This window comes from Anomaloglossus baeobatrachus, chromosome 9, assembly GCF_048569485.1.
Source record: "Anomaloglossus baeobatrachus isolate aAnoBae1 chromosome 9, aAnoBae1.hap1, whole genome shotgun sequence".
Taxonomy (NCBI): domain Eukaryota; kingdom Metazoa; phylum Chordata; class Amphibia; order Anura; family Aromobatidae; genus Anomaloglossus; species Anomaloglossus baeobatrachus.
The window spans coordinates 170,793,190-171,081,547 of record NC_134361.1 but is presented as its reverse complement, the minus strand read 5'-3'; positions in this window follow the sequence as shown (position 1 = coordinate 171,081,547).

The window sequence follows — 288,358 nt, the reverse complement described above, 5'->3', positions numbered from 1 at the left end:
CCGCCTAAAACGGAAGAAGTCCGCTCCCTGTGTTATGTACTGTGGGAGCTGTGGCCCGCGAAAGCTGACCCGTGGGATCTCTATGGGCTCTGGCGGATGCCCTATCCCCCTCGTTGGGCTTCCGTTTCGTTCTATCTGGGCAGTCAATGGGACAAAGTCTGGAACCTTGTCCCCGGCTGGCTAATTTTAGAGGGGTTTGCAACCTTCCTCGCCCTAGGGTTCAAGTACCCCGTCTGCGCATGGCCTCCGAACCAGATTCCTGCTGTCGGCACCAGCGGGCTACAACCCTGCCCCAGTCCACTTAAGGTCTCCCGCAACCGGATCTTCGTCGCCTGTGGCCCTGCTCTGCCGTCTGCCACCTAGTCAGCTCAGGTAGTCCGGTAGTCCGGGAGCTACAACCCCCGACTACCACTTCACTCCTCTCACTTCCACTGTCCACACTCAACTGTTTTGTTCCCTCCCACAACAACTCAGGACCCCTAGGTGGGCGCTCCTGTCGCGGGCGGAGGAGGGGACGCTGCGCTCTCCCACTGCTCGGGTCCGGCCGCTGCTGCTGCGGCTGCTGCTCGGTGGTGGCTCGAGCGGTGGGCCGAATCCCGGGGACTCGAGTGGCGTTCCTCGCCCGTGAGTGAAAAGGGTGGGGATTAGATATTGTCCGTGACGCCACCCACGGTTGTGGTGAGATTGGTGACACCACCGCTGCTCTAGACGGGGATCCCGGGAGCGATGACAGGGAGCAGCTTGGATGTTAGTCCTCCCCTCCATGGGTAGGGGTATTGGTTGTCCCGGGGCCCGGTGAGGGGGTAGGGATGGATGGCAGGCGGGTTACGGGGCCTGGCAAGGTGCAGGGTCGCGGGGGCAGAGCTGTGCCGCACGGCACGGTGGTACTCACTCAGCCAATGATGTACACAGAGTCTCCGGTAAAACAAACGGCTGGATGGACGGGTCCCACAGACGGCTGCGGTGTTTCTCCTCCCGGCAGGTTGATGGTGACTGCCTTTCCCTGCACCTGTGTAGTGTGTACGGTTCCGATGGGTTCCCACCGGTAATCCTCTCCCCAGCTTGGATGGGTGCTGAAGGAGCCCCATTTGCCCGCAGGCTCTGGCCCTGGGAACTTTAGCCTTGGCGGTGACTGTGTTTCCCTCTCTCGGTTGGACTGTTGCCTTCTGTCGGGACTTGGCTGCTGGGAAACCCAGGAGGTTCCCTTCGCTAACGGATTTGGCAAATTCACGGCGACTCCTAGCCTTGCTGGGGTCCGTAAACCCCTGCCGGATGGTGCTGGCTTCTCTTTGCGTACCGGTCCGGTACCGCCGGGCCACCGCCCGTCCACGGTCCTTACGGCTAGCTCCAATAGGCCTCTCCGAAGACGGTCACCACCGTCTGCCAACCTTGCTGTTCCGTCCGGGCCACACACCCGGACCACTTTCTGTCTGCTCAACTGCTACTTACTCCTCACAACTGCTTCCTTTTCCCGCCTCTAGGACTGTGAACTCCTCGGTGGGCGGGGCCAACCGCCTGGCCCACCCCCTGGTGTGGACATCAGCCCCTGGAGGAAGGCAACAAGGGTTTTTGTCTGACTTAGGTGTGCCTGACCGGGAGTGTGGGGTGTGTTGGTGTTGTTCTGTGATGACCTGGCTTGTCCAGGGCGCCACATTCCCCCTTAGTAAAATGCAGACCGTCCGCGGGCTGCCCGTCCATCACCGGTTTTATTTTCACAAACTGGAAAGATAAACGGTAAAACAGGTTACAAATGTATTAACTTCTTCCCACATCGGGAGGTATATTCTTAAACGTTACTAAACGGTTTCGACTTCCGCTCTCTCCCACCCAAGCAACCTGGCCCTGATGCTGCCCCTAAGCAAATGGGCAGCACCCCTTGACCCCAGTCCAGCACAAGTTACCCGAGCGGGTTCTGTCCTTTTCAGGGGACCCACGACCATGGGGAACCCCTGAAACCCCAAGAGGATTGCCACCGGTTGCGGTAGTGGCGGGCCTGGGCCATCACTTCCCTCCAGGCCCATCCTCCAAATCAGCCTCTCCAGAGGCAGTTACGGTAAAGCCATAAAAACCTTTTTATTTACATACCACAAGTTCGTGGTTGCCCTGCCAGTTCTCGGGCTTGTCCGTAGTAGTTCCTACGCATAATTTGTAAACAGTCCCCACGGGGACAACAGCTGCCGGCAACGACCGGTTCTAATCAGGTTGCAAATCAGGTAACATCTCGGTAATCATTCTTCTTATCATCGGTTAACACTTTCAAACAGTACTTCCAACACACACAAATTTCCCCCCTAAAGAGTAGTTTCCCTGTACCTAAGTGGGGGTCTACCTAGGTTGGGACGAGTGGACCTCCGGGGCCCGGTGTCAGTGGTGACAGGCAGTGTGGCAGAGGGAACCATCAGTTCATCCTCCCTGCTATCGTGTGGGGCAGGCGGAGGCGTAGGGGACATGGGTACAGGTTCATTCCTGGGCGCTGGCTCATGGTTGACTACTTCCATCACTTCCTCATCCACGGGTTGTGGGAACAGTATCACTGGAAGAATCACCGCGCCGTTCTGTGTAGGCCAGTCTGCTGGAAAATCACCCATCATGGTGTGGATTACCTCTTTTGCCGTCTCCGCCGGTCTGGGAACCGGAGCTTTAGCTGCCACCCTCAATCCTGGTGGGCACCTCTTTAGATGGTCCCGGGAAACTGTTGCCAGAGTTCCCCCCTGGTCACGACTGATCTGGTAAGCCTTCCCATCCTCCCATACTGTGGGCTGTATGACATATGGGGTTTGCTCCCACTGATCATCCAGCTTGTGGGTCCTCCTTTTTCGCTTCAGCACTACATCTCCAGGCTGGAAAGGACCAGCAGACGCCTTCTGATTGAAGCGATGCTCCTGCTGTTCCCGACTCCGACTCAAGTTCTTTTCAACGTACTCCTGGATTTGTCGGTACTGCACCCTCCGCTGAGTTTCCCATTCAGCTGTCGAAGTGAGTGCTTCCGGGGCTTCCAACCCCATGTCCAGATCCACCGGTAGCCGGCCGGGGCGAGCCCTCATCAGGTATGCTGGGGTGCATTTCGTTGAGCTGGAAGGGATATTGTTGTACATATCAACCAGGTTATTTAGCTTTTCCGGCCACAGGTTCCGCTCTTCTAGCGGCAACGTCTTAAGGAGGCCCAGGACCAGGTGGTTCATCTTTTCACACATGCCGTTGGTTTGGGCATGGTAAGGCATTTTCTTGCAGCCGTACAACTGACAAAATTCTTGGAATACCTCCGCTTCAAAGGCCGGGCCTTGGTCAGAAAGCACCTTCTCAGGGTATCTATGTGGTCGGCAGAAATAAGCCTGGAACGCTCTAGCGGCGGTACGGCTGGTTAAGTCCTTGACTGGGACAACCACCATGAACCTCGAATAGTGGTCCACAATGGTTAGAGCGTAGGTGTACCCACTTCGGCTGGGGGTGAGCTTTACATGGTCCAGGGCAACCAGCTCCAGCGGTTGATGTGTAACAATCGGGTGTAGGGGCGCCTTCTGGCTGGCCTCGTCCTTCCTTCCCAGCGTGCAAGGGCCACATTCTCGGCACCTGGCCTCGACAGATTCCCGAATTCCACTCCAATAGAACTGCTCCCTCAACAGCATCTCTAGTTTCTTCATTCCGAAGTGTCCAGCACCATCATGGTATGCTTGCAGGACGGTGGGCACATTAGCTTGGGGAATCACCAACTGGCGAACCTTCTCATGGGTCTTTGGGTTAATCAGCTCACGGTACAACTTCCCCTGGTGTATATACAGCCGGGTCCGTTCTCGCCACATGCGTTGGGCTTCGGCTGGGGTGGCAGGGTCTATCCCAGCAGCGCCTTGTTCCACCAGGATCTTGACTAGGCGGACAGCGGGTGCCTGGTCCTGAGCTTCTTGCCACTCCTGGCTGGGCAGCGGGTCCAGGTTTACCCGTTGTTGATGGACATGCACCTTCTCAGTTGGCGGCCGATGAAATGCGGGCAACTCAATCTCTTCGAGGTCGTCATCCTCGGGCCCTTCTTCCGACCGGTGGGGCATCCGAGAGAGTGCATCGGCATTAACGTTGGTACGGCCGGCCCTGTACTTGATGGTGAAATCGTAGTTGGCTAGCCTGGCCACCCACCGCTGTTCCAACGCGCCCAGCTTGGCTGTGTCCAGGTGGGTCAGCGGGTTATTATCCGTGAAAGCGGTGAACTTAGCTGCTGCCAGGTAATGGCGGAACCGCTCGGTGATAGCCCACACCAGTGCCAGGAGCTCGATCTTGAAAGGGCTGTAGTTCTCAGGGTTCCTCTCAGTCGGTCAGAGCTTTCGGCTAGCATAAGCAATCACTTTTTCCTTTCCGTCTTGGACCTGGGATAGGACTGCCCCCAAGCCTACATTGCTGGCATCGGTGTAGAGGATGAAGGGTTGGCTGTAATCCGGGTACGCTAGGATTTCTTCCCCGGTCAGGGCCGCTCTCAGCTGGCAGAAGGATTCCTCATGCCTTTCTTCCCACACCAGTGGGGCTCCTAGGGGTCTACCACCTTTGGTCTGTCCCACGAGGAGATGTTGCATGGGGGCAGCCATCTTCGTGTACCCCTTGATGAAGCGGCGGTAATACCCCACCAGGCCCAAGAACTGCCTCACCTCCCTCACCGTAGTCGGCCTCGGGCAGTCCTGGATGGCGGTGATTTTCTCGGGGTCAGGGGCGACACCTTCTGCACCAACCACATGCCCTAGGTACTGCACTCTGGGTTTCAGCAGATGACACTTTGAGGGCTTTAACTTCATCCTATATTTAGCAAGGGACGCGAACACCTCGGCTAGGTGCTCCAGGTGGGCCTCATACGTCTGGGAGTACACAATCAGATCATCCAGGTACAGCAAGACGGTCTCGAAATTTAGATGCCCCAGACAGCATTCCATCAGCCGTTGGAAGGTTCCAGGGGCATTGCACAGCCCGAACGGCATGCTATTAAACTCGCAGAGTCCCATAGGGGTGGCAAATGCAGTCTTCTCTCGGTCTTCTGGCGCCACAGCCACCTGCCAGTACCCACTGGTGAGATCAAGGGTGGAAAAGTAGTTAGCGGTTCTCAGCGCAGCCAGGGATTCCTCAATGCGGGGCAGAGGGTAGGCGTCCCTATGCGTTATCTGGTTAATTTTTCGGTAATCCACACACATCCGCATGGTGCCATCCTTCTTTTTAACCAGTACCAACGGGGCAGCCCAGGGACTACAGCTGTCCCTAATAACCCCTGCCTCCTTCATGTTCCTCAACATGTCCTTGGCACATTGGTAGTGTGCAGGGGGAATAGGCCTGTACCTCTCTTTGATAGGGGGGTGCTCACCGGTGGGGATATGGTGTTGGACCCCTTTGATCTGCCCAAAGTCTAGGGGATGTTTGCTAAAATCTCGCTCATACTCCCATACCACCTGGTATACCCCTTCCTTGTGATGTGTAGGGGTATCGTCAGTGCCTACGTGTAGCTGTTGGCACCACTCGTCTAACTCCCCTTGGGATGGGTGAGTGCTGGCAGTAGGTGGTGAGGTTGGGGGAACGGCCTCGTGGATGGTGTGGGGATCCAGAGTGAGCAGCTTGGCAAGGGTAGCGTACCAGGGAAGCCTGACTTCTTCCTCCACGCAGTTCAGCACCCTCACGGGCACTCTCCCCTTCTTTACGTCTACCACCCCCGGGTGGCCATTACTGTGGGCCAGTGTTCAGAGGGCATGGGCTCTATCATGGCGGGGTAGTCACGCCCCTGGGGCCCTACCGCTGCCCTACACCAAATCATCATCTCGCTCCTAGGAGGTACAATCAAAGGGGCAACATCCATCACTCTCACCCCACCAATCTCTCCTCCTGTCGAGTTCACATGTTGGCGGTACATCAGGGCTCGGATCTCACGCTGCACCGCTCTCTGTCGGCTCCCTGCCGCCGTGGCGGCCAGCTGCTGCAGTAGGGTCAGCACGTCACTCATACAGTGCTCCATCACGTTAGTCCCTAGCACTACCTTCGGGTTATGATCACTGGGTTCATTCATTATCACAATCATACCCTAGTGTTGCAGTTCAGCTCGTCCCACAGTCATGGCCACTTGTTTGTACCCCACTTGGGTCAATGGGAGTCCATCAGCAGCAATCAGTGTCATACTGGCGTCTGGGGGAGCCAGTTCGTCTTTTCCCCAATACCGTTGATACAGTGTGTATGGTATAGTGGTTACCTGTGATCCAGTGTCCAGGAGAGCCATCACCGGTATGCTGTCCACGGCCACGGGGATGATGGGCCGGGCTCCGATGTACCAGTCCCGCCAGTCTGGGGGGCCATGGGGTTCTACTCCTGAGGATTGGCCCGTGGCCCCAGGGGTTGCTCGTTTAACGGACACCGTCGGGAGTAGTGGCCGGGTTTGCTGCACCTGTAACAGATTGGGGGTCCATACCGTGAGTCATTGGTCCTTCTCTGCTGCATCCAGGGGACGTCCTCAGGGCTGTCGGCGAGCTGCATCTTCACCGGGGCCTGGGATCTGGTCGGAGGCTGGAGTGCGGCGAGAATCTTAGCAAGGTCCCCATCCATGCAGCGAACCTGAGCAGCGAGTTCTTCCATCGTTCCGCTTGGGGCTGCAGGTGCTGGAGGTGCTGGTGGGGTAGGGGCCACCACGACGGGAGCAGTCTCAACCGGCCATGGGGCTAGCTCAGGGGATTCCGATGCGGGGGGTTGCAGAGCTTTGATGGCCCGTTCCTTTAACACGGCAAAGTCCACATCAGGGTGTTCTAGGGACCACAGCCGAAGTTGTTTGCGGTCCTCTGAGGACCTCATCCCCTTCACAAACTGCTCACTTAACATTTTGTTGCTGTCCGCACTGTTGATGGTGTCCACCCGCTTCAATGTGCGGAGTGCGGTTTGCAGGCGCAAGGCATAGTCCCGAATGCTATCTGTGGGCCGTTGCCGGCATTGATAGAACTGCATCCGCAACTCTGCTTCGGTACGGGTCTCAAAGGCAGTCTGCAGCTTCTCAAAGATGGTGGCTACAGAGGACCGGTCCCCCTCGGCCCAGGTCTCCGCCTCCTGCTCAGCCGCGCCGGTTAGCTGCCCTAGCACTAGCGCTGCACGTTGCTTATCAGTCAGGGGGTACAGTTCCAGTAGCGGACTAAGCTTCTTCCGGAAATCCTGCAAGGCATCAGGTTTCCCATCGTACTGCGGCAGCCAGGCAGCTCCGGGCACATAGGGCAAGGAGAACGGCATCACCTGAGCGAGAGCTGGGGCCGCGGCGCCCCCCGCCAGCGCGGCCGGGACCTGGGCGGGCCCATTCCCATCTACGGACACCCCCGCGGCTGCAACCGCCGCTCCTCCAGCGGCTTCGTCGGGCGCAGACATCTTGTTTCCGTCCCCCTTAGTCTCTTTCCAGCTCCTCCTCTACAGGGGCGGGGTTTTGGCCTTCGCGCCTCCACTGCTCGAGGAGACGCTCGAGCGGGAATTTTTCGCGCCCAAGATGGCGGCTTTTCAAATTTTTCGGCCGGACACCTCCGGCGGTCACAAGGCGCACCTCTACCAGATGGCAGAGCGGTAAGATCCTGTTCGTGGCACCAAGTTGTCGCGGGCGGAGGAGGGGATGCTACGCTCTCCCACTGCTCGGGTCCGGCCGCTGCTGCTGCGGCTGCTGCTTGGTGGTGGCTCGAGTGGTGGGCCGAATCCCGGGGACTCGAGCGGCATTCCTCACCCGTGAGTGAAAAGGGTGGGGATTAGATATTGTCCGTGACGCCACCCACGGTTGTGGTGAGATTGGTGACACCACCGCTGCGCTGGCTGGGGATCCCGGGAGCGATGACAGGGAGCAGCTTGGATGTTAGTCCTCCCCTCCGTGGGTAGGGGGATTGGTTGTCCCGGGGCCCAGTGAGGGGGTAGGGATGGATGGCAGGCGGGTTACGGGGCCTGGCCAGGTGCAGGGTCACGGGGGCAGCGCTGTGCCGCACGGCACTGTGGTACTCACTCAGCCAGTGATGTATACAGAGTCTCCAGTAAAACAAACGGCTGGATGGACGGGTCCCACAGACGGCTGCGGTGTTTCTCCTCCCGGCAGGTTGATGGTGACTGCCTTTCCCTGCACCTGTGTAGTGTGTACGGTTCCGATGGGTTCCCACCGGTAACCCTCTCCCCAGCTTGGATGGGTGCTGAAGGAGCCCCTTTTGCCCGCAGGCTCTGGCCCTGGGAACTTTAGCCTTGGCGGTGACTGTGTTTCCCTCTCTCGGTTGGACTGTTGCCTTCTATCAGGACTTGGCTGCTGGGAAACCCAGGAGGTTCCCTTCGCTAACAGATTTGGCAAATTCACGGCGACTCTTAGCCTTGCCGGGGTCCGTAAGCCCCTGCCGGATGGTGCTGGCTTCTCTTTGCGTACCGGTCCGGTACCGCCGGGCCACCGCCCGTCCACGGTCCTTACGGCTAGCTCCAATAGGCCTCTCCTGCAGACGGTCACCACTGTCTGCCAACCTTGCTGTTCCGTCCGGGCCACACACCCGGACCACTTTCTGTCTGCTCAACTGCTACTTACTCCTCACAACTGCTTCCTTTTCCCGCCTCCAGGACTGTGAACTCCTTGGTGGGTGGGGCCAACTGCCTGGCCCACCCCCTGGTGTGGACATCAGCCCCTGGAGGAAGGCAACAAGGGTTTTTGTCTGACTTAGGTGTGCCTGACCGGGAGTGTGGGGTGTGTTGGTTTTGTTCTGTGATGACCTGGCTTGTCTAGGGCGCCACACTCCCATCCGCCTTGTCCCGCCCACTGGTATGTCCCTATTGCACTGGGGGGTGACTAGGCTTTGCTGGCTGGTGTTATGTACCTGGGTGTGGGTTTGTGTTGGTATGCCAAGGAGGATGGAGTCCTGCACCTGGAGGATTTGTGCAGTCTCTGTGACAACCTGGTTTTGCCAGGGCGTCACACTTCTGGCCAGCACTGATCTTATACCCCCTCTCCCTCACCCCAGGGGAGGGCTGGGAAAGGAGTAGTTGAGCCCACAGATATGGGCAGACAGGGGAAACCAAAACTCTATCACACAGCATGCTCACACAGAATTACCAGACAACAAATGATGAGAGAAATAATGAGCAGGGAGGAAATAACCAGATGACAGGAGAATTTCCACAGCACACCAAGCAAAATGCAGTAAATCACCAGTTACTGGAACACAGCAGCATATGAACCAGATAAGCAAAAAGCTATAGTTGACATGAGAAGACAGGTTTCTCCATTTCAAAAAGGTGGGAGTAAATTTGATAGGTCTTCTGCAACATCTTATCCAAATGGTAACCAACAGGCAAGAAGAAATTGACTCCTGCTAGCCTGATCACTAATGAGCACACAGCTGGTCGATGCCCGAGCCTGCCTGTGCAACTCAGAAGCACCAGAGAAGGCATAATGTGAAGTGTCTGAGTCTCTACTCTTAACAGTGCCTGATGCCGCCATTACACTTGGCGAGTTAAGAGTCAAACACCATTTGACAGTGGGGTCCTCTCTCTCGCTCTCCTTTATAGTCTAAGCTGTTATGGTCAGCGGGGTCCTTTCTCTCTCTCCTGTACAGTGTAAGCTGTTATGGTCAGTGGGGTCCTCTCTCTCCTGTAGAGTGAAAGCTCTTATGGTCAGCGGGGTCCTCTCTCCTGTAGAGTGTAATCTCTTATGGTCAGTGGGGTCCTGTCTCTCTCTCCTGTAGAGTGTAATCTCTTATGGTCAGTGGGCTCCTGCTGTAGAATGTAATCTCTTATAGTCAGCGGGGTCCTCTCTCTCGCTCTTTTTTCTCTCCTGTAGAGTCTAATTTCTTATAGTCAATGGGGTCCTCTTTTTATCTCTCTCCTGTAAAAGTGTAAGCACTTATGGTCAGTGGGGTCTCTGGTCCTCTCTCTTCTGTAGAGTGTAAGCTCTTATGGTCAGCGAGGTCCTCTCTCTCCTGTAGAGTGTAATCTCTTATGGTCAGCAGATCCTCACTTTCTCACCTGTAGAGTGTAAACTCCTATGATCAGTGGGAACCATACTCTCCTTTCCCCATGTGTATTTTACAAACAATTACAAGCTTTATCGTATTGAAATGCACACAAATGTAATCACTGCTAAACTTTTTATTTGGTAAAATTTGCCAAATTTCAAGAGATCCACTCATATCTGGTCCTCGGAAATGTGTGATATACTACAAGCTTCTAAACATTTGAGAAGTCAACCCACCCATGCCGTTATCAATAACGCTAGGTTCACAACTTTTATGTCTTCTTACAAGATATATTTCCATCATCGAACAGAATAAACAAAACATAATATTCTACTGATACACAATATTCCCAGTGATGCCTCACAAACAGCATTTCAAAGCATTAACATCAACATACTGATGTTACGGTTGTATTGTTCTAGAATATGGACATCTACCAAACCGGCGCTGCTTTAGATGTATTTCTAGGTGCTTTATAAAGATTTGTCTCCTTTGAAAGAAATTCGTATATTTTATCCCTACAATAGATGAAAATAAAATAAAAAGGATTTCAGGTCTGGCCATGTTTTATTTATCAACTTTATCTGTGAGACCCAGAAACTTTAAGATCTCCTGAAGCCAAAATGTATTTAAAATATTCACCGATTGACTCATCATATATACATGCGGCTCTGGAGGAGCTTACTTGTCTTTGAAACCGTCATGGTTCTTTTCTTATTTTTTTTTTACTCAATTTCTTGTCTTTTATTCTTATAAAAAATAACAAGTTTTCTATTACCTGATGCTTGTAAATTGTATTCAGCCCTTCCAGGGATTCTAATAGAAACTATCTTGGCCTCTGTGCTGCTAGAAGGTCCACTGCTTCAGAATAAAGCACTTTGAATATAATAGGTTTTCTTACAAGTCACGCTTGTTTAAAAGGAGCCATCGCTAGAAAGGTTTTGTGTCGCTTACGGCAATTGGACAAATGCTGCCGCATTTTATAGTGTTCTAGTCTTTATTGATTTCAAATTCTGCTGTATATTAAATAGTTTTTATTTACTTGGCTTTATTTTTGGCTTTGTATTATGTCATAACATATCTACACGTGCCCTTTTTTTCTTTTGAAAGACAACAAACCACATATTAAGGTGTAGGCCATATCTGTAGATGTAAAGGTTAGTGTATGGCTGCATAATCGGAGGTCAAGTTCAAAAAAATCCTCTTACCCCTACACCATCCAATTTGCAGTCACAATATCACCTTATTCCGAATCTCTTCTCTAGTGGCCCCCTGCTATAGCCTTTACCCCCATTTACCAGATCAAGCAAGACTTGTTCTATCCATCTCAAACTGAAACTTCTGTTTTTCAAAAATAGATTAATACATCCTTACAAGATATGAAAAGGTGCAAGGTTTGGGTACTACAGTAAGGGCATATAAAAGACACTATAAAACAATGAAAATTAGAAACATATACGCAGTAGTGGACATATTATCATTATTATTATCATTATAGCGCCATTTATTCCATGGCGCTTTACATGTGAAACGGGGTATACATAATAGGCACAAGTACAATAATCATAAACAATACAAGGCACCGACTGGTAGAGGAGGAGAGAGGTCCCTGCCTGCGAGGACTCACAGTCTACAGGGGATGGGTGATGATACAGTAGGTGAGGGTTGAGCTGGTCATGCTGCGCTATGTAGGACTGAGGGTTACTGCAGATTATAGGCGTGTTGGAAGAGGTTGGTCTTCAGGTTCCTTTTGAAGCTTGTCAAGGTAGGCGAGAGTCTGATATGTTGTGGCAGAGCATTCCAGAGTATGAGGGAGGCACGCAAGAAATCTTGGATGCGGTGGTGGGAAGAGGAGATGAGAGGGGAGTAGAGAAGGAGATCTTGTGAGGATTAAATGTTATGTGCGGTTAAGTACCGGGAGACTAGGTCACAGATGTAAGTGTACCGCCCCTGTGCAAGCAGCCAGGTTGCTGGCGCTCGGGTCCAGATCCGTGGTGGCTCGAGGGGTCTCCGGACCTGGGGGTCGCGCGGCCACTCGATTAAAAGAAGGGGGAGATATATATACAGAGGTTATTTGGAAAGTTCGTAACATTACTCACGGTGCGTGGTAATGTGAGGGACCACCACTGCCATTGGGGAGCCCGGTGACAATGGTGTGGCAGCCTGATGTTTAACCCCTCCGTGGGTAGGGGGTTTGTATCCCGGGGGCCCGTTGATGGTTGAGATGGTATTTGGGTGCCGTGGGGGGATAGGAACAGGGATCTTCAATGTACTCACTCAGTCCTGGAATAACTACACCGACAGCTTGTAAACCAGAATTCTAAGCACCACTGCAGCTTACGGGGAGCATGCCTGGATCCGTGCCCTTGGTGTTGCTGTTAGCTTGTGGGCCTGTCCTTAGCACCTTTGTCTCTCTTGGACCTGTGGGTATAAAACTCTTCGGGTCCCGCTCACCCGTATGGCTAATGGAGTAAGCTTGCTCTCTGGGTTCACGCGTGGTTATTTCTTTGAACTGTAGTGGGAAAGTCCTATCCCATCGGTGCGCTAGTACCCCGATTTTGGAGTGGATTGGGGATGACACTTGAAGTCTTCACCCCCGTCGGGTAAATTACCGGAACGCGTGAAGCTACTTTCCGACCTGGGGTCCACGTACCCCGTCGTGCCCTGGCCCCTGCCCGGTGATAGCTCCTCGGCAGTCCATGCCCCTTGACACTATCCCCTGCGACCGGGTTCCAGCTCCTACCAAGCCCAGGCCAACGTCTGCCACCTAGTACACAGGAGCTCTCCTCCGTGACCTCTCCCTCTCAGAGAGTCACTTCACCTCCTCCTCCTTCCACTTTCTGAACTCAACTCCACTGTCACTGTCCTCACTTTCTCCTCACCAACCCCCCATGTGGGCGGCCCTATTCCCTTCAGGCCTTCCAATGGTGTGTCTGGTAGGTCAAAGTGGGAAGCGTTCCTAGGATTTTGATTGGCTAAGATGTTAGCAACACCAAAGGACCAGTGTCCGTAACCAAGGAGGGTGGATACTGTGCAGAAGGGCAGATTGCACAATACCCTATGACGATCTGATAGGCCAGGGCGTTACATAAGGAGGAGACAGGTTGTGGATGGCTTTGTCGGTCATAGCTAGTGTTTTGAACTGAAGTCGTTGGGCAATGGGAAGCCAGTGATGGGATTGCCAGAGAGGAGCGGTTGGGGAGTAGTGGGGGGACAAGTGGATTAGTCGGGCAGCATAGTTTAGAATATTGTTCAAAAACAGGAGAACTCTCAGTCTGAAACAAAAACGTGCATTTTATTTCTCATAATTCATAAGACAAAAAACACACATTATTTACATATCATGATCCCAATTCACATTATAAGAAAAAAAGAGAGCCCTTCATATAGTATAATGCAGAGCCCATAGTCCTCCATATAGTGTAATGCAGTCTCCATACTCCTCCATATATAATACACCCCCATAGTCCTCCATACAGTATTATGTACTTCCCATAGTCGTCCATATAGCATAATGCACAGCCCATAGTTCTTCATAAAGTACAATGCACTTCCATATATAATGCGCAGCCCATAGTCATCGATATAGTATAATGCACAGCACATACCCCTTAATATAGTATAATACACACCCATAGTCCTCCATATAGCATAATGCACAGCCCATACTCCTCCATATAGTATAATGTACTTCCCATAGTCCTCCATATAGTATAATGCACAGCCCATACTCCTCCATATAGTATAATGTACTTCCCATAGTCCTCCATATAGCATCATGCACAGTCCATACTCCTCCATATAGTATAATGTACTTCCCATAGTCCTCCATATAGCATAATGCACAGCCCATACTCCTCCATATAGTATAATGTACTTCCCATAGTCCTCCATATAGCATAATGCACAGCCCATACTCCTCCATATAGTATAATGTACTTCCCATAGTCCTCCATATAGCATAATGCACAGCCCATACTCCTCCATATAGTATAATGTACTTCCCATAGTCCTCCACATAGCATAATGCACAGCCCATACTCCTCCATATAGTATAATGTACTTCCCATAGTCCTCCATATAGCATCATGCACAGTCCATACTCCTCCATATAGTATAATGTACTTCCCATAGTCCTCCATATAGCATAATGCACAGCCCATACTCCTCCATATAGTATAATGTACTTCCCTTAGTCCTCCATATAGCATCATGCACAGCCCATACTCCTCCATATAGTATAATGTACTTCCCATAGTCCTCCACATAGCATCACGCACAGCCCATACTCCTCCATATAGTATAATGTACTTCCCTTAGTCCTCCATATAGCATCATGCACAGCCCATACTCCTCCATATAGTATAATGTACTTCCCTTAGTCCTCCATATAGCATAATGCACAGCCCATACTCCTCCATATAGTATAATGTACTTCCCATAGTCCTCCATATAGCATCATGCACAGCCCATACTCCTCCATATAGTATAATGTACTTCCCATAGTCCTCCACATAGCATCATGCACAGCCCATACTCCTCCATATAGTATAATGTACTTCCCATAGTCCTCCATATAGCATCATGCACAGCCCATACTCCTCCATATAGTATAATGTACTTCCCTTAGTCCTCCATATAGCATCATGCACAGCCCATACTCCTCCATATAGTATAATGTACTTCCCTTAGTCCTCCATATAGCATCATGCACAGTCCATACTCCTCCATATAGTATAATGTACTTCCCATAGTCCTCCATATAGCATAATGCACAGCCCATACTCCTCCATATAGTATAATGTACTTCCCATAGTCCTCCATATAGCATCATGCACAGTCCATACTCCTCCATATAGTAAAATGTACTTCCCTTAGTCCCCCATATAGCATCATGCACAGTCCATACTCCTCCATATAGTATAATGTACTTCCCATAGTCCTCCATATAGCATCATGCACAGTCCATACTCCTCCATATAGTATAATGTACTTCCCATAGTCCTCCACATAGCATAATGCACAGCCCATACTCCTCCATATAGTATAATGTACTTCCCATAGTCCTCCATATAGCATCATGCACAGCCTATACTCCTCCATATAGTATAATGTACTTCCCATAGTCCTCCATATAGCATCATGCACAGCCCATACTCCTCCATATAGTATAATGTACTTCCCATAGTCCTCCATATAGCATAATGCACAGCCCATACTCCTCCATATAGTATAATGTACTTCCCATAGTCCTCCATATAGCATAATGCACAGCCCATACTCCTTCATATAGTATAATTTACTTCCCATAGTCCTCCACATAGCATAATGCACAGCCCATACTCCTCCATATAGTATAATGTACTTCCCATAGTCCTCCATATAGCATCATGCACAGTCCATACTCCTCCATATAGTATAATGTACTTCCCATAGTCCTCCATATAGCATCATGCACAGTCCATACTCCTCCATATAGTATAATGTACTTCCCATAGTCCTCCATATAGCATAATGCACAGCCCATACTCCTCCATATAGTATAATGTACTTCCCTTAGTCCTCCATATAGCATCATGCACAGTCCATACTCCTCCATATAGTATAATGTACTTCCCATAGTCCTCCACATAGCATAATGCACAGCCCATACTCCTCCATATAGTATAATGTACTTCCCTTAGTCCTCCATATAGCATCATGCACAGTCCATACTCCTCCATATAGTATAATGTACTTCCCTTAGTCCTCCATATAGCATCATGCACAGTCCATACTCCTCCATATAGTATAATGTACTTCCCATAGTCCTCCACATAGCATAATGCACAGCCCATACTCCTCCATATAGTATAATGTACTTCCCTTAGTCCTCCATATAGCATCATGCACAGTCCATACTCCTCCATATAGTATAATGTACTTCCCATAGTCCTCCATATAGCATCATGCACAGTCCATACTCCTCCATATAGTATAATGTACTTCCCATAGTCCTCCACATAGCATAATGCACAGCCCATACTCCTCCATATAGTATAATGTACTTCCCATAGTCCTCCATATAGCATCATGCACAGCCTATACTCCTCCATATAGTATAATGTACTTCCCATAGTCCTCCACATAGCATAATGCACAGCCCATACTCCTCCATATAGTATAATGTACTTCCCATAGTCCTCCATATAGCATCATGCACAGCCTATACTCCTCCATATAGTATAATGTACTTCCCATAGTCCTCCACATAGCATCACACACAGCCCATACTCCTCCATATAGTATAATGTACTTCCCTTAGTCCTCCATATAGCATCATGCACAGCCCATACTCCTCCATATAGTATAATGTACTTCCCTTAGTCCTCCATATAGCATAATGCACAGCCCATACTCCTCCATATAGTATAATGTACTTCCCATAGTCCTCCATATAGCATCATGCACAGCCCATACTCCTCCATATAGTATAATGTACTTCCCATAGTCCTCCACATAGCATAATGCACAGCCCATACTCCTCCATATAGTATAATGTACTTCCCATAGTCCTCCACATAGCATAATGCACAGCCCATACTCCTCCATATAGTATAATGTACTTCCCATAGTCCTCCACATAGCATAATGCACAGCCCATACTCCTCCATATAGTATAATGTACTTCCCATAGTCCTCCATATAGCATCATGCACAGTCCATACTCCTCCATATAGTATAATGTACTTCCCTTAGTCCTCCATATAGCATAATGCACAGCCCATACTCCTCCATATAGTATAATGTACATCCCATAGTCCTCCATATAGCATAATGCACAGCCCATACTCCTCCATATAGTATAATGTACTTCCCATAGTCCTCCATATAGCATAATGCACAGCCCATACTCCTCCATATAGTATAATGTACTTCCCTTAGTCCTCCATATAGCATAATGCACAGCCCATACTCCTCCATATAGTATAATGTACTTCCCTTAGTCCTCCATATAGCATAATGCACAGCCCATACTCCTCCATATAGTATAATGTACTTCCCTTAGTCCTCCATATAGCATAATGCACAGCCCATACTCCTCCATATAGTATAATGTACTTCCCATAGTCCTCCATATAGCATCATGCACAGCCCATACTCCTCCATATAGTATAATGTACTTCCCTTAGTCCTCCATATAGCATCATGCACAGTCCATACTCCTCCATATAGTATAATGTACTTCCCTTAGTCCTCCATATAGCATAATGCACAGCCCATACTCCTCCATATAGTATAATGTACTTCCCTTAGTCCTCCATATAGCATAATGCACAGCCCATACTCCTCCATATAGTATAATGTACTTCCCATAGTCCTCCATATAGCATAATGCACAGCCCATACTCCTCCATATAGTATAATGTACTTCCCTTAGTCCTCCATATAGCATAATGCACAGCCCATACTCCTCCATATAGTATAATGTACTTCCCTTAGTCCTCCATATAGCATAATGCACAGCCCATACTCCTCCATATAGTATAATGTACTTCCCTTAGTCCTCCATATAGCATAATGCACAGCCCATACTCCTCCATATAGTATAATGTACTTCCCATAGTCCTCCACATAGCATAATGCACAGCCCATACTCCTCCATATAGTATAATGTACTTCCCATAGTCCTCCACATAGCATAATGCACAGCCCATACTCCTCCATATAGTATAATGTACTTCCCATAGTCCTCCATATAGCATCATGCACAGTCCATACTCCTCCATATAGTATAATGTACTTCCCATAGTCCTCCATATAGCATCATGCACAGCCCATACTCCTCCATATAGTATAATGTACTTCCCTTAGTCCTCCATATAGCATCATGCACAGTCCATACTCCTCCATATAGTATAATGTACTTCCCATAGTCCTCCATATAGCATCATGCACAGCCCATACTCCTCCATATAGTATAATGTACTTCCCATAGTCCTCCACATAGCATCATGCACAGCCCATACTCCTCCATATAGTATAATGTACTTCCCTTAGTCCTCCATATAGCATCATGCACAGCCCATACTCCTCCATATAGTATAATGTACTTCCCATAGTCCTCCATATAGCATCATGCACAGCCCATACTCCTCCATATAGTATAATGTACTTCCCTTAGTCCTCCATATAGCATCATGCACAGCCCATACTCCTCCATATAGTATAATGTACTTCCCATAGTCCTCCATATAGCATCATGCACAGCCCATACTCCTCCATATAGTATAATGTACTTCCCTTAGTCCTCCATATAGCATAATGCACAGTCCATACTCCTCCATATAGTATAATGTACTTCCCTTAGTCCTCCATATAGCATCATGCACAGTCCATACTCCTCCATATAGTATAATGTACTTCCCTTAGTCCTCCATATAGCATAATGCACAGCCCATACTCCTCCATATAGTATAATGTACTTCCCATAGTCCTCCATATAGCATAATGCACAGCCCATACTCCTCCATATAGTATAATGTACTTCCCATAGTCCTCCATATAGCATAATGCACAGCCCATACTCCTCCATATAGTATAATGTACTTCCCATAGTCCTCCATATAGCATCATGCACAGCCCATACTCCTCCATATAGTATAATGTACTTCCCATAGTCCTCCATATAGCATCATGCACAGCCCATACTCCTCCATATAGTATAATGTACTTCCCATAGTCCTCCACATAGCATAATGCACAGCCCATACTCCTCCATATAGTATAATGTACTTCCCATAGTCCTCCACATAGCATAATGCACAGCCCATACTCCTCCATATAGTATAATGTACTTCCCATAGTCCTCCATATAGCATCATGCACAGTCCATACTCCTCCATATAGTATAATGTACTTCCCATAGTCCTCCATATAGCATAATGCACAGCCCATACTCCTCCATATAGTATAATGTACTTCCCATAGTCCTCCATATAGCATAATGCACAGCCCATACTCCTCCATATAGTATAATGTACTTCCCTTAGTCCTCCATATAGCATAATGCACAGCCCATACTCCTCCATATAGTATAATGTACTTCCCTTAGTCCTCCATATAGCATAATGCACAGCCCATACTCCTCCATATAGTATAATGTACTTCCCTTAGTCCTCCATATAGCATAATGCACAGCCCATACTCCTCCATATAGTATAATGTACTTCCCATAGTCCTCCACATAGCATAATGCACAGCCCATACTCCTCCATATAGTATAATGTACTTCCCATAGTCCTCCACATAGCATAATGCACAGCCCATACTCCTCCATATAGTATAATGTACTTCCCATAGTCCTCCATATAGCATCATGCACAGTCCATACTCCTCCATATAGTATAATGTACTTCCCATAGTCCTCCATATAGCATCATGCACAGCCCATACTCCTCCATATAGTATAATGTACTTCCCTTAGTCCTCCATATAGCATCATGCACAGTCCATACTCCTCCATATAGTATAATGTACTTCCCATAGTCCTCCATATAGCATCATGCACAGCCCATACTCCTCCATATAGTATAATGTACTTCCCATAGTCCTCCACATAGCATCATGCACAGCCCATACTCCTCCATATAGTATAATGTACTTCCCTTAGTCCTCCATATAGCATCATGCACAGCCCATACTCCTCCATATAGTATAATGTACTTCCCATAGTCCTCCATATAGCATCATGCACAGCCCATACTCCTCCATATAGTATAATGTACTTCCCTTAGTCCTCCATATAGCATCATGCACAGTCCATACTCCTCCATATAGTATAATGTACTTCCCATAGTCCTCCATATAGCATCATGCACAGCCCATACTCCTCCATATAGTATAATGTACTTCCCTTAGTCCTCCATATAGCATAATGCACAGCCCATACTCCTCCATATAGTATAATGTACTTCCCATAGTCCTCCATATAGCATCATGCACAGCCCATACTCCTCCATAAAGTATAATGTACTTCCCTTAGTCCTCCATATAGCATAATGCACAGCCCATACTCCTCCATATAGTATAATGTACTTCCCATAGTCCTCCATATAGCATCATGCACAGTCCATACTCCTCCATATAGTATAATGTACTTCCCATAGTCCTCCATATAGCATCATGCACAGTCCATACTCCTCCATATAGTAAAATGTACTTCCCTTAGTCCCCCATATAGCATCATGCACAGTCCATACTCCTCCATATAGTAAAATGTACTTCCCTTAGTCCCCCATATAGCATAATGCACAGCCCATACTCCTCCATATAGTATAATGTACTTCCCTTAGTCCCCCATATAGCATCATGCACAGCCTATACTCCTCCATATAGTATAATGTACTTCCCTTAGTCCCCCATATAGCATCATGCACAGCCCATACTCCTCCATATAGTATAATGTACTTCCCTTAGTCCTCCATATAGCATACTGCACAGCCCATACTCCTCCATATAGTATAATGTACTTCCCTTAGTCCTCCATATAGCATAATGCACAGCCCATACTCCTCCATATAGTATAATGTACTTCCCATAGTCCTCCATATAGCATCATGCACAGCCCATACTCCTCCATATAGTATAATGTACTTCCCTTAGTCCTCCATATAGCATAATGCACAGCCCATACTCCTCCATATAGTATAATGTACTTCCCATAGTCCTCCATATAGCATAATGCACAGCCCATACTCCTCCATATAGTATAATGTACTTCCCATAGTCTCCCATATAGCATCATGCACAGTCCATACTCCTCCATATAGTATAATGTACTTCCCATAGTCCTCCATATAGCATCATGCACAGTCCATACTCCTCCATATAGTATAATGTACTTCCCTTAGTCCCCCATATAGCATCATGCACAGTCCATACTCCTCCATATAGTATAATGTACTTCCCATAGTCCTCCATATAGCATCATGCACAGTCCATACTCCTCCATATAGTATAATGTACTTCCCATAGTCCTCCACATAGCATAATGCACAGCCCATACTCCTCCATATAGTATAATGTACTTCCCATAGTCCTCCATATAGCATCATGCACAGCCCATACTCCTCCATATAGTATAATGTACTTCCCTTAGTCCTCCATATAGCATCATGCACAGCCCATACTCCTCCATATAGTATAATGTACTTCCCTTAGTCCTCCATATAGCATAATGCACAGCCCATACTCCTCCATATAGTATAATGTACTTCCCATAGTCCTCCATATAGCATAATGCACAGCCCATACTCCTCCATATAGTATAATGTACTTCCCATAGTCTCCCATATAGCATCATGCACAGTCCATACTCCTCCATATAGTATAATGTACTTCCCATAGTCCTCCATATAGCATAATGCACAGCCCATACTCCTCCATATAGTATAATGTACTTCCCATAGTCTCCCATATAGCATCATGCACAGCCCATACTCCTCCATATAGTATAATGTACTTCCCTTAGTCCTCCATATAGCATAATGCACAGCCCATACTCCTCCATATAGTATAATGTACTTCCCATAGTCCTCCATATAGCATCATGCACAGTCCATACTCCTCCATATAGTATAATGTACTTCCCATAGTCCTCCACATAGCATCATGCACAGCCCATACTCCTCCATATAGTATAATGTACTTCCCATAGTCCTCCATATAGCATCATGCACAGTCCATACTCCTCCATATAGTATAATGTACTTCCCATAGTCCTCCACATAGCATCATGCACAGCCCATACTCCTCCATATAGTATAATGTACTTCCCATAGTCCTCCACATAGCATAATGCACAGCCCATACTCCTCCATATAGTATAATGTACTTCCCATAGTCCTCCATATAGCATCATGCACAGTCCATACTCCTCCATATAGTAAAATGTACTTCCCTTAGTCCCCCATATAGCATCATGCACAGCCCATACTCCTCCATATAGTATAATGTACTTCCCATAGTCCTCCATATAGCATAATGCACAGCCCATACTCCTCCATATAGTATAATGTACTTCCCATAGTCCTCCATATAGCATCATGCACAGTCCATACTCCTCCATATAGTATAATGTACTTCCCATAGTCCTCCATATAGCATCATGCACAGCCCATACTCCTCCATATAGTATAATGTACTTCCCATAGTCCTCCATATAGTATAATGCACAGTCCATACTCCTCCATATAGTATAATGTACTTCCCATAGTCCTCCATATAGTATAATGCACAGCCCATACTCCTCCATATAGTATAATGTACTTCCCATAGACCTCCATATAGTATAATGCACAGCCCATACTCCTCCATATAGTATAATGTACTTCCCATAGTCCTCCATATAGTATAATGCACAGCTCATATCCCTTAATATAGTATAATGCACCCTCCATAGTCCGCTATATAGTATAATGCATCCCCTATAGTCCTCCGTATGCACAGCCCATAGTCCTCCATGTAGTATTATGGCCAAGGTGTGATTCAAAAAGAAAAATACTCTCTTTTGTTTGGTCCCCCACTGTTCCAGTATCGGTAGGGAGAGTTCTGAAGCATAAAATAGCATTATTCTTGACAAGTGTTCACAGGTCAATGTGCTGCCGAGAAGAATGATATTTAAAGGATGTCTGTCACACTCAAATTGTAAACAAACTGCATAAACATTTATTTAGGGAATCTATACCCTATAAAAATTATATCAGATATAGTTTTATGTAATATTGAAAAATCTTCTTATATTTTTTTATGCAAATGAGAGCGCATTACGCCCTTCTACTTGCATTTTAAAGCCAGTCCTGTCTTTTTTTACAGCACTGCGCGAGCGCTATCTAAAATCGGTGGCTCCAAGTCCAAGTGTGGCCGTGCACACTATGTGGCTGCAGGCATATTCTGATGCCTGGTTCCTGCCTGCCTTTGGGCACCGCTCGAGAGGCTTCAATGAGGAGGAGTAAAGGTGTTTAAATGAACAGTGTGCACGTGACACGGTGCTCTCCTCCCTGAAGTCGCTCCCTACACTTCCATGTACATTGAGCAGTGACCACAGACTTTGTGTGCGCACCTAACCTGTCACTTGGAGTATTCACTGTTTTCAGGGGTCCACTGTCAATGAAGACCAGGGACTAGCTTTAATATGCAAATCTTACGGAATAACAGTGCACCAAGGCATAGGCCACGCCAAAGATGCACTGAAGCTCTCTCCTTTGCATATTAACTAAACAATAGGATCGAGAGAGAGAGAGGGAGAGAGGGAGAGAGAGAGAGAGAGACCGCGAGCGGGGGCGGTCTGGATCCCTCAGCCGCTGTGGCCAGATTTGGGCAATCAGTAGGGACTGGGTAACCGCTTACCCTCTCTTCACGTGGGATTTCAATCTCACGGGCTCGCACCGCCATCGCCAAGCTCCGCATCTCTTCCCTCCAGTGGTTCAGTATAAACAGGAACTGCATCCACATTCTCCTGCAAAGTTGCCGCGTCTCTTCCTCTATCCATGTCGCGGTCCCAGGGACAGCATGTTCTGGGGACCAGTCTCGCTCCGCCATCTTGCCACTGCGTCGTCCAGAAACGTAATCGCAGAGTCCTGGTGTCCCTGCTCCACTTCTGCTGTGGTTACATTCCTTCACCCTAGTTGGGTGAAGGCAGCGCCGCCGCGCTTCCATCGCCTGGCGCCGACATCTTCGCGTGCCCTGTTGGTCTTTTCTCAGCACTCTTTCGCGCGCTGTGGCCCTCTGGGAACTTCCGGTTCCGGCCTCACATGCAAGACGAAGGGCGGTGCATAGGTCTTGCGCGCCTTCTCAGAGAAGACAGCGTTTTGGAGCGAAAAGATGGCGGAAAATGGCGGAACTGGCGGGAAAAGGACTCGATTCGCGGTTCTCGGTTTTCAAGGCGCACGTCACCCAGGTAAGTGGGTCCTGCTCATATCCTGTTCGTGACGCCAGATTTTTCGAGGTGTACCGCCCCCGAGTCAGCTGCCGAGCCGCTCGGATCCGGAACCGCGGTGGCTCGGGGGGTCTCCGGACCCGGGGGTTCGTGCGAACACTCAATTTTAAAAAGGGGGATATGTACAGGGGAGTTAGAAGTTCGTGATGCCACCCACGGTGCGTGGTAAGGTAGAGTACCATCGCTACTGTTGGGGGAGCCCGGTGGCGGTGGTATGGCAGCAAGGTGTCTAACCCCTCCGTGGGTAGGTGGGTGTACCCCGGGGCCCAGTGGTGGCAGTGAAGGGGTGCCGTTATAGAGAAAAGGGTTTCTGCGTAGTCACTAGAGTCCAAGAATACTGACACCGACAGCTTGTAAACCAGAATTCTGAGCACCGCTGCAGCAAGGAGGGAGCACGCTTGGATCCGTGCACGTGGTGTTGCTTGTTAGCCTGTGACTTTTCTGTCGCACCTTGTTCACTGTTCGGACCCTATAGTGTGGAACTAATCGGGTCCCTCTCACCCGTGTGGCTAATGGAGAGAGCTTGCTCTCAGGGTTCACGCTTGGGATTTGATGGACTGTGTTTTTGGGAAAAGTCCTATCCCATCGGTGCACTAGTACCCCAATTTTGGAGTGGGTTGGGGATGACACTTGAAGTCTTCACCCCCGTCGGGTAAATTACCGGAACGCGTGAAGCTACTTTCCGGTCTGGGGTCCACGTACCCAGTCATGCCCTGGCCCCTGCCCGGTGATAGCTGAAGGCCGCCGGCTGCCCTTCTCGGCAATCTGTGCCCCTTGACACGATCCCTAGCGACCGGGTTCCAGCTCCTACCAGGCCCAGACCAACATCTGCCACTTAATATACTTCAGGAGCCCTGCTCCACACCGGTGACTTCTCCCTCTCGGAGAGTCACACTCTACCTCCTACTTTTTTCATTCATTTTCACTTCTCCTGTCACTTTTTCACTTTCCCCAACCTACCCCACAAATTGGCGTCCCTATTCCCTTCTGGCCCCCCCAATGGTGTGTCTGGTGGGTGTGGTGCAAAGTGTTCCTAGGGTTTTGACTAGCTCTGATCTTAGCAACACCAAAGAGCAGGGATCTGTAACCAAGAAAAATGCGGATACTGTGCAGAAGGGCAGATTGCACAATACCCTGTCACGGCCTGATAGGCCAGGGTGTCACAATTAGTAGTGCTACTGCCTTTGACTAATCAGTAGTGTGTTAGGTTCACTTGGTGAAGTGGATCCTCGAAGCCCAAGGCGTAGATGGGCACATGGGCCACAGGCATCCATGCAGTGGGCAGGTGAAAAGCATGGGAGACACGTAACAGAGGTATTAAAACTCAAAGATAGACAAAAGATATTCTGGAGACCACTGACAGGTTGCTGAGATACTGGAAACCACAGGCAGGCAAGAGATGTCCTAAAGCCCATAGAAAGGTAGCTGTGATACAGGAAACTGCAGGCAAGAAAAATCCTGGAGAATGCAGATAAGTGTGCCGCCCCCGTGCCAGCAGCAGGCGCTGCTCGGGCCCGGGCCTGCTGGGGTGGTGGCTCGAGGGTCACCGGACTCGGGGGTCTCGCGGACACGCCGAATAAATGGGGGGACGTAAATGTACGGGCTAGGCCGTAGTAAGTTCGTGACGCCACCCACGGTGGGTGGTGAAGTGGGACACCACTGCTGCTGTTGTGGGGTACCCAGGGGAGATGTTGTTGCAGCTAGTTGTTAACCCCTCTGTGGGTAGGGATGGTGGCCCCGGGACCCGGTGCCTCTGTGCAGGGGATAGCGACCGCAGGGAGTGTTGGTGTACTCATGGTTAATAAACCACACAAGTCTCTGGTAAACCAAGGTGATGGTGGCCGGTGTCGCGGCCGGTTGCATTCGGGTCCCCCAGCCGGCTGGTGGTCTCTATCCTTTTCTCTGCACTGTTTTGTGTAAGGTGGACTTCCTAGCGTGAAACTCAGGAGTCCACTACCGGCTGGATGTGGCCTAAGGAGCTGTGCCCGCAGACGCTGGCCCGTGGGATCTATGGGCCCTGGCGGTGACCTCTTATCCCTATTAGTGGGTGGTCCGCTTGTTTCTGGTTCTGGCTTCAGGGTCCGAGTATCTCCTTTTGTGCTACGGTTTCCGGGTCGGTTCCCCGTGTCGGTACCGGCGGGCTACAACCCTGTCCCAGTCCACCTCGGTTCTGCCGAGCCATCTTCCCGTCTCCTGCTGACGGAGACCACCATCTGCCTCCTAGCCAGTGGCACCAGGGCCCCTACCCTGGTACCGTTCAACTTGAACTTTCCTGCTGGAGCTACACTTAGCTCCAGCCCACACTTCTCTCCAAACTGAACTTCAGACTAATCTCCTTTGTTTTCCCGCCCCGGGCTGTCTGGTCCCCTAGGTGGGCGTGTCCCAACCGGCTGGTCACGCCCACTGGTGTGTCTATCTTTCCCTAAGGGGGGTGACTAGGGTTTCTGGATGGCTGTGTGTTTCCTAGTGGGGGAAGGTGTTGTGTAGGGGCCTATTTGTGATTACCTGGCTTTTCCAGGGCGTCACATAAGTACTGAGCAGGCCGAGGTGCACAGACAAACTAAGAGTGTTAATATCAAGACACAGGTGTGTGTCATTGTAGACCTTATTTATGCTGAGGTAGAGAATCACATGGGAGCACACTGGGCTACCTGCAAAGCACGACTTGGAGTATAAGAGTGTTTATTGGCAGGGGGTGAAGGGAACAGAGCCCGAACCTGGACAGGTGAGTAACGGTACCCACCCCTTTGGGTCCTTCCCAAATGAGTCCATAATAGCAGAAGTAAGGACATGCTCAGTCATGACTTCCCTACAGTTCTCTTTGACTCCAAACTTCGAGAAGACATCTACGGAGTCCTGATAGGAGGCAGGAACATTAGTGGTGTTTAAGGAAGAGACTCGAAACAGTTATGACAAGATTATCCCCACTGAACGATCTGATCAGACAACCAGTCAATGACCAAAGCATGAAGATATAGACATAGGCAGATAGCCATTTGTTTACTGTGTCTTTGTTGCGGCATTTGTTTTGTTTATTGTGCTCCTTGTTATCTGTAAAACATTTATAGCATGACAATCATGATCTGTACTTAAAAGTTATTTATATTTCCTATTTAGGTGTTCATAATGTATGGGGGCTTTAGTCAAACACTTGTTGGGCTGACAAATAAAGCCTTAAGGTCCAGTCACACTAAGCAACTTACCAGCGATCCCAACAACGATAGGGATCGCTGGTAAGTTGCTAGGAGGTTGCTGGTGAGCTGTCACACTGCGACGCTCCAGCGATCCCACCAGCAACCTGACCTGGCAGGGATCGCTGGAGCGTGGCTACACGAGTTGCTGGTGAGCTCACCAGCAACCAGTGACCAGCCCCCAGTCTCCTAGTTACAGCACACATCAGGTTAATTAACCCGATGTGTGCTGCAGCTAAATGTGCACAGAGCAGGGAGCAGCGCACACTGCTTAGTGCTGGCTCCTTGCTCTCCTAGTTACAGCACACATCGGGTTAATTACCTGATGTGTGCTGCAGCTACATGTGCACAGAGCAGGAGCCGGCACTGACAGTGAGAGCGGAGGAGGCTGGTATCAAAGGTAAATATCGGGTAACCAAGGACGGGGCTTCTTGGTTACCCGATGTTTACATTGGTTACCAGCCTCAGCAGAAGCTGGCTCCCTGCTCACTGCACATTAGTTGTTGCTGTCTCGCTGTCACACACAGCGATCTGTGCTTCACAGCAGGACAGCAACAACTAAAAAAATGGCCCAGGACATTCAGCAACAACCAACGACCTCACAGCAGGGGCCAGGTTGTTGCTGGATGTCACACACAGCAACATCGCTAGCAACGTCACAAAAGTTGTTCGTTAGCAGCGATGTTGCTAGCGATGTTGCTTAGTGTGACGGGGCCTTAATTCAGATGGCTATGTTCAAACTTATTGTTAAAAATGACATCTACATTAATAAATGATCAAAATGACCTTCAGTACATGACTACATTACCAGTACCATTATCAGTACATAAATATGTGGCGCCCCTGAGGCTTCAGTCGCCACAGAGGTACTGCACCTCAGCCAGAGGTGTGGTATCCCATCCTGGGAACGGAGGAGGTCATCCACTGTTATGCACACAAAACACACAACACCTCAGTTAGCAGCTCTCCACCGGGTCAAGGTTAGGGCTTGGTTCCATTAATGCTATGTATAGTCACCACTGGGGATGGTTCCTCCCTCCCCCTAATTTGACAGGGCCTGGGGGAAGTCTAGTGAGTTGGGGACAGTGTAGTGTGAGAGAGTTGGAAGGAGCAGTGGAGTAGGAAAGACCTGTGGTCTGGAGCTGGTGCAGCTTGCCCCGGCACAAGACAAAGGGGGTCCTAGAGACCACAGTAAGTGCGCCATACTCCCATGGCCTCATTCCACATACAGCAACGGAGTGGAAGGACTTGGCCGCAGAATAGGGACTGGTCCCTAGACTAGACAAGAAGAACCAACGTGCTCTGTTTGTAAAACCATTCACCTTTTGTGCCTCCCCTATTTCCTCATAGACTGTAAGCTTACGAGCAGGGCCCTCACTCCTCCTGGTATCTTAATTTTGTTTTTTTGTATTGTCTCAAATTGTCTGTACATGTCCCCTCTGAATTGTAAAGCGCTGCGGAATATGTTGGCGCTATAGAAATAAAACTTTATTATTATTATTATTATTATTGTTATTATTAAAACCAGAGGATGAGGACCATTAGTAGTAGTACCAAAGCCATCTCCGCACACGAAACTGCTGGAAGGTGACCACATAGGGCCAAGGGATAGAGCTTCAAGCCACCCCGACAGGACCCACAGACACAGGCTCAGGGCACTGTGTGCGTAGGTGCGGGGCAGGCGGGAGAGAAGTAAGTGCAGGAAGATGACCCAGGGAAGGAACACTAGAAGGGTGCACCGGTCATGACCTGCGAACTATCCATGATCGACTGGAGCCCATCACATTGAAACCCCAGCACTTCAAAGGCGGTCACTGACGTTGTGTTACTTTGGAACCTGCTACAGTGAGTAAAAACCTTGAGACTGCATCCCTGTGTCGCTCCGTTATTCACCTGCGCCTCCAGCCTGCATCCCCTCCATCCCCTACTACTACCACCCCCATTCCGCCCTGGGGCTCAGCTCTGCCTGTGGAGAGCTGCACCATCTAAGCTGGGTCACCATCTGCACCAGAGGTCCCCATCTCACAGCGGCGGCATCTAACTTGCTGCATACCACAGGTGGCGTCACAAATAACTGTCATCATCTCCTTCATATTTAAACGACAACACTGGGGTCACGGCACCGGGCCTCACCACTGCAACGTTACAGAAACAGAACCGCGGCCCGGTAATGAGTGTCCCACGGCCCTGGCGTGGGCGTGTCAAATACATTACAAAAAACATAGTCAGTATATGAATACATCACCAGAACCAATATCAGTACATGAATACATTACTAGAACCATCATCAGTATATGAATACATCACCAGAACCACTATTAGTACATGATTACATCACCAGAACCACTATCAGTTCATGAATACATCACAGAATCAATCTTCAGTACAGAAATACAGCACCAGGACCACTGTGAATACATGAATTCATCACCAAGGTTAGTACAGCAATCACTTACAATGTCAGGTTAGCCCCCATCATATGCACTTGGCTTTATACTCAATAGAACATGCATCATGCACCATGTGTAATGCTAACACGTCCCTTTATTTCAGCCATACTGCTGCAATGTAGCAACCTTCATTTAGTTAGTAATTAATGTAAGGAGCTATATATATGGAACACTACACTTTTCTCCTGATGAAAGTGTAGTGGTGAAATGTATGTTGGGGTTCCATTGGTGCCTTATCTGCCTATCAGCATGTCACAAGGTATTTATGGGAGGCTATATACAGTAACGTGCAAAAGGGTAACAATTTTGTGAACGTTTGAATTTCAGACTCCATATCTCAGCATCCACTACATCTTTGAGCATGAGACTACTTTCATTTTATAGACACTCATCTTGGCTATCTCATACATAAATTTGACTTTAAAACAATTAGCATATGATTAGTTATGAGGATTCTGGTCATTTTACTGCATTGTTACTGTTTTCCTCCTGGTGTTTGAATTTTTTTTTTTCGTCCTGTATATTACAAATGGCAACCTGTTCTCACTGTCCCTAACAGCTCAGTGTTTAATTAGGTTGATTCCCAAGTGAAAGGCCATTGGCTTGAATCTAGCAGGAACCATCAAGTAGGTTTCCCAGATTAAGAGAAACAACATCATCCAGCTCAATGAGAGCAGTTTCTCGGCCAATAAAATTGCCAAACTGCATCATGTGAGTGCCATGACAGTTGTAAGAATACGAGAAGTCGATCCATCCATTCGAAAATCAAGCTGTGGCTGTGCAGGTAAAATATCAGAGTCAACAAGTCGGCCCACCTCAAGGTCTTTCACCATGCAACTCAAATTACAAAAAGGTGAAGAAGCCTCAACTTCAATATCATCATAAGATGTGTCGGCTTGAGTTTGCAAAGAAGTACAAGAAATGGACAGTAGAAGATTGGAAACAGATGATTTGGAGTAGTGAATCAAAAACAATAGACTAGGCTTTGATGGTACTTGGTCTGGAAGAAGCAAGGGAAAAAGGGGCTAATGGATTTAGAACTGAAGAATCTGTCAAGTTCAGTGGAAGAAGCCTTATGATATTGATTTGGTTCACAGCCAAAGGCATTGGAAGCTTAACCAGGATCAATGGTGGTCTCATTGCTGAGCTATAAGTGAGTATCCTACAAGTGGAGTTACTTCGTACACATGAGTACTATGGGTTTGAAAAGGACGACATAGTGTTCCAGCAGTACAACGACCTGAGGCATACATTGAGATTGGCAAAGTAACGGTTCAATAACAATGAACTAGAGGTGCTCAATTGGCCCCACAGTCTCCAGACCTCAATTCAACGGAACACTTGTGGGTAGTGTTGAAGAAAAAGCTGTACACATACCCAAGTGAGTCGACCAGAATGTACCAACATTGTGAATGTGTAGAAGAGACCTGGGATCAGACATCCTTGAATCTAATCAAGAGCGTGCCCTTAAGGATTTTGGCAGTGTTGAAGACGAAGGTGGATTTACAAAATACTAACAAAATAATAAAAAAATAAATTTAGATTTTTTTTAGCAGCAAAACAGTAACAATGCAGTGACATGACAAGAATCTGCATAACTAATCATATGCTAAATAGTTATAAGTCACATTTATGTATGAGATAGCCAAGATGATTGTCTATAAAATGACGGTTGTCTCATGCTCTAACCTGTAGTGAATGGTGAGATATAAAGCCTGAAAGTAAAAAGTTCAAAATATTGTTATGCTTTTGCTTGTCAGTGTATATGGGTTCATACAACATATACTTAATGAAATACTAAAAGTCCAAACATAAGGGCCAGAAATATATAAGTATCAGGAGTTTTTTCAAAGTTACCACAGCCTATATGTAAAAAAACCCATAGAAAGGTTACATAAAAATATATCTTTATTAATACACTCAATGATAAAATACAATTCAATAAAAAACAATAGAAGAGAGGTAAGAGGTAATAGATCTACTAAATCAGTATTAAACTTGCATAGAATTACTAAGTGCGATTTGCATACAAATTATATACACAATTACCATAGCAAATAATTCAATGTGATAAATGGCACAATGTACAACTAGGGAGAAGCAGTTCATATACATAAACAGGTGGTGGCAGCAGAGCTGCATGCCTATCCGAGTGGAATACACTTAAAATGACAGATTTCATACTTTGTACTGATGAGGGGCAACACTGTGAAACACAGTGTCTACAAATTGAGATTCTGGATTGGCTTATATATCCTATGTCATATGGAAAGGCTCGTTAAAGGGTCGATATTGACTTTTACAACTGCTACTTCCAATAGGTGGCATTAGAATTAAAGTACTCTTCCTCCCTGAAGAGATAATTTGCAATACCCAGGACACTTATATACAGCATTCTAACATACTGTTTATAAGAGCCAAGGCCGCTGTGTGGGACGTAAAAATCACTTTGTAATACTTACCTAAACGGTCGTTGCGGTGGAGTTAAGTCAGAGAGATGTCTCTGTTCTCCAGTGCCGGTACCCCCTCTTTCGGTCATCTTCATCCTCCTTCTGAAGCCTGTGTGCATGACGCGTCCTACGTCATACACACTGGCTGGTCCCGCGCAAGCGCACTACAATACTTTGATCTGCCCTGCTTTGGACAGATCAAAGTGCGCCTGCGCAGGACCTCAGTGCCAGCTAGTGTGTATGACGTAGGACGCGTCATGCACGCCGCCTTCAAAAGAAGGAGGACAAAGATGGCCAAAAGAGGAGGTGCCGATCCCGGATAACGGAGACACCCATCTGACCGGTCTGCACCAGAGCGACCTCCTAGGTGAGTATTATAAGGTGATTTTTATGTTCTACACAGCGGCCTGGACTCTTATATACAGCATGTTAGAATACTGTATATAAGAGCCCACTGGCAGCTTATAGGCCCCAAATCTGGTGACCGATTCCCTTTAATAAAACATTACTTCAGTCCCACATTGCTCTGTCCCCACCAATTAGAGGTGCCCACACACATATGTCAGATTTGTTACAGAGGGAATAATGTCTAGTGGCTAGCTGGTATACTGGCTAGCATGGCCAAGGGAGAAGACACAGATAACTAGTTGCCCAGTCTGTGGATATAGGCACCATTACAGAGCAGTGATACGGTATACATACTGTACTTTTGTACTTATTGTGGTGTATTTTATTACATGTTGGATCATGATATTATTGCAGTAGTCTTCTGAAAAAACAAACAGAAAAATAGCAGCCATACTTACCAATACCAGGTCACAATACTAATGAGCTACAGGATGCAGAAGGCGACCACGATAAAGGCAGAGGTAGCACAGGGGCAAAATACTGATGAAACAACTATGGAGTAGGTGGTTGCCTAGTACTAAAAATTCACATGGATAAGGCATGTATAGGGTACTAGTCACACACATGCATGTGTTGCAGAGTTTCTGACTTAGGCTATGTGCACACGTTGCTTTTTTTTCAGCGCGGAAAAAAACGCACCCTCTGGCAGAGGGGAGAATTGTAAACAATGCTTTTTGAGAAAAACGCATCGAAAACGCATGCGGTTTTCATGCGTTTTTCATGCGTTTTTTTGGTGCGTTTTTTAAGACTTGTCAGTGTTAATAAAGTTGGTTGAACACAGACCTTTGGAAAAAAAAACCTGTGATGTCATTTCCTTCTCCACATTCTGTGTGGATAAATGGGAGGGCTTGGAATGGAAGGAGCACCATTTGAATTTTGGAAAAGTTGAAATAAACTTCGCGCACCATGTCACATTAGCAGGGCCCCTTGGGTACCTATACGTCAGAAAACCCCCACAAGTGACCCCATTTTGGAATCTGCACCCCTCAAGGATTTTATTCAGGAGTATATTAAGCATTTTGAATCCACAGCTACTTCCCCCAAAATGTTGCTGTAGCAACAATATTCTCACTTTTAGGCCCGTTTCACACGTCAGTGAAAAACTCTGACGTTTTTCACTGGCGTGTAAAACATGCACATGTCCCTCCGTGTGCCGTGAATCACGGCACACGTGGGTTGTCTAAGTGCAATCCGGGCTCCGTTCTCCGTGGCCCGTGATTGCACTCAGGAATCATCTCACCTGCGCCCGCTCCCGGTCTTCATGGTGCTGATCGCTCCCGCGGTGCAGCATCCGGCTGGTGCTGACCCCCGCAGCAGCTGCTTCCGGGTCGGCTGTGTCGCGCATCATGAATATGCGCGACAATAATGAGCCGGCTCAGAAGCAGCAGGCTGCACGGGCTGCAGAGAGCGCCGCTGAAGCCGGGTGAGTTAAAATGATTTTTATTTTAAAAGCACGTTTTTTTCTGGCACGTGTTTCACGGACCACACCACTGCGTGGTCCGTGGAACATCAGTGATGCCAGAAAAAAATGGACATGTCTCCGTGCGGCAATCACGCACACGCGGGTACGCCGCACGGAGACACGTGCAGTGAAAAATCACTGACGTGTGAGCAGACCCATTCATTATAATGGGTCTGCGTATCTCAGTGATTCTGGTACGTTTAAAAAAAAGCACAAACGTCCCAAAATCACTGACGTGTGAAAGGGGCCTAAGGCTATGTGAACATGATCCAGCGACACGGCGTCTAGTACACAGTGCCAGCCTTCCTGCAGCTGCCCATGCCCACGATTTGGGTTCAGGCTGCTGTGGACTTTAGCTCTATTCTACCTGCAGAGAACACTTTCGTCTCCGCAGCATAAATTGACATGCTGAGGCTCGGGAAGCCACGCCACCGGTCAGTTTATGCTGCGGAGAAAAGAAGCACAGTGGGCATGGGATCTCCAAAAATCCTTCCACTGTGCTTCTACTGCACAACGCAGCGTTATGGGCGCAGGGAAAACACTCAGCGCCCATAACGCTGCAAACCCTGATTGTGGACACACAGCCTAAAAAGCGTCAATGGATGAATGGATGTCAAATATATATAACCCCTGCCTGCATATTCTAAGCTGGCACCTTTAGTACCTTTTATGTGGCACTAAAGGGTGCCTAGCTTAGTATTTATCCAAAAAAAAAACAAAAAACAATGAAAAAAATGGCGTGGGGTCCCCCCTATTTTTGATAGCCAGTCAGGGTAAAGCAGACAGCTGTAGCCTGCAAACCACAGCTGGCAGCTTCATCTTGGCTGGTGATCAATTTGGAGGGCTCCCCAGGCTTTTTTTTTTTATTCATAAATAAAGAATTAAAAAAAAAATAACGTGGGGTTCCCCCAAATTAGATCACCAGCCAAGGTGAAGCTGACAGCTGGGGTCTGGTATTCTCAGGGTGGGAAGAGCCATGGTTATTGGACTCTTCCCAGCCTAAAAATAGCAGGCCGCAGCCGCCCCAGAAGTGGCGCATCCATTAGATGCGCCAATCCTGGTGCTTCGCCCCAACTCATCCCGCGCCCTGGTGCGTTGGCAAACGGGGTAATAAATGGGGTTGATACCAGATGTGTAATGTCACCTGGCATCAAGCCCAGCAGTTAGTGATGTCACGGCGTCTATCAGATACCAGACATAACTAATTGACAGTAAACAAAAGCAAAAAAAAATGACAAAAAAATTTTTATTAGAAAAAACACTCCCCAAATCATTCCCTTGTTCTCCAATTTAATAAAAAAATTTGAAAAAAAATGGGTCCGCAGAAATCCATTTGGACGTCCCACGTCGCCTCTGGACCTTCTAGAATATGGGGGCACGTTCAGGGAACGTATCCCCCATTTTCTAGAAGGGCAGACCCTCCATTTAAGGAGAGTGGGTGCCAATATCTGCACCCACCCTCCCCGGGTCACAGCTGCAGAGTGCGAGCAGGCAGCACAGCTCACACTGAACACAGTGCTGGCTGTCAGCTGCTCTGCTCATGTGACCGGCCAGCGTGCACTGTGAAGGAGGAGGGGGCCGCGGGGATCAGCGCTACGACCGGACAGGTAAGGGGGAATACCGGGGGGAATAGGGGGTGACCGGGCAGGGCCTGGGGGGCATTTTTCTGTCGCATGTCTCAAGGCACATGCGACAGAAATCATAGGAGCAGGGCGGCCGGTGCGCTACTGTGCGCGCGGCCATGTTGGATTTTCGGGAGGGGGGTCAGGGCGGGCACTTTGGCGACACCGGGGGCTTTCCAGGACTTTGCCAGGAAGTGAGGTCAACAGGAAACCTCTTGACCTCACTTCCAGGTAAATGCCTGCATTCTGGCATGCCGACAAAGCCCGCGGACCGCAACAAAAAAGCAGCTCACTGCGGTGTAGCTGCGTTCTGACCCCACATCATTGATTCAATGGGGGAGAGAACGCAGCCACACCGCACAAAAGAAGTGACATGCTGCTTTTCTTTCCGCACCGATTTTTGGCATCCAAAACGCTGCGTTTAGAAATGCAGCGTGTGCACTGATTTTTCGGCTTTCTCATACACTTTGCTGGGAAAGCTGAACGCATGCAATTTGCCACTGAAACGCTGCGGTTCTAAACGCAGCGTTTCCGCGGTAAAAAACGCAACATGTGCACACAGCCTTACAACCTAATAATGACGCCAGAAACGTTATATCAGGTGGGTCGCCCAGCACTATATAGGTGCACCTCCCAAGGACAGACACCACTTCTAGAGAAGCAGGTATTTTTCAATAGAAGTTATGAGCCAAGAATTTGCTGGCACCAGAAAAAATTCACATAATAAAGTAAGGACGACAAGTGTCGTCACACCAGCTCTGTGCTCACAGCTTTGTCATGTGTATAAGCTTTACGCTCAGAGCAGCAGCAAAAGTCACAAGAATCTATGTCTGCAATTACTGACAAAATCACTTTTTAATGACTGCAATTATAATGCCATTATCTCATGATTTCTATTTGATGGATAGCCTGGTAAAAAATATATAAAATAATAACCATAGACAGTTTTATAACTATATCACAATTCCAGTAAGTTTTTACCAATATATATAGCTGAGTGTATGTATGTGTGTGTGTGTGTGAGAGTGTCCGCTAAAACATCTGCACCGTCGCATTTACAGTAAAAAAATTTTGCACAGACGCCTCATTTTGCTCAGGGAACAACATATACTATGTTTTGAGGGGAAAATTTAACCCTACACTTTACAGTTATCCACTAAAAAACCTGCTTACATTAAAGTCAATAGAGCTGGGAGCAGATCTGTTATTATAGACTCCTATTATGGGCAGAGAAGGAGACACACAGAGACACACACACACACACAGACACAAACACACACACACACACAGAAAGAGAGACACAAAAAGAGAGACACACAGAGAGACACACACAGAAAGAGACACATGTGGCGCCCTAGACAAGCCAGGACGTCACAGGTACTGCAACAACACACCCCACACCCCGGTTAGGCACATCAGTCACACACACAAATCCTTGTTGCCTCCCTCCAGGGGCTGATGTCCACACCAGGTGGGGTGGAGCCAGGTGGTTGGCCCCCACCCACTGATGAGTTCACAGTCCTGGAGGCGGGAAAGGAAGTTGGAAGAGTAGTGAGAAGTTTTGGAGTGGAGTGGAGAGAGTTGAGTGAAGTGGAAGTTGAGGAGCAAGAGCAGACTGACCGTGTCCGGGTACGTGGCCCGGGCACCCAAGAGCAAGGTTGGCAGACAGTGGTGACCGTCTGCAGGAGAGGCCGATTGACGCATAACCGTAAGGACCGGGGATGGGCGGTGGCCCGCCGGTACCGAACCGGGGAGCGAAGAGAAGCCAGCACCATTCGGCAGGGCCTACGGACCCCGACCAGGCTTGGAGTCGCCGTTAAACCGGTCAAATCCGTCAGCGACGGGAACCTCCGGGGTTTCCCAGCAGCAAAGACCCGACTGAAGGCAACCGCTCAACCGTGAAGGGAAATACAGCTACCGCCACAGCTAGAGTTCCCAGGGCCAGAGCCTGCGGGCAAAAAGGGGCTCCTCTGGCAAATACACCGCTGGGGAGTGGGTTACCGGTGGGAAGCCATCGGAGCCGAAAACACATCACAGGTGCAGGGAGAGACAGTTACCGCCAACCTACCGGGAGTGACCACCGCAGTCGGCTGCGGGACCCGTCCATCCAGCCGTTTGTTTTACCAAAGACTTCGTCTACGTTACTGGCTGAGTGAGTACCACCGTGCCGTCTGGCACAGCGCTGCCCCCGCGACCCTGCACCTCACCAAACCCCGCCATCCACCTTCCAGTCACCATCACCGGGCCCTGGGACCACCAAACCCCCTACCCACGGAGGGGAGAGAAACATCTCGGCTGCTCCCTGTCATCACTCCCGGGGTCCCCCGTCCAGAGCAGCGGTGGTGTCCCAACCTTGCCACAAACCGTGGGTGGCGTCACGGACTGATTTCCCAAACCCAAAAACTATCCCCTTTCACTCACGGGCGAGGAGCGCCGCTCGAGTCCCCGCATCTGGCCCGCCGCTCGAGCCACCGAGCAGCAGCAGCGCCGGACCCGAGCGTGGTGAGCGTAGAATCCCCTCCCCGCCCGCGACAACTTGGCATCACGAACAGGATCTTACCGTTCTACCGCCTGGTAGAAGTGCGCCTTGTGTCCCACCGGAGGTGTCCGGCCAAAAATTTTCAGAAGCCGCTATCTTGGGCGCGAAAAGTTCCCCGCTCGAGCGTCTTCCCGAGCAGTGGAGGCGCGAAAGCCGAAGCTCCGCTCCTGAAGAGGAGGTGCCGGAAAGAAACCAAGGAGGGACGCGGATAGAGAGATGGCGGCGTCTTGGGGCTGGAGCGCGGGAGCACCCGCCTCCGGAGCATCTAAGCTCTGGAGGAGCAGAGGGGGAGTAGCCTTCGAAGACGGCGGCCCAGGTGAGCTCCCCGCCGGGACCGCTGCGTGGCTGGAACGAGAGCTGGGCCGGTTCTGCATGAAGGTCAGGGTGCAGAGCCTGCAGCAGCTGTTGGATTGGAGGGCAGAGATGCGCAGAATGGTCGCCGTAGTGGAGGCCCGTGAGCAAGGGGCCGCGGCGGCCGTGGCGCGTCATGACCAGGCCACCCAGGTTCCCGAACCAGCCCTGATTGAGTGGGAGCCGGGGACCGGCCCTGCCGCAAGGGGTATAGAGAGAGTACAGTTGATGGAAGAAGAGATCCCGAGCACGCTGCCCCCACCACCGTTTCCAACGGCAATCAGCGGTTCCGGACTGCACTGCCTATGGAAGGAGAACCCGATGTACCGTCCGGTCCCGGACTGGGCCGACCCTCCGCGGTGGTAGCCGCCCCAGGGTCAGCGGTCCTCCGCTGCAAGTTGTCCCCATTGGGACCACCAGTACTGTTATCTGTTGAATGTATGAATAAGTAACCGAATGATAGGAAAAGTAATCAACCGAAGTTTATCTGATTTGCAACCGTGATTGAACCGGCCGTTGCCGGCAACTAGTCCCCGTAGGGACTTTCTGCACCGTTTGCGTAAGAAACTGCTTACGGACACGCCCGAGAACTTGCAGGGCAACCACAAACTTGTGTCATGTAAATATATTTGCTTTATTCCGTGACCGTCTCCGGAGAGGCAGATTGGAGGAAGGTCCCGCAGCAGAGTAGGCTGGGGCCCGGTCACCACCTGGACCGGTGGCCATCCTCCGGGGGTCAGGGCTCCCCCATGGACGTGGGTCCCCTGAAAGGGACCGTACTTGCTCGGGCAGCCTGGTGATGGACTGGGGCAAGGGGTGCTGCCCACTTCTTAGGGGCAGCATCAGAGCCAGGTTGTTTGGGCGGGTAGAGAGTGGAAGCCGTTACCGTTAATAAAATTGACTACCGTTAGCAACGTTTAAGAAAGTGCCTCCCGTAAGGGAAGATTTATAATATGCTTATGTTCAAATGTTTTATATGTTTCCCCCCCTTTTTCTACAGTTACAAAATAAAACCGGTGATGGACGGGCAGCCCGCGGACGGTCTGCGTTTAACCAAGGGGGAATGTGGTGCCCTGGACAAGCCTGGACGTCACAGGTGCTGCAACAACACACCCCACACCCCGGTTAGGCACATCAGTCACACACACAAATCCTTGTTGCCTCACTCCAGGGGCTGATGTCCACACCAGGTGGGGTGGAGATAGGCGGTTGGCCCCCACCCACTGAGGGGTTCACAGTCCTGGAGGCGGGAAAGGAAGTTGGAAGAGTAGTGAGAAGTTTTGGAGTGGACTGGAGAGAGTTGAGTGAAGTGGTAGTTGAGGAGCAAGAGCAGACTGACCGTGTCCGGGTACGTGGCCCGGGAACCCAAGAGCAAGGTTGGCAGACGGTGGTGACCGTCTGCAGGAGAGGTCAATTGACGCATAACCGTAAGGACCGGGGACGGGTGGTGGCCCGCCGGTACCGAACTGGGGAGCGAAGAGAAGCCAGCACCATTCGGCAGGGCCTACGGACCCCGACCAGGCTTGGAGTCGCCGTTAAACCGGTCAAATCCGTCAGCGACGGGAACCTCCGGGGTTTCCCAGCAGCAAAGACCCGACTGAAGGCAACCGCTCAACCGTGAAGGGAAATACAGCTACCGCCACAGCTAGAGTTCCCAGGGCCAGAGCCTGCGGGCAGAAAGGGGCTCCTCTGGCAAATACACCGCTGGGGAGCGGGTTACCCGTGGGAAGCCATCGGAGCCGAAAACACATCACAGGTGCAGGGAGAGACAGTTACCGCCAACCTACCGGGAGTGACTACCGCAGCCGGCTGCGGGACCCGTCCATCCAGCCGTTTGTTTTACCAAAGACTCCGTCTACATTACTGGCTGAGTGAGTACCACTGTGCCGTCTGGCACAGCGCTGTCCCCGCGAACCTGCACCTCACCAAACCCCGCCATCACCTAACAGTCACCATCACCGGGCCCCGGGACCACCAAACCCCCTACCCACGGAGGGGAGAGAAACATCTCGGCTGCTCCCTGTCATCGCTCCCGGGATCCCCCGTCCAGAGCAGCGGTGGTGTCCCAACCTCACCACAAACCGTGGGTGGCATCACGGACTGATTTCCCAAACCCAAAAACTATCCCCTTTCACTCACGGGCGAGGAGCGCCGCTCGAGTCCCCGGATCCGGCCAGCTGCTCGAGCCACCGAGCAGCAGCAGCAGCGCCGAACCCGAGCGTGGTGAGTGCAGCGTCCCCTCCCCGCCCGCGACACACACAGCCCAGTTTTGTGTGAAATTATGTAAAATTTGCCTTTTTTCCTTAGTTTTTTTTTGTGTTGTTCCAAAAGACACAAAGGAACCAAACATGTGTATAACAAAACGTGTTATTGCAATAATATTCTAGGAGAAATTGTTTATTTTCTGAAGCTATTTCAAAGATACCAACACTTTCAGCCATGAATAAACATAGTTTTTGGGGGAGTGTAGGGGGGGTGTAATCCTGCTTACTGATGCCCTTTAAAAACACTCTGATGCCCTTCAAACAATGACAAACACATGCTTTATGTATTGTTATACAGTTCTAATGGTCCCTGGTCCCCTTGTTTTGTTGATCAGCCAGGGTTCCAGTTTGACCAGCACTCACCAGACAAGCCTTATAACATTACCTATCATAGAATGTTAAAAATGAAGTAAACCAATTCTGTGGTGGCCGCGCTCCCAGTAGTAATGATTTTAAAACCTCTTGTCCACAAATGGAATTTATTACTCAAACATACGGAAATAAAAAATGGATACAACAGGTTTCGGTGGGAACAACCGGCTTCCTCAGGTATCTAAATAAAAATGTATCTCACTCTACTTTATAGATGAAAAAATAAATACAATTTACCTGGTATTCAAATAAGGGTGTGGATATAACCACTCCTGTATAATCAGTCTCTTAGTTCACTTCAACTGTAGTGGTTCATTTAAAACAAATCCCCAAACAACAAATCACTTAAAAAATCATTAAACTAAAAGCACTGTGAGCATTTATCAATAAAATTACTATCAATAAGATTTCTCAAATAAAAGGTTGTACAAACAAAAAAAAAAATCTTTAAAGAACAAAATAAAAAACACAATTTCCTTTTTTTTTTCCCCTTTTCCCTTTTTTCTTCCCTTTACCTTATATTCAGACAGGGATATATACTATATTATTTCCACAATATTATTAAGGCCATTGGGATGCAATGTTTGAAGATGGTAAGTCCAATATGTTTCTTTGCGATTGAGCAAATAATTTCTATTGATAGTTTCCATAGGTATCTGTTCTAGAGGTGTCACCCTTATATTAAAATTCTTATCATGCTTGAGTAGTACCGTATTTTTCGGACCATAAGACGCACTTTTTTCCCCCCAAATGTTGGGGGAAAGTGGGGGGTGCGTCTTATGGTCTGAATGTGGCTGCGGGGAATGAGGGTGCTGCGGTACAGCGGGTCATCGGGGACACGAGCAGGCTGTAGCAGCCTGCCGTGACCACGTGGACCCGCTCATTTAATATGCACGCCCATCCCCCGCCCATCATCCCTCAGCGCTGAAGCAGGCACTGACAGGTGGGCGGGATGATGGGCGGGGGATAAACAGCCAGCCCGCATGATCACCCCTGGCAACTACGGCCTGGAGTGATCATGTGCGGCTGTATTCACTGCCCCCCCGCGCATCATCATCAGCGCGGGGAGCAGTGAATCAGTGTACAGTACTCACCGTTCCCCTGCAGCATCGCTCGTTCTCCCGTCTGTGTCAGCGGCAGCGCCGCTGAGTGGAGCCATCCCCGTTACCTTGCTGTATCGCGATCATCTCCTGTGCCGTCGGCTGGGTGGAGACTAGCAGCGCGCACAGCGATGACGTCATCGCTGTGTGCACGTGTCCACACGCAGCCGCCACCGGCACATACACAGGAGATGATCGCGATGCAGCAGGGTAACCGGGACGGCTCCTCTCAGCGGCGCTGCCGCTGACACAGACGGGAGGACAAGTGATGCTGCAGGAGAACGGGGACGGCACCACTCAGCGGCGCTGCCGCTGACACAGACCGGAGGACGAGCGATGCTGCAGGGAGTGAGGTGAGCTGAGGTGAGTATGAACGTTTATTTTTTTTTATGTGCCACAGGATGCGGCCATACACCAGGATGGGGGTATAATATGAGCAGGATGGGGTCATCTGAGCAGGATGGGGTCATCTGAGAAGGATGGGGTCATCTGAGCAGGATGGGGTCATATCAGCAGGATGGGGTCATCTGAGCAGGATGGGTTCATCTAAGCAGGATGAGGTCATATCAGCAGGATGGGGTCATCTGAGCAGGATGGGGTCATATCAGCAGGATGGGGTCATATCAGCAGGATGGGGTCATCTGAGCAGGATGGGGTCATATCAGCAGGATGGGGTCATCTGAGCAGGATGGGGTCATATCAGCAGGATGGGGTCATCTGAGCAGGATGGGGTCATCTGAGCAGGATGGGGTCATCTGAGCAGGATGGGGTCATACGAGCAGGATGGGGTCATACTGTTATGGACAAGATTATGAATTATTATGAGTATATAAGAGTTACATGGAGATATCCATAAAGAACAAGATTTAAGATGCTGTTTCAGACTGTGTACCCCACCTAGTTCTGCATTTGGACATAAGACTCAGGCAGTCTGGGCTATTCTTGTGACAAGTGAATCATGCTGACATTGCTTAATATAAATGAGGAAGCAAGCACATTACAGTAAATTGTATATCACAGAATAAGCTGTTCTACTTTATCCAATAGGAGACGTGTTACGTATTCTTGGCACCTAGCCAAGAAGCCGGTTATATATATCTGTACAAACTTCCGGAATAAAGGAGTCTTACTTTCTATTCATATCCGAGTATGTCTCTCTAGTGTGTGTGAAAGAGTGTGGTTATGCATGCTACCACAAGTGACTCATAATTTGGACTGCAGACAGTTTAAGAGGGATGCACGACTGAATGGCATCAACCTAAATTAAGGCCTTATCATTTGGCGCCCAACGAACCTGAGGACGGAGCTCTGGATGGCGGACGGCCGTGCTGACACCTTCAGTCGAAAGGCAACTACGCGAGAGGTGGAGATGCGCACTCCAGCTGTAGGTGAGAACATTTGTATAATCTCACCTTGCAACCTCATGCGTGTACTTGCATTTCGAAGGGGGGGGTTGGGCTGTCCCAGTCTAGACACCTAATGACCGCCATCTCGCATGAGATAAGCCGTCCTAAGAGATCCCACACCAAGGTGGTCAGGTTCACCTTAAGCTGTCTGTAATGTAATTGTAATTCACATGAAATTTAATGTGGTTTGAGGTTTTGTCTGCTTTTTGGAGAAAAGCAGAAGTTCTATGTTTTTTTTTTCTCTGACTTAACTGCAGGGGAAAATGAGGAAGTTGTTATATACGCTGGATATATGGATATATATGGTTATATCTGCAGGTGAGATCAGACACCTGGATGGTGTATATAGTGTCCTTATTGTTATGTCATTGTGTTGATCTGTGTCTACCTGTTGAAATGTCTGTCTATTTGCAGCAGGTGGAGTACTTGCTGGTATCGCTCTAATCACTGTGTTTGCAGCAAGGCTGGCTGCAAAAAGAGGAAGTTCTATGTGCTTTGTTCGTACTTACTGGCTGACGGAAAAAGAGGAAGTGTCACGAGAATGTACTTTGATATATTGAAGCTGTTTCTTCTTTGAGTGAATGAGAAACTTGGAAAAGTATGCTGTTTATACTGTTTATGTATATAGTGCATACACTGCTGTGTGACGTGTCCGGTGGACAGTCAGTAATTGATAAATCTAAAGGGCAGGTACAGTGTCATGGTGAGACCCTGACTGTATCCTGGTGCGTCTTCCAGGGAGAGGAGGCGATAGGGGGATTGGTTTTGGCCGGTACAGCGTCATGGTAAGACCCTGACTGTATCCGGTGGAATTTGATGTTCTCCGCGATCCTAGGTAGGAGGAACATTGGCAGAATCCCTTGACTTTGGTTTTAAACAGTATTATTGATGTTCTGGACGGACCGTTCAAAGAAGGTGTATATAGTGTGAACAGAGGTTACTAGTACATGAAGTAAGAGATAGTGAGGGTGAATTTAGTTTCTATCACCCACGTGACATTTCTTCCTGGTAGGACAACCCGTTTGTGTTGTGGTTTGTGGACTGAGGTAGAAATTCTGTGTATTCTGTGGATGTGTATAGTTGCTGGTCCAGGAGAGAAAGTGCACTATGGCACAGACCAGACATCCAGGTTGACGTGTTAGTTTAAACAAGGATTTAGGTCGTGTACCCTTTAAGCATGGGGTCTAATCAGTCCACACCTGTCAAGTTAACGGCAGATGAATTAGTAAGCGAGCAAAAAGGTAAAAAGTATATTCAAAATATGAAGTCGCTCCTTCAGGGATCACTATCACGAGGGAGATTAGAGGAGCAAGAATGGAAAGATGTTTTGTTAAATAAGCGAGGGATCTTGAAAGATAAAGATCTCCTTATGGATGCTGAGGCATGGTATAGAACGTCAAAGGACGTTAGAAAATTGGCATGGAAAGAGGAATGGGATGGAGATAGTAGATATTTCTATATTGCACCAGCTCAGAAAATGGCACCTCAGGAAGTGGCCAAGCCCATTAGGAAACAACGCCCCCCTCCTTATAAGTCGTCCCCAGAGGTTTGGACTTGTGTAGTTTGTCCCCCTGCCCACCAAACGCCCTCCCTAGCCTGCCCAGACGTCATTTCAGGTTGGGCCGCACCTAGTTCCCTTTTCCAGCCATCTTAAGTCCCAAGGCCACTGGCCTATTTGTTGCTGGAGCAACAGAAGACACCGAGGGGGGGGGCAGGAAGATGACAATGATTTAACAATGATCCACCCCACCGCCAACACTGTCCCTAGTAGAGGTAAACCACAGGTGCTGTCCTTATTCGAGGACGTCAGGCCACACATGGCATCGCACCATTATTCCGATAGTCCCAGACAAGAACGCCCTAAATATGTGACATGGAAGCCTCAAGAGGCTGCAGTCCTTGTGAAGGAACACTGAGATATATACACCTATGAGTGACGTGTCATCAATAATTGATGTTTGATACCTTGGACCTGATCTACAGGTGCAGTGTTAAGGAAAAAGTGGGTGAAAGAGCCCTGACTGTTACCTGGTACGGTTTTCATGCTAAGCAGTGAGTTGAACGTTGTATGCGTACTCACTGGTCTTGTTTTAGTGGATGTCAATGTATTCTTACCTAGAATTGAATACATTGGGGAAGACCCCTAAACTTTGGTCTTAATCGGAATTATTGAGTATTCGATAGACCGTTCTCATGGAGGTGTATGTATATCGTGAATTCTCTCCCTGACATAATATCTCATATATAGTTTTCCCTGAAAGATGTTTTCACCCAAATTAAAGCTGGGGATTCTTTCTGGCCAGTAATGGAGCCAGGTTTGCGGGTTTACAGTGAGGGTGTATGTACCTTATCACCCAAGTGACACTGGAAGATGTTTTACGTATAATGTACGCAGTTTTTGGTGTATAACACCGTAGGGTTGAAATTGAAAGGAAGAAAGTTAGTTTCTATTTCAGTGTCCTGTGAATGTACGTATGTTGAAATGGAGAATTCTCCCAAGGGGGGAGATTAGATGAGAATTGATGAGTAATTCTGAATCTAGCAACTACACTATGTGTATTTTACCTGTCTGTGAAAATAAGAAACATAAGCTGATATATAGGGTGGACTTGTGTGCTGTCTGTGGAGCACTGTGTCCACGTAAGCCCACCCCATTATTTTCTGTTCTGAATGTAGATTTCTTTCTGTCACTCAGTGTTTTGCCCAGCCCTGGGTGGGGTATGGTATGGGGATAGTTATCAGGGTCTGACAGGAGATAGGGATACGCTGGAGGCTCGGCCCTGACCACCATCAGGCCTACCGTCGAGATGAGGGCAAGCACAGGGTCCCTAGTTACAGGGTCAGCCCAGGGGTCCCTATATAATCCATATTCCCAGTGACAGATTGAATACCTCCTGAATGTAGATGTCACAATACATGTCACTCCCTCCCAGGACTCTTCAGACGCCATTTTTGGCCAACACCTACTTCCTCTTTTAGCGGCTGTTTCTTATCGGTAATTATTTTCAGTGGACGTTTTAACTCAGACACTACATAGTTCATCTTCAGACGCCATTTTAGTCCAGCCGACACCCAGTTCCCCATTTTTGTTTCAGCAGCTACAGCCACTGCTCTGTTTATTGCTGACATAGCAGGGACTGCAGAGGGGGGATATAGGGACCTGAAACACACACTCCGTTTTTGGTCATATATGCAGTAGTTCCCCATCGTGTTCCCACTCATGAGGTTATTGCTGATAGTCCTGTGGAAACTTTTCCCTTCACTTTTGCATGTTTGTTTTTGCTGTATCTAGTATACAGTTTAGTAGACCATATAGACTGCTCACTATTAGTCCTGGTGGACAGTGAATATTTTTCTGCCTATGGCAGTTGTTACTTAGCCTAGTTTTGAGATATTTTCATTTGTATGTTATCCTGCCTGGTATCTTGCACAAGAGTTCCCTGAAAGAGAGGGTGGAGGTTCATGTGGTCCCAAGGGGACATTGATCATCAGGAGTTGACATATATTAGGGTTTTTCGTTGGCAGCACCCGGTAATCCTTTGTTTCTTAGTTTGCAGGGTCTGACAGGAGAGAGGGATACGCTGGAGGCCCGACCCTGACCACCATCAGGTCTACCGTCGGGATGAGGGAGAGTGCAGGGCCCCCAGTTACAGGGTCAGCACAGGAGAGGTAGAGTAGATACGCTCCACTGCTTTTTCCTAGTTGTGTATAAGTAGTCAGGGGGTGCTGCATGCTAGTTTCCAAACCCTCTTGTGCTCTTTTCTCTTTCCCCGGGATTTTAGGGAGTCTTAGTTTTTAGAGTTTCTATGTGTTCTCCTGACCCCAAGTTACACCCATTGCTCTTTCTTACAAACCTGGGTATAGTCCTTTGTATCAGGTCTGCGAGAGCCCACATGTAAACTACAGCTGGTAAAGACCAGGACACCCTCCTTCAAATGGCAAGACGTGTGGAGATGAATCTAGCAGCTTACAAGATCACCCCACATACAGATGAGCTACAGTCAAAGTCACCTGAAGAGTATCATCACGTCATCTCCAGCCCAGAAGTCATTCTACCTGCTTGCCATGGAGGAAGACAGCAGTCCTTTGAACACTACTCAGCCAGATTGAACACCTACCTAAAGCACCAGTTGAAGATCAGTACCCGTATGACATCACTGCTCCCTGACAAAGTCACCAACTCCCGGTGTGCGGTCCTTAATCCTGCTGAACTTCTCCCTCTTCCAAGGGGGGAGTGTCCCACCTCTGACACCTTGGTGGAAGAGGTAGTCGACTCTGGCATAGCTGGCATAGCTGAAACTCTGGATTCGATACAGTGACGGATACACCTTTGGACCCTGACTTAACACCTTTGCGGATGGATCAAGATGTGCATCAAGAAGACGGTTCCACATGGGTATGGTGCTGGTAGCAGAAGACGCTGTGCTGATAGAGCAGTCGCTACCCGAATGCCTGTCTGTGAAGAAGCAGATGTATGTGCTCTCGCTGAAGCCTGCAAGATGGCAGCCAGCATCTTCTCTGTGGAGGACAAGAGACTTGATCACTGCCAATGGAACTGTACGCTGCCATGAGGCCATAGAAGAACGGATGGATGCTTTGCTATTGCCAGACAGAGTCGCGGTGAGCAGGGTTGAGGCCTACATTGGAGGAGTCAAGGGAAGCAGTATGAAGTACCCTCACTGACAGAACATCCAAAGAAGCCCCAAGACCACTTACCAGAGAAACAGTCAGTCAATCTGTGCTTTTTGAATGACCCCGATGTGAAGAAGAAAGGAAAGATGGAAAGTCTTGAGAAAACATTGTCCTGACCCTACAAGAGCAAGTCTCAGAAGAAGAAGAGAACTGAGATAGGGTGCAGCTGTGGGCTCCCGGAGACCATGGAAAGTGGCTAGTGACCTGCTTTCACTGCCAGCCAAAGAGATATGGCAGGCCTTAGACACAGAACTGACTCTACACACCCCATACAAGCCACAGAATAGAGGGAAGGTTGGGAGGATGGGGCAGTGTAGAAGGCAAGGGCATGAGAGTCTTCCCCTTGAATTGTTCAGTGTCAGACACACCCCAGCAGGGACCACTAGGTTGAGACCCTATGAAATCCTGTTCAGAAGTAGCCTCAGATACTTAAACTAAGCTTGTTGTTTGTTTAAACATTTGCCTAATATACGTTTTTGAGTTTTCTCCTCCAGATCCAACCAGATCTAGATTTTTCTCTCTTTTCTTTTTCTCTCTCCTCTTTTCCTCTCTCTTTTCCTCTCTTTTCCTCTCTCTTTTCTCAATCTTTCTCTCTCTTCCTCTCTTCTCAATCTTTCTCTCTCTTTCTCTCTCTCCTCTCACTCTTTTTCTTTCGGACGAAGATCCATGCATTCCACTACAAAGAGATGTCGGACCTGCCTGAGACCAGGAGATGGCTGTCTTCCCTCTTCTATCCGATACTTTGTGCCAGGACGATGATATCTAAGCATGTGGACCAGAAGACGACTGTGCATCCCACCTTTGATGATGTCCCACCATCACTGCCTAAGGACTGAGGAGCATGAGACTCTGAGTGAACCCAACCCTGATAAATATTAGTCAATTAAAGGACTACTGCCACGTTCCCCCTTCCTGAATAATGTATGCCAGCGGAATATAGCCATGAGGACAGTCTAAAGAATACGGTCAGGATCTGGCTTCCTATGCATAGTCTGTTGGGTGGGAAGATTCATCCACAAGGGATGGGGTATCTCGTATGTGAGTGAGGTAACCATCGGCATTAGGACAGATCAATAGACCTGGAAAAGTAAGGAAAGACTTTTTGGCTATCTCCAAAGGGGGGACTGTTATGGACAAGATTATGAATTATTATGAGTATATAAGAGTTACATGAAGATATCCATAAAGAACAAGATTTAAGATGCTGTTTCAGACTGTGTACCCCACCTAGTTCTGCATTTGGACATAAGACTCAGACAGTCTGGGCTACTCTTGTGACAAGTGAATCATGCTGACATTGCTTAATATAAATGAGAGAGAGGGGAGCCAGCACGATCTGAAAATGACATGCATCATATAAAAAGTGCAAATTCACAGATTTATTCCAACTGTACTGTAATATAAATGAGATTTTTAGCAAATAATTGATCAATTCTTTGAGCCACCCCTGCCAACGTCACGGCAAATCTCAATAGGGGGGTCCTACTCTATATTCTGTATTTCATGTGCCATGCGGCCTCCTAGATAAAGTTAAAAGCAGAACCATAATGGAGCACACATACCTGTAACCTGTATATATAACCGCTTCTATGTTGCAAAAGAGGAAATTGTGGATAGAGGCCAGCCCAGGTCCCAGCATGTGGAGCAAGCTCTACACATACCAGGACTATATCAGAACTGACCCTCCCAGTGCCAGACAGCAACCATTAATAAAGGCGGACCAGATCCAAGTATGGTGCTTAATTAGCAATGCCTGTTGAAAGGGTGAGGCAACTGAATGTGTACAGCTATCAACAGGAGGAATATATTGCAAACCAAGATCAGGCGTGCATAGCATGGTGGTGACCAGCCACCAGACATGTGTAGCATAACTACAACCAAACAGAGAGAGAGGGGAGCCAGCACGATCTGAAAATGGCATGCATCATATAAAAAGTGCAAATTCACAGATTTATTCCAACTGTACTGTAATATAAATGAGATTTTTAGCAAATAATTGATCAATTCTTTGAGCCACCCCTGCCAACGTCACGGCAAATCTCAATAGGGGGGTCCTACTCTATATTCTGTATTTCATGTGCCATGCGGCCTCCTAGATAAAGTTAAAAGCAGAACCATAATGGAGCACACATACCTGTAACCTGTATATATAACCGCTTCTATGTTGCAAAAGAGGCAATTGTGGATAGAGGCCAGCCCAGGTCCCAGCATGTGGAGCAAGCTCTACACATACCAGGACTATATCAGAACTGACCCTCCCAGTGCCAGATAGCAACCATTGATAAAGGCGGACCAGATCCAAGTATGGTGCTTAATTAGCAATGCCTGTGGAAAGGGTGAGGCAACTGAATGTGTACAGATACCAACAGGAGGAATATATTGCAAACCAAGATCAGGCATGCATAGCATGGTGGTGACCAGCCACCAGACATTTGTAGCATAACTACAACCAAACAGAGAGAGAGGGGAGCCAGCACGATCTGAAAATGGCATGCATCATATAAAAAGTGCAAATTCACAGATTTATTCCAACTGTACTGTAATATAAATGAGATTTTTAGCAAATAATTGATCAATTCTTTGAGCCACCCCTGCCAAAGTCACGGCAAATCTCAATAGGGGGGTCCTACTCTATATTCTGTATTTCATGTGCCATGCGGCCTCCTAGATAAAGTTAAAAGCAGAACCATAATGGAGCACACATACCTGTAACCTGTATATATAACCGCTTCTATGTTGCAAAAGAGGCAATTGTGGATAGAGGCCAGCCCAGGTCCCAGCATGTGGAGCAAGCTCTACACATACCAGGACTATATCAGAACTGACCCTCCCAGTGCCAGACAGCAACCATTGATAAAGGCGGACCAGATCCAAGTATGGTGCTTAATTAGCAATGCCTGTGGAAAGGGTGAGGCAACTGAATGTGTACAGCTACCAACAGGAGGAATATATTGCAAACCAAGATCAGGCGTGCATAGCATGGTGGTGACCAGCCACCAGACATTTGTAGCATAACTACAACCAAACAGAGAGAGAGGGGAGCCAGCACGATCTGAAAATGGCATGCATCATATAAAAAGTGCAAATTCACAGATTTATTCCAACTGTACTGTAATATAAATGAGATTTTTAGCAAATAATTGATCAATTCTTTGAGCCACCCCTGCCAACGTCACGGCAAATCTCAATAGGGGGGTCCTACTCTATATTCTGTATTTCATGTGCCATGCGGCCTCCTAGATAAAGTTAAAAGCAGAACCATAATGGAGCACACATACCTGTAACCTGTATATATAACCGCTTCTATGTTGCAAAAGAGGCAATTGTGGATAGAGGCCAGCCCAGGTCCCAGCATGTGGAGCAATCTCTACACATACCAGGACTATATCAGAACTGACCCTCCCAGTGCCAGATAGCAACCATTGATAAAGGCGGACCAGATCCAAGTATGGTGCTTAATTAGCAATGCCTGTGGAAAGGGTGAGGCAACTGAATGTGTACAGCTACCAACAGGAGGAATATATTGCAAACCAAGATCAGGCGTGCATAGCATGGTGGTGACCAGCCACCAGACATTTGTAGCATAACTACAACCAAACAGAGAGAGAGGGGAGCCAGCACGATCTGAAAATGGCATGCATCATATAAAAAGTGCAAATTCACAGATTTATTCCAACTGTACTGTAATATAAATGAGATTTTTAGCAAATAATTGATCAATTCTTTGAGCCACCCCTGCCAACGTCACGGCAAATCTCAATAGGGGGGTCCTACTCTATATTCTGTATTTCATGTGCCATGCGGCCTCCTAGATAAAGTTAAAAGCAGAGCCATAATGGAGCACACATACCTGTAACCTGTATATATAACCGCTTCTATGTTGCAAAAGAGGCAATTGTGGATAGAGGCCAGCCCAGGTCCCAGCATGTGGAGCAAGCTCTACACATACCAGGACTATATCAGAACTGACCCTCCCAGTGCCAGACAGCAACCATTGATAAAGGCGGACCAGATTCAAGTATGGTGCTTAATTAGCAATGCCTGTGGAAAGGGTGAGGCAACTGAATGTGTACAGCTACCAACAGGAGGAATATATTGCAAACCAAGATCAGGCGTGCATAGCATGGTGGTGACCAGCCACCAGACATTTGTAGCATAACTACAACCAAACAGAGAGAGAGGGGAGCCAGCACGATCTGAAAATGGCATGCATCATATAAAAAGTGCAAATTCACAGATTTATTCCAACTGTACTGTAATATAAATGAGATTTTTAGCAAATAATTGATCAATTCTTTGAGCCACCCCTGCCAACGTCACGGCAAATCTCAATAGGGGGGTCCTACTCTATATTCTGTATTTCATGTGCCATGCGGCCTCCTAGATAAAGTTAAAAGCAGAACCATAATGGAGCACACATACCTGTAACCTGTATATATAACCGCTTCTATGTTGCAAAAGAGGCAATTGTGGATAGAGGCCAGCCCAGGTCCCAGCATGTGGAGCAAGCTCTACACATACCAGGACTATATCAGAACTGACCCTCCAAGTGCCAGATAGCAACCATTGATAAAGGCGGACCAGATCCAAGTATGGTGCTTAATTAGCAATGCCTGTGGAAAGGGTGAGGCAACTGAATGTGTACAGCTACCAACAGGAGGAATATATTGCAAACCAAGATCAGGCGTGCATAGCATGGTGGCGACCATCCACCAGACATTTGTAGCATAACTACAACCAAACAGAGAGAGAGGGGAGCCAGCACGATCTGAAAATGGCATGCATCATATAAAAAGTGCAAATTCACAGATTTATTCCAACTGTACTGTAATATAAATGAGATTTTTAGCAAATAATTGATCAATTCTTTGAGCCACCCCTGCCAACGTCACGGCAAATCTCAATAGGGGGGTCCTACTCTATATTCTGTATTTCATGTGCCATGCGGCCTCCTAGATAAAGTTAAAAGCAGAACCATAATGGAGCACACATACCTGTAACCTGTATATATAACCGCTTCTATGTTGCAAAAGAGGCAATTGTGGATAGAGGCCAGCCCAGGTCCCAGCATGTGGAGCAAGCTCTACACATACCAGGACTATATCAGAACTGACCCTCCAAGTGCCAGATAGCAACCATTGATAAAGGCGGACCAGATCCAAGTATGGTGCTTAATTAGCAATGCCTGTGGAAAGGGTGAGGCAACTGAATGTGTACAGCTACCAACAGGAGGAATATATTGCAAACCAAGATCAGGCGTGCATAGCATGGTGGCGACCATCCACCAGACATTTGTAGCATAACTACAACCAAACAGAGAGAGAGGGGAGCCAGCACGATCTGAAAATGGCATGCATCATATAAAAAGTGCAAATTCACAGATTTATTCCAACTGTACTGTAATATAAATGAGATTTTTAGCAAATAATTGATCAATTCTTTGAGCCACCCCTGCCAACGTCACGGCAAATCTCAATAGGGGGGTCCTACTCTATATTCTGTATTTCATGTGCCATGCGGCCTCCTAGATAAAGTTAAAAGCAGAACCATAATGGAGCACACATACCTGTAACCTGTATATATAACCGCTTCTATGTTGCAAAAGAGGCAATTGTGGATAGAGGCCAGCCCAGGTCCCAGCATGTGGAGCAAGCTCTACACATACACCAGGACTATATCAGAACTGACCCTCCCAGTGCCAGACAGCAACCATTGATAAAGGCGGACCAGATCCAAGTATGGTGCTTAATTAGCAATGCCTGTGGAAAGGGTGAGGCAACTGAATGTGTACAGCTACCAACAGGAGGAATATATTGCAAACCAAGATCAGGCGTGCATAGCATGGTGGTGACCAGCCACCAGACATTTGTAGCATAACTACAACCAAACAGAGAGAGAGGGGAGCCAGCACAATCTGAAAATGGCATGCATCATATAAAAAGTGCAATTTCACAGATTTATTCCAACTGTACTGTAATATAAATGAGATTTTTAGCAAATAATTGATCAATTCTTTGAGCCACCCCTGCCAACGTCACGGCAAATCTCAATAGGGGGGTCCTACTCTATATTCTGTATTTCATGTGCCATGCGGCCTCCTAGATAAAGTTAAAAGCAGAACCATAATGGAGCACACATACCTGTAACCTGTATATATAACCGCTTCTATGTTGCAAAAGAGGCAATTGTGGTAAGAGGCCAGCCCAGGTCCCAGCATGTGGAGCAAGCTCTACACATACCAGGACTATATCAGAACTGACCCTCCCAGTGCCAGATAGCAACCATTGATACAGGCGGACCAGATCCAAGTATGGTGCTTAATTAGCAATGCCTGTGGAAAGGGTGAGGCAACTGAATGTGTACAGCTACCAACAGGAGGAATATATTGCAAACCAAGATCAGGCGTGCATAGCATGGTGGTGACCAGCCACCAGACATTTGTAGCATAACTACAACCAAACAGAGAGAGAGGGGAGCCAGCACAATCTGAAAATGGCATGCATCATATAAAAAGTGCAATTTCACAGATTTATTCCAACTGTACTGTAATATAAATGAGATTTTTAGCAAATAATTGATCAATTCTTTGAGCCACCCCTGCCAACGTCACGGCAAATCTCAATAGGGGGGTCCTACTCTATATTCTGTATTTCATGTGCCATGCGGCCTCCTAGATAAAGTTAAAAGCAGAACCATAATGGAGCACACATACCTGTAACCTGTATATATAACCGCTTCCATGTTGCAAAAGAGGCAATTGTGGTAAGAGGCCAGCCCAGGTCCCAGCATGTGGAGCAAGCTCTACACATACCAGGACTATATCAGAACTGACCCTCCCAGTGCCAGATAGCAACCATTGATACAGGCGGACCAGATCCAAGTATGGTGCTTAATTAGCAATGCCTGTGGAAAGGGTGAGGCAACTGAATGTGTACAGCTACCAACAGGAGGAATATATTGCAAACCAAGATCAGGCGTGCATAGCATGGTGGTGACCAGCCACCAGACATTTGTAGCATAACTACAACCAAACAGAGAGAGAGGGGAGCCAGCACGATCTGAAAATGGCATGCATCATATAAAAAGTGCAAATTCACAGATTTATTCCAACTGTACTGTAATATAAATGAGATTTTTAGCAAATAATTGATCAATTCTTTGAGCCACCCCTGCCAAAGTCACGGCAAATCTCAATAGGGGGGTCCTACTCTATATTCTCTATTTCATGTGCCATGCGGCCTCCTAGATAAAGTTAAAAGCAGAACCATAATGGAGCACACATACCTGTAACCTGTATATATAACCGCTTCTATGTTGCAAAAGAGGCAATTGTGGATAGAGGCCAGCCCAGGTCCCAGCATGTGGAGCAAGCTCTACACATACCAGGACTATATCAGAACTGACCCTCCCAGTGCCAGACAGCAACCATTGATAAAGGCGGACCAGATCCAAGTATGGTGCTTAATTAGCAATGCCTGTGGAAAGGGTGAGGCAACTGAATGTGTACAGCTACCAACAGGAGGAATATATTGCAAACCAAGATCAGGCGTGCATAGCATGGTGGTGACCAGCCACCAGACATTTGTAGCATAACTACAACCAAACAGAGAGAGAGGGGAGCCAGCACGATCTGAAAATGGCATGCATCATATAAAAAGTGCAAATTCACAGATTTATTCCAACTGTACTGTAATATAAATGAGATTTTTAGCAAATAATTGATCAATTCTTTGAGCCACCCCTGCCAACGTCACGGCAAATCTCAATAGGGGGGTCCTACTCTATATTCTGTATTTCATGTGCCATGCGGCCTCCTAGATAAAGTTAAAAGCAGAACCATAATGGAGCACACATACCTGTAACCTGTATATATAACCGCTTCTATGTTGCAAAAGAGGCAATTGTGGATAGAGGCCAGCCCAGGTCCCAGCATGTGGAGCAATCTCTACACATACCAGGACTATATCAGAACTGACCCTCCCAGTGCCAGATAGCAACCATTGATAAAGGCGGACCAGATCCAAGTATGGTGCTTAATTAGCAATGCCTGTGGAAAGGGTGAGGCAACTGAATGTGTACAGCTACCAACAGGAGGAATATATTGCAAACCAAGATCAGGCGTGCATAGCATGGTGGTGACCAGCCACCAGACATTTGTAGCATAACTACAACCAAACAGAGAGAGAGGGGAGCCAGCACGATCTGAAAATGGCATGCATCATATAAAAAGTGCAAATTCACAGATTTATTCCAACTGTACTGTAATATAAATGAGATTTTTAGCAAATAATTGATCAATTCTTTGAGCCACCCCTGCCAACGTCACGGCAAATCTCAATAGGGGGGTCCTACTCTATATTCTGTATTTCATGTGCCATGCGGCCTCCTAGATAAAGTTAAAAGCAGAGCCATAATGGAGCACACATACCTGTAACCTGTATATATAACCGCTTCTATGTTGCAAAAGAGGCAATTGTGGATAGAGGCCAGCCCAGGTCCCAGCATGTGGAGCAAGCTCTACACATACCAGGACTATATCAGAACTGACCCTCCCAGTGCCAGACAGCAACCATTGATAAAGGCGGACCAGATTCAAGTATGGTGCTTAATTAGCAATGCCTGTGGAAAGGGTGAGGCAACTGAATGTGTACAGCTACCAACAGGAGGAATATATTGCAAACCAAGATCAGGCGTGCATAGCATGGTGGTGACCAGCCACCAGACATTTGTAGCATAACTACAACCAAACAGAGAGAGAGGGGAGCCAGCACGATCTGAAAATGGCATGCATCATATAAAAAGTGCAAATTCACAGATTTATTCCAACTGTACTGTAATATAAATGAGATTTTTAGCAAATAATTGATCAATTCTTTGAGCCACCCCTGCCAACGTCACGGCAAATCTCAATAGGGGGGTCCTACTCTATATTCTGTATTTCATGTGCCATGCGGCCTCCTAGATAAAGTTAAAAGCAGAACCATAATGGAGCACACATACCTGTAACCTGTATATATAACCGCTTCTATGTTGCAAAAGAGGCAATTGTGGATAGAGGCCAGCCCAGGTCCCAGCATGTGGAGCAAGCTCTACACATACCAGGACTATATCAGAACTGACCCTCCAAGTGCCAGATAGCAACCATTGATAAAGGCGGACCAGATCCAAGTATGGTGCTTAATTAGCAATGCCTGTGGAAAGGGTGAGGCAACTGAATGTGTACAGCTACCAACAGGAGGAATATATTGCAAACCAAGATCAGGCGTGCATAGCATGGTGGCGACCATCCACCAGACATTTGTAGCATAACTACAACCAAACAGAGAGAGAGGGGAGCCAGCACGATCTGAAAATGGCATGCATCATATAAAAAGTGCAAATTCACAGATTTATTCCAACTGTACTGTAATATAAATGAGATTTTTAGCAAATAATTGATCAATTCTTTGAGCCACCCCTGCCAACGTCACGGCAAATCTCAATAGGGGGGTCCTACTCTATATTCTGTATTTCATGTGCCATGCGGCCTCCTAGATAAAGTTAAAAGCAGAACCATAATGGAGCACACATACCTGTAACCTGTATATATAACCGCTTCTATGTTGCAAAAGAGGCAATTGTGGATAGAGGCCAGCCCAGGTCCCAGCATGTGGAGCAAGCTCTACACATACCAGGACTATATCAGAACTGACCCTCCAAGTGCCAGATAGCAACCATTGATAAAGGCGGACCAGATCCAAGTATGGTGCTTAATTAGCAATGCCTGTGGAAAGGGTGAGGCAACTGAATGTGTACAGCTACCAACAGGAGGAATATATTGCAAACCAAGATCAGGCGTGCATAGCATGGTGGCGACCATCCACCAGACATTTGTAGCATAACTACAACCAAACAGAGAGAGAGGGGAGCCAGCACGATCTGAAAATGGCATGCATCATATAAAAAGTGCAAATTCACAGATTTATTCCAACTGTACTGTAATATAAATGAGATTTTTAGCAAATAATTGATCAATTCTTTGAGCCACCCCTGCCAACGTCACGGCAAATCTCAATAGGGGGGTCCTACTCTATATTCTGTATTTCATGTGCCATGCGGCCTCCTAGATAAAGTTAAAAGCAGAACCATAATGGAGCACACATACCTGTAACCTGTATATATAACCGCTTCTATGTTGCAAAAGAGGCAATTGTGGTAAGAGGCCAGCCCAGGTCCCAGCATGTGGAGCAAGCTCTACACATACCAGGACTATATCAGAACTGACCCTCCCAGTGCCAGATAGCAACCATTGATACAGGCGGACCAGATCCAAGTATGGTGCTTAATTAGCAATGCCTGTGGAAAGGGTGAGGCAACTGAATGTGTACAGCTACCAACAGGAGGAATATATTGCAAACCAAGATCAGGCGTGCATAGCATGGTGGTGACCAGCCACCAGACATTTGTAGCATAACTACAACCAAACAGAGAGAGAGGGGAGCCAGCACAATCTGAAAATGGCATGCATCATATAAAAAGTGCAATTTCACAGATTTATTCCAACTGTACTGTAATATAAATGAGATTTTTAGCAAATAATTGATCAATTCTTTGAGCCACCCCTGCCAACGTCACGGCAAATCTCAATAGGGGGGTCCTACTCTATATTCTGTATTTCATGTGCCATGCGGCCTCCTAGATAAAGTTAAAAGCAGAACCATAATGGAGCACACATACCTGTAACCTGTATATATAACCGCTTCTATGTTGCAAAAGAGGCAATTGTGGTAAGAGGCCAGCCCAGGTCCCAGCATGTGGAGCAAGCTCTACACATACCAGGACTATATCAGAACTGACCCTCCCAGTGCCAGATAGCAACCATTGATACAGGCGGACCAGATCCAAGTATGGTGCTTAATTAGCAATGCCTGTGGAAAGGGTGAGGCAACTGAATGTGTACAGCTACCAACAGGAGGAATATATTGCAAACCAAGATCAGGCGTGCATAGCATGGTGGTGACCAGCCACCAGACATTTGTAGCATAACTACAACCAAACAGAGAGAGAGGGGAGCCAGCACGATCTGAAAATGGCATGCATCATATAAAAAGTGCAAATTCACAGATTTATTCCAACTGTACTGTAATATAAATGAGATTTTTAGCAAATAATTGATCAATTCTTTGAGCCACCCCTGCCAACGTCACGGCAAATCTCAATAGGGGGGTCCTACTCTATATTCTGTATTTCATGTGCCATGCGGCCTCCTAGATAAAGTTAAAAACAGAACCATAATGGAGCACACATACCTGTAACCTGTATATATAACCGCTTCTATGTTGCAAAAGAGGCAATTGTGGATAGAGGCCAGCCCAGGTCCCAGCATGTGGAGCAAGCTCTACACATACCAGGACTATATCAGAACTGACCCTCCCAGTGCCAGATAGCAACCATTGATACAGACGGACCAGATCCAAGTATGGTGCTTAATTAGCAATGCCTGTGGAAAGGGTGAGGCAACTGAATGTGTACAGCTACCAACAGGAGGAATATATTGCAAACCAAGATCAGGCGTGCATAGCATGGTGGTGACCAGCCACCAGACATTTGTAGCATAACTACAACCAAACAGAGAGAGAGGGGAGCCAGCACGATCTGAAAATGGCATGCATCATATAAAAAGTGCAAATTCACAGATTTATTCCAACTGTACTGTAATGTAAATGAGATTTTTAGCAAATAATTGATCAATTCTTTGAGCCACCCCTGCCAACGTCACGGCAAATCTCAATAGGGGGGTCCTACTCTATATTCTGTATTTCATGTGCCATGCGGCCTCCTAGATAAAGTTAAAAGCAGAAACATAATGGAGCACACATACCTGTAACCTGTATATATAACCGCTTCTATGTTGCAAAAGAGGCAATTGTGGATAGAGGCCAGCCCAGGTCCCAGCATGTGGAGCAAGCTCTACACATACCAGGACTATATCAGAACTGACCCTCCCAGTGCCAGACAGCAACCATTGATAAAGGCGGACCAGATCCAAGTATGGTGCTTAATTAGCAATGCCTGTGGAAAGGGTGAGGCAACTGAATGTGTACAGCTACCAACAGGAGGAATATATTGCAAACCAAGATCAGGCGTGCATAGCATGGTGGTGACCAGCCACCAGACATTTGTAGCATAACTACAACCAAACAGAGAGAGAGGGGAGCCAGCACGATCTGAAAATGGCATGCATCATATAAAAAGTGCAAATTCACAGATTTATTCCAACTGTACTGTAATATAAATGAGATTTTTAGCAAATAATTGATCAATTCTTTGAGCCACCCCTGCCAACGTCACGGCAAATCTCAATAGGGGGGTCCTACTCTATATTCTGTATTTCATGTGCCATGCGGCCTCCTAGATAAAGTTAAAAGCAGAACCATAATGGAGCACACATACCTGTAACCTGTATATATAACCGCTTCTATGTTGCAAAAGAGGCAATTGTGGATAGAGGCCAGCCCAGGTCCCAGCATGTGGAGCAAGCTCTACACATACCAGGACTATATCAGAACTGACCCTCCCAGTGCCAGACAGCAACCATTGATAAAGGCGGACCAGATCCAAGTATGGTGCTTAATTAGCAATGGCTGAAGAAAGGGTGAGGCAACTGAATGTGTACAGCTACCAACAGGAGGAATATATTGCAAACCAAGATCAGGCGTGCATAGCATGGTGGTGACCAGCCACCAGACACCAGATTCAGTTACCTCACCCCTTACCACAGGCAATGCTAATTAAGCACCATTCTTGGATCTGGTCCGCCTTTATCAATGGTTGCTGTTTGGCACTGGGAGGATCAGTTCTGATATACAGTTAGGTCCAGAAATATTTGGACAGTGACACAATTTTCGCGAGTTGGGCTCTGCATGCCACCACATTGGATTAGAATTGAAACCTCTACAACAGAATTCAAGTGCAGATTGTAACGTTTAATTTGAAGGTTTGAACAAAAATATCTGATAGAAATTGTAGGAATTGTACACATTTCTTTACAAACACTTCACATTTTAGGAGGTCAAAAGTAATTGGACAAATAAACCAAACCCAAACAAAATATTTTTATTTTCAATATTTTGTTGCAAATCCTTTGGAGGCAATCACTGCCTTAAGTCTGGAACCCATGGACATCACCAAACGCTGGGTTTCCTCCTTCTTAATGCTTTTCCAGGCCTTTACAGCCGCAGCCTTCAGGTCTTGCTTGTTTGTGGGTCTTTCCGTCTTAAGTCTGGATTTGAGCAAGTGAAATGCATGCTCAATTGGGTTAAGATCTGGTGATTGACTTGGCCATTGCAGTATGTTCCACTTTTTTGCACTCATGAACTCCTGGGTAGCTTTGGCTGTATGCTTGGGGTCATTGTCCATCTGTACTATGAAGCGCCGTCCGATCAACTTTGCGGCATTTGGCTGAATCTGGGCTGAAAGTATATCCCGGTACACTTCAGAATTCATCCGGCTACTCTTGTCTGCTGTTATGCTGTTATATCATCAATAAACACAAGTGACCCAGTGCCATTGAAAGCCATGCATGCCCATGCCATCACGTTGCCTCCACCATGTTTTACAGAGGATGTGGTGTGCCTTGGATCATGTGCCGTTCCCTTTCTTCTCCAAACTTTTTTCTTCCCATCATTCTGGTACAGGTTGATCTTTGTCTCATCTGTCCATAGAATACTTTTCCAGAACTGAGCTGGCTTCATGAGGTGTTTTTCAGCAAATTTAACTCTGGCCTGTCTATTTTTGGAATTGATGAATGGTTTGCATCTAGATGTGAACCCTTTGTATTTACTTTCATGGAGTCTTCTCTTTACTGTTGACTTAGAGACAGATACACCTACTTCACTGAGAGTGTTCTGGACTTCAGTTGATGTTGTGAACGGGTTCTTCTTCACCAAAGAAAGTATGCGGCGATCATCCACCACTGTTGTCATCCGTGGACGCCCAGGCCTTTTTGAGTTCCCAAGCTCACCAGTCAATTCCTTTTTTCTCAGAATGTACCCGACTGTTGATTTTGCTACTCCAAGCATGTCTGCTATCTCTCTGATGGATTTTTTCTTTTTTTTCAGCCTCAGGATGTTCTGCTTCACCTCAATTGAGAGTTCCTTAGACCGCATGTGGTCTGGTCACAGCAACCGCTTCCAAATGCAAAACCACACACCTGTAATCAACCCCAGACCTTTTAACTACTTCATTGATTACAGGTTAACGAGGGAGACGCCTTCAGAGTTAATTGCAGCCCTTAGAGTCCCTTGTCCAATTACTTTTGGTCCCTTGAAAAAGAGGAGGCTATGCATTACAGAGCTATGATTCCTAAACCCTTTCTCCGATTTGGATGTGAAAACTCTCATATTGCAGCTGGGAGTGTGCACTTTCAGCCCATATTATATATATAATTGTATTTCTGAACATGTTTTTGTAAACAGCTAAAATAACAAAACTTGTGTCACTGTCCAAATATTTCTGGACCTAACTGTAGTCCTTGTATGTGTAGAGCTTACTCCACATGCTGGGACCTGGGCTGGTCTCTATCCACAATTGCCTTTTTTGCAACATTGAAGCGGCTATATACAGGTTACAGGTATGTGTGCTCCATTATGGTTCTGCTTTTAACTTTGTCTAGGAGGCCGCATGGCACGTGAAATACAGAATATAGAGTAGGACCCCCCTATTGAGATTTGCCGTGACGTTGGCAGGGGTGGCTCAAAAAATTGATCAATTATTTGCTAAAAATCTCATATTTTATTTTTTTTTTTATTATAGTACAGTTGGAATAAATCTGTGAATTTTCACTTTTTATATGATGCATGCCAATTTCAGATCGTGCTGGCTCCTTTTTTTCTCTGTTATGACCGTAGTTATGCTACAATTTCTGGTGACTGACCATCACCATACCATGCACGCCTGATTTTGGTTTGCAATGTATTCCTCCTGTTGGTAGCTGTTCAGATTCAGTTACCTCACCCCTTACCACAGGCAATGCTAATTAAGCACCATTCTTGGATCTGGTCCGCCTTTATCAATGGTTGCTGTTTGGCACTGGGAGGATCAGTTCTGATATAGTCCTGGTATGTGTAGAGCTTGCTCCACATGCTGGGACCTGGGCTGGTCTCTATCCACAATTGCCTTTTTTGCAACATGGAAGCGGCTATATACAGGTTACAGGTATGTGTGCTCCATTATGGTTCTGCTTTTAACTTTATCTAGGAGGCCGCATGGCACATGAAATACAGAATATAGTGTAGGACCCCCCTATTGAGATTTGCCGTGACGTTGGCAGGGGTGGCTCAAAAAATTGATCAATTATTTGCTAAAAATCTCATATTTTTTTTTTTATTATAGTACAGTTGGAATAAATCTGTGAATTTTCACTTTTTATATGATGCATGCCAATTTCAGATCGTGCTGGCTCCTTTTTTTCTCTGTTATGACCGTAGTTATGCTACAATTTCTGGTGACTGACCATCACCATACCATGCATGCCTGATTTTGGTTTGCAATGTATTCCTCCTGTTGGTAGCTGTTCAGATTCAGTTACCTCACCCCTTGCCAAAGGCAATGCTAATTAAGCACCATTCTTGGATCTGGTCCGCCTTTATCAATGGTTGCTGTTTGGCACTGGGAGGATCAGTTCTGATATAGTCCTGGTATGTGTAGAGCTTGCTCCACATGCTGGGACCTGGGCTGGCCTCTATCCACAATTGCCTTTTTTGCAACATGGAAGCGGCTATATACAGGTTACAGGTATGTGTGCTCCATTATGGTTCTGCTTTTAACTTTATCTAGGAGGCCGCATGGCACATGAAATACAGAATATAGAGTAGGACCCCCCTATTGAGATTTGCCGTGACGTTGGCAGGGGTGGCTCAAAAAATTGATCAATTATTTGCTAAAAATCTCATATTTTTTTTTTTTATTATTGTACAGTTGGAATAAATCTGTGAATTTTCACCTTTTATATGATGCATGCCAATTTCAGATCGTGCTGGCTCCTTTTTTTCTCTGTTATGACCGTAGTTATGCTACAATTTCTGGTGACTGACCATCACCATACCGTGCACGCCTGATTTTGGTTTGCAATGTATTCCTCCTGTTGGTAGCTGTTCAGATTCAGTTACCTCACCCCTTACCACAGGCAATGCTAATTAAGCACCATTCTTGGATCTGGTCCGCCTTTATCAATGGTTGCTGTTTGGCACTGGGAGGATCAGTTCTGATATAGTCCTGGTATGTGTAGAGCTTGCTCCACATGCTGGGACCTGGGCTGGTCTCTATCCACAATTGCCTTTTTTGCAACATGGAAGCGGCTATATACAGGTTACAGGTATGTGTGCTCCATTATGGTTCTGCTTTTAACTTTATCTAGGAGGCCGCATGGCACATGAAATACAGAATATAGAGTAGGACCCCCCTATTGAGATTTGCCGTGACGTTGGCAGGGGTGGCTCAAAAAATTGATCAATTATTTGCTAAAAATCTCATATTTTTTTTTTTTATTATTGTACAGTTGGAATAAATCTGTGAATTTTCACCTTTTATATGATGCATGCCAATTTCAGATCGTGCTGGCTCCTTTTTTTCTCTGTTATGACCGTAGTTATGCTACAATTTCTGGTGACTGACCATCACCATACCGTGCACGCCTGATTTTGGTTTGCAATGTATTCCTCCTGTTGGTAGCTGTTCAGATTCAGTTACCTCACCCCTTACCACAGGCAATGCTAATTAAGCACCATTCTTGGATCTGGTCCGCCTTTATCAATGGTTGCTGTTTGGCACTGGGAGGATCAGTTCTGATATAGTCCTGGTATGTGTAGAGCTTGCTCCACATGCTGGGACCTGGGCTGGTCTCTATCCACAATTGCCTTTTTTGCAACATGGAAGCGGCTATATACAGGTTACAGGTATGTGTGCTCCATTATGGTTCTGCTTTTAACTTTATCTAGGAGACCGCATGGCACATGAAATACAGAATATAGAGTAGAACCCCCCTATTGAGATTTGCCGTGACGTTGGCAGGGGTGGCTCAAAAAATTGATCAATTATTTGCTAAAAATCTCATATTTTTTTTTTTATTATAGTACAGTTGGAATAAATCTGTGAATTTTCACTTTTTATATGATGCATGCCAATTTCAGATCGTGCTGGCTCCTTTTTTTTTTTCTTTTTAATATAAATGAGGAAGCAAGCACATTACAGTAAATTGTATATCACAGAATAAGCTGTTCTACTTTATCCAATAGGAGACGTGTTACGTATTCTTGGCACCTAGCCAAGAAGCCGGTTATATATATCTGTACAAACTTCCGGAATAAAGGAGTCTTACTTTCTATTCATATCCGAGTACGTCTCTCTGGTGTGTGTGAAAGAGTGTGGTTATGCATGCTACCACAAGTGACTCATAATTTGGACTGCAGACAGTTTAAGAGGGATGCACGACTGAATGGCATCAACCTAAATTAAGGCCTTATCAATACGAGCAGGATGGGGTCATATCAGCAGGATGGGGTCATATCAGCAGGATGGGCGCATATGCCATGATGGGTTATATAGCAGGATGGGGGTATGTGAGCAGGATGGGGGTATATGAGCAGGATGGGGCCATATGCCATGATGGGTTATATAGCAGGATGCGGCCATATGCCAGTATATAGCAGGATGCGGCCATATGGCAGGATGACGGTATATAGCAGGATGAGGGACATATACTGTATACACAAGGCAGGAGGATCATTACCAGGATGGGGTACCTTAGTAGAGAATTTGGGGACATTACCCCCATAACAGTGTAGGCAGCAGATCCTCGCCCCATAACAGTGTGTCATGACCACATTTTTTGCTTAAAATTTTATTTTCCTCCTCTAAAACCAGGGTGCGTCTTATAGTCCGGTGCGTCTTATAGTCCGAAAAATACGGTATATGTCTTGATAGACTATGTTTTAAAAACCCACTTTTTGCTCTATTTCTGTGCCCGTTCATACGAGCACGTAAAGTCTGTGTTGTGCGTCCCACGTACTGTAGCCCAATGATTTTTTAAGTGATTTGAGTAATAAATTCCATTTGTGGACAAGAGGTTTTAAAATCATTACTACGAGGAGCGCGGCCACCACAGAATTGGTTTACTTCATTTTTAACTTTTTCACCTGTGGGAATCCGTGGCAGGACCAAACACAGGATCAATTCAAGGCAAGCAGCTGACCCGGATAAAGAGACTTTGGAAAAATCATATATGCTTGAAGTTTTGTGGCAAAAGGTGATTGCATAAAACTTCAGTAAAAAGGACACCAGAGAGCCGCTTTGATAACGCGCCGAGATTGGCGCCGCATGTTTGTTTTTTATTATATACCCTGCAGGGAATAACCTTACTTCATAGTTTGACTGAGAGGAATCCTCCTCATCAGCTGAAAAACGAACAACCAACACCCAGGAACGGTGAAGGAGCGAGCAGCCAGTCTTAAAGATAGAATACTATACTAATAGGACAGTAAGGAGAAAGGAACTTTTAGCGTCGATTAAGAATGCAGCGGGCCAAGGGAGAGCAAATGGACTTTTGGAACCCGTGATAGACCTTCATTTAAAAAAAAATATAACAGGTTTATTCTTCGAGTTTGAAAATCATATGAAATTGGAAATAAGGCATCAAATAGATGCTGATTTTTTACAAATTTGTAATGATCAGGGCATTGTGCCAAATGGCCTGAAAATACATTTAATAGTACTTTTCCAGATGATAAGATATTCTCTGATAAATGGAATAATCTGCTGGATGACTGTTCATATAATTTGAGAAGCGCAATGGACTAGCGAGTACAGCGGCACAACTCTGTGAAAAGCAGCTAAAAGAACTAGGAAAATATAAATCACTTGATTTTTTTAATCTCATTAATAATGATATTACTAGGAGATTAAAACCTTTTGAAAATGATATGGTGGGCATGAAAATAAAAAAGTTTAGATGGGATACAGTTAAAATGAAACCACAAGAAAAAGAACTATTTGAAAAAACATTAGAGAATCCAAATGGGGAAAATGAAAAAGCAAAAAATAAGAATAAGAAGCAGATAATATTAAAAAAAACTGAAAAATTAAACATCACCTCAAAACCCCCAAAACACACAGAATGTACAGATAAATCTACTAAAAAATATGGAAGTAATAAGGAGGTGTACCGCCCCCGTGTCAGCAGCCGGGCTGCTCGGATCCGGATCTGCGGTGGCTCGAGGGGACTCCGGACCAGGGAGGGGGGCCGCGCAGACACTCAAAGTGAAAAGGGGGTATTTACAGGGGAGTCTATGTACAGTTCGTGACTCCACCCACGATGTGTGGTAAGGTGGGATACCACCGCTGCCGTTGGGAGCACCCGGTGACGATGGAATGGCAGCTAGCTGTTTTAACACCTCCGTGGGTAGGGGGGAATGCCCCGGGGCTCAGTGATGCTCGTCATGGGAAGGCCGTTGGGGAGGTAAGGGTCACTGAATACTCACTCAGTCCAATAACGCTGCCACCGAAACTTTTTGTAAACCAAAGTTCTGAGTACTGCTCCAGCTGGGAGGGAACACGCCTGGATCCCTTGCCCGATGGTGTTGCTTGTTAGCCTGTGACCTTTTCCTTGGCACCTTTTTACTGTTTGGCCCCTATAGTGTGACACTAGTCGGGTCCCACTCACCCATATGGCTAACGGAATGAGCTTGCTCTCAGAGTTCACGCTTGGGATTTTATGGACTATGTAGTGGGAAAGTCCTATCCCCCTTGTTGCGCTAGTACCCCGATTTTGGAGCTGGTGGAGAACGGATCTTGAAGACTTTGTCCTCGTCGGGTAAATTACCAGGATGCGTGAAGCTACTTCCCGGCCTAGGGTCCACGTACCCCGTCATGACCTGGCCCCTGCCCGGAGATAGCACAAGGCCACTGGCTGCCCTCCTCGGCAGTTCCGTGCCCCTTGTCACGATCCCCTGCGACTGGGGTTCCAGCTCCTACCAGGCCCAGACCAACGTCTGCCACCTAGTAGTGTCCAGGAGCCCTGCTCCCCAACCTGTGGCCTCTCACTTTGAGAGTCACCGCTCAACTGACTGAACTTGACACTCCTGACTCTCCCAAGCCAACCCCCAAGTGGTCGGCTCTATTCCCTTCAGGCTACCCATTGGTGTGTCTGGTGGGTGTGGTGCAGAGTGTTCCTAGGGGTTTGCTTAGCTTGGTTCTTAGCAACACCAAAGGCCAGGGACCCCTAGCCAAGGAGGATGTGGATACCATGCAGAAGGGCAGATTGTACGATACCCTTGTGACGACCTGATAGGACAGGGAGACAGAAAGAGCTATACGTAAAACTAAAAACAAAATATTACCAAATACTTCCACCCCACAAGACCAGACAACAAGTCAGAAAACACAGAAAAAGGAGACTAAGGTATTGATAGAAAATCGGCCCCCTCTGGAACCAAAAATTATTACAAAAAAAAGTCCCGGTACAACCATCACAAGATTCAGTTTTTCCCCCATTGGAGATATCAGAACTTGTAGACGAACAAAATCAAACTTAAATAGATTTAAATACACTTGAATTAACAATACATGAAGAGACAGAACCATCATTATTATTCACCACAGTACTACAGGCACCTTCACCATCATCTTCATCAATAACATCAAATATTTATTTTTTAGAAATAGGTCCAACAAGACCAAGTACATCGGAGATAGTGATTTTACCCCCTGTAATCAGCTGCTCCCAGTTAGCTCGGAACCTGAGCCCAGTACAAAGGAACCTTATAACAAATGATTTTGTACCATTAGTAGACCAAAGAGCAAAAAAAGAAAAATAGGGCAAGGGGATCGAGAGGAAAAGCATACATAATAAAAAAGAAAAAAAAGGAAAAATCGAAGAAATAAAAATAAAAATAAGGAAATTGAACTTGGAGAATCCGAGGGCATATCTATACAAACAATAAAAATATTTAATTTATTCTCATATATTTTATCTGAATCAGAAATAGAAATTTTTAATAAAGGTTTAAATTTCTGTCCGACACAGGACGCAAATGCGTTTGATCTTTTTTTGGATCTAAACGTCTTTACACGAAAATTAACCCTCAAACGGCATTTTTTATTGGAAGATAAAAAGATACCGAATATGGAAAATATTAAGTCAGTGAATGATATGGAATCTTCTAAAATTATTAATAATTATATACATAAAGAGGTACAGCCAAAGTCGGGGATTTACCCCACACAAAATAGAGGACATAATATAGAGACTTTTTTTGCATTGGTTCAGGAGGAATTTAGACTTATGGAAGGAAACAAGGAAAATAACGGTGATAAATTAATGAAGGAATTAAGAAATAGTAATTGTAAGAAAATAAATAAAAATACACGTGTTTTTAATAAAGGAAGAAATTTAACAATATTTCTAAGCAAAAGAAAGAGGCTCTGGAGGTTTTAAAAAATAACACAAATATTGTAATACGCCAAGCAGATAAAGGGGGCGGGGTGGTGGTCCAAAATAGAAAAGACTATATAGAAGAAGCGCATAGGATCCTCTCAGATGCTAAATATTACTTAAGACTAGATAATGATCCAACACAAATATATAGAAAAGAATATAAATCACTTATCAATGAAGCTTTTATGGAATTTATTATAAATAAAAAAGAAAACATTTTTTGATGATTCCTACACCAACAATGGCATTGTTTTACCATCTGCCAAAAGTACATAAAGATCCTGTTAACCCCACAGGGAGACCAATAATATCTGGAATTGGCTCCTTAACTACAAATTTATCTCACTATATAGACCTTTTCCTACCGGACCTTGTTAAATCCTTACCATCATATCTAAAAGATTCCACACAATTAATCAATGATCTCAGAACTATCGAATGGCAAGAACATTTTTATTTTATTACCATGGATGTTAACGCATTATATTCCAATATAGATCATGATCGAGGGATTAATGAGGTACATTATTATCTCACAGAGATTGGGTTTGCAATTTAACAAAATAATTTTTTGTTGAATGGTTAAGACATAATGTATTTAGTTTTGAAGGGTCACTATACCTACAACGACCCGATGGGGACTCGGGTCGCACCAAGTTTCGCAAATCTTTTTATGGGGCGATTTGAGTCCTCATCAATTCTAAGTAAGCTGGAAAATACAAAGAAAATAGTTTTTTATAGGCGTTTTATAGATGATCTGATAATTATCTGGAATGATACAAAAGCAGAAGCAATAGAAATGATAAATACGTTGATTGAAAACGATTGGGTTATTTCATTTACCTCAGAAATAGATAATAAAAAAATAGTTTTTTAGATTTGGAAATTAGCCATAAAGGTGGTGTCACACACAGCGACGACGACAATGACGTCGCTGCTACGTCACCATTTTCTGTGACGTTGCAGCGACGTCCCGTCGCTGTCGCTGTGTGTGACATCCAGCAACGAGCTGGCCCCTGCTGTGAGGTCGTTGCTCGTTGCTGAATGTCCTGGTTCATTTTTTCGTCGTCGCTCTCCCGCTGTGAAGCACACATCGCTGTGTGTTACAGCGAGAGAGCGACGAAATGAAGCGAGCAGGGAGCAGGAGCCGGCGTCTGGCAGCTGCGGAAAGCTGTAACCACTGTAAACATCGGATAACCAAGGGAAGACCTTTCCCTGGTTACCCGATATTTACCAACGTTACCAGCCTCCGCCGCTCTTGCTGCTAGTGCCGGCTCCTGCTCTGTGCACATGTAGCTGCAGTACGCATCGGGTAATTAACCCTATGTGTACTGTAGCTAGGTGAGCAAGGAGCCAGCGCTAAGCAGTGTGCGCGGCTCCCTGTTCTTTGCACTGTGACATGTAGCTGCAGTACACATCGGGTTAATTAACCCGATGTGTACTGTAGCTAGGAGAGCAAGGAGCCAGCGCTAAGCAGTGTGCGCGGCTCCCTGCTCTCTGCACTGTGACATGTAGCTGCAGTACATATCGGGTTAATTAACCCGATGTGTACTGTAGCTAGGAGAGCAAGGAGCCAGCGCTAAGCAGTGTGCGCGGCTCCCTGCTCTCTGCACTGTGACATGTAGCTGCAGTACACATCGGGTTAATTAACCCGATGTGTACTGTAGCTAGGAGAGCAAGGAGCCAGCGCTAAGCAGTGTGCGCGGCTCCCTGCTCTCTGCACTGTGACATGTAGCTGCAGTACACATCGGGTTAATTAACCCGATGTGTACTGTAGCTAGGAGAGCAAGGAGCCAGCGCTAAGCAGTGTGCGCGGCTCCCTGCTCTCTGCACTGTGACATGTAGCTGCAGTACACATCGGGTTAATTAACCCGATGTGTACTGTAGCTAGGAGAGCAAGGAGCCAGCGCTAAGCAGTGTGCGCGGCTCCCTGCTCTCTGCACTGTGACATGTAGCTGCAGTACACATCGGGTTAATTAACCCGATGTGTACTGTGGCTAGGAGAGCAAGGAGCCAGCGCTAAGCAGTGTGCGCGGCTCCCTGCTCTCTGCACATGTAGCGACGTTATGATCGCTGCTGCGTCGCTGTGTTTGACAGCTAAGCAGCGATCATAACAGCGACTTACAAGGTCGCTGTTACGTCACAGAAAATGGTGACGTAACAGCGATGTCGTTGTCGCTGTCGCTATGTGTGACACCAGCTTAAGGGGACTGGTATCATCACAAAAACGCATTTTAAGAAAGTTGATTCCAACAGATTTTTGGATTTCAGAAGTGCCCATTATAAAAAATGGAAAGAAAACATTCCATACAGTCAGTTCTTTCGCATCAGGAAAAACTGTACTGAAGATAAAGTCTATGAAACCCAGGCTGAAATTTTAAAGAAAAGATTTAAAGAAAAGAAATATCCCAAAAGATTGGTTCATGCCGCATATGAAAAAAACAGAATAAAAAAACAGGAGGATTTTTGGAGTAAAAAATAGTATGTATCCCTGTCTAAATATAAAAGAAAGGGAAGGAAAAAGGAAAGGGAAAAGGGGAAAAAAAAAAGGAAATTATGTTTTTTAAAGATTTTTTTTGTACTACCTTTTATTTGAGAAATCTTTTTGATAGTAATTTTATTGATAAATGCTCACAGTGCTTTTAGTTTAATGATTTTTTTAAGTGATTTGTTGTTTGGGGATTTGTTTTAAATGAACCACTAGAGTTGAAGTGAACTAAGAGACTGATTATACAGGAGTGGTTATATCCACACCCTTATTTGAATACCAGGTAAATTGTATTTATTTTTTATCTATAAAGTAGAGTGAGATGCATTTTTATTTAGATACCTGAGGAAGGCGGTTTTTCCTGCCGAAACCCGTTGTATCCCTTTTTATTTCCATATGTTTGAGTTATAAATTCCATTTGTGGACAAGAGATTTTAAAATCATTACTACGGGGAGCGCGGCCACCACAGAATTGGTTTACTTCATTTTTAACTTTTTCACCTGTGGGAATCTGTGGCAGGACCAAACACAGGATCAATTCAAGGCAAGAAGCAGACCCGGATAAAGAGACTTTGGAAAAATCATATATGCTTGAAGTTTTGGGCCAAAAGGTGAGTGCATAAAACTTAAGTAAAAAGGGCTCCAGAGAGCCGCTTTGATAACGCGCTGAGATTGGCGCCGCGTGTTTGTTTTTTATTATATACCCTGCAGGGAATAACCTTACTATCATAGAACGTTACACATGTGGAAACTTTTGTAGGTTTTTATTTGCTTACCACAAGCAAAATATCTAAATCGGCAATATTTCTACTGACAAAAGAAAGAATAAAACTAAACAAAGAATTTGCATTACTCAAAAATTAAAAAAATACTCCGTTTTGATACATGGTTAAAAAGGAGTTTAAAAAGGACATACAGTGCCAGACAGAGAATATATATCAACTGAATGATCAGAAGCCTCTCATACATATGTTAAGTTTAATACAAAACAATGGTGACATACTTTGTTGAAGATGGATACTCCAAAAATGAGCAAAAGCCCAAATTTAAGGATGCATAGAGAGATCTCACCATGTTTCGCCTCAAGCGTCTTCAGGGGATTAATAAAAAAAGAGAGGATTATCCTCTTTAGATTATGTACTTGTTATCATGTATGCCACAAATGCTATGATTGGTTCAATTACCGGTATATTTAGATAACCTGGATTATGTATTGTTTATCAAACCCTGATGAAGCTTGATGCGAAACTCGTGTCGAATGAGATTCCTTAATGTGAGCATATACCACATATAATTTTTCCTTAATATTGTTGTTTATTTTGTACTCCCTTTTTTATTTCTCTCTGCCTTGCTTGTGCACATTCTTGAATATACATATTCAATACTGAATGCCATCGTTACTATTTATTAGATAAAACATACGGTATATGGGAAGTTTCTGCTCTTTTAGTTGATATATTTGTCTTTTTAAACCATGAATTAATAAAGAATATTTCTTATTTATTTTTTTTGTTTTATACACTTTTTGTTTAGAGATTTTATAGGTTATGCAGATAGAATTTTATATCCAGCTGTAGGATTCCTATGTATGTTTGTTTAGTAAAGAAATAAAATTGCTGGATACAGAGAATTTTTCCTATTGCAAACACACAGAAAATCTATCAATGACGTAAATGATTAATTCACTATCAAACTGTGAATGTTGGGAATGCATAAAGTAGTGAAATACAATATTATCAGGGACAGGGCTAAAATTAGTGAGGCCGAGCAGATATATTAATCAACAGAACCAGGGCCGTCTTCTGGGGATTATCAAATTGATGCTGAAGTATATGAATAATAAACAGCAACCAGGTCAGCTTGTAATACTAATCCAGGCTGTGCATTTCTAGGAACAGCAGTAATGGCATCAATTTCTGTAAATTCATTATCGCCAAGCAGTTTCCAGTGCTAAAGCTGTGGAAAAGAATAGAAATTAGAAGAATTGTCAAAAATGTGTGTGTATAGTAAAGAATAATTCAGAAGTGAATGTCTCACTTGGTGAGGTGGATACTCGAAGATCTAGTTCCGGGTAAACAGATGGAATGCAGCACGGACCGATGATGGCGATGCAGCAAGGTGAACAGGTTGGAACAACGAGGACTATAGAGACTGATTAGCAGCTGAAGGAAACGAGTCTGTAGAAACTGGAGAATTGGCATTGGAAAAACGGTGAAGCTGAGTTGGTTAAGAACCAAGGAATAGTAGACTTATTAATGTAACATAGCTGAGAAGGACAGAAGAATCATGGATGAGGGGAATCAGAGATGAGTGTTGTAGCAGAGACCAGTGGACAATAGATTTTGGTATGTCAGGAGACCCAGAAGTAAAGATGAGTGAACCCAAGGTTCGGTTTCCGAGCTGAAAACCAACTTAAAAACAGAACTAAGATGCTTTACGTGCGAAGTTAACTCGCGCGAGCATCGCTGTGCTCGGGTACGCTCATTGCTAAGCTCTGTGCGAGCTGCTTGCAGTATTTGAACAGCGCACACTGGGGGTAACAACGGCATGATCACATGTAGTGTGCAACAAAAAATTTTTTTTTAAGAACTAGCCCACCCTCTCCCGAAAGTGAACTGCTTAAGGCTGGCTGTATGTGGGCAGAGACTCAAACTACCAAACAGTGTTTTCGAACCAGGCGCTGGCAAGTTCGGACAAGTGGAGGTTTGGTTTGACCAGTTGGGTATATTAGAAGACTCAGTTCTGATCATGTTGCAGAGACTGATGACATACAGTCATGGTCGGAAGTGTTGGTAACCTTGAAATTCTTCAAGAAAGTGAAGTATTTGTCTCAGAAAATTAATACAATACACATTTTGATATACAAATTTATTTCCTTAGTGTGACATAATTTCATGCAACTCCAAAAATGGGACAGACAAAATTATTGGCACCCTCAACTTAATATATGGTTGGAATAAATAACTGCAATCAATCTCTTCCTATAACCATCAACAAGCTTCTTACACCTCTCTCAACTGGAATTTTGGACCATTCTTCTTTTGCAAATTGCTCCAGGTTATTCATACAGTATTTGAAGGTGTCTTCTCCCAACAGCAATTTTAAGGGCTCTCCACAGGTGTTTAATGGGATTTAGATCTGGACTTATTGCTGCCACTTCAGAACTCTCCATCGCTTTGTTTCCATCCACTTCTGGGGGTTTCTTGAAGTATGTTTGGGATCATTGTCCTGCTGAAAGACCCATTAGCTAGGATGCAAATTCAGCCTACTGACACTGGGCACTACATTGTGACCCCAAATCCTTTGGTAATCTTCAGATTTTATTATGCCTTTCACACAGACAAGGCACCCAGTGTAAGAGGCAGCAAAACAACCACAAAACATTTTTGAACCTCCACCATATTTGACTATAAGTAATGTGTTCTGTTCTTTCTAGGCCTCTGTTTTTGGTAAACAGTAGAATAAAGTGCTTTGCCAAGAAGGTATATTTTAGTCTCATCTGTCCACAAGATGTTTTCCCAGAAGGATTTTAGCTTACTTCCGTACATCTTAGCAAACTGCAGTCTAGCTTTTATATGTCTTTGCATCAGCCGTGGTGTCCTCCTGGATCTCCTGCCATAGCATTTAATTTAATTTAAATATCTAAGGATAGCTTATGCTGAAACTGCTGCACCCTGAGACTGCAGGACATCTTGAATTTCTTTGGAACGTGATTAAGGCTGTTTATCTACCATTCGGATATCTTGCGTTGCCTTTCATCAGTTTTTCTCTGCCGCCCACATCCAGGGAGATTAGCTACAGTGCCTTGTGTTTTAAATATCTATATTATGTTGCGCACCATAAACAAAGGAACATCAAGATCTCTGAAGGTGAACTTGTAACCTTGAGTGTTGATATTTTTCACCAATTTTGGTTTTCAAGTCTTCAGACAGATCTCTTCTCTCTTTCTGTACTCCATGCTTAGTGTGATAAATACAGACATACAGTACAATGCAAAGAATGAGTTAACTTCTCCCCCTTTTCATCTGTTTTCAGGTGTGATTTTCATGTTGCCCACACCTGTTACTTGCCTCAGGGGAGTTTTAACGATCATCACATGTTTGAAACAAAGTTGTTTACCCACAAATTTTGAAAGGTGCCAACAATTTTGTCTGACTCATTTTTGGGGTTTTGTGTGTAATTAAGTCCAACTTGCCTTTTTTGTGTTGCTCCAATACCAATACACACTAAGGAAATATATATCTGTATAACAAAACGTGTGTAATTGCAATAATTTTCCAAGAGAAATACTTAATTTGTGGAAAAGTTTCAAGGGTGCCACTGCCAACCCTTTTGGACATGACTGTAGCTAAGCTGGGTTAGTAAGGAGGTTCACTTGTAGAGATATAGCAGAACTGGGTTTGTAGGTGCATATGTCAAAGAGTGGCCAGAAGAATATATTCAGATTCAGTTCCCTACAGCATATGTGCACCAACATCACCATCTGTTGGAGGACCATGGTCACTAGGAACCAATCTATCAGGGGTGTATTTCCTACAGGAAAGAGTTAAGAGGAGACGCCGAGTCAGGTGACCCCTGTGGTGCAATTCCCAAATATAAAAGGCTTGGCAACTGGCGTGCAGACAGAGTTTGTACAATGAACATCAGGGGAGCGAATTTATGTGCAGCAGCACAGGCCCATGCTACTAGCAATGGAATTATCTGGAACCGCACAGAACCCAGAGGAGCCTGAAGCCTGCATACCATCACCAGGACCCGAAGACCGTGTGACGCCCTGGCGCCGCCAGGTGGTCCCACAGAGTAGGCCCCCGTACAACGCCTTCCCTCACAGGGTTAAACCTTGCCAACCAAATCCTAGTCACCCCCCCCAGGGTAGGAAAGTCACACCAGTGGGCCGGACCAGGCAGATGGAGAACGCCCACCTAGGGGTCTGGAGAAACCGGGGCGGAAAAAGCAGGGAGTTGAGAATTGAAGTTCGAGTGGAGTGGAGTGGTTGAGGAGGAGAAAGTGAAGTCTGAGACAGAAAGGAAAGGCGTCGGGGTTGGAGCCCCAGCGTGCTGGCTAGGTGGCAGACGGTGGTCCGTGTCTGTCAGGAGACGGGAAGACGGCTGCCGGAGATCCGAGGTGGACCGGGGCAGGATTGGAGCCCGCCGGTACCGACACAGGAGAACCAACCCGGAAACTGTGCACAGAGGGGGTACTTTGGACCCTGAAGCCAGGACCGGAACCAACGGCCTAGCTAATTAACCAATTGAGGGCAGGATTATAGGTCCTGTCCCAACCAAAGTCCCAAAAGCAGACAACCACCTACCGAGAGGGATAGGGCATCCGCCAGGGCCCGGTAGATCCCACGGGTCAGCGTCAGTGGGCAAGGCTCCCAACAGAAGTACCGGGAACGGACTCCCGTGTTTCACACCGGGAGGTCCAGCACACAACACAAAGCATGCAGAGGAACGTAACACCGACCATCCCCCTGGGTGAGGGACCAGAATACTCCCGGCCGTGGTGGCCGGCCACCAGCACCTTGGTTAACCATTGGACTTGTCAGATTAATTTAATCGTGAGTAAACTGAGACTCCCTGGTCTGACCAGGCGCGCCGACCCCTGCCATCAACGTCCCCTGCACAGAGTCACCGGGCCCCGGGGGAACCATCCCTACCCACGGAGGGGTTAACAACCAGCTGCCATCCCACAACAGCAACGGTAGTGCCACACTTCACCACACACCGTGGGTGGCGTCACAGACTTCGTATGGCGAATCCCGTATAAATACGTCTTCTTTTATTTGAAGTGTCTGCGTGACCCCTGGGTCCGGAGAATCCCTCGAGCCACACTGTGGGTCCGGATCCGGGCACCCCGGCTGCTACTGACGTGGGGGCGGCACACCTCAAAACCTGGCGTCACGAACAGGATTGTAACCCATCCACCTACCTGGTGGAAGTGCGGCTTGTTCTGGACTGTCAGCGGTGCTCCGCTGTAAAATTTTGAAAAGCCACCATTTTTGCCGCCATTTTTGGGCGCAAAAAACGACAACCCAGCATATTCTTTCCCGATAAAGGGCGCAAAGCTGAAGCCCCGCCCCCTGGGAACAGAGTTGGAAGGAAGTGACTCCTGAGGCCGAAAATGAAACTAGAGAGCCGCGTCTGGAGACTGCTCCCCAAAAAATGAGGGGGAGAAGCGGGAAGATGTCCGCGCCCAGTGTTGTTGGTGGAGCAGCGCCTCTAGCTGGCGCGGTGGCGCCTAGAAGTGGCAGAGGCGGAGTGGTGGTTCCTGCAGAGGAGCAAGAATCAGACCGCTTACCACTGGGGACCGCTGCCTGGCTGGAGAGAGAACTAGCAAGGTTTTGTGTCCGGGTGCGAGCTCAGTCGCTGCAACAAGTGCTGGACTGGAAAGCGGAGGTCCAGAGAATGGTGGCAGTGGTGTGGGCCCGCGAGAGTCGAGCCAGCCATACAGTGCCGCGTCGGGAGAGAGGAACCCAGACCCTCCCAGCCTCACTGACCTGCCCGGAGCCAGAGCCCGTTCCCAGTATGGCCAAGGTGCACCGGCTGACACAGCTCCCAGAAGTGGCAGTATCACCTGCTATGCCACCTCTGTTCCCGATAGAAGCTCAGAGTTCCGGGATGTTCTGCGGCTGGTCCAGGGACGCTGTTCCCAGAGTGCTGAGTGAGCCGTATGGCCCTATGCAGTAGTGGTAGCGGAAACCTGTAAGTCTACCCTTAAAAGTTATAAGTTAAAACGTTGACTGTTTAAAACCCGCCACCTTTATTGAACGTCCTCATGTTCCCGGAGGAGGCCATCTGCACCGCAGGTGGAGGGTGGCAGGGCAGTTGAAGAAGTTGACAGTTGGAGCTCCGTTCTTGTTAAACATCTTCCCGCTGTTTGTTGAAGTGAAGATGCCATGAGGGGTCGGAGCCCCTGGTGGACGATGGAGCCCTGGCCAGAGGAGCAGTTGTACCCGCACCGTCGGTAGTAGGAAGGAGGGGTCTTTGGACAGTGAAGCACCGTGAGTGAAGGTGGCACTGGGGCCTGGGCTGCTAAAGCGGTGGTCCTGTGGGAACGCTGCAAGAGGAGGCTGCCCCGGCAGCGGTATTTAAGTGTTTTAAACTAACTACCTTCTTGTTAGCACCAGCACGGCCTCTGGAGAGGCAGATTGGAGGAAGGGCCTGCGGTAGAGTAGGCCGAGGCCCAGTCATCATTGCAAACATTGACTACCATCCAGACTAGGGGTCCCCGGACCATGGGACCCGTAACAAGGACTACCGGGTAAGGAACTTTTTACCCGGCTCATGTGGGTGTCCTGGACTTGGGCAAAGGGGTGTGCACCTGTTTTAGTGGTGCCACCAGAGAACAGGTTGTTTTGGGTGGCGGGGGCAATAAGAAGGTGGCCCGGTCCATTCCATTATTGTAACGCTCAAGATTTTTACCTCCCGTACCAGGAAGAAATTTTTGAAAGTTTACATGTTTTCACTGTTTCAATACACCTTTTTCAATAAACAGATGCGGTTTTAATAAACGTTGGTGGTTGGACAGCCCGTGCCCGATGGTCTGTAGTAAACCAAGGGAAAATGTGACGCCCTGGCGCCACCAGGTGGTCACACAGAGTAGGCCCTCGCACAACACCTTCCCTCACAGGGTTAAACCTTGCCAACCAAATCCTAGTCACCCCCCCCCAGGGTAGGAAAGGCACACCAGTCGGCGGGACCAAGCGGATGGAGAACACCCACCTAGGGGTCTAGAGAACCCGGGGCGGGAAAAGCAGGGAGTTGAGAGTTGAAGTTCAAGTGGAGTGGAGTGGAGTAGTTGAGGAGGAGAAAGTGAAGGCTGAGACAGAAAGGAAAGGCGTTGGGGTTGGAGCCCCGGCGTGCTGGGTAGGTGGCAGATGGTGGTCCGTGTCTGTCAGGAGACGGGAAGATGGGTGCCAGAGATCCGAGGTGGACCGGGGCAGGGTTGTAGCCCACCGGTATGACACCGGAGCACTGACCCGGAAACCGTGCACAGAGGGGGTACTTTGGACCCTGAAGCCAGGACCGGAACCAACGGCCTAGCTAATTAACCAATTGAGGGCAGGATTATAGGTCCTCTCCCAACCAAAGTCCCAAAAGCAGACAAAAACCCACCAAGAGGGATAGGGCATCCGCCAGGGCCCGGTAGATCCCACGGGTCAGCGTCAGCGGGCAAGGCTCCCAACAGAAGTACCGGGAGCGGACTCTCGTGTTCCACACCGGGAAGTCCACCAGACCAAAAACACAGTGCAGAGGAAAGTAATACAGACCCTCACCCCGAGTGAGGGACCAGAATACACCCGGCCGCGGCGGCCGGCCACCAGCACCTTGGTTAACCATTGGACTTGTCTGATTCATTGAATCGTGAGTAAACTGAGATTCCCTGGTCTGACCAGGCGCGCAGGCCGCTGCCATCACCGTTCCCTGCACAGAGTCACCGGGCCCCGGGGCAACCATCCCTACCCACGGAGGGGTTAACAAACAGCTACCATCCCATCGCCCCCCGGGTGCCCCACAACAGCAGCGGTGGTGCAACACTTCACCACACACCATGGGTGGCATCACAGACTGCGTATGGCGAATCCCTTACAAATACGCCCCTTTTTATTTGAAGTGTCCGTGTGACCCCCAGGTCCGGAGAATCCCTCGAGCCACACTGCGGGTCCGGATCCGAGCAGCCCGGCTACTACTGATGTGGTGGCAGCACAATCGCATAGCACGACCATAGGAATTCGATCCTAGAATATCATCTACAGAGGAACCGAAGTCAAGATATCGTCACCAGAGGAACCCAAAGACCAAATATCTATTGCCAGAGCAACCAGAAGGCCGAGCATTGTCGCTATAGGAACCCAAAGGCCAAACACTATCACCGGAAGAGAATCGATATACTTAGTTAAGTACCAAAGATTGTATATCAGAGATGGAGAAATAGACTTTTGTTCCATAACAGCATACAACTGAGCAGGGCCGTTACTTCATGCCTTGCATACTGAACCAAGAGAGACTAGCTTATTAATAGAATTAATTGTTTGTGTGGTTCATTGATACGCCACTGCATCATCTCTCGTGAACCACTGACATAAGTGGGTCTACGAAGGCTTAAATTTTCTTGTTTGATGCATATTTTGACAACAGTAGGGCGACTTTGACGTTCCCCTGACAATGGGTCCGAGGGTGGGTTATTACTAAGTTTATTTGAAATAATCCTTAGTGTTGGCACATACTTGATCAGTAGAGTGTAACTGTCAAACATGCCATCTATATTTTAATTTCTTTTGCTTTGTATTTCATTGTTTACCCAACCCGTTTCCTCCTTCCTGTTCCCACCTAATAAAAACCTGCTGAAGTCACCACAGAGTTACATTTAGTGTAGTCGGCAGAATGCAATACTCTAACGCAGAGACGGAAGACCAATCAGTGACTGAGACCGCTAGAGGCAGCATTCCACTGAGGGCCATGGTCAGCAACTTTCCAAAGTTTACCCAGGACAATTTGCTGTTGTGGGACTGGGTAGAACAGCTGAAAAGTATGCTATGCATGCATCCCATGACTTCTGCCTTACAGGAGGAGGTAGCCCTACTGACCCTAGATGGAGAGGCTCGACAGCCGGTTATGTTCTGACAGCTGAAAGAAGGGAGATACAGTGGACAGAGTTATAATTATTCTAGAGGACATGCATGGAGATACAACTGACTTAGGCAATTTGCGTATCTGTCTGTTCCATCGGGTTCAGAGAGAGGAGGAGATTGTGACCACCTGTGAACGCATTTCAGGAAATGATAGCCCATATCACTTAGAAGGCTAAGGAACAGTATCAGGGACAGGGGATCGGTGGGCGAAGTGATGTAGGGCCAGTTGTTTGCCAGATTGAATCTGAGAGGGGGAGGAATGGAAAATGGCTTTCAATACACATGAGGGACATTTTGAAAGTCTGGTCATTCCATTTGGTCTCACTAATGCCCCTGCTGTTTTCCAACATTTTGTGAATGATATTTTTCATCATTTCGTGGAAAGGTTTGTTTAGACGATAACTTGATCTACTCGATATGGAGACACATCAGATACATGTAAAGTAGGTATTACAGATATTAAGAGCTAACAAACTGTATGCCAAACTCGAGAAGTGTGTTTTCTTCTCTTCCCTTTCACTGTGCGCTTGACACTTTCCCGTACCTAGCATGACACAGGCTCTTCCCAATTACCCTGGGTGAAGGATATTGGGTAATATGGAGTTAATGGCAGCCCACAGCTGCTAGTAAGCCCTGGATTAAAATGGAAGGTGTCTATGAGACCCCCTATTACTAATCTGTAAATAAAAGTAAACATACACAAACACCGAAAAAATCCTTTATTTGAAATAAAAGACAAAAAAGCATGCTCTGTCATCACTTTATTAACCCCCAAAATACCCATATCTGAGGTAATCCACATGAGGTCCCATGAGGATTTAATCTCTGCTACATTACTTAAGGCACAGTGCGTGATCATGGAACATGACCGAAGGCTGTGACGTTCAGGCAGAGACTCAGCCGCATTGATGAGTGGTGAAGTCACTCTGGTAATTTGCGATTTCAGCTGAAGGTTCCCATGGCCCTCCACCTGTGAGTGCAGGAGACCTCAGGGGACCTCAATGAACTCACACTGAGTTCACAGATCTGCATCTCCTGGCAGAAACTGTGTTTATTTTTTCCAAGAGATGCAGATTTGATACTGTATGATGCGGCAGTGATGCGATTTTTTCCAGGAGGTGTAGATTGGAAATCTGCATCTCTTTGCAAAACATTGCACAAAAACAGTTTTCATGCCATTTCAGTGCAGTTTTCTTCGGCCATTTAAATTGCGCTGTGACATTTTGACAGCGCAATCTAAGAGGTAAACAGGCGTGGGTCAATCACTGATCTACCCATGCCAGATAGCCCTACATGTCTGCTGTTCAAATCAGCAGACGTGTGCAGGGATTACTCCCGGCTCACTGCAGCAGCTAGTGGTGATTACCGAGACATGAACAAGGACGGTAAGTTACATCCTTGGTCGTAAAGGGGTTAACAATGGTGGGCTCTGGTGCTAGAGAAGGGGATGATGGGACACCTCCTGCATTCACCTACGGCTGTACCCTACTCTACTAGCGAATCCCTACACAGATTCTGCACCTTTCACTGATCAGGATACCTGAAGCCTTGAGGGACCCTGTAATAACCCTGGCTAGTGATCTGGCAGGTGAGGATCGCTTGTCCCACTGCTGCACTAATACAACAAGAGGAGAAGGTATGACAGACATGGGAAACAACAAAAGGATAAAGTCCAACTTTGCGGCTACAGTCAGACAAAAGGACACAACGATTCACACAACAAAAGCTTCAGCAGCTCATTCCACCCCGAGGCCTCGCTTCCAAATGAATCAGAATAACCAGTGCCCTCTACTAGGAGATGTAAAAATATATAGGGGAAGTGAGTGGTAACCAACCGGAAACACCTGGGGCAAGGAGTCAGAAGCTGCTGGAAAGTAAAACTGAGATTAACCCTTTCAGCACCAAAGGAAAGGGAATTACATTTAATGTGAGGAGTATGAGATGGCAAAGAGAGACTCTGGCCCATATCCTGTCACAAGTCTCTAGATGCAGAGACGGCCATGACACTAACATGCACAAAAGCATTTTGTCCAATTGTTTGTGATAACCTGAAGAACTAAAAAAACCCTTAAAAAAAAAATCATTTTCCCTACTTTTAACAATTTATTTTAAATTATTTTTCCTCTCTTTAGGATATTGGCAAAAAGAAATTAGCAATAGCTTTTTTTATTTTACTGATCCTACTCCAATGATTAAATTAACCTTGGACGCAAGTTTAGATTTCTTAATAGATATTGGAGCAGGGAAGTCTGTTGTGTATAGAAATAATGGATTTCTTTGGGAAATCATCAAAACATTTTATGGTGATTTACTTGGAAAATTCCTTTTTATTATGTGTCTCTGCTCCCAGACTGACAGTATTTATTTGTTTTTTGTTTTTTTTTCCCTTCATGGACATAAAAAGGTTACAGTATACATAGTGCTCAAAATTCACTGATAATTTATACTGCTTGCTGCAATGTCCTCAATTTAGAAAAAATTGGCTCCTCCAAATATGGAGGTTGTCTTACTTCGGTACGTAGATGATTTATTGCTTTGTTGCCCTGATCAAATTTCATGTTATGAATCATCATCTCCCTTTTGTGTTTCTTAGGATTTAATTTCATGGATGTAAAACCTTAAAGATTAAACTGTAGAACCTTTGTAGAAACTGTAGAACCCTTCTGCATTTAGTATCATATGGAAAGGCCATGGATAAGAGCAGCATCCCAACTTATGCAGCCCCTGTATGATTGTCTGGCAATACAACTCTTCCATCTGATCTCAGAAGAAAATTTTTACTCCCTAAAATTTTTGATTACCTCTAACCCAGCTCTTGGTTTACCCAACTATACTAAACCATTTTCTTTCTTCTGTACTGAGATGAACAACCATGCCACTTCAGTACTTACTCAAAAACATGGATAAAAATAAATGCTGTGGCATATTATTCAACTTGACTGGACCCTTTCACCCTTGCAACTTTTGTATCAGAACCATTTCTGTGGTTTAAGCCATGGTTGAAAAGGTAGAATCTAAATACAATGTGACTTTCTTATGCTACAACTGTCAACTGAGGTGGTACACAGTTCAGAATCCAGCTATGCTTTGGTTTGCTCCAGCTATGCAATGATAGTGAGAGAGCAGAATCCATTTTGTTCTTATATTGTCCATCTTGTCTTACAACTAATGATGTTATAGGGTTCAGCTAACACTGTATGGGTGGGGAAGTTTCACATTTCTGTTCACACCCCTATTGTTCCTATTGGTGCATAGTTCAGAGGGACCTGGTCATTTGTCTGTGACCATATGTAAAGTGGTTATGTACTAATAAAGGAGAATTCTTTGGGTTCACCATACTAAGCTGTATTGATTTACAGAGCGCTTGTAAAACAAATTTGGAGTTCAAATGTCATAGAAGGAGTGTGTTTCGCTCACAATACCAAAAAGTTACATTTTGGTCATATCTGACCACATGACCTTCTCCCATGCCTCCTCTGGATCATCTAATCCAGGAGGTCATTGGCTAACATAAAATGGGCCTGAGCATGTGCTAGTGTAGGCAGGGGGACCTGTGCCCGGCAGGATTTTAATCCATGATGGCGCAGTGTGTTACTAACAGTAATCTTTGTGACTGTGGTCCCAGCTCTCTTCAGGTCATTGTCCATGTCTTCCCATGTAGTTCTGGGCTGATTCCTGACCTTTCTCATAATTATCCATACCCCAGTAGGTAAAATCTTGCAAGGAGCCCCAGACCGAGTTAGATTGACAGTCATCTTATATTTATTTCCTTTTCTAATAATTACAGTTTTTTTCTAACAGTTGTTGCATTCTCACCAAGCTGCTTGCCTATTGTCCTGTACCCCATCCCAGCCTTCTACAGGTCTACAATTTTGTCCCTGGTGTCCTTAGACAGCTCTTTCGTTTTGGCTATGATGAAGCGGGTTGAAGTGTGATTGAGTGTGTGGACAGATGTCATTTATACAGGTAATGAGTTCAAACAGGTGAATTAATACAAGTAATGAGTGCAGACTGGAGCTTCTTGAAGAAAAAATAACAGGTCTGTGAGAACCTGAATTCTCACTGTTTGGTAAGTGATCAAATACTCATTTCATGCAATAAAATGCAAGTTAATTATTTAAAAATCATACAATGTGATTTTCTGAATTTTCTTTTTTATTCAGTCTGTCACAGTTGAAATGTATCTATGGTAAAAATTACAGATCTCTCCATTCTTTGTAGGTGGGAAAAGTTGCATAATTGGCAATGTATCAAATACTTATTTTCCCCATGGTAGTGTTTGAGTAGACACAAAAGTGGGATGTTTACGCTGATTATGGTGTCATTGCTGCTTCACATCTTGGTTGATTCCTCAAAGCTTTGAAGAACCTCACAAACATTCATGCTTACTCATCAATTATGTGCGAAACTAGTCGGAATACTGACAGGCATGTTGTAGCTTGTATTCAACTATCGCCCTCTGCTGCTCACAAAGTCTTGCTAACATGTGTAATGTGGATATTAGAGATGAGTAACTTGTTTCAAAAAAGTACCAATCTCAGATTTGGCACAAGCCTTGCCCATTTGGTTTCGTGTTTGGAAGTCCATGCACTTGTCAAAAAAATCGGCTTTGTTGGGTAACTGTTTGCGGTTGCACTAATGCTTTTCTTCTTCATTATTATGACTTTGGCTAGAATAGTGATGTATGATGAGCGGGGGTGGCGGGAGGTATTTAATGGGAAGATTAATTACCAGTCTCCACACACGCTGCTGTCACACTGCTTCTGGGTCCGTTAATTACAACTCAAACATATTCACTGATTCCCCCGCCCATTGTCTGTGACAGCGTCTGTGAGTGGCTGCAGTCAGACTGCTGGTGGGCCACTGTCTCTGATTGGTTGCCCTTACAGAGAATGTTTGGGTTCCCTTAGGCTACTTTCACACATCCGGTTTGAGCAGTGCGGCTCAATCCGGCTGTGAAACCTATGCAACGAATGCGGCGAAAACACCGGATTCTTTCCATAAGTTTTTACATGTGGCCCGTCCGTTTTTTTCCGGTTGCGGCACGCTACTGAGCATGCGCAGTGGAAGAAACCGCATGTGGCGGCTGGATGCGTTTTTTTCCGCATTGCGCCGCATCCGGCGTCCATAGGCATGTGTTACGAGGGGGACCCGGGGAAGCGTGCCAAGATGGGAAATGGACAGCTTCCGCCGGTCAAGGTCCACTGTGCGGTGTAAGGGACCGCCGCTATGGTGGGTGAAGAGTGAGCGGGTTGCTGCTAGCGATCGTCTGGAATGTCACAGACGATCTATGTACACCGATCTGCCCTAACCCGTGAGGGTTGTATGGCAGGGATCTCACGGCTCGGTGTACCTGTTGCACGGGGAAGCACAGAGGTGCCCACGCACGTGTGCCAGTGGAAGTCACGAGAATATGGCACGAGGGTAGCACAGAGGTGCCCACGCACGTGTGCTTTCAATAACCAGGTGAGTCCCGTGGAGGCTTGAGGAGCTCACCTGGGACAGGAACACGGCCTGTTGAAGGGGATACTGCCGGAGCAGCAAGGCAGGAACACGGCCTGCAAACGAGGTACTGCCTAAGCAGCAAGGGCCAAGCCCACAAGAGACAGTAATGCCTGAGCAGTGGCGTGGCAGCACGCTGCCAGACATCCAAACATAGAAGGACGGTCGCGCGCCGCCATGATGGCAGGGGGAGCTTTTAAGGAGGTGCAGCTCCACCCGAGGGCGGGCGCGAGGCGGAGATGACGGACTTGACCCAATCAGGGTCCACGACGTCCCAGCCTGGCCAGTCAGGATTCACCACGTCACCAGCCTTGTCATCAAGCCGTGTGACGTCAGTGAGCGAATCAGGACCCACCACGCATTGCACATGCTCACCCTCCTGCCTCTGGGAAATAGAGGCGGGATCCTCGGTCTCACAATGTGTAGAGATAACGGGAGTCTCACTGCTTCCCTGAACAGCAAACCTCTGCACATTGCACAACCTCACAGACCTTCGAGGCTGCTGAGCAGGAGGAGCTGCGGCAGGCAAGGAATGGGAGACCGCTTCACTCCTTGTAACAGGAGAACCACTAGGTGTCACCCTTCTGCTGCCTCTCTGAGAAGGTATCTCCTGCACACTGCGCAGTCTGGCAGACCTTCGGCGCTGCTGAGCAGGAGCGCTCATGGCAGGCAAGGAATGGGAGACTGCCTCAGGAGAGCCACGAGATGTAACATTACCCCTCCGTCTAGCCCCCCCCCCCCTGTCCGTGCTCGAAGGCCGCTATCAAACCCGGGGCGCGGATATGATCCTCCAACTCCCAGGATCTATGCTCCGGACCACGGCCGGCCCACTCCACGAGGTAGTACCTCTTGCCCTGTATGACTTTTGTCTCCACAAGTTTTGCCACCTCAGGGTCGTCGGACGGGGAGTCGGTTTGAGCCGGCAGGGACCCCGAGAATTTATTAAGTCGTACGGGTTTCAGGAGGGACACGTGAAAGGTGTTGGCTATAGCCCAGCGTGGAGGGAGCTGGAGTCGATATGCCACTGGGTTTACCTGCTGTAGTACTTTAAACAGACCCAGATACCTAGGGGCGAATTTGGCTGCCTGTACCCGTAAGTTAACATTCTTAGAGGACAGCCATACTAGGTCACCAGGGGCGAAGGATGGTGCAGGGCGGCGGCGAACATCAGCCGTTGTCACCATCCGTTCTTTAGCCCTTTTAAGAGCCTCTTGGGTGTCATCCCAGATCTCCCGGGCCTTGGTCGCCCAATCCTCCACTCTAGTATCGGGTGACGTAATGGGCATCGGAACCGGGATTCTGGGATGTTGTCCGTTATTGAGTAGGAACGGAGTCTGGCCAGAGGATTCATGGACCGAATTGTTAATGGCAAATTCGGCCCAAGGAAGGAGGTTAGCCCAGTTGTCGTGGTGCGCTGAGATAAAATGGCGGAGGTAAGTTACCAAGGTCTGATTAGTCCTCTCCACTAGTCCATTGGTCTCGGGATGGTATGCGGAGGAGATGTTCAGCTCTATCTGCAGGAGCTTACAGAGCTCTCTCCAGAAGCGAGACGCGAACTGGGGACCCCGGTCGCTCACCACCTTGTCAGGCATGCCATGCAACCTAAATACATGCCGAATAAACAAGGTGGCGAGAGCACGTGACGTCGGGAGTCGTGGGAGAGGCACCAAGTGGACCATTTTAGAGAAGTGGTCCGTGGTGACCCATACGACCCTGTGCCCAGTTGACTTGGGCAGATCTCCCAGGAAGTCCATCCCTACCACTTCCCAGGGACGATCCGGCACTGGCAGTGGGTGAAGAAGACCTGCCGGTCTCTGCCGGGACGGCTTATTCCGAGCACACGACATACAGGCTCCCACATACTCCTGTATGTCCTGGGGTAGTCTCGGCCACCAATAATGCCTGGTCACCAGGTCTCTGGTCCTTTTGACCCCGAAGTGACCCCCAACCTTGGAGGCATGGGCCCACGATAGCACCTCGTTCCGTAGTTCAGGGGGAACGAGGGTCTTGCCAGGTGGCACCTGGTCCAAAGAAGTGGGAGTGACCATCCTCAAGCTGTCCGGGGGTAGTATAAGACGAGGCTCCTCCTCGTCCTCCTCCAACACAACCATACAACGTGACAAGGCATCGGCCCGTACGTTCTTCTCACCGGCCAGGTGGCGGATAATAAAGCGGAACCGGGAGAAGAATAAAGACCAACGGGCCTGCCTTGGGTTCAGGCGTTGTGCTGTCTGGAGGTATGTGAGGTTTTTGTGGTCAGAAAATACCTCAAATGGATGCTTCGCACCCTCCAGGAGATGCCGCCATTCCTGGAATGCTAGTTTCATCGCCAGTAACTCCATATCCCCTATGGAGAAGTTCCTCTCGGCCGGAGAAAAGGTCTTGGAGAAAAAGAAACAAGGATGCTTCCTTCCTCGTTCGTTTTTTTGGTACAGGACTGCACCTGCACCAACCGAAGAGGCGTCTACCTCCAGTAGGAAGGGTTTGGAGATGTCTGGACGATGAAGGATGGGAGCTGTGGAGAAGTGAGTTTTGAGAGTGTGAAATGCCTCTACCGTTTCTCGTGTCCATGCTTTGGGATTAGCGCCCTTGCGGGTAAGGGCAATGATGGGTGCTGCCACCGTCGAGAAGTTGGGAATGAACTGGCGATAATAATTGATAAACCCCAAGAATCGCTGGATCGCCTTCAGCGAGCGGGGCTCAGGCCAGTTCATCACTGTCTCCAACTTCCCCGGATCCATTGCTAACCCCTGACTGGACACGATGTACCCCAGGAACGGCAAGGATTCCCGTTCAAAAACGCACTTTTCCAGCTTAGCATATAGCGAATGGGTGCGGAGCCTCTTAAGTACTCGGATGACATCCCTCCGATGGGTGGTAAGATCGGGGGAGAAGATAAGAATGTCATCCAGGTATGCAACCACGGAAAGATACAAATCCCGGAAAATGTCATTCACAAAGTCTTGAAATACGGCGGGGGCATTGCAGAGTCCGAAGGGCATTACTAGATACTCGTAGTGACCGTCCCTGGTGTTAAAGGCGGTCTTCCACTCATCGCCCTTTCGGACTCGCACTAGATTATATGCCCCGCGTAGATCCAGCTTTGTGAAGACCTTTGCCCCGCGGAATCGATCAAATAGCTCAGTAATGAGGGGCAAAGGGTATTTGTTCTTGATCGTGATTGCATTTAATCCCCTGTAATCGATACAGGGGCGCAGATCCCCTTCCTTCTTCTGCACAAAAAAGAACCCTGCACCAGCCGGAGAAATAGACTTGCGAATGAACCCCTTCGCCAGGCTGTCCTGAATATATTTGGACATAGCCTCCGTCTCTGGAGCAGAGAGTGGATACACTCTGCCCCTAGGGGGCTCGGAGCCTGGCTTCAGGTCTATTCGGCAATCATATGGCCGGTGGGGAGGAAGAGTATCTGCGGCCCTTTTGGAAAAGACATCCCTGTAGGCCTCATAAGGTGTCGGTAAACCCGGCCCCCCTGTATTCTCTGAGGACCCAACCGACCTAATGGTAGCGGGTGGTTCGGTAGTCACGAGGTGCTCTCTACAGGATCCTGCCCAGGATGAGATCTCCCCTGTTGCCCAGTTGAGTATAGGAGCATGCTGTCTCAACCAGGGAAGGCCCAGTAGGATCTCATCCGTCCCCCCTGGAAGCACCAGGAAGGACACCTGCTCACGGTGTCCCGGTGGTACATCCATCCTGAGAGGGATAGTGATCTGGGTGATAGGATCGAGTAGTATGGACCCGTCGACTACCCGGACCCTGAGTGGCTTGGGCAACAGAACCAGGGGAACTGAGTATCGGGTTGCCAGGGAGGTCGAGATGAAATTGCCTTCAGCGCCTGAGTCCAAGCAAGCCAGGGCAGAGAAGAGAGTAGTGCCGAACTGCAACTGGGCGCTGATAGTCAACCTAGAGGGAGAGGTAGCGTCTAGAGTCCCCCCTCTGATAGAAACTAGACGCTGTCTTTTTCCCGACGGTTTGGGACATCGGGTAGCTATGTGTCCCCTCTGCCCACAGGAAAAGCAGTTGACACAAGACCGAGAACCTGGGGCAGAGGAGACCACCTTGGACACCTCCATTGACTCCACGGAGTCACCTACAGGGCTGGCTGGGAGACCTGTCTGATGGAAGATGGGAGCCAGACGCTTTTTAGGCCGAGAAGACGTGGGTGCTTAAGAGGCCTCGAGCCTTCGCTCCGCCTGGCGGATGTCTATGCGAGAGGCAACCTGAATCAACGACTCTAAAGTGGCAGGCACCTCACGTGTGGCCAGTGCGTCTTTGACATACCCTGCCAGGCCCTCCCAAAACACAGGGACAAGGACCTTATCCGGCCAGTCCAACTCTGCGGCAAGTGTCCTAAAGTGTACAGCAAAGTCCCCGACTGAAGCGGACCCTTGCCGAAGTCGTAGGAGGCGCAGCGCGGAATCGTGGGTGACTTGAGGCCCGAGGAACACCATTCTCATGGCCCCAAGATAAGCTGGTAAGTTATTCACCACACGATCTCCGCGCTCCCACAACGGCGTGGACCACTTCAGCGCTCTCCCTGTGAGCAGGGACTGGACGAAGGCTACCTTCGCCTTTTCGGTAGCGTAAAGAGTCGCGGACAGCTCTAAGTAGGTGGTAACCTGGTTTATAAAACCACGGCACTCAGAGCTGTTGCCGCTAAAGCGCTCTGGAAGAGCAAGGCGAGGAGACCTTCCGCCCAATAGTACAGCCTGGGTAGCCGCCTGGGTGGCGACTGTCGTCAGAGTAGTCTTATCGGAGGAAGACTGCTCCACTGCTGCCAATCGTGACTCCAACTGCTGCACATAACGCAGCAACTGCTGCTGCTCTTCAGCCATAGCCAGACCTTTGGCGCGACCGTAATGTTACGAGGGGGACCCGGGGAAGCGTGCCAAGATGGGAAAAGGACAGCTTCCGCCGGTCAAGGTCCACTGTGCGGTGTAAGGGACCGCCGCTATGGTGGGTGAAGAGTGAGCGGGTTGCTGCTAGCGATCGTCTGGAATGTCACAGACGATCTATGTACACCGATCTGCCCTAACACGTGAGGGTTGTATGGCAGGGATCTCGGTGTACCTGTTGCACGGGGAAGCACAGAGGTGCCCACGCACGTGTGCCAGTGGAAGTCACGAGAATATGGCACGAGGGTAGCACAGAGGTGCCCACGCACGTTTGCTTTCAATAACCAGGTGAGTCTGGTGGAGGCTTGAGGAGCTCACCTGGGACAGGAACACGGCCTGTTGAAGGGGATACTGCCGGAGCAGCAAGGCAGGAACACGGCCTGCAAACGAGGTACTGCCTAAGCAGCAAGGGCCAAGCCCACAAGAGACAGTAATGCCTGAGCAGTGGCGTGGCAGCACGCTGCCAGACATCCAAACATAGAAGGACGGTCGCGCGCCGCCATGATGGCAGGGGGAGCTTTTAAGGAGGTGCAGCTCCACCCGAGGGCGGGCGCGAGGCGGAGATGACGGACTTGACCCAATCAGGGTCCACGACGTCCCAGCCTGGCCAGTCAGGATTCACCACGTCACCAGCCTTGTCATCAAGCCGTGTGACGTCAGTGAGCGAATCAGGACCCACCACGCATTGCACATGCTCACCCTCCTGCCTCTGGGAAATAGAGGCGGGATCCTCGGTCTCACAATGTGTAGAGATAACGGGAGTCTCACTGCTTCCCTGAACAGCAAACCTCTGCACATTGCGCAACCTCACAGACCTTCGAGGCTGCTGAGCAGGAGGAGCTGCGGCAGGCAAGGAATGGGAGACCGCTTCACTCCTTGTAACAGGAGAACCACTAGGTGTCACCCTTCTGCTGCCTCTCTGAGAAGGTATCTCCTGCACACTGCGCAGTCTGGCAGACCTTCGGCGCTGCTGAGCAGGAGCGCTTGTGGCAGGCAAGGAATGGGAGACTGCCTCAGTCCTTGCCTCAGGAGAGCCACGAGATGTAACAGGCATGCATTGAAAAATGCGCCGCAGCGGCACGATGCGTTTTTTTTTGCCGGAGCAAAAAACGTTGCAGGCAACGTTCCATCCGGCCGCGGCATCGGCTAAATCTGCCGCATGCAGCAAAAACCGGACCGAACGCAAGCCCATGCGGCACAATACGGCACTAATGTAAGTCTATGCAAAAAAAACCGCAACCGGCGGCAAAAAAAATGGTTGCGGTTTTTCTGCAGAGCGCCGTTTTGTGCCGCAGAGCAAAAACCGGATGTGTGAAAGTAGCCTTATGGAGTGTAAAAATAAATAAATTAAAAAACTGGCAAAGGGTCCCCCATATCTTGATACCCAGTGGAGATGAAGCATATGGCTACAGGTTGCAGCCCCCAGCCATGCGTGTTATCTTGGTTGTGTATCACAATAAGAGGGACCCCATGTAGCTTTTCTTATTTAAATAAATAAAAAAAAGACACGTGGTCTCCCCTAATTTTGATACTTAGCCAAAATAAAGCTGACAGCTGGTATTCTCAGGCTGGGGAGGCTCATGGTTATTTGGCCCCCCCAGCATAAAAATAATAGCCAGCAGCCATCCACAGTTGTCGCATCCATTAGATACGACAATACTGGTGCTTTACCCAGCTCATCCCTATTGCCCTGGTGTGGTGGCAATCAAGATAACATAAGGAGTAAATGACAGCTGTGATTTCTCAACAAATGACAGATGCCATCAAGACCTAGATTAGTGATGGGGAGGGGTCTATGAGACCCCCCCATTACTAATCATGTAAGTAAATAGAAATAAAACACAAACACAGAATATCCTTTACTTGAAATAGAATAGAAACGAACCTCTAGTTTATTAACCCACCAAATACCCAGGTCTGACATAATCCATATGAAGTACCACGACGATCCCGACTGTGTGTAATACTACTGTATGTTCTGAGGATTTCGATTGCGTTAGGGCAATGACAACAGAGACGAGTTCTTGGTACAAGTTGTTATATAATATGTCACCACAGTAGATACACAACGGGAATAAACACAGTAAAACAACACACAAAACGGAGCGAAGGGGATTCCCGGGGCCACGCACCGGACTCCCCCAGGGAGACCACCAGAGCGAACCCCTGTACAGGGACTGTCCGGCAATCAACCCCGGAAGGCCTAAATGTGCGGCAGCCGGTACACAAGGGGCAAGTGGTATAGTCCAGGAGTGTCCGTACGGGATGATTGTCCAGAGTGGTTACGAACCGGGCAGAGTGCTGATCAAAGACGGCAGACGGAGTCCGGGCACAGCTTGAAGAAAACCGGGTATGGTCCAGAGTCGGTCGGTAGAGTTTCAGGAGAATCCAAGGCAATCAGGAAGTAGAAACAGCAAAGCAGGAGCACACAGCAAGCAGTATACTCAGGCACTGGACTGGGCTGAGAGGCGGCCTTTTAAGCAGCTGGACAGGAAGTAGGGCAACAGAACCTTAAACTCCATGTTAACTGAGGGCAAGCTCATTCAAAAGAGAACTGGAAAACCCGGAAACCTGACACTGTGCTACATACTGAAGTCACAGCCAGTGGGCACAGAAAAGAACACAGACTCAGTACAGACACGGACTGAGCCACAACTATGAGCGGTGACATCACTAAGTTTATTTGCGGTCAAAGCTGGAGATTCCCAAGGTACTCCAAGCTGAACTGATTGAACTCAGTGACCTCACCTTAAGTGACCTGAGGTCAATCAGACCTCCATCCTTTTGCAGAAAACCGTGTTTTTTTGCCAAGAGATGCAAATTTGATGCCGGAATTTATAAACCAAACTTCTGCACCAAATCTGCATCTTCTGGCAAAAAAAAATCATCAAAATGCAATACATTTTTTGCCTTAAGATGCAGATTTGGTGTGGGAATTTGGTGTTTAATAATTGGGTTTAATAATACCTTCTTAACCTTAGTGTAGCACTGTCTTTTGCTATACAGCTTATGTGATGACATGGACTCTGTCAATGCCTAGCATGGGTTAAGTTTCTTAAAATTCAGCCATACATGATGATATCTTGTTTATAAACGGGGGATAAGCCCCTCATTGTTTTTACAAGACTCTTAGGAGTCTTAAGGCTCCGTCACACTAAGCAACATCGCTAGCAACATCGCTGCTAACGAACAACTTTTGTGACGTAACAGCGATGTCGCTAGTGATGTCGATGTGTGTGACATCCAGCGACAACCTGGCCCCTGATGTGAGGTCGTTGGTTGTTGCTGAATGTCCTGGGCCATTTTTTAGTTGTTCCTGTCCCACTGTGAAGCACACATCGCTGTGTGTGACAGCGAGACAGCAACAACTAAATGTGCAGGGAGCATGGAGCCGGCTTCTGCGGAGGCTGGTAACCACAGTAAACATCGGGTAACCAAGAAGCCTTGTCCTTGGTTACCCGATATTTACCTTTGTTACCAGCCTCTGCTGCTCTCCCTGTCAGTGCCGACTCCTGCTCTGTGCACATGTAGCTGCAGGACACATCGGGTTAATTAACCCGATGTGTGCTGTAGCTAGGAGAGCAGGGAGCCAGCGCTAAGCATTGTGCGCTGCTCCCTGCTCTGTGCACATGTAGCTGCAGCACACATCAGGTAATTAACCCAATGTGTGCTGTAACTAGGAGAGCAGGGAGCCAGCGCTCAGTGTGCGCTGCTCCCTGCTCTGTGCACGTGTAGCTCCGTGCGCTGGTAACCAAGGTAAATATCGGGTTGGTTACCCGATATTTACCTTAGTTATCAAGCGCAGCATCTTCCACGCGGCGCTGGGGGCTGGTCACTGGTTGCTGTTGAGCTCACCAGCAACTCGTGTAGCGACGCTCCAGCGATCCCTGCCAGGTCAGGTTGCTGGTGGGATCGCTGGAGCGTCGCAGTGTGACATCTTACCAGCAACCTGCTAGCAACTTACCAGCGATCCCTATGGTTGTTGGGATCGCTGGTAAGTTGCTTAGTGTGACTGGACCTTAATGCTAAAGTTCTTGTTGACTCATGTAATTGCCTTGGCCAGTGAAGGTCAGACACCCAGACAAATCAATTATGCGAACCTCCCATTGTATTACTATGTGTATTGCTAGATGCAATGTAACTTAGCTGTCTCTCCCTCGTCTCTGCCAGAGACCATTACTACTAGGGATCTTTTGTATACGACTTGAAATCTAGTCAATAAGAGCCGCACAGTCTTATCCACCAATCGTGAAGACCTCAATGGTCTGAATGGAGAGCTCAGTGGTATAAGAAGGAGGACTGTCCATTGCCTGGCTAAACTCTTGCTACATGATACCAATTTAGGATCTGCGGATCCGATTGCCAAGTCATAACCGAACCTGGATTAAAATACTACATGGACTTCAGCATCAAATGCAAGGATTCGGCTGAGATATCTAAGACTACCTAAGGAAGGAATCCAGCTTGGGACAATCTAGTTACCTGACTACAGGCTTTGCGGTCCTCAGCCAGCTTCCTAAATCCGGCGTTATTCCATTCTTGGTGGGTGCCCGCCAAAAGCAGGGTGCTGCTGGTTGGAGTAAGTAGCCGTTGAAGCTCAGAGGCATGACCATTCTAATGACTGGTGAGCCAGCGGAAGGGTGAGAAACTGTTGCTGGTTACATTCTGAGGTTTTGCTGGTTATGTGCCATGTGCCGTTAATTGTTTGGGGATCCAATAAAGTCTTAATATTGTGATTCCCTCATTCGGTGTTGTCTGAGTAGTGTTCCGCCCACGGTTAAGGAGGTCGGGCGTTCAGTTGGGATGAGCCCTGGGCCATGCTGTCTTTCTAAAGGCGGCCGGGCTAGCGGACGAGAGCACCCACTGACCCCCGCGTCTCCACAACTTATACAGACTGAAAGACAGAAGAGTTTGTACTATTTCATCTGTCCTTTTGGCTAGTTTTAGCTGATTTATGGCCACAGAACATATCAAAGTTGAATATGCAACAAAACAAAGAACCTGTAAGGCTACTTTCACACATCCGGTTTGAGCCCTGCGGCTCAATCCGGCTGTGAAAACTATGCAACGGATGCGGTGAAAACACCGCATCCTTTGCATAAGTTTTTACATGCGGCCGGTCCGGTTTTTTCCGGTTGCGGCATGCTTCTGAGCATGCGCAGTGGAAAATACCGCATGCGGCGACCGGATGCGGTTTTTTCCGCATCGCGCCGCATCCGGCCTCCATAGGGATGCATTGAAAAATGCGCCGCAGCGGCCGGATGCGGCGCGATGCGGTGTTTTTTGCCGGAGCAAAAAACGTTGCAGGGTACGTTCGATCCGGCCGCCGCATCGGCTAAATCTGCCGCATGCGGCAAAAACCGGACCGAACGCAAGCCCCTACGGCACAATGCGGCACTAATGTAAGTCAATGCAAAAAAAACCGCAATCGGCGTTACAAAAGCCGGTTGCGGTTTTTCTGCAGAACGCCGTATTGTGCCGCAGAGCAAAAATCCGGATGTGTGAAAGTACCCTAAGAGTAAAACTGCAACATAGTAACCATATGGTTAGTTTATATAGTGTTTTTCAGGTGACCAACTCTTTTTAAAATGAGTAAGCACCATCTGTGGACCTGCATTACATCGAAATCTGGCACTCTATCTACTGGCACTAATTTGCAGCTTAACATTTAATAATGTTAAACACTCAGTGTAATGAATCCATTGCCTGAAATTTTTGCACATTCTGTAATGATTTGTAAAATGTTAATTCAGGCTTGAATATAAGAAAAATGCATTCTCCGTAGCAAATGTGAATGGGATGGGAATCTATAGAATAATATATTCAATCCATAAAGCACAGCTGTTGCAGCTGATGCTCAGGCCCGAGGCCAGCAGGACCCTCCAGCAGACAAAGCGCTTGCACAGTGTAAGCAGAAATGTTCTTTTTTCTTTTTACGGCTCCTGAAGTTGTAAGCTTTATATGTATGAAAACGAAGCCGAGTAATTGTTCACATAAATGATACATTTACAGTTATCAAGATTTCACAGCTAGGACTGAATATTTCATTGCTTTTTAATGTGCAATTGAACGTTCACTTCCTTTCACATCTCGCACAATCTGTTTCGATATTTGTTTTCAAAGCTCAGCACAAACTGCTTTGTATGAATCATTGCTTCATGGTAACTTTGTACTAAAGGTGCCATATGTACAAACCTTACATTATAATATCTGTGCAATGAATATACTGTGCGGTGTGTTTATCATTGTATGTAATACTGCACATATAAGCAATGGAAGACAGTGATAGGACAAGTGGTCATGGATTCCAATATTTTCCCAAGCTTCTTCTCATATATACTTATTAAGCTTCATAATTCTAGACACAAACATTTTGCTCATTTGTTAGCTGATTGGCAGCCTGTTTATACTGGTAGATTATGTTGGTTTATGCAACAGTTGAGGACTTCTTTGTTTGTGTGAAGGAGGACTTTATGCTGATCTAACAGTAGATGGCGATGTTGTGTAAAGGGTCATTCCATGTCAAGTGGACCAGTGGTCCCCACTCGACCTTCTCCGATTTTGCTGAAAATTTATAAGGATGTACATGTATGTTTGAAAACAGCTCATAAACAACCTCAAATGATATGAGGCCGCAATCCTATCTCAATGAGAAACTCAATAATAGCAGGGACATATAAACTTAGCTTAATGCTGCCTCAACGCGTTTCCCCGCGTGGCATTTTTCTTTTCTTAAACTGAGAAACTCCAATAAAAAACCCCAATGATCCTTGTAGAGAAAAATGTGCTCTTTCTAATGATATTGTCACGCTCCCCGGGTCCCCTGCGCTGCCCTCCGGCTCACCTGTCACGCTCCCCGGCTCCCCTGCCTCGCTTCCCAGTTCCTCGGTCCGGTCACCGCTGCTCTCCGCTCTCCAGCATCCATTGCCGGCGCGTCCCCGGCGTCCTGGTCCCCGCTCCCGGCGCCCGTCGGCTTCTCAGCTCCAGCCCGGCCCTGCTGCTTCCTCCTCGCAGCTTCCTGCTCTGGCTTCTGGCACTCGGGCCGCGCGCATGCGCATTAAGGCGCGCGCGCGGTCATTGACCCTTTCTTAAAGGGCCAGCGTCCATTAACAGGAAATGATGCAAACAGGTACAGGGTATAAAGGGGTTTAATGTCCAAGGGGGCGGGGCCTGATCTTCGTGTTTCTTAAGCTAGGAGTCAGGTCTCCTGGTGTCTCTATGTTGTACTCACCTATCTCTCTTGTAGAGCCGTGCCTGCCTCGCCATCCGGTCCTGCCGAATCCCGAACCCCGAACGCTGTCCATCTGCCATCCTGACAGTCCGTTCCATCTCGGATCCCTGCGGTGACCCGTCATCTCGCTCCAAAGGTTCCGGACCCCGCCTGACATCTTCTCGGCTTCCGAACCTGAGCTGCGTCACCCGGACTACCATCAGTGACTCCGTAGTCCCAGGGACTTCTCCGTTATACTCGTGTGCACGGACTGTTCTGCTGCCTATAGTGCTCCAGCTACCGGACCCCTTACCACCATCTAGGAGTTCGGCCCAGTGGATCCACCTCCTGGGTCTGCCCGTCCACCTGGCCCTGACAGTAAGATCAGGCCATGGATCCCGCTGCAGCACTAGCAGCCGTACAGGAGGAACTCCAACGCCAGCGTGAGACTCAGACCCGCATGCTGCAATTCATGTCTTCTGTGGACGCCCGCCTGAACACGCTACAAGCAGCAGTTATGTCTTCAACATCCCGGGCTTCCACTAGTCAATCCACGGCTCCAGCTCCCGTGGCGACTTCTTCAGATACTTCCAGACTTCGTTTGGCCTCACCACCCCGGTACGCCGGAGACCCCAAGACCTGCAGGGGATTCTTAAACCAATGCTCCCTCCATTTCACGCAGCTGCCGCATTTGTTTGCCTCCGACCAAGCCAAGGTCGCCTTCATCATGTCCCATCTAGAGGGTGAGGCACTGGCGTGGATGAACCCCTTGTGGGAGAAGGGGGATCCTGTGACCACGAACATCCAAGAGTTCCTGCAGGCATTCCGTGGCACCTTTGATGAGCCCGGACGCGCCTCCGCGTCTGCTTCGTCTCTTCTCCGGTTACGTCAGGGGACTCTGACGGTGGGTCAATACGCAATCCGGTTTCGCACCCTGGCTTCGGAACTCGGCTGGAACAACGAGGCCCTAACCGCCGCCTTCTGGGAAGGACTCTCGGGGCGAATTAAAGATGAGCTGGCGGGTCGTGACGTACCGACCACCCTGGATGCCCTGATTGCCCTAGCGACTCGAGTGGACATTCGCTTTCAGGAGCGATCCAAGGAAGTGTCCCGTGAGAGACGTCCGGTACGGCATTCCTCTCCTCCGCAGAAGCCCTCCATACTTCAGTCTTCGACAGCTGGGGCCCCCGTCCACGAGCCCATGCAGATCGACCGAGTGCGGCAGTCTGAACAACGTCGAGCGGAGCGGCTCGCCAAGGGTCTCTGCTTTTACTGCGGAGAGGGCACACACCTGCTACGTTCCTGTCCAGAGAGGCCGGGAAACTCCAAAGCCTAGGGTTGGTAGGAGAGGCCACCCTAGGTGCTGGGACTCTCTCAGACCCGGTTACGTGGACTGTGCAAGTGACAACGGGAGAGACGCGGTTCACGGCTGAGGCATACCTCGATTCCGGGGCAGCAGGCAATTTCATCCAGCAGGCCACGGTGGACAAGTACCAGGTGCCTGTTACTCCACTCGACAAGCCCCTAGTGATTGCCTCTGTGGATGGGAGACCCCTCTCTGACACCATCTCCTGGATCACCAGGCCGGTCGAACTGCGTATCGGTGCCCTGCACACCGAGAACATCGCTCTCTACGTCCTTCCACACATGTCCCATCAAATCCTGCTGGGACTTCCCTGGTTGCGGACACACGAACCATCAGTCAGCTGGGGCACTGGCGAAATCACCCGATGGGGCTCTTCGTGCCATGAGAAGTGTCTGCAGACCATACAACCCATCCGACGACCTCCGGTTCCAGAGAACCTACCGGGACTGCCCTCGGCCTATTGGTCCTTCGCAGATGTCTTTGATAAAAAGGAATCTGAGGTACTTCCGCCACATCGTCCATACGATTGTGCCATCGACCTGCTCCCAGGAACAACACCACCTCGAGGACGGATATATCCATTGTCTCCAGCCGAAACAAGGGCCATGTCTTCTTACATCACAGAGAGCCTGGCAAGGGGATTCATTCGGAGATCCTCCTCCCCTGCTGGAGCAGGCTTCTTCTTCGTCAAGAAGAAAGAAGGCGACTTACGCCCATGCATAGACTACCGGGGATTGAATCAAATCACCGTAAAAAACAAGTACCCTCTGCCGCTCATCCCCGAATTGTTTGACCGGCTTAGAGGAGCTCGTGTGTTCACCAAGCTGGATCTTCGGGGTGCTTACAATCTGGTACGCATCCGCTCTGGGGACGAATGGAAGACCGCGTTCAATACTCGCGATGGGCATTATGAATACTGCGTGATGCCCTTCGGCCTGTGTAACGCCCCAGCCGTCTTTCAAGAACTGGTGAACGACGTTTTCCGGGACCTTCTCTACGTCTGTGTGGTAGTGTATCTGGATGACATCCTTGTCTTCTCTCCGGACCTCCAGACCCACAGAGAGAACGTACAGCTGGTTCTACAAAGACTGAGAGAGAATCGTCTGTACACCAAGTACGAGAAGTGTGTCTTTGAGCAGTCTTCTCTCCCCTTCCTGGGCTACATCATCTCTGATACCGGACTGCAGATGGATCCAAAGAAGGTCTCCTCCATTCTCAACTGGCCTCCTCCTTCTGGACTGAAGGCAATCCAACGCTTCCTGGGATTCGCCAACAACTACCGCCAGTCCATCCCTCACTTCTCTGCTCTGACTGCTCCTCTCTCCGCTTTGACCAAGAAGGAGGCTAATCCAAAGGACTGGTCACCTGCGGCCGACGCCGCGTTTGGCTCTCTGAAGCAGGCATTTGCCTCCTCTCCTGTACTCCACCGTCCGGAGTTAAACCGCCAGTTCACCTTGGAGGTGGATGCCTCCTCCTCGGGAGCCGGAGCAGTGCTCATGCAGAAGTCCTCCTCTGGGAAGATGGTGACTTGCGGATTCTTCTCCAAGAGCTTCTCAGCGCCTGAACGCAACTACACCATCGGTGACCGAGAGCTATTGGCAGTCAAACTGGCTCTGGAGGAATGGCGCTACCTTCTGGAAGGAGCAGTGTACCCCGTGATTATTTACACGGACCACAAGAACCTGGAATACCTGCGGTCCGCTCAGCGACTGAACCCACGGCAAGCCAGGTGGTCCTTATTCTTTGCCAGGTTTGATTTCCAGCTCCATTTCCGACCCGCGGACAAGAATGTACGCGCTGATGCCTTGTCCAGGTCTTTCATGCCCATGGAGCAGGAGGAGGAGACTACCCAACCCATCATCTGTCCTAGCAAAATCATTCCGGTGGCCCCTGTCACCCTGGCCCAGATACCGCCCGGGAAGACCTATGTCTCTGAGACTGACAGGCAAAAAGTGTTACACTGGGGTCATGCCTCGAAAACAGCCGGTCATGCTGGCCAGAAGAGAACATGGGGTGCGATTGTACGTCATTACTGGTGGCCATCCCTTCGCACGGACATCGCTGCTTTTGTCTCTGCTTGCTCCTCTTGTGCCAGGAACAAGACGCCCAAACACCTGCCATATGGCCGTCTTCTGCCTCTGCCGATACCCTCAGTTCCGTGGCAACACATAGCGATGGACTTTATTACCGACTTGCCATTGTCCTCCGGACACACAGTCATATGGGTCGTGGTGGATCGGTTCTCTAAAATGGCTCATTTCGTCCCTATGGCTGGACTGCCCTCTGCTCAGGAACTCGCGGACGCTTATATACATCACATCTTCCGCTTGCATGGCTTTCCATCACACATCGTATCCGACAGAGGAACTCAGTTCACCTCCCGCTTCTGGAGGGCGCTCTGCAAACATCTGGGAGTGACTCTGGACTTTTCTTCTGCCTACCATCCTCAGTCTAATGGCCAAGTGGAGAGGGTCAATCAAATCTTGACCTCCTTCTTACGTCACTATGTCAACGCCCATCACGACGACTGGTCCACGCTTCTTCCTTGGGCTGAATTCTCCCATAACCACCACATCAGTGAGTCGTCCTCCAGCTCTCCCTTCCATGTCGTTTACGGACTTCAGCCCTCCGTCCCATTGCCTGTATCCCCTTCTTCGGATGTCCCTGCTGCTGATACTGTAGCCCGTGACTTTGCAACCATTTGGGACTCTGTCAAGGCGTCCCTTGGGCGTGCTTTCCTGCGGATGAAGAGACACGCAGACAAGAGACGTCTGGACCCTCCATGTTTCTCTCCTGGAGATCTAGTCTGGCTTGCTTCCAAGTACGTCCGATTGAAGATACCATCCTACAAGCTGGGTCCTCGCTACATCGGGCCGTTTAAAGTCCTCAGCAAGATCAATGAGGTCTCCTACAAGCTACAGCTCCCGGCCACGATGAGGATACCCAATTCCTTCCACGTCTCCCTGCTCAAGCCGGTTGTCCTTGGTCCCTTCTCCGCTGCTGCCAGTTCGGCTCCCCCTCCTATTGCCGATGACGACATCTATGCGGTAAGGGATATCGTGGCCATGAAGACCGTACGGGGTCGACAGTTCTTCCTGGTGGACTGGGCAGGGTATGGTCCTGAGGATAGGTCCTGGGAGCCCCGGGAGAATGTGGGTACTCCGCTGATCCGTGCCTTCCTGTCCCAGTTGCGGGGAGGGGGGCTGGGGGGGGGTACTGTCACGCTCCCCGGGTCCCCTGCGCTGCCCTCCGGCTCACCTGTCACGCTCCCCGGCTCCCCTGCCTCGCTTCCCGGTTCCTCGGTCCGGTCACCGCCGCTCCCCGCTCTCCAGCATCCATTGCCGGCGCGTCCCCGGCGTCCTGGTCCCCGCTCCCGGCGCCCGTCGGCTTCTCAGCCCCAGCCCGGCCCTGCTGCTTCCTCCTCGCAGCTTCCTGCTCTGGCTTCTGGCACTCGGGCCGCGCGCATGCGCATTAGGGCGCGCGCGGTCATTGACCCTTTCTTAAAGGGCCAGCGTCCATTAACAGGAAATGATGCAAACAGGTACAGGGTATAAAGGGGTTTAATGTCCAAGGGGGCGGGGCCTGATCTTCGTGTTTGTTAAGCTAGGAGTCAGGTCTCCTGGTGTCTCTATGTTGTACTCACCTATCTCTCTTGTAGAGCCGTGCCTGCCTCGCCATCCGGTCCTGCCGAATCCCGAACCCCGAACGCTGTCCATCTGCCATCCTGACAGTCCGTTCCATCTCGGATCCCTGCGGTGACCCGTCTTCTCGCTCCAAAGGTTCCGGACCCCGCCTGACATCTTCTCGGCTTCCGAACCTGAGCTGCGTTACCCGGACTACCATCAGTGACTCCGTAGTCCCAGGGACTTCTCCGTTATACTCGTGTGCACGGACTGTTCTGCTGCCTATAGTGCTCCAGCTACCGGACCCCTTACCACCATCTAGGAGTTCGGCCCAGTGGATCCACCTCCTGGGTCTGCCCGTCCACCTGGCCCTGATAGATATCAGAGTTAATATATTTTAGGGGTACCCTTTTTGAGAAATTTGACCTAAAAATAGGTAAAATTCGGGTTTTTTAAGTTTTTCATCATATGTGGGTGTGAATATTTCCACAAATACATATGCTTTGACCATGATATTGCAGCAATGCAAAGTCATGTGGATGTTTGGTGTACAGGGCAAAGCACCAGTTACTATTGGTTTTTGGTCTTGAGTTATATATGGGCAAAGTTAGGCATAAATTTTATGCGAGGCGTTCATTTTATCGTGTTTAGCAGCAAAAGTTGAGCTAGTATGCCAAATTTCAGCATCATAGCCAGTATAGAACTCTAATGGCTATGTGCCAAAGTTTTCAAAATCCCCTTAGCTGAAGCCGCAGGCTTGGTGGAACCTCCAGTGAAAGGTCAACAGTGCCCAATGTATTTGAGATCTGGCCCTAAAAATTTACACAACCTCTTTTCAAACATACATGTACAGCCTTATAAATTTTCAACAAAATCGGAGAAGGTCGAGTGGGGACGATTTTTAAAACTGGTCCACTTGACATGGAATGACCACAAAGTTTCCTTAATCACTGTATTGTAAAAAAAAAAAGTCTTTTGTACTTCCTGTTTTTTCTCTTCCTGGTGCAGTGTTGTATGACTGTGCATATTTTACCTCATCTTATATAGGGTCTGCATCCTGCATCCTAACAATGTGGAAACAGCACCCTAAGACCACTCCATAAACAATATGGAGGAACAAAGAGGAAAAAAAAAACGTTTTTTTAGGTCAAAAATATTTATCATTAGACCTGTGAACACATAGTAAACTACATGTAGACACAATAACAGGACATACAATGGGTACAGCAAAACAGGTAGACAATATATGTTGTGTCTCAACTATACAATTTTCCCAGTTTGGTCACCTATAATGCAATACAGGTAAATAATTGCATGTTTTATCAACAGAGACACGCAAAAGATATTTTACATATAGGAGGGGTAAAACAAAATAGAACAGAGCACAGGGAGGCATATGCAACGTTCCTGGTCACACACATAAAAAGCTAATAATCTAATATATAAAGCTGTGTGTGTGTGTGTATGTATGTATGTATGTATGTGTGTGTATGTGTGGCACCCTGGACAAGCCAGGGGCCACAGAGCACAACACCCACACACCCCACACTCCCGGCAGGCACACCAAAGCCAGAACACAAAACCCTTGTTGCCTTCCTCCAGGGGCTGATGTCCACACTAGGGGGTGGGCCAGGCGGTTGGTCCCGCCCACCGAGGAGTTCACAGTCCTGGAGGCAGGAAAACCAGGCAGATAGAGTTTGGAGAGGAGTGAGGACAGTTGAGAAGTGAAAGTGAGAGAGGAGAAAAGTGACAGCTAAGCAGCCTGAAGTTGGTCCGGGTGTGTGGCCCGGACGGATCAGCAAGGTTGGCAGACGGTGGTGACCGTCTGCAGGAGTGGCTGATTAGAGTCTGCCGTAAGGACCGTGGACGGGCTGTGGCCCGGCGGTACCGGACCGGTACACAAAGAGAAGCCGGCACCATCTGGCAGGGGCTTTTCGAACCCCGGCAAGGCTAGGAGTCGCCGTGAATTTGCCGAATCCGTTAGTGAAGGGGACCTCCTGGGTTTCCAAACAGTCAAGTCCCGACAGAAGGCAACAGTCCAACCGAGTGAGAGAGACACCGCCACCGCCAAGGCAAACGTTTCTCAGGGCCAGCGCCTGCGGGCAAAAGGGGCTCCTCTGGCCAATATCCAAGCCGGGGAGCGGGTTACCGGTGGGAACCCATTGGAACAGTACAGACATCTTAGGTGCAGGGAAAAGCAGTTACCACCAACCTGCTGGGAGCAACAACACCGCAGCCGTCTGTGGGACCCGTCCATCCAGCCGAGTGTTTTACTGAGAACTGTGTCTTCATCATTGGGCTGAGTGAGTACTACTGTGCCGTGCGGCACAGCGCTGCCCCCACGACCCTGCACCTCCCCAGGCCCCGTAACCTGCCTGCCATCCATCCCTACCCCATCACCGGGCCCCGGGACAACCAAACCCCCTACCCACGGAGGGGAGAACTAACAACAAAGCTGCTCCCAGTCACCGCTCCAGGGATCCCCGTCTAGAACAGCGGTGGTGTCACCAAAATCACCACAACAATGGGTGGCGTCACGGACAATACCCATAATCAAAACCCCCACAACCAATCACCCCCCTTTTCCTCACGGGCGAGGAGCGCCGCTCGAGTCCCCGGGATCCGGCCCACCGCTCGAGCCACCACCGAGCAGCAGCAGCGGCCGCAGCAACAGCGGCAGCCGGACCCGAGCAGTGGGAGAGTGCAGCGTCCCCTCCTCCGCCCGCGACAACTTGGCATCACGAACAGGATCCTACCGTTCTACCGATTGGTGGAAGTGCGCCTTGTGTGACCGCCAGAGGTGTCCGGCCGGAAAATTTGAAAAGCCGCCATCTTGGGTGCGAAGAGTTCCCGCTCGAGCGTCTCCTCGAGTAGTGGAGGCACGAAGGCCTAAACCCCGCCCCGATAGAGGAGGAGCCGGAAAGAGGCTAAGGGGGACGAAATGGCGGCTGGTCGCATGTGAGCGCGGCTATAAAAGCAGAGACGCCAGGACTCTGCAGTGATACTGGGTTCCTGGAAGACCTCGTTACCGAGATGCATAACCCAACTCCCAACGAGGAAGCCCCCGCGCCCGGCACGGCGACGTGGCTGAGGGACCGGACCGTCCCGCTGCGAAACCGTCTGCAGGCCCACATGCAGCTCCTCCTGGAGGAGTGGGAGACCGACATGGTGGACGTGGTGGCCGCTATGCGGAGACGCGAGGTGGAAGAGGATTTGGAGGAGCGGGTAAGAGACCCACGCCCCTGTATTCCTGAGGGATCTGCCACTGCGGCTGAGGAGCCCGGCCTGCACTCGCTCACCCTGCCTCCCTCCCCGCTACCCGTTTTAGCTGCTGCCGCCCCGTCACTAGGCCGGCTACCGGTCCAACCGGTAGCGATACCCTGCCAACCCGCCCCGGCGCACCAACCGGCTACAGACGCTCAGGAACCCCCTGTACCGCTCCCATGGGAGCCGCTGGGACCGCGACTCCTTGATGAGGATATGTCAGATGTCCCGGCAGTGATTGTGGCAGACCCCGAGCCCGGGACCGTGGCATTGATGAAGGCCCGAGTGATGGAGTTCCACCAACGCCAGCAAAGTCAGATATATCTCCTGATGGAGCAGTGGACCCATGAGATGGAAACGCTGGTTGCAGTTGCCCCAATGTATGGGATGGGCGCAGATGTGACGGAGCCAACAGGTAACCCACGTCCCCATGTCCTACCAGAACCGGCCACTGCGGCTGGGGGGCCCGGTCCTATCACGGCCCTCATGTCGTCCCTACCATTATCCTTGGGGCGCCTCAGTGTTAGCCAACCTGACCTACTGCCCCACGCTACCGTGGAGGGATCTGATGTGCTGGATACTGGAAGCCAGGAGGCTGCGGCAGCTGGCGGCAACCCGCCTGACGCAGAGACAAGCGATGGTGACTCCAGTGACTCCAGCTCCGGTGCTGAGCCCACCCCTGGAAGTGAAGAGGCAAGTGAGCGTCTCCGTTACGTGGGAGAATCGGTAGTCTATTACACCGCGCGTAATGGTGGGAACGGATACCGGGCACCCCTGTCCCAGCAGGCATGTCACTGCATGTTTGATATGCTGGTGGCGGAGGATGGGGCCGCCCCACCTGAGGACTCGGAGTAAGGGCAGCGGAATGCCGTTGTCACCGTCCCCGTTGGGACCACCACTGTTTAAAGTTTGAAAGTTTGAAAATGATAAGTGAATGAAACAGAAGAAAGTTACCTGATTGTCAACTGTGATTTGGAACCGGTCGTAGCCGGCAGCTGGTCCCCGTTGGGACCCCCTTCACCATTTTTACATAACTACTTATGAACAGGCCCGAGAACTTGCAGGGCAACCACAAACTAGTGGCATGTAAATAAAAATGTTTGTTACAGCTCCCACCGTTACCGCCTCCGGAGAGGCAGATTGGAGGAAGGGCCCGCAGTGGAGTAGGCTGGGGCCCAGCCACCACCGGAACCGGTGGCAATCCTCTGGGGGTTTCAGGGGCTCCCCATGGACGTGGGTCCCCTGAAAAGGACAGAACCCGCTCGGGCAATTTGTGCTGGACTGGGGTCAAGGGGTGCTGCCTGTTTGCTTAGGGGCAGCATCAGGGCCAGGTTGCTTGGGTGGGAGAGAGCAGAAGCCGTAACCGTTTGCAACCGTTAGTAACGTTTAAGTAAGAGTACCTCCCGATGTGGGAAGATGTTATTATAATTGTATGTCTGTTACCGTTTTTTATATTTTTCAGTTGGTGAAAATAAAACCGGTGATGGACGGGCAGCTCTCGGACGGTCTGCATTTAACTAAGGGGGAATGTGGCGCCCTGGACAAGCCAAAGGCCACAGAGCACAACACCCACACACCCCACACTCCCGGCAGGCACACCAAAGCCAGAACACAAAACCCTTGTTGCCTTCCTCCAGGGGCTGATGATCACACCAGGGGGTGGGCCAGGCGGTTGGTCCCGCCCACTGAGGAGTTCACAATCCTGGAGGCGGGAAAACCAGGCAGATTGTAATACTATTGTATGTTCTGAGGATTTCGATAGCGTTAGGGCAATGACAACCAGAGACGAGTTCTTGGTACAAGATGTTTATAATATGTAACCACGGTAGGTACAGAACGGAACAAACACAGCAGAACAAACACACGAAATACTTTCCCGAAACGGAGCGAAGGGAATTCCCGGGGCCACGCACCGGACTCCCCCAGGGAGACCACCAGAGCGAACCCCTATACAGGGACTGTCCGGCAATCACCCCGGAAGGCCTAAATGCGTAGCAGCCGGGACACAAGGGGCAAGTGGTAAAGTCCAGGAGTGTCCGTACGGGATGATAGTCCAGAGTGGTTACAAACCGGAAGGAAACCGGGCAGAAGTGCTGAACACAGACGGCAGACGGAGTCCAGGCACAGCTTGAAGAAACCGGGTATGGTCCAGAGTCAGTCGGTATTCTTTCAGGAGGATCCAAAGGCAATCAGGAATTAGAAGCAGCAAAGCAGGAGCACACAGCAAGCAGTATACTCAGGCACTGGACTAGGCTTAGAGGCGGCCTTTTAAGCAGCTGGACAGGAAGTAGGGCAACAGAACAGTAACTCCATGTTAACCGAGGGCAAGCTTTTGTCAAAAGAGAACTGGAAAACCCGGAAACCTGACACAGATAGAGTTTGGAGAGGAGTGAGGACAGTTGAGAAGTGAAAGTGAGAGAGGAGAAAAGTGACAGCTAAGCAGCCTGAAGTTGGTCCGGGTGTGTGGCCCGGACGGATCAGCAAGGTTGGCAGACGGTGGTGACCGTCTGCAGGAGTGGCTGATTGGAGTCTGCCGTAAGGACCGTGGACGGGCGGTGGCCCGGCGGTACCGGACCGGTACACAAAGAGAAGCCGGCACCATCTGGCAGGGGCTTTTCGGACCCCGGCAAGGCTAGAAGTTGCCGTGAATTTGCCGAATCCGTTAGTGAAGGGGACCTCCTGGGTTTCTAAACAGTCAAGTCCCGACAGAAGGCAACAGTCCAACCGAGTGAGAGAGACACCGCCACCGCCAAGGCAACCGTTTCTCAGGGCCAGCGCCTGCGGGCAAAAGGGGCTCCTCTGGCCAATATCCAAGCCGGGGAGCGGGTTACCGGTGGGAACCCATTGGAACCGTACAGACATCTTAGGTGCAGGGAAAGGCAGTTTCCACCAACCTGCTGGGAGCAACAACACCGCAGCCGTCTGTGGGACCCATCCATCCAGCCGAGTGTTTTACCGAGAACTGTGTCTTCATCATTGGGCTGAGTGAGTACCACCGTGCCGTTCGGCACAGCGATGCCGCCGCGACGCTGCACCTCCCCAGGCCCCGTAACCTGCCTGCCATCCATCCCTACCCCATCACCGGGCCCCGGGACAACCATACCCCCTACCCACGGAGGGGAGAACTAACAACAAAGCTGCTCCCTGTCACTGCTCCCGGGATCCCCGTCTAGAGCAGCGGTGGTGTCACCAAAATCACCACAACCGTGGGTGGCGTCACGGACAATACCCATAATCAAAACCCCCACAACCAATCACCCCCCTTTTCACTCACGGGCGAGGAGCGCTCGAGTCCCCGGGATCCGGCTCACCGCTCGAGCCACCACCGAGCAGAAGCAGCGGCCGCAGCAGCAGCGGCAGCCGGACCCGAGCAGTGGGAGAGCGCAGCGTCCCCTCCTCCGCCCGCGACATATGTCCGCTAAAGGAATCTGCATCGTCGCATTTACAATCACGAAATTTTGCACAGACGCCTCATGTGACCCAGGGAACGTTGTAGACTATGGTTTGACAGGAAAATTTAACCCCGCACTTTACAGTTAAGCGGGCTTTACACGCTGTGACATCGCTAGCCGATGCTAGCGATGCCAAGCGCGATAGCACCCGCCCCCGTCGTACGGCCGATATGTGGTGATCGTTGCCGTAGCGAACATTATCGCTACGGCAGTGTCACACTCACTTACCTGCCCTGCGACGTCGCTGTGACCGGCGATTCGCCTCCTTGCTAAGGGGGCGGTTCGTTCAGCGTCACAGCGACGTCACTGCAGCGTCACTGAACCACCGCCCAATAGAAAAGGAGGGGCAGAGATGAGCGACCGGAACATGCCGCCCACCTCCTTCCTTCCTCCTTTTTCCGGTGGAGGCAGGTAAGGAGATGTTTGTCGCTCCTGCGGTGTCACACACAGTGATGTATGCTGCTGCAGGAACGACTAACAACATCGTACCTGTCGCTGCAGCGATATTATGGAAATGAGCGGCGTGACAACGAGCAACGATTTTTTATGTTTTCGTGCTCGTTGATCGTCACTCATTTGTGTTACACGCTGCAATGTCGGTAACGGCGCCGGATGTGCGTCACTAACGACGTGACCCCGAGGATATCTCGTTGCCGATGTCGCAACGTGTAAAGCCCGCTTAACTCTCCAAAAAAACTGCCTCCTTTAAAGTAAATGGAGCCTGGAACTACTCGTTTTAATAGCAGCTGTGATTGGTTTCTATAGGAAAAAAAGACATTGTTAGTATAAAAAGCTTATGTGTGAGGTAATATGATGTCGGTGGGGAGATGGATAGAGAGAGACAGAGAGACAAACAGAGAGAGAGCAGACAGAGACAGACAGGGAAAGAGACAGAGAGATTGAGACAGACAGATGGTGAAAGAGACAGAGACAAACAGTGAAAGAGACAGAGAGACAGACAGAGACAGACAGTGAAAGAGACAGAGAGAGAAAGACAGTAAAAGAGACAGACAGAGGCAGACAGAGACAGATGGGGAAAGAGAGAAACAGAGACAGATGGGGAAAGAGACAGATGGTGAAATAGACAGACGGGGAAAGAGACAGACCTGGAAAGAGACAGACCTGAAAAGAGACAGATGGAGAAAGAGACAGACAGACAGGGACATAGACAGGCAGACAGGGAAAGCGGAGACAGCGAGAGAGACAGACAAAGATAGATGGGGAAAGAGACAGACCTTGATAGAGACAGACAGGGAAAGAGACAGAGAAATAGAGACAGACAAGGAAAGAGACAGACAAAGACAGGCAGACAAGGAAAGTGACAGACAGGAAAAGACACAGACAAAGAGATAGACAAAGACAGACAGGGAAAGAGACAGAAAAAGAGATGGGGAGACAGATGGGGAAAGAGACAGACGGGGAAAAAGACAGACCTGGGAAAGAGAGAGACGTGGGAAAAAGATAGACCTGGGAAAGAGACAGACCTGGGAAAGAGACAGACCTGGAAAGAGACAGACAGAAAAACAGACAAAAACAGACGGGGAAAGAGACAGACTGGGAAAGAGACAGACTGGGAAAGAGACAGACCGGGAAAGAGACAGACCTGGAAAGAGACAGACCTGGAAAGAGGCAGACAGAGAAAGAGACAGATGGGGAACGAGACAGACCTGGAAAGAGACAGACCTGGAAAGAGACAGATGGGGAAAGAGACAGCCGAGAAAAGAGACAGAGAGACAGACAAAAACAGACGGGGAATGAGACAGACGGGGAACGAGATAGACTGGGAAAGAGACAGACCTGGAATGAGACAGACCTGGAAAGAGAGAGACCTGGAAAGAGACAGACGGGGTAAGAGACAGACGGGGTAAGAGACAGACGAGGAAAGAGACAGACGAGTAAAGAGACAGATGAGGAAAGAGACAGACGAGGAAAGAGACAGACGAGTAAAGAGACAGACGAGTAAAGAGACAGACGAGGAAAGAGACAGACGAGGAAAGAGACAGACTGGGAAAGAGACAGATGGGGAAAGAGACAGAACGGGAAAGAGACAGATCTGGAAAGAGACAGACGGGGAAACACACAGATGGGGAAAGCGAGAGACAGACAGACACAGACATAGAGACAGACACAGAGATAGAGAGACAGACAGACATGGAGACACAGAGATAGAGGCAGATAGACTGATACAAAGACAGACAGAGAGATAGAAACAGACAGACAAAGACATAGACACAGACAGACAAGGAACGAGACAGACAGACAGCGACACACAGACAGAAACTGGGAGAGAGACAGAGAGACAGTTACTATCCCGTCAACGCCTGGGTGCTACAGCTAGTCTAATATATAAAACTGAGTGTATATGTGTGTGTGTGTGTATGTGTGCTGCCCCCATGTCAGCAGCCGAGCTGCTCGGATCCGGATCCACGGTGACTCGAGGGGCATCCGGACCCGGGGGTCGTGCGGCCACTCAAATAAAGGGGGTATTTACAGGGGATGGTAAATTTAAAGTTTGTGACGCCACCCGTGGTGTGTGGTAAGGTGGAATACCACCGCTGCAGCTGGGAGTACCCGGGGTGATGGAGTGGGACAGCCAGGTGTTAGAGCCCTCCACGGGTAGGGGGGATTCCCCGGGACTCAGTGATGGTGTTCGACGAGTGCCGTGGGGAATGAAGGGTCACTTGCGTACTCACTCAGTCCATAAAGCTGACACCAACAACTTGAAAAAAACAAGTTCTGGACACCGCTGCCACTGAGGAGAGCTAGTGTGGGTCCCGTTCCCACTGGTGTTGCCTGATGATCTGTGACCTTTCCCTTGGCACTCGGTTCTCTTGCTATGGCTTTCTGTGCCAGCTTGCTCTCAGAGTTCACGCTTGAGATTTTCTGGACCGTTTTTGTGGAAAGTCATATCCCCCTTGTTGCGCTAGTACCTCGATTTTGGAGTGGGTGGAGAGCGGATCTTGAAGGCTCCATCCTTGTCGGGTAAATTGTCAGGTTGCCTAAAGCTACTCCCTGACCTAGGGTCCACGTACCCCGTCGTGCCCTGGTACAAGCCCAGTGATGGTACAAGGCCGCCGGCTGTCCTTCTCGACAGTTCCGTGCCCCTTGTCACGATCCCCTGTGACCGGAGGTCCAGCACCTATTAGGCCCAGACCACCGTCTGCCACCTAGTTGCTTCCAAGGAGCCTGGCTCCTGACCTCCTCTCTCCTTCGCTTCCTACACTTCACTGACCTATTCCTGATACTCCTGGCCTCCCCTTACCAACCCCCCAAGTGGGCGACCATATTCCACTCAGGCCGTCCACTGGTGTGTCTGGTGGGTGTGGTGCAGAGTGTTCCTAGGATTTTGATTGGCTGGTATTGGCAACACCATAAGTTGGGGACCCGTAACTAAGGAGGAGGTGGATATTGCACAGAAGGGCAGATTACACAATACCCTGTGACGACCTGATAGGTCAGGGCGTCACATATGTATGTATTCCGCTAAAGGAATCCGCATCGTCGCATTCACAATCACAACATTTTGCACAGACGCCCCATGTGACTCAGGGAAAGTCATAGACTATGTTTAGACAGGAAAATGTAACCCCTCATTTAAAGTTACTCTCCAAAAAACCTGCCACCATTAAAGTCAATGGAGCTGCGAGCTAAAGGTTATTAATAAGAGCTGTGATTGGTTGCTGTAGGAACGAAAGATATTCATAGTATAACAAGCTTATGTGTGAGGTAATATGATGTGGGTGGGGAGATGGACACAGACTGAGACAGACTGAGAGACAGATATAGGCACAGACAGAGTAAGAGGCAGACAGAGAAAAAGACAAAAAGACAGAGAGAGACAGAGAGACAGAGACAGACAGAAAGAGAGAGACAGACAATCAAAGAGACAGACAGAGGCAGATAGATACAGGCAGGCACAGACAGGGAAAGAGCCAGACAGGGAAAGAGACAGAGAGAGACAGACAGTCAAAGATACAGAGACAGACAGATACAGACAGGGAAAGAGACAGACAAGGAAAAAGACAAAAACAGGGAAAGAGACAGACAGACAAGGAAAGAGACAGGGAAAGAGACAGAGACAGATGGGGAAAGAGACAGACCTGGAACGAGAGAGACCTGGAATGAGACAGACCTGGAGCAAGACAGACCTGGAATGAGACAGACCTGGAACGAGACAGACCTGGAATGAGACAGACCTGGAATGAGACAGACGGGGAAAGAGACAGACGGGGAAAGAGAAAGACGGGGAAAGAAACAGATGGGGAAAAAGACAGAGAGTGAAAGAGACAGACCTGGAAAGAGACAGACCTGGAAAGAGATAAACGGGAAAAGAGACAGCTGAGGAAAGAGACAGAGGTTGAAAGAGACAGACGGGGAAACAGACTGAGAGACACAGAGATAGAGAGACAGACACAGACAGACACAGAGATAGAGAGAGACAGAAAGACAGAGAGATAGAGAGAGACAGACAGACACAGAGATAGAGACAGATATACACAGACAGACACAGAAATAGAGAGAAACAGAGAGACTAATACAGAGACAGAAACAGACCGAGAGATAGACACAGACAAACAGACAGACAGACATTGATAGAAATAGAGACACACATGGATAGAGACAGACACACAGATAGACAGGGAAAGAGACAGACAGAGAGACAGACACACAGAGGCAGACAGAGATACAGACACACAGAGACAGACACACAGACAGGAACACAGAGACAGACAGACAGAAAGAGACAGAAAGAGACAGACAGAAAGAGGCATAGACAGACAGAGACTGGGAGAGAGACAAAGAGACATTCTATTCTATTCGTTACTATTCCGTGCAACGCCCGAGTACTACAGCTAGTTGCATATAAAGCAGAACCCTAGTGGTTCAGTAGTGCAGCCTATAGCTAGTGAGACCTTTAGCATCATACCTCCTAAAGTGCCGGTGCTGTGATAGGGACAAAAACCCTCCGTATAGAGACCCCTGCCTCCTAAATTGCCAGTACTGCATATATGAATATAGAGCAAGGATTAAAATATAACTTTTAATTTATACTGTCTAAAAAAGACCAACATACAAAAAGTGCAGTGCAATAAAGAATAATAAATTGGATAGATCTCACCAAACTTGTTTCCGAGTAAATCTCACACCACTGGATACACGGGCAAAAGAGGACCAACTTGGACAAAAGGGGTAACAAAGTCAGTGTATGCTAACCCCTGTCGTGCCCATGCATAAACGTCTGCCCTAACAAGGGCAGCACCCAAGTCAAGCAAGCTGTCAATGTGAAAATTAGCCCCCCCCCAACGCATTTCCCTCTCCAAACTAACAGAGAGTTCATCAGGGGAGAATTGGGACATATAGCCTGCAATGGCAGGTATATACATACTGTATACACAGCACACTTCCAGTATACGTGTTCACACAGCTCAATTTCAGCATGTGTGCTAATGGCCAGTGGGTTCCACTCCTGACGTGGCAGCCGCTGATTGGCTTGCGGTGACGTCAATGGTGACGCAATGGCCGCTGATTGGTCGTGGTCACGTCAGCGGTGACGTGGCGGCGGCGAGTTGGCCGCAACCGGCGCCATTACCACATGCCATGTGGCCTGGGCCAGGGAGGCTGCTATAAAAGGTCCGTAGCTCCGCCTATCGGTGCGCGAGTGTCATTCTGTATGCTGACAGCTTAGGCAGGTAACCTGGCTGTGAGAGTGTGTGGGTTCCAGCGCCATTTACCTGCAGTGCTTGTGGCAGGCATATATATAGAAAAGGACAGTGACTACTTCAGGGTTAGGCGACGGTGCCGGGACTTCGTATTCGTGCAAACCCGTACTTCAATACAGTGAGGGTCAACCATTGTCCTACCAGTTCTCGGGTCCCCAGTAGAGTTGAGCGATGTTCGATTCGAACGGTTCGCCAATTTCAAATTTGAGTGATTTTGAGTGGTGTTCGAGTCGTTCGATGAACTCGAACGATTTGCTTCAAGTTCGGCAGTTCGAGTTACTGTTCGATAACGGTTGAATCAGCAAAAGCGTGGCTTTTCACAGTAAGGCTATGTGCGCACGTTGCATATCTGCATGCGTCCTGCGTCCCCAGCGCAATCCCTCTCTCTTTCCTATTCACCGATCACGGGCGTGGCACTGCACGGCTGTCACAAAGCTCCGGCGGCTTTTCCTCTTTTGAAAATGGCTGCCGCTTCATTATTTAATTTGCTATTCTTTGCTTTCCCCGCCCACCGGCGCCCTTGATTGGTTGCAGTCAGACTTACGATGAGTGACAGCTGTCTCACTGCAACCAATCACAGCGGCCGGCGGGCGGGTCTATAACGTGCAGTAAAATAAATAAATAAATAATAAAAAACAAACAAACAAACTGGCAGCCCTGATACAGTGGTGGATTCCGCGTCTGACAGCCCACACAGCGTTTTCCCTCACTTATGTGCTACTGAGGAAGGTCCACATAGGACCGAAAACGTTTTTGTTACGCACATGAATAAATGAATAAATATTTCTTCAAATCATCTTGGGAGTGCCTTGTATACTTCTCACTGTTTGGCTTTGGAACCTGAAGTGCACCCCAATATCTCCTAGACGCATATATAGGAAGTGCCATTCTCTTCTTGCTAGACCCACGATGAGTGACAGCTGTCTCACTGCAACCAATCACAGCCGCCGGCGGGTGAGTCTATATCGTGCAGTAAAATAAATAAATAAATAAATAATAATAAAAAAAAAACAACAAACTGCGGTTTCCCCCAATTTTGATATCAGCCAGGATAAAGCCACACGGCTGGAGGCTGGTATTGTCAGGATGGGGAGCGCCACGTTATGAGGTGTCCACCACCCTAACAATATCAGCAGGCAGCCGCCCAAAATTACCGCATCCATTAGATGTGACAGTCCCCGGACTCTACCCAGCTCATCCCGAATTGCCCTGGTGCGGTGGCAATCGGGGTAATAAGGGGTTAATCATGGCAAGCGTCTCCCCAAGATACAGTACCTTCCATGATTAACCTGTAAGTGAAAGTAAAAAAACACACACAATGAAAAATCCTTTATTAGGAATAAAAGACAAAAAAACACCCTCTTTCACCATTTTATTAAAATCCCCAAATACCACTCCAGGTCCGACGTAATCCACAGAGGTCCCGCGATGGATCCAGCTCTGCTACATGAAGCTGACAGGGAGCGCCATAGTACAGGAGCGCTCTGTGTCAGATCCACAGAGCAACTGAAGTGAGCCGCGCTGTCAGCTGGGACGTCACTGAGGTAATGCCTGCGTATGTGCGAGGATGATGGGGGTTGTAGTGCCGGCGTGTGTGCGATGATGATGAGTGCCCTTATACATGTCGACCAAATCTGGTAGTTTCTCTGGCCACAAGTTCTGCTCCTCCAAGGGAAGGGTCTTCAGCAAGTTAATCACCAAGTGGTTCATCTTTTCGCACATCCCATTCGTCTGCGCTTGGTAAGGAGTAGTGCGGATCTTCTTGCACCCATACAGACTACAGAACTCCTGGAAGATCTTGGCTTCAAAGGCGGGGCCTTGATCCATCAGGACTCGGTCAGGATATCCATGCTACAGAAATGGGCCTGGAACGCCTTCACCGCTGTGCTGGCTGTCAAGTCCTTGACATGTACTACCACCAGGAACCATGAGTAGTGATCGACCATAGTGAGTGTGTACCGCCCTGCGGCCTCGGCTGCAGCCGCCGAGCCGCTTGGGTCCGTGCTCGCGTACTGCGGGTAGTGGCTTGAGCCTTTCGCGGACCCGGGGGTCACGTCACTCTGAAAGGGGTAGTGGTGATGCACGCAGGGGTTCTTGTGGTGATTTAGTGGAATTGGTAAAGTTCGTGATGCCACCCACGGGTTGTGGTGATTGTATGGTGGACACCACCACTGTCGTTGACTAGGCTTCCCGGGGACGGTGTTATGCAGCTCGGTGTTAACCCCTCCGTGGGCAGCAGGGGCGATGGTCCCGGGGGCCCGCGGGAAGGGTGCTGAGGGAGCATGGGCGTACAGGACGCAGGTGCGGTGCGGTGCGCGGCCCGAAGGCGCTGGTGTCCTCACTCTGACACAAAACACTGGAGTCTCTGGTAAACCAAACGGCAGAATGGACGGGGCCCGCAGCCGGCTGCAGTGTTCTCCCTGGACAGGTTGGTGATGGCTGTCATTTCCCTGCACCTGTGTTATGTAGATATTGACTCCTGTGCCTGGAAACTGGTAGTCCACTCCCCGGCGTGTAAGTGTCGTAGGAGCCCGTATGCCTGCAGGCGCTGGCCCTTTGGATCTCTTGCCTTTGGCGGTGGCACTTATCCTGGATGGTTGGGCTGTTGCCTTCAATCGGGACTTGGGTGGGAATGAACCCCTGAGGTCCAGACCGCAATCAGTAAATTCGACTATCAGGGCGGCTTCTAGCCTAGTCGGGGTTCGAGTACCCTGCCTGGTGCTTGGCTCCCAATCGGCTCCCCGGTTCGGTACCAGCGGGCCACCGCCTGACCCCGGTCCTATGGTTCCACCGACCATGTGGCCAACTCCTGCAGATGGCCACCACCGTCTGCCGACCTTGCTGGAGGTGCCTGGGCTCCGACCCAGACACCTAACAGTTCCACTGGCGGGCCTGGTCTCAGGTCCGCCTGTGCATGACTTTCCTCCTCTTCTTCCACTCTCCTCTACTCCACTGCAACTCAACTGAACTGAACTCATGTGTTTTCCCGCCTCCAGGCCTGTGAACTCCTTGGTGGGCGGGGCCAACTGCCTGGCTCTGCCCCACCTAGTGTGGACATCAGACCCTGGAGGGTGGCAAGAAGGGTTTTTGTGTAACTGATGTCACCTGTCCGGGAAAGGGGTGTGTGTGGTGTTGTGTCTGTGACCCCCTGGCTAGTGCAGAGCGTCACAAGTGCATACATGTACCCACTGCGACTGGGGGTTAGCTTAACATGGTCCAGAGCCACAATCTCCAGAAGCTGCTGGGTGACGATCGACTGAAGTGGTGCTCGCTGACTGGTGCCATCTTGCCTCTTCAAGGTACAGGGACCACAGTTCCTACACTAGGCCTCAATGGAGTCCCTCATCCCAATCCAATAAAAGCGACTTCTTAGCAACATCTACAGCTTCTTCCATCCAAAGTGCCCGGTTCCATCATGGTAGGCCTCCAGCACCACTGGGACGTGTGACTTGGGGACCACAATCTGGCAGATCCTCTAATGGGTCTTTGGGTTGGTCAGATTCCTACACAACTTGACTTGGTGTAAGTAAAGCCGACTTCGGTCTTGCCACAATTTTCTGGCTTCTTCTGGGGCACCTGGGCACAAGCGGGCATCGACTCTGGATAACAGCAACTTGACTAGCTTGATTGCAGGATCTTGGTCCTGAGCTTCTTGCCAGCCATGGTGAGGCAAGGGGTCACAAGTTATCTCCTGCTGGTGGACATTCAATCGAGGCCCCTTTTCCGAAGGGGGTTGATGGAAGGCAGGTAGCTCAACCTCTTCCAGGTCATCTTCATCCCCTTCTTCATCCAGCAAGTGGGACATTCTGGACAATGCATCCGCATTGGTGTTCTTGCGGCCAGCTTTATATTTGATGATAAAATCGTAATTAGCCAACCGTGCAACCCATCGTTGTTACAGGGCTCACAACTTCGCCGTATCCAGGTGAGTCAGGGGATTATTGTCCATGTATATGTGACGCCCTGGACCCCAGGGGTCAAAGGTAATAACATCTACCACATACACACACACCCCCATCCCCTGTGAGGTCACACACATGTCACCCGAAAGGGAGACCTGATGCCTCCCTCAGGGCAAGTAGAGCACACCAGGTGGGCGGAGTCAGGCGGAAAGGCACGCCCACCGAGGAGACTACTGTCCTGGGGCAGGAAGTTCAAACTGATGAGTTTGGAGTTGACAGTGAGTGGTAGAGGAGCAGCTGTCAGGGACCCGGGTAGGAGCCTGGACCCCTTAGAGAATGTCAGGCAGGCAGACGGTGATGGCCTTCTGCAGGAGTACCGGTACAGCAACCGGCGGAACCGTACGGACCAGGCCTGGGTTGGTCCCGAACGAGGGAGTCAACCGTGTACCGGAGCACCAACAGGAGGGTACTCAGACCCCGTCCTAGCTTAGAAGCCACTGAGTATAGGCAAATTGACTGATTGCTGGCCGGACCTCACGGGTTCATCCATACCCAAAGTCCCAAAAGAAGGCAAAAGCCCACCGAATCCGGGTCAGCGCCACCGCCAAGGGCCAAACACAAGATGGGCCAGCACCTGCGGGCAACCAAGGGCTCCTCCGGCAGCTCAACGCCGGGGAGCGGGCCACCACTACTTAGGCAGGGGGGGCCGGAACACAAACATCTAGAGGTGCATGGGAAAAGGGGCCACCATCAACCCCACAGGGGACATCAGCAGCCGGCCACGGGGACCGACCACTATCGAACTTTGGTTTACCAGTGACTCTGAGTGTGAATCAATCGTGAGTACACAAGTGCCATCCGGGCACGACGCTACACCGCACGGTGCCTTGCACCCCGACGACGCCATCACCCCCTTCCAGTCACCCACCGGGGCCCCGGGACACACCGCCCCTACCCACGGAGGGGCTAACATCTCAGCTGCGGCCGCAACACCGATCCCGGACGAGCCCGCCATCACTCCAGCCACAGCGGTGGTGCATCCCCCGTCACCACGACCCGTGGGTGGTGTCACGACCCGTTACACGACCACCACCCCCCACCGCCTTCCCTTAACAAGAGCGACGTGGCCCCCAGTCCGGAGGCGCTCGTGCCACCGAGAACCGGAGCCCGGACCTCGAGCGGCTCGGCCCGAGCAAGCGGAGGAAGTGGCCAGGCCCCTCTCAGGGCGGTACATATACAGTCAACTTGGCAGCGGCAAGGTAGTGCTTGAACCTTTCTGTCACAGCCCATACGAGCGCCAGAAACTCCAACTTGAAGGAGCTATAATTCTCTGGGTTCCTCTCTGTAGGTCTCAACTTTCGACTGGCATGGCGATCACTTTTTCCTTACCCTTCTGCACCTGGGACAGGACGGTTCCCAGTCTCACATTACTGGCATCTGTGTACGACACGAACGGGAGGCCATAATCAGGGTAGGCCAGGATTTCGTCCCCAGTCAGGACAGACTTCATCGGTTCAAAAGATTTTTCTTGTTCCAGACCCCATTGAAAGGGAGGCCCTGAGGGTCTTCTGTGACGCCCTGGACCCCAGGGGTCACAGAATAACACCACATACACCCCCCCCTCCCCTGGTCAGGAACACCAGTCAAACAAAACCCTTGTTGCCCCCCTCCAAGGCTTGATGTCCACACCAGGTGGGGTGGAGCCAGGCGGTTGACCCTGCCCGCCGAGGAGTTCACAGGCCTGGAGGCGGGAAAAGTAGTTAGTTCAGTTGAGGAGTTCAGTGAAGTTGGAGTTGAAGTGGAGAGGTGGAAGTGAGAGGAGTAAGAACTGTGTGTGTCCGGGTCGGAGCCCAGGCACAATCAGCAAGGTCGGCAGATGGTGCAGGAGTTGGTGGAAGTCAGCGGAACCGTAGGACCGGGGTCGGGCGGTGGCCCGCCGGTACCGAACCGGGGAGCAGATTGAAACCAAGCACCAAGGCAGGTTCCCGGTACCAACAGCCCCTACCCACGGAGGGGTCAACACCTTAGCTGCTCTACGCCATCGCTCCCGGGATTCCCCGTTACCACCATCACCACAACCCGTGGGTGGCGTCACAACCGACATCCCACCACAAACCTACCCCCCTTTTCACTCGTGGGCGAGGAGGCGCTGCTCCAGTCCCCGGGTCTGGCCCCGTGGTCGAGCCACCAAGGAGCAGAAGCACTGGACCCGAGCGCCAGTGATTCCCAGGCGAGCGGCGTTCCCAACCCCTCCGCCCGCGACAACTTGGCGTCACGAACAGGATCCTACCTGTCTACTTACCAGTAGAAGTGCGCCTTGCAGTGCCTGCCGGCAGTGTCCGGCCCAAAAATTTGGAATTTCGCCATCTTGGGCGCGAAAAGTTCCCGCTCGAGTCGTCTTCCCCGAGCAGGGAAGGCGCGAAAAGTGAAGCCCCGTCCCTGAGAGAAGGAGGTGCCGGAGAGAACCGAGGGGGGTTGAGAAAAAGATGTCTGCGCCTGATGGGGGTGTCGGAGGGGCGCCGGTCGCGGTTGCGGTGGTGCCCGGAGATGGTAATATGGTAGCCCTCGCTCCAGCTGCAGACGCGGGGGGGGCCGCGGGTCCAGTGGTCGCCTAGGTAATGCCGATCTCCCTGCCCTAAGTGCCCAGTGCTACCTGGCTGCTGCAATACGATGTGAAGCCTGATACCCTGCAGGCATTCCGGAAAAAGATTAGCCCGGTCCTTGACCTGTATGCCATGACCGGCAGACAGCGGGCGGCAATAGTGCTAGGGCAGCTAACCGGCGCGGCTGAGCAGGAGACGGAGACCTGGACCGACGCGGACCGGGCCTCAGTGACTACCATTTTTGAAAAATTCCAAACCGTTTTTGAGACCCGCACAGAAGCTGAATTGTGGATGCAGTTTTACCATTATCGACAGCGACCTGCAGATAACATTAGAGACTATGCCTTGCGCCTGCAGACTGCCCTCCGTACACTGAAGCAAGTGGACACCATTAATGAAGTGGAGAGCAATAAGATGCTAGTGGAACAATTCCTGCAGGGCCTGGGGTCCACGGAGGACCGCAAGCAGCTGCGGCTGTGGGCCCTGGAACATCCCTATCTGGACTTTACATTATTGAAAGAGCGGGCCATCAAGGCCCTGCAAGCCCCAAACCCTGACACGCCTGATGTGGCCCCATGGCCAGCTGAAACTGCTCCCGTCTCGGTAGCACTTCCTCTCCTGGCTCTACCGGCCCCTGCAGCGCCTGGTGGAATGATGGAGGAGCTGGCCGCACAAGTCCGCCGCATGGATGGAGACCTCGCCCGGATCCTCGCCGCACTCCAGCTTCCGACGAGAGTCAAGCCCCCGGAGAAGATCCAGCTCACTGACAGCCCAGAGGACGTCCCCTGGATGCAGCGGAGGAAGATCAACGACCAGCGGTATGGACTCCCTACCTGTTACAGGTGCGGCAAGCCTGGCCACTACTCCAGGCGATGCCCGTTAAACGAGCAACCCCTGGGGCCAAGGGCCAATCCATAGGAGTAGACCCCCACGGCCCTACCGATTGGCGAGACCGGTACGTTGGAGGCTGCCCCATCATCCCTCTGGCGGTGGACGGTGTCCCGACCATGGCCCTATTGGACACAGGATCGCAGGTAACCACAATGCCATATACATTGTATCAGCGGTATTGGGATGATAGTGAACTTGCCCCCCCTGATGACAGCCTGACCATTATTGCGGCCAATGGGCTCCCTATGACACAGGTGGGCTTCAAAGAAGTGACCCTGACCGTGGGACGTACCAAGTTAAAACACCAAGGGATGATTGTGGTGTTGAATGAATCCAGTGACCGTAACCCAAAAGTAATTTTAGGGACTAATGTAATTGAGCATTGTATGGGTGAAGTGCTGAGTCTGTTGCAGCAGTTGTCCGCCACTGCAGGGGGAGGCCGACAGAGGGCAGTACAGCGTGAGATCCGGGCCCTCCTGCATCGGCAGCAAGTGAACTTGACGGGTGGAGAGATTGGTGGAGTGCGGGTGATGGACGTAGCCCCTTTGGTGGTGCCACCAAGAAGCGAGATGATGATTTGGTGCAGGGCAGCAGTAGGCCCCCAGGGGCACGATTACCTGGCGATGGTGGAACCCACGTCCTCAGAACACTGGCCCACGGTGATGGCGGCCAGAGGGGTGATTGACATCAAAAAGGGGAGAGTGACTGTGAGAGTGCTGAATTGTGGGGAGGAAGAAGTTAGGCTTCCCCGTTATGCTACCATTGCCAAGCTGCTTACCATAGATCCCCACGCCATTCACGAAGCCACCCCTCCTACATCTGCATCCCCCACCAATACCGGCACACCCCCGGACAACTAGAGGAGTGGTGCCAGGAATTTCATGTAGGCACTGAAACTACACCCACGCATCACAAAGAGGTGGTATACAGAGTAGTACAGGAGTATGAGCAGGTTTTCAGCAAGCACCCGCTAGACTTCGGGAGGATTAAAGGGGTTCAACACCATATCCCCACGGGCATACACCCACCCATCAAAGAAAGGTATAGGCCAATCCCACCAGCACACTATCAATGCGCTAAGGACATGTTGAGGAACATGAAGGAGGCAGGGGTCATACGGGATAGTTGTAGTCCCTGGGCAGCTCCACTGGTGCTAGTAAAGAAGAAGGATGGCACCATGAGAATGTGTGTGGATTACCGGAAGATCAATCAAATAACGCATAAGGATGCCTATCCTCTCCCCCGTATTGAAGAGTCGCTGGCTGCGCTGAAAACTGCTAACTATTTCTCTAACATCGACCTTACCAGCGGATACTGGCAGGTGGCGGTTGCACCAGAAGATCGTGAGAAGACTGCATTTGCCACCCCCATGGGACTCTGCGAGTTCAACAGCATGCCGTTTGGGCTGTGCAATGGCCCTGGGACCTTCCAACGGCTTATGGAGTGCTGCCTGGGACATCTTAATTTCGAAACTGTCTGTATCTGGACAATGTAATCGTGTATTCCCAGATGTACGAAGCTCACCTGGAGCACCTGGCGGAAGTGTCCGTGTCCCTTGCTAAGTACGGGATGAAGCTGAAACCCTCCAAGTGCCATCTGCTGAAGCCTAAGGTGCAATACCTCGGACACGTGGTAAGTGCAGAAGGTGTCGCCCCAGACCCTGAGAAGGTTACCGCTATCCGGGACTGGCCGCGGCCGACCACCGTGAGGGAGGTGAGGCAGTTCCTGGGCCTGGTGGGCTATTACCGCCGCTTCATCAAGGGGTACACGAAGATGGTGGCACCAATGCAAGACCTCGTGGGACAGACCAAGGGTGGTAGGACCCCCGGACCCCCGTTTGTGTGGGAAGAGAAGCACGAGGAGTCTTTCACCAGCTGAAGTCAGCCTTAACAGGGAAAGAAATCCTGGAGTATCCCGACTACGGCCTCCCATTCATCCTTTATACCGATGCCAGCAATGTGGTCCTGGGGGCAGTCTTGTCCCAGGTCCAGAACGGGAAGGAGAAAGTGATCGCCTATGCCAGCAGAAAACTCCGGCCCACGGAAAGAAACCTCGAGAATTACAGCTCCTTCAAGCTTGAATTCCTAGCCCTGGTGTGGGCAATCACCGAAAGGTTTAGGCAGTACCTCGCGGCGGCAAAATACACTGCCTACACGGACAATAATCCGTTGACCCATCTGGATACGGCCAAGCTGGGCGCCCTGGAACAGCGGTGGGTGGCTCGGCTGTCCAACTATGACTTCACCATCAAATACAGAGCCGGCCGCAAGAACACCAACGCGGACGCGTTATCCCGGATGCCCCACCTACCTGATGGTAGATCGGAAGATGACGACCTGGAGGAAATCGAGTTGCCCGCGTTCCACCAGCCACCAGCCGAAAAACTGTGTGTCAATCAGCAACAGGTGGACTTGGACCCGCTACCCAGTCAGGGGTGGCAAGAGGCCCAGGATCAGGCGCCTGCCATCCAGTTGGTTAAGATCATGATTGCATGGGGCTCCTCCAAAATTGATCCCTCAGCTCCCTCGGAGGCCCAGCGGCTGTGGAAAGAAAGAGCCCGGCTATACCTGCATCAAGGGAAGCTGTATCGGGAGCTGATCAACCCAAAAACTCATGAGAAGGTACGCCAGCTGGTGGTTCCTCAGGCCAGCGTGCCCAAAGTCTTACAGGCGTACCATGATGGCGCTGGGCACTTCGGGTGGAAGAAGCTGGAGATGATGCTGAGAGATGGTTCTATTGGAGTGGGATGCGGGAATCGGTGGAGGCCTGGTGTCGAGAGTGTGGTCCCTCTACACTGAGAAGCAGGGATGAAGCCAGCCAGAAGGCCCCTCTATAGCCGATCATCACCCATCAACCGCTGGAATTGGTCGCCTTAGACCACGTCAAGCTCACACACAGTCGAAATGGGTATACCTACGCCCGGACCATCGTGGACCACTACTCGCGGTTCATGGTGGTTGTTCCAGTTAAAGATCTAACAGGCCGTACCGCAGATAGAGCATTCCAGGCCTACTTCTGTCGACCGCATGGGTACCCGGAGAGGGTGCTCACGGATCAGGGTCCGGCCTTTGAAGCAGAAGTGTTCCAAGAGTTTTGCCAGTTGTACGGGTGCAAGAAAATCAGGACCACACTGTACCATGCCCAAACCAATGGGATGTGTGAAAAGATGAATCACTTGGTCCTGGGTCTCCTCAAGACACTACCGTTGGAAGAACGAAACCTGTGGCCGGAGAAGCTGCCCGACCTGGTAGACATGTACAACATCATTCCCTGTAGTTCTACCAAGTGTGCACCCGCGTATCTGATGAGAGCCCGACCGGACCGGCTGCCGGTGGACCTGGAAATGGGCCTGGATGCTCCAGAGGCTCTTCCCGCCACTACAAACTGGGATACCAAGCGGCAGGCGCAGTACCGACGGATTCAGGAATATGTGGAAAAGAATCTGCATCAGAGCCGAGAAAAGCAAGAGCAACGCTTCAACAGAAGGGCTCCGGCTGTCCCCTTTGAGCCTGGGGATATAGTGCTGAAATGGAAGAGGAGAACCCATAAGCTTGATGATCAGTGGGAAAGAACCCCGTATGTCATACAGCCCACTGGATGGGAGAATGAGAAGACTTATCTGATTAGTCGCGACCAGGGGAGAACCACGGCTACAGTTTCCAGGGACCACCTGAAGAGATGCCCACACCCCTTACAATTGGCAAATGACGTCCCAGTCCCCATATCGAACGGGGCAAAGAAAGAGGTGATCCACACAGTGATGGGTGACTTCCCAGTAGACTGCAGAACGGCGCGGTGATTATTCCGGTGATAATGTTCCCACAACCCGTGGAAGAAGTGGAAACGGAAATAACCGTCAGTGAACCGCTTGAACCAGTGCCCAGGGATGCACCTATACCAGGCCCCCATAGGTCTCCACCTGCCATACCCGACAGACGGGAAGAGGAACCAGATGTCTCCTCTGTCCCAGTGCCCCCCAATGACGCCATTGGGCCCAGAAGGTCCACACGCCCCAACCTAGGTAGACCCCCACTTAGGTATAGGGAAACTGCCATCTAGGGGTGCCGTATGTTGATTGTGTAAATATCCGAATTAATGAGCACTAATCATCCGAGACTTTCACCTGATTTGCAGAAGAACCATTGTCCCCGTTGGGACCCTCAGTATGTTGTTCCCCTTTTTGCCACGTTATCTCCCTAAAACAGCCCACATGAGAAACTGCTCATGAACATGGCCGAGAACTAGCAGGCCACCCACGAACTTGTGGGGCTTGTAAATAATTCCAGGCTGGAGTCCCATTAACCGCCTCCGGAGAGGCAGGTTGGAGGAGGGACCCGCAGCGGAGCAGGCTGGGGTCCGGTCACCACCAGGACCGGAGACCATCCTCCGGGGTCAGGGGTCCCCCTGGACGTGGGGCCCCCTGAATGACAGTCGGGTGCGAGATACCGTACCCGTTCCCGCTTGGGCAACCTGAATCAGGTTCTGTTTTCCGGACTGGGGAAAAGGGGTGCTGCCCGCTTCTTAGGGGCAGCATCAAGGTTTAGGTTGTTTGGGTGGGGAAGCAGAAGAACTGGGACCCGTCCGTTGTTATTAAAAATGTTTTTATTACCATTAGTAACGTTTAAGTACCATGCCTCCCGTAAGGGAAGATTTGAAAATGCATACAGTTGTTTGTTTTATATCTTTCAGAAAAAAAATAAAAACGGTGATGGACGGGCAGTCCGCGGACGGTCTGCGTTTTACCAAGGAAGGAGTGTGACGCCCTGGACCCCAGGGGTCACAGAATAACACCACATAAACACCCCCCCCTCCTCTGGTCAGGAACACCAGTCAAACAAAACCCTTGTTGCCCCCCTCCAAGGCTTGATGTCCACACCAGGTGGGGCAGAGCCAGGCGGTTGACCCTGCCCACCGAGGAGTTCACAGGCCTGGAGGCGGGAAAAGTAGTTAGTTCAGTTGAGGAGTTCAGTGAAGTTGGAGTTGAAGTGGAGAGGTGGAAGTGAGAGGAGTAAGAACTGTGTGTGTCTGGGTCGGAGCCCAGGCACAATCAGCAAGGTCGGAAGACGGTGGTGGCCGTCTGCAGAAGTTGGTGGAAGTCAGCGGAACCGTAGGACCGGGGTCGGGCGGTGGAGCAGATTGAAACCAAGCACCAAGGCAGGGTACTCAGACCCCGACTAGGCTCGGAAGCCGCCACAAAGGTCAAATTCTCTGATTGTCGTCTGGACCTCAGGGGTTCATTCCCAACCAAGTCCCGTCAGAAGGCAACAGCCCAACCCATCCGGATAAGAGCCACCACCAACGGCCAGAGATCCGAGGGCCAGCGCCTGCGGGCAAAACGGGCTCTCCCGACTCGTGCACTCCGGGGAGCGGACTATCCGTGGGAATCCATAGGAGTCATACACTTACACATAGGTGCAGGGAACGACAGCCACCATCAACCCGTCCGGGGAGAGTGAAAACACCGCAGCTGACTTTGGGCCCCGTCCATCCAGCCGATTGGTTTACCAGAGACTCTGTCCTTGTCTACCTGAGTGAGTACACCAGTGCCATCCGGCACCGCGCTGCACCACAACATTGCACCCGCGTCCACGCTGCCTCTCCGCATCGGCACCTGCACCTAACCCTCCTCCCTGCTCCCCAACCGGGGCCCCGGGACCAACAGCCCCTACCCACGGAGGGGTCAATACCTTAGCTTCTCTCCGCCATCGCTCCCGGGATCCCCCGTTACCAGCAGCGGTGGTGCCCACCATCACCACAACCCGTGGGTGGTGTCACAATCGACATCCCACCACAAACCTACCCCACTTTTCACTCGTGGGCGAGGAGGCGCTGCTCGAGTCCCCAGGTCCGGCCCCATGCTCGAGCCACCGAGGAGCAGAAGCACCGGACCCGAGCGCCAGCGATTCCCAGGCGAGCGGCGTTCCCAACCCCTCCACCCGCGACACTTACGTGCGTGGCTTCACCTACCAGAAGTCTTGCAAGGGGGCCGCCATGTGAGTATACCCCCTTGATGAACCTTCGGTAGTACCCCATAAGGCCCAGGAACTGCCGTACTTCTCTTATAGTGGTAGGCCACGGCCAGCCCTGGATGGCTGTGATTTTCTCGGGGTCTGGTGCCACACCTTCAGCACTCACCACGTGCCCCAGGTACTGTACCTTTGGCTTGAGCAGATGGCACTTGGACGGCTTGAGCTTCATCCCGTATTTGGACAGGGCATCAAACACCTCAGCCAGATGTTCCAGGTGGGCCTCGTATGTCTTGGAGTAGACAATGACGTCGTCCAGATACAGCAAGACTGTCTCGAAGTAACAGTGGCCCAAACAGCACTCCATCAACCTCTGGAACGTCCTGGGTGCGTTGCACAGCCTTAATGGCATTCTGTTAAGGCCACTTTACACACAGAGATAAATCTACGGCAGATTTGTGGTTGCAGTGAAATTGTGGACAATCAGTGCCAGGTTTGTGGCTGTGTACAAATGGAACAATATGTCCATGATTTCTCTGCAACCACAGATCTGCCAAAGATTTATCTCTGTGTGTAAAGTAGCCTTTAAACTCACACAGGCCCATTGGGGTCGCAAATGCAGTCTTTTCCTGATCCTCTTCAGCGACTGCCACCTGCCAGTACCCACTGGTGAGATCAAGAGTGTAAAAGTAGGTAGCAGATTTTAAAGCGGCTAACGATTCCTCAATTCGGGGCAGAGGGTAAGCATCCTTGTGGGTGATTTTGTTAATCTGGTGGTAGTCCACACACATCCGCATGGTCCCATCCTTCTTCTTTACAAGGACCATTGGGGCAGCCCAGGGACTGCAGCTATCCCAGATCACCCCTGCTTCCTTCATACTTCAGAGCACATTGGTAATGGGCAGGTGGTATGGGCCTATACCTTTCCTTAATGGGGTTGAGTGCCTGTGAGTATATGATGTTGTACCCCTTTAATCCGCCCAAAGTCCAATGGGTGCTTGCTAAAAACCTGCTCATACTCCCTGACATCCCTGTAGACCCCTTGTTTGTGATGTGCAGGTGTAGAGTCAGTGCCCACATGTAGTTCCTGACACCACTTCTCTTCTGGGTCCTGAAGATTGGCTCTGGGGGCTTGGTGGGGCATGTCTAGAGAGCTGGTTACATGGATGTCGTTTGAATTTACAGTAAACAGCTTGGCTATGGTGGCAATGGGGAGATAAGGTATGCACACCAGTGACTATGGAAGGGGAATACATGGAATAGCAGAAACTGCTGTGTGAATACTGACATGAAAAATTCAATAGCTATGTGTAAGAATGAAATGTGAAAAATGGAACCTGCATTACTGCCATGAATATATGAATAAAGAGAAATTTAGCTACTGAATTGATCAATGCAGAAGAGCCCCAACACTACGCCAAAGTATTTCTCTACGTTGGGGTCCCTAGCTTGTGTGTGTCCTCTCATGCAGTTAAAAAACTTACCGTGTATGGGACGCTGAGACCCAGGCTATATATACGATGTGGATTGGCAATAGGTGTGTAAGGGGAGGGTTCACAAACGAAAAACTACTAACATTAAGGAATAACGTTTGGAACTCCATTCTATGTCTGAACTGGGTGCAAAAAACCTAAAAAACATCACTATGGGGAGATAAGGTATGCACACCAGTGACTATGGAAGGGGAATACATGGAATAGCAGAAACTGCTGTGTGAATACTGACATGAAAAATTCAATAGCTATGTGTAAGAATGAAATGTGAAAAATGGAACCTGCATTACTGCCATGAATATATGAATAAAGAGAAATTTAGCTACTGAATTGATCAATGCAGAAGAGCCCCAACACTACGCCAAAGTATTTCTCTACGTTGGGGTCCCTAGCTTGTGTGTGTCCTCTCCTCTCTTTTTTAGGTTTTTTGCACCCAGTTCAGACATAGAATGGAGTTCCAAACGTTATTCCTTAATGTTAGTAGTTTTTCGTTTGTGAACCCTCCCCTTACACACCTATTGCCAATCCACATCGTATATATAGCCTGGGTCTCAGCGTCCCATACACGGTAAGTTTTTTAACTGCATGAGAGGACACACACAAGCTAGGGACCCCAACGTAGAGAAATACTTTGGCGTAGTGTTGGGGCTCTTCTGCATTGATCAATTCAGTAGCTAAATTTCTCTTTATTCATATATTTATGGCAGTAATGGAGGTTCCATTTTTCACATTTCATTCTTACACATAGCTATTGAATTTTTCATGTCAGTATTCACACAGCAGTTTCTGCTATTCCATGTATTCCCCTTCCATAGTCACTGGTGTGCATACCTTATCTCCCCATAGTGATGTTTTTTAGGTTTTTTGCACCCAGTTCAGACATAGAATGGAGTTCCAAACGTTATTCCTTAATGTTAGTAGTTTTTCGTTTGTGAACCCTCCCCTTACACACCTATTGCCAATCCACATCGTATATATAGCCTGGGTCTCAGCGTCCCATACACGGTAAGTTTTTTAACTGCATGAGAGGACACACACAAGCTAGGGACCCCAACGTAGAGAAATACTTTGGCGTAGTGTTGGGGCTCTTCTGCATTGATCAATTCAGTAGCTAAATTTCTCTTTATTCATATATTCATGGCAGTAATGCAGGTTCCATTTTTCACATTTCATTCTTACACATAGCTATTGAATTTTTCATGTCAGTATTCACACAGCAGTTTCTGCTATTCCATGTATTCCCCTTCCATAGTCACTGGTGTGCATACCTTATCTCCCCATAGTGATGTTTTTTAGGTTTTTTGCACCCAGTTCAGACATAGAATGGAGTTCCAAACGTTATTCCTTAATGTTAGTAGTTTTTCGTTTGTGAACCCTCCCCTTACACACCTATTGCCAATCCACATCGTATATATAGCCTGGGTCTCAGCGTCCCATACACGGTAAGTTTTTTAACTGCATGAGAGGACACACACAAGCTAGGGACCCCAACGTAGAGAAATACTTTGGCGTAGTGTTGGGGCTCTTCTGCATTGATCAATTCAGTAGCTAAATTTCTCTTTATTCATATATTCATGGCAGTAATGCAGGTTCCATTTTTCACATTTCATTCTTACACATAGCTATTGAATTTTTCATGTCAGTATTCACACAGCAGTTTCTGCTATTCCATGTATTCCCCTTCCATAGTCACTGGTGTGCATACCTTATCTCCCCATAGTGATGTTTTTTAGGTTTTTTGCACCCAGTTCAGACATAGAATGGAGTTCCAAACGTTATTCCTTAATGGCTATGGTGGCATTCCTGGGCAGTGTAACTTCCTCCTCCCCACAGTTGAGTACTCGAACGGGCACCCTCCCTTTCTGGACATAGACTACTCCTCTGGCCGTGAACACTGTAGGCCAATGCTCTGAGGGCAGGGGCTCTACCACTGCCTGGTAGTCCTGTCCCCGGGAGCCTACAGCTACCCTGCACCAGATCAACATTTCACTTCTTGGGGGTACCACTAGAGGAGCCACATCCATTATCATATCCAGTACACCACCTATCTCACCTCCAGAGAGATTTACCTGTTGCCGCTGCAGGAGGGCTCGGATCTCACATTGCAGGACTCTCTGATGCCCTGCCCCTGCAGTCTCAGACAGCTGTTGAAGCAAAAACAACACCTCACCCATGCAATTTCCTATCACATTTGTTACTAAAATGATCTTCGGGTTCCGATCACTAGGGTCATTTTGGACTACAATAAGGCCTTGCTGGACTAAAGGGTACTTTACACGCTACGATATCGGTATCGATATCGCTAGCGAGCGTACCCGCCCCCATCGGTTGTGCAACACGGGCAAATCGCTGCCCGTGGCGCACAACATCGCTAACACCCGTCACACATACTTACCTTCCCTGCAACGTCGCTCTGGCCGGCGAACCGCCTCCTTTCTAAGGGGGTGGTTCGTGTGGCATCACAGCGACGTCACACGACAGCCGTCTAATAGAAGCGGAGGGGCGGAGATGAGCGGGCGGAAGATCCCGCCCACCTCCTTCCTTCCTTCTTTTCCGGTGGACGCAGGTGAGGAGATGTTCGTCGTTCCTGCGTTGTCACACGTAGCGATGTGTGGTGCTGCAGGAATGACGAACAACATCGTACCTGCAGCAGCAACGATTTTTGGTAAATGAACGACCTCTCCAAAACCGACGATTTGTACCACTTTTCCGATCGTTGAAGGTCGCTCGTACGTCTCACACGCTGAGATGTCGCTAACGATGCCGGATGTGCGTCACAAACACCGTGACCCCGACGATAAATCGTTAGCGATGTCGCAGCATGTAAATGGCCCTTTACTCTACACGGCCCACCTTAATGGTCACCTCCTTGAACCCAATTTGAGTCACAGGTAACCCGTTGACAGCATAGATAGTCAGGCCGTCGTCTGGCGGGGTCAAGTCGTCATCCAGCCAGAACTTCTTGTATAGTACATAAGGAATAGTTGTTACCTGGGAGCCGGTATCAAGGAGTGCAGAGGTCGGGATCCCATCCAGGGTAATAGAAGCGATAGGCCGTCCCCCTACATACCGGTCTCTCCAATCTGCTGGGCCTTGGCAATTTATTCCTGGGGATTGGCCCTTGGCCCCAGGGGTTGCCCATTTAAAGGACAGCTTTTTGCGTAGTGGCCGGTCTTGCTGCACTTGTAACAGACAGGTGGGCTGTACCGGTCGCCGCTCCGTCCATTGTATGATGAGGTCCACTTCCTCATCCAGGGGACGTCCTCTGAGCAGTCGGCCAATTGGATCTCCCTTGACGAGGGGGCCTTGGACTTTAATTGCATGGCCTCCAGGATCCGGGCAACATCTCTGGTTAGCTGCTGTACTTGGGTAGACAAATCGCTGGTTCCAGCCCCGGACGTTGTTAAAAGGGCTGGTTCAGGCGGGTCTAACGCAGGTTTCCTCACTTGTAACGGGGATGCATCCACTTGCCAAGCTGGGAGTGGGGAATCAGGAGTTTCTGGGGGCTGCAGGGCCTTAATCGCCCGTTCTTTCAAAGTAACAAGGTCCAAAGCAGGGTGTTCCAGGGTCCACATCCGTAGCTGCTTGCGGGCCTCTACTGACTCAAGGCCTTGCAGGAATTGCTCCACTAGCATTCTATTTCCCTCTGGCTCTCCGATGTCATTACTCAGTCTCAGGGTCCGCAGCACTGCCTGCAACCTTAAGGCGTAGTCCCTAATGCTGTCTTGGGGTCGTTGCTTGCAGCTGTAAAACCTCATCCGTAACTCTGCTTCTGTGTGGGTTTCAAATTCAGCTCCCAATCTTTGAAAAATGGCGGTTACTGAGGTCTGATCCGCCTCAGTCCAGGTCTTTACTTCCAGTTCAGCCGCGCCGGTCAGCTGCCCGAGCACTACCGATGCCTGCTGTCGTCCGTTCAGGGCATATGACTCGCCCACCCCAGGGCTATGGGACACCCGGTGCCAGGCCGGACTAATCCGGGGGTCGTCAGTGGTGGCAGGGCCCGACTCCGTGGCCCTGGTGGGTGTCAATTAAATATGGCTGCAGTATAAAGTTTATGGTTGTCGTGACGCCACCTGTGGTATGCGGCTATTAAGCCGCCGCTGCTGTATGAGGCCTCCGGGGTGATGGAATGGCAGCAAAGATGGTACTGCTCCCCACAGGTGGAGCAATACCCCGGGGACACTGTTGGTGCTCGGGAGAGTCTATGGTGTAATGGAAGGCTATGCAGATGAAATAACAGAGACAACACCGGAGGGTGCAATTCCAAGATCTTTACTCACACTTCCTGGTAGGTGCACACTGGTGCCTTCGGACGGCTGGAACCCACTGTCAGGGACCTCCGCCGTTTCTGGGTGATTTCTGGAATGAAAACCGGTACCCTTCTCTCTAAAGTGTCTCTGTCTTCAGCTGTCTCCTTAAGCCTAGCTCTTTTAGGATGAACCTGCTCGGCCTCCACTACAGCCTCCAGGCTGGGAGCTCGCCTGTCGGTTACTTGCCCCCTTTCTAGAGGTTCTGCTGTGGGTTGTGGCCCAGGGAGTTTGCAGCTTTCCCTGGGCCTCGGTTTTTACTGTTGGAGATGATTTTTCACTCCTTCTGTTTCTAGGGACCGTCCCCTGTTGCAGCTTGATCCCTCCACCGATGTTCTTGTGGAACAGGCCACCACAGCTCACAAGCTATCCGTGGCCCTGGAATCCCTTCGTTCCCTGCTTGGTGTCACCTGGACCCTCTGAGTCCCAGGATCTTCACCAGGAAGCGTCTCTTTCTTTCCTTAGCTCCTGTCTGACTAGAGCCTTCTTTCTTCTTCCCCTTCTCCTCTGCCTCCCGCAGACCTCCTCCTCCTTCTTCTCCCCGACTTCAACTCCCTACACTTGACCTTCCTTTCTCTGTCTGCTCTCTGGTGGCTCCTCCCACCTCCCCAGTTCCTAAGCTGTACCCTATAGGAGCAGGGATGGGTCTTTCGGCCCCTCCCAGCATGCAACATGGGAGGGTTGCTGCCACTATCCCTGGTCCCAGTGTGTACCTAACAATGGGTGTTGTGTAGATTTGCCTGGGGACGGGCGTTCACTCCTTTCCTCACCCAAAATGGTACATCACACCGCTGGATGGGGTGCAATGTTCCTGTGGCGACGGAAGCCTCAGGGGCGCCACACTCCCCCACAGCGAATCCCAGCACGTCCTCGGGCTGAAAAACAACAGAAAATGTGGAAAGAATTGCAAAATTTTTGTTAGGCATACCCCGATTTTGGAGCTGGTGGAGAACGGGTCGTGAAGACTCCATCCTCATCGGGTGAATTACTGGGCTGCGTGAAGCTACTTCCCAGCCTAGGGTCCACGTACCCCGTCGTGCCCTGGCCCCTTCCCGGTTGTAGCACAAGGTCGCCGAACTGCCCTCCATGGCAGTATCGTGCCCCCTGTCAATACCCCCTGTGACCGGAGTTCCAGCTCCTTCCAGGCCAGGCCAACGTCTGGCACCTGGGACGGGTACAGGAGCCCAGCTCCGCAGCGAAACCTCTTCCTGTCACGGCTCACTGACACTTTCTGACTACTCTTTGACACTTCTGGCCCTCCTTCTACCATCCCTCTATCTGGGTGGCCCTATTCCCCTCAGGCCGCCCAATGGGTGTCTGGTGGGTGTGGTGCAGAGTGTTCCTCAGGATTTGTGTATACCTGTTCTTAGCAACACCAAAGGGACAGGACCTGTAACCAAGAAGGAACGGGTACTATGCAGAAGGGCAGATTGCACGGCACACTTGTGATGACCTAATAGGCCAGGGCGTCACATATTCTCAAGTGGAGTTGTGAAAACCATCAATCTCTATGATGAAACTGGCTCTCAAAATGACCAGCCGAGGAGAAAGACCAGGAATGACGTCTGCTCAGAGGATAAGTTTATCAGATTTACCATCCTCAGAAACCCTAAATTGTGACCACCTCAGATAACAGTCCTCATAAATGATGCATCAACATCAAGTAGCAGACACAAATCAAGAGCAACCATCCAAAGGAGACTGGAAGAAGCAGACATATGTGGATGAATTGCTACAAAGAAGTCCCTACTGAGACAACAAAGATGAAGACAATTGTAAAGGCCAAGCAACACAAGGACTGGACATTAGATCAGTGGAAATCTGTACTGGGGTCAGTGAGTAAAAATTAGAGATATTTTATTCTAACCATCATGTCTTTATGAGATATAGAAAAGGTGAGTGGATTTTTTCCATGTGTGTGGAGGTCACCATGAAGTATAGAGGAGGAGGTGTGATGATCTGGGGGTGCTTGTGCGAATGCTTATTCAAAATTAAAGGCCTGTACCCAGCATGGCTACCACAGCATTTTGTTATCAAACACCAATCCATCTGCTTTGCACTTATAGGGACCATAATTTTTGTTGCAACAGTACAATAACCCAAAACACAACTTCAGGTTAGGTAAGGATTATGTGACTTAGGGCGGCTTTGCACGTTGCAACATCGCACGTGCGATGTCGGTGGGGTCAAATTTTGCACTTCGCACTTTCGCACTTCCGGCGTCACTTTCGAGATCGTAATGTGTAAATGCTATATGATACGATTAACGAGCGCAAAAGCGTCGTTATCGTATCATCGTTGCAGGCTCCGACTTTTTCATAATTATGCTGCCGCAACAGGTACGATGTTGTTCCTCGCTCCTGTGGCTGCACACATCGCTGTGTATAACGCCGCAGGAGCGAGGAACATCAGCTTACCTGCCGCCGGCGGCTATGCGGAAGGAAGGAGGTGGGTGGGATGTTTACATCCTGCTCATCTCCGCCCCTCCGCCGCTATTGGCCGCCTGCCGTGTGATGTCGCTATGACGCCGCACGACCAGCTCCCTTAGGAAGTAGGCGGGTCGCCGGCCAGAGCGACGGTCGTAGGGCAGGTGAGTGCATGTGAAGCTGGCGTAGTGATAATTTTCGCTACGCCAGTTATCACAAGATATCGTACCTGCGACAGGGGCGGGGACTATCGCGTGCGACATCGCAGCATTGGCATGCCAAGCCCGCCTAAGAAGTGGAATGGTGTTGCCTCAATAACCGGCGGGCCAGCATGTCAGCCAATCCCATCCCAGAAACACACACAGCTAAGTGGACTTTTAGCCAGAGAAGCAACGGCATGTGTGATAGGATGTCCATGTCACATGTCCCTGCATTATAAATACGGGCATCTGCCCATCTGGACGCCATTATCTGCCTTCTGCGTCTGGGTGTCAGTCAACGCAGGTGCAGCTCCTGTCTCCGATACTGCTGTGTACGCTCTACACACAGTGCTATACAGAATAGGGATAGAAGTTTCTTTCAGCCCTTGTAAGGGCAAATAACAGCAGGACCAGAGCCGTAGGTGACAGTCAGGTCCGTGGAAAGAGGTTTTAACAGCTACAGATAAGAGCGTCTGTGTAGCTAAGGTCAGGGAGTTCCTTGCTGCATTTCACCATTAGGAGGGATAGAAAGTGAGGCTTCCTTTCCTCTACACTGACCCACAACCCGGCCACTGTACCCTCCTGCCCTTTGCACATTCAAGCTCATTGTTACTAAGCCATTATACTAGCAAACACTGAGGAAACTTAGTGGCATCCTAAAAGTGGCTGTTGGACTTCCATTAGTGTCCCACTAGTGCAAATCTATTTGCAGCACCTCTGCATTGCATGCTCAAGCTCATTGTTACTAAGCCATTATAATAGCAAACACTGAGGAAACGTAAGGCCCCGTCACACTAAGCAATATCGCTAGCAACATCGCTGCTAATGAACAACTTTTGTGACGTTGCTAGTGATGTCGCTGTGTGTGACATTCAGCAACAACCTGGCCCCTGCTGTGAGGTCGTTGGTTGTTGCTGAATGTCCTGGGCCATTTTTTAGTTGTTGCTGTCCCGCTGTGAAGCACAGATCGCTGTGTGTGACAGCGAGACAGCAACAACTAAATGTGCAGGCAGCAGGAGCCGGCTTCTGCGGAGGCTGGTAACCACAGTAAACATCGGGTAACCAAGAAGCCCTGTCCTTGGTTACCCGATATTTACCTTTGTTACCAGCCTCCGCCGCTCTCTCTGTCAATGCCGGCTCCTGCTCTGTGCACATGTAGCTGCAGGACACATCGGGTTAATTAACCCGATGTGTGCTGTAGCTAGGAGAGCAGGGAGCCAGCGCTAAGCATTGTGCGCTGCTCCCTGCTCTGTGCACATTCAGCTGCAGCACACATCGGGTAATTAACCCGATGTGTGCTGTAACTAGGAGAGCAGGGAGCCAGCGCTCAGTGTGCGCTGCTCCCTGCTCTGTGCACGTGTAGCTGCGTGCGCTGATAACCAAGGTAAATATCGGGTTGGTTACCCGATATTTACCTTAGTTACCAAGCGCAGCATCTTCCACGCGGCGCTGGGGGCTAGTCACTGGTTGCTGGTGAGCTCACCAGCAACTCGTGTAGTGACGCTCCAGCGATCCCTGCCAGGTCAGGTTGCTGGTGGGATCGCTGGAGCGTCGCAGTGTGACATCTCACCAGCAACCTCCTAGCAACTTACCAGCGATCCCTATCGTTGTTGGGATCGCTGGTAAGTTGTTTAGTGTGACTGGACCTTTAGTGGCATCCTAAAAGTGGCTGTTGGACTTCATTATTGTCCCACTGGTGCAAATCTATTTGCGGCACCACTGCATTGCACACTCAAACTCATTTTTACTAAGCTATTATACTAGCAAACACTGAGGAAACTTAGTGGCATCCTAAAAGTGGCTGTTGGACTTCCATTAGTGTCCCACTAGTGCAAATCTATTTGCAGCACCTCTGCATTGCACACTCAAGCTCATTGTTACTAAGCCATTATACTAGCAAACACTGAGGAAACTTAGTGGCATCCTAAAAGTGGCTGTTGGACTTCATTATTGTCCCACTGGTGCAAAGATATTTGCAGCACCTCTGCATTGCACCCTCCTGCTCTGTTTTTAATAAGCTATAATAATAGCAAAAAATGCTGCCAGTTAGTGGCATCCAAAAAGTGGCTGTTGTACTCCATGTGTGCCACACTGGTGCCAAGCTATTTCTAGCACCTCTGCATTACACCCTCCTGGCACCTGGTGCCAGCGGCGCAGGTGGACGCAGGTTATGCTCACCCACTGGGCTGCGTTACCTTGACATATGCAGAACCAATGGCTGAATGCAGGTGGTGGGTATCTCACAGATGAAGTACCATCATTCAGCTACAACCAATGGGAAGACACAACACCCTTTTTTAGGCCCCTCCTGTCTGAAGACCACTGCCAGACATAGGTATGAACCTCTGGTTACTGTTACCCCCAGTTTAGTTTTATGAGTTTGTGTGCTTGTTACCTGACTACTTTTTCTGCTTGCTGTTTAGGTACCTCGTTGGCCGATTTGCATTCCACCTCTGCTTGTTTTCTGATTAAGTCCTGGCCATCCCATTCTGTTCCTCTTCCTCAATTAATGTTTTGACCCTGCATGACTACTATTCTCTGGAACTGCAGCCTTCCACAGGTATTGATCAACTTGGGCCCTGTGTCATTCAAAATCACTGTATAGGGGTTAAAGGGTTTCAGGGTTCTGGGGGTCCAGCTTGGTGAGTGGGTTCCCTCTAGCCTATCCTTTACAGCCCGTTTGAGTGTGTCGATCCAGGCAGGCGTTACACCGTGCCCTCAACAGAAGGACATGTAGGCCGGGATAGTGTTTTAAAAATTGCTGGAGATTCGGATTCAACATGTGAGCCATACAAGGCACGTGTGTCACATTGCCCTGAAGAAGGGCCGCAGACTGTTTAGCATCATTGTCGCACCCGGCATTCCCTGACTGCTGGTTGAGTGGAGACAACCATTGATGAAACTCGGTCTCACTCTACAGAGCTAACCGTCCACAACTCCTCAGCGGTGTCTCACATTTCCCCTACATTTCAAAGTAAACATTTGACCGCCTGATGGCCTTGAGCTCTGCTGCCAGCATAGTAAGGAGGTGTGTGGGATTCCTTGGGCGCAGTTACAAAGAAGGGTGGCCTGATCATACAGGGTTTGGGCTGAGGTGCAGGAACAACACGAGGTTGATGAGGCAGAAGCAGTGGAGGAACTTGTACATACAGAGGAAGGATTGAAACACACAACTCGTGGGGATGGAAAGACTTGTACAGCAGACACTTCTCCATCTATCACCATAGTTACCCAGTGCCCAGTCAGCGACATGTAACGCCCCTGTCCATGCTTACTGTTCCAAGTATCTGTGGTGAAATGCACCCTGTCACACACAGAGTTTCTCAAAGAAGCGGTGATGTTGTGTGCGACCTGCTGTGTTAGCGCGGGCACCCCTTTCTTGGAGAAGGAGTGGCAAATGGCCATCGGCTCTTTGGGCACTGCAATGGGCATAAGGTCTCGAAAATCCTCGGTGACAAAAGGGTGTAAAGGCAGCCTTTCTGTAGCCAACAATTTTGAGATGCTGAAACTAAACCTCTTAGGCATGTCATGCACTTCGAAAATCATGTAAAAAACAGCGAGGGGACTCCAACCACAGTCTCCCTCGTTGCCACTAATTGGGTCACACACACCCCACTTGACTGCCATCAGTTGCCCCCCCTTTTCAAAATGAAAAAGATGCTTTGCATGAAGCACTCTCAAACATACGCGTGCCTTTCGCCTCCCCTGGATGACCCAGGGGAAGAAAAGTCCTCTGTGAACCATGACTTGTTCATCTTGGTTCTTTGAGAAACACAGCTAGGGGACTCCAACCACAGTCTCCCTCGTTGCCACTAATTGGGCCACACCCCCCCCACTTGACTGTCATCAGTTGACCCCCCTTTTCAAAATGAAAAAGATGCTTTGCATGAAGCACTCTCAAAAATATGCATGCCTTTCGCCTCCCCTGGATGACCCAGGGGAAGAAAAGTCCTCTGAGAGCCATGACTTATTCAACTTGGTTCTTTTAGAAACACAGCGAGGGGACTCCAACCACAGTCTCCCTCGTTGCCACTAATTGGGCCACACACACCCCACTTGACTGGCATCAGTTGACCCCCCTTTTCAAAATGAAAAAGATGCTTTGCATGAAGCACTCTCAAAAATACGTATGCCTTTCGCCTCCCCTGGATGACCCAGGGGAAGAAAAGTCCTCTGAGAGCCATTACTTGTTCATCTTGGTTCTTTTAGAAACACAGGGGGGGGCTCCAACCACATTCTCCCTCGTTTCCAATAATTGGGCCACACACACCCCACTTGACTGGGATCAGTTGATCCCCCTTTTCAAAATGAAAAAGATGCTTTGCATGAAGCACTCTCAAAAATACACGTGCCTTTCGCCTCCCGTGGATGACCCAGGGGAAGAAAAGTCCTCTGAGAGCCATGTCCACATTGTCAGTGGACAGACGCATGTGCTTATCTTTCAGCAGACCCCAGCAGCACTGAAGACAGGTTCCGAGAGAACGCTGGCTGCAGGACACGACAAGATCCCCAAGGCGTACGTGGCGAGCTCAGGCAATTTATCCAGATTGGAAGCCTAAAATGAGCAAGGCTCAAGTTGCACAGTAATGGCATCGATGTTCCCTTGCATATACTCATATATCTGTGTCTCCTCCTCTTTTTCCTCGTAACGCTGTTTTGTTTTCGCATGAGAATTTGTTCTTGTCACTTTCCCATGTGTTTGTGTTGTGTTGTGAGTTGTTTGTCACCTTTTGGACACATTTGAGGGTGTTTTCTAGGTGTTTTTATGTGTTTGTGATTGCCTCCCATTCTTTCCTAAGCGGTTCGAGCGGTTCGCCGAACCGAACTCGAACGAGACCTACGTTCGGCGAACCGAACTCGAGCCGAACCACGACCGGTTCGCTCATCTCTAGTTATGAATTCCATCATATTGCAATTTCGTTAATCCGACTATTGTTCAGTTAACAACTCTCTGCAATTCTTCGCATGGTTTAAGTGCACACACTCTTTTGACAATGAACACAAATTGAGAACATCTACTGTTAAATGAGCATGAGTATTTTGACCAATTGCAAGGCAGTTACAATGTTTCTGCCACTATCATTTACTAGATTTCTTGGTTGTAGTTGACAAGAAGTCAATCTATGTGACATGATACAGCGTTATGCCCTATTGCTGGCAGGGATGGGAAAATGTCCATTAAGGAGTATATGGAGGAGATACACACGCATCGCGTGGTGTGAAGGTATCACCAGTAGTGATGGGCGGACCTGGACTGTAAAAGTCCAGATCCATTTGGGTTCAAAAGTATCTGTGATGCCCTGGCCTATCAGGTCATCACAGGGTATTGTGCAATCTGCCCTTCTGTGCAATATCCACCTCCTCCTTGGTTACGGTTCCCCAACTTGTGGTGTTGCCAAAACCAGCTAATCAAAATCCTAGGAAAACTCTGCACCACACCCACCAGACACACCAGTGGACGGCCTGAGTGGAATAGGGTTGCCCACTTGGGGGGTTGGTATGGGGGAGTCAGGAGTGTCAGGCGGCCTTGTACCATCACCGGGCTGGGTCCAGGGCTCAACGGGGTACGTGGACCCTAGATCAGGGAGTTGCTTCAGGCAACCTGACAATTTACCCGACAAGAACAGAGCCTTTAAGATCCGCTCTCCACCCGCTCTAAAATCAGGGTACTAGCGCATCGAGGGGGATAGGAATTTCCACAAAAACAGTCCAGAAAATCCCAAGCGTGAACCCTGAGAGGAAGCTCCCACAGTTAGCCACACTGGGGAGCGGGACCCGATTAGTTTTATGCTACCAGGGCCAACTAAGAAGTAAACTAAGTGCCAGGGAGAAGGTCACAGATCATCAGGCAACACCATTGGGGAGGGGACCCAAACTAGTTGCCCTCGGCGACAGCGGTGTCCAGAACTTTGGTTTACCAAGTTGTCGGTGTTAGCTTTATGGACTGAGTGAGTACACAACTTACCCTTTCACCCCCAACGGCACTTCCCAACTCCATCACCAAGTCTCGGGGCATCCCCCGTAGCCGTGGAGGGTCGCAACACCTGGCTGCCCCCGTCATCACCCCGGGTACTCCCCAATGGCAGCGGTGGTACCCCACCTTACCACACACCACGGGTGGCGTCACAAACTTTAAATATACAATACCCTGTAAATACCCCCTTTATTTGAGTGGCCGCACGACCCCCGGGTCCGGACGCCCCTCGAGCCACCGCGGATCCGGATCCGAGCAGCCCGGCTGCTGACGTGGGGGCGACACATATCCAAGTACCAAACCTGGGCCCAGAATTCTCAGGGAACTCTGGGTAATGATTCAGATCCAGCAACTTGGGTAAAAAAAAAAGTAGAAATAAAGAAAAAAGTGAAAATCAGGCACTTACTGAGGGAAGAAGATTGTTGGTCAAAATCTTGCGTTAGATGACCCCATCCATCCTCCCTTCAATATAGTGCAGTCGACCGGTCCACTTTTCAGAAAATCACCTTCAAAGTATGATACTTCCCATTTGGGATGGTGTTCTTGGGGTTGTAATCATTCTTCTTCTTCCTCCAAAGATGACGAGTGGAGTTGATACCAAAAAGTTCTAGTTTGGTCTGATCTGACCACATGACCTTCTCCATGCCTCCTCTGGATCATCTGGTCATTGGTAAATTTCAAACGGACTTGGACAAGTGCAAGCGTGAGCAGGAGGACCTTGCATGAATTACAGGATTTCAATCACACCAACGTAGTGTGTTACTAATAGTAATCTTTGAGACTGTGGTCCCACCAATCATCAGGAACTTGCAAGGAGCCCCAGATCGAATAATATTGAAAGTCATCTTCTGATTTTTTTCCATTTTCTAATAATTGCGCCTTCCCACCAAGCTGCTTACCTATTGTCCTGTAACCCATTCGAGCTTTGTGCAGTTCTACAATTTTGTCTTTAGTGTACTTAGACAGCTCTTCGGTCTTGGCCATATGGGAGTAGATGGAGTGTGTGGACAGGCGTTTGTTATACAGGAAACAAGTTCAAACAGGGGCAATTCATAAATTTATACAGGTAATGACTTCAGAGTAGGAGGGCTTCTTAAAGACAACATAACAGGTCATGAGAGACAGAATTCTTGCTAGTTGGTAGGTGATCAAATACTTATTTCATGCAATAAAATGCAAGTTAATTATTTAAAACTCACACATTGTGATTTTTTTGGGACTTTTTAGGAGGATGCTGCCTCTCACAGTTGAAGAATAAAAATTACAGACCTCTCCATTATTTGTAGGTGGAAAAACTTGTAAAATTGGCAGTGTATCAAATACTTATTTTCCCCACTGCGTGTAAAAACAAAAATACACAAAAGGAATGCACTTATTTGGTATAAAGCCTCCCTAGCTCTTATACCGGATGATCAACTGCATGAAAAATAAATAAAGACAATTCTTCAACTCCTGATGATTAGTTCATCTGCCTTCCAAAGATCTCAGTATGGCACTGCTCACTTTTAGGACTCCTTTACACATTTATTAAAAAAAATGTGGTACGTTCCATTTTGACCCATCCATGGGGTCATCTGTGTATGTATGTGTCACCCATGTGACATCCATGTTACATGGGTGACAACACATACCAGACAAAATGCTTGACAGTGAAATTAATGTTTTTTTTAATGTGTTAAAGATGTGCAAAAATATATAGTGGCACGCAAAAGTTTGGGCACCCCAAGTCAGAATTACTGTTATTATGAACAGTTAAGAAAGTTGAAAGGCATACAGTTAAAGATGACACATTTATTTTGTATTTTAGGGAAAAACAAATTTATTTTCATATTTTTTACATTTTTAAATTAACAAAAAAGGAAACTGGGCAGACACAAAGTTTGGGCACCCTGTATGGTTAGTACCTAGTAGCCCCCCTTTTGCAAGTATCATAGCTTGTAAATACTTTTTATAGCAGCCAAGAGTCTTTCATTTCTTGTTTGAGGTATTTTCATCCATTCTTCCTTGGAGGCGTCTTCCAGTTCTGTGAGACTCCTGGCTTGTCTTGCATGCACTGCATTGTTGAGGTCTTGCCACAGATTTTCAATGATATTTAGATCAGGGGACTGTGACGGCCATTATAAAACCTTCAGCTTGCACCTTTTGATGTCATCTATTGTGGATTTTGATGTGTGTTTCGGATTATTATCCATATGTTTTGGAGAAGCCATCCTCTTTTCAACTTCAGCCTTTTTACAGATGGTGTTATGTTTGCATCAAGAATTTGTTGAAATTTCATTGAAACCATTCTTCCCACTAGCCATGAAATTTTCCTAGTGCCATTGGCTGCAACACAACCCCAAGGCATGATTGATCCATCCCCATACTTAACCCCTTCACGACCGGCCGATTTTGCACTTTCCGCTTTTTTTTACCATTCTTCTTCTGAGAGACGTAACTTTTCTATTTTTCAGTCAATATGGTCCAGTGAAGGCTCATTTTTTACGGAATGAGCTGTATTTTTCAATGAAACCATGTGTTTTACCATATAGTGTACTGGAAAACAGCAAAACAAATTCCAAATGTGGAAAAATTGCAAAGAAAATGCGATTGCACTATTGTTTTTTTAGATATTTTATTCCCCATGTTCACTATATGGTAAAACTGATATGTTATTGTGATGCCTGAGTTTGATGTGAGTTCGTGGCCAGCAAACATAAATAGGTTTACTTTTATTAAGGGGTTAAAAAAAATTAGAATTTTGTCCACAAAAAGTGCAGACATTTTGCGCCATTTTCCGTGACCCATATCGTTCTCATATTTCGGGATCTATGGCTCAGTGATAGCTTATTTTTTTGTGTCTGAAGCTGACGTTTTTAACGGTACCATTTTGGCGCAGATGATACATTTTGATTGCCTGTTATTACATTTTGTCCAAAATTTGTGGAGACCAAAAATGTAATTTTGGTGTTTGAATTTATTTTTGCCTCTATGCTGTTTACCAATCAGATGAATTGATTTTATATTTTGATAGTTCAGCCATTTCTGAACTTGGCGATACCAAATATGTGTATATTCTTTATTTTTTTAAACCTTTAATTTTTAATGGTGCAAATGGGGGGTGATTTGAACTTTTAGGATTTTATATTTTTTTTAATTTTTCAAAACTTTTTTTAAACTTTTTTTTAAATTTTACTAGTTCCCCTAGAGGACTTTAAGGACCGCTCAGACCGGGAGAAATGATCATCTCTTGTAACAGCCAGTATTCGGCTGTTTCTTACAGGACCTGAGTCACGTGAACACAAGAGTCATCACATGACCCTGTGCTACCATGACAACCACCGGATCCTTGTGATCACATCACGTGACTTCTAGTGGAGGCCTGTGAGTAAAGTTATAATACGATCGCTATTATAATGGCGCTGTGACATATTGACAGCCCCATTTAAGGGGTTAAAAGGCATGAGCAGAATGCGATTCCACTCGTGCCTGGCAGGCACACATGTCAGCTGTAGAAATCAGCTGACCTGCATGCTGATCGCAGCATTAACACTATGACTGCTAGGATGTAATTTTATTAAGGGGTTAATGGTTGTGGTTATGTTCTTTTCCTAAAATTCTGTGCCTTTTTTTTCTCCACACATGCCTTTGATCATTATGGCCAAAAGGTTCTATTTTAACCTCATTGTTCCATAGGATTTGTTTTCAAAATGCATCAGACTTGTTTAGATTTTCTTTGCATATTTCTGACCCTTAATTTTATGGTGAGGATGCAGGAGAGGTTTTCTTCTGTTAAGTAACTCTCACGTCAATTAAAAGTTTCTGGGATTCATTCTACGGCGCCGGTGAGAATGAAAGAAATACACAGGCATGTAATTTCCAAAGCTCTCCAAATGATTTTAATGAGAATCATCTCTTTAGCAGCCCTTGGAAATATGGGCATATCATGCATAAATTTAGGCATTTCTTACATAATTGCAAATAGTAGAATACATAACTTCATAATAAATGCAGACACTCCCAGAATCCATGCAGCTTAGCCAACCACCCCAGCAAGCAGTTCTTTGTATAAAGAGTGGACTCTTGCCCCTTATAAACTTTATTTTTTGAAGGCTTAAAGATTTTTAAATCCTTACTTACTTTAACATTTCCCTTCTTCTTATTCATGCCTGTCAAAATAATTCCCTTCCTAACAGATGAGGTTGATTAACCCACCCCTATGACAAACAGAAAAGGGATAGGCTCTTAACTACATGAATACACCATTTAGGGTGAGTATCACCACCCCCATCTGTTTCCCTGTCCTAACTTTGAATTCCACATAATATAATTTAATCAGTCTGTGACATTCTGACAGTTGGTTCACTGCAGCTGTTGTAACACGACGGGGTCGAGGGGTTTTCACCTGAAATGCAGCCGGGCCAGGCGTCCAGATCCTCTGCATCGTTACGGGCTGGCCTTGCCCAGTTTTGTGACCCTGAGACGTACAGAAGGAGGGAAGGCGGCGAACGTGAGTTAGGATGGAGGATGGGGGTGGTAGTGACTGTGAGGAAAGTCTTTTTAAATTGTAACGTCACCTGTGGTCGGCGGCCAGGGATTGGCCGCCGCTGCGGGTGCTGCTCTCCGGGGTTGATGGTAATGGCTATAGCTGGGATGGTGTCGCTCCCCACAGGCGGAGCGGGATTACCCCGGGAGGATGATGGAGGATGGACGGGGGTGGTGGTAGTCCCCGTTGGTGCTGCAGCGCTGGGCGATGGCAACGGTAAAGAAGAGGCAGAGACAGGGGCTGCGGTTGCAGGTCTTTTACTCACAAGTAGTTTAGGTGCTGCCACAGAGTACCGTTCTCCACCACGATGGGCTCCAGCCGATCCCGGATCCGTGAAATGTCAAGTCTGGTGTGTGTGTGTCAGCCTATGGGCCCTTACTCCTTTGATGCGCTAAGTATTAGACCACCGTGGCGTGAAGCACTTGTGGATCCCGATGTCAGTAAAGTGTCCCGTTCTGTATGCTGATAGCGCGGTTCCGATGTGGGGCTGGTCCAAGACCTCAGCCCCGGATCCTGTATGCTATTTGGTTGCAGACTCGGTGGGACAGGTATGGTGGCTTTCTTAGCTGTTCCCATGACCCTTGCAGAGTTGGTAGATAACGTGAAGTATATCTGCCCTAGGGTTCTGTATCCCAACAGCGCCGGTTCTGTGGAATCAGCTGCCTGCTTCTCCCCAGCGACCATGTTGAACGCCTTGGCCCACAGAGCTCCTCGCGGCACGTTCACTCTGCTCTGTGTCATAGGCTGTTCTCTCCTTCTTGTTGTAATTGTGTTGTGTGTTCCAAGCTGTTGCCCCCAGCTGCTGCCACCGGCCGGTTCACTACTCTCACTAGGTCAACCCGCTCTTACCACTGTGTGCTCCTAACTCCCCCTGGTGGTTGCTTTTCCCTGACCCTGAGTCCCCGATTTAAGTGGATCAGGGAGCCCCTGGTGCGATGGCATCCTGTAAACCCAACTGCTGTAATGACCCCCTACTGCGACCCGACCCTGGCCTGTTCCCCATTGGGGAGGGCAACCCACTGTTACTGTGTGTGTTTCAGTGGAAACTGGTACCGACCTTCTCTGGACCCAGGATAAGTATTACACCCTAATGGAGGTGCAGTCCCCTGTGGCGCCTGAAGCCTCAAGGGCGCCATACTATGACATCCGTTGGTCAGATGTGGTGAAGACTCTGCTATAGTGGTGGTCAGCTGGTCATGGTACAGGAGATTAGAAGTGCAAACTTTTTTACAGAGTTAATTTTTAAAGCTCAGCTTAATCTTTCTATTTTTGCACACGCTAGAACACAGTTCATTATTATGCATATCACTACATATAACACTATATAACCCTGTAGTGAACACTTCTACTTCCAGCTGTGATATTCCTGAAAATCAAGCACATTAAAGCCAATTAGTTGTATTCAGTCAAGATAATTCTTGATCTAATCTCCACTGGGAGTGCTACTACTATGTTTATGAGTGTAGTGCCTGCTGAAATCAGTTCTACATGTGTACCGCCCCGCGCTCGGCCGCAGCCGAGCCGCTCGGGTCCGGGCTCGTTCGGTGGGTGGCTCGAGCGCCTCCGGCACCCGGGGGTCACGTCGCTCTGAAGGGAGGCTGGCGTTACGTGAGGGGATTTCGGTGGGGAGGTTCACCGCCGAGGCCGTGGTGTTTAGGGATGTAAGTTCGTGACGCCACCCACGGGTTGTGGTGAGTGTGGACACCACCGCTGCCGTTAACTAGGCTCCCAGGGACGGTGTTGTGCAGCCTGGTGTTGACCCCTCCGTGGGCAGGGGGTGATGGTCCCGGGGCCCGGTGGTTGCGAGGTGCGGGCGTGTTGGTGCGGTGCGGTGTGCAGCCCGAGGGCACTGTTGTACTCACTATGATAGATACACCGGAGTCTCTGGTAAACCAAAAGAATGGTGGTCGGTGCCCGCAGCCGGCAGCGTCTGGTCCCCCACCTGGTTCGGTGGTTCCTGCCTTTCTCCTGCACCTTGTTTTTGTAGATTTTGACTGCCTACGCCTCAGCGACGGTAGTCCGCTCCCCGACTTTATGTGTGTCGGGGAACCCGTTTGCCCGCAGGCGCTGGCCTGTGGGATCTCTCTGCCTGTGCGGTGGCTTTCTATCCCCCTCACTGGGCTGTTGCCGTCTTTCGGGTCTTGGGACGGGAAAGGACCTAAGGTCCAGACCTCAATCAGTAAATTTGACGTGGTCCAGTGGCTTCTGGACCTCGTTCTGGGTCTGAGTACCCCTCCTGGTGCTCCGGTTTCCAGCTGGTTCCCCGGTTCAGTACCGGCAGGCCACTTACCTTTCCCGGTCCCTTACGGTTCAACCAGCCATCTTCCCAACTCCTGCAGGCGGCAACCACCGACTGCCTCCTGGTCACAGGGTATCCGGGCTACGACCCAGATCTCTGACAAACGTTTACACTTTGCTACTACTCTCCTCTCCTCCCTAGCAGATCTCTGTGTTGTTCCCGCCTCAGGCTATCCGAACTCCTCGGTGGGCGTGGCGCTCCGCCCCCCTGGTGTGAACGTCAAGACCTGAGAGGGGTGACTCAGGGTTTTTAGGTTGGCTGCTATTACCTTGTTATGGGATGGGTGTTTGTGCAAGGGCCTACCTGTGACTACCTGGCTAGTCCAGGGCGTCACACATGTTCTTCCAATCAAGTGTAAACTCCTTATATACCCAAAAGCTATTCAGGTAGGACATTTACTTGGCTAAAATTGTAATTTTAGTTAGGTCAACTATAGTCTAATGGATGTCTTATACATATTTTTTCCTATTAAATCCCCTCATCTTGAATGTACTTTTGTATATAATGAATTATAATCATAACTAATACAAAAGCACTTATCAAAACACATGTAGAGGTGAGGATTAACTTGTGTTATTCATTATTGAAACCTTTCTACACTGAGAAGTGTGTATAAAAGGGTTCTTTTTTTCCAATTTAACTAAAGGTGCAGTCACACTAAGCAACTTACCAGCGATCCCAACAACGATAGGGATCGCTGGTAAGTTGCTAGGAGGTTGCTGGTGAGATGTCACACTGCGACGCTCCAGCGATCCCACCAGCAACCTGACCTGGCAGGGATCGCTGGAGCGTCGCTACACAAGTTGCTGGTGAGCTCACCAGCAACCAGTGACCAGCCCCCAGCGCCGCGTGGAAGATGCTGCGCTTGGTAACTAAGGTAAATATCGGGTAACCAACCCGATATTTACCTTGGTTACCACTGCACGGAGCTACACGTGCAGAGAGCAGGGAGCAGCGCACACTGAGCGCTGGCTCCTTGCTCTCCTAGTTACAGCACACATCGGGTTAATTACCCGATGTGTGCTGCAGCTACATGTGCACAGAGCAGGGAGCAGCGCACAATGCTTAGCGCTGGCTCCCTGCTCTCCTAGTTACAGCACACATCGGGTTAATTACCCGATGTGTGCTGCAGCTACATGTGCACAGAGCAGGGAGCAGCGCACAATGCTTAGCGCTGGCTCCTTGCTCTCCTAGTTACAGCACACATCGGGTTAATTACCCGATGTGTGCTGCAGCTAAATGTGCACAGAGCAGGGAGCAGCGCACACCGCTTAGCGCTGGCTCCTTGCTCTCCTACTTACAGCACACATCGGGTTAATTACCCGATGTGTGCTGCAGCTACATGTGCACAGAGCAGGGAGCAGCGCACAATGCTTAGCGCTGGCTCCTTGCTCTCCTAGTTACAGCACACATCGGGTTAATTAACCCGATGTGTGCTGCAGCTACATGTGCACAGAGCAGGAGCCGGCACTGACAGTGAGAGCGGCGGAGGCTGGTATCAAAGGTAAATATCGGGTAACCAAGGACAGGGCTTCTTGGTTACCCGATGTTTACATTGGTTACCAGCCTCCGCAGAAGCCGGCTCCTGCTCCCTGCACATTTAGTTGTTGCTCTGTCGCTGTCACACACAGCGATGTGTGCTTCATAGCGGGACAGCAACAACTAAAAAATGGCCCAGGACATTCAGCAACAACCAACGACCTCACAGCAGCTGCCGGGTTGTTGCTGGATGTCACACACAGTGACATCACTAGCAACATCGCTGCTACGTCACAAAAGTTGTTCGTTAGCAGCGATGTTGCTAGCGATGTTGCTTAGTGTGACGGGGCCTTAAGATTGGGGTGGTTAATTGGATTTAGAATGTGCTTTCAACTTTAGTTTTTATACTTTTTTTCTATGCTTCTTCACTATAACCCACACTCGAAATAAAAAAAAAAACCTTGAGTTTCTGCTGGGATCAGTTCTGACTGAAAATAAAACTATTGGCAGACATTCAGTCCACGGTTTTCTTGCTTGAGCAATTACTTTCTGAATCTTCAATTTTTGTGTCCCACTCAGCTTCCCAGCTTTCCCAATGCTCTGAGGATGGTATGGGCTATGCAATGCCTGCTGCATTTTCTACCTATTCCCAAACACCTCTCATGTGAAATGTGTCCACTGTTACTTTCTATTATCTTTTGAGTCCCCTATAAATATACCATTTCTGACCTCAGCTATATGATTATGTGTCGCCCAGGGTTATGGGGTACTCGTTCCTGGGCGGTGTTTAACTGGGGAAATGTCACTTGGTGGCCATTGCCTGGTACCGTGCCCTGGGTGCTTTTTAAAAGGGGAATATTTACAGGGAAGTGTTGAATGAAAGTTTATACGTGACGCCACTTGCGGTTTGCGGGTATGTGGATGGAGCCACCGCTACACAGTTCTTGCTACTGGGGTTGGTGTTAATGGTAGCCTGGATGTTAGGCTTTCCGCAAGCAGGGCCAGGCCCTAGAGGGTAGGTGATGTACATGGGTGTTGAAAGAAGGTAGGCCACACAAGGGTTGCAGTTTAACTGGTTCCTTTTCTCACAGTAAGCTGGAAACTGGTCACCCGAGGAAGGCTGGTCTTGACCGCTGGTCCCCTTAGTCCCCATGCCGGTTTAGTGACCTGGTGGATTCTTTGCCCTGTACCTGTCTTTGGTTGGTGGGTCCCCATGGCTTGGAGTGACTGGGGGTCCACTCCTGGTTGTCTCTTAACGGCAGTCCGTATGACAGTAGCATGAACCTGAAGTCTCTGGTCCTGTCCCCGGTTCTCCCGTTGCTACTGTGTCCCGAATGTCATGGTCAGTCAGGTCCTTGATGGTCCCCTCACTGTGCAGATTTTATCAGGTCTGCCTGGAGCATTTGTCTGACCTAGAATTCTGTACCCCGTTGGTGCGTGGTTCCGGGAGTACACCACTGTACTCCACCGGCAACAACCATCTGGGCCCTCAGGTCACTGTCACACTCTTGTCAGTGCTTCTGTGACGCCCTGGTAAAACCAGGTAGTCACAGAAAGAGTTAATCCTCCTTGGCAGCTACAAAATTCCCACACAGATGTACAGCAGCCAATCAGGCCCTACTCACCCCCTCCCAAGAAAAGGGTGGGGGCGAGGGGAGTTAAAGAAGTGACAGAGCAGAATTTAGTTCAGTTGTGCTGTAGTCAGTGGAAAGCTGACAGGGGAGGCTTGCAGCTCCTCGGAGGAAGTGGTAGCCGGGGTTGGAGCCCTGGACTACCGGACTAGGTGGCTGTGAGGGCCACAGGCGACGGAGATCTGGCAGTGGGGAACCTGAGGCGACCGGGACAGGGTTGTAGCCTGCCGGTGCTGGGAGAGGGACCCAATCCGGAGGCCGTTCAAACGGACTAGTCCAGACAAGAGAGAGACAGACAGAGAGTGTGGAAGGAAGGACCCCTGGCTGTACATCTGGGTGTGGGACTCGAAGACACCCACCAACGGTGACCGGCCACTTGGCAAGTTGGTTTACAAAGGACTCTGTGTTTTCTGACCACACACATCAGCCTAGCTTCATCCAACACCAAGACAACCGAACTGTGAGTTTCCTGCTCCCTGCAATCCCTGCCACCACCACAACTCCCGATTGGGCCCCGGGACTACAACTCCCCTACCCGTGGAGGGGATCCCACCTTGCTGCCCCACACCATCAGTACCGGGCATGGTCCCCAGAGGCAGCGGCGGTGCCACTATCTCATCACCGCAACCCACGGGTGGCGTCACAGACAATCCCCCTTTACATATTTCCCTTTTCTTGTGGAGCGGGGGATCACAGACTAGGTCACGCCACCGTGATACCTCTAGAAACGACCCCATTGGCCCGGCTCTGAGTACCTCCTATCCCTGGGCGACACACTTCCACTCTCTCTCACTGCGCAACTCAACTGACTACTGTCTTTCTGACTGTCCACTTTCTGCCCCTCCCACCTGGTCGTCTAGTGGACAGGATTTGCTCCACCTCTAGGTGGCCATCCATAGTTCCAACCTTGTCTGGTACCTGTCTATGGGGAATTTGGGGAAAAACAGGGATTAACTGGAATGTTTGGTTGTTACCGGCACTGGTCTTCTGGATCCCTTGGGGTAGGCCCTGCGTCCTGGTGGAGATGCAGTACCTGGTAGCTCCTTGATGGCTTCAGGGGAGCTAGAATTACTGATTCTCTTTTTGGTATTCTCATACAGGGCCAGACATTTGAGCATTCTGAAAAGAAGATCCACTCAGAGAAGGATATACTTACTTATATGTGCCCATTTTGGGTATCTATATGAATTCATTCTGCGGTTGTTTGAATGAGTACAATGAACTTATCCTGTTTTCTTACAGGTCTTTGACAGTTTGTTTCTGGGTTGTGAAGGTCACAGACAGTACAAGCAGAAACATATGCAGCAGCATTCTGATTAAACTCCAACTTGGTGCTGAACAATGTTAAATCACCAGACTCACTATGGTTAGTGATGAGCAAACCCAATCTGTAAAGTTCGAGGCCAATACCGGATAGCTAGTGTCCAGACATGGACTATGAACATGAAGTTCTCAAGGAGCTCTGTGTAACTGTTCGGATTCGGCCACCCAGATAATTAAAAAATATAAAGGAAAAAGAAAGAAAATGGAATAAAGAAGGAACGTTATAAATTCTGAGGCTCGAGGCTGTAACACTACTTTCAAGTTTGCTCATTAACCCTCATACACATTCACTGCTTCCTCCACCCACCGACAAGCCCAACATCTGTGATTGGTTGCAGTCAGACGGCGCCCCCACCCTATGTGACAGCATCTGTGATTGACTGGAATCACACATGATGTCTGCGTACCTTTTGTGCAAAAATAAATACATAAATAAATTGGACTAACATCCCTCCATATCGTGAGGCCCAGTGCAAATAAAGCATACTGCTACAGGTTGAAACTCCCAACCATGTTCTTATCTTGGCTGTGTATCAAAATAAGAGGGAACCTATGCACCTTTTTTTAATTATTAAAATCAATAATTTTAAAAAACGGCATGTGGTCCCCGCAATTTTGATACTCAACCATGATAAAGCTGACAGCTGGGGGCTGGTATTCTCAGGCTAGGGAGGCCTATTATTATTGGGGCTCCCCAGCCAAAAATAGCAGTCTGCAGCCACCCAGAATTTTTGCATCCATTAGATGCTACAATCCCGGCACTTTACCAGGCTCATCCCAATTGCCCTGGTGGCAATGTGGTAGCAATCTGGTGGCAATCTCAGTGATAAATGGGATTAATGACAGCTCTCAGCTGTCACTAAGCCCTAGATTAGTAATGGAAGGCATCTATGAGACCCACTATTAATATTAATGTAAATTAAAAGAAATAAACACAAACACTAAAAAAATCCTTTATTTGAAATTCAATACAAAAACCCCACCCTCTTTTTCCAATTTATTAACCCACCAAACACTAAGGTCTGACGTAATCTACACAGGTCCCATAATGATCTCAGCTTTACTAAATACTAAAGTCACAGCATGCGGACACAGAACATGACCACACGCTGTGACTTCAGGCAGAGACTGACTGAGCAACAGCTGTGAGTGCTGACGACAATCAGTTTATCTGCAGTCATAGATGGAGCTCCAAACGGTACCACACCTGTAACTGCAGGTAAATTGACCTGAGGTGACCTCATTGAACTCAGTGACCTCACCTCAGGTGAACCAAGTTCAATCAGACCTGCATCTGCTGGCTGAAAACCACGTTTTATTTGTCAAGAGATGCAGATATGATGCTGAAATTTATACACCAAATTCCTGCACCAAATCTGCATCTCTGGCAAAAAAACGCATCTAAACACGATGCGGTTTTGTTGCAATATTGATGTGTTTTTTGCTAGAAGATACAGATTTAGTGAAGGAATTTGGTATATAAATCTCAGCACCAAATCTGCTTCTCTTGGTAAAAAAAAATATACAAAACAACGGTTTTGCCATCGTTTTGAAGTGTTTTCTGCCAGGAGATGCAAATATAATGCTGAAATGTCTGCACCAGATTTCTGCACCAAAATTACATCTCCTGGCCGAACACTGCACCGAAACGGCGTCAAAACTGTTGTTCTGCTTTTTTTTGCCAAGAGAAGCAGAAGTACAGGAACCAGATAAAAACGTGGAGAGAAACCTGCACTGCTATAAAAGAAGAAAAGGTCTAAACCAGCGAGTAATGAAGATGGGTGGTTTCATTCAAAGTGTATCCTCACTTCTTCATCATGAAATCTACTGCAATGTGGTTTTGATGCACATTTTTTGCCAGGAGATGCAGATTTGTTGCTGAAATTATGCACCAAATTCCTGCATCAAATCTGCATCTTCTGGCAAAAAAAAATCTATGAATATCGTATAAAGCGTTTAGATGCATTTTTTTGCCATAAGATGCAGATTTGGTGTAGGAATTTGGTGTATAAAATTTAGTATCAATTCTGTATATCCTGGCAAAATATTGCATCAAAATTGCATCACGTTTTGATGCATTTTTTTTCTTTTTTTGCCAAAAGATGCAGTATTGGGGCAGGAATTAGGTGTATAAATTTCATCACCATATCTGTAGCTCGCTGTTTTGTTTGTAGTGATTACTGGCGATAACTACAGGGCACGGTATTTTGGATGTGACGTCAGACGCCTGGGAGCTTTGAAAGGTATTTAAATAGACCACTTGGCAGCAGACAGCGTTCCACTGGCCACTTAGCACATTTGACCATTGCGGTGTGCATTATACATACTTGCTGCAGGCTGTATTTATTTAATCTCCCCTGATGAACTCTTGGGTTAAAAACCTGAGAGGGAAACGTGTTGGGAGGGCTCCTTATTTATTCAGGATAGCTGGTATTACTTGGGTGCTGCCCTTGTAAAGGGCGCAAGCAACTGCATGGGGCACGACAGGGGTTAGGACTGTATATCCTATTTGGACCTTACCTCTGAGTAACCCTCAAATCCGCCTGCATTATCATCTAATTGGTGGCGATTGGTCTGCCCGTGGTGAAGAATTGGGTGAGATCTATTCTTTTTTCTGTATATAAGTTGTGTGTTTTTGCACAATTTTTTTGTTGGGGGAAACGTCCAGGGGGTCTCTTTCAGGGTCTCAGAGGAGGAGTTCAAATCAGATCTGCGCAGATGTATATGAATCAGGAAAATGGCCACTCAGAGATGTATCTCTATTTGGGAGAAGCCCAGTTGTGTTTTTCTGCCCCTGTATTCAAGAGCATAACATTTTATACAGCTTTTTGGTCAGTATTTCCTGTACAGCAACATTCCATAGTAAGTTATTCAGGTGTGTCTGGGCATGGACGAGAGTCTACTCAAGAATGTTACTTCTTCACAAGTCTAACTGGTTTTCAAAGTATCTGTTCTATTTAGCCCTAAAACATAGTTTGTTTTGGTTTATACATTCCGTTAATATTTCAATTAAGTACATATGGAGAGGCAATACATAAGCATTTAGAGGACAGATTATTTTATTATATTATAATATTATTATACTGGACAAATGATTCATAGCCTAGGCCTTCACATTTGCACTGCACTTTATGGAATGTTTTTAAAGTGAAAGGTTATATTTTAGTCCTTGCTCTGTTAGGTTCAGAAAGGAATTAAAAAACAACTGGAGTACACTACACAATCGCACCAAGAAAAAAGCACAACTAAGCACAACTGTCACTGAAGAAAGTCAGAGACACCACACCTCACAGACCAACACAGAATAAACTATAGCTGGCATGGATAAGGATTCCAACAGTATAAAAGGAAGAGAGCAAATATGATAGGTCTCCCCACAACACGTGATTAAAGGAGCAAACAGACTTGCAAACATTAACTCTCGCTAGCCTGCCTATGACTGAACACACAGCAGGTTGATGCCCGAGTCTGCCTGTGTTGAACCCATACACCAGAGTAACCATCGACGGAGTGTGAGTGTAACGCCTGCCTGGATCAACAGACTCAGGTGGGATGTAATGGACAGACTAGAGGGAAGCCACTCACCAAGCAGGACCCCCAGAACCCTGAAACCCTTTAACCCCTATACAGGGATTTGGAATTACACAGGGCCCTGGAGATCACTACCTATGGAAGGCTGAAGTCCGATGAGAGTAGTCGTCAGGCAGGGTCAAACCAGGAATAACAAAACAGTGACAGAATCAGCAGACAAGGACGTAATCAGAAAACGTAGCAGAGGTCAAATCCGGATTGGGCAGCGAGGTACAAAAACAGCAGGCAGAAGGGTAGTCAGAAAACACGCAGAAGTCAGCACACAGCAATCACAAAACCGAATAGGGCAGATCAGGAGCCAGGAAATCAGAACTATCTCTGGCAGAGGTGAGCAGACAGGAGGGGAGCTAAGAAGGATGTAGTGTCTTCCCATTGGCTGTAACTGAACGCTGGTAACTTCAGCTGGAAGACACACGCCACCCACAGTCAGCCAGTGGTACTGCAGATCTCAAGATAACCTAGCCCAGTGGATGATCGGAGCGTGCGCCCACCGGTGCCGCTGGCATCGACTCCTCTCCCATCACCAGCACCATCCATGGCAGGAACACGGCGTCGCCTGGCGATCGGAGCAGAAGTCGCTGGAGCAGACTCCGATGGTGACGTAACAGTGAGAATCTGCAATCTGAACAGAATCCAATGTCACCATGACAGTCGGCGAAGTTTTGTGCAAACTCTGTGCGACATGAAGGAAGTAGCTTACTAATATATCTGCAATCCTTTGGGCACACACTATAGATTCTTAATGTTGATAAAGCTGAAACTTTATTCTCTGTGCTTTTGTTTTCTGTAATATGTTATGGTCAGGTAAGATTCCTTGGTCTTTGAGTCTATACGTCTACTATTTCTGAGTATAAATATTCACATACTTATGTAACCTTAATATTCTTAGTGATCCTTCCTATGTGCCATCTTTGATTTCGCTTTCGTGTCCTATGTTGTCTTGAACTTAATTGCAAGAAAATAGAAAAGTGCTGAAGTAGTTTCAGTAAACATTGATTTGATGAAAACAGTATTAGTGATCCATGGCTGTTGCTTTCCTTTCAATTAGACTCTGTATTATTTTAGAAAATTGGCCATTTGGTACTAGTATATAAGTAAATAACTGCCATTCTCTAGATGTTTTTTCATTTATTTCTGCTCCCTATTCATTATACAGCCATAGCAGTCACATTCTAATTCCTGTACTAATGGATATTCTTAGTGTTGAACTTTGAAGTACAAATCTACAAGATTCTTTCCATGCTATACAGAGATATATCATACTTAGTGCTGACATTCCTGTATTAATTACCCAGGGGCTCTGTATCTTATCTATGCCATGATGAAAGACTAAACCAATGAATTTGTAAAATGTCACTTCTTAGATAGTTAGAATAATTTTTCCCCTTACGATGTCACATGCAAATGCCACTGGTCTAATCTCCTATAGTATGTATGACAAATCAATTAGGCGCATTGAAGCAAAATATGAAAAAATCCAACTGGATTGTGCATTTATGTGCTGTGCTGCTATTCTAGCATCAATTGAGATATTACACAGGCATAGTTATCAAAAACCAGGCTCCCAATAATCTAGAAATTATATTTACACATAGAAGCAATGGTAACAACATGGTAACAGCATGGTAACAAGATAGAAGCAACAAAAATCCTCACTGTGGCCCTAATCTATTCCCGCCTTGATTACTATAATTCTCTTTTAATTGGCCTCCCTCTCACTAGACTTTCCCCTTTGCAGCCAAGGTCACCTATCTGGCTAATCGTCATTCGGATGCTACCACTCTGTGCCAGTCATTCCACTGGCTGCCCATACCTTATAAGATCCAATTTAAATTGTTTGTTCTCACCCACAAAGCACTTCACAATAAGGCACCCCCCACGAGTACTGTCATTCAACTCATGCCTCCCCTACAGTTGTGACACACAGAGCCTCCATTATCGGTATAATGACAGTCAAAGCTTCCTCACAGAAATCACACAAAGGCAGTATACTTGTATCTAGGGATTCCTTCCTTACCGCCATTCAGTATTCTTGCCTCTAGCACTCCCACCCCACTTTCACATCCAGCTTCAAGCCCCCGATCTTTCTGACAGTGTCATCTTACCTCCAGCTTAGCACTTACTCTATCTCTCCAACTCAGGAGCATAGCTAGGGGTTCGGCTTGGGGGAGTGAAACTCCTGAGTGGGCCCCTAACCAGGTATCATATTTACAACTATGGTGTCGCACCCTAAGGGCTTGTGCAGACAACCATATTTTCGTTTCGAGTGCAATCCGACAAAAGATTGCATCGTACTCGGACCAATGTTATAGGCAATGAGGCATTGCACATGTCCAATTTTGTTCTCGGACCAAGTAGTCCTAGAAAAAGAAAAAAAAATGTCAGAATGAATGTGCACACTAATACAGTCAAGTGTAGCCGAAGGGCTGTAGTTCCCATTTATTCTGCCCTAAGCACTTAAATTGATCACTCCCCTACAGTAGAGATGAGCGAACCGGTCGCGGTTCGGCTCGAGGTTGGTTCGCCGAACGGACCTCCCGTTCGAGTTCGGTTCGTCGAACGTTCGACGAACCGAACTCGAACTGCATAGGAAACAATGGCAGGCAATCACAAACACAGAAAAACACCTAGAAAACACCCTCAAAGGTGTCCAAAAGGTCACAAACAACTCACAACACATGGGAAAGTGACAAGGACATATACTCATGCGAAAACAAAAGAGCTGGACAAGGAAAAAGAGGAGGACACACAGATATATGAGTATATGCAAGGAAACATCGATTCCATTAATGTGCAACTTGAGCCCTGCTCATTCTTGGCTTCCAATCTTGATAAATTGCCTGAGCTCGCCACGTACGTCTTGGGGATCTTGTCGTGTCCTGCAGCCAGCGTTCTCTCGGAACCTGTCTTCAGTGCTGCTGTGGGTCTGCTGGCAGATAAGCACACGTGTCTGTCCACTGACAATGTGGACATGGCTCTCAGAGGACTTTTCTTCCCCTGGGTCAGCCAGGGGACGGGAAAGGCACGCGTATTTTTGAGAGTGCTTCATGCAAAGCATCTTTTTCTTTTTCAAAAGGGAGCTCAACCGATGCCAGTCAAGTGGGGTGTGTGTGGCCCAGTGAGTGGAAACGAGGGAGACTGTGGTTGGAGTCCCCTCGCTGTGTCTCTAAAAGAACCAAGATGAACAAGTCATGGCTCTCAGAGGACTTTTCTTCCCCTGGGTCAGCCAGGGGACGGGAAAGGCACGCGTATTTTTGAGAGTGCTTCATGCAAAGCATCTTTTTCTTTTTCAAAAGGGAGCTCAACCGATGCCAGTCAAGTGGGGTGTGTGTGGCCCAGTGAGTGGCAACGAGGGAGACTGTGGTTGGAGTCCCCTCGCTGTGTCTCTAAAAGAACCAAGATGAACAAGTCATGGCTCTCAGAGGACTTTTCTTCCCCTGGGTCAGCCAGGGGACGGGAAAGGCACGCGTATTTTTGAGAGTGCTTCATGCAAAGCATCTTTTTCTTTTTCAAAAGGGAGCTCAACCGATGCCAGTCAAGTGGGGTGTGTGTGGCCCAGTGAGTGGCAATGAGGGAGACTGTGGTTGGAGTCCCCTCGCTGTGTCTCTAAAAGAACCAAGATGAACAAGTCATGGCTCTCAGAGGACTTTTCTTCCCCTGGGTCAGCCAGGGGACGGGAAAGGCACGCGTATTTTTGAGAGTGCTTCATGCAAAGCATCTTTTTCTTTTTCAAAAGGGAGCTCAACCGATGCCAGTCAAGTGGGGTGTGTGTGGCCCAGTGAGTGGAAACGAGGGAGACTGTGGTTGGAGTCCCCTCGCTGTGTCTCTAAAAGAACCAAGATGAACAAGTCATGGCTCTCAGAGGACTTTTCTTCCCCTGGGTCAGCCAGGGGACGGGAAAGGCACGCGTATTTTTGAGAGTGCTTCATGCAAAGCATCTTTTTCTTTTTCAAAAGGGAGCTCAACCGATGCCAGTCAAGTGGGGTGTGTGTGGCCCAGTGAGTGGAAACGAGGGAGACTGTGGTTGGAGTCCCCTCGCTGTGTCTCTAAAAGAACCAAGATGAACAAGTCATGGCTCTCAGAGGACTTTTCTTCCCCTGGGTCAGCCAGGGGACGGGAAAGGCACGCGTATTTTTGAGAGTGCTTCATGCAAAGCATCTTTTTCTTTTTCAAAAGGGAGCTCAACCGATGCCAGTCAAGTGGGGTGTGTGTGGCCCAGTGAGTGGCAACGAGGGAGACTGTGGTTGGAGTCCCCTCGCTGTGTCTCTAAAAGAACCAAGATGAACAAGTCATGGCTCTCAGAGGACTTTTCTTCCCCTGGGTCAGCCAGGGGACGGGAAAGGCACGCGTATTTTTGAGAGTGCTTCATGCAAAGCATCTTTTTCTTTTTCAAAAGGGAGCTCAACCGATGCCAGTCAAGTGGGGTGTGTGTGGCCCAGTGAGTGGAAACGAGGGAGACTGTGGTTGGAGTCCCCTCGCTGTGTCTCTAAAAGAACCAAGATGAACAAGTCATGGCTCTCAGAGGACTTTTCTTCCCCTGGGTCAGCCAGGGGACGGGAAAGGCACGCGTATTTTTGAGAGTGCTTCATGCAAAGCATCTTTTTCTTTTTCAAAAGGGAGCTCAACCGATGCCAGTCAAGTGGGGTGTGTGTGGCCCAGTGAGTGGCAACGAGGGAGACTGTGGTTGGAGTCCCCTCGCTGTGTCTCTAAAAGAACCAAGATGAACAAGTCATGGCTCTCAGAGGACTTTTCTTCCCCTGGGTCAGCCAGGGGACGGGAAAGGCACGCGTATTTTTGAGAGTGCTTCATGCAAAGCATCTTTTTCTTTTTCAAAAGGGAGCTCAACCGATGCCAGTCAAGTGGGGTGTGTGTGGCCCAGTGAGTGGCAACGAGGGAGACTGTGGTTGGAGTCCCCTCGCTGTGTCTCTAAAAGAACCAAGATGAACAAGTCATGGCTCTCAGAGGACTTTTCTTCCCCTGGGTCAGCCAGGGGACGGGAAAGGCACGCGTATTTTTGAGAGTGCTTCATGCAAAGCATCTTTTTCTTTTTCAAAAGGGAGCTCAACCGATGCCAGTCAAGTGGGGTGTGTGTGGCCCAGTGAGTGGCAACGAGGGAGACTGTGGTTGGAGTCCCCTCGCTGTGTCTCTAAAAGAACCAAGATGAACAAGTCATGGCTCTCAGAGGACTTTTCTTCCCCTGGGTCAGCCAGGGGATGGGAAAGGCACGCGTATTTTTGAGAGTGCTTCATGCAAAGCATCTTTTTCTTTTTCAAAAGGGAGCTCAACCGATGCCAGTCAAGTGGGGTGTGTGTGGCCCAGTGAGTGGCAACGAGGGAGACTGTGGTTGGAGTCCCCTCGCTGTGTCTCTAAAAGAACCAAGATGAACAAGTCATGGCTCTCAGAGGACTTTTCTTCCCCTGGGTCAGCCAGGGGACGGGAAAGGCACGCGTATTTTTGAGAGTGCTTCATGCAAAGCATCTTTTTCTTTTTCAAAAGGGAGCTCAACCGATGCCAGTCAAGTGGGGTGTGTGTGGCCCAGTGAGTGGAAACGAGGGAGACTGTGGTTGGAGTCCCCTCGCTGTGTCTCTAAAAGAACCAAGATGAACAAGTCATGGCTCTCAGAGGACTTTTCTTCCCCTGGGTCAGCCAGGGGACGGGAAAGGCACGCGTATTTTTGAGAGTGCTTCATGCAAAGCATCTTTTTCTTTTTCAAAAGGGAGCTCAACCGATGCCAGTCAAGTGGGGTGTGTGTGGCCCAGTGAGTGGAAACGAGGGAGACTGTGGTTGGAGTCCCCTCGCTGTGTCTCTAAAAGAACCAAGATGAACAAGTCATGGCTCTCAGAGGACTTTTCTTCCCCTGGGTCAGCCAGGGGACGGGAAAGGCACGCGTATTTTTGAGAGTGCTTCATGCAAAGCATCTTTTTCTTTTTCAAAAGGGAGCTCAACCGATGCCAGTCAAGTGGGGTGTGTGTGGCCCAGTGAGTGGCAACGAGGGAGACTGTGGTTGGAGTCCCCTCGCTGTGTCTCTAAAAGAACCAAGATGAACAAGTCATGGCTCTCAGAGGACTTTTCTTCCCCTGGGTCAGCCAGGGGACGGGAAAGGCACGCGTATTTTTGAGAGTGCTTCATGCAAAGCATCTTTTTCTTTTTCAAAAGGGAGCTCAACCGATGCCAGTCAAGTGGGGTGTGTGTGGCCCAGTGAGTGGAAACGAGGGAGACTGTGGTTGGAGTCCCCTCGCTGTGTCTCTAAAAGAACCAAGATGAACAAGTCATGGCTCTCAGAGGACTTTTCTTCCCCTGGGTCAGCCAGGGGACGGGAAAGGCACGCGTATTTTTGAGAGTGCTTCATGCAAAGCATCTTTTTCTTTTTCAAAAGGGAGCTCAACCGATGCCAGTCAAGTGGGGTGTGTGTGGCCCAGTGAGTGGAAACGAGGGAGACTGTGGTTGGAGTCCCCTCGCTGTGTCTCTAAAAGAACCAAGATGAACAAGTCATGGCTCTCAGAGGACTTTTCTTCCCCTGGGTCAGCCAGGGGACGGGAAAGGCACGCGTATTTTTGAGAGTGCTTCATGCAAAGCATCTTTTTCTTTTTCAAAAGGGAGCTCAACCGATGCCAGTCAAGTGGGGTGTGTGTGGCCCAGTGAGTGGAAACGAGGGAGACTGTGGTTGGAGTCCCCTCGCTGTGTCTCTAAAAGAACCAAGATGAACAAGTCATGGCTCTCAGAGGACTTTTCTTCCCCTGGGTCAGCCAGGGGACGGGAAAGGCACGCGTATTTTTGAGAGTGCTTCATGCAAAGCATCTTTTTCTTTTTCAAAAGGGAGCTCAACCGATGCCAGTCAAGTGGGGTGTGTGTGGCCCAGTGAGTGGCAACGAGGGAGACTGTGGTTGGAGTCCCCTCGCTGTGTCTCTAAAAGAACCAAGATGAACAAGTCATGGCTCTCAGAGGACTTTTCTTCCCCTGGGTCAGCCAGGGGACGGGAAAGGCACGCGTATTTTTGAGAGTGCTTCATGCAAAGCATCTTTTTCTTTTTCAAAAGGGAGCTCAACCGATGCCAGTCAAGTGGGGTGTGTGTGGCCCAGTGAGTGGAAACGAGGGAGACTGTGGTTGGAGTCCCCTCGCTGTGTCTCTAAAAGAACCAAGATGAACAAGTCATGGCTCTCAGAGGACTTTTCTTCCCCTGGGTCAGCCAGGGGACGGGAAAGGCACGCGTATTTTTGAGAGTGCTTCATGCAAAGCATCTTTTTCTTTTTCAAAAGGGAGCTCAACCGATGCCAGTCAAGTGGGGTGTGTGTGGCCCAGTGAGTGGCAACGAGGGAGACTGTGGTTGGAGTCCCCTCGCTGTGTCTCTAAAAGAACCAAGATGAACAAGTCATGGCTCTCAGAGGACTTTTCTTCCCCTGGGTCAGCCAGGGGACGGGAAAGGCACGCGTATTTTTGAGAGTGCTTCATGCAAAGCATCTTTTTCTTTTTCAAAAGGGAGCTCAACCGATGCCAGTCAAGTGGGGTGTGTGTGGCCCAGTGAGTGGAAACGAGGGAGACTGTGGTTGGAGTCCCCTCGCTGTGTTATACATGCTTTTAGAAGGGCATGACATGGCTTGGAGGTTGACTTTCATAAAATGCAAACTGTTGGCTACCAAAATGCTGCCTTTCCAACAACTGTGGTTATAGGCAATGAGGAACATACTGATGAAGATGAGACGCAGATACCCGATTGGGATGACAACTTAAATATTCGGTCAGGGCAAGAAGAGGCTCGGTCTGAGGGGGAGGGGAGTGCAAACACAACAATTGATGATGAAGTTCTAGATCCCACCTACTGTCAACCCCCAGTCAGGCACTCGAGGAGGTCAACAGAGGCGGTGGAGGAGGATGCAACCGACGACGAAATTACCTTGCGCCTTCCTGGACAGAGTCGGAGCACTGGTAGCACGTCTACAACTGCATCCTCAGCCACCACTCTGCCTATGAGCATTATTCGGGGTGCATCAACAGGTCGCATGGCCTCTAAGCCTTGCCTAGCCTGTTCCTTTTTTGACATAGAAAAAGATCGCCCAAATCATGTGATATGTAAAATTTGTCATGATTCTCTTAGTAGAGGTCAAAACCTCAGCAGTTTGACAACTTCTTCCATGAATCGTCACATGAATAAATATCATAGGTCCCGGTGGGAAGCTCACTGTGCTGCAATGCGGCCTAGCGGAGCGAACCATCCACCGCCCGCCCCTTCCAGTGCATCCGCGCGCTCTTCATCTTCTAGGACTGTGGGGACAGCTGTCACACCTGTTTTTCCACGCAAAACTTCCACCACTGTAACCGCAACAGGCAGTTTGCTTGGTAGGTCGTCAGTTGGTTTGGAAGGGGAAACAAGTGAGTGTGTACAGCTCTCTCAGACATCGATAGCACCTACGTTGGATGAAGGCAACATCATGTCTCCGCCTGCACTTTCCTCACAAACCTGCATTTTTCCAGGGACACCCTACTCAACACCGTCTACACACAGCAGCCAGATCTCTGTCCCTCAGATGTGGTCAAATAAAAGGCCACTTCCTCCGACCCATGACAAAGCTAAGAGGTTGACTCTATCCCTCTGTAAGCTGTTGGCTACCGAAATGCTGCCTTGCCGCCTAGTTGACACACAGGATTTTAGAGACCTTATGTCTGTCGCTGTGCCCCAGTACCAGATGCCTAGTCGCCACTACTTCTCTAAGAAAGGTGTGCCCGCGCTACACCAGCATGTCGCACACAACATCACCGCTTCCTTGAGAAACTCTGTGTGTGAACGGGTGCATTTCACCACCGATACTTGGACCAGTAAGCATGGACAGGGACGTTACATGTCGCTGACTGGGCACTGGGTAACTATGTTGATAGATGGTGAAGGGTCTGCTGCACAAGTCTTGCCGTCCCCACGACTTGTGTGTCAATCCTCTGTCTGTCCAAGTTCCGCCACTGCTTCTGCATCCTCCACCTCATCTGGGTCCTCCACCTCCGCCCCAAGCCTGCCTGGTCAGGCCACCAGCGTTCTCACTGCGCAGAAGGAATCACGCACCCCTCATTACTATGCTGGCAGCAGAGCGCAACGGCATCAGGCGGTCTTTAGCTTGACATGTCTTGGGAATAAGAGTCACACAGCTGAGGAGTTGTGGTCAGCTCTGCGGTCCGAGTTTAATAAATGGTTGTCTCCACTCAACCTGCAGCCTGGTAAGGCCGTGTGCGACAATGCTGCAAACCTGGGTGCGGCCCTTCGCCTGGGCAAGGTGACACACGTGCCTTGTATGGCTCACGTGTTGAACCTTGTTGTCCAGCAATTTTTAACACACTATCCCGGCCTAGATGGCCTTCTGACCAGGGCACGTAAACTGTCTGCAGTGCTCACTTCCGCCGTTCAACCGCCGCAGCTGAGCGACTTGCATCGCTCCAGAAGTCTATCGGCCTGTCGGTTCATCGCCTGAAATGCGATGTGGCGACACGCTGGAATTCAACTCTCCACATGTTACAGCGACTGTGGCAGCACCGGCGAGCCCTGGTGCAATACGTCATGATGTATAGCCTGGGCCAACGAGATGCAGAAGTGGGGCAGATCACCCTGATGGAGTGATCTCAGATCAAGGACCTATGCACCGTTCTGCACAGTTTCGACATGGCGACGAATATGTTTAGCGCTGACAATGCCATTATCAGCATGACGATTACAGTCATTTACATGCTGGAGCACACGCTAAACACTATTCGGAGTCAGGGGGTGGGACAACAGGAAGGGGAGGAACTACAGGAGGATTCATATGCGCAAGACACAACAACATCACCAAGGTCCAGACGTTCATCATCACCAACGCGGCAGGCATGGGACCATGGGGGACAGGGATCAACAAGGGCGCATGGTAGCAGGCGAGATGTTGAGGAAGGTGCAGGAGGACATGAAGATATGGAGGACGAACTGTCCATGGACATGGAAGACTCAGCGGATGAGGGAGACCTTGGTCAAAATTCAGTTGAAAGAGGTTGGGGGGAGATGTCAGAGGAAGAAAGAACGGTTAGCACCTCTATGCCACAAACACAGCGTGGACTTGGTCCGCATGGCTGCGCAAGACACATGAGTGCCTTCTTGTTGCACTACCTCCAACATGACCCTCGGATTGTCAAAATTAGAAGTGATGATGACTACTGGCTTGCCACACTATTAGATCCCCGGGACAAGTCCAAATTTTGTGACATAATTCCACCCATAGAAAGGGACGCACGTATGCTGGAGTATCAGCATAAGCTGTTACTCGATCTTAGCTCGGCTTTTACACCAAACAACCGTGCAGGTGAAGGGAGTGATTCTCCCAGTTGTAACTTGACAAACATGGGACGGCATCGTCATCTTCAACAGTCTACCCGTACCAGTAGGACCGTATCTGGTGCTGGTAACAGCAATTTTATGGAATATTTTCATAATTTTTTTAGACCCTCCTTTGCAAGGCCACCAGAGACAACAAGTCTGACACATAGTCAACGGATGGAGAGGATGATACAGGAGTATCTCCAAATGAACATCGATGCAATGACTTTGCAAATGGAGCCTTGCTCCTTTTGGGCTTCAAATCTAGAAAAATTGACAGAGCTCTCCAGTTACGCCTTGGAGATTTTGTCGTGTGCAGCTGCCAGCGTTGTCTCTGAACGTGTCTTCTTCAGTGCTGCTGGGTGTGTGCTGACAGATAAGCGCACGCGTCTGTCCAGTGACAATGTGGACACACTGACGTTCATCAAAATGAACAAGTCATGGATCCAGAAGGAATTTACTACCCCTGTGTCATCCTGGGGAGAGTAAATGCTTGTGGATTTGGAATGTGCTTGATGCAAATCAAAACATCCTGTTTGCAACTAGGGCACAAGTGCTGCCACTGATGGGGTGTCTGTGTGCCCAATGTTGGGAAAAAAGGTAGACTCCGCTTGGAGTAACCCTTGCTTGATGTGTTTTTTAAAAATGATACAAGATGAACAGATCTGAAGGCAAGATGAAGGCAACATCATGTCTCCGCCTGCACTTTTCTCACAAACCTGCATTTTTCCAGGGACACCCTACTCAACACCGTCTACAGACAGCAGCCAGATCTCTTTCCCTCAGATGTGGTCAAATAAAAGGCCACTTACTGAGACCCATGACAAAGCTAAGTGGTTGACTCTATCCCTCTGTAAGCTGTTGGCTACCGAAATGCTGCCTTTACGCGTAGTGGACACACAGGATTTTACAGACCTTATGTCTGTCGCTGTGCCCCAGTACCACATGCCCAATCACCACTGCTTCTCCAAGAAAAGCATGCCCGCGCTACACCAGCATGTCGCACACAACATCACCACTTCCTTGAGAAAATCTGTGTGCGACAGGGTGCATTTCAACACAGATACTTGGACCAGTAAGCATAGACAGGGTCATTACATGTCACTGACTGGGCACTGGCAAACTATGGTGAGAGATGGAGAAGGGTCTGCTGTACAAGTCTTGCCGTCCCCACGAGTTGTTTCAATCCTTGTTCTGTATGTAGAAGTTAATACACTGCTTCTGCCTCTTCAACCTCGTGTGGGTCCTCTACCTTGGCGCAAACCCTGTGTGGTCAGGCCACCCTTCCTTGCAACTGCGCACAAGGACTACCACACACCTCCTTACTATGCTGGCAGCAGAGCTCAATGCCATCAGGCGGTCAAAGCTTTACTTTGAAATGTATGGGAAATGTGAGTCACACCGCTATTACAGAGAATAGTAGTCAGGCAGGGTCAAAACATTAATTGAGGAACAGGAACAGAATGGGACGGCCAGGAAAGAATCAGAAAACAAGCAGAGTTGAAATGCGTATCGGCCAACAAGGTACATAAACAGCAAGCAGGAAAAGTAGTCAGGTAACAAGCACACAAAATCATAAAACTGAACTGGGGGTAAAATTAACCAGAGGTTCATAGCTATGTCTGGCAGTGGTCTGCAGACAGGATGGGCATAAAAAAGGGTGTGGTGTCTTCCCATTGGTTGTAGCTGAATGATGGTATTTCATCTGTGAGATACCCACCAGCTACATTCAGCCAGAGATTCTGCATCTGTCAAGGTAATGCAGCCCAGTGGGTGAGCATAACCTGCGTCCACCTGCGCCGCTGGCATCGACTACTCTCACATCATCAGCACTATTCAAGAAAGGAACACGTTGTCACCTGGCAACCGGAGTACAAATTGACGGAGCGGACTACGTTGGTGACTTAACAGCCGTGTGCGGCAATGATGCAAACCTGGCTGCGGGCCATCCTCAGGGCAATGTGACACACGTGCCTTTTAGGGCTCACGTGTTGAACCGAATTCGCCAGCAATTTTTAAAACACCATCACGGCCTACATGGCCTTGTGCAGTGGGCACGCTCGCTATGTGCTCACTTCCATCGTGCGCACACAGCAGCTCAACAACTTTCATCACTCCGGAAGTCTTAGGGTCTGGCAGTTAAACGCCGTAAATGCGATGTTTTGACACGCAGGAATTGGAATCTGCACATGTTGCAGCGTGTGTGGCAGCACCGCAGAGCCCTGCTGAAATACGGTAAGACATATAGCCTGAGATAACTTGATCCAGAGGTGGTGCAGATCACGCTGCTGGAGTGGTGTCAGATCAAGGACCTATGCACCCTGCTACACAGTTTTGAAATGTCGACGAAGATGTTTAGCACTGGCAATGTCATTCTCAGCGTGACAATTCTGGTCATCTACATGATGGAGCACACTGTAATTATTATTCTGAGTCAGGTGTTGGGACAAGAGGAAGGGGAGGAAGTACAGGAGGAGTCATATGCGGAAGGGATAACAAGATCTACGAGGTCCAGATGGTCAGCGGCACCTATGCGGCATTCATGGTGAGGGAGAGGGATTAACAAGGGCGCATAGTATCAGCAAAAAGTGTTGATGAAAGTGCAGGAGCCCATGAAGAAATGGAGGACGAACTGGCGATGGGCATGGAAGACTCAGCAGATGAGTGAGAGCTTGCTCACATTTCGGTTGTGCGAGGTTGTGGGTAGAGGGCAGAGGAAGGATGCACGATTCTCACCTCTCTGCCACCAACACACCAAGGACTTGGTCCTCCTGGATGCACAAGACACATGAGCGCCTTCTTGCTGCACTACCTACATGACCCTCGGATTGTATGAATTTGAACTAATCCTGAATACTGGGTTGCCACACTGTTAGATCCCCGGTACAAGACAAAATTTGGCGAACTAATTCCTGCCATAGAAATAGACGCACGTATACAGGAGTATCTGCAGAATGTGGTACGCAATCTTAGATCTACTTGTCCACTAAACACCAGTGCTGCACAGAGTGAATCTCAACGCTTTGTCATGGATAGGAGGAAATGGTCTTTTACTTGTCCACATCGGAGGGACCGAGGGATGGCTGCTGTGCTGAGATGGCGTTGAGTACGGTGTCCCTGCACAGTTGCACTTTTGGTCATATCCCAAAATGAGTTGAAAAAGGACAGATGCTGTTGGAAAGGGGAACAGGTGTGTTGGAAAGGGGAAAAAAGTTTTGGTCCGTGGATTTGGTGGTTAAGCAACTGTAACATTTGCTGAAGAAACAACATCTGTTACAGTGGGACTGGCAGATTTGGATAAAGTGGTATATAATCTGTGACCGCTATATAACGAAAATTAATAAGAAAAGAAAGAGAAAGGTATATATCCCCATCAGCAGTCAGTGTCCACCGTGCTCCCAGTTGGAAAAGGAGAGGTTGGCAACTTGAAGGTTTGGTGGAGGATACAGAGCTGTGTGGCTATGAAACTAATAGTAGCCTGAACCGAGTTAGACGCCATTCGGATCTGGAGACTGTGAGCCCTGTTAGCGTCACAGGGTCCACATGCCCACCCAGCCCAGGAACTCCCTGTTAACAACACAGGGGCCATTGAGTACGCTGACCGTGTGCGTAGGGGCCACACCTGTGGACAGCAGGCACATCAGCAGCAGCAGGCCTGTTAATGCCACTGGGCTGCACAAGCAGGACTGTTAGGACAGGAGCTGGTCTTAACCGTTCTGCGTTACCAACTGTGGTGGTGGCCTGCATCCACCACCCGATCCCTGCCTACCTCTGGCCTAAAGCCGCAATGGGTTCAACACATGGAGGTGTGCTCTTTCGGAGCATAATAGAAGACTGCGCACCTCCTTGTTGGCTCCAGCCCCTTTTATAACCTGGGTCCGCCCCAAACCAGGGTGAACCACAATGCACCTCCTGGAGACAAAAGTAGAGTGACACGTCATGAGTGGCATAACTAGCGTCCTATTTGGAAACGCAACTTCAATGATGACCTCATGGCTGCCATGACCCAAACACCTCACCAGTCATCGTCTGAGCATCAATAATGCGGTGACAAGTCATAGGTGTGGGCCTCTGCAAGCCATTTGGGAGGACACCTGATGCCCTGTGGTCTATATGGGACCCCCACATCAGGGCCAGGGCCAAAGAGTTCATTGCCGGACCTAGTCTCTGATGCAGGAAGTGCCTGAGCATGCTCAGTAGCATGAAATACAGTCTCTGAAAAAAGACTATCAGCTTTAGCATGGTGTCTATGCCCAAAACAGGACTTAGACCCGGCACGGAATGCAAGCACCTGTGCAAAGAGGCTTTTCACACTTAGTGTGGGAGCATGCGCTGTATCCCGAAATGAAAACTTAGCGTCAGGAATGGCACAGTCAGGCTGAGCATACTCACTAGGCGAAACACTGTAATTATGCTGCAGCTGGGGTACATCGGCACACGCATGCGCACTAGCTGCCTCTCCACACTTAGACGTGGAGGGGAAATTTGTCTTGGAGATGCTGTCTATGAACAGAAGGAAAAGCTAAAGGAAGCCTGACTTTCTATCCCTCCGAATTATGAAATGCAGCAATGAATTCCATGAGTTTGCTATAACATTAGCGTAGCAAAATGTGCATGAGGGTGTGATGTAGAGGTGCTAGAAATAGCTTGTCACCAGTGGGGCACTAATGGAATACAACAGCCAGTTCTATGATGCCACAAAATGGCAGTATTTTGTGCTATCATTATAGCTTATTAAAAACAGAGCACGAGGTTGTCATGCAGAGGTGCTGCACATAGATTTGCAGTAGTGTGAATTGACAAAAGTACAATAGCCACGTTTAGGATACAACTAGGTACAGTGAGTGTTTGCTAGTATAATGGCTGAGTTTAAAAAAGTTTGAGTGTGCAATGCAGGCAGACGTGCTGCAAATAACATTCCAATACTGTGAATTGACAAAAGTACAATAGCCACGTTTAGGATACAACTAGGTACAGTGAGTGTTTGCTAGTAAAATTGCTTAGTTTAAAAAAGTTGTAGTGTGCAATGCAGGCAGACGTGCTATGCAAATGTCTTTGCACTAGTGGGACTATAGCAAAGTCCAATAGCCACGTATAGGATGCCACTAGGTACACTGAGTGTGTGCTAGTATAATGGATGAGTTTAAAAAAGATAGAGTGTGCAATGCAGGCAGACGTGCTGCAAATAACGTTCCAATACTATGAATTGACAAAAGTACAATAGCCACGTTTAGGATACAACTAGGTACAGTGAGTGTTTGCTAGTATAATGGCTTCGTTATAATTAGTTGGAGTGTGCAACGCAGGCAGATGCGCTCTGCAAATGTCTTGGCACTAGTGGGACTATAGCAAAGTCCAATAGCCACGTATAGGATGCCACTAGGTACACTGTGTGTTTGCTAGTATAATGGATGAGTTTAAAAAAGATAGAGTGTGCAATGCAGGCAGACGTGCTGCAAATAACGTTCCAATACTGTGAATTGACAAAAGTACAATAGCCACGTTTAGGATACAACTAGGTACAGTGAGTGTTTGCTAGTATAATGGCTTCGTTATAATTAGTTGGAGTGTGCAACGCAGGCAGATGCGCTCTGCAAATGTCTTGGCACTAGTGGGACTATAGCAAAGTCAAATAGCCACGTATAGGATGCCACTAGGTACACTGACTGTTTGGTAGTATAATGGCTGAGTTTTAAAAAGTTAGAGTGTGCAATGCAGGCAGACGTGCTGCAAATAACGTTCCAATACTGTGAATTGACAAAAGTACAATAGCCACGTTTAGGATGCCACTAGGTACACTGACTGTTTGGTAGTATAATGGCTGAGTTTAAAAAAGTTAGAGTGTGCAATGCAGGCAGACGTGCTGCAAATAACGTTCCAATACTGTGAATTGACAAAAGTACAATAGCCACGTTTAGGATACAACTAGGTACAGTGAGTGTTTGCTAGTATAATGGCTGAGTTTAAAAAAGTTAGAGTGTGCAATGCAGGCAGACGTGCTGCAAATAACGTTCCAATACTGTGAATTGACAAAAGTACAATAGCCACGTTTAGGATACAACTAGGTACAGTGAGTGTTTGCTAGTATAATGGCTGAGTTTAAAAAAGTTAGAGTGTGCAATGCAGGCAGACGTGCTGCAAATAACGTTCCAATACTGTGAATTGACAAAAGTACAATAGCCACGTTTAGGATACAACTAGGTACAGTGAGTGTTTGCTAGTATAATGGCTGAGTTTAAAAAAGTTAGAGTGTGCAATGCAGGCAGACGTGCTGCAAATAACGTTCCAATACTGTGAATTGACAAAAGTACAATAGCCACGTTTAGGATGCCACTAGGTACACTGACTGTTTGCTAGTATAATGGCTGAGTTTAAAAAAGTTAGAGTGTGCAATGCAGGCAGACGTGCTGCAAATAACGTTCCAATACTGTGAATTGACAAAAGTACAATAGCCACGTTTAGGATGCCACTAGGTACACTGACTGTTTGGTAGTATAATGGCTGAGTTTAAAAAAGTTAGAGTGTGCAATGCAGGCAGACGTGCTGCAAATAACGTTCCAATACTGTGAATTGACAAAAGTACAATAGCCACGTTTAGGATGCCACTAGGTACACTGACTGTTTGGTAGTATAATGGCTGAGTTTAAAAAAGTTAGAGTGTGCAATGCAGGCAGACGTGCTGCAAATAACGTTCCAATACTGTGAATTGACAAAAGTACAATAGCCACGTTTAGGATACAACTAGGTACAGTGAGTGTTTGCTAGTATAATGGCTGAGTTTAAAAAAGTTAGAGTGTGCAATGCAGGCAGACGTGCTGCAAATAACGTTCCAATACTGTGAATTGACAAAAGTACAATAGCCACGTTTAGGATGCCACTAGGTACACTGACTGTTTGCTAGTATAATGGCTGAGTTTAAAAAAGTTAGAGTGTGCAATGCAGGCAGACGTGCTGCAAATAACGTTCCAATACTGTGAATTGACAAAAGTACAATAGCCACGTATAGGATGCCACTAGGTACACTGACTGTTTGCTAGTATAATGGCTGAGTTTAAAAAAGTTAGAGTGTGCAATGCAGGCAGACGTGCTGCAAATAACGTTCCAATACTGTGAATTGGCAAAAGTACAATAGCCACGTTTAGGATGCCACTAGGTACACTGACTGTTTGCTAGTATAATGGCTGAGTTTAAAAAACTTGGAGTGTGCAATGCAGGCAGATGTGCTCTGCAAATGTCTTGGCACTAGTGGGACTATAGCAAAGTCCAATAGCCACGTATAGGATGCCACTAGGTACACTGAGTGTGTGCTAGTATAATGGCTTCGTTATAATTAGTTGGAGTGTGCAACGCAGGCAGATGCGCTCTGCAAATGTCTTGGCACTAGTGGGACTATAGCAAAGTCCAATAGCCACGTATAGGATGCCACTAGGTACACTGTGTGTTTGCTAGTATAATGGATGAGTTTAAAAAAGATAGAGTGTGCAATGCAGGCAGACGTGCTGCAAATAACGTTCCAATACTGTGAATTGACAAAAGTACAATAGCCACGTATAGGATGCCACTAGGTACACTGACTGTTTGCTAGTATAATGGCTGAGTTTAAAAAAGTTAGAGTGTGCAATGCAGGCAGACGTGCTGCAAATAACGTTCCAATACTGTGAATTGACAAAAGTACAATAGCCACGTTTAGGATGCCACTAGGTACACTGACTGTTTGCTAGTATAATGGCTGAGTTTAAAAAAGTTAGAGTGTGCAATGCAGGCAGACGTGCTGCAAATAACGTTCCAATACTGTGAATTGACAAAAGTACAATAGCCACGTTTAGGATGCCACTAGGTACACTGACTGTTTGGTAGTATAATGGCTGAGTTTAAAAAAGTTAGAGTGTGCAATGCAGGCAGACGTGCTGCAAATAACGTTCCAATACTGTGAATTGACAAAAGTACAATAGCCACGTTTAGGATGCCACTAGGTACACTGACTGTTTGGTAGTATAATGGCTGAGTTTAAAAAAGTTAGAGTGTGCAATGCAGGCAGACGTGCTGCAAATAACGTTCCAATACTGTGAATTGACAAAAGTACAATAGCCACGTTTAGGATACAACTAGGTACAGTGAGTGTTTGCTAGTATAATGGCTGAGTTTAAAAAAGTTAGAGTGTGCAATGCAGGCAGACGTGCTGCAAATAACGTTCCAATACTGTGAATTGACAAAAGTACAATAGCCACGTTTAGGATGCCACTAGGTACACTGACTGTTTGCTAGTATAATGGCTGAGTTTAAAAAAGTTAGAGTGTGCAATGCAGGCAGACGTGCTGCAAATAACGTTCCAATACTGTGAATTGACAAAAGTACAATAGCCACGTATAGGATGCCACTAGGTACACTGACTGTTTGCTAGTATAATGGCTGAGTTTAAAAAAGTTAGAGTGTGCAATGCAGGCAGACGTGCTGCAAATAACGTTCCAATACTGTGAATTGACAAAAGTACAATAGCCACGTTTAGGATGCCACTAGGTACACTGACTGTTTGCTAGTATAATGGCTGAGTTTAAAAAACTTGGAGTGTGCAATGCAGGCAGATGTGCTCTGCAAATGTCTTGGCACTAGTGGGACTATAGCAAAGTCCAATAGCCACGTATAGGATGCCACTAGGTACACTGAGTGTGTGCTAGTATAATGGCTTCGTTATAATTAGTTGGAGTGTGCAACGCAGGCAGATGCGCTCTGCAAATGTCTTGGCACTAGTGGGACTATAGCAAAGTCCAATAGCCACGTATAGGATGCCACTAGGTACACTGTGTGTTTGCTAGTATAATGGATGAGTTTAAAAAAGATAGAGTGTGCAATGCAGGCAGACGTGCTGCAAATAACGTTCCAATACTGTGAATTGACAAAAGTACAATAGCCACGTATAGGATGCCACTAGGTACACTGACTGTTTGCTAGTATAATGGCTGAGTTTAAAAAAGTTAGAGTGTGCAATGCAGGCAGACGTGCTGCAAATAACGTTCCAATACTGTGAATTGACAAAAGTACAATAGCCACGTTTAGGATGCCACTAGGTACACTGACTGTTTGCTAGTATAATGGCTGAGTTTAAAAAACTTGGAGTGTGCAATGCAGGCAGATGTGCTCTGCAAATGTCTTGGCACTAGTGGGACTATAGCAAAGTCCAATAGCCACGTATAGGATGCCACTAGGTACACTGAGTGTGTGCTAGTATAATGGCTTCGTTATAATTAATTGGAGTGTGCAACGCAGGCAGATGCGCTCTGCAAATGTCTTGGCACTAGTGGGACTATAGCAAAGTCCAATAGCCACGTATAGGATGCCACTAGGTACACTGAGTGTTTGCTAGTATAATGGCTTCGTTATAATTTGTTGGAGTGTGCAACGCAGGCAGATGCGCTCTGCAAATGTCTTGGCACTAGTGGGACTATAGCAAAGTCCAATAGCCACGTATAGGATGCCACTAGGTACACTGAGTGTTTGCTAGTATAATGGCTTCGTTATAATTAGTTGGAGTGTGCAACGCAGGCAGATGCGCTCTGCAAATGTCTTGGCACTAGTGGGACTATAGCAAAGTCCAATAGCCACGTATAGGATGCCACTAGGTACACTGAGTGTTTGCTAGTATAATGGCTGAGTTTAAAAAACTTGGAGTGTGCAATGCAGGCAGATGTGCTCTGCTAATGTCTTTGCACTAGTGGGACTATAGCAAAGTCCAATAGCCACGTATAGGATGCCACTAGGTACACTGAGTGTGTGCTAGTATAATGGCTTAGTTATAATTCGTTGGAGTGTGCAACGCAGGCAGACGTGCTGCAAATGTCTTGGCACTAGTGGGACTATAGCAAAGTCCAATAGCCACGTATAGGATGCCACTAGGTACACTGAGTGTTTGCTAGTATAATGGCTTCGTTATAATTAGTTGGAGTGTGCAACGCAGGCAGATGCGCTCTGCAAATGTCTTGGCCCTAGTGGGACTATAGCAAAGTCCAATAGCCACGTATAGGATGCCACTAGGTACACTGAGTGTTTGCTAGTATAATGGCTGAGTTTAAAAAACTTGGAGTGTGCAATGCAGGCAGATGTGCTCTGCTAATGTCTTTGCACTAGTGGGACTATAGCAAAGTCCAATAGCCACGTATAGGATGCCACTAGGTACACTGAGTGTTTGCTAGTAAAATTGCTTAGTTTAAAAAACTTGGAGTGTGCAATGCAGGCAGATGTGCTCTGGAAATGTCTTTGCACTAGTGGGACTATAGCAAAGTCCAATAGCCACAGATAGGATGCCACTAGGTACACTGAGTGTTTGCTAGTATAATGGCTTAGTTAGAATGAGTTGGAGTGTGCAGAGGACAAGAGGGTACAGTGGCAGGATTGTGGTGCTCTGGGTAGAGGAATGGAAGCCTGCCTTTCTATTCCCTCCTAATGGTGAAATGCAGGGAGGAAATCCCTGACCTGGGCTACACAGACGCTGTTGCTGTTTGCAGGACCTGTCACCTATGGCTCTCTGACCCTGCCGGTACGAGCCCTTAAAAGGACTGCTAGAATGTGCTCTCCCTAAGCTGTCTAACGCTGTGTATGCAGCGCATACAGCTGTATCGGCGATAGGACAAAGGACGGAGCTGCGACACTGATGTCTGACACCAAAGACGCAGAAGGCAGATAATGGCGTTCGTGAAGAAAATGTCCGGTTTTATAATGCAGGGACATGTGACATGCAGATCCTATCACACATGCCGTTGCTTCTCTGCCTCAAAGTCCACTTAGGTGTGTGTGTGTCTGTGATTGGCTGACATGCTGGCCCGCCCCACAAGACGCGCGCGCTTAGGGAAGGAAGACAAGAAAAAAAAAAAAAAAAATGGCGATCGCCATTATAGAAACAGCAGTGATCTGAAGGCGCTGTTCACGCACACTATACACTGAAATGTGATAATAGTTTGATTCACAGAGTGACTTACACTATTACAGCAGAAACCAAGCTAGGATTTAGCTGTTTTTTGTCTGCTAGAACCGTTCTCGAACGTTTCTAGAACTATCGAGCTTTTGCAAAAAGCTCGAGTTCTAGTTCGATCTAGAACATGCCCCAAAATCACTCGAGCCTAGAACTGGAGAACCACGAACCACGAACCGCGCTCAACTCTACCCTACAGTAAGTCAGACTAAAGCCTCTTTCAGAAGTCTGTGTTTCACATACGTTTTCTTCTTGTTTTTCACAGAAACAACATGCACTCATTTTTCACGGACTGTATGGCCTTGCAAAATTCACAGAGACACATGCTACCTAAAACAATGTTATAACATGCACAGTAGAGGAACATTAAAGGGATTGTCCAGGTTTACAATGTGATGCAAGCATACACTGGGTGCAGACTTATTAGGCAAGTTGCATTTTAGCGGATTTTTTTTTATTATTGATCAACAACTATGTTCTCAATCAACCCAAAAGACTCATAAATATCAAAGCTTAATATTTTTGGAAGTTGGAGTGTTTTTTTTTTTTAGATTTGGCTATCTTAGGAGGATATCTGTTTGTGCAGGTAACTATTACTGTGCAGAATTATTAGGCAACTTAATAAAAACCAAATATATTTCCAGCTCACTATTTTTACCAGGTAAACCAATATAACTGCTCAAAATATAGAAATAAACATTTCTGACATGCAAAAACAAAACCCAAAAAAATTAGTGACCAATATAGCCACCTTTCTTTATGATGACACTCAACAGCCTACCATCCATAGATTCTGTCAGTTGGTTGATCTGTTTACGATCAACATTGATCAACATTGCGTGCAGCAGCCACCACAGCCTTTCAGACACTGTTCCGAGAGGTGTACTGTTTTCTCCCCCTGTAGATCTAAAGTTTTATGAGGGACCACAGGTTCTCTATAGGGTTCAGATCAGGTAAACAATGGGACCATGTTATTATTTTTTCATCTTTTAGACATTTACTGGCCAGCTATGCTGTGGAGTAGTTGGATGCACGTGATGGAGCATTGTCCTGCATGAAAATTATGTTTTTCTTGAATGATACCAACTTCTTCCTGTACCACTGCTTGAAGAAGTTGTCTTCCAGAAACTGGCAGTAGGTCTGGGAGTTGAGCCTCACTCCATCCTCAACCCGAAAAGGTCCTACAAGTTCATCTTTGATGATACCAGCCCATACCAGTACCCCACCTCCACCTTGCTAGCATCTGAGTCGGAGTAGAGCTCTCTGCCCTTTACTGATCCAGCCTCTTGCCCATCCATCTGGCCCATCAAAAGTCACTCTCATTTCATCAGACCATAAATCCTTTGAAAAATCAGTCTTAAAATATTTCTTGGCCCAGTCTTGATGTTTTATCTTATGTTTCTTGTTCAAAGGTGGTTGTTTTTCAGCCTTCCTAACCTTGGCTATGTCCCTGAGTATGGCACACCTTGTGCTTTTTGATACTCCAGTAACTTTGCAGCTCTGAAATATGGCCAAACTGTTGCCAATTGGCATATTGACAGCTTCACGCTTGATTTTCTTCAATTCATAGGCAGTAATTTTGCCTAACACGCTTCTTGCGACCCTGTTGGCTATTTGCCATGAAACGCTGGATTGTTCAGTGATCCCACTTAAAAAGTTTGGCAATTTCAAGACTGCTGCATTCCTCTGCAAGATATCTCACAATTTTGGACTTTTCAGAGCCCATCAAATCTCTCTTCTGATCCATTTTGCCAAAGGAAAGGAAGTTGCCTAATAATTAAGCACACCTTATATAGGGTGTTGATGTCATTACACCACACCCCTCCTCATTACAGAGATGCACATCACCTGCTTTACTTAATTGGTAGTTGGCTCTCAAGCCTATACAGCTTGGAGTAGGACAACATGTATAAAAAGTATCATGTGCTCAAAATACTCATACTAATAATTCTGCACACAGTGTACTGAGCAAGGCTGCACGTCTAGTCAGAATGTGGACAGAAGTCTGCAAATCGCACTCTTCTGGTCACATGACAGCCGCTATCACCGCTGGCACTAGAAAACACTGAGAGCACGCTGTGTACTAGCTATGAGGATTCACAAATCTGCAGTAACAGGCCATTAAATGACTGCCGATCATCTCCATATAACCAACCGGTTGATGGTTGTTTAAAGGCGGTGATTTCCCAGTATAGATGCACCTTAGATGCAGGTACCTTATTGGTGACTTCTTCTCTGATAGGTTTTGTATCATCCCATTCTTCTCCATCTTATCCAGACATTATTATAACTTTGGACATCCACAGCTTGTCTCCGCAGACTTCCATCTTCTTCAGTGTTCTGCAGCACATCCCAACGTGATGGCCTAAAAAATAAGTGTCATAAATACACCTAAATAAAAAATAACCGCACATGCTGTGCACTAAATAACCCATATATTGTGCACATGAAAATATATTTTCCCCACTATGCTCCTTGACCAAAAAGTGACCCCCTACACTGTCCCTCTTAAGATACATGGCCCCCTCACTGTCCCACTCATATACTACAACTACTACACCATCCCTCCTCTATGAATTATGGCCACCACACTGTCTTTCCTCATGAAATATATCCATCAAACTATCCCCCCTCATAAACCATAGCCTATACGATGTCCATACAACATAATGTACCTGTGATTTGAATAATGGCCTCCACATTGCCCACACCGTCCGTGCCCCTCCCCATGTTGCCCTCTCTCCATACTGTGCACATACTTTTCTCACCGTACAGCCTCCAAAATGTGCCCTCACACTGTCCCTAAAATACTTCTCCTTCCATACTTTGCCCTCACTCTGTCCTTACTTTTGTATGCTGTCTCTCATTATGTGCCATCACTTTGTATACTGAATGAACACCCCAATTCCCCCTCCCACACTTTACAGTAAAATTTCCTTGCATCTTCAGCTCCACGGTGGAGCACTTACCTTATCCTTCATCTTCACCTCCTTTGTGATGCCCTACCCCACACACACACTGCATCCCCAAGTCTCACATATCACTAATATTCCACACATCCTGCACCCCTATATCCCTCACACCTTACAATCCAAAATCCTCTACAGACCCTGAGCTCCGGGTAGGCCCCTCCATATTTATGGCCCAGTGCGACCACCCCCTCTGCCCCTTGGTAGCTATGTTACTGTTCCAAATGTAAGGCCAGTAGTAATCTGTAATAATGAAACATTAGATAGAGAAAAAGTATTGAACATGCTTACTGAAATTTATTTAATATCTCTTACAAAAGCCTTTGTTGGTGATGATGACAGCTTCAGGACACCTTCTGTATGGAGAAATTAGTCGCATGCATTGCTTGGGTGTGATTTTGGCCCATATTTCAACACATCCTATAGGTCTGGGGCTCCTTCTACGAACTTTGAGTTTAGTTCCTTCCATAAATTTTCAATAGGATTCATGTCCGGTGATTGGCTCGGGTAAAGCTAACAGCTTTATTTTCTTTCTCTGAAACCAGTTGAGAGTTTCCTCAGATTTGTGTTTGGAATCATTGTCTTGCTGAAATGTCCATCATTATCTCACATTCATCATCCTGTTAGATGACAGCAGATTTTTATTAAGAATGTCTCGATACAATTGTCTTTTCATCCTTCCTTCAATTATATGAAGTTTGCCAGTGATGTATGCGGAAAAACAGCCTCATACAATTATGTTCCCTCCTTCAAACTTCATTATATGGTGTTTTTGTGGTGATACGCAGTGCCTTTTGGCCCCCAAACATGCTGTGTGTGTTATGGCATCCAAAGAGTTTCAGTTTGGTCTCATCTGACCAGACTATATTCTCCCAGTATTTTAAAGACTTGTCTAAATGCTGTTGATCAAACTTTAGACGCGCTTGAGCATGCTTTTTGTTTATCAATGGAGTCTTGTGTGGTGACTGGTGAGTGTGTATACAGGCCATGGAGGTTGAGCGCATAGCTTCTCTTTAAAACAATTCTAGCTGCTGATTCCAGGTCTTTCTGTATCTCCCAAATATTAAAATGTCCAGGATTCATTTTTTTAAGTTTCACCATGTTTGCTGTTTAGCAACAATTCTTTCTTAAACAGTACATTAAATCTCAAAAATTGAGGAAAAAATGGCACATAAAGCCTTTATATTCATGTTATAAGAATTTTATGATAGTTTTTATATAGTGAATTCCAACTTATAACTAGAGATGAGCGAACCGGTCGTGGTTCGGCTCGAGTTCGGTTAGTCGAACGGAGGTCCCGTTTGAGTTCAGTTCGTCGAACGTTCGACGAACCGAACTCGAACCACATAGGAAACAATGGCAGGCATTCACAAACACATAAAAACACCTAGAAAACACCCTCAAAGGTGTCCAAAAGGTGATAAACAACTCACAACACAACACAAACACATGGGAAAGTGACAAGGACATGACAAGGACAAAGAAAACAAAAGAGCTGGACAAGAAAAAAGAGGAGGACACACAGATATATGAGTATATGCAAGGAAACGTCGATGCCATTATTGTGCAACTTGAGCCCTGCTCATTTTAGGCTTCCAATCTGGATAAATTGCCTGAGCTCGCCACGTACGCCTTGGGGATCTTGTCGTGTCCTGCAGCCAGCGTTCTCTCGGAACCTGTCTTCAGTGCTGCTGGGGGTCTGCTGGCAGATAAGCACATGTGTCTGTCCACTGACAATGTGGACATGGCTCTCAGAGGACTTTTCTTCCCCTGGGTCAGCCAGGGGAGGCGAAAGGCACGCGTATTTTTGAGAGTGCTTTATGCAAAGCATCTGTTTCATTTTCAAAAGGGGGGTCAACTGATGCCAGTCAAGTGGGGTGTGTGTGGTCCAATTAGTGGAAACGAGGGAGACTGTGGTTGGAGTCCCCTCGCTGTGTTTGCAAAAGAACCAAGATGAACAAGTCATGGCTGTCAGAGGACTTTTCTTCCCCTGGGTCATCCAGCGGAGGTGAAAGGCATGCGTATTTTTGAGAGTGCTTCATGCAAAGCATCTTTTTCTTTTTCAAAAGGGGGGTCAACTGATGCCAGTCAAGTGGGGTGTTTGTGGCCCAATTAGTGGAAACGAGGGAGACTGTGGTTGGAGTCCCCTCGCTGTGTTTGTAAAAGAACCAAGATGAACAAGTCATGGCTCTCAGAGGACTTTTCTTCCCCTGGGTCATCCAGGGGAGGTGAAAGGCACGCATATTTTTGAGAGTGCTTCATGCAAAGCATCTTTTTCTTTTTCAAAAGGGGGGGTCAACTGATGCCAGTCAAGTGGGGTGTGTGTGGCCTAATTAGTGGAAACGAGGGAGACTGTGGTTGGAGTCCCCTCGGCGTGTTTGTAAAAGAAACAACATGAACAAGTCATGGCTCTCAGAGGACTTTTCTTCCCCTGGGTCATCCAGGGGAGGTGAAAGGCACGCGTATTTTTGAGAGTGCTTCATGCAAAGCATCTTTTTCTTTTTCAAAAAGGGGGGTCAACTGATGCCAGTCAAGTGGGGTGTGTGTGGCCCAATTAGTGGAAACGAGGGAGACTGTGGTTGGAGTCCCCTCGCTGTGTTTGTAAAAGAACCTAGATGAACAAGTCATGGCTCTCAGAGGACTTTTCTTCCCCTGGGTCATCCAGGGGAGGTGAAAGGCACGCGTATTTTTGAGAGTGCTTCATGCAAAGCATCTTTTTCTTTTTCAAAAGGGGGGTCAACTGATGCCAGTCAAGTGGGGTGTGTGTGGCCCAATTAGTGGAAACGAGGGGAACTGTGGTTGGAGTCCCCTAGCTGTGTTTCTCAAAGAACCAAGATGAACAAGTCATGGTTCTCAGAGGACTTTTCTTCCCCTGGGTCATCCAGGGGAGGCGAAAGGCACGCGTATTTTTGAGAGTGCTTCATGCAAAGCATCTTTTTCATTTTGAAAAGGGGGGGCAACTGATGGCAGTCAAGTGGGGTGTGTGTGACCCAATTAGTGGCAACGAGGGAGACTGTGGTTGGAGTCCCCTCGCTGTTTTTTACATGATTTTCGAAGTGCATGACATGCCTAAGAGGTTGAGTTTCATCATCTGCAACTTGTTGGCAACAGAAAGGCTGCCTTTACACCCTTTTGAGACCGAGGATTTTCGAGACCTTATGCCCATTGCAGTGCCCCAAGAGCCGATGGCCAGTCGTCACTCCTTCTCCAAGAAAGGTGTGCCCGCGCTACCACAGCAGGTCGCACACAACCTCACCGATTCCTTGAGAAACTCTGTGTGTGACAGGGTGCACTTCACCACAGATACTTGGACCAGTAAGCATGGACAGGGGAGTTACATGTTGCTGACTGGGCACTGGGTAACTATGGTGAGAGATGGAGAAGGGTTTGCTGTACAAGTGTTGCCGTCCCCACGACTTGTGTGTCAATCCTTCCTCTGTATGTACAAGTTCCTCCACTGCTTCTGCCTGATCAACCTCGTGTGGGTCCTCCACCTCGGCCCAAACCCTGTGTTGTCAGGCCACCCTTCCTTGTAACTGCGCCCAAGGAATCCCACACACCTCCTTACTATGCTGGCAGCAGAGCTCAAGGCAATCAGGCGGTCAAATGTTTACTTTGAAATGTAGGGGAAATGTGAGACACCGCTGAAGAATTGTGGACGGTTAGCTCTGGAGAGTGAGACCGAGTTTCATCAATGGTTGTCTCCACTCAACCAGCAGTCAGGGAAGGTCGGGTGCGACAATGATGCAAACCAGTCTGCGACCCTTCTTCAGGGCAATGTGACACACGTGCCTTGTATGGCTCACGTGTTGAACCTGTTTGTCCAGCAATTTTTAAAACACTATCCCGGCCTACATGGCCTTCTGCAGAGGGCACGGTGTAACGCCTGCCTGGATCGACACACTCAGATGGGCTGTAAAGGATAGGCTAGAGGCAAGCCACTCACCAAGCTGGACACCCAGAACCCTGAAACCCTTTAACCCCTATACAGTGATTTGGAATTACACAGGGCCCAAGTTGATCAATACCTGTGGAAGGCTGCAGTTCCAGAGAATAGTAGTCATGCAGGGTCAAAAACATTAATTGAGGAAGAGGAACAGCATGGGATGGCCAGGACTTAATCAGAAAACAAGCAGAGGTGAAATGCGGATCGGCCAACGAGGTACATAAACAGCAAGCAGGAAAAGTAGTCAGGTAACAAGCACACAAACTCATAAAACTGAACTGGGGGTAACAGTAACAAGAGGTTCATAGCTTTGTCTGGCAGTGGTCTGCAGACAGGAGGGGCCTAAAAAAGGGTGTGGTGTCTTCCCATTGGTTGTAGCTGAATGATGGTACTTCATCTGTGAGATACCCACCACCTACATTCAGCTTGTGGTTCTGTATCTGTCAAGGTAACGCAACCCAGTGGGTGACCATAACCTGCGTCCACCTGTGCCGCTGGCATCGACTCCTTTCCCATCATCAGCACTATGCACGAAAGGAACACGTTGTCACCTGGCGACCGGAGTACAAATTGATTGAGTAGACTACGTTGATGACTTAACAGCCGTGTGCGGCAATGATGCAAACCTGTCTGCGGCCCTTCGGCAGGGCAAAATGACACACGTGCCTTGTATGTCTCTCGTGTTGAATCTGATTCTCCAGCAATTTTAAAAATACCATCCCGGCCTACATGGCCTTGTGCAGCGGGCACGCTGCTACGTGCTCACTTTCATCCTTCGCACCCAGCAGCTCAACAACTTTCATTGCTCCTGAAGTCTTAGGGTCTGGCGGTTAAACGCCGGAAATGCGATGTTCCGACACGCAGGAATTGGAATCTGCACATGTTGCAGCGTCTGTGGCAGCACCGCAGAGCCCTGCTGAAATACGGTCTGACGTATACCCTGGGCTAACTTGATCCAGAGGTGGTGCAGATCACGCTGCTGGAGTGGTGTCAGATCAAGGACCTATGCACCCTTCTACACAGTTTACAAATGTCAACAAAGATGTTTAGCACTGGCAATGCCATTCTCAGCGTGACAATTCTGGTCATCTACAAGATGGAGCACACTGTAAGCATTATTCGGAGTCAGGTGTTGGTCCAAGAGGAAGGGGAGGAAGTACAGGAGGAGTCATATGCAGAAGGGATAATAAAATCTACAAGGTCCAGACGGTGAGCGGCACCTAGGCGGCAGTCATGGTGGGGGAGAGGGATTAACAAGGGCGCATAGTATCAGCAAAAATTGTTGAGGAAGGTGCAGGAGCCCATGAAGAAATGGAGGACGAACTGGCGATGGGCATGGAAGACTCAGCAGATGAGTGAGAGCTTGCTCACATTTCGGTTGTGCGAGGTTGGGGGGAGAGGGCAGAGGAAGGAGGCACGATTCTCACCTCTCTGCCACCAACACACCAAGGACTTGGTCCTCCTGGATGCACAAGACACATGAGCGCCTACTTGCTGCACTACCTACAACATGACCCTCGGATTGTACGAATTCGAAGTAATGCTAACTACTGGGTTGCCACACTGTTAGATCCCCGGTACAAGACAAAATTTGGCTAAATAATTCCTGCCATAGAAATGGACGCACGTATACAGGAGTATCTGCACAAGGTGATACGGATTCTTAGATCTGCTTTTCCAGTAAACACCAGTGCTGCACAGAGTGAATCTCAACGTTTTGTCATGGATAGGAGGAAATGGTCTTTTACTTGTCCACATCTGAGGGACCGAGGGCTGGCTGCTGTGCTGAGATGGCATTGAGTACGGTGTCCCTGCAGAGTTTCACTTTTGGTCATATACCAAATGAGTTGAAAAAGGACAAATGCTGGTGCAAAGGGGAACAGGTGTGTTGGAAAGGGGAAAAAAGTTTTTGTCCGTGGGTTTGTTGGTTAAGCAAAAGTAACATTTGATGAAGAAACACCATCTGTTACGGTGGGACTGGCAGATTTGGATAAGGTGGTATATACTATGTTACCGCTATATAACGAAAATTAATAAGAAAAGAAAGAGAAAGGTATATATCCCCATCAGCAGTCAATGTCCACCGTGCTCCCAGTTGGAAAAGGAGAGGTTGGCAACTGGAAGGTTAGGTGGAGGATACAGATCTGTGTGGCTATGAAACTAATAGTTGCCTGAACCAAGTTAGATGCCACTCGGATCTTGAGACTGGGAGCCCTGTTAGCGTCACAGGGTCCACACGCCCACCCAGCCCAGGAACTCCCTGTTAACATCACAGGGGCCATTGAGTACGCTGACCGTGTGCATTGGGGCCACACCTGTGGAAAGCAGGCGCATCAGCAGCAGCAGGCCTGTTAATGCCACTGGGCTGCACAAGCAGGACTTGTAGGACAGGAGCTGGTCTTAACCGTTCTGCGTTACCAACTGTGGTGGCGGCCTGCATCGACGCCCTATCCCTGCCTACCTCTGGCCTAAAGCCGCAATGGGTTCAAGACATGGAGGTGTGCTCTTTCGGAGCATAATAGAAGACTGCGCACCTCCTTGTTGGCTCTAGCACCTTCTATAACCTGGGTCCGCCCCAAACCAGGGTGGACCACAATGCACCTCCTGGAGACAAAAGCAGAGTGACACGTCATGAGTGGCATAACTAGCGTCCTATTTGGAACCGCAACTTCAATAATGACCTCATGGCTGCCACGACACAAACACCTCACCAGTCATCGTCTGACCATCAATAATGAGGTGACAAGTCATAGGGGCGGGCCTCTGCAAGCCATTTGGGAGTGGCCTGGCCACATCGTCAGGACACCTGATGCCCTGTGGTCTAAATGGGCCCCCCACATCAGGGTCAGGGCCAAAGAGTTCATTACCGGACCTAGTCAATGATGCAGTAAGTGCCTGAGCATGGTCAGTTGCATGAAATACAGTCTCTGAAAAAAGACAATCAGCTTTAGCATGGTGTCTAGGCACAACACAGGACTTAGACCCGGCACGGAATGCAAGTACCTGTGCAAAGAGGCTTTTCGCACTAAGTGTGGGAGCTTGCGCTGTATCCCGAAATGAAGACTTAGCCTCAGGAATGGCACAGTCAGGCTGAGCATACTCACTAGGCGAAACACTGTAGTTAGGCTGCGGCTGGGGTAAATCGGCACACGCATGCGCACTAGCTGCCTCTCCACACTTAGACGTGGAGGAGAAATTGCTCTTCGGGTGTGGACTTGGTGATGCTGTCTATGAACAGAAGGAAAAGCTAAAGGAAGCCGCACTTTCTATCCCTCCGAATTATCAAATGCAGCAATGAATTCCCTGAGTTTGCTATAACATTAGCGTAGCAAAATGTGCATGAGGGTGTCATGCAGAGGTGCTAGAAATAGCTTGGCACCAGTGGGACAATAATGAAATACAACAGCCAGTTCTATGATGCCACTAAATGGCAGTATTTTTTGCTATCATTATAGCTTATTAAAAACAGAGCAGGAGGGTGTCATGCAGAGGTGCTGCACATAGATTTGCACCAGTGGGGCACTAATGGAGTACAACAGCCACTTCTTGTATGACACTAAGTTTACTCAATTTTTGGTATTATAATGTCTTAGTAACAATGAGTTTGAGTGTGCAATGCAGGCAGAGGTGCTGCAAATATCTTTGCACTAGTGGGACTATACAGAAGTCCAACAGCCACTTTTAGGATGCCACTAAGTTCACTCAGTGTTTGCTAGTATAATGGCTTAGTAACAATGAGTTTGAGTGTGCAATGCAGGCAGTGGTGCTGCAAATATCTTTGCACTAGTGGGACAATACAGAAGTCCAACAGCCACTTTTAGGATTCCACTAAGTTCACTCAGTGTTTGCTAGTATAATGGCTTAGTAACAATGAGTTTGAGTGTGCAAAGGGCAGGAGGGTACAGTGGCAGAGTTGTGGGTCTCTGGGTAGAGGAAAGGAAGCCTGCCTTTCTATCCCTCCTAATGGGGAAATGCAGCGAGGAAATCCCTGATCTTAGCTACACAGACGCTGTCATCTTGTGTAGCTGTTAAACCCTTTAAAGGACTGATAGAAAGTGCTATCCCTATTCTGTACAGCGCTGTGTATAGAGCTTACACAGCAGGCGCTGCGCCAGTGATGACTGACACCAAGGACGCAGAAGGCAGATAATGGCGTGCTGGAGGAAAATGTCCGTTTTTATAATGCAGGGACATGTGACATGGACATCCTATCACACATGCCGTTGCTTCTCTGGCTAAAAGTCCACTTAGCTGTGTGTGTGTCTGGGATTGGCTGACATGCTGGCCCGCCCCACTACACGCGCGCGCTTAGGGAAGGAAGACAAGGAAAAAAAAAAAAATGGCGATCGCCATTATCCATACAGCAGTGATCTGAATGCGCTGTTCCCGCACACTATACACTGAAATTTCATAATAGTGTAAGTCACAGAGTGACTTACACTATTACAGCGGAAAGCCAGCTAGTAATTAGCTTGTCTTTTTTCTGCTAGAACCGTTCTCGAACGTATCTAGAACTATCGAGCTTTAGCAAAAAGCTCGAGTTCTAGTTCGATCTAGAACAGCTCCCAAAATCACTCGAGCCGCGAACTGGAGAACCTCGAACAGCGCTCAACTCTACTTATAACTTCATAAGGACCAGATAAGAAACTCCATCGATCACTTTTATCTCTACAAGCTTAGTACAATCAGATAGATTCGGATATCTAACAAATTATTGCATCCATAAACTATTGCATTACTGACCTTAAGGGATTAAATATTGCAAGGTGAATGCTCTACAGTGCTGAAATGTATTGCACAAAGGCTCATATATAAATACAGCATGTGACTGAATTCCTTTCAAATTCTCCCCAACGGCTCAATTCCACAAGAGCATAAGCTTAATGGGTCATATGCAATTATTCCTCATATATTCCTTGTGCCATGAATGTTGCAATGAGCAACACACATGATCGTCCAGCTCCAGGATGTAAATGTCGGTTTCTCAATCGAAAGCACAAGAGGAATTGTGATAGGAATATCCGATGTTTTATGGGCTCTGCTCCTGTAAAGCTGTCATAGCCAGTGCTGGATTAGACTGACATTCACCACATCCAAAGAGATGATTAATGGGAGCTTCACGTGTAAGGCCGTCATGACCAAAGTCGGGTGAGACTAATTTTCACCCCATCCAGGCCAACGTTTCGGGGGTCCACCCCTTTTCTTAAGCTGCCACTTTCTGTCGCTCTCCACAGGTGGCTCTTGCATAAATCTTCTGATAATTCTTTTCACTCTTCTGTCTAAAATCTTGCAGGAGCACCTTGTCTTGGCCGGTTTATGGTGAAATGATGTTCTGTCCACTTCCGGATTATGACCCCAACAGTGCTTGATGGAGAAATTCTTCTGTAACCAATGCCATCACTATGTTTTGCAACATCATGAGATGTTTCTTGTGTGGCCCTCAGTTAATTAGACACCTTTTATAGGCCATCAGTTAAACCATTTGATATTATTATTTTTTAACTGGCATGATTGCTTTCTAATTACTGATAGATTTCACCTGATGTCTTGACTTTTTATGGCTTTTGCACTTTTTTTCTTTGTGTGTTCAATACTTTTTCCCTGTGTCATTTTTCATTTTTAGACTAACTTAATTTATGGACATCTATGGTTTGGTTCCTTTGCCTGAGTGGATTGGATGGGTTGTTACCGAGCGACATCTGGTGAGAAATTCAAGTCAATAGCACTGATAGAAATATATTTGCTTAGAAAATAGGTGATGTGTTCAATACTTATTTCACCCGCCGTATATAGGTATCTGTTTTCCCTTGTTGATCTCAACCGATATGAGCAACATGAACTCCTCCAGCTAAATTATTGTTTTAATAATTTCTTAAAACTAGAATTTCTCCCAGTATATTTTCTACATCTTTTTTTGACTATATTTCATTGTTTAGTGTATAAAGTTGGAGGATTCTAATCCACACTTTTGTAAACATCCATAGTATTCTATATTCCGCTGAGGAATGAGCTGTTCTTCATTAATTGAAGAAACTTTGAACCTTGACTGTAGTTGGAAGTAATATTTGTCTGTATCTAAGTGTACAAGTTTTTTTTTGCTATTTAATTAGCTTTTTCAACACTCTCTTGGCTTTGACTAACAGGTCTTACCATAAAATAATATAAAATTGAGTCAAACTTTTTCAAACTTTCCTTCCTTTTTTCTAATTAATTTGTTACTATTGTCAGACTGTAGCCCAGACAGTCCATCGAAAAGATTAAAGATTAAAAAAAATGTTCCTACATGATGATGTTATTTGATCAGTTTAATCATTGCAGATTTTGTAAAATGATCTTTGTAATTCAGTATGTATCTGCATTCATTATCTGGTGGTAGAGAAATGTCAATTAAAGAAGCACTAAAACATTTTATTTAACATAGTAATGCAGCATAGGCAATTATTAAAGAATAGTGTAACAGTGTGTGTGTATGCCTTGTGTATACCTGTTTTAGTTAATATTCCCTCTCAGTTATCTGCTGTATTAATTTCTTCTTTCCATCTGGTAAGTCTTCCCTAATACTGACTTGATATCTGATGACACTGAAAGAGGTTAGCAGACCCCTGCCACTACGTAACCAATTAAATTCCAGTTATACAAGGTTGGGACCATCTCCCTCGAAGAGATATACTGAATGTGTTCTGACTTAATGCCATGTTTGCTCAATTTGTACTTGGCCATGTTGCCCCATCAGTGGACTGTTATTTTTACCTCATAAGTTATGTTCTACTTCTATTAACCTCTTAACAATCTCGGGCCATAACATTACGTCCTATGGCATATCGGTGTAATCACCTGTAGCTGCTGTGAGCAGCCGGCAGCGATCCGTGCACATGTCAGCTGATTTGAACAGATAAAAGTAAACCTATATGTTTGCTGTCTATGAACTCGTACCGACTTGAGGCATAACACTAACATATCAGTTTTACCATATAATGAACACGCTGAATAAAATATCCCAAAAACAATCATGCAATCGTACTTTTTTTGCAATTTTTCCGCACATGCAATTTGTTTGCTGTTTTCCAGTACACTATATGGTAAACTTATGGTTTCATTGAAAAGAACAACTCGTCCCGCAAAAAAACAAATCCTCATATAGCAAGATTGATGGAGAAATAAAAAAGTTACAGCTCTCGTAAGAAGGGGAGCAAAAAAACCCCATAAACGGAAAATCGGCTGGGCGTGAGGGGTTAATGCTGCCCCCATCTGATCTTCATTAAGAGTACAGCAGGTGTAGGTTTAATCACATTCTGTTTGGGTTCCAGACAGTAATGAATGAATATTATTATTATTGATAAGTAGATAAGGCTGGGAGGAGGTGCCCATCAGAAGAAGGTTAGTATGGAGAACAGAACTACATTGTGATGTTATTACTACGGGACAGCTGTTATAAGGCGATGAGATTGGACCCCTGTGGTAACCAGTCCAATAATGAGTGCACGATTGTCCCAGGCATAGACTATGATTAATCAAAAAGTTATTTCTGAGGAATTAGACTGGTCAATGTGGATGTGGTTTATCTGTAATGCTTCCTAAGATAGCTTCTATAGCTTCTATAGTCAAAGCCAGATGAGCCCAGTCGATAACAGAGGTATGCAAATTATAGGTTTATGAAAATGTTTTCAAATCCAATGACTGATTCTCATGTAGCTTTCCACAGGTGGTTCTTGGCTCTTGGACAACTCTTCTGATAATTCTTTTCACTCTTTGTTTGAAATCTTGCAGGAGCACCTTCTCGTGGCCGGTTTATTGTGAAATTATGTTCTTTCCTCTTCTGGATTATGGCCTCAATCGTGCTCACTGGAACATTAGTAGTAGTCTACAAATTCTTCTGTAACCATTGCTATCAGTGTGTCTTGCAATATCATTAGATGATTTTTGTGTGGCCCTTAGTTATTAAACACCTTTTTATAGGCCATCAGTTGATCAGCTGATATTTTTTATTCACAAAGTGGCAGAATTGCTAATTACTGATAAATTTCAGCTAGTATCATGACTTTCCATCCATTGTATTTTGCACCTCTCTTTTTCTTCATGTGTTCCATACTTTTTCCCTTGTTGATCTTAACTGATATGAGCAACAGGAACTCCTCCGGCAAAGTTATTGTTATAATAATTTCCTAAAGCTAGAATTTCTCCCATTATATTGTCTACATCTTTTTCTGACTATATTTCACTGTTTAGTGTATAAAGTTGGAGGATGCTAATCCACACTTTTGTAAACATCCATAGTATTCTATATTCCGCTGAGGAATGAGCTGTTCTTCATTAATTGAAGAAACTTTGAACCTTGACTGTAGTTGGAAGTAATATTTGTCTGCATCTAAGTGAACAAGTTTTTTTTGCCATTTAATTAGCTTTTTCAACACTCCCTTGGCTATGACTAACAGGTCTTACCATGAAATAATATAAAATTGAGTCAAAGTTTTTTTTAAACTTTCCTTCCTTTTTTAATTAATCTGTTACTATTATCAGACTGTAGCCCAGACAGTCCATCGAGAAGATTAAAGATTTAAAAAATGTTCCTACATGCTGATTTTATTTGATCAGTTTAAGAATTGCGGATTTTGTAAAATGATCTTTGCAATTCAATATGTAGCTGCAGTCATTATCTGGTGGTAGAGAAATGTCAATTAAAGAAGAAGGTGTAGGTTTAATGAAATTGTTTGGGTTCTAGACAGTGATGGAATATTGGTATTATAGATAAGTAGTAGAGTTGAGCGCGGTTCGCGGTTCGAGGTTCTCCAGTTCTAAGCTCGAGTGATTTTTGGGGCTGTTCGAGATCGAACTAGAACTCGAGCTTTTTGCAAAAGCTCGATAGTTCTAGATACGTTCGAGAACGGTTCTAGCAGCAAAAAGCAGGGCTTTTTACAGCTACAGTGAGCAGGAGCCATCGCTGGCAGCCTGCCAGAAGCTGGTAACCAAGATAAACATCGGGTATCCAAGCAAAGCGCTTTGGTTAGTAACCCGATGTTTATCTTAGTTACGTGCAGGAAGCCCACACTTCCCCGCTCAGCTCACTCCGCCCCCTCCTGCCCGCGGCATGTACACATACATATACACACACACTCTCACACACGCACACCCCCCCGCCCTCCCCCCCCCCCTCCCTCTCCCAGCTACAGTGTGCAGGAGCCATTGCTGGCAGCCTGCCACAAGCTGGTAACCAAGATAAACATCGGGTATCCAAGCAAAGCGCTTTGGTTAGTAACCCGATGTTTATCTTAGTTACGTGCAGGAAGCCCACACTTCCCGCTCAGCCCGCTCCGCCCCCTCCTGCCCGCGGCATGTACACATACACACACACACACACACGCACACCCCCCCCCCCCCCGCTCGGCTTACCTGCGGTGATGAAGTCCCGCCATCCCGACCTCAGCGCTGTCACTGTCCTCCATGGCCGCCGCTTGTCACATCACCTCTCGCTTCCGACCCGAGACTGACACTGGCGGTGACGTCACGGACCTCTCGCGATATTTGGCTGTGAAGGCGCCGGTCATTGAGCTCAGTGACAGGGGCTGTCGGCAGTGCTGGAGATCAGCGCAGGTAATGTACCTCGCTGACAGCAGCACTTGTCATGCCCTGCAGTGACCTGGGCTGACCCATTGATGTTAGCTCAGGTCACTGCACTGCTCTCCCAGCCAATGGGGAACATCCTGCTCTTCATTGCCTGGTACAGTGTGGATCGTCATGGCAACCCCTTGGATTACACCAGACCTGGATTTGTTTTTCATTCTAATAAATTGGTTAAAGAGGGAATGTTTTGGGGAGTGTTTTTTCAAATAAAAAAGTGTTTGTCGTCTATTTTTTTTCATTACTGACTGGGTTGGTGATGTCGGGTATCTGATAGACGCCTGACCTCACCAACCCCAGGGCTTGATGCCAGGTGACATTACACATCTGGTATTAACCCCATATATTACCCCGTTTGCCACCGCACCAGGGCGCGGGATGAGCTGGGGCGAAGCACCAGGATTGGCGCATCTATTGGATGCGCCACTTCTGGGGCGGCTGCGGCCTGCTATTTTTAGGCTTGGGAGAGTCCAATAACCATGGACCTCCCTAGTCTGAGAATATCAGACCCCAGCTGTCTGCTTTACCTTGGCTGGTGATCCAATTTTGGGGGACCCCTACGTGTTTTTTTTTTTAAATTATTTATTTAATTTAAAATAACAGCGTGGGGTGCCCTCAGTTTTGGATTACCAGCCAAGGTGAGGTTGCCAGCTGTGGTCTGCAGGCTGCAGCCGTCTGCTTTACCCTAGCTGGCTACAAAACTAGGGGGAACCCTACGTCATTTTTTTTTTTTCATTTTTTTGGCTAAATACAAAGCTAAGCACCCCTTAGTGCCACATGAAAGGCACCAAAGGGTGCTCCACTTTTTCTCCACTTTTTCTCAATTTTTTCTCCACTTTTTCTCCACTTTTTCCTCCATTTTTTTCTCCACTTTTTCTCCACTTTTTCTCCATTTATTCTCCACTTTTTCTCCACTTTTTCTCCATTTTTTTCTCCACTTTTTCTCCACTTTTTCTCCACTTTTTCTCCACTTTTTCTCCACTTTTTCTCCACTTTTTCTCCATTTATTCTCCACTTTTTCTCCACTTTTTCTCCATTTTTTTCTCCACTTTTTCTCCATTTTTTTCTCCACTTTTTCTCCACTTTTTCTCCACTTTTTCTCCATTTTTTTCTCCACTTTTTCTCCACTTTTTCTCCATTTATTCTCCACTTTTTCTCCACTTTTTCTCCATTTTTTTCTCCACTTTTTCTCCACTTTTTCTCCACTTTTTCTCCACTTTTTCTCCATTTTTTTCTCCACTTTTTCTCCACTTTTTCTCCATTTATTCTCCACTTATTCTCCACTTTTTCTCCACTTTTTCTCCACTTTTTCTCTACTTTTTCTCCACTTATTCTCCACTTTTTCTCCACTTTTTCTCCATTTATTCTCCACTTTTTCTCCACTTTTTCTCCATTTTTTTCTCCACTTTTTCTCCACTTTTTCTCCAGTTTTTCTCCATTTTTTTCTCCACTTTTTCTCCACTTTTTCTCCATTTATTCTCCACTTTTTCTCCACTTTTTCTCCACTTTTTCTCCACTTTTCTCCACTTATTCTCCACTTTTTCTCCACTTTTTCTCCATTTTTTTCTCCACTTTTTCTCCAGTTTTTCTCCACTTTTTCTCCACTTATTCTCCACTTATTCTCCACTTATTCTCCACTTTTTCTCCACTTTTTCTCCACTTTTTCTCCGTTCTTTTTCTATGGTCGGTCTACCCATTAGCTCTGCCATGCATACTGTAGCTCTACTCCTACTGCACATGTTACTTTATGATTGACATCTCTTTCGTACCAGAGCTGTCTAAGTCTACTCTGACCCCATATTTGTCATTACTATATTGTCCTTGTACTGTATTATGATATTTGTATCATGTGTTTCATTTCTTGCTGTGTTGCAATTTTTTTGCTGCATCCCAATTGTACCTCTACATTGTTCGAGTTTATGTTATTGTTCTCTCACTCTTATGTGATACTGATTATTGTCATTTTTCATGATTACATGCAGATAAGTCCAATCTGACGAAGGCTCAGGCCGAAACGTCAATTGTAACTTGTTTTGGACAAAAACATATATGCTTATGAAAAAAAAAATGTTCTTAATACGGACCAATAAAGAGTGATTTTGCATTACTATCCATTGGGACTTACTGACTTAGTCTGGGAGATTTAGAGTGCCGAGGTTACTCACTAATTTTATCTATTATTACCTCTGAGCACCTATATACCAGTGAGCAGAGCTTCCTCTACAGTAGTTCTCCTGATTAGGCATGCCCTTACCTCATGAGCAGGGCATTGCAGCTTTGGTAGCAACCATTACGACATGGACTCTGCTGCTGTGGACCCGGGGAGAGTGAGTGCAGATTCATTGCACCCACACTCCTCACATGAAGGGTCCGCACTCCTAGAAAATGGGGGATACGTTCCCTGAGTGTCTCCCCCCCATATTCTAGACGGTCCAGAGTCGTCGTGGGACCCCTTTATTTTTATTCTTACAATAAATTGGTGAAAGAGGAAATGTTTTGGGGACTGTTTTTTCAAATAAATTTCTTTTGTCGATTTTTTGTTTTTGTTAGTACTGACAGTTTATGATGTTGGGTATCTAATAGACGCCATGACATCACAAACTTCTGGGCTTGATCTCAGGTGACTTTACAGCTAGTATCAACCCGATTTATTACCCCGTTTGCCACTGCACCAGGGCACGGGATGAGCTGGGGTGAAGCGCCAGGATTGGCGCATCTAGTGGATGCGCCACGTCGGAGGTGCCTGCGGCCTGCTATTTTTAGGCTGTGAAGGCCCAATAACTATGGACCTTCCCACCCTGAGAATACCAGACCACAGCTGTCCGCTTTACCTTGGCTGGTGATCCAATTTGGAGGGGACCCTACTTTTTTTGTGTAATTATTAATATTTATAAAATAATTATAAAAAATAGCCTGAGGGGACCTCCACATTGGATCCCCAACCACGGTAAAGCTGCCAGCTGTGGTTTTCAGGCTACAGCCGTCTGCTTTACCCTAGCTGGCTATCAAAAATGGGGGGACCCAACGTCATTTTTTTTTTTAACTATTTTTTAAATAGAAAAAATTAATGGGCTTCCCTGTATTTTGATTGCCAACCAAGGTAACGGCAGGCAGATGGGGGTGGCAACCCATAGCTGTCTGCTTTATCTGCGCTGAGAATCAAAAATACCGCGGAGCGCTACGTCATTTTTTTAAAGATTTATTTTTACAGCACTGTGATGTCCAGCAATCAAAATACAGGGAAGCCCATTTTATTTTTAGTTATTTATATAAATAATTAAAAAAAATAAATATGGGCTCCCGCTGCATTTTTTGTATTGCTAGCTAAGGGTAATCCAAGCAGCTACTGGCTGCTAACCCCCACTGCTTGGTGTTACCTTCACTGGCAATGGAAAATCCAGGGAAGCATTTTTTATTTTTTTTGCCAAAAAACTACAAAAAAAGGACGTGAGTTTCGCCATATTTTTGTATGCTAGCCAGGTATAGCAGGCAGGTGCTGGAAGAGTTGGATACAGCGCCAGAAGATGGCGCTTCTATGAAAATGCCATTTTCTGAGGCGGCTGCAGACTGCAATTCGCAGCAGTGGGGCCCAGAAAGCTCAGGCCAACCTGTGGTGCGGATTCCAATCCCCAGCTGCCTAGTTGTACCTGGCTGGACACAAAAATGGGGCGAAGCCTACGTCATTTGTTTTCTAATTATTTCATGAAATTCATGAAATAATAAAAAAAGGGCTTCCCTTTATTTTTGGTTCCCAGCCGGGTACAAATAGGCAACTGGGGGTTGGGGGCAGCCGTACCTGCCTGGTGTACCTGGCTAGCATACAAAAATATGGCGAAGCCCACATAATTTTTTCAGGGGGCAAAAAACTTCTGCATACAGTCCTGGATGGAGTATGCTGAGCCTTGTAGTTCTGCAGCTGCTGTCTGTCTGTATGGAGAAGAGCAGACAGCAGCTGCAGAACTACAAGGCTCTGCATACTCCATCCAGGACTGTATGCAGAATTTTTTTGCCCACCAAAAAATGACGTGGGCTTCGCCATATTTTTGTATGCTAGCCAGGTACAGCTGGCAGCCACGGGCTGCCTCCAACCCCCAGTTGCCTATTTGTACCCGGCTGGGAACCAAAAATATAGGGAAGCCCGTTTTTTTTAATTATTTCATTTATTTCATGAAATAATTAAAAAACAAATGACGTGGGCTTCGCCCCATTTTTGTGTCCAGCCGGGTACAACTAGGCAGCTGGGGATTGGAATCCGCAGCACAGGTTAGCCCGAGGTTTGTGGGCGCCTCTGCTGCGAATTGCAGTCCGCAGCCGTCCCAGAAAATGGCGCTCTCATAGAAGCGCCATCATCTGGCGCTGTATCCAACTCTTCCAACAGCCCTGGAGCCGGGTGGCTTGTTGGGTAATCATGAGTTAATACTGGCTTTGTTTTACTAGCCAGTATTAAGCCAGAGATTCTTAATGTCAGGCACGTTTGACCCGGCCATTAAGAATCTCCAATAAAGGGTTAAAAAAAAGACACCACACAGAGAAAAAATACTTTAATAGAAATAAATACACAGACACATTAGAGACTCCATATTTATTACCCCCTGTCAGCCCTCCACGATCCTGCTCTTTTGTCTTCTTTCTTTCTAGTGTAGTAGTAGTGACGATTGTAGTGAGGATGAGATTCACCAGCTCATCACTTGGGGCTGGGGAACCTCCATCCTCACTACAATCATCACTAGTGCAGTAGTAGTGACGATTGTAGTGAGGAAGGATGAGATTCACCAGCTCATCACTTGGGGCTGGGGAACCTCCATCCTCACTACAATCCTCACTAGTGTAGTAGTAGTGACGATTGTAGTGAGGAAGGATGAGATTCACCAGCTCATCACTTGGGGCTGGGGAACCTCCATCCTCACTACAATCATCACTACAATCGGGAAGCAGCGTGCAGCCTTCACTCCGTGAGTGATCACTGCTGGCTGCTAGTGGTAACGCTGACAGACGCGTTACCATAGCAACGGTGCTCTCGGAGCCGCGGTTAGCGGTGACGTCACCGCTAACTGCGTTGCTATGGCAACGGTGATCTCCGTTAATGACCGGCTGTGTCAGCCGGTCCCTAACGGAACGGGGAGTCGACCGTGTGCTAGAGCATGTCGCCGGTACACGGCGATACACATATGTGCACCGTGTACCGGAGAGATGCACTCGCAGGTCCTACATGACGTGTCATAGTCATGTGACCAGTCTGTAGCCAATGAGATAATAGCCACGTGACTGGTCACATGGCTATTTTGACGTCACGATAGGTCCTGCATCTCTGCTGGCAGTGCAGGTCACCGGGAGGATTCAGCGATCATCGGATGGAATAGCGGCAGGAGACAGAGTGCAGAAGGGATCGCGAGGACCGGTAAGTGTTATGGCAATGTTTATTAACTGTTTGTGTACATTTATCATGCATTTTTATGTGTTTGTGATTGCCTCCTATTATAGCCTATACGTTCGAGTTCGGTTCGTCGAACGTTCGACGAGCCGAACTCGAACGGGACCCCCGTTCGGCGAACCGGCCTCGAGCCGAACCGGGACCGGTTCGCTCATCTCTAATAAGTAGGTAAGACTGGGAGGAGGTACCTAGTCAGAGTATTCCACCTGAAGGAGGTTAGCCTGCGAACAGTGCTAAATTATGATATCATTTGTATGGGCCAGCTGTTATAGGGTGAGGAGATTGGAACCCCTGTGGTAACCAATCCAAGAATGAATCCATGATTGTCCTAGGAATAGACTATTGTTGAGGAGGGCCATTGGATCATTTATTTAATTAACCTTGAGACATAGGGGGTTTGTGGTAAATCACTGGTGAAACATATTATTTCACCTTACAGTCAGTTCAGATATACCATCATGTGACACACATTAAAGATGGCTGCCATTTCCTGTTCTCCACATTCTGCTTTGGTATGCAAGGAATGTCAAGTCAAGATGTAAGCAGACCACCATATAAGGGAAAGACCCACTGGCCAACCTAGAGGACCAACCCACAGATGACCTCATGGATCCGCCCACAATGACACCCACCAATCAGCCCATGGACTAACCCATTGTTCAACCCACTGGCCAATGGGCATATCCGAACATGCCTACTATAGAGCTAACCATGCCCCATATCCTAGTTTATATAACTTGCAGCTATGACAAATAAAGCTCTCTTTGGGCCAACCTCTGATCAAGGAAAGATTCACATCCGACTGTGTGTGTGTCAGGTGTTATTTTTTCGTGCATGCACTTGATCCACACTACTAAGGTCAGGAGCAGGCAACTAGTGGACATTTCAAACTGTTCACCCTAACACTATGATTAACCATAAAGTTAGTATCCAGTAAAGGGTGAACAACTGGACACTGATTACCACTTCTGCACCTTTAGCATGGATCTCTTACTCATTAATGAGCCAAACCGGTGTCCTCTGTGAACTTTGGATTTCTGTATATCCCCGGTCTTCTTCCGCTACTAGGAGATTACAAATCCCATAGTGCTCGTCCAAGTGTAAAGATCTAATGAACTTCAAAGACATCAAGCTGGAGGCACTCACTGGGGGAATTTTCTTTTGCTTTATTCGGTGGTTAACAAACAGGCATGTGAGGGAGGGAAAAGGGAAGCATGCTGGACTACGGCTGTTTCACACCACTAGGGGCGCTTCTATGGGTCCACACTCATCTGGACCCGTAGAAGCTCCCCTAGTGGTACGAAACGGCCATAGTCCAGCGTGCTTTCCTTTTCCCTCCCCCACATGCCTGTTAATACGATATCGTTAATGAATTATCATCGGGGTCATGGTGTTTGTGACGCACATCCGGCGTCATTAATGAGATCGCAGCGTGTAACACTTAAGAGCGATCTTAAACGATTGCAAAAGAGGGCAAAATCCTTTGCCGTGGAGAGGTCGTCCTGAAACAAAAAATAGTTTTCAGGATGTTAGCGATGTTGTTCCTCGTTCCTGCGGCAGCACACATCGCTGTGTGTGACACCGCAGGAGCGAGGAACATCTCCTTACCTTCCTCCATTGGCAATGCTTAAGGAGGGAGGTGGGCGGATTGTTTACATCCCGCTCATCTCCGCCCCTCTGCTTCTATTGGCCGCCTGCCGTGTGACGTCGCTGTGATGGCGCACGACCCGCCCCCTTAGGAAGGAGGCGGTTCACCGGCCAGAGCGACGTTGCAGGGCAGGTAAGTACGTGTGACGGGGGTAAGCGAGGTTTTGCGACACGGGCAGCGATATGCATGCTCTGGCACACGGTCGGGTTCCCGGTCTGCTTCCCCGTTCCGTTATTCACCGGCTGCCACAGCCGGTCAATAGCGGAGATCACCGTTGCTATAGCAACACGCCTGTCAGTGGTGACGTCACCGCTAACAGCACGCAGCCTCTGATCACTCACGGAGTGAAAAGACTGCACGGGAAGCAGCACCGTCTTCTTCCAATGCAGCGCTGCTGATGTAGCAGAGCTACATGTGTTGAAGGAGAAAGAAGACAGAAGAGCAGGATCGTGGAGGGATAAGAGGGAGTAATAAACATGGAGTCTCTAAGTGTGTCTGTGTATTTATTTCTATTAAAGTATTTTTTCTCTGTGTGGTGTCTTTTTTTAACCCTTTATTGGAGATTCTTAATGGCCGGGTCAAACTTGCCTGACATTAAGAATCTCTGGCTTAATACTAGCTAGTAAAACAAAGCTAGTATTAACTCATGATTACCCAGCAAGCCACCCAGCTCCAGGGCTGTTGGAAGAGTTGGATACAGTGCCAGATGATGGCGCTTCTATGAAAAGCAGCCTGTCTGGTGTCTGGTACCTGTACTGGTGTCTGGGATTTGTCAGTTCTGTTTCCCCAGCCCACACTCTGTGCCGACACGGCGTCTGCGATTGGTTGCCCTCACACTAGTTGTCTAGGTCAGGAAGTGGAATATAAAAATAATTAAATAATTGGAAAAAATGCCATGGGGGCCCCCATATATTGATACCCAGTGCAGATAAAGCAGACGACTACAGGCTGCAGCACCCAGCTGTGTGCATTATCTTGGCTGTGTATTAAAATACGAGTGACCCCATGTGGCTTTTTAAAAAATAAAAAATAAAAAAAATTAATAAATACATTTTAAAAAACGATGTTTGGTCCTTCACAATTTTGATACCCAGGTAAGATAAAGCAGACAGCTGGGTGCTGGTATTCTCAGGCTGTAGAGGCCCATGGTTATTGGGCCCAGCAGCCTAAAAATAGCAACCCTCAGCTGCCCCACAACCACTTCACTTAGAGCAGTGGGTTCACATTTCACTGAAGGCAGTGTGAACTCCGGTGACCTGACTGCTATATTGCCAGACTTCTGTGGCACCGTGTCCCAAAATCTAGAAATCTGGTAGCAGGTTCATATTTGGTACCATGGTAACCCGGCTGTGAACTCCAGTTACCTAATTGACATCCCCACTTCTCACAGTCGGGTATTATGTCCCAAAAGCTGTAGTGAGTGGTTACATTGTCTATCACTGCAGCTTCTGGATGTAACAGAGCTGGGATTGTCATGGGACGTCAAGTGTATTACATCTGACCTGCAGGGGTGTTTTTGGGGTTAATAAATTGGTGAAAGAGGGTTTTTTTTAGTTAAAATAAAAGGTTTTGTGTGTTTGTTGTTTTTTATCTTTCTACTTATAGGGTTGGTAATGGAGGGGTCTCATAGACCCCTCCCCATTACCAACACAGGGCTTGGTGGCATCTGTTATTTTAGACAAATCACAGCTGACACCAACCCCCTTGTATTACCCTGATTGCCACCGCACCAGTGCAATTGGGATGAAATGGGTAAAGTGTCTCAATTGGCACATCTAATGAATGCACCAATTGTGGGGCAGCTGTGGGCTGTATTTTGGGGGGCACAATAACCATGGGCCTTCCCAGACTGGAATACCAGCCCCCAGCTGCCTGCTTTATTTTCACTGGGTATCAAAATTGGGGGACAGCACATTGTTGTTTTTAATTATTGAAATAATTTGAAAAGAACCTGCATTGGTTCCTACGTATTTTGATACAAAACCAAGATAACACATACAGCTGGGGCTGCAGCCTGTAGCAGTCTGCTTTATCTGTGCTGGGTATCTATATACGGGGGCTCCTATGCCATTTTTTCCAATTATTTATATATTTTTACACTCCACTTCCTGACCAAGACAGCTAGTGTGAGGGAAGCCAATCACAGATGCTGGCACAGAGGGTGGGTGGGGGAAGCAGTGAATATTCATGAGATCTAATCAGCAAACCAAGAAGCAGTGTGACAGCTGCAGGGAAACTCAGCAAGTATAATTGTCCTGCCTTAATCCCAGCAATACCCAGACAACATTATTCCCAGAAACCAAATGTGAGTCAGAAATGAATCCATCTTCCCCATGCTGTTGCCTTTTAGTGGCAAAACTTTTCCATCCTTTTCAGCATTTTTACAGCCCTCCCAGACCTACTTTCAAGGTCTTCAGGAAAATTATTCAACTTGCACTGGGTTCGGTATTTGTGATGAATACTTGAGTATTGAGAATAATAGGAATAATCCGAACCCGAATATTTTACTATTCATTTATCTCTAGTTTATTTTTTTTAACCATGTGTCACATACTCTACTCCTTACAGAACATATACGACAAATATATTGTGATAATACTGTATATATTTAGAAACAGCAGAGGGAATTGGTAATATACTTTTCTGTATCATACATGCCTCTGGCCTTTTCTGTGTCAGTTTTACTGTTTTAGAACTGGTAGGAAACGTATAATTTTTCAGTAAACTTTTACTTTAATAATTATTTCTTTAACATTGAGAAAACATTCAATAGCCTATAATGTTTAGGCAAATTTTATATAGGTTTTAATTTTTATTTTTTTTTAGATTTTCATTTTTTTATCCTCTTTTGTTAATTTTTTCTTTAAATGTGCGTCACATACGGTACAGCTGGAAGAATATATACTGTGAATATATAGTGACAACACCATATACTGTATACTTAGGAATAGCAACAGCAAATGCTACTTTAAGTTTCCGTATTATATATGCCTCTGGCTTTTACTCTGTTGGCTTGACATTTTTAGAAGTGGAAGGAAATCCACTCACTTTCAATAATTGTATAAAATAGCTGCAATATTTTCTTACTGCGATCTTTCCATGTTCGGAATAAAATATATGTTGAAATGTTCAGAGAGGTTAGACAAAGTAGCTGACTTGTGGGGACAACTGGTCTTTTACTGCTGTCATGTTTGGCCTCAACAGTGCAGAAGAAATGACACTCACAGGACTTGTACATGAATTTATAAGTGAGATATTTCACAATGCAGCCTACAATAAATTACTTGGATATTTACTTGGACGCCTCTTAGGTGCAATTCATTTTGAAATTGATGTACTTTATTGAATGCTTACATTTCTAGAATTGCTTCTTCCTGACATTGCTCTATGTAAGTTTCTTTTCCAATACTGTAGATTTTCGGTTTAATTTCTTTAATTGATTTATATATTATTTTTCCTTTTTATGCACAGTATACCACAAAAGTAAATACACCCCTCAACATTTTTATAAATATTTTATTATATTTTTTTCATGGGGGCGACACTGAAGAGGTATCACAAAATTATAATTTTGTTCCTCTGACTGAGAACATTCAATAATTTTTCAACTGGCTAACACGGTACCAAAACCTTTTTACTTGTAACTGAAGATTTGAAACTTTGATACCATATAAAGTAGTCAATGTACAGCTTGTATAACAGTGTAAATTTGTTATGCCCTCTACGTAACTCAACACACAGCCATTAGTGTCTAAACCACTGGCAATAGAAGTGAGTACACCTCTAAGTGACAATTGTGACAATTTTCCCTCCCCGATGTCATGTGACTCATTAGTGTTACAAGGTCTCAGGTGTGAATGAGGAGCAGATGTGTTACATTTGGTGTTATCTCTCACACACTCTCTCATACTGGTCACTGGCAGTTTCACATGGCTCCTCATGGCAAAGAATTTTCTGGGGATCTGAAAAAAATAATTGTTGCTCTACATAAAGATGGCCTAGGCCATAAGAAGATTGCCACCACCCTGAAAATGAGCTGCAGCATGGTGGCCAAGACCATACAGTGGTTTAACAAGACAGGTTCCACTGAGAACAGACCTCGCCATGGTCGACCAAAGAGGATGAGTGCACCTGCTCCATGGTTCAATCCAGAAGTTATGCTTTCGAAATAGACATATAACCGCTGCCAGCATTGCTGCAGAGATTACAGGGGTGAGGGTAAACCTGTCAGTGCTCAGACCATAAGCCGCTCAGTGCATCAAATTGGTCTGCATGGCTGTTGTCCCAGAATGAAGCCTCTTCTATGCATGAAAGAGCTCATAAACAGTATTATGAAGACAAGCAGACAAAGGACTTGAATTACTGGAGCCATGTCCTGTGTTCTGATGAGACCAAGATAAACATATTGGGTCCAGATGGTGTAAAGCGTGTGTCATGGCAACCAGGGAAGGAGAACAAAGACAAGTGTGTCCTGCCTGCAGCAGAGCATGGTGGTGAGAGTGTCAGGGTTTTGGGCTGCATGAGTGCTGGCGGCTGTGGGGAAGCCATGAATGCCAACATGTACTGTGATTGATTGCTCTCAGAGAGAAACAAAATTATAATATTGTAGTTCTGATACCTTTTAATGGCCAACAAAAATAAAAAACGTTTACACCACTAATCTAAGGTAATTAAGGATTCTCTCTAAGCTCTGAGTTTGTTTGTGTAAATGTCCATTTATTATATCGCCTCTGCTCTGTCTGTATATACACCTTGTGCAGAATTATTAGGCAAGTTGTATTTTAGAGGATTTTTTTTATTATTGATCAACAGCTATGTTATTAATCAACTCTAAAGACTCATAAATATCAAAGCTTAATATTTTTGGAAGTTGGAGTGGGTTTTTTTTTAGATTTGGATCTTAGGAGGATATCTGTTTGTGCAGATACCTATTACTGTGCAGAATTATTAGACAAATTAATAAAAACCAAATATATTCCCATCTCACTTGTCTATTTTCACCTGTTAAACTAATATAACTGCACAATATTTAGAAATAAACATTTCTGAAATGCAAAAACAAAACCCCCCAAAAATTAGTGACCAATATAGCCACCTTTCTTTTTGATGACACTCAACAGCCTACCATCCATAGATTCTGTCAGTTGCTTGATCTGTTTACGATCAACATTGCGTGCAGCAGCCACCACAGCCTCCAGACACTGTTCAGAGAGGTGTACTGTTTTCCCTCCCTGTAGATATTACAATTTATGAGTGACCACAGATTCTCTATGGGGTTCAGATCAGGTGAACAAGGGGGCCATGTGATTATTTTTTCATCTTTTAGACCTTTACTGGCCAGCCACACTGTGGAGTAGTTGGATGCATGTGATGGAGCATTGTCCTGCATGAAAATCATGTTTTTCTTGAATGATACCGACTATTTTCTGTACCACTGCTTGAAGAAGTTGTCTTCCAGAAACTGGCAATAGGTCTGGGAGTTGAGCTTCACTCCATCCTCAACTTGAAAAGGTCACATAAGTTCATCTTTGATGATACCAGCCCATACCAGTACCCCACCTCCACCTTGCTGGCATCTGAGTCGGTGTGGAGCTCTCTGCCCTTTACTGATCCAGCCTCTAACCCATCCATCTGGCCCATCAAGAGTCACTCTCATTTCACCAGTCCATAAAACCTTTGAAAAATCAGTCTTAAAGGGGTGGTTCACCTATTTTTTTATTTTCTCTATGAGTGTAACTTACCATTAGAGGCGTTTTCTGCATTGGCCTCTATTTGCACTTCTGGCACCGAGAGGCGCTATCCTGCACTCTCAGTGTTGGTCACATGACCCCCTGGTGCTGCGGCCGCTAGTATCCTCTTGCGTCCCGTCAAGTTCCGGCCTCCCAAACTTGACGGTTAAGTCAGAGGATGCTGGCGCCACTCACATTGATTGACAGGGCTGTGGGCGGTGACTACCACACGTCACAGCCCAGCATCGAGGGGAGGATCCGGAGGGTTCCAGTGTGGAGGGGTGAAGACAGAACACGCCGCTTAGCATCCGTCAGATGTAGGAGGTACGGGGCGCCAGTGTAGAGGGTTTCTTCAGCTGAAATCCCCGCTGTCACACAAGTATGTGATCACACTATCCGCCCGCTGTGCACTGCTCAGCTGTCAGGAGAGCCTGCGGTGTCAGCAATGTGATCATGTGCTCCTACCAGCAGCACAGGTGACCGGACGCTGCATGGGACCAATTTGCTCCACTCTGTCACCTGCACAACAAGTCCTAGAGTGGAGACAGTTAGTGACATGTAGCATCCGGTCACCTGCACAACAAGTCCCAGAGTGGAGACAGTTGGTGACATGCTCTGCTCTGACACATAGTGTGCTATATGTTACTATCTTGCTCCACTCTGGGACTTGTTGTGCAGGTGACCGGATGCTACATGTCACTAACTGTCAGTCAACCTCTTGAAATATAAAAAGAATTTTTATTGACAACAATTTTTTATAAGAGGAGAAAGTACATTTTATTATAAATTACATAAATAGAGTGAACCAGGTAAAGACGGGAAAATACCGCAACCCAGACACGTCAGGTGATGCACAGATGGGAAAACAGAAGTACGTGCAATGGTTAGAAGAGATATATATAGCTGAATATAGTCAAAAACAATTCAGGGCTAAATAACTCCCAAAAGCTCATTAGAGAAAATCTGAGTAAAGTTTGTCAAAAAATGACGACACAAATACAGGGGTGTCCGCAAGTAAAGATATATATGAAATCTTAGTCAGTAAATATATGCAGAACAACCCCCAGGTATAAATAGCCGGATAACCGTTATCAATACAAAGAGCTAATGAGAGAAAAAAAGCCAAAGTCAGTTGAAAATATTAACCAATGCAAGACATTATAGAATTAACCCTGCAAAAACAGATACAATAAGCCTGACTTAATGAATGAACAAGGCAATGATTGACAAAGTACTCCTGTTTTGAAAATCAGCTGAGTAAGAACATTATCACTCAGCATAGCACTAATGCCAATAAATACATATGTCAAACCGTATAAGGGTAACCATGCTCATAGAAATGTATAAGGAGCATGAACATTAGTAGACACCAGGCAAAAGAAACTTACCCATCTGTTAATAACAACCCGGCGTGGCGTGCTCCGACGCGCATGTTTCGTGACCTTCCTCGGGGAGCAGCGCAGCTCCCCGAGGAAGGTCACGAAACGTGCGCGTCGGAGCACGCCACGCCGGGTTGTTATTAACAGATGGGTAAGTTTCTTTTGCCTGGTGTCTACTAATGTTCATGCTCCTTATACATTTGTATGAGCATGGTTACCCTTATACGGTTTGACATATGTATTTATTGGCATTAGTGCTATGCTGAGTGATAATGTTCTTACTCAGCTGATTTTCAAAACAGGAGTACTTTGTCAATCATTGCCTTGTTCATTCATTAAGTCAGGCTTATTGTATCTGTTTTTGCAGGGTTAATTCTATAATGTCTTGCATTGGTTAATATTTTCAACTGACTTTGGCTTTTTTTCTCTCATTAGCTCTTTGTATTGATAACGGTTATCCGGCTATTTATACCTGGGGGTTGTTCTGCATATATTTACTGACTAAGATTTCATATATATCTTTACTTGCGGACACCCCTGTATTTGTGTCGTCATTTTTTGACAAACTTTACTCAGATTTTCTCTAATGAGCTTTTGGGAGTTATTTAGCCCTGAATTGTTTTTGACTATATTCAGCTATATACAGTTAGGTCCAGAAATATTTGGACAGTGACACAATTTTCGCGAGTTGGGCTCTGCATGCCACCACATTGGATTTGAAATGAAACCTCTACAACAGAATTCAAGTGCAGATTGTAACGTTTAATTTGAAGGTTTTAACAAAAATATCTGATAGAAATTGTAGGAATTGTACACATTTCTTTACAAACACTCCCCATTTTAGGAGGTCAAAAGTAATTGGACAAATAAACCAAACCCAAACAAAATATTTTTATTTTCAATATTTTGTTGCGAATCCTTTGGAGGCAATCACTGCCTTAAGTCTGGAACCCATGGACATCACCAAACGCTGGGTTTCCTCCTTCTTAATGCTTTGCCAGGCCTTTACAGCCGCAGCCTTCAGGTCTTGCTTGTTTGTGGGTCTTTCCGTCTTAAGTCTGGATTTGAGCAAGTGAAATGCATGCTCAATTGGGTTAAGATCTGGTGATTGACTTGGCCATTGCAGAATGTTCCACTTTTTTGCATTCATGAACTCCTGGGTAGCTTTGGCTGTATGCTTGGGGTCATTGTCCATCTGTACTATGAAGCGCCGTCCGATCAACTTTGCGGCATTTGGCTGAATCTGGGCTGAAAGTATATCCCGGTACACTTCAGAATTCATCCGGCTACTCTTGTCTGCTGTTATGTAATCAATAAACACAAGTGACCCAGTGCCATTGAAAGCCATGCATGCCCATGCCATCACGTTGCCTCCACCATGTTTTACAGAGGATGTGGTGTGCCTTGGATCATGTGCCGTTGCCTTTCTTCTCCAAACTTTTTTCTTCCCATCATTCTGGTACAGGTTGATCTTTGTCTCATCTGTCCATAGAATACTTTTCCAGAACTGAGCTGGCTTCATGAGGTGTTTTTCAGCAAATTTAACTCTTGCCTGTCTATTTTTGGAATTGATGAATGGTTTGCATCTAGATGTGAACCCTTTGTATTTACTTTCATGGAGTCTTCTCTTTACTGTTGACTTAGAAACAGATACACCTACTTCACTGAGAGTGTTCTGGACTTCAGTTGATGTTGTGAACGGGTTCTTCTTCACCAAAGAAAGTATGCGGCGATCATCCACCACTGTTGTCATCCGTGGACGCCCAGGCCTTTTTGAGTTCCCAAGCTCACCAGTCAATTCCTTTTTTCTCAGAATGTACCCGACTGTTGATTTTGCTACTCCAAGCATATCTGCTATCTCTCTGATGGATTTTTTCTTTTTTTTCAGCCTCAGGATGTTCTGCTTCACCTCAATTGAGAGTTCCTTAGACCGCATGTTGTCTGATCACAGCAACAGCTTCCAAATGCAAAACCACACACCTGTAATCAACCCCAGACCTTTTAACTACTTCATTGATTACAGGTTAACGAGGGAGACGCCTTCAGAGTTAATTGCAGCCCTTAGAGTCCCTTGTCCAATTACTTTTGGTCCCTTGAAAAAGAGGAGGCTATGCATTACAGAGCTATGATTCCTAAACCCTTTCTCCGATTTGGATGTGAAAACTCATATATTGCAGCTGGGAGTGTGCACTTTCAGCCCATATTATATATATAATTGTATTTCTGAACATGTTTTTGTAAACAGCTAAAATAACAAAACTTGTGTCACTGTCCAAATATTTCTGGACCTAACTGTATATCTCTTCTAACCATTGCACGTACTTCTGTTTTCCCATCTGTGCATCACCTGGCGTGTCTGGGTTGCGGTATTTTCCCGTCTTTACCTGGTTCACTCTATTTATGTAATTTATAATAAAATGTACTTTCTCCTCTTATAAAAAATTGTTGTCAATAAAAATTCTTTTTATATTTCAAGAGGTTGACTGATTGTGCATTATTTTTTGACCATGTATTGGTCTCACTAGTAGAAACCCCTCCATTTTCTCTTGTTTTTCTCTATGCTTATTATGGGGTCTAGTGATATCTACCAACCATGATAGATCTAAGTGTCCCTATTCTTGTTTTATGTCACTAACTGTCTCCACTCTGGGACTTGTTGTGCAGGTGACCGGATGCTACATGTCACTAACTTGCTCCACTCTGTGACTTCTGCTGCATAGTACCAACTTTCTCCACTCTCACCTGCACAAGTCCCAGAGTGGAGACAGTTAGTGACATGTAGCATCTGGTCACCTGCACAACACGTCACAGAGTGAAGCAAGTTGGTGACAGAGCACCTCTCTCCCCCCCACTTTTCCCCCTCCCCTCTCTGTTTTCCCTCTCTCTTTCTTCCCCCCCTCTCTCTCTTTTCCCGCCTCTCTCTTTTCCCCTCTCTCTCTCTCTCTCTCTCCTGGCATGGTCAGTACAGAAATCTCTCGATCGTGGAGGGGTGCGAGGGTGTAATGCACATGGAGTCCCTAATGTGTCTGTGTATTTATTTCTAATAAAATATTTTTCTCTGTGTGATGTCTTTTTTTTTTTTTTAACCCTTTATTGGAGATTCTTAATGGCCGGGTCAAACTTGGCCTAACATTAAGAATCTTGGGCTTTATACCAGCTGGTAAAACATAGCTGGTATTAACCCCTTATTACCCAGCATGCCACCTGCCACCAGGGCCACTGGAAGAGTTGGATACAGTGGCAGAGCATGGCGCTTCTATGAAAGTGCCATTTTCTGGGGCAGCTGTGGACTGCAATTCGCAGTGGGGGGCCCAGAAAACTTGGGCCACCCTGCGCTGCGGATTCCAATCCCCAGCTGCCTAGTTGTACCTGGCTGGACACAAAAAAATGAGTGAAGCCCACGTCATTTTTTTTTTTTTTAAATTATTTCATGAAATTCATGATATAATTTTTAAAAAAGGGCTTCCCTATAATTTTTGGTTCCCAGCCGGGTACAAATAGACAGCTGGGGGTTGGGGGCAGCCCGTATCTGCCTGCTGTACCTAGCTAGCATACAAAAAATATGGCGAAGCCCACGTCATTTTCTTAAAAGAGTTTTTAGGCAAAAACCTTTATAAAAAAAAGTCTTCCCTGGATTTTCCATTGCCAGTGAAGGTAACACCAAGCAGTGGGGGTTAGCAGCCAGTAGCTGCTTGGGTTACCCATAGCAATAGAAAATGCAGCGGGAGCCCACACTTTTTTTTTTTACCCTCAACCCTAGGGTTAGGGTTATGTGTTTGGTTTATTTTTTCTTTATTTTTAATGATTTTTTTTAAAACAAATCGACATGGGCTTCGTCCATCGAGCACCAGAGCATTTTACTGCTCACTCATGCCTACTCCTGACCACAGCGCCAGCAGAACAAGTAATCAGATGACTCCAGATAAAGAGAAAAAAATTGAAACCAGCACTCACCATATTATGCTGTGCAACACTCTGATGTTTTTTATTTCAAAAAACGTGGATACATGCTGCGGCGTTACAGGGAGGGAAAACAGAAGGTCAGCACATAAAGACGACAGCTGTTTCGCCCCTAGGGGTAGGGCTTCTACAGGTCTTTTTTTTCTCTTTATCTAAAGTCTTATGTGTTGAACTTTACAAATAAGCACCCCAAAGCTGCAACTCTGTCTTTATCCTTCCTGTGGTTCCCACATGTCGCAGTTATTGAAAGCATATGTAACGCTGATTGCGGCCGACTGCTGTGAGCAACTTGGCAGGTTATCTTGTTGCAGTAGTGCCCTGTTGTTTCCTTCTAACATTTACTACTAATCAGATGACTCCAGTGTCTTCCGATTACTTGTTCTGTGTCCCCCTGCATCCATCGCAGCGTGTGCAGGCTGTGAGGTCACCTGAGTTCAGTCCAGCACTGGAGTCAGCTGATCTGAACTCAGCTGAACTCCAGCCCGCACCCGCTGCGATGGATGCAGGGGTACACAGAACAAGTAAGGCCTAAGCCACATGGCGAGAAAAACTGTGCGAGTGGAGTGCGATAAAACATTGCATTCCATTCGGACCAATATTAGCCTGTGTATGAGTGCACATAAGCAATTATTTTCTCAGCCCTAATCAGACCAAGAAAACAACCGCAGCATGCTGCAATTGTAATGCAAGACTCTTTCTCTTTTACCCATTCAAGTGTGTGGGGTGAGAAAAAAATCGCACTGCACTTGCGGTACATCAGTGTACCGCGAGTGCAGAGCGAGAATCAAAAATTGCCAACTACGGAGGAGAGAGGGAGAGAAATCCCTCCAACCCCTCCTCAGTGCCGGCCTGCCCACCCCTCCGCAGCGCTGGTCCGCCCCTCCTGAGTGCCAGACCGCCTCCCCGCAGCTGAGGTCCGCTCGCAGAGTCGGACCTCAGTCGCAGGGACACACGCATGACACTCGGCTCTGCTGTATTGCCAGCGTGAGACGAGTGTCATGTGAGGGGATCGCAGTAATCCCCGTGTGGCCCCAGCCTGATCGGCCAACACTGGATTCAGCTGATCTGAACTCAGCTGAACTCCTGTACACACATCCCGCACACGGTCACATGTGATCAGCAGTAGGCAGTGACTGCTGTTAACCTGCAGCCATTGCAGCGTGTGCGGGCTGTGAGATCAGGAGTCAGCTGACTCCAGTGCCGGCCGATAAATTCTGTGTCTCGCTGCAGAAGGATCCGGTAAAATAACGGTTGCATGCGTTGCACATTTAATCCACAGGATCCGGTCATATGCGGTTTGCGGGTTTTTGCCTACAGGCAAAAAAACGCTGATGTGAAAGTAGCCTGCAAAATGCATGCCACACGGATAATACGGACGACACACAGACTAGGCAAGAGGTAAAAAAATCAATCTCATGACACTGTCATTTTTTTTTTCCCCAATTATTTTTTTCACATGTTGCACCGGCTAATAATCATAATTTCTGTACACACACACACACACACACACACACACACAGACTATGAACTATATGAGAACAAGCAGAAGATGGACGCTTTCTTCCCCTGGTTGTGCAGAGCTGGGAGCTTCGGCTGTCTCTGCTGTGATTGCTCTCAGTGCATCCACACTGAAAAGAGGCAGGGAGGAGTCTTTGGGTGGAGAGGAGAGCTGAGTGGGTGTGTTAGATACAGTGGGTGTGTTAGATCCCTAGAGCCACAAAGAATTATGGGAGTTGTAGGAACTGAACCCAGGAAGTCAGAAGAGAGAGCTGGAGCCAGCAATGAGGATGTGCTGCTAGAGCACGATAAAAGGTAATATTGCTGAAAAAACATAATAGATGTGTGGAGAGGCACATATTGGCAAGATTTATCAGAAAAAAAAAATCAGTTTTGGTAACTGGACAACTTCTTTAAGATATTTCTTGGCCCAGTCTTGACGTTTTATCTTATGTTTCTTGTTCAAAGGAGGTCGTTTTTCAGCCATGTCCTTACCTTGGACATGTCCCTGAGTATAGCACACCTTGTGCTTTTTAATACTCTAGCAACATTGCTGCTCTGAAATATGGCCAAACTAGTGGCAAATGGCATCTTGGCAGCTTCACGCTTGATTTTCCTCAATTTATGGGCAGTTATTTTGCGCCTTTTTTGCCCAACACGCTTCTTGCGACCCTGTTGGCTATTTGCCATGAAACGCTTGATTGTTCGGTGTTCATGCTTCAAAAGTTTGGCAATTTCAAGACTGCTGCATCCTTATGTAAGGCATTTCACAATTTTGGACTTTTCAGAGCCCGTCAAATCTCTCTTCTGACCCATTTTGTCAAAGAAAAGGAAGTTGCCTAATAATTAAGCACCCCTTATATAGGGTGTTGATGTCATTACACCACACCCATCCTCATTACAGATATGCACATCACCTGATTTACTTAATTGGTAGTTGGCTCTCAAGCTTATACAGCTTGGAGTAGGACAATATGTATAAAAATTATCATGTGATCAAAATACTCATTTGCCTAATAATTCTGCACACAGTGTATATCTGTTTCTTCATATACTTTGTTACATCACACTTGATCATTTGTTTTATTTTTGTTAGCCATTAAAAGGTATCAAAACTACAAGATTATAATTTTGTTTCTCTCAATGAGAGCAATCTATGAATTTTCAACTGGCTAACACGGTACCAAAACCTTTGTTTTTTTAACATGTACTATTGTATACTGAAACAGTGCATGATCCTCTCCCAACATGATAACGACCCCAAGCACATCTCCAAGACGACCACTACCTTGTAAAGAAACTGAGGATAAAGGCGCTGGCCTGGCCAAGTGTCTCCAGACCTAAACTCTATTGAGCATCTGTCGGGCATCCTCAAACAGAAGGTGGAGGGGCACAAGGTCTCTCACATCCAGGAACTCTGTGGTGTCGTCATGCAGGAGTAGAAGAGGATCCAACGGCTCCTATGAAGCTCTAGTGAACTCCATGCCCAAGAGCGTTAAGGCTTTGCTTAAAATATAATGGCGGCCACACAAAGTATTGACACTTTGGGCACAATTTGATCCTTAGGGGTGTACTCCCTTTTTTTGCCAGTGGTTTAGATATTAAGGTTGTTATTTAGAGGGCACCAAATTTACACTGTTATACAAGCCGTACACTGACTACATTACATTGTATCAAAGTTGCATATCTTCAGTGTTGTCCCATGAAAAGATATAATAAAATAGTTTAAAAAAATGTGAAGGGTGTACTGACTTTTGTGATACACTGTATTTTAATTGCCATTCCATAACCAGTTCAGGACTGTGCTTTTTACACCCATTTCCTGACCAAGAACATTTTTGGATTTGATCAAACATTTTATTTTTTATATTTCTTTTTTTTGCTGATATTGGGGGAGATGTAAATAAAAAAGAGATATAGTGTCTTAAAAAATTATTCAAATCCCGTCAACTTTTCCAAATTTTTTTATGTTACACTCACACACTTAAATGTATTTTATTGAGACTTTATGTGATATACCAATACTAAGTAGTATTTGGGAAGTGTAGAGGTTAAGATTGCTACTTCCAATAGGTGGCGCTAGAGTTCGTCTCCTTCCTCCCTGGAGAGACAATTTGAATATTTCCCAGAGGAGCATTGCAGCTTTAAGACTCCTCACTGGCAGCCAGACTGGTTTGTCAGTCTCCGCAAGGAGAATAGTCTTCCCCGTGGTCCCCACTATAGCTTCTTATATAGTCAGATCAGATCTCATATTTTGCACTGACGAGGGGCAATCACCCTGAAACACCGTGTCTGCAAATTGAGGTACTGATCTGACATAAATCCTAAGTCATATGAAAAGGCTTGTGAAAGGGCCACTTTTGACTTTTAGGATTTGTACTTCCAATAGGTGGCACTAGAGTTTGTCTCCTTCCTCCCTGGAGAGACAATTTGAAGTGAAGAGGCAATAATACATGCTTTTCTAAATATTTTAAAAATATAATTTTCCTTGGTCACTCTGGAGGATCTGCAAAGATCCACAACTCATTTGTGAGAATCTGTCCACTGGACAACTACTACTCATATACTCCACGGGGGTCTGAATACAAATGCACATCACAATTTTCAGATTTATATTTTTTAAATATTTTGAAAAACAGGTATAATTTCTTTTCTACTTTACAAATACTTCCTACATAGTGTTGGTATATCGCATAAAGTACAAATAAAATACATTTAAGTTTGTGGGTGTCACATGAAAAAATGTGGAAGTTTATGGGGTATGAATACTTTTTTTTCACTATTTTTTTATGACCCCAAATGGCCACAAAACATTTTATATTGTATTCCCATTTTGGTAGAAAATATTTTTAGAAACTAAACATACTTTTGAATGGAGGTGGGGCTACAAACAATGATTTATGCTGACTGTGTCCTTTTGTTTTATGTTTTTTTAATTCTAATTTATTTTTGCATTTTCGTTTATTTTTTAATTAATTCTTATTATATACAATGCTGTCCTAAAAGACCTTTGTGGGCATTTTAGTATATCAATACATTGATAGTAGTGATTCCCTAAGGTTTCTTCTTGCTAGAACATATGGTGCCCCCATATTATTAGTGCCCATGTGCATAACTTTACTTTTCTCCACATTGTACCTCATTTGGACGCCCATACATTCGGATTGTCAAAGCCTGTCTGTAACTTATGAACATCTTCCATAGACTATACTATACTACATAGTTTGGTTTCATCTCTAAAAATATAAAACATAACAATAATCCCATCTTCTGTATCAATGATCAATATAAGCAGGCCCAGCATTGAAACGCTGGCTACGACACTACTCACTGGGTGCCATCTTTGAACCAGTTTTCGGTCCAATTACAGATCTTACTTTCTTATCTAATAGACCTTAATTTACTTATTGATGTTTATGTGGGAAAGTGTGAAAGGCCTTTGCAAAATCCAAGGCAAAGAGAGAACATGACATTACAATGAATTGGAGGGGGGTGGGAGAAAGGACATGACATAATAAATTGTGGTTGGGGGGTGGGAGAGATGAGATGATAGTATAAGAAATTGGGGTGAGGATTGAAGAGAGGGAATGTCATTAAAATAAATTGGGAGTGGGAGAGAGGACATGAATTTTTAAGGCCACGTCACACTAAGCAACATCGCTAGCAACATCGCTGCTAAGGAACAACTTTTGTGACATAGCAGCGATGTTGGTAGCGATGTTGCTTAGTGTGACATCCAGCAACAACCTGGCCCCTGCTGTGAGGTCGCTGGTTGTTGCTGAATGTCCTGGACTATTTTTTAGTTGTTGCTCTCCCGCTGTGAAGCACACATCGCTGTGTGTGACAGCGACAGAGCAACAACTAAAAGTGCAGGCAGCAGGAGCCGGCTTCTGTGGACGCTGGTAACCACGGTAAACATCGGGTAACCAAGAAGCCCTTACCTTGGTTACCCGATATTTACCTTCGTTACCAGCGTTCGCCGCTCTCACGCTGTCAGTGCCGGATCCCTGCTCTCTGCACACGTAGCCACAGTACACATCGGGTAATTAACCCGATGTGTACTGTGGCTAGGAGTGCAGGGAACAGGGAGCCGGCACTGGCAGTGTGAGAGCAGCGGACGCTGGTAACGAAGGTAAATATCGGGTAACCAAGGTAAGGGCTTCTTGGTTACCCGATGTTTACCGTGGTTACCAGTGTCCACAGAAGCCGGCTCCTGCTGCCTGCACACGTAGCAGAGTACACATCGGGTAATTAACCCGATGTGTACTGTGGCTAGGTGTGCAGGGAGCCAGCGCTAAGCGGTGTGCACTGGTAACCAAGGTAAATATCAGGTTGGTTACCCGATATTTACCTTAGTTACCAAGCGCAGCATCGCTTCCACGCGGCGCTGCTGGCTGGGGGCTGGTCACTGGTTGCTGATGAGATCTGCCTCTGTGACAGCTCACCAGCAACCCGTGTAGCGACGCCCCAGCGATCCCTGCCAGGTCAGGTTGCTGGTGGGATCACTGGAGCGTCGCTTAGTGTGACATCTCACCAGCGACCTCCTAGCAACTTACCAGCGATCCCTATCAGGTTGTATCGTTGTTGGGATCGCTGGTAAGTTGTTTAGTGTGACTGGGCCTTTAATGAAAAAAGAATGGGGGTAGTAGATGTGAAGCCCCACAGGTGTTGTGTCGGTGCATTACCTTCAGGGACTCCACTCAGCTGGATCTTGGTCACAGGTAGGAGATCTTCTTCTTGTCGTGACGCCACTCTCAGAATTGCGGTCAGTGGGGACCGCCACTGCAGGTTGAGGGTCGCCTGGGGCTGATGGTGAGTGCAGTTAGTTGGAATAGCCTCCTGAGAGTGAGGCAAGCCCCAGGGCCCTGTGTAGGTGCGTAGTACCACAAGGCGCAGAATAACTCCACACAGGCAGAATGTCTTTCAGGGTTTTTACTCACTTCAGGTGGCAGGGTGAGTAACCCGGGCGTAGCTGGGATGAACCAGGCGGGAACCAGGTGTCCTTCAGGCTGACTTGTGAGGGTGACTACTAACTCGCCTTCCTTAGCCCTTGGTGGTTTGGGGTAACCCCGACTTTGAGTCCCTATGGGGGTCACCCAGGGAAGATGCTGCAGCCTCTCTCCCCTTCGTTTGCCGTGTGCTTGTTGCCTGGGCCAGATCACTCCAGCTTCTTGCCTCCTGTGAGCTATGGGCCCTAACTGTGGCTACGTGGCTGCGGCTTTTGTGGTGTTGTGGCGTGGGCTTTGAGAGCCCCACACCGGCAGGTTTAGCAAAAGAAAGCTGGATCTATCTCCGCTTCGGGATCTGCCGCCCGGTTGGGCCTGGTGCTCTCTAGCAGTCTCCTTACTTCCCACTCCGTGCTTTCTCTCTAGCTGAAGCTGGCTTTCAGGTAGCACTCCTAGTTGACCGTTCTCCCCCGTCTGTAGCCACTGCGCGGACGCTGTCAGATTGCACAGCTCCAGGGATCTGCTCCTCACTTGAGCTCCCTGGACTCTACACTGAACTGGCTCACTGCTCCTCCTCTCCTGTTCTTGCCTACGCCACCTAGCAACCAGACTCTCCACCACACCCCTTGAGAGGAGATGGAGGCTTTTGGCCCCCTCCACTATTCCAGTGAAGGTCAAGGCTTTGCCCCCTCCTGGGATCCCCAGGGGTCCTCTCATGGGTACATGTGTGAGACCTGATTACTATGCGCCTGTGTTCCACACCCCTGTCAGCCTTCTGGATTACCTGTATTGTACTGTCCCCAGCATGGGTGCAGTACTCAGTGGTGCCTGACCAGGTCAGGGGCGCCACATTCCCCCTTAGTTATCACCAGCACGTCCTCGGGCTGCAAGACAACATTTTAAAATGCATAAAACATTAAAACATGTTAAAACATTTAAAAGCACCAGGTACCATACATCACCACCCTCCACCCACAAGTCCGTTAACCCACCCAAAACCCTTTCACGTTGGCCGCGACTTCAGCCACTTCTGGCAGGATGTAGAGGCGGCTTACATGGGCTGGTGGTTTCAGGGTATACCTGGCCTGGTGGATCCGCGCCTTCAGCCTCTTCTGGCAGGATGCAGAGGCGGCCTCCACAGTTGGTGCTGACCAGGTACCCTCTTTGTGGTGGTGAGCCAAGGCCCCATAAACAGGCGTGCTCTCTGGTTGCAGGTGAGCCAAGGCCCTATATACGGACGGGCTCCTCCTGGTTGCAGACGAGCCAAGCCCCTAAACAGGCTGACTCTGGTGGCGGTGGTGCCCTCTGGTGTAACTATTTACACTGCGAGAGTTTGTGGCTATAGCCAGTTCATAGCCTTAAGGTTTATGGTTTTCTCACAATAGTTTTTGTGGGCACATACTTGAACTTGAGAACGTTGCAAACCAAAACTTTTCAAAACTTCAACTGATAACTTCTTTCTTTACTTTACTTTTACTCTACTCCTCTTTACCAGGGCTTGGGCCTGTTGGGCTGCGGCACCTGCTGCTTTCTGGCTCTTTGTCGTCGTCGGTGGTAGTTTCATCTGTAGGCTCTTTGTCTTTTCTTTCTAGATCTTCATCTGTTTCCTTTTCTGCATCTGTTTCTTTATCTCTGTCTTTGGGACATGGTGCTACGTCTAAGGCATAGTAGCCCCTTTCGCCTTGATGCAAGGTGAACTGTACTGCGTCTCCAATTTTCAAATTTCTGCCTGAATGTCCTCTGGGCAGGTGGGCTTGAACATCTCTCCGATTCACAAATATGCCCTCTTTTATTCCTCTTGCTACAATAAAGCCGTATCCGCTTTTCAAATTGAAGTCCTCTACTACTCCTCTGTAAAGGGGTCCTCTGACCTGGGCTCTAGACCTTCTCAGTAATCTTTTCTCCTGCAGGTCTCTGGCTGTGACCTCTCTCTGCTCTGGAGACTGTGGTGTTGGAGGATACTTTGCTCTGCTGCGCCGTGTCTTGCGGGCTGGGTTCTGCTGGGTGCAGCTCACAAACTCCCAGGTAAGGCTTTGGGCAGTTCTTCATCTGCAGACGGTGTCAAATCCTCTTCATCCCAGCGGGAATAGGGCAACATCTCCGGTTCTGAGTATAGATCCACTGCTGGTGGCTCCGGAGTCAGCTCCTCAGCTTCCTGGCCTCCTCTCCCCCTTAGTTCTTCTTGGCACTCCTTTGGTGGCAGTGCTGGGGATGGGCTTTCTTCAGCTGGTCTGGGCGGTGGACTCTCTGGCGCGGCTGCAGGGGTTGCCTGAATCTCCTTGGGGGTATGCGGAGGGAGCAGATACCGATCCACCATCTCTTGTGGGAACTGGGCCTCTAGGTCAGCCTTCAGCTTCCAGTATTCGGGGTCCTCTCCTATCAGGGTCTTCCTAGCAGGGACCTCTTTGGACTGGGGAGCGGTGTCTGCTCTGGCCTTGCAGGCCGGGGTAAATGATGAGGTAATCTCTTCTTGGCGGGCCGCGCCTGGCATGGCGGCGGCCTGGTCTTGGCGGGCCGCGCCCTGGATGGCGGCGGCCTGGTCTTGGCGGGCCGCGCCCGGCATGGCGGCGGCCTGGTCTTGGCGGGCCGCGCCCTGGATGGCGGCGGCCTGGTCTTGGCGGGCCGCGCCCTGGATGGCGGCGGCCTGGTCTTGGCGGGCCGCGCCCTGGATGGCGGCGGCCTGGATCGGCGTCTCAGCTGCGATGGGGTCTGTGCAGGCTGGGCTGGACGTCGCTGCAGCAGTCTGGGCTTGGCGGGCCGCGCCTGGCGTGGCGGCGGCCTGGTTCAGCACCTCACTTGCGGCGCGGACGAGCGTTGCTGCGGCGGTGGGGTCTCGGCGGGCCGGGCCTAGCAGGGCGGCGGCCTGAGTCAGCGTTACGCCTGCGACGCGGATGAGGGTCGCGGTGGCAGCCGGTTCTTTGCGGGCCGGACTGGGCGTTGCTGCAGGGACCGGGTCTTGGTGGGCCGAGCAGGGCATCGCTGCGGCCGCTGGGGCTTGGAAGGCCGCACCTGGTGTGGCTGCGGCCTGCTTCAGCGTCGCCGCACCGGACGCCTCTTCGGGGACCGCGGACGTGGCAGCAGGGGTCGGGGCACTTGCGCTGGCCGGGGCATCACTTGACTCACCCACCGGTGGCAGCATCGGGGTCTGCGTCGTCGCCGTCCTGTCTGGCACTCGGCGCGTGGCTCTCCTTTCATAGGCCCGAACCGCCGCGGTCATCTCCAGCATTTCCAGTCGTTCTTCCCGGATCTGCTCCACAACCCGGTTCTCCAGTCGGTCGCAGAACTGGGCCAGCTCCCGATACCACCAGGCAGCGGAGCCCGGTTCTGGATTTCTGCGGTCAGACGCCATTTCTTCTGCGCCGTCTTCTGCACGACTCTCCAGCTGTGGACTCGCCGTTGCCTCCGATAACAAGCTGTTCAGTTTTTGCTCTGCTTCTTTCAGCAGCTCCTCTCCCAGCAGCAGGCTTGTGGCTCTCTTTCCTTCCCGCCGTCTCTGGACGCTTCCACTCTCATAGCTGGCAAGGTCCGAACTCTGCAGGGGATCTCTGGGTAGCCACACCTCTTCGTGGGCGGTAACTTCTTCCAGCGCGGGCTGCTGTTGTTTTTCAGCGCGCTTTTCATGGTGGCAATATGGCGGCGCTTCCAATTTTTCAAGCGGACCGCCCAGGCACATGGTCACCTGTCTAAACAGGTCTAGTCCTTATCCTGTTCGTGACGCCAGATGTGAAGCCCCACAGGTGTTGTGTCGGTGCATTACCTTCAGGGACTCCACTCAGCTGGATCTTGGTCACAGGTAGGAGATCTTCTTCTTGTCGTGACGCCACTCTCAGAATTGCGGTCAGTGGGGACCGCCACTGCAGGTTGAGGGTCGCCTGGGGCTGATGGTGAGTGCAGTTAGTTGGAATAGCCTCCTGAGAGTGAGGCAAGCCCCAGGGCCCTGTGTAGGTGCGTAGTACCACAAGGCGCAGAATAACTCCACACAGGCAGAATGTCTTTCAGGGTTTTTACTCACTTCAGGTGGCAGGGTGAGTAACCCGGGCGTAGCTGGGATGAACCAGGCGGGAACCAGGTGTCCTTCAGGCTGACTTGTGAGGGTGACTACTAACTCGCCTTCCTTAGCCCTTGGTGGTTTGGGGTAACCCCGACTTTGAGTCCCTATGGGGGTCACCCAGGGAAGATGCTGCAGCCTCTCTCCCCTTCGTTTGCCGTGTGCTTGTTGCCTGGGCCAGATCACTCCAGCTTCTTGCCTCCTGTGAGCTATGGGCCCTAACTGTGGCTACGTGGCTGCGGCTTTTGTGGTGTTGTGGCGTGGGCTTTGAGAGCCCCACACCGGCAGGTTTAGCAAAAGAAAGCTGGATCTATCTCCGCTTCGGGATCTGCCGCCCGGTTGGGCCTGGTGCTCTCTAGCAGTCTCCTTACTTCCCACTCCGTGCTTTCTCTCTAGCTGAAGCTGGCTTTCAGGTAGCACTCCTAGTTGACCGTTCTCCCCCGTCTGTAGCCACTGCGCGGACGCTGTCAGATTGCACAGCTCCAGGGATCTGCTCCTCACTTGAGCTCCCTGGACTCTACACTGAACTGGCTCACTGCTCCTCCTCTCCTGTTCTTGCCTACGCCACCTAGCAACCAGACTCTCCACCACACCCCTTGAGAGGAGATGGAGGCTTTTGGCCCCCTCCACTATTCCAGTGAAGGTCAAGGCTTTGCCCCCTCCTGGGATCCCCAGGGGTCCTCTCATGGGTACATGTGTGAGACCTGATTACTATGCGCCTGTGTTCCACACCCCTGTCAGCCTTCTGGATTACCTGTATTGTACTGTCCCCAGCATGGGTGCAGTACTCAGTGGTGCCTGACCAGGTCAGGGGCGCCACATAGACAAGACATGTTATTCTAATGAATGGGGGTGGGGAGTTTGGAGAGAGGCCATGAAAGTATAATAAACTGGGGTGGGATCTTTAGAGAGGACATTGCAATGAATTGTGGATTGATTCAGAGGACATGATATTAAAATGCAATTGGGGTTATTGGAGGATTGACATGACATTATAATGAATGAATTGGGGAGAGGAAATTTAGACATAATGTATTTGGGGAGTGGGGGGAGCCTAATGGTGGAGGACTGAGGACACAGGAGAATTACTTGTAATGAATGGATAAGTACAGTGATTAATTTTTTTTTTTTATTTTTTTATTGGGGACGGGAAAAGTGCCTAATTATAGATCATGGGGGCACAGTATTGGCTTTTTAGTAAGTTGCACAATGGCTAATTACATAGTAATGGTGAGGTGCATATCTACATTCAGCAGCATAGAGTGGGGGGATTTGTTAACTTAGGATTAAATGTTTATATATGTTATCTCTTTTAATGTCAGTGGCGTGGGGATCATGGTGGCAAACCTTACATTGGTGGACGCGTTCAGACACCAGGTGTTTGACGCATGACAAAAAATACAGCAGAAAATACAACAAAAAAGGGGGAATATCGGGGACACAATAACAACGGTGGGCCCTAGTTCTAGTGAGAGGGGTAAATGGGATACCTCCTATCCTCACCTGCAGCTCTCTCTACACTCCTAGCAAGGTTCTATACAGTATCTGCAACTGTCACCGAGCAAGAACCTGAGACCCTGAGAAACCATGTAGTTGCCGTGGCTAGTGTGTTTGAAGGTGGGAGACCCTAGTTCCACCACTGCACTAATATAACACAAGTAAAGGTAAGACAAACAGGGGAAAAAACAACAACAAAAAAGGATAAGGTTCGGCTTCTGGAACACTCCTTCTAAGCTCCTTCCACCAAAGGGGCCAGTATACAATGTATCTTTAACAAGGATTGCTGGGAAACACATCTATTTAACCTGAAGGGCGTGGCTACAAAGCAGCTGCAGCTGACACACTAAGCTAGAAACTGCTGGAAAAGCTGCTAGAAGCAAAACTGACATTAACCATTTCGGTACTAAGAGAAACGAAACCACATTTAAATGTTGAGAGCTAGATGGAGATGAGAGGCTCCAGTTGTGAACACATTTAGACTGGGTTCCGGTTTGAGGCTCCCTCTTGTGGCCAGTGCTGGTAGTATAGTTGGTCTGCTTAACAAAAGCCAGACAGCTGATGATGATTGGAAATCAGGCTGCTCAATCTGGGCCTTTATAACTGAGTAGTGTTCTCTTGGTCTGGGCCAGTGATCAATGTTGTCTCCTGTGGGGCAGTGGACATTCTGGAACCTGCCCTATCTTCTGTTTCTACCTCAATTCCTTGCAGATAAGTTTTGTCTTTGTAACTCTTGCTGATTTGTTTCCATTTTTTTGTTGTTTTATTTTTGTTTTACTAAGGCTTATCTCCTGGTTTTGCTTGTGTGGAGTTCTGGGTGGAGTTGGATCATTCAGCAGGGAATGTCTGTGTACCTTGCTCCATATTCTGCAATGTATTTTTGCTTTGTCATGCTTGGTATTAATGTCAGTCCTTCCTCTATTTTAGCGTTTTGCTTGGATTCCAGTAACACCAGAGTTCTGGGGGAGAGGTCGTGTGGTCTCAGCTTTTTTCATATCAGGTGTGTTGTTTTTTTTAGGGTATTGTGTGGCTACGTTTTTACTGGACGTTGGTGAGTGCTGCCCTATCTCTATTGTTGGACTCTATTGTGTGGCTGCAGACTGTGATCTTTTCTGTCCTTTCTTATATAGATAGTTTGGGTCTCATCTTTGCTGAATCTGTTTTCTACCTGTGTACTGTATTTCATCTTGTCTCCCTGGGTTTATATGTTTGGGGGCTATCTATATCTTTGGGGGACTGCTCCGAGGCAGATTGGCTTTCCTTGTTTTTCTCTCTTTGGGAACAATAAGCTCTCTGGCTGTGTCGAGGCGACTAGGTCATTGTAGGCATGTCCCACGGCTACTTCTAGTTGTGTTGTCAGTTAGAGGTCTGTAGTCAGCTGACTTTCCAACCACTCTGGTGATTCTCTGGGTTCCTAGTTTTTGCCCCTTTTTGAGCTTCTTCGGTCATTGAATCATAACAGGCTCCAGTCCTAAAACTGTCACTAGCCTCCAAAAACAGGGAGATGACCGTGACAATGGATACATTTATAGAAACCCACCAGCAACAGTAAATGACCGCTAAGTAGAAATACTTTATTGATTCGCAGTCGTTTAATAGCAGACAGCTGTAAATGATGCAAACTGAGCGATTTCTAATAGATTGTTCAGTCCAAATAGGCTGCCATAATTCTTGGCAGTGCAAGTTATTTTTCACAGGAAGATGCACTACTTAGAACGATGATGTTTTGTACTGCACAAAAGATTATTTCACCCCCATTAAAAGAGCATTTTTATCATTCATGGGCCTCTTTACACTGAAATATTATTGTGAAGTAAGCATTATTAAGAGCGCTCTTCACAATGATCTTTTAGTGTAAATAAAGCTTCACTTTTAGAGACATGGGAGTAATAATCTTGTTTGTAAAATAAACTCACTTTTATATAGCATCATTCCTTAGTATACAGGGTGTTCTCTTGTTACATATAGCACTGTCCCCTTTTATATACAGGTGCTTCTCAAGAGATTAGAATATCATCAAAAAGTTAATTTATTTCAGTAATTCAATACAAAAAGGGAAACACACATATTATATAGTCATTATTACACACAGAGGGATCTATTTCAAATGTTTATTTCTGTTAATATTGATGAATATGAGTAGAAAAGCTGTGGAGAAAAAGCGCAAATAGGGTCTTACCCCAATATGTGCGGGGTACAGGGAGGGGGGAGTAATCCTACTCACCAGATGGAGTTGTGAGAGTCACAACTACTGTAATCGCATGTAGAGATAGACCACGACAGCAGCAACCCAAACGGCAGAAAACAGGGAAAAGTAGAGACGGGTTTTCATATGCCGCCCCAATGATCCCCATTCAGAAGATCAGATTAATGTATCTTTATTTTTTGCACAGGTCTACGCGTTTCAGGAGCTCAGCTCCCTTCCTCAGGACCGTCAGGCACAAGACGACATTTGATGTTGTCTTGTGCCTGATGGTCCTGAGGAAGGGAGCTGAGCGTCTGAATCGCGTAGACCTGTGCAAAAAATAAAGATACATTAATCTGATCTTCTGAATGGTGATCATTGGCATGGAATGTTGATGAATATGGATTCCAACCAATGAAAACCCAAAAGTGATTATCTCAGAAAATTAGAATAATTACCACAAAACACCTGCAAAGGCTTCCTAAGCATTTAAAAAGTCCCTTAGTCTGGTTCAATAGGCTACACAATCATGGGGAAGACTGCTGACTTGACAGATGTCCAGAAGGCAGTCATTGACACACTCCACAAGGAGGGTAAGCCACAAAAGGTCATTGGTAGAGAAGCTGGCTGTTCACAGAGTGCTGTATCCAAGCATATTAGTGGACAGTTGAGTTGAAGTAAAAAGTGTGGTAGAAACAGGTGCACAAGCAACTGGGATAACCGCAGGCTTGATAGGATTGTTAAGAAAAGGCCATTCAAAAATTTGGGGGAGATTCACAAGGAGTGAACTGCTTCTGGAGTTAGTGCTTCAAGAGCCACTACACAGATGTATCCACGACATGAGCTACAACTGTCGCATTCCTTGTGTCAAGTCACTCATGAGCAATATATATTTGTCACAGATGTGTCTGGACCTTCAGGTGCTGCTGCTGGGATCAGGTGCAGAAGGGCCCAGTGATCGTCCAGATATTAATGGACGCTGTCCCTTTAAGGGCTTGATTTAGGTTTTTTTTCTGTTTCCTTGCCAGGTTGGAGGAGCCTTTCCTCCAGCTGGTAATTAAGGGCCTTTATAAATTTGGGCCTCTCACTCCTCCAGTGCGGGTTATACTCTTTACTCGGAGAAGTTCATTGCTCAGGAGTGCATGTGGCTTCAGACTACTGTTGCTGTATATTCGAAAGATTCCCTCTCAAGATAAGTTGTTGTTTTTCCTTTTTCCCTTTTTGCTGGTTATTTTTGTGTTTGTTCTTCCTTCCGTGGATTGGTAGGTAGTGAGATTTAGTCTTAGGGTCTGGCTGAGAAATAGGGGCACATTGGCGGGCCACACTTCCTAACTAGAGTTGAGCGCGGTTCGCGGTTCGAGGTTCTCCAGTTCGCGGCTCGAGTGATTTTGGGGGCTGTTCTAGATAGAACTAGAACTCGAGCTTTTTGCTAAAGCTCGATAGTTCTAGATACGTTCGAGAACGGTTCTAGCAGCAAAAAGACCAGCTAATTACTAGCTGGCTTTCCGCTGTAATAGTGTAAGTCACTCTGTGACTCACACTATTATGAAATTTCAGTGTATAGTGTGCGGGTACAGCGCATTCAGATCACTGCTGTATGGATAATGGCGATCGCCATATATTTTTTTTTTTTCCTTGTCCTCCTTCCCTAAGCGCGCGCGTGTAGTGGGGCGGGCCAGCATGTCAGCCAATCCCAGACACACACACAGCTAAGTGGACTTTTAGCCAGAGAAGCAACGGCATGTGTGATAGGATGTCCATGTCACATGTCCCTGCATGATAAAAATGAGTATCTGCCCGTCCGGACGCCATTATCTCTTCTGCGTCCTTGGTGTCAGTCACCGCTGGCGCAGCGCCTATCTCCGATGCTGCTGTGTATACACAGCGCTGTACAGCATAGGGATAGCACTTTCTATCAGTCCTTTTAAGGGCTAATACCGGCAGGGTCAGAGCCATAGGTGACAGGTCCGTGAAAACAGAGTTTAACAGCTACACAAGATGACAGCGTCTGTGTAGCTAAGGTCAGGGATGGGATAGAAAGGCAGGCTTCCTTTACTCTACCCAGAGACCCACAACCCTGCCACTGTACCCTCCTGCCCTTTGCACACTCAAACTCATTGTTACTAAGCCATTATACTAGCAAACACTGAGTGAACTTAGTGGCATCATAAAAGTGGCTGTTGGACTTCTGTATTGTCCCACTAGTGCAAAGATATTTGCAGCACGTCTGCCTGCATTGCACACTCAAACTCATTGTTACTAAGCCATTATACTAGCAAACACTGAGTGAACTTAGTGGCATCATAAACGTGGCTGTTGGCCTTCTGTATTGTCCCACTAGTGCAAAGATATTTTCAGCACGTCTGCCTGCATTGCACACTCAAACTCATTGTTACTAAGCTATTATACTTGCAAACACTGCTGCCAGTTTAAGGGCCGTAGTTGCATTGTCAGGGATAATTATTGTTGTTTATTCTGCTGTTAATAAAGCTAGACCACCGCTGAAATCTACACCACCTCTCAATTTTTACTACCACATTTTAAGATCACAATCTTCTCGCAATCAAAATGAGTGGCAAAATGACAGATGCTGGTGGAAAGGGGAAGAGGTGTGTTGGAAAAGGAAAAAAAGGGTTTGTCCGTGGGGAAGGTGGCAAAGCTCCATTAACATCTGCTGAAGATAGACCATCTTCCAGCAAAAGTAAGATGTCTACTACTTACCGTGGACAATCCGATGTGCTCCCTTTTTTACGGACACGAACAACTGGAACAAAGGTAGATGATGACCAAAAAAGGAAAATGCTTGAATGGATCTCAAGTGGTCCAACAAGTGCCCTCTCCGCCACCTCAACTACCGCATCCAAAAAACACCAGTCCTCTGAGTTGTCATCCCAATCAAACTTGCTTTCTCCCAGCTCTGAAGTCTGCAGAGCTGTTCAGTCACACTATAGCCTGGGAATCAGAGGTCTGCTCCCAAGCTACAGTGAGTACAGACCAGGAAATGGTCTGCAGTGATGCCCAGAACCTTTGTGACTCTGATTCAGGCCGTGAGGACAACGTTTCTGAGCATAATGTTGACCCTTTTTCACAAACTGTAACACCTGTTGTTATAGACAATGAGGAACATACTGATGACGATGAGACGCAGATACCAAATTGGGATGACAACTTAAATATTCTTTCAGGGCAAGAAGAGGCTTGGTCTGAGGGTGAGGGGAGTGCAAACACAACAATTGATGAGGAAGTTCTAGATCCCACCTACTGTCAACCCAAAGTCAGGCCCTCGAGGAGGTCAACAGAGACGGTGGAGGAGGATGCAACTGACGACGAAGTTACCTTGCGCCTTCTTGGACAGAGTGGGAGTACTGGTAGCACGTCTACAACTGCATCCTCAGCCACCACTCTGCCTCTGAGCACTAGTCGGGGTGGATCAGCAGGTCGCATGCCCTCTAAGCCTTGCCTAGCCTGGCCTTTTTTTGACATAGCAAAAGATCGCCCAAATTATGTGATCTGTAAAATTTGTCATGATTCTGTTAGTAGAGGGCAAAACCTCAGCAGTTTGACAACTTCTTCCATGAATCGTCACATGAATAAATATCATATGTCCTGGTGGGAAGCTCACCGTGCTGCAATGCGGCCTAGCGGAGCGAACCATCCACCGCCTGCCCCTTCTAGTGCATCCGCGCGCTCTTCATCTTCTAGGACTGTGGGGACAGCTGTCACACCTGGTTTTCCACGCACAACTTCCACCACTGTAACTGCAACAGGCAGTTTGCTTGGTAGGTCGTCAGTTGGTTTGGAAGGGGAAACAAGTACGTGTGTACAGCTCTCTCAGACATCGATAGCACCAACGTTGGATGAAGGCGACATCATGTCTATGCCTGCACTTTCCTCACAAAGCTGCATTTTTCCAGGGACACCCTACTCAACACCGTCTACACACAGCAGCCAGATCTCTGTCCCTCAGATGTGGACAAATAAAAGGCCATTTCCTGCGACCCATGACAAAGCTAAGAGGTTGACTTTATCCCTCTGTAAGCTCTTGGCTACCGAAATGCTGCCTTTCTGCCTGGTGGACACACAGGATTTTAGAGACCTTATGTCTGTCGCTGTGCCCCAGTACCAGATGCCCAGTCGCCACTACTTCTCTAAGAAAGGTGTGCTACACCAGCATGTCGCACACAACATCACCACTTCCTTGAGAAACTCTGTGTGTCAACGGGTGCATTTCACCACCGATACTTGGACCAGTAAGCATGGACAGGGACGTTACATGTCACTGACTGGGCACTGGGTAACTATGGTGATAGATGGTGAAGGGTCTGCTGCACAAGTCTTGCCGTCCCCACGACTTGTGTGTCAATCCTCTGTCTGTCCAAGTTCCGCCACTGCTTCTGCCTCCTCCACCTCATCTGGGTTCTCCACCTCCACCCCAAGCCTGCCTGGTCAGGCCACCAGCGTTCGCACTGCGCAGAAGGAATCACGCACCCCTCATTACTATGCTGGCAGCAGAGCGCAACGGCATCAGGCGGTCTTTAGCTTGACATGTCTTGGGAATAGGAGTCACACAGCTGAGGAGTTGTGGTCAGCTCTGCGGTCCGAGTTTAATAAATGGTTGTCTCCACTCAACCTGCAGCCTGGTAAGGCCGTGTGCGACAATGCTGCAAACCTGGGTGCGGCCCTTCGCCTGGGCAAGGTGACACACGTGCCTTGTATGGCTCACGTGTTGAACCTTGTTGTCCAGCAATTTTTAACACACTATCCCGGCCTAGATGGCCTTCTGACCAGGGCACGAAAACTGTCTGCTCACTTCCGCCGTTCAACCGCCGCAGCTGAGCGACTTGCATCGCTCCAGAAGTCTTTCGGCCTGCCGGTTCATCGCCTGAATTGCGATGTGCCGACACGCTGGAATTCGACTCTCCACATGTTACAGTGACTGTGGCAGCACCGCCGAGCCCTGGTGCAATACGTCATGACGTATAGCCTGGGCCAACGAGATGCAGAGGTGGGGCAGATCACCCTGATGGAGTGGTCTCAGATCAAGGACCTATGCACCCTTCTGCACAGTTTCGACATGGCGATGAATATGTTTAGCGCTGACAATGCCATTATCAGCATGACAATTCCAGTCATTTACATGCTAGAGCACACGCTAAACACTATTCGGAGTCAGGGGGTGGGACAACAGGAAGGGGAGGAACTACAGGAGGATTCATATGCGCAAGACACAACAACATCACCAAGGTCCAGACGTTTATCATCACCAACGCGGCAGGCATGGGACCATGGGGGACAGGGATCAACAAGGGCGCATGGTAGCAGGCGAAATGTTGAGGAAGGTGCAGGAGAACATGAAGAAATGGAGGACGAACTGTCCATGGACATGGAAGACTCAGCGGATGAGGGAGACCTTGGTCAAATTTCTGTTGAAAGAGGTTGAGGGGAGATGTCAGAGGAAGAAAGAATGGTTAGCACCTCTATGCCACAAACACAGCGTGGACTTGCTCTGCATGGCTGCGCAAGACACATGAGCGTCTTCTTGCTGCACTACCTCCAACATGACCCTCGTATTGTCAAAATTATAAGTGATGATGACTACTGGCTTGCCACACTATTAGATCCCCGGTACAAGTCCAAATTTTGTGACATAATTCCAGCCATAGAAAGGGACGCACGTATGCAGGAGTATCAGCAGAAGCTGTTATTCGATCTTAGCTCGGCTTTTCCACCAAACAACCGTGCTGGTGCAGGGAGTGAATCTCCCAGTTGTAACTTGACAAACATGGGACGGTCTCGTCATCTTCAACAGTCTACCCGTACCAGTAGCACCGTATCTGGTGCTGGTAACAGCAATTTTATGGAATCTTTTCATAATTTTTTTAGACCGTCCTTTGCAAGGCCACCAGAGACAACAAGTCTAACACATAGTCAACGGCTGGAGAGGATGATACAGGAGTATCTACAAATGAACATCGATGCCATTACTTTGCAAATGGAGCCTTGCTCATTTTGGGCTTCAAATCTTAAAAAATGGCCAGAGCTCTCCACTTACGCCTTGGAGATTTTGTCGTGTCAAGCTGCCAGCGTTGTCTCTGAACGTGTCTTCAGTGCTGCTGGGTGTGTGCTGACAGATAAGCGCACGCGTCTGTCCAGTGACAATGTGGACAGACTAACATTCATTAAAATTAACAAGTCATGGATCCACAAGGAATTTACTACCCCTGTGTCATCCTGGGGAGAGTAAATGCTTGTGGATTTGGAATGTGCTTGATGCAAATCAAAACATCCTGTTTACAACTATGGCACAAGTGCTGCCACTGATGGGGTGTCTGTGTGGCCCAATTTTTGGAAAAAAGGGAGACTCCGCTTGGAGTAACCCTTGCTTATATTGTTTTTAAAAATGATCCAAGATGCACAGCGCTGGGATCAGGAAAAACTTAGCTACCTACCCCGGTGTCATGCTGGGGACGGTAAATTATGGTGTATTTTTGAATGTGCTTGATGCAAATCAAAACATCCTGTTTGCAACTAGGGCACAAGTGCTGCCACTGATGGGGTGTCTGTGTGGCCCAATCTTTGGAAAAAAGGGAGACTCCGCTTGGAGTAACCCTTGCTTGCTGTGTTTTTTAAAAGGAGCCAAGATGAACAGTCATGGTTCAGCAAAGACTTTGCTACCTACCCCGGTGTCATCCTGGGGACGGTTAAGAATGGCGTATTTTTTAATGTGCTTCATGCAAATCTAGCTGTGAAGTGTACAACTGGGGCACAACTGCTGCCACTGAAGGGGTGGGTGTGTGTGGGGCCCAATTTTTGGAAAAAAGGGAGACTTCGCTTGGAGTAACCCTTGCTTACAGTGTTTTTAAAAAGGAGCCAAGATGAACAGAGCTGGGATCAGGAAAAACTTAGCTACCTACCCCGGTGTCATGCTGGGGACGGTTAATTATGGCGTATTTTTGAATGTGCTTGATGCAAATCAAAACATCCTGTTTGCAACTAGGGCACAAGTGCTGCCGCTGATGGGGTGTCTGTGTGGCCCAATTTTTGAAAAAAAGGGAGACTCCGCTTGGAGTAACCCTTGCTTACATTGTTTTTAAAAATGATCCAAGATGCACAGCGCTGGGATCAGGAAAGACTTAGCTACCTATCCCGGTGTCATCCTGGGTACGGTTAAGAATGGCGTATTTTTGAATGTGCTTGATGCAAATCTAGTTGTGAAGTGTACAACTGGGGCACAACTGCTGCCACTGAAGGGGTGGGTGTGTGTGGGCCCAATTTTTGGAAAAAAGGGAGATTCAGCTTGGAGTAACCCTTGCTTGCTGTGTTTTTTAAAAGGAGCCAAGATGAACAAGTCATGGTTCAGCAAAGACTTTGCTACCTACCCCGGTGTCATCCTGGGGACGGTTAAGAATGGCGTATTTTTTAATGTGCTTGATGCAAATCTAGCTGTGAAGTGTACAACTGGGGCACAACTGCTGCCACTGAAGGGGTCGGTGTGTGTGGGGCCCAATTTTTGGAAAAAAGGGAGACTCCGCTTGGAGTAACACTTGCTTACATTGTTTTTAAAAATGATCCAAGATGCACAGCGCTGGGATCAGGAAAGACTTAGCTACCTACCCCGGTGTCATGCTGGGGACGGTTAATTATGTCGTATTTTTGAATGTGATTGATACAAATCAAAACATCCTGTTTGCAACTAGGGCACAAGTGCTGCCACTGATGGGGTGTCTGTGTGGCCCAATTTTTGGAAAAAAGGGAGACTCCGCTTGGAGTAACACTTGCTTGCTGTGTTTTTTAAAATGAGCCAAGATGAACAAGTCATGGTTCAGCAAAGACTTTGCTACCTACCCCGTTGTCATCCTGGGGACGGTTAAGAATGGCGTATTTTTGAATGTGCTTGATGCAAATCTAGCTGTGAAGTGTACAACTGGGGCACAACTGCTGCCACTGAAGGGGTAGGTGTGTGTGGTGCCCAATTTTTGGAAAAAAGGGAGACTCCGCTTGGAGTAACCCTTGCTTACAGTGTTTTTAAAAAGGAGCCAAGATGAACAGAGCTGGGATCAGGAAAGACTTAGCTACCTACCCCGGTGTCATGCTGGGGACGGTTAATTATGGCGTATTTTTGAATGTGCTTGATGCAAATCTAGCTGTGAAGTGTACAACTGGGGCACAACTGCTGCCACTGAAGGGGTGGGTGTGTGTGTGGCCCAATTTTTGGAAAAAAGGGAGACTCCGCTTGGAGTCACCTTGCGGTGTTTTACATGATTTTAGAAGGGCGTGCCATGCCTATATCTGTGTCTCCTCCTCTTTTTCCTTGTCCAGCTCTTTTGTTTTCGCATGAGTATATGTCCTTGTCATTTTCCCATGTGTTTGTGTTGTGTTGTGAGTTGTTTGTCACCTTTTGGACACCTTTGAGGGTGTTTTCTAGGTGTTTGTGAATGCCTGCCATTGTTTCCTATGCGGTTCGAGTTCGGTTCGTCGAACGTTCGATGAACTGAACTCGAACGGGACCTCCGTTCGACGAACCGAACTCGAGCCGAACCATGACCGGTTCGCTCATCTCTACTCCTAACCCTTATAGGTACCTGTGATTTGAGGGCTAGCACAGGGCCCCCCAGTGTCAGGGTCAGTGCAGCAGCCCCTGGTTTTCCCCCCTCTTTATGTTTCAGCCTCCCTTATTCCCAGGAGTCTAATTGCTGGGTGTCTCTCCCCACACCCAGTGTGACAACAAAGTCAGAAGCGTCTTACCTGAGTCAAGGAGAAAAAGAACTGGGCTGTAGCTCAGTGGTCCAAGGTTTTATTTTCAGATGAAAGTAAGGTTTGCGTTTTATTTGGAAAACAAGGTCCCAGAGTCTGGAGGAAAAGTGGAGAGGCCACAATCCAAGCTGTTTGAGATCTAGTGTGAAGTTTCCACAATCAGTGATGGTTTGGGGAGCCATGTCATCTGCTGCTGTAGGTCCACAGTGTTTTATCAAGACCAAAGTCAGCGCAGCCGTCTTCCAGGATATTCTAGAGCACTTCATGCTTCCCTCTCCTAGCTTTTTGGAGATGAAAATTTCATTTTCCAGCAGGACTTGGCACCTGTCCACACTGCCAAAAGCACCGTTTAATAACCACAGTATCACTGTGCTTCATTGGCCAGCAAACTCGCCTGACCTAAACCCCATAGAGAATCTATGGGGTATTGTCAAGAGGAAGATGAGAGACACCAGACCCAACAATGCAGATGAGCTGAAGGCTGCTATCAATGCAACCTGGGGTTCCATAACACCTCAGCAGTGCCACAGGCTGATCCCGTCCATGCCATGCCGCATTGATGCAGGAATTCATGTAAAAGGAGCCCAACCAAGTATTGAGGCATTTACTGTACAGACATTTTAGTAGGTGTGGCGCCCTGGACAAGCCAGGGGCCACAGGTAACAAAACCAACACACCCCACACTCCCGGTCAGGCACACCGAAGTCAGACAAAAACCCTTGTTGCCTTCCTCCAGGGGCTGATGTTCACACCAGGGGGTGGGCCAGGCGGTTGGCCCCGCCCACCGAGGAGTTCACAGTCCTGGAGGCGGGAAAAGTAAGGCAGATAAGTTTTGGAAGTGAAAGTGGAAGGAGGGAAGTGGCAGTAGAGAAGCCTGAAGTTGGTCCGGGTGTGTGGCCCGGACGGATCAGCAAGGTTGGCAGACGGTGGTGACCGTCTGCAGGAGTGGCCTATTGGAGCTTGCCGTAAGGACCGTGGACGGGCGGTGGCCCGGCGGTACCGGACCGGTTCGCAGAGAGAAGCCAGCACCATCCGGCAGGGGCTTACAGACCCCGGCAAGGCTAGGAGTCGCCGTGAATTTGCCAAATCCGTTAGCGAAGGAAACCTCCTGGGTTTCCCAGCAGCCAAGTCCCGACAGAAGGCAACCGTCCAACCGAGAGAGGGAAACACAGTCACCGCCAAGGCTAAAGTTCCCAGGGCCAGAGCCTGCGGGCAAAAGGGGCTCCTTCAGCATCCTTCAAGCTGGGGAGCGGGTTACCGGTGGGAACCCATTGGAACCATACACGTTACACAGGTGTAGGGAAAGGCAGTCACCATCAACCTGCCGGGAGGAGAAACACCGCAGCCGTCTGTGGGACCCGTCCATCCAGCCGTTTGTTTTACCGAAGACTATGTGTACATCATTGGCTGAGTGAGTACCACCATGCCGTACGGCACAGCGCTGCCCCCCGCTACCCTGCACCTCACCAGGCCCCGTAACCCGCCTGCCATCCATCCCTACCCCCATCACCGGGCCCCGGGACAACCAACCCCCTACCCACGAAGGGAAGAACTAACATCCAGGCTGCTCCCTGTCATCGCTCCCGGGATCCCCGGCCAGAGCAGCGGTGGTGTCACCAATCTCACCACAACCGTGGGTGGCGTCACGGACAATACCAAATCCCCACAATCAATCCCCACCCATTTCACTCACGGGCGAGGAACGCCGCTCGAGTCCCCGGGATCCGGCCCACCGCTCGAGCCACCACCGAGCAGCAGCCGCAGCAGCAGCGGCTGTACCCGAGCAGTGGGAGAGCGCAGCGTCCCCTCCTCCACCCGCGACAACTTGGCGTCACGAACAGGATCTTACCGCTCCGCCGTCTGGTAGAGGTGCGCCTTGTGACCACCGGAGGTGTCCGGCCAAAAATTTGGAGAAGCCGCCATCTTGGGTGCGAAAAATTCCCGCTCGAGCGTCTCCTCGAGCAGTGGAGGCGCGAAGGCCTAAACCCCGCCCCTGTAGAGGAGGAGCCGGAAAGAGACTAAGGGGGACGGAAACAAGATGTCTGCGCCCGACGAAGCCGCGGGAGGAGCGGCGGTCGCAGCCGCAGGGGCACCCGTAGATGGGAATGGGCCCGCTCAGGTCCCGGCCGCGCTGGCGGGGGGCGCCGCGGCCCCAGCTCTCACTCAGGTGATGCCGTTCTCCTTGCCCTATGTGCCCGGAGCTGCCTGGCTGCCGCAGTACGATGGGAAACCTGATGCCTTGCAGGTTTTCCGGAAGAAGCTAAGTCCGCTGCTGGAACTGTACCCCCTGACTGATAAGCAACGTGCAGCGCTAGTGCTGGGGCAGCTAACCAGCGCGGCTGAGCAGGAGGCGGAGACCTGGGCCGAGGGGGACCGGTCCTCTGTAGCCACCATCTTTGAGAAGCTGCAGACTGCCTTTGAGACCTGTACTGAGGCAGAGTTGCGGATGCAGTTCTATCAATGCCGGCAACGGCCCGCAGATAGCATTCGGGACTATGCCTTGCGCCTGCAAACCGCACTCCGCACATTGAATCGGGTGGACACCATCAACAGTGCGGACAGTAACAAAATGTTAAGTGAGCAGTTTGTGCAGGGGATGAGGTCCTCAGAGGACCGCAAACAACTTCGGCTGTGGTCCCTAGAACACCCTGATGTGGACTTTGCCGTGTTAAAGGAACGGGCCATCAAAGCTCTGCAACCCCCCGCATCTGAAGCCCCTGAGCTGGCCCCATGGCCGGTTGAGACTGCTCCCGTCATGGTGGCCCCTACCCCACCAGCACCTCCAGCACCTGCAGCCACAAGCGGAACGATGGAAGAACTCGCTGCTCAGGTTCGCCGCGTGGATGGCGACCTCGCTAAGATCCTAGCCGCACTTCAGCCTCCGACCAGATCCCAGGCCCCGGTGAAGATGCAGCTCGCCGATAGCCCTGAGGATGTCCCCTGGATGCAGCGGAGGAGGGCCAATGACTCACGGTATGGGCCCCCAATTTGTTACAGGTGCAGCAAACCCGGCCACTACTCCCGACGGTGTCCATTAAACGAGCAACCCCTGGGGCCACGGGCCAATCCTCAGGAGTAGAACCCCATGGCCCCCCAGACTGGCGGGACCGGTACATCGGAGCCCGGCCCATTATCCCCGTGGCCGTGGACGGCATACCGGTGATGGCTCTCCTGGACACTGGATCACAGGTAACCACTATACCATACACACTGTATCAACGGTATTGGGGAAAAGACGAACTGGCTCCCCCAGACGCCAGTATGACACTGATTGCTGCTGATGGACTCCCATTGACCCAAGTGGGGTACAAACAAGTGGCCATGACTGTGGGACGAGCTGAACTGCAACACCAGGGTATGATTGTGATAATGAATGAACCCAGTGATCATAACCCAAAGGTAGTGCTAGGGACTAACGTGATGGAGCACTGTATGAGTGACGTGGTGACCCTACTGCAGCAGCTGGCCGCCACGGCGGCGGGGAGCCGACAGAGAGCGGTGCAGCGTGAGATCCGAGCCCTGATGTACCGCCAACATGTGAACTCGACTGGAGGAGAGATTGGTGGGGTGAGAGTGATGGATGTTGCCCCTTTGATTGTACCTCCTAGGAGTGAGATGATGATTTGGTGTAGGGCAGCGGTAGGGCCCCAGGGGCGTGACTACCCCGCCATGATAGAGCCCCTGCCCTCTGAACACTGGCCCACAGTAATGGCTGCCCGAGGGGTGGTAGACGTAAAGAAGGGGAGAGTGACCGTGAGGGTGCTGAACTGCGGGGAGGAAGAAGTCAGGCTTCCCCGGTACACTACCCTTGCCAAGTTGCTCACTCTGGATCCCCATACCATCCGCGAGGCCGTTCCCCCCACCTCACCACCTATTGCCAGCACTCACCCATCCCAAGGGGAGTTAGACGAGTGGTGCCGACAGCTACACGTAGGCACTGACGATACCCCTACACATCACAAAGAAGGGGTATACTGGGTGGTACGGGAGTATGAGCGAGTTTTCATCAAACATCCCCTAGACTTTGGGCAGATTAAAGGGGTCCAACACCATATCCCCACCGGTGAGCACCCCCTATCAAAGAAAGGTACAGGCCTATTCCCCCTGCACACTACCAATGTGCCAATGACATGTTGAGGAACATGAAGGAGGCAGGGGTTATTAGGGACAGCTGTAGTCCCTGGGCCGCCCCGTTGGTACTGGTTAAGAAGAAGGATGGCACCATGCGGATGTGTGTGGATTACCGAAAAATTAACCAGATAACGCATAAGGACGCCTACCCTCTGCCCCGCATTGAGGAATCCCTGGCTGCGCTGAGAACCGCTAACTACTTTTCCACCCTTGATCTCACCAGTGGGTACTGGCAGGTGGCTGTGGCGCCAGAAGACCGAGAGAAGACTGCATTTGCCACCCCGATGGGACTCTGCGAGTTTAATAGCATGCCGTTCGGGCTGTGCAATGCCCCTGGAACCTTCCAACGGCTGATGGAATGCTGTCTGAGGCATCTAAATTTCGAGACCGTCTTGCTGTACCTGGATGATGTGATTGTGTACTCCCAGACGTATGAAGCCCACCTGGAGCACTTAGCCGAGGTGTTCGCGTCCCTTGCTAAATATGGGATGAAGTTGAAGCCCTCAAAGTGTCATCTGCTGAAACCCAGAGTGCAGTACCTAGGGCATCTGGTTGGTGCAGAAGGTGTCGCCCCTGATCCCGAGAAAATCACCGCCATCCAGGACTGGCCGAGGCCGACCACGGTGAGGGAGGTGAGGCAGTTCTTGGGCCTGGTGGGGTATTACTGCTGCTTCATCAAGGGGTACACGAAGATGGCTGCCCCGATGCAAGATCTCCTCGTGGGACAGACCAAAGGTGGTAGACCCCTAGGAGCCCCACTGGTGTGGGAAGAAAGGCATGAGGAATCCTTCCACCAGCTGAGAGCGGCCCTGACCGGAGAACAAATCCTAGCGTACCCTGATTACAGCCACCCCTTCATCCTCTACACCGATGCCAGCAATGTAGGCTTGGGGGCAGTCCTATCCCAGGTCCAAGACGGAAAGGAAAAAGTGATTGCTTATGCTATCCGAAAGCTCCGACCGACTGAGAGGAACCCTGAGAACTACAGCTCTTTCAAGCTTGAGCTCCTGGCCCTGGTGTGTGCTATCACCGAGCGGTTCCGCCATTACCTGGCAGCAGCTAAGTTCACAGCTTTCACGGATAATAACCCGCTGACCCACCTGGACACAGCCAAGCTGGGCGTGTTGGAACAGCGGTGGGTAGCCAGGCTAGCCAACTACGATTTCACCATCAAGTACAGGGCCGGCCGTGCCAACGTTAACGCCGATGCACTCTCTTGGATGCCCCACCGGTCGGAAGAAGGGCCCAAGGATGACGACCTCGAAGAGATTGAGTTGCCCGCATTTCATCGGCCGCCAACTGAGAAGGTGCAAGTCCATCAACAACGGGTAAACCTAGACCCGCTGCCCAGCCAGGAGTGGCAAGAAGCTCAGGACCAGGCACCCGCTGTCCGCCTAGTCAAGATCCTGGTGGAACAAGGCGTTGCTGGGATAGACCCTGCTGCCCCAGCCGAAGCCCAACGCCTGTGGTGAGAACGGACCCGGCTGTATCTACACCAGGGGAAGTTGTACCGCAAGCTGATTAACCCAAAGACCCATGAGAAGATTCGCCAGTTGGTGATTCCCCAAGCTAATGTGCCCACCATCCTGCAAGCATACCATGATGGTGCTGGACACTTCGGGTGGAAGAAACTAGAGATGCTGTTGAGGGAGCGGTTCTATTGTAGTGGAATGCGGGAATCTGTAGAGGCCTGGTGCCGAGAATGTGGCCCTTGCACGCTGAGAAGGAAAGACGAGGCCAGCCAGAAGGCGCCCCTACACCCGATTGTTACACATCAACCGCTGGAGCTGGTTGCCCTGGACCATGTAAAGCTCACCCCCAGCCGAAGTGGGTACACCTACGCTCTAACCATTTTTGACCACTATTCGAGGTTCATGGTGGTTGTCCCAGTCAAGGACCTAACCGGCCGTACCGCCGCTAGAGCGTTCCAGGCTTATTTCTGCTGACCACATGGATACCCTGAGAAGGTGCTTACTGACCAAGGCCCGGCCTTTGAAGCGGAGGTATTCCAAGTAACGTTTAAGTAACCATACCTCTCGATGTGGGAAGATGTTATTGTAATTGTAACCTGTTGACCGTTTATCTTTTCCAGTTTGTGAAAATAAAACCGATGATGGACGGGCAGCCCGCGGACGGTCTGCATTTTACTAAGGGGGAATGTGGCGCCCTGGACAAGCCAGGGGCCACAGGTAACAACACCAACACGCCCCACACTCCCGGTCAGGCACACCGAAGTCAGACAAAAACCCTTGTTGCCTTCCTCCAGGGGCTGATGTTCACACCAGGGGGTGGGCCAGGCGGTTGGCCCCGCCCACCAAGGAGTTCACAGTCCTGGATGCAGGAAAAGTAAGGCAGATTAGTTTTGGAAGTGAAAGTGAAAGGAGGGAAGTGGCAGTAGAGAAGCCTGAAGTTGGTCCGGGTGTGTGGCCCGGACGGATCAGCAAGGTTGGCAGACGGTGGTGACCGTCTGCAGGAGTGGCCTATTGGAGCTTGCCGTAAGGACCGTGGACGGGCGGTGGCCCGGCGGTACCGGACCGGTACACAGAGAGAAGCCAGCACCATCCGGCAGGGGCTTATGGACCCCGGCAAGGCTAGGAGTCGCCGTGAATTTGCCAAATCCATTAGTGAAGGAAACCTCCTGGGTTTCCCAGCAGCCAAGTCCCGACAGAAGGCAACCGTCCAACCGAGAGAGGGAAACACAGTCACCGCCAAGGCTAAAGTTCCCAGGGCCAGAGCCTGCGGGCAAAAGGGGCTCCTTCAGCATCCTTCAAGCTGGGGAGTGGGTTACTGGTGGGAACCCATTGGAACCATACACGTTACACAGGTGCAGGGAAAGGCAGTCACCATCAACCTGCCGGGAGGAGAAACACCGCAGCCGTCTGTGGGACCCGTCCATCCAGCCATTTGTTTTACCGAAGACTCTGTGTACATCATTGGCTGAGTGAGTACCACTGTGCCGTACGGCACAGCGCTGCCCCCGCGACACTGCACTTCACCAGGCCCCGTAACCCGCCTGCCATCCATCCCTACCCCCATCACCGGGCCCCGGGACAACCAACCCCCTACCCACGAAGGGAAGAACTAACATCCAGGCTGCTCCCTGTCATCGCTCCCGGGATCCCCGTCCAGAGCAGCGGTGGTGTCACCAATTTCACCACAACCGTGGGTGGCGTCACGGACAATACCAAATCCCCACAATAAATCCCCACCCTTTTCACTCACGGGCGAGGAACGCCGCTCGAGTCCCCGGGATCCGGCCCACCACTCGAGCCACCACCGAGCAGCAGCCGCAGCAGCAGCGGCCGTACCCGAGCAGTGGGAGAGCGCAGCGTCCCCTCCTCTGCCCGCGACATAGGCGCCAACATTTCTGAGGTTAAAATCATTTTTCTCAGGTGGTCTTATATAATATTCTAATTTTCTGAGATAATGTCTGTGATGGTGGGATATGGGGGAGGTGTATCATGTTGTGCAGATTCCTATTTTAAGCTTGGTTCACTGTCCATTATTTGTAATGCTTGTGTGTACATTGTATTGTCTGTAGGAAATCACCCCCTGTAGTGCAAGGTTATAGCTTCTTGAAGGGCTTCTATCCCTGGACAGTGAATCAAGCTTAAAATAGGAATCTGCACAACATGATACACCTCCCCCCATATCCCACCATCACAATGCCTTTTGAGTTTGCATTGGCTGTAAGCCATAATCATCAATATTAAGAGAAATAAACACTTGAAATAGATCATTCTGTTTGAAATGACTCTATATAATATATAGAAATAGATCACTCTGTGTGTAATGACTTTATATAATATATAGGAATAGATCCCTCTGTGTGCAATTACTCTATATAATATATATAGGAATAGATCCCTCTGTGTGTAATGACTCTATATAATATATATAGGAATAGATTCCTCTGTGTGTAATGACTCTATATAATATATATAGGAATAGATCCCTCTGTGTGTAATGACTATATAATATATATAGGAATAGATCCCTCTGTGTATTGACTCTATATAATATATAGAAATAGATCCATCTGTGTGTAGTTACTCTGTATAATACATGTGTTTCCCTTTTTGTATTGAATTACTGAAATAAATGAACTTTTTGATGATATTCTAATTTACTGAGATGCACTTGCAGCATCCTCTCTTGTTATGTACAGCTCTATCACTTATTACTAACTGTCCCCTCTTGTTAAAAACATAGACAAAACTGTTGGTACTCTTCTGGTAAATTAAACAAAAACACACAATGGTTACTGAAATAAATTGAAACTGACAAAAGTATTTTTCAATATCACTTACTGAATATCAAGTTTATAATGATTATCAAGAATATAATGAAAATGAGACCTTGCTTTTGAATTGTAAATCAACAGAAAAAAAAACTAATGAAAATTGCCTGGACAAGAATGATGATACCTCTAGAAAAGATTGAAAATAATTTGACCATAGGGACATGTTAAGCTAAGGTGTGACCTGCAATTTGCAAAACAGGTGTCTACAAACTTATAATCAGTCAGTCTGCCTATTTAACTCCTTCACAACCAGCCAATTTTGCGCTTCTGTTTTTTGGGGTTTTTTTGCCATCCTTCTTCCGAGAACCGTAACATTTTTATTTTTTCGTCAATATAGGCATGTGAGGGCACGGTTTTTGCGGAACGAGTTGTACTTTTAAATTAAATTATGAGTTTTACTATATAGTGTACTGGAAAACGGCAAAAAAATCCAAAATTCGGAAAAATAGCAAAAAAAGTGCAATACAATTGTTTTTGAGATATTTTATTTACTGTGTTAACTATATGGTAAAACGGATGTGTGGGTGTGATTCCTCAGGTCAGTGCGAGGTCGTAGACATTAAGCATGAATAGGTTTACTTTTATATAAGAAAAAAAAATCAGAAGTTTGTCCAAAAAAAGTGGCGCACGTTTTGGCTTATTTTTTTAATCTCGAGCTGACATTTTTAACAGTACCATTTTTGCACAGATTGTACGTTTTCATCGCATGTTATTGTATTTTGCACAAAATTTGTGGCGACCAAAAGTGTAATTTTGGCGTATTGAATTTTGTTGCCGCTATGCCCTTTTAAATTTTGATAGATTGGGCATTTCTGAACATGGCAATACCAAATGTGTCTGTGTATATATATATATATATATATATATACACACAGTATACAGTATATATATATATATATATATATATATATACAGTATATATCTATATTTTTTTAACCCTTTAATTTTCAATGGGGCAAAAGGGACATGATTTGAACTTTTATATTTTTTTTTATTTTTTTTTAAGTTTTCAAAACTTTTTTTTAATTTTTTTTTTAATTTTACTAGTCCTTCAAGGGGACAATAAGAATCAGCAGTTTGATCGCTCTTCCATATCTGCTGATCACAGCTGCACAGCTGTGAACACCAGATATGCTCTCTCCTTCTCCTATCTCACACAGCTCTCAGCCATGTGAGGCAGAAAGTGAGTCATGTGAGCTACAGAAGTCATTCTATGACAACTATCAGATACACGTGATCACATCACGTGACTTACGGTGTCGGGCGGTGAATAAACGGAACACCACAACCACTAGTATAATGCCGCTATCACAGATTCACAGCGGCATTTAAGGGGTTAACAGGTAAGGCAGATCGCAGATCTGCTGGTACCTGGTAGGCAGACATGTCAGCTGTAGAAATCAGCTGACATGTATGTGGATCCCCCTGACTGCCCCCGGCACCCGGGGGGATTAACGCTATGACCACTAGGATGTAATTTTATGGCCCCCGGTCGTTAAGGGGTTGAAAGGTAGAAAGTAGTCACTGTGCTGTTTGGTATCATAGTGTGTACGTGTGTACCATACTGAACATGGAGCAAAGAAAGCTAATGAGAGAGTTGTCTCAAGAGATTAGAAAGAAAACTATAGTTTAACATGTTAAAGGTAAAGACTATAAGTCCATCTAAAAGCAGCTTGGTGGTCCATTACTACAGTTGCACATATTGTTCAGACGTTTAACGTCTATGGCAATGTAGCCAACCTCACTGCATGTGGCCGCAACAGGAAAATTGATGACAATTTGAAGAGATGGATAACATGAATGGTAACCAAAGAGCCAACAATAATTTCCAATGGGAAACAAAACTTCTTAAGCCTGCTTTACACGTTGCAATTTCGCATACGATATCGTATGCGATTTGCAACGCCCCCATCGTATGTGTGGCATGTTCAATTTGTTGAACATGCCGCACAAACGATTAACCCCCGTCACACATACTTACCCATCCATACAACCTCGATGTGGGCGGCGAACATCCACTTCCTGGAGTGGGAGGGACTTTCAGCGTCACAGCGACGTCACGCAGCAGCCGGCCAATAGAAGCGGAGGGGCGGAGATGAGCGGGATGTAAACATCCCGCCCACCTCTTTCCTTCCACATTTCCGTCTGGAGCCGCGGAAGGCAGGTAAGATCTGTTCAATGTTCCCGGGGTGTCACACACTGCGATGTGTGCTGCCTCGGGAACATTGAACAACCTGACGTGCAGTTTGTCAGGATTCAACGACATGTATGCGATGAACGTTTAAACGTTCAATCGCAATCGCACGTACCTGTCACACACTACAATGTACCTTACGATGCCGGATGTGCGTCACTTACGACGTGACCCCGCCGACACATCGTAAGATATACTGTAGCGTGTAAAGCGGGCTACACTCAGTCCCTAACCGACTAACTACGTTTACAACTATGGTGTTGCACCCTAATAGTAGGTATAGGGGAAGGTCTGCGGATGGCCCTGCTGTTTGTTGAAAACAAATTGCTGTACAAACACTGACACTGATGTTATCGGTAACGGTATAGTGGTAGATAATAATAATAATAATGATAATAATAATAAAAAAAAGTTTATTTTTATAGCGCCAACATATTCTGTAGCACTGTACAATCAAGTGGGGTGGGGTTTGTACAGATAAAAACAAAACAAAATAGCAGATACAGTAGGAATGAGGGCCCTGCTCGAAAGGTTACAATCTATGGGGAAATAGGGGGACAAAAAAGGTAAAGCGTTCTTGTAGTATCTGGTCTGGCCATCGTTATGATAATTTATTGATTTCATATAAAGATGAATGAGCTGGTCATTAGACAGTAACCTTCTAGGTGCTCTTACGTGCTATTGGATGTATGGCAGATGTGAGGACAGAAATAGGAGGGAAAAGGTTATGAATAGCATTTAGAAGGTGGGACAGGGGAGAGTTAGGTTAGTAAGTTATGATGATAAACTTGTCTGAAGAGATGTGTTTTTAATGCACGCTTAAAAACTTGGGGGCTGGATATTGGTCGCATTGTTTGGGGTAGTGCATTCCAGAAAACTGGCGCGGCACGAAAAAAGTCTTGGAGACGGAGGTGTGAGGTTCGTATTATGGAGGATGTCAGTCTAAGATCATTTGCGGAATGGATGGGGCGGGTAGGATGATAGATAGAGATGAGGGAGGAGATGTAAGGTGGTACAGATCTGTGGAAAGCTTTGTGGGTGAGATATATAAGTTTGTATTGTATTCTGTAGCAGATAGGTAGCCAGTGTAATGACTGGCACAGGGTGAAGGCATCAGTGAAGTGGCTGGACAGGAATACGACCCTGGCTGCTGCATTCAGGATGGATTGGAGAGGAGAATGTTTGGTCAGAGGGAGACCGATCAGTAAAAGAGTTGCAATAGTCCAGACGAGGATGAATAAGATCGACAGTATGGGTTTTTGCAGTTTCGTAGGTAAGAAACGGTCGGATTCTGGAGATGATTTTAAGATGCAAGTGACATGAGCGAGTGAGTGATTGTATATGGGGAATAAAGGGAAGTTCAAATATAACCCCAAGACAGCGAGAATGCCGCTTGGGAGTAATGATTAAATCATCGAAGGTAATTGAGATGTCGAGTATAGGTTGGTTAGTAGAGGAAGGAAACACAAGAAACTTTTTTTGGAGAGATTCAGTTTCAGATAGAGGGAGGACATGCTTTGAGAGACCGCAGACAGACAATCCCTGGTATTTTGTAATAAAGCAGGGGTGATGTTCGGAGATGATGTGTAAAATTGGGTGTTATCAGCATAGAGTGATACTGGAAACCAAATCTGCTGATAGTTTGTCCAATAGCGGAAATGTATAGAGAGAAGAGGAGGGGGCCCAAGACTGTACCTTGAGGAACCCCGAAGTTGAGGGGGAATGGAGCGGAGTAAGAGGCGGCAAAGGAAACAGCGAAGGAGCAGTCAGTGATATATTAGAACCAAGCAAGAGTGGTGTCCTTGAGGCCAATAAAGCCGAGCATGGTGAGCAGGAGTTGGTAATCCACAGTGTCAAAAGCAGCTGAGAAATCTAAAAGAAACATTAGGGAATAGTGGCCATTTGATTTTGCTGTTAATAGATCATTGGAGACTTTCGTGAGGGCCATTTCGGCGGAGTGTAAAGAGAGGAAATCAGATTGAGAGGGATTAAGAAGCGAGTTTTAAGATAGATAGCGATTTAGCCGAGAGTGGACCAAGCGCTCCAGGAGCTTAGAGATGAAGGGAAGATTAGAGACTGGTCTGTAGTTAGCAGCGCAGTTCTGGTCGAGGGAAGGTTTTTTTAAGTAGAGGGGTTATGATGGCATGTTTAAATGATGAATGAAAGGTACCTGATGAAAGAGAGAGGTTAAACATTTTTTTGATAGGTAGTGACAGCTGGGGAGAGAGATTGAAGGAGATGTGAGGAAATAGGTTCACTGGTGCAGGTTGTCGTGCGAGAACAAGCAAGGAGCCGGGTCACAGGCTCAAATATTGAAAGTGAGCTTGAAGTGCGGAGGGGTTCTCTTCCTGTTAGTATTGTCTTCTTTACAATGGTTAATGGTTGAGGAGTATACGGCCAGACAAGTCCATAAGCCTCCTCTACGCACTGCAGGAAAAATGTGTGTGCCACAAATCCATGTCCCCTGCAAATTGCTAAAATAAAGTGGTCATACCCTTCAGATGTGGCATTTTCCCTAGGTGCAGCCAGCAGGGGAGCACCATTGGGCCATTTGATGTGGCATCCACGGTATCTGCTAGGTGGCTGAATTTTGCTGTCCCCAACATGTGATTCAACTATTCTCTTAGCCAGCTGTCAAGCTGAACAGTCAGTCCAGAGAGTGTAACATGCTGGTTCCCAACATTCTGTTATACTGTCATGTTTTAGGAACATGGGCAATGGAATCCCTGACTGCAGGCAATTTTGAGTCAGGATGACATCAACAGCACGATTAAGTCAGCATGACACAGGAGAACGAGATAGTATAGGGAGAGGAGGAAATGTGTAAAGAAACAATATAGGCAAGGGATGGGGGAAAATATGTGCAGAGACAGTAGGGTGAGGATAAGAAATGTGTAAAGAGATAGTATGGGCAGGGAGGAGAGAAAATGTATGATATAACAATATGGACAGGGAGGGGAGTAAATAATTGAAGAGACAGTATGGGTAGGGGATGTGTAAGGAGACAGAATGGGCAGGAGTTAAAATGTATGAAGCAAAAATTGTGTGAAGAGATACTTTGTGCAGGGGGATGTAGAAATAAACCGTTTGAGCAGAGAGGGGAGGTAATATATGAAGAGACTATGGGTAGATGGGGAATGTGTAAAGAGACAGAATTGCCTGGAGGAGGAGAATATTTTCAGAGATAGTATGGCAGGGTGGAATGAGTGGAATGGAAAGACAGTATGGGCATCGGGGTGATGTGTGAAGTGACAATAAAGGCATGAAAGGGAGGGAAAATGGGTGAAGAAACAGTATGGGCATGGAGGAATGTGTGCAGAGATAATATGGGCATGGGGGAAATGTATGAGGAAACATTAACTGCAGGGGAGGATGTGTGAGGAGACAATATGGGCAGGGGGCTGTGTGAGGAAACAGTATGGGCAGTGAAAGGAAATGTGTGAGATGATATGGGCAGGGGGATGTGTGAGGAGACAGCATGGTGAGTGGTGGGGAATGTGTAAGGGATTTGTAGGTGGGAATGTGAGGGACAGAATTTGGGGAGAAATGTGTAAGGGGACAATATGGGGAAAGAAAGTGTGTGTAGATATAGGAAAAAAAAATAAAAGCTTACCATGCCATTAATGCTGAAGTGCCAGGTAAATATATTGCCGGTATGTGCTCAGAGACAGCTATGAGAGAACAGCAATGTACCAGAGGAAACAGAAATTGAGTGTGACGGGGTCCTTCTCCCATATCACCCAGTCAACAGAGTGAGAGATGGCGATACAATCCAAAGAGCATTTATTCCAAGCAAATCAAATGGTCCATAACATAATCCACAAAACAGAGGGTAAAATTAGTCCAGAAATATGAATATAACCCAATAAGCGATAAATGTCCTGGTCTCTCTGAGAAGTCCCAGCTTCTCCCAGCGGTTCAATCTTTCTCCCTTCAAGTTCTCCTACTGACTGCCTGAATCTCCCAGGTAAGCAGAAAGTTTACAGTAGGTGGACTCTAGGCCCACCTTCCTCCCACACCCATGGACGGAAGCGCCTCAAGAGGTTATAACCTTGCACTATACGGGGTGATTACTTACAAACAATACAATGTACACAGAAGCAGTACAAATAATGGACAGTGAACCAAGCTTAAAATAGGAATCTGTACAGCAAGATACACCTCCCCCTTATCCCACCATCACATTAAGAATCTCCGCACATCCATCTGGTGGGTAAAAGCATTTATTTTATTTAGTCCAATAAAACTAAGTGATAACAAACAGGTTAAAATAACTATGTGTGGGAACACAATATACAGACTAGGTAGTGTGGGGGACAGTATAGGGAGAGGGCAACATGGAGGGACAGTGTAAGGGCACAGTATGGAGGGGACAATATTCAGTGGAGAGGGAGTGTGAGGAGGATTTAGACTCATGGATTTATATTTCAGATATGGCTACTTGTAGATCAGCTGCTATTGATATATCTCGAGAAAGATTTTTGGAACGATGAAAAAGAAAAAAGGCAAGATCCAACGGACTTCTATACTACATGATGAGCATGATGAAAACACAAAAGTACACACCGCTATCCCAGACAGACTTACAAATAAATGATTATCAAGTGTGTAATACTGTATATCGGCTAAAACACACTCATAATCACAATTGGATGTGAATTGTCTTTGTCTCCCTCATGTGAATTTGCCTTGTATCAAACTATTGTAGACGTTAAAAATGTTTCTAGAGCTTTGACAATCAAAAAACACTTTTTTTTTTTTCAGATGATTGATTGCATATGAATTATATTAATGATGACACCTATATTTCTAATGATTTGTAACCTAACCTTAATTTTTGTTTTCACTGCAGGTTCTTAAATCATCTATGCAAAATAAATATGCCAAACTAATGATATAGGTAGTAGTGATCATTCAACGTCTTTTGCTCCTAAAAATCATGGTTTCTATCAGGTTAATTCCTGACCTACTTGTTTAGATCAGTTTCAAGAACTGGTTGAGGAACTTTTGGTATCCTTGTGTAATGAAAAACACACTTGGAAAAATACAAATAAATATAATCCTTCTTTAAGAGGAATGGAAGCCAGAACTAAAAGAGATGGATGAACTCCTCGGTCAAGAGGACAAGAAGGGTTCTGTTGTTATATTGAATAGGGGTATTTTATCAACATCAAAATTTGAGTATGCCTTAAGATGATTCTACCTATCAAAAATGTAATTCTAATCCAACCTCCCAATATAAAAATAACCTATATAAATTGGTCCAAGAAGAGTTAACATTGTGAATTCTCATTTAAAAGGATACTGATTACATCATTAATGAACACCTCAAAATTGCCCTATTTCATTTTCTTCCAAAAATTCATAATGGGGTTTTTCTTCCATCATTTCACCCCATTGTTACTGAAATGGACATTGAATGAAAATGTGGGTGAATGGGCTGATAGTTTTTTACAACCATTAATTAATCTCATTCCAGGCCAAATTAAGGACAGCATTTGTGTTCTCCTAGTGCTTAATAATTTCAAATAGAAGCATAATTACTGTTGGATAACCGCACGTGTGACTTCTTTATACAGTTCCATACCCCATGATCAAGCTTTGTTAGCCCTAAGGTTGTTATTGAATATGTATAACAATTATACATTAGAATGACAGGATTTTGGGTGTTCTATTGTATATTATTTATTATTATTTATTTACACCATTTTTTTATTATTTTTCATTTTACTCAATTGTACTCTTGCAAAGAACTGGTGCTTCAATGGAAGCCAAATTTTCCCCATCCATTGCTAATATTCACAGGGCATAGTGGCAGTTCAAATATCTACATGCTATTGAGTCTGAGCGAGTGTCACATATTGTATTGTATGGCCACTACATAGACGACCTGCTCATTATTTGGCATGGCAATGTGAAGGCCATACAAGACATAATTAATTTTTTCAATTCAGATTGCTTTAATTTGCATTGATTTTGAATTAGAATTTGAGAATGAATATACAACCTGAGCAAGTTATTCCTGCTTCTTTTTGTAAATCAATTGTGGGAAATACCATACTGCTATGAACATCTTTCCATATTGGACATGTTACAAAAAATATTCCATTAGGTGAATTTACTTGTATTAAAATACATTTTTATGATGGTGACATTTCTGAAAAGGAATCGTGATTCACCTCTTGGATATTGTAATTGACACAAAAATATTAAACAATCAGTAGTTTTTTCAACATCATAAGGTAATGATTTTCTACCTGTATGTAATATCTGTGCTTTGTTAACTGTTTTATATCAAGATCTGGGTTTTTTCAAAAAGTTTAAAACAAGAAGATATCACATGTTTCATGTAGGGCTAAACTATTGATAATCTTTTGTCTCTATGTTTACTTTTAGAAAATCCCCATAAATCTTTATCTTAGATACAACAGAAGGGTTCTTATAAATATGGTCATAAGGTATTTACTTATTGTTCTGTTATGAGGAACTCAACATTATTCTCTTCAATGTCTAATGGCAACAATTACAATGTTCAACAGTACATTAATTGTAACACTGCCTTTGTCATATATTTGGAGTCCTGTAATATTTGCAAACTACAATATATAGGCTGCGCAACTGGTCCTATTAAAATCCACACTAAACGCCACTTATCGGATATCGGCAGTACAGCATGTAATGTTCCAGCCGTTTTGTTTCAATTCACGTCTGTTCATAAAGCATTGGATTTACTATGCCAAGATATTGAGAGAGTTAATCTTTCAATATGCGGAGGTGATCGTAATCGCAAGCTGTTTTGCAGGGAGGCCTACTGTATCTTCAAATTGGGTACACAGGTTCCGTCAGGACTGGAAAAAAAGCAGAATTTATTACTATATTCTTAATATTTTAGAGTTTTTTTTATATACTTATATTAAATCCTTATTTACTGAAATGTTTAACTTTCAAAATTGTGTATATTAGTAAACATATTTATTTGTGTTACAGGGAACTAAGCAGCAGAATTTTCGTATATAAAGTAAAGCCAGTGCCATATTAGTGCTAGGATGCTGAATCCAATCATATCTTTAGTTGACAGATTGGATACTTGATTGCAGTGTAAGGGGACAGTGTGAAGAGAGATTAAGTTTGTAAAGAAGATTACAGTGTGGAGGCCATGTACCATGAGGGGGACAGTACTGGGGTCATGTTTTCAGCAGTAAGCACAATGAGGGGTAATTATTCAGGGGCACAGCATAGGGCAGATAATGTTGATTCAGAATCTAAGTCAAGACACTGTTTTTTAAGGGCACCATGTCAGAATATGGTGCAGAAGACCAGAGAAAATAGAAGGCTGCAGAGATGAGCTATGGATGAAATGTCATCATGTCATCTTGACCAGATGGAGAAGAAAAGAAGGAGAATGATTCCAATCAAAGAAGATGTCATCTATAAAAGTACATAGATGTAAATGTTTATTTGTGATACTGCCTGCATCTCATGAGCGCTGTGGTTCCTGTATCGTCCACAGTCTGATTATGGCTGGTAACAACAACTCTGTGTCATCATACCATTATCAAGGGCATCTGGATGTTGTAGATTCAAGAGATACAATTATTTATGGGGCTGACCTGACATTACAATTGATTGCTGTACAAAGCTTGATGCTATATTTATGTACTGATGGTAGTTCTGGTGATAGATTCATGTACTGATTGTGGTTTAAGGGATGTATTTGTGTACTGATTATGGGTCTGGTAATGTAGTTCTATCCTGTTGGTAGTTCTGATGTTGTATTCCTGTACTGTTGGTGCTTCTAGCAATGTACTTCTGTACTGATGGAGGTTCTCGCAATACATTTCTGTAATGATTGTGGTTGTGTTGCTGTATTTATGTATTTGGGGTGGTTCTGCTGCTCTATTTCTGGCTATAGGTGGTTTTGGTGATGTAATTCTGCACTGATGGTAGTTGTGGTTATGTATTCCTGTGCTCATAATGGTTGAGATACTGTTTTTCTGGATAGAGATGTTGTGGTAATGTATCTTTGTACTGATGGTGGCCCTGGTGATGTGTTTCAGTACTGATGGTGGTTTTGGTGTTTTATTACTGTACTGATGGTAGTTGTGATGCTCTATTTTAGTACTGATGTTGGTTCTGTGATGTATGTTGAGCAACAAGGGTCAGGGGTACTTTCATCCACTGGCCTGGCTGTCTTTAGAAAGACTGCATAGACCAGGGCTCATCCCACTGAACATCCATACTCCTTTCCTGTGGGAAGAACACTACATATATAACACAAGGTGAGGTTACTACACTCCCGTAAGTCTTTATTGGATTCCCAGCATACAAGAGTATATAGTATATTCACAGCAAGGACACGAGATGGTGCAAGTGACAGAGTCTCACCCTTCCACTGACTCACTAAATGTTAGAACCTACTCAACTTTGCGGTATCCAGGGCAACTACCTCAGCCAGTAGCATCCCACTTTTGGTGGGAACCTACTAAGAGCAGATAGTGGTAAGCTTAGGAAGCCACTGAGCACAGCGAGGTATGTGGCCAGGGGACTAGATAGTCCCAACCTAGGATCTCCAATAGAATTTGTGGAGTCAGTGTTGGGTACTGGAGCAGTTCTGTAATCCATCAGCTGGAATCATGGTCCCTAGGCTGACGTCCAGCAGAATCATCGGTGATAGGAGCAGACCCCTTTTCCCATACCTCAGTTACCATTTCAGGGCAACTGGATTGTTGGAAGATAATCAAGGCTGTTTCCTCATTGCTTACTAGTACAATTGCCCTTCAAATGACGCACACTAGTACACTGAAAGGGGGCTGATGCAATCTGCAATCATCAGGCATTCCACAAGTTAGCATTCAAAAAGGGCAGGGGACAATCTCACAAGAAATAATATCCCATGTCTCTTGACTCTATAAAGAAAGGAGCAATAAGTCTGTCATAATTAAGAATAGTTCACCCTCACACAAGTGACCTGTTTTTCTAATTGACGCTGAGTCATCACAATGTATTTATGTAATGATTATGGTTATAAGGCTGCAATTCCATGCTGTTTGAGATTGTGATGCTGTATTTCTTTACCGATGGTGCTTCTGGCAATGTATTCATCTACTATTGATAGTTCTGGTGATGTACTCATGTATGGATGGTGGTTCTGGTAATGTACTGTATTTAGGTACTGAATGTGGTTCTGGTGATGTATTTCTCTGTTGGTGGTTCTGTTGTATTTCAGTATTGTTGGTTATTTTATTAATGTATTTCTGTAATGATGGGGGTTGTAGTCAAATAATCCTGTACTGATAATTGTCATGAAACTGTATTTCTGTACTGATTATTTTTCTGGTGATGCATTTATGTACTAATGGTAGTTTTGGTGATGTATTTGTGTACTGATGGTGTTTCTGTTGATGTATTCATGCACTGACAGTTGTTTTGATACAGTATTTTTGTACTGTTGATGGTTCTGGTGATGTAGTTCTGTACTGATAGTGGATCTTGTGATACATTTCTGTACTGATTGGGGTTCTGGGGCTGTATTCATGTAATACAAATCACATATGAGCATTTAATTCAAACCGCTTAAGCTTTGTATAGGAGGAGGCATGAAACTACATTTTTGCATTGGGTCTAAGAAAACCGAGATGTGCCTTTGACCCCTTTGAATGCCATTGCAGATCTAATAGTTAATGTAAAAGGTGTGGATAAAAATCGCAATAGGGTCTTACCCAATTTACATAAAAGAGATGACAAAAGGTGGTCACTCACCCTGTGTGCTTGTGCAACCCACAACCAGTAAATGAACGTGAATAACTGCTGCAGGATCCATGAACTCAAAGGGTGAAGCAGAACTACAGGTACCAGATAAAAAAATGTAGAGAGAAACCTGTGCTACTGTAAAGAAAAAAATGGTCCAAACCAGCGAGTAATGAAGATGGGTGCTTTATTTCTACAGGTTTCACAGTATATCCTCACTTTTTCATCATTAAATCCATCGGTGGTTTTCCTGATGAAGACGTGAGGATACACTTTGAAACATGTAGAAATAAATCACCCATCTTCATTACTTGCTGGTTCATTACTCGCCTCCTGCTGAGAAGAAATGCAATATCCAGTTCTCATATATAAGAGATACACACCCCGCCATGGCAATATGCCCACACTATGTTAATCAAAAGCATGAGATGTAACCTATAAACACATTCATCTGCAATTGATATATAATGTAGAAGATTAAAATATAACTAATCAGTGGTAAAATGCTAATACAACTCATAAAATGCTAACGTTTAGCATATCATCTCTTTGCTACACCTAAAAAGCTAATTGTATAAATATGCAGTACTTCCTCTAAATAAATGGGGAATCTTGTTTTACTTAGAAATCTGCTGGATGTGATCTTATTCCCTCCAACAACGACATTCATCTGTGAAACGAGGTCGATCCCTGTACATCAGTAGTCCCCATAGTGCCCATCACAGTACACTGTGTGCAGAATTATTAGGCAAATGAGTATTTTGATCACTTGATAATTTTTATACATGTTGTCCTACTCCAAGCTGTATAGGCTTGAGAGCCAACTACCAATTAAGTAAATCAGGTGATGTGCATCTCTGTAATAAGGAGGGGTGTGGTGTAATGACATCAACACCCTATATAAGGTGTGCTTAATTATTAGGCAACTTCCTTTCCTTTGGCAAAATGGATCAAAAGAGAGATTTGACAGGCTCTGAAAAGTCCAAATTATGAGAAGTCTTGCAGAGGGATGCAGCAGTCTTGAAATTGCCAAAATTTTGAAGCATGATCACCGAACAATCAAGCGTTCCATGGCAAATAGCCAACAGGGTTGCAAGAAGCGTGTTGTGCAAAAAAGGCACAAAATAAGTGCCCATGAATTGAGGAAAATCAAGCGTGAAGCTGCCAAGATGCCATTTGCCACCAGTTTGGCCATATTTCAGAGCTGCAATGTTACTGGAGTAACAAAAAGCACAAGGTGTGCCATACTCAGGGACATGGCCAAGGTAAGAAAGGCTAAAAAATGACCACCTTTGAACAAGAAACATAAGATAAAGCGTCACGACTGGGCCAAGAAATATTTTAAGACTGATTTTTCAAAGGTTTTATGGACTGATGAAATGAGAGTGACTCTTGATGGGCCAGATGTATGGGCCAGAGGCTGGATAAGTAAAGGGCAGAGAGCTCCATTCCGACTCATACGCCAGCAAGGTTGAGGTGGGGTTCTGGTATGGGCTGGTATCATCAAAGATGAACTTGTGGGAACTTTTCGGGTTGAGGATGGAGTGAAGCTCAACTCCCAGACCTACTGCCAGTTTCTGGAAGACAACTTCTTCAAGCAGTGGTACAGGAAGAAGTCGGTATCGTTCAAGAAAAACATGATTTTCATGCAGAACAATGCTCCATCACATGCATCCAACTACTCCACAGCGTAGCTGGCGAGTAAAGGTCTAAAAGATTAAAAAATAATGACATGGCCCCCTTGTTCACCTGATCAGAACCCCATAGCGAACCTGTGGTCCCTCATAAAGTGTGAGATCTACAGGGAGGGAAAACAGTACACCTCTCAAAACAGTGTCTGGGAGGCTGTGGTGGCTGCTGCATGCAATGTTAAGCGTAAACAAATCAAGCAACTGGCAGAATCTATGGATGGTAGGCTGTTGAGTGTCATCATAAAGAAAGGTGGCTATATTGGTCACTAATTTTTGGGGATTTTCTTTTTGCATGTCAGAAATGTTTATTTCTAAATTTTGTACAGTTATATTGGTTTACCTGGTGAAAATAAACAAGTAAGATGGGAATATATTTGTTTTTTATTAAGTTGCCTAATAATTCTGCACAGTAATAGTTACCTGGACAAACAGATATCCTCCTAAGATAGCCAAATCTAAAAAAAACCCACTCCAACCTCCAAAAATATTAAGCTTTGATATTTTTGAGTCTTTTGGGTTAATTGAGAACATAGTTGTTGATCAATAATAAAAAAAATCCTCTAAAATACAACTTGCCTAATAATTCTGCACACGGTGTAGTGGGACACTACCACAGCAACACAGCTACCAGGATTCAGGTGCGCGAGTGCAGATCTTTAAGGCAGTACACTGCCACTACAAGGCTCTGGGACGCCAGATCAACCCTATTCATCTTAAAGGCTAAGTAATTATAATAAACCCTGCCATGCCAATGTGCCACCCTGGCAAAACCAGGGTGTCACAGTGGTCTGCATACATCTTTATGGTGCAGAGCTCACTCTCCCTTGGGGAGTTTCCCACACCAGCCAATCAGGCCCCACTCGCCCCCTCCTCAAGAAAACAGGAGGGGGAGAGAGGAGCTTGGGGAGAGCAGAGTGTAGTTTCAGTCAGTCTGCAGGAGGAGAGAAGTCTTGAGGCATCTCCGGTGGGAGCTAGGAGAAGTGGCAGTGAGGGCCTCAGGAATAGGCCAGCCGCTTCTTGTGTACGGAGCAGACACAGACACAGACACCAGGCAGGAGAAAAACACCCGAATTACACACACGGGTGTGGGACCCGTCCTCACAGCAGCCGTGGGCCCCAGTAACCAGCAACTTGGTTAATTCTTGGACTCGTGTCAGTTATTGCCTTATAATGTGAGTACTCCTGCACCACCCGGTCCAAGCCGTGGACTGCACCCGTTACTCCCCAATCCATCACACCGGGGTCCCGGGACATCAACACCCAACCCGTGGAGGGAAAATCACCACCTTGCTGCCCATTACCATCCCCGGGATCCTGTGACCGGTAGCGGTGGTGCTCCATTACATCACCGCACACCATGGGTGGCGTCACGGAACATAGACTACCAAATCTCTCCAGTATATAATCACCCCTTTTTGCTGTGGAGCCTGGGATCACAGACCGGGTCACGCCACCGTGATACCTTCAGAAGCAACCCCTTGGCCCAGATATGAGTATTCCCTATCCCTGGGCGACACACCAAGATGCTGGTGCATTATATTGACCAGGACTCAGAAGGTACCCACCATTGGTTACCACTAATGGATACAGACACAGGAGCGCCTCTTGCATTGTATATCTGAGCGACAATGTGAACAAGACCCATGGAGGGTCGAAACGTTGTTTTAGTCGCTCAATTCCCGACACCACCTACTGCCCTGTGCCACATTTGTAAATAAACTTTGAACCCTTTTTGTAAACTACTGTACTTCTGAGTGTGCGGTGATTAGAATTATTAGCAGTAATCAGAGACTGACAGCCACCTAACTAGCCAGGCAACCACTCAGCACAGCAGACACCTGTATGAATCCTGGCATGCCCTGATCCTGACTAGGTGGCTGAACAATCACCCAAAATACTGACAGATCATCACGTCAAAGCCTCAAAATGGAGCCATTACAATATCGACAGCTCAGCACACCCTGCCTCAGATTTGTCGCGGGCGGAGGAGGGGACGCTGCGCTCACCCACTGCTTGGGTCCGGCTGCTGCTGCTGCTTGGTGGTGGCTCGAGCGGTGGGCCAGATCCCGGGGACTTGAGCGGCGCTCCTCGCCCGTGAGTGAAAGGGGGTGGTGTGGTTTGGGGATATTGTCCGTGACGCCACCCACGGTTGTGGTGAGGTTGTGACACCACCGCTGCTCTGGACGGGGATCCCGGGAGCGATGACAGGGAGCAGTTTGGGTAGGGGGTTGGTTGTCCCGGGGCCCCGGTGAGGGTTTTAGGGATGGCAGGCGGGTTACGGGGCCTGGTGAGGTGCAGGGTCGCGGGGGCAGCGCTGTGCCGCACGGCACGGTGGTACTCACTCAGCCAGTAATTCACACAGAGTCTCTGGTCAAACAAACGGCTGGATGGACGGGTCCCACAGGCGGCTGCGGTTGTTCTCCTCCCGGTAGGTTGATGGTGACTGTCTTTCCCTGCACCTGTGTTGTGTTTACGGTTCCAATGGCTTCCCACCGGTAACCCGCTCCTCAGCTTGGATGGATGCTGAGGGAGCCCCTTTTGCCCGCAGGCTCTGGCCCTGGGAACTGTAGCCTTGGCGGTGACTGTGTTTCCCTCTACGGTGTGAGCTGTTGCCTTCAATCGGGTCTTGGCTGCTGGGAAACCCCGGAGGTTCCCTTCGCTAACGGATTTGACCGGTTTTACGGCGACTCCTAGCCTGGTCGGGGTCCGTAGGCCCTGCCGGATGGTGCTGGCTTCTCTTCACTCCCCGATCCGGTACTGGCAGGCCACCGCCCGTCCCCGGTCCTTACGGTTCACTCCAATCAGCCTCTCCTGCAGACGGTCACCACCGTCTGCCAACCTTGCTGTGTGACTAGGCCACACACCCGGACACGGTCAGTCTCCTCTACTGCTCCTTTCCTCTCCAAAACTGTTCTGAAAACTCTTCCCGCCTCCAGGACTGTGAACTCCTTGGTGGGCGGGACCAACCGCCTGGCCCACCCCCTGGTGTGGACATCAGCCCCTGGAGGAAGGCAACAAGGTTTGTGTTTGGCCTCGGTGTGCCTAGCCGGGGAGTAGGGTGTGTTGGTGTAGTACCTGTGATGACCTGGCTTGTCCAGGGCGCCACATTCCCCCTTAGTAAAATGCAGACCGTCCGCGGGCTGCCCGTCCATCACAGGTTTTATTTTCAAAACTGGAAAAGAGTAAAACGGTAAAACATGTAAAAGCATTATAAAACATTTTACAACAGTACGGCTTCCGCTCTTCTCCCACCCAAACAACCTGGCCCTGATGCTGCCCCTAAGAAACAGGCAGCACCCCTTGACCCCAGTCCAGCACCAAGTTGCCTGAGCAGGTTCTGTCTCTTTCAGGGGACCCGCGTCCATGGGGACCCCTGAACCCCCAGAGGATCGCCACCGGTTACGGTAGTGGCGGGCCTGGGCCATCCCTTTCCTCCAGGCCCATCCTCCCAAATCAGCCTCTCCGGAGGCGGTAATGGTGTCAAGCCAAAAACCTTTTTATTTACATTCCACTAAGTTTGTGGTTGCCCTGCAAGTTCTCAGGCATGTCCATAAGCAGTTTCTTATGCAACGGTTGCAGATAGTCCCTACGGGGACAACAGTTGCCGGCAACGGCCGGTTCAATCACGGTTCAATCAGGTAACTTCTTCGGTTGATTCATATTTCACTTGTCATTCAAAAGCTTTCAAACTGTTCACTCAACAACGGTGCTGATGGTCCCAACGGGGACAACTTTTTGGCGGGGGACCGCCGACTTCACTGCTCACTCTCGTCCTCCTCACCCGGTCCCGGGTGGAAGACCACAGGCACCAGCCCCTCCAGTGCATAGCAAGCGCGACGAGGAAGGGCCGCCCGGTATCCGTTATTTCCGCTCCGGGGGATATAAGTGGCCTCCATGCCATACAGGGCGACGACTCCTTCATCCTCTTCCGAAACGGGCTCTGAATCAAGTCCGGAGTCACTATCATCTGTCCCTGCGCCAGGCAGGTTGCCGCCAGCTGCCGCAGTCTCCGGGCTCACCACTCTTTCGGCTACCGTCACGAGGGGGTGTACGTCAGACAGACCAGCAGTAGTGTGGTGCACAGGCAGGGAAGACGGAGGCGGCATGGGGGCCAGGGGTAGACCGGGTCCCTCAGCCGCAACGGCCGGTCCCTTGGGGACACAGGGGCGTGGGTCACTCACCAGCTCCTCCATCATGGCCTCCATTCCATACACCCGGGCGACTGCAGCTACCTCCTCCACCTCTGCGGTCCACTGCTCCATCAGCATACATATCTGACTCCGGTAGCGTCAGCAGATCCCTGCCGTTCGGGCCCTGAGCCATGCCGCCGTTCCGGGCACCAGCTCTGTAGCCTCTGCATAGCTGGGTGGGGCAAACATATTTTCCAGGAACCAGCAGATCGCAGAGTCCCGGCGTCCCTGCTTTCACAGCCGCGGTTCACATGCGGCCAGATGCCATCCGTCCCCCTTAGTGTTTTTCCGGCTCCTCCTCTACAGGGGCGGGGTTTCAGCTTTCGCGCCTACACTACTCGGGAAGACGCTCGAGCGGGGACTTTTCGCGCTCAAAATGGCGGCTTCTCCAAATTTTCAGCCGGACACCTCCAGCGGTCACAAGGCGCACCTCTACCAGACGGCAGAGCGATAAGATCCTGTTCATGACGCCAAGTTGTCGCGGGCGGAGGAGGGGACACTGCGCTCACCCATTGCTCGGGTCCGGCTGCTGCTGCTCGGTGGTGGCTCGAGCGGTGGGCCGGATCCCGGGGACTCGAGCAGCGCTCCTCGCCCGTGAGTGAAAGGGGGTGGTGTGGTTTGGGGATATTGTCCGTGACGCCACCCACGGTTGTGGTGAGGTTGTGACACCACCGCTGCTCTGGACGGGGATCCCGGGAGCAATGACAGGGAGCAGCTTGGATGTTGGTTCTCCCCTCCATGGGTAGGGGGTTGGTTGTCCCGGGGCCCCGGTGAGGGTTTTAGGGATGGCAGGCGGGTTACGGGGCCTGGTGAGGTGCAGGGTCGCGGGGGCAGCGCTGTCCCGCATGGCACGGTGGTACTCACTCAGCCAGTAATTCACACAGAGTCTCTGGTCAAACAAACGGCTGGATGGACGGGTCCCACAGGCGGCTGCGGTTGTTCTCCTCCCGGTAGGTTGATGGTGACTGTCTTTCCCTGCACCTGTCTTGTGTTTACGGTTCCAATGGCTTCCCACCGGTAACCCGCTCCTTAGCTTGGATGGAGGCTGAGGGAGCCCCTTTTGCCCGCAGGCTCTGGCCCTGGGAACTGTAGCCTTGGCGGTGACTGTGTTTCCCTCTACGGTGTGAGCTGTTGCCTTCAATCGGGTCTTGGCTGTTGGGAAACCCCAGAGGTTCCCTTCGCTAACGGATTTGACCGGTTTTACGGCGACTCCTAGCCTGGTCGGGGTCCGTAGGCCCTGCCGGATGGTGCTGGCTTCTCTTCACTCCCCGATCCGGTACCGGCGGGCCACCGCCCGTCCCCGGTCCTTACAGTTCACTCCAATCAGCCTCTCCTGCAGACGGTCACCACTGTCTGCCAACCTTGCTGTGTGCCCGGGCCACATACCCGGACACGGTCAGTCTCCTCTACTGCTCCTTTCCTCTCCAAAACTGTTCTGAAAACTCTTCCCGCCTCCAGGACTGTGAAATCCTCGGTGGGCGGGACCAACCGCCTGGCCCACCCCCTGGTGTGGACATCAGCCCCTGGAGGAAGGCAACAAGGATTTGTGTTTGGCCTCGGTGTGCCTAGCCGGGGTGTAGGGTGTGTTGGTGTAGTACCTGTGACGACCTGGCTTGTCCAGGGCGCCACAGATTGGCCTGCTGAACTGTCAATTATCAAACTGACAGCTCAGCATGACCCTGATTCTATAGGATGACTGATCTGTCACCCTCAGCGTCCAATACAAACTGAGTGGTGGAATTGTAACACAAAGTGTGAACTGTTTTCACTGATACAGCAAAAATGAGCCCTTTGAAGCCCGATATATAACATCTGTCACATTAGAGGTGTTGTTGTAATTTCCTTCATTTTTTAATGTAATGGAGTCATACAAAGGAAGGATAGAAATGACTGTGAATGTGACCATGCTAATATATGCTTGGAAGAACAGACAAAAATGATGTACTACACAATTATTAGCATCTGGACTGACTTTGTCTGAAATGCGTTTGCCTGTTGTATTGATGATGAAAGTGTTTTAAAAGAGGACTTTGATGCTGGAATTATATTTCATGTCTACTTGTTACTGAAACTAGTGACCCTATGAGCCTCCATGCAATTGATCTTCTGATAGGTGAGCTGACAATCTACAATGTATGTATTACATATCAATTATTATTATTATTATTATTATTACTGTGACTTTACATGTAGAATTACTCTATGTTGTTATAACCTTTCATATTTTAATTGGTCACATTAAAGGGTTGTTATTTGTAAATAGTATACTATGTCGGGGTCTAAACATTTATAAAGCTTCTATGATATGCCATAAAGTTATCACCTGCTAATAAGTAGGCTAAGAGGTTAAAACCATTAGTAAATTGCAATGGAGATCAAGGTCATGTCAGTCTCACTAAAAATAGAAACTTCAGCACTTCAGCATAGCCCAGAGCGTCACAGGAATATGACCAAGATACTAAAAGGGAAGTGCTCCTATCCAAAATACAAGAATAAAGAATAATTGAGCTTTATTCCAACCGTCCAGAAACTCCAGGATAGTCCGTAAAAATTGGTGAATATTTTGTCCAGTCTATAAAAAGACATTTAAGGCATCCATGATTTTTTTTGATGCTGAAGAAACTTATACTGATTATTTTGACTGCAATTATCATCATTTTACAGTTTTCACTGAATGCAACTGATATTTTCTTTATGGGCTGTAGACTAATATCACTTATAATCTTAATGATTTCTTATGGATTTCCAATGTGTCAGTAAAAAATAATGTCTATGTGTAAATTTTTGATAAGTTGTCCAGAAAAATAAAAAAAAATCAAGTTGTTAACCCTGTTCCAATGTCACTGTTCTAGTAAATAATTATGTTTTAATTCTATGATCATAACTTGGGAACAGAAATTGTGTTACATAGTGTTATGCAATAGTATACAGTAACTATGACTGTGCAAAGATAAAAGAGTTATTGCAATAAATATATAGAAAATGTAATTCAGAAATCATTTGTTCTAGTGAAATTAAAATTGTGTTCCAAAACCAAAGTTGAACTTACAAGTATATCTCAGTAAATTACAATTACATCAAAAAGTTAATTTATTTCAATAATTCAATACAAAAAGGGAAAAGCATACAGTGCCTACAAGTAGTATTCAACCCCCTGCAGATTTAGCAGGTTTGATAAGATGCAAATACCGTATTTTTCGCTTTATAAGACGCACCGGAATATAAGACGCACCCCAAACTTAGACATAGAAAAAGGTAAAAAAAAGAAAAATGGGGTCTGTCTTATACTCCGGTGTTCTCTTACCGGAGGGGGGCAGCAGTGGTGGTGAAGCGGGGTCACAGGAGGCACAGGTTGTGCTGGCAGGCGCGGCAGGTCAGTGGCAGCGGGGTCCTTGGTTGCAGGTGCCGTGGCGTCCGTGGTTGCAGGCGCGGTGGCGTCCGCGGTGGCAGGATCCGTGGGGTCCGTGGTGGCGGCAGCAGCCGTGGCGGGTGAGCCGTGCAGCAGGCCGGTGCAGTGAGTGTCCGCGGTCCCGGTTCAGTGGTGGCAGTGGCGGCGGCGACTGCTCAGTGGTGGCAGGGACTGCTCAGTGGTGGAGTGTGTCCGCGGTCCCGGTTCAGTGGTGGCAGCGGCGGTGGCGACTGCTCAGTGGTGGCAGGGACTGCTCAGTGGTGGAGTGTGTCTGCGGTCCCGGTTCAGTGGTGGCAGCGGCGGCGACGGCTCAGTGGTGGGAGTGGCAGCGACGGCTCAGTGGTGGGAGCGGCGGCAACTGCTCAGTGGTGGCAGCGGCAGGGACTGCTCAGTGGTGGAGTGTGTCCGCGGTCCCGGTTCAGTGGTGGCAGCGGCGGCGACGGCTCAGTGGTGGGAGTGGCGGCGACGGCTCAGTGGTGGGAGCGGCGGCAACTGCTCAGTGGTGGCAGCGGCAGGGACTGCTCAGTGGTGGAGTGTGTCCGCGGTCCCGGTTCAGTGGTGGCAGCGGCGGCGACGGCTCAGTGGTGGGAGCGGCGGCGATGGCTCAGTGGTGGGAGCGGCGGCGACGGCTCAGTGGTGGAGTGTGTCCACGGTCCCGATTCAAGTAATGGCGCCCGGAGCGACGCATGCGCAGATGGAGCTCTCATCCAAGGGCTCCATCTGCGCACGCGCTGACTCCCGGAGCAGCGCGTGCGCAGATGGAGCTCTCATCCAAGAGCTCCACCGGCGCCATCATTTGAAAGTGGGACCGCGGACAACTGGTAAGCTGCACAGCCGCCCGCCCCCATGCTAGCAGGCTGCCCGCCCACCCTGCGTACAAGCCGCCGGGTACCTGTGCTTGCGTGCGGTGGCAGCCGGGTACCCATGGCTGTGTGCGGGCGGCAGCGGGGTAACTGTGTGAGGGCGGCAGCCGGGTACCTGTGTGAGGGCGGCAGCCGGCTGCCGCCCGCACGGGCACCCGACTGCCGCTCGCACACAGCACCCGGCTGCCGCCCGCACACAGCCATGGGTACCCGTCTGCCACCGCATGCAAGCACAGGTACCCGGCTGCCGACCACACACAGCACCCGCTGCCGCCCGCACACAGCCACGGGTACCCGGCTGCCGCTGCACGCAAGTACAGGTACCCGGCCGCTTGCATGCAGCCACAGGCACCCGGCCGCCCGATCGCCTCAGACAGAACCCCCCCCCCCCGCTACCGCTTTATAAGACGCACCCCCCATTTTCCTCCCAAAATTTGGGGAGGAAAAGTGCGTCTTATAAAGCGAAAAATACGGTAAGTTGGAGCCTGCAAACTTCAAACAAGAGCAGGATTTATTAACAGATGCATAAATCTTACAAACCAACAAGTTATGTTGCTCAGTTAAATTTTAATAAATTTTCAACATAAAAGTGTGGGTCAATTATTATTCAACCCCTAGGTTTAATATTTTGTGGAATAACCCTTGTTTGCAATTACAGCTAATAATCGTCTTTTATAAGACCTGATCAGGTCGGCACAGGTCTCTGGAGTTATCTTGGCCTACTCCTCCATGCAGATCTTCTCCAAGTTATCTAGGTTCTTTGGGTGTCTCATGTGGACTTTAATCTTGAGCTCCTTCCACAAGTTTTCAATTGGGTTAAGGTCAGGAGACTGACTAGGCCACTGCAACACCTTGATTTTTTCCCTCTTGAACCAGGCCTTGGTTTTCTTGGCTGTGTGCTTTGGGTCGTTGTCTTGTTGGAAGATGAAATGACGACCCATCTTAAGATCCTTGATGGAGGAGCGGAGGTTCTTGGCCAAAATCTCCATGTAGGCCGTGCTATCCATCTTCCCATGGATGCGGACCAGATGGCCAGGCCCCTTGGCTGAGAAACAGCCCCACAGCACAGCATGATGCTGCCACCACCATGCTTGACTGTAGGGATGGTATTCTTGGGGTCGTATGCAGTGCCATCCAGTCTCCAAACGTCACGTGTGTGGTTGGCACCAAAGATCTCGATCTTGGTCTCATCAGACCAGAGAACCTTGAACCAGTCTGTCTCAGAGTCCTCCAAGTGATCATGAGCAAACTGTAGTCGAGCCTTGACATGACACTTTGAAAGTAAAGGTACCTTACGGGCTCGTCTGGAACGGAGACCATTGCGTTGGAGTACGTTACTTATGGTATTGACTGAAACCAATGTCCCCACTGCCACCTGGAAATTTATAGTAAATGCCTCAATACTTGGTCGGGGCTCCTTTTGAGTGAATTACTGCATCAATGCGGCGTGGCATGGAGGCGATCAGCCTGTGGGGCTGCTGAGTTTTAAATTAAAGTATATAAGAAAGTGATTGATTGATTTATTCCATTAAATAGACAATCATTTAGAATTATATTCAACTTTAATTTTGGACCTTTTATTTAACCTCTTATGTCTATGGGTATGTGCATATGGTGTCTTCAGACACAGAGATTTTAAAGTAGAAGATACTCCAGAAAAATATTGTTGGTGTTTTTTTCTGAAGCATCTTCATTTCCTTCCTTTTGGTCATTTTTTTCTGGAAGCCTCACTGCCAACATCTTTTTGATTATGACTGTGTATATGAGTACTAGTGATGAGCGAGTACCAAAAAGCTCGGGTGCTCGAGGCTCGGGCCGAGCATCCCAAGATACTCGTGTACTCGGCCCGAGCACCGAGCCCAATGTTATCCTATGGGAGACCCGAGTATTTTTCTGAAATGACCTCCGGCAGCATGTAGAAACCCTAAAAATGTCACAAAAGTCTCAGAAGAGTGCTCAAATGACATGGCAACAACATGGGGAAGACCCCTTGAAGCATTTATCACTCAAAAGTCACAGCTGTGAACAATTTTGTCCGCGTTTTACGCCATTTTTACGGACTCACCAGAAAACCTTCCAAAATGACACCAAAATTAATTTTCATGGCGGAAATGTTAAGGGCACATACCCAATAGTGAGATAGAGCTGGTGTATGTTACTTTTTGAGATTATTACATGAAAGATTTTACGTAAAAACATTGTGTGGCACTCCGATGTCCAAAACGCACGTTTTGTGCTTTTTACTAGCGATGTCGGTCATTTTTTTTTTTCATTCTATCTCCCGTCGGTCGGTCTCGCTCTGTCTGTCTCTCTCTGTCTTGTCTGTCCCCCTCTCACAGTCTGTCGGTCAGTCTCCCCCCTCTCTCATACTTACCGTTCCCCGATCAGTGCCGCAGCGCTGCACAGCTGTTCACTAAACTCCGGCGGCTTTTCCTCTTTTGAAAAAGCCGGCCGCTCATTAATCAATCTCGTATTCCCTGTGTTCCCTGCCCACCGGCGCCTATGATTGGTTGCAGTGAGACACGCCCCCACGCTGAGTGATAGGTGTCTCACTGCACCCAATCACAGCAGCCGGTGGGCGTGTCTATACTGTGCAGTAAAATAAATAAATAAATAATTAAAAAAAAACGGCGTGCGGTCCCCCCAATTTTAATACCAGCCAGATAAAGCCATACAGCTGAAGGCTGGTATTCTCAGGATGGGGAGCTTATCTCGTATCTGGGCACCTAATTTATGCTGAAGCCTCTCTCTGGGTTAAAAACCTCCTGTGTATGGGCAAGTAGGAACCTTCTATATAGGATAAGATTACTTGTGGAAAGTGGAGGAGGGCTGCACAGTCAGAAGGTATGACCCTCTTAAATATAGACAAAAAGACTGACGGCACTCACCAAATTGAACTCAACTGAGCAGATATACAAACGGCCATTTCTATATGCTAAGTATCTCATTTGTCTTAGATTTCCTTTAGCAGTAATGCAGGTCTATGTTCACACATTCATGGTTTCCATACTTTAGCATTATCATAGTACAAACTGGTTTTTTTTTGTATTTTATGTCATGTTCAGTTATGCACCTGTTCACATTTCAATTTGGTGAGTGCCGTCAGTCTTTTTGTCTATATTTAAGTGGGTCATACCTTCTGACCATGCACCCCTCCCCCACTTGCCACAAGCAAACTTATCCTATATAGCAATAGCAGGTTCTTACTTGCCCATGCACAGGAGGTTTTTAACCCAGAGCGAGGCTTCAGCATAAATTAGGTACCCATTTGAGATATGCCGTGAAGTGGCAACTAGCCATATATACAAACGGCCATTTCTATATGCTAAATATCTAATTTTTCTTAGATTTTCCTTAGCAGTAATGCAGGTCTATGTTCACACATTCATGGTTTCCATACTTTAGCATTATCGGAGTGCAAACTGTCTTTTTTTGTATTTTATGTCATGTTCAGTTATGCACTTGTTCACATTTCAATTTGGTGAGTGCCGTCAGTCTTTTTGTCTGTATTTACAAGTATTCACCTCAAAAAATGGACAGGTCACTCCTTGTAGCTGGTTCTGAGCTTTCAAAGATTTAAAGGGAACCTGTCAGGTCCCATATGCATTCTAACCTACAAGCAGGGTGATGTGTTTGCCAAGGAACCTCTTCCTACCCTTCCCTGTGTTGTAATATTGTGTAATATGAATGTATAAATATATATGCTTTTATTACTAACGTGTTCCCTATGTAAATGATCAGAGCCTCGAGTCCCCTGGGCGTCGCATCGCCCTGTGGGTGTTTGCATGCGTTCCATGGTATCACGTCCCTGTCCCGAACTGCAGAAAACTTCTGCGGTTCGGACCACGCACAGTGTGCATCTGAAGCCAAGAAGCAAGCACCCATATAACAAGGCTGATATGTGCGCACGCTCGGGATCTCAAGGAGCGATGGGGACGTCGCTCATGTAAATCCATGGTATCACGCCAACAGGGGCTAGAGCCTTGCTCATATACATAGGGAACATGTAAGTAATAAAACATATTTTTATACATACATATTTCACAATATTACAACACGGGGATGGGTAGGAAGGGGTTACTAGGCCACACATCACCCTGCTTGTAGGTTAGAACGCATAAGGGACCTGACAGATTCCTTTTAAGCAATTAAAACAAGGTTAAAAAGATTGAACATGCTTGCTTTGACATTGCAGATATCATATTCACCGTTTTCAGCATTTTTCAAGTGCTCTTTCAGGTGTTGGATGTATATACCCTTAGGCTAAGTTCCCATAATGAGTATTTTGTGCATTTTTATGCTGCATTTTTATGCAGGGCAATAAATGCATTGTAATACAGCTAGAGAGAAGTGAATAGGATTTATATAAAAACTCATTATTATTGTGCTTTTTTAGGCTGTGGAAGCTGGCCTTTGAAATCTGCTACATATTAACTGCTTTTGCAGCAAATATGTGAAAAAGGGATGACTTCTCAAATAGGGGTGAAAACATTATTCATTTTTTTGGATCCACAATAGGTTTGCTACTCAACAAAACAAAATCCCTATAAAGACATTAATTTTATTGATATCAGATTAAAACATCCCACATATAGCACACACAAAAATAAAACACAAATACCAGCTAATCCACTCAATATAAGGGATAACTCCCAATTAGAGTTTATAAAAGAAAGCAGGATATTGGAGCAACTATCAATGCATTGTGTTACTACCATACTGCAGAGGTTGGCACCCTGATGATAAGCGCAAATAGTGACCCCGCTTACTGTTGATTGTCCCTAAGGTGCCCTAAAAGTCCCAAAATAGAGGTAATAAACTATAGACCCATACACTTTTCCTCAAAGCAATGTATGTCCCAGAGCAGTGATGGCGAACCTATGGCACGCAGAGCCCACTCTGTTTGCACGTGCCATCGCCTTAGCCAGAGTCGTTCATCGGAGGTCACACTAAGTTGCAGCATCACAGCTCACATTGTGGCGGTATAAAACGATGTGACCTCCATGGTTAAAGTCCTATTCTAGAGCAAAGATACTGTGTACAGAATTAGCCCTGAGGAGCATATGGGGTGCAGTAGGCCCTAGAGGTAGCAGTGGTGCCTGGATGTGTGAGGGATTATTATTACTATTATCATTATTATTACTAGAAGGTGGCCCGATTCTAACGTATCGGGTAGTCTAGAATGTGTATGTAGGTTAGCAGATTGAATAATAATGTAATGAATGGACTGGATGGGTTAGGTTCAATTTAGTATTCTTATAATTGTTTATTGGTTTTAAAATGACAAACAACAGAAGGAACAGTTTTAATAGATGAGTCTAATGTTTAATGATGTCCATGGCTTGTAATGAAAGAAGGCCATGAACAGTGTAAAGTTAAGTAAAAATATGCTGATACTGTGATATGGCCCAATGCTGGTATGTGCCCCCATCGTGGTGCAGCCACCATCCTGACATGTGCCCCCATCCTGCGGGGTAATGTGTGCAGGGGGCGGAGTGCAGGGGGGGTAGAGCCGAGCGGGGCCATGGCGCTGAGGATGTCAGTGCCGGCGGAGAATGTATGGCTGGGGACAGGTAACTATCCAGGTGTGTGTGTGTGTCTTCGGGCACTTTCACACTTGCATTCAGCGCAATCCGCCGCTATGGAGAATAGCGCAGTCCGTTAATGCACTGCGCTATTCTCCATAGACTTGTATTGACGACGCACTGTAACATAAGTGTCTGCGTTGCATCCGCTGGATGATGCTGTGTCGTTAATTTGACGCAGCGTCGGGCGGAGTGAACGCTGCATGTTTTTGGGTCGTTATAATATCGCACCTTAACGGATTCTGTTAGAATCCGCCAAGGTGTCTAATGATTGTCTATGGGGGCGGATTCGGCCGAAATGCACTAAGCGGCGGAATCCGCTGACGGATCCCGTCATGTTCTACTGCGCATGCTCAGCATGTCCAGCAGAACGATCTAAATCGTTTAAAATCACTCCTGGTCTCTCCCCCCCCTCCCTCCCCACCATCCTCTCACCCCCATCCCCTTCTCTCCCCCACCCCCCTCTCTCCCCCTCTCTCATACTCACTAATCACCGGCGCAGCGCTGTACGGCGTTCACACTGCTCTGGCGGCTTCTCCTGCTTTTGAAAATGCTGGCCGCTCATTATGCAATCTCGTATTCCCTGCTTCCCTCGCCCACCGGCGCCTATGATTGGTTGCAGTCAGACACGCCCCCACGCTGAGCGACAGCTGTCTCACTGCAACCAATCACAGCAGCCAGTGGGCGGGTCTATATCGTGCGGTACAATAAATAATTAAAAAAAAACCTGCGGTCCCACCCAATTTTGATACCAGCCAAGATAAAGCCACACGGCTGAAGGCTGGTATTGTCAGGATGGGGATCGCCACGTTATGGGGGGCCCACCACCCTAACAATATCAGCCAGCAGTCGCCCGGAATTGCCGTATCCATTAGATGTCTACCTGGCTCATCCCGAATTGCCCTGGTGCGGTGGCAATCGGTGTAATATGGAGTTAAATGGCAGCTGATAGCTGCCACTAAGTCCTAGGTTAATCATGGCAGGCGTCTCCCCGAGATACCTTCCATGATTAACCTGTAAGTGAAAGTAAATAAACACATACACCCGAAAAATCCTTTATTTGGAATAAAAGACAAAAAAAACTCCTCATTTACCACTTTATTAATCCCCAAACACCCATCCAGGTCCGAAGTAATCCACATGACGCTTTCAGCTCTGCTACATGAAGCTGACAGGGAGCGCCGTAGAACACGACCGATCTGTGTCAGCTCCACGCAGCAACTGAAGTGAGCCGCGCTGTCACCGGAGACTTCACTCAGGTAGTGCTTGCGTGTGTGCGGGAATGATGAAGTGTGCGGTAGTGCCGGGGTGTGTGCGGGGATGATGATGGGTTCGGTAGTGCCTGTGTGTGTGCAGGAATGATGATGAGTGCGGTAGTGCTGGTGTGTGCGGTGATGATGATGAGTGCGGTAGTGCTTGTGTGTGCGGTGATGATTATGAGTGCGGTAGTGCCTGCGTGTGTGCGGGGATGATGATGAGTGCGGTAGTGCTTGTGTGTGGTGATTATGATGAGTGTGGTAGTGCTTGTGTGTGCGGTGATGATTATGAGTGCGGTAGTGCCGGGGTGTGTGCGGGGATGATGATGGGTGCGGTAGTGCCTGCGTGTGTGCGGGGATGATGATGAGTGCGGTAGTGCTTGTGTGTACGGTGATGATGATGAGTGCGGTAGTGCTTGTGTGCGCGGTGATGATTATGAGTGCGGTAGTGCCGGGGAGTGGGCGGGGATGATGATGGGTGAGATAGTGCCTGCGTGTGTGCGGGGATGATGGGTGCAGTAGTGCCGGGGTGTGTTCAGTATATACATGCAGAGGGCGGAGTGCGGTGGGGTGGAGCCGAGTGGGGCCATGGCGCTGAGGACATCAGTGCCGAGGACTGCATGGCTGGGGATAGGTGACTATTCGTGTGTGTGTGCGTGCATGCGTGCATGTGTGTGTAGTGTATACATGCGGAGGGCGGAGTGCGGGGGGGTGGAGCCGAGTTACGCTGGTTACCATGGTACACAATCGGGTAACTATGCAAAGCGCTTTGCTTAGTTACCCGATGTGTACCATGGTTACCAGCGTACACTGGCTCCTGGCACGATCCCAGCGATGCATGGGTATGTGTCGGCTGGGTTGCCGGTGTAGGCTCCTGGGGGGTGCAGCACTCACTGGGGTATTGGGGCTCCGTGTGGCTGCGGGGAAAGATGTCGGGCGTCGTCCTGTCGCACCTAGTTCGTGCTGTTCACTTAGCTGAGCCGTTGGTCGCAGGCTCTTTAGCACACGCGCTGTGGCGGTGGTTGTCACTGTAATGACATCATTTTGGAGCAAGACAGACAGACAGACAGACAGAGTAAGGCAATTATATATATAGATTTATTATTATTATAGCACCATTTATTCCATCTGAAAGGAGTACACATAGTAGGGACAAGTACAATAATCATGAACAATACAATGCACAGACAGTTACAGGAGAAGCAAGGACCCTGCCTGCGAGGGCTCACAGTCTACAAGGGATGGGTGAATATACAGTAGGTGAGGGTAGGGATGGTCGTGTGGCGCTATAGCATACTCCAAGGAATGAAGAAAAGACCGCACTCGATCCGCTGTGCAGGAAATCAGTTTTATTCACATCGGTGCAAGGTAAAAGGCTGGAGACGCGCTGTGAGCCGGCTCCTTAGAACAGGACGACGGCCGTTTCGCCTACTGATTAGGCTTCCACGGGTCCACAAGTGGACGTCACACAGCAGCCGGCCAATAGAAGCGGAGGGGCGGAGATGAGCGGAACGTAACATCCCGCCCACCTCCTTCCTTCCGCATTGCCGACGGCCGCAGGTAAGCTGTGTTCATCATTCCCGGGGTGTCACACGGAGTGACGTGTGCTACCCTGGGTACGATGAACAACGGGACATTCAATTTTTAGAAAATGAGCGATGTGTCAGCGATGAACAAGAAGGTGAGTATTTCTGCTCGTTCAGAGCTGTCACACGCTACGATATCACTAACGATGCCGGATGTGCGTCACTTACGACGTGACTCCGCCGACATCTCGTTAGTTATATCGTAGCGTGTAAAGCCCGCTTTAGATATTTCCTTATTTTTGAGAGAAAAGCACATTTTTTTTCAATGAAGCTAACATTAAATTAAACAGAAATACCCTCTATACATTGTTAATGTGGTAAATGACTATTCTGGCTGCAAACGTCTGGTTTTGAATGCAATATCTATATAGGTGTATAGAGGCCCATTTCCAACAACCACCACTCCAGTGTTCTAATGGTACATTGTATTTGCTAACTGTGTTAGAAGGCTAATGGATGTTTAGAAATTCTTGAAAACTCTTGTGCAAGTATGTTAGCACAGCTGAAAATAGTTTTGCTGATTAGAGAAGCTATATAACTGACCTTCCTTTGAGCTAGTTGAAAATCTTGAGCAATTACATTTGTTGCTTCCATTAAACTCTCAAAATGGCCAGAAAAAGAGAACTTTCATGTGAAACTCAACAGTCCATTCTTGTTCTTAGAAATTAAGGATATTCCATGTGTGATGCCCCTGGACTAGGCAGGACGTCACAGGGGACTGCACGCTCTTTTTTATTAGTGCAGGACTCAACCCCTCTTGGTTCCGGGTTCCCAACTTGCAGCACTGCCTCCATCAGCATCCAAAAATCCCAATCACACCTCGCACGACACCCTGTCAGGCACACCAGTGGGCTGCTAAGCTGGAATAGGGCCGCCCACCTAGGGGTCAGGCAGGGAGGTGGGAGGTGACAATCAGTCCAGTGGTAGCCCTCAAGCAGTGAGGAGCTAGGAGGGAGCGTGTGGCTCCTGGGAAGGAGAAGATTGGGTTTCAGATGGTGGTCTGGATCCGGAGGAGTCGGAGACCCGGTAGCGGGATATTGGGACTGGGTGCCTGGCTTAGCCTCGGAGGACGGTCATCAGCAGGTACAATAGCTGGTCTGGGACCAAAAGCACATCGGGGTACTGGACCCTAGGTCGGGGAGAGGATTCAAGCAACCTGGCAAGTAACCTATGGCGGATAGGGCCTTTATGGACTGTCCCCACGGATCTCAGAGATCGGGGGTACTAGCGCAGTGAGGGGGATAGGGCTTTCCAACCAAAGCAGCCCACTGAAATCCCAAGCGTGAGCGGGGCCCAGACAGCTTCAAGCTTACAGGCTACTTGGCCACTACTAAAATATGTGCACGGACGCAGGCTCTGGAACATCAGGCAGTATTGCAGGGGATGCAGACCCAGACGAGCTCCCCCAAGAGGGCAACGGCACCCAGAGACTTGGTTTACTACATTGTCAGCGTCTGCTTTCCTTCTGAGTGAGTACCTGATCACCCCCTGCTCCCAGCGAGCCTGCGCTCCCCTGCAAAACCCCCATTATCCAGAGTCCCGGGGCCTTCCCTACTCATGGAGGGTAACGTCATCTGGCTGCCCCCATTCCATCACCCCGGGTACTCCCAATGGCAGCAGCGGTACTCCCCGTTACCACACACCATGGGTGGCGTCACAAACTATCTAATCCCCTGTAAATAATCCCCCATTACATTTTAGAGTGACCCTGAGCCCCCGGGTCCGGAGACCCTCGAGCCACGAGTAGCGACACCCAAATCCGAGCGGTTCGATCGCTGTTGGGGCGGTACACATGCAAAAAATTGCCAAGAAACTGAAGATTTCCTACAACGGTGTGGACTACTCCCTTCAGAGGAGAGCACAAACAGGCTCTAACCAGAGTAGAAAGAGAAGTGGGAGGCCCCGCTGCACAACTGAGCAACAAAACAAGTACATTAGAGTCTCTAGTTTGAGAAATTGATGCCTCACAGGTCCTCAACTGGCAGCTTCATTAAATAGTACCTGCAAAACGCCAGTGTCAACGTCTACAGTGAAGAGGCGACTCCGGGATGCTGGCCTACAGGGCAGAGTCGCAAAGAAAAAGCCGTATCTGAAACTGGCTAATAAAAGGAAAAGATTAATATGGGTAAAAGAAGACAGACAGAAGAAGATTGGAAAAAAATTGTTATGGACAGACGAATTGAAGTTTGAGGTGTTTGGATCACACAGAAGAACATTTGTGAGACGCAGAACTACTGAAAAGATGCTGGAAGAGTACCTGATGCCATCTGTCAAGCATGGTGGAGGTAATGTGATGGTCTGGGGTTGCTTTGGTGCTGGTAAAGTGGGAGATTTGTAGAAGGTAAAAGGAATTTTGAATAAGGAAGGCTATGGGCGGCTTTGCACGTTGCGACATTGCACGTGCAATGTCGATGGGGTCAAATCGAAAGTGACGCACATCCGGCGTCGCAGTCGATATCGCAAAGTGTAAAACCTTTTTGATACGATGAACGAGCGCAAAAGCGTCGTTATCGTATCATCGCTGCAGCCTCCGTCATTTCCATAATGCCGATGGTGCGACAGGTACGATGTAATTCCTCGTTCCTGCGGCAGCACACATCGCTGTGTGTGAAGCCGCAGGAGCGAGGAACATCACCTTACCTGCCGCCGGCTGCAATGAGAAGGACGGAGGTGGGCGGGATGTTTACATCCTGCTCATCTCCGCCCCTCCGCTTCAATTGGCCGCCTGCCGTGTGACGTCGCTGTGACGCCGCACGACCCGCACCCCTAAGGAAGGAGGCGGGTCGCCGGCCAGAGGGACGTCGCACGGCAGGTATGTGCGTGTGAAGCTGCCGTAGCGATAATAATCGCTACGGCAGCTTTCACTAGATATCGCACGTGCGACGGGGGCGGGACTATCGCTGCAGCATCGGTAACACATTGTTACTGATGTCGCAACGTGCAAAGCCCGCCTATCACTCCATTTTGTAACGCCATGCCATACCCTGTGGACAGCGCTTGATTGGAGCCAATTTCATCCTACAACAGGACAATGACCCAAAGCACACCTCCAAATTATACATGGGACTATTTAGGGAGGTAGCTGGTATTCTATCTGTAATGGAGTGGCCAGTCCAGTCACCAGACCTCAACCCTATTGAGCTGTTGTGGGAGCAGCTTCACCATATGGTGAGCAAAAAGTGCCCATCAAGCCAATCCAATTTGTGGGAGGGGGAAGCATGAGGTGAAATATCTCCAGATTACCTCTGCAAATTAACAGCTAGAATGCCAAAGGTCTGCAAAGCTGGAATTGCTGCAAAGGAGCTTTCTGTGGTGAAAACAAAGTCTGAAGGAGAAAATTATTATTTCAAGTGAAAATCATTATTTCTAACCTCATCAATGTCTTGACTATATTTTCTATTCAGTATGCAACTCATTTTATAAATAAAAGTATGATTTTTCATGGAAAAGATAAAACTGACCCCAAACGTTTGAACGGTAGTGTATATATATTAATTAATATATATATATATATATATATATATATATATATATATACAGTCATATGAAAAAGTTTGGGCACCCCTATTAATGTTAACCTTTTTTCTTTATAACAATTTGGGTTGTTGCAACAGCTATTTCAGTTTCATATATCTAATAACTGATGGAATGAGTAATATTTCTGGATTGAAATGAGGTTTATTGTACTAACAGAAAATGTGCAATCCGCATTTAAACAAAATTTGACTGGTGCAAAAGTATGGGCACCCTTATCAATTTCTTGATTTCAACACTCCTAACTACTTTTTACTGACTTACTAAAGCACTAAATTGGTTTTGTAACCACATTGAGCTTTGAACTTCATAGCCAGGTGTATCCAATCATGAGAAAAGGTATTTAAGTTGACCACTTGCAAGTTGTTCTCCTATTTGAATCTCCTATGAAGAGTGGCATCATGGGCTCCTCAAAACAGCTCTCAAATGATCTGAAAACAAAGATTATTTTTTTTTTTTTTTAATCCAATCAATTTTTATTGTAGGAAGTTACATTACAAAAAGGAGAAATTCAGGTATCATTGGCAATAATACACAAAGAAAACAACGCTGTAACACGTGGTAGTATCACCTTTGATTATGATTCACATTTCCTGTCACACCACCACCAATCATGTCTGATGCAAGTTGCAACTTTTTTAGGTTAATCAATACCCAATACGTATAGAGTCAACCTACCAATTTACTCTTTAATCCTCAAAATGAGGGATCCAAACAACCAGAACCAGATAGTAAGAAAGGAAGATAAAAGGGAGGGGAGAGAGAGGTGGGGGAGAGGGGGAGAACCATGGATGGTTGCAAGGAAGCAACCAGGGAGGGGGAGGGGGGAGGGAGGGAATTGGATGGCGTTTCGGGGTAGCCCGAGCAGTAACAACAACAGAGATTTAAACACCTTGACTATTGACATGTGGTATGGGTGAACTCCCTGCGTAACACACACTTTGAGCCTATTTGACCCGTTTTTAATTATCAACAGTTTGCCCTGGAGACAGATGCCTGACAGGGGATGCATATACAGAGTTTAACCACGTGTCCCAAATCTGAAGTATTTTGTTTTTGGCGCGGATGGAGTGAGCCAGACAGAACTCGTATTGGCATTGGAGATTAATTCGGTTATATAGTTCAACTAATGTAGGCGTCTTTGGGGATTTCCAGTGCAAACTTATGCAATATCTGGCAGCTACTAGAATGTGAACTAATAAACCCCTGGATTCCCAAGAGAACTCCTCTATACCCACGTTTAGCACTGCCAGAGCCGGATTCGGATTAATACGATTGCCTGTCAGCTCACCCATCAGGCCAAACACCTCCAACCAGAACGAGAAAACCTTGGGACAAGCCCACCAGCAGTGACCAAGCGTACCCCTTTGGAGGCAGCCCTTCCAACAATGTGGCGAATAATTTGGGAGGAACTGTGCTAAGTTGGCTGGGGACCGATACCATCGCATGTGTACTTTTTTCAGTTGCTCCAGATGATTTATACACTTGGAATATTTTTGGATATTTGCTGATGCCGAGTGCCAGTTTGAAGGTGAGGTAGAGACAATCAACTCCACGTCCCATTTATTCATATAAGGAGATTTTTTCTCTTCGGGGGGGTTATTGAGCCATTTGTATGTCGAGGAGATACCTTTGGATTTAATTATCTTTTTAAATACCAAAGCTTTTATTGTAGATAACAGAGGCTTTAACTTTGGAGGAAATTTAGAGGCCAGAAAATGACTAATTTGGATATGTTGATAGAAACAGCCCTTTAAAGAGGGGTGTTCCCGTACTATTTCATTAAAGGGGTTAACACCCAAATCAGAGTATAGATCCGCCAGCACTGTAATGCCCGATCCCTCCCACCTGGCCAGATTCAAAAAGGGGATTTGAGATTCCAACGACTTGAGGGAAATCTCTGAAAGAGGAATCTGAATCTTATGAATCAAGTCATTTCGCCAGACCTCCAGGGAGGCTGACATGGTGGGAACACACAGGGAGAACCGTGAACGGCTCAAATATTCTGCTTCCATCATTCTTCTGACCGAGCCCTGGCGGGACAGGAAATTTTCAATCTGAGCCCATCTATGTGAATTACCTGGACGCCACCATTCCTTTAGTGATTCAATTAGTAAGGCTTTATAATATGCCGTTATGTTTGGGGTGCCCAATCCCCCTAAGTCATATGGGGGGTATAACACTTTACCTGCGACCCTAGCCCTTTTATTACCCCAGACAAATTTGTTAGTCAACGATTGAAGTTTCATCAGGGTTTTGTGAGAAATTTTGATGGGAAGGCATCTGAGCACATACAATATTTTGGGTAAGAAAACCATTTTAAAGGACTGTATCCTGGCCATCCAGGACAATGATATTTTTTCATACCTTCCCAATTCCTTTTCTAAATTTTGGATCAGAGGTTCCAAATTTTCTTTAATTAACATCTGCGATGGTGTCAGCTTAATACCCAAATAAGGTATCCCCCTGTCGCACCATTTGAATTGAAAGGCCCCCTCCAGCGCACTCCTGGCCTCCACCGGTACATTAAACGGCAGTATCAAAGACTTTACCGCATTAAGCTTATAATACGACACTTTAGAAAAGTTTGATAATGTGTTCACCACTGCTGGAATCGACACTGCAGGGTTAGAACAGGAAATTATCACATCGTCTGCGTATAAACCAAGTTTATGTTCAAATTCCCCAACTCTTATACCAGAAATGGCTATATTTTTTCGTATAGCTTCCGCCAGAGGTTCTACCACTAAAGCAAAAATAGCGGGAGACAATGGACACCCCTGGCGGGTGCCATTACTTATTTGAAATTTAGATGACAAAAACCCCGATGCCAACACTGACGCATTTGGGTAAGAGTAGAGGGCTAGAATGGATGACTTGATTTTCCCCAAGAACCCGAATTTTGTTAGAACTCTCTCCAGGTATCCCCAGTGCACCCTGTCAAAGGCTTTTTCAGCATCAAGAGACAGGAATGCACTGGGTTCACCCGATATCTCCACCAGTCCAATCAAGTCAAGCATCCGTCTGGTGCCATCCTTAGATTGCCTCCCTGTCACAAACCCAACTTGGTCTGGAGCCACTAAGGTCGGGATCACTTTATGAAGTCTATCTGCCACTAGTTTGGCATAAATTTTAACATCACAATTTAGGAGTGAAATGGGCCTAAAATTACCCGGGGTGTCTGCAGGTTTCCCTGGCTTTGGTAGCGTGATAATTATCGCTTCTAAGCTGTCTGGGGAAATTGACCCTTTATTTTGCCAAAAATTGAAGGTTTTTGACATAAAGGGGGACAGAGTGGATGTAAATTGTTTGTAATATTCGTATGGCAGCCCATCGGGGCCCGGGGCAGAGTTAGACTTAGTCATTTTGATGGCACCTAGGATTTCATGTGTAGTAAAGGGAAGATTAAGTTCCTCTAATTGCTCATCTGAGACCCGGGGAAGATCCAGGGTGTCTAGGAAACCCTGTATATCCACTTGAGTCGGCTGTGACGTATTGGAATCATATTTTAGATTATACAGGGCCTCATAGTATTTCGCAAATGCTTCTGCTATTTCAATGGGATGTCTAGTGATTGTTCCGTTCGGGTCCCTCAGGAATTCTATTTTAGATTGGATCTCACGTTTTTTCGTCCTTCTTGCCAATAAGGACCCCGCTCTATCCCCCATAGCATAAAATGTCGATCTATTTTTTTTTAAGATTATGTTCGTATTTTTGCAGGAGTAGGGATCTTAGTTGGAATCTATGGGTTACAATTTCTTTAGTCAAGTTAGGGGATGCTTTGGCTTTATTCAGGGATTCAAGGTGATGAATACGGGTTAATATATATTTAATATCTGCGTCTTTTTTCCGTTTTTGGATGGAGGCTATTTTTATGAGCTGCCCTCTGACTACGGCTTTATGAGCAGCCCACAGGGTCTCGTCAGAAATTTCCCCATTATTATTAAGTTTAAAATATTCTGTTAACACTGACTCTACTTCATCATGTACCTTCTGCCTACCAAGCAAGCTGGTATTCAGTCTCCACCTAGGGGAATTTTGAACATTAAAGCTACCCTGGACAGACAAAGAGATCGGCGCATGATCTGTCCAAGTAATTAAACCAATATCAGCTGCCACACAATTACTTATAGATTTGCTGTCGACCAAAAAAAATCAATTCTACTGTATGAGCGATGCCTGGAAGAGAAGAACGTATAGTCTCTTTCTGATGCGTGCAAATATCTCCAGATGTCATGAAAATGGAATTCATTGATGAGATGCTTAAGTTCCTTAGCATGTGGGATGCTGGTGTTGGAGCAATCCATGGAGCGTATTACAGGTATATTAAAGTCTCCACAGATGATTTCCGCCCCTGTGGCAGTATCTTTGAATGCTTGGAAAAATTTCCTAGCAAAGGTCAATTGTGATGAATTTGGGGAGTAGACTGTTGCCAAGGTATAAGGGACGCTGTTGATATAACAAGACAAAATAATATATCTTCCATCCGCTCCATAACTGACATTTAACAATTTAAAGGCCACTGAGTTCTTTATTAAAATGGCCACTCCTCCTCTTTTTTTTGAGTCATTAGCAAAAAAGGTGTGTTGGAAGCTTGGATGAAGTAGCCGTTTATTATCTGTGGAAAGAAGGTGGGTCTCCTGAATGCACGCTATATCACAGTTAGATGCCTTCACCTCTCTCCACATCATTGACCTTTTTGCTGGGGAGTTGAGTCCGTTCACATTAATAGACAATATCTTAATTCTCATATTGGAGCCGCAGGGGGGGTTGAATTCCTAGGAACGCCATCAGGGATGAGAGGGGCTAGACCAGCAAGGAATTGAGAGAAATTTCCAGAAAAAATTAAGGAACATTTGTGAGAAGAGGAACAAAAACAAAAAAATTCCAACAACACCGGTTTGCCCCGAGTAGGGTGCCCGGTGTATAACCGCTCGCCATAGGCGAGAACATCAGGGGGGCTATGTGACATCCCGTGTCACAGGAGCAGGGACAGCAGGTGCCATAAGCAGGAAGGAGTCCCAGCTAAGCTACTGACCATTCAGGGTTAATCCTGTCTGGAGGGCCTCTATGATTCTCCTGCCCACCAGGGTTTGGTGGGTGGGCTATTCCCCAGTCATCCAGCAATTTGCCCAGCTGAGAAGGAGTATGACATATGTGAGTGCCTCCATCTTTGAAAATTATCATCTTCACCGGAAAACCCCACTTGTACTTGATGTCTTGATCTCTAAGGAGTTTAGAAAGGTGGGCAAATTCTCTTCTTTTATTAAGAGTTGCAGCAGAAAGATCTGGGAAGATTTTTAGTCCCATGAAGGTGTCTGGCAGGGCTGGATTTCCCCTCAGTGTGTGAAGCACAGCTTCTTTTGTTTTATAGAAATGAAGTCTAGCCAGGACATCTTTAGGCAGAGCTGGATCTATGCCTTTGGCTTTAGGGACTCTATGAATCCTGTCCACTATCAGGTCTCTGGTGTCCCATCCAGGGAGTATAAGCTGCAGAAACTTGCGGAAGTATTCCTGGAGGTCTTTATCTGCTACTGATGAGGGAATCCCTCTGATTTTTAGGTTATTTCTTCGGGATCTGTCCTCTATATCACTGATTTTAAGTTTTAGTGCCTCCACCTCCTTTTCCAAAGCTGTGTTAGCATCTATCAGATTGTTATGTGATGTTGCAAATTCAGCCATCTTAGTTTCTACATGCTCTGTGCGAACCCCTAGAGACCTGATCTCTTCCTTCAGCTCTCTTACTATTTCTCTGAGATCAGCCTGCAAGGAAGCCCTCAGCGTTTTCAGCAGAGCTTGCATTGTTTCCTCTGTCAGAGGAATGGCTGTGCAGCCTGTTTCTCCCTGTGAGGAGTGGGAAGAAGCTGAGTGGGAAGCCATCTTGCTTGGTGAGGAGAGATCCCTATCCAGGGGGAAGAAGTCTGTCAGTTTGGCTGGAGTGCCAGTTTTTTTAGGTCTCCCCTTAGGCATAGCTGGGGGCTGGGGTTACTCACACCTCCTGTAGCTGGTAATCCTGTTATCTGTGAGCTGATAAGAGCCGGTTTATCCTGCTGTCAGCACAGAGCTCTCCTTCAAGCAGCTGTCGCCATCAGCGTGCAGGCCACGCCCCCTTCACAAAGATTATTCAACATAGTTGCTCAGGGGAAGGATACAAAAAGTTGTCTCAGAGATTTAAATTGTCAGTTTCCACTGTGAGTAACATAGTAAGGAAATGGAAGAACACAGGTACAGTTCTTGTTAAGCCCTGAAGTGGCAGGCCAAGAAAAATATCAGAAAGGCAGAAATGAAGAATGGTGAGAACAGTCAAGGACAATCCACAGACCACCTCCAAAGACCTGCAACATCATCTTGCTGCAGATCGTGTCAATGTGCATCGGTCAACAATACAGCGCACGTTGCACAAGGAGAAGCTGTATGGGAGAGTGATGCGAAAAAAGCCGTTTCCTCAAGCATGCCACAAACAGAGTCGCCTCAGGTATGCAAAAGCACATTTGGACAAGCCAGTTACATTTTGGAAGAAGGTCCTGTGGACTGAAGAAACAAAGATTGAGTTGTTTGGTCATACAAAAAGGCGTTATGCACGGAGGCAAAAAAGCAAGGCATTCCAAGAAAAGCACTTACTACCCACAGTAAAATTTGGTGGAGGTTCCATCATACTTTGGGGCTGTGTAGCCAATGCCGGCACCGGGAATCTTGTTAAGGTTGAGGGTCGCATGGATTCAACTCAGTACCAGCAGATTCTTGACAATAATGTTCAAGAATCCGTGACGAAGTTAAAGTTACGCAGGGGATGGATATTTCAGCAAGACAATGATCCAAAACACCGCTCCAAATCTACTCAGACATTCATGCAGAGGAACCATTACAATGTTCTGGAATGGCCATCCCAGTCCCCAGACCTGAATATCATTGAAAATCTGTGGGATGATTTGAAGCGTGCTGTCCATGCTCGGCGACCATCAAACTTAACTGAACTGGAATTGTTTTGTAAACAGAAATGGTCAAATCTACCTTCATCCAGGATCCAGGAACTCATTACAAGCTACAGGAAGCGACTAGAGGCTGTTATTTTTGCAAAAGGAGGATCTACAAAATATTAATGTCACTTTTATGTTGAGGTGCCCATACTTTTGCACCGGTCAAATTTTGTTTAAATGCGGATTGCACATTTTCTGTTAGTACAATAAACCTCATTTCAATCCAGAAATATTACTCAGTCCATCAGTTATTAGATATATGAAACTGAAATAGCTGTTGCAAAAACCCAAAATGTTATAAAGAAAAAAGGTTAACATTAATAGGGGTGCCCAAACTTTTTCATATGACTGTATATATATATCTATGTCAAACGAGAGACATGTACAGGCTTTTGTTGGACCAAGCAGCTGAATGAGTGTGTAGTAACGGCCATATGTGACGATACGTTTTCAGGGTTGTCGCTCACATTATATACACTGAAGAGCGTTAATATTTTCTTCCTGATCCCAGTGCT